The sequence below is a fragment of the Achroia grisella genome, unplaced genomic scaffold (genome assembly GCF_030625045.1).
Source record: "Achroia grisella isolate CSIRO2021 unplaced genomic scaffold, CSIRO_AGI_Agris_v1 utg633, whole genome shotgun sequence".
Classification (NCBI taxonomy): Eukaryota; Metazoa; Arthropoda; class Insecta; order Lepidoptera; family Pyralidae; genus Achroia; species Achroia grisella.
In genome coordinates, this window is record NW_026712969.1 from 35,484 (window position 1) to 291,608 (window position 256,125).

Consider the following 256,125-nt stretch of genomic DNA (forward strand, 5'->3'; position numbering starts at 1 on the left):
GTGAGTGAAACTCATCACATGCCCACCCTCCATTGGGAACGCTACCCAAACTGTCTCAGGCTAAGTTACCGGTGTTATTCATTACCGAAGTCAGTCATCATCTTCATCATCTTTATCCCATTCAATTGGTCGGCGTAATGTTTTTCTCTTGCATTCATATCTGTTCGCAGTCATCTCGTTATTCACTCACTTTCTTACCATATCTTTCACACAGTCCATCCATCTTTTCGGCCTTCCTCTGCCCTTATAACCATCCACATTCATATGTAACACCTTCCTTAAAACATTATCTTCATTTTTCATTCCATCTTCAGTCAAAAACACAAATTAGGGGAAGAAAATTATTAGTAACGGACTTAGAGGGTCCCGTTGCTAGCAATGTACCATGTCAGGTTGACCTTCGCGAGGTTTCCCCTAGAAACAACCTTCGTGATAAATTTCTGGTGAATTCACCACTTTGGGGCCGTTCAAGTATTACGTAAGTGCTATGAGGGGCGGGGGGTGTTCGCTTTGCTTATTTTGGATGACAAGGGGTGTGGGGGAGTGTAGGTGATGATTACGTCATCGTTAGTATTTAGTTAATTTTAAACTTTCGTGTTTAATATACATTATTTAAATTATTAACCGGGTCTTACATTGACATCGCTGTTACTCCAGTCAGCTCGTGACCACGGCTAGTGCAACCTAGTCGAAACGTCGAGAGAGGTAAATACCTTTATTTGCCATAAAATTATTCGTGTTAAGACCCGGTTAATAATTTAAATAAATCGTTAGTATTTCTTACACATATGGCAACCCTCACATTGTCTGCTAAAAAAACAATATATTAATTGAAAAATGTTTACGTAAGCATGGGGGGAGGGGGTAAGTACTTTACTTACTTTTGCTGACAAGGGGGATGGGGGTAAATAATTGTAATAAATCTGCTTACGTCATACTTGAACGGCTCTTATGTACTACCTTAACCTCATGCTTATCTTATCTTCAACTGGTGTTGCCAGCGTATACCGTTAGCGCAGGCGGGTGCACCATATCAGTCATCCATAATAATTCAAATTGCCACATTTTGGCGTCACTCAGACTCGAACATACGACCTGTGTTAGACATTTCAATCACTAGGCCACGCTACACTCAAATATATCTATCTCTCTCTAGTTATCATGTTGCACCAACACGAAGAGTTATCAATTAATTTTAAAATATTAACTTTTACATTATTATGAATATAATCAGGTTTTAAAACGAATAATTTTATGGTAAACTAGCTGACCCCGCGAATACTTCACAAAGAAGTAAATTAAAAACGCTTTAAAAAAATAGGGGTTGATGTTAGTAGGGTGAGAATTGAGCTTTTTAATCTATACATATAAATAAAATTTGAGTGTCTGTTTGAAATATTGAAACAACCGTTTTACTACATGCATATGAATATAAATGCGGTACATTTTGTCTGACTGTCGTTTTGTTCCGGCTAATCTCTGAAATGGCTGGACCGATTTTGACGGGACTTTCTTTGGCAGGTAGCCGATGTAATAAGGAGTAACTTAGGCTAGTTTAATTTAGAAAAATAAAGTTAAATTCTACGCGGACGAAGTCGCGGATACGGCTAGTTTCACATAAAAAAGGTGTTTGTAAAACACATAACACATAATATATATATATATAGATTTTTTGTTACTTAATATCTGCTAATTGCAGCTAAGTTTATAAGTCCGTTAGACTACGAACAGTCTAAACTTCGTGCAATAATTCAGAATATGAAGATGGTGAGAGAACAGTGAGAGAATATATGTCAAGCAGCCGTTGTCCAGGTGAGGGGCCATCAGACCAGCTCGAGGACCTTGATGGTGCCCTGGCTGTTGGCGGCCAGCAGCGCGGGTCGGGCCGCAGTGCGCCGCCAGCACACGGCCGACACGAACTCCGACGGGTCCTCGTCGCGACGCTCGCGCTCCAGGAACCCGCGCACCGCCTCGAACCTGCGACCGCACGCCACAATCACTCAACATCATCGCATTTAACTTCATATACATTACTATCAGACCCGGCCATGCGTTGCTGCGGCTAAGGTTCTTGAATAAAACAATATTGCGACTATAAATTGAGATGTAAGCTATCCTATCTTTCAAGTTGGATCGAATTGCACACAATGTGCAAATCAAATTTGCAATCAGTTCAGTAGTTTAGGAGTCCATCGCGGACACACAACGTGACACGTGATTTTTATATATACATATTTTACTACATGTCTTTATTCTTAAAAAAATGACAAACTTTAATGAATTTTTGAATGTATACTTTAATGTGTTTGAGGCACCTCCAGTACCAGTCCACTGTAGTACACGTAGAGCGCGTTGTTCTCGTACTGTGTGAGAGGTACCTGTACGTACCTGTACGTACCTGTACGTACCTGTACGTACCTGTACGTACCTGTACGTACCTGTACGCTAGTAGCGGGCGGGACAGTCCGCTGTAGTACACGTAGAGCGCGTTGTTCTCGTACGTACCTGTACGTACCTGTACGTACCTGTACGCTAGTAGCGGGCGGGACAGTCCGCTGTAGTACACGTAGAGCGCGTTGTTCTCGTACTGTGTGAGAGGTACCTGTACGTACCTGTACGTACCTGTACGTACCTGTACGCTAGTAGCGGGCGGGACAGTCCGCTGTAGTACACGTAGAGCGCGTTGTTCTCGTACTGTGTGAGAGGTACCTGTACGTACCTGTACGTACCTAGCTGTCCGTACCTTTACGCTAGTAGCGGGCGGGACAGTCCTCTGTAGTACACGTAGAGCGCGTTGTTCTCGTACTGTGTGAGAGGTACCTGTACGTACCTGTACGTACCTGTACGTGTCTACGCTAGTAGCGGGCGGGACAGTCCGCTGTAGTACACGTAGAGCGCGTTGTTCTCGTACTGTGTGAGAGGTTCCTGTACGTACCTCGTACGAACCTGTACGTACCTGTACGCTAGTACCTGTGTACACGTAGAGCGCGTTGTTCTCGTACCTGTACGTACCTGTACGCTAGTAGCGGGCGGGACAGTCCGCTGTAGTACACGTAGAGCGCGTTGTTCTCGGAGCCGCACGCCACGTACCGCCCGTCCGTCGCCAGACCCACGAAGTTCTTCTCGTTCGCGTGACCTGCAACATTATAATGTCAACTTTACATATATATATTTATACACTGTAACATTGTATTTTTTTAATTAGCTAACATGGTGCTATCTTTGGACTGACGGTATACTGACGTGGAGCAAAAAGTCAGATCAGTTAATCGTGACTAATTCAATAAGAACTAACCACGACCGTTTCTTAAAGGAACTGCGTGGAGATGGACCAGACAAGACCCCCAATAGTGACGAGTGGTACGTCCCGTGGGACAGGCGCACGTAGTTCTCAATCCCCCAGGGTGGTGTCCAGGAACTGGACGTAGGAGACGCACCTGTGAAGGAGCGCACGCAGCGCGGCGACTCCACCCGCCAGAGCTTGAGCTGGGAGTCGGTGGAGGCGGACACGAGGGTCCTGGCGTCCAGGAACTTGACGTAGGAGACTGCCTTGCGGTGGTCGCGGAACACGGCCAGGGGGTGGCGCGGCGCGCGCAGGTCGTAGTAGTGCACGCAGTGGTCTACACACGCACACACTCACACACATTGCTATATACTATATATATTTAATAACAATTGGTTTATCAAAGCGCTTTACTGCCGATGGCAGTATATCTCTGCTCATAAAAGATTTTATTTACCATCTACTTGCTGCTCTTCAGTTTACCCAGTTAAAACACTACCGAAATTTCGGGAATTTAATAAAAATAAATAAAACGTGGTAAGATCCTGTAATTTCTCCTAATCTAAATATATATAACTCAAAAGGTGACTGACATAGTGATCTATCAACGCATAGCCGAAACCACTAGGCGGATCGGGCTGAAATTTAGCATGCAGGTAGATGTTATGACGTAGGCATCCCCTAAGAAAGGATTTTGATAAATTCCACCCCTAAGGGGATAAAGTAGGGGATGAAAGTTTGTATGAAACTTTGTTAATATTAAATCGATCGGGCTGAGACTTTGCATGCATAAAGGTGCTATGACGTGGGCATGCCCTAGAAAAGATTTTGATAAATTCCACCCCTAAGGGGATAAGTTAACACGAGCTAAGCCGCGGGCAAAAGCTAGTTGTAAGTATAATGCGTGTTTCTTTTTCGCACATATAGTAACTACAACAGTGATTGTAGTCCTTTGAAATCCCACTGTATGGGCGATACCAGATGACATCTAAGGAGGAGGAGGAGGCGTCTATACGAACGTGGCCAAGCGCGTGGCCGCATGGGGACGCACGTGTACGCACATGGACGCACATAAACGCACGTGGCCGTGCGAGAATGCACGTAGTCGTAGGAGAACGCACGTGGCCGTACGATAACGCACGTGTTGGCCGTGCAGTCACGTGCGCGGCTCACCTGCGGATCCGAAGGCGAGGTGGCAGGAGGAGCGCGGGTTGAACCGCACGCAGCACACGTTGAACTTGGCCTCGAGCGTGGCCACCGCGCGGTCCGCGTTCAGCGCCCACAGCTTCACGCGCGCGTCGTCCGAACCGGACGCCAGCAGCCGGACGTCCGCCCGGTTGAAGTGCACCGACCAGCAGCGCTTGTCGTGCTCCTGCAGCGCCCTGCACGCACACGTCACACGTCACACACACACACACACACACACACAGACACGTCCGCCCGGTTGAAGTCATCCTCATCCTTATTGTCACCAAGCGAAGAGAGAGAGAGAGAGAGAGAGAGAGAGAGAGAGAGAGAGAGAGAGAGAGAGAGAGAGAGAGAGAGAGAGAGAGAGAGAGAGAGAGAGAGAGAGAGAGAGAGAGAGAGAGAGAGAGAGAGAGAGAGAGAGAGAGAGAGAGAGAGAGAGAGAGAGAGAGAGAGAGGAAGAGAGAGAGAGGGAGAGAGAGAGAGAGAGAGAGAGAGAGAGAGAGAGAGAGAGAGAGAGAGAGAGAGAGAGAGAGAGAGAGAGAGAGAGAGAGAGAGAGAGAGGAGAGAGGGGAGAGAGAGAGGGAGAGAGGAGAGAGAGAGAGAGAGCGCGAGAGAGAGGATATACATGGAGGAGGGAGTAGAGAGGAAGAGGAGAGTGGAAGAGGAGAGGAAGAGGAGAGAGGAAGGGGAGAGAGGGAGGAGATAGAGAGGACAGAGATAGTAGGAAGAGAGGGAGGAGAGAGAGAACCCAACCGGTCCAATGGGTCTCTGAGAGAGGGGGAGAGAGATTTAGAGAGAGAAGAGAATATATTTGTGTTTTTAGAGAGAGAGAGAGAAATGATACGGAGAGAGAGAGAAGAGAGAGAGAGGAGAGAGAGGGGAGAGGGGGGGGGAGAGGAGAGAGAGAGAGGAGATAGTTAAGAGATAAACGAGAGGAGCGGCGAAAGAGTAGGAGAGCGTAGAGAGAGAGGGGGTGAGGGAGAGAGGAGGGGAGGGGGGAGAAAGGGAGAGGGATGACAGACAGAGAGCGCGCGGTACCTGGTGCGTTGTCCGGTGGCGGCGTCCCACACGGAGACGGTGCCCTCGTAGTCGGAGGAGGCGAGCACGTTCTTGTGGTAGGCGTTCCAGGACACGCACGAGATCTTGTGCGAGCACTGCATCTCCGAGCACGGGTAGTGCACGTCCACCGCGTCCCGCACCACCGCCTCGAACTCGAACACCTGCCGGGGAATGACGCCACTGTTTACTATTACACTATATAACCCACACCGGTCCAAAGGCCGGTCTCTCACAACAGATTCGAGTGACATTTACAAGAGATTATTGAATATATTTATGATTTTTTTTATAGTATAGAAGACAAATGAGCTCACAGCTCACCTGATGGTAAGTGATTACCACCGTCCTGGAGCACTCACAACATCAGGAGAATTGCAAGTACCTTCTTCTTCTTCTTAATCGGTACACTGTTGTCAGAGTGGTCGTGGTCAACATTTTGAATCACGATGAGTGAGGTTTTTGGTAATACGGCGCCAGTCGTCGCGGACTGTAGCTTTCCGGGTACATTCGTAAACTGAGCACTTAGTTGCGGCCTTGATCCGGTCTGTCCATCTCATTGGTGATCTACCACGTGGCCTGGTGCCTTCCACTTTTCCCGGCACTACGAGACGCTCTATGGAGTCATTACCACGGCGAGATACGTGGCCGAAGAAAGTCAGAATGTGTGATTGCACTGTGGTTGGTAGGCGCTGTCTGATACAAGTATTGTGCAGGTGCACCGCGTATTGTGTTTTTTAATTTACATCTATTTCTAGGAATTTTCGGACAGTTCTACAGGAATTATTATTATAATCGTGACAGAATAGAGCGATGTGAGCGGCGGTACCTTGATCCGCTTGGTGACGCCGGCGATGGCGAAGAACTCCTCGTCCTTGTCGAACTCGATGGTGGAGACGATGGTGGAGTAGTTGATGGCGTCGCTGCAGTAGGACAGCGTGGCGAGCGGTCGCAGCGCGCGGTACCGGGTGAACGCCACCAGGTCCTCGCGGAACGCGTCCAGCCCGCGCCGCTCACCGCCGCCACCGCCGCCACCGCCGCCACCACCACCGCCGCCACCGCCGCCACCACCACCGCCGTCACACGCAGGCAGACCCACCGCGCCCTCAGGCGCGCGCTGGTCACCACCTGCGCAATAGATGGATGTTTGTTACTATGTAATTTAACCTATACATATAAATAAAATTAGAGTGTCTGTTTGTAATATTAAAATAACCGTTTTATACACCAAATTAACATTGTTTACAATTTTTGTCTGTCTGTATGTCTATTTGTTCCGGCAAATTTCTGAAATGGCTGGACCGATTTTGACGGAACTTTTAGGTAGCTGATGTGATAAGGAAAAAGTAAAGTTACATTCCACGCAGACGAAATCGCGGGAACAGCTAGTCTTTTAACAATACTTTTTTTTTCCTTTTATTAATATTAGGATTGCGCTTGCTCTTACCTCATCTGATGGTAAATGATGGCAACACCTAGGATGTAGAGCGCTCACCCAGAAGATATCTATTCATTATAGACTTGAAGAATCCGGGGTTGTATTGTATACTAAACACGAACTAACAATAAATAACAAAAATTTCTGAATATGTTTGTTGATGTATGATGTTTGTTTCTCTTTCACGCAAAACCTATTGAACCGATTCTGATGAAACTTTACAGTAATATCGTGCATACTTTAGTAATAATTATAATATAGTAATTCTTACATATCACTATAGTTCTAACAAAAGACACGTTGCGCTTATAGTCAACGAAATATTTGCTACGAAATTCATTTCTCAGATCGCCGTGAAGACGAACTTTTGTACACACAACGCCGTCGCAAACTAATTCAATCAATCAGCTGATTATCCAAGATGGCCGATAAATGTTAAATTGCCATTAAGTTAATTTCGTTTCATGAAAAACACTAAATGTATTAATTCGTAAAAAAAATTGTTAATCCCGAGATTTTCGGGACCAAAATTTCGGCAGGGATCCCGAGATTCTGAAAACCGGGTCAAAATTTTGGTCACATCCTCTAGTCGTGTCAAGGTATTATATATATACATATATAGTGAGCTGCTACCTATATCTGTCTGTTCTGTCCGTCTGTAATCTCACCTGCGGCGCTGTTGGCTCGCGACTCGTGCGGGCCCTGCGGCACGTGGTCGTCGCTGGCCGCCGCCGGCTTGTGACCTCCCGGGGTCCCGGGGGGGCCGGGCGGTGCTTGGGGCCCGGGGGTCCCCAGGCCGGGGCCCTCCACGGGGGTGTCGGGGGCGGCGGGCGCGGGGGTGGCGTCCCCCGACCCCGGGAAGTACAGCTCGTCGGCGCGGTGCGCGAAGTAACACTACACATATGTTATTCATTCATTCTATTTCAGTCAACTCTATCACCATGGACGTAAGGTTCAAATTGTTACGTCGGAGTGCAATGGTACCTGAACGAAGTCGTCGAAGTGCGCAGTGAGTCTCCGCCAGCGTGCGGCGAGTGCGTCCCCGCCCCCGCCCCCGCCCCCCGCACCCCCCGCGAAACTCTCCTCCGACGAGCCGTCCGGACTACCTGCCACACACGACGACCACACCACATGTATAATATTTATATATATCTTTATATTTATGTATGAATATTATTTTATAGAAATTAATATATATATTTTGCCTTACATATATTTTTTGACATATATCATTCATATTATTATACTGTCGATAATCTTTCTCTGCACCACTCATGGTCACGGGCCGACCGGGCCCCGCGACCCCCGTGGGTCCCGTGGGCCCCGCCCCCCGCGACCCCCGCAGCCAATAGTTACCGAGTCCGTGCGTGGCGCTGTCGCCCACGCTGCCGGCGAGCGCGGTGAGCTCGGCCCGCAGCGCCAGCATGGCGTCCCCCGCGACCCCCGTGGGCCCCGCGCCCGCCGTGACCCCCGTGGGCCCCGCCCCCCCCGCGCCCGCCGCCAGCCCCGCGGCTCCCGCGCGCAGCTCCTTCAGCGTCTCCGCCACGTGCTCCATGTCCTGCCGACAGATATTTCTTCCGTTACGAATCGATTAATGATATATTGTAAAGAAATGATGTAACGCTGAGTATTCGTGCACCTTGGAGACGAGCGCGGCCTCCCTGTTGAGCTGGTGCAGCTGCTGGGCGCGGTGGCGGTGCAGCTGCGCCAGGAACTCGTACAGCAGGCGGTGGTGCGCGGCGGCGGACTCGGCCTCCAGCAGTCTCTTGCGGCGCGCCAGCACGTCCAGCATGCCGTCCACGGCCGCCAGCGGCAGGCGCCGCGCCTCCGCCGCCACCAGCGCCCGCAGCCGCGCCCCGTCCGCGGCCGGCGCCTCCTCCGCGCCCGGGGCGGAGCCCCCGCAGCCCGGCCCGGACCCGTCGCCGCCCGCCGCGCGCCGCCGCCGCTTCTCCACCTGCGGCGCGCGCGACACTTACCACTACTTACTACCCGACAATTTGCTCCTTCTTAATGATTTTACATTCATAAAAAAAGTCGACAAATTTGGTATACATATATTTTTCGAAGATTTTTGATAAAACGGTAAGAGCGTAGTAGGTCTGTAATCTGTACATATAAATAATTGTAGTGTCTGTTTGTAATAACCGTTTTTTAATACATATATGCCTACACTTGTAATGTTTCTGTCGCCACTTGAGACCCTTCCGTTAGTACGTAGTTCCGTCTCCACTAAAAAATCACTCAGGGGGGCAAAGAATTTGTTAGTAATGTGGACTCATTACCCCATTACTAACAATGTACCATGTCAGGTCGACCTCCACGCGATTCCCCCTGAAAACCATCGTGATAACTTCCTGGTGAATTTGTCACGATGGGCTAACTGACCTGATGTTATGTTCATCCTATCATCCTCCACTGGTGCCCCGCCAGCGTAAACCGTTAGCGCAGGCGGGTGCGCCATTCTATTATCATCTATAAAAAAAACCCCGGAGTTCTAGCAATAAGCAGTAGAGGTACACCTTGGGCTTTTAGCCGGTAGGAGTCCAGCAGTACCCGCTCGTTACCCCTGGAGCGGATACCCCTCAATGACGGATTTCCCCAAGACAAAAAAAAAAGTTGTGTGCCGGTGTTACCAATTCATTGAGCAGGAAGTTGGGGAAGATATGTTCCCTGGAAGCGAGCGCTGCGCCACACTTGGGGCAGCGGCGGTGCAGCTCCACCGACTTGGCGATGCAGGCGTAGCAGAACGAGTGGCCGCACCGCGTCACGTACGCCTCCTCGATCAGCTCGAAGCAGACCGGGCACAGCAGCTCGCAGTCCTGACACACCAGTCCCAAATGCACATAATTGTAACACTCAACACTTACAACAATTGTTGTAAAAAATTTCAACAATATTTTTGCATCTACAGACATCAAACATACAATCAATCTATATTGACTAAAATTTTAGATATAAATGTATGTGAGAACATACATTTATATCTAAAATTATATCTATATTAAAATATATCTATATTTATATCTATATATGTATATGTTGATTAAAAATTGGAAATATGAACACTATCTACATATAAATAAAATCAGAGTGTCTGTTTGTAATATTGAAATAACCGTTTTTTACTACATACATATGAAAATAAATGCAGTACATACACCAAAATATAATTTTTTAGTCTTTGTCTGTCTGTCTGAAAGTTTGTTCGGTTAATCTCTGAAATGGCCGGACCGATTTTGACGGGACTTTCATTGGGAAGTAGCTGATGTAATAAGGACTAACTTAGGCTACTTTTATTTTAGAAAAATAAAGTTAAATTCCACGCAGACGAAGTCGCGAGAACAGCTTGTTTTCAATATAATTTGAACTGACCACCTGACAAAAGCTCATACGAGTGAATAAAAAAAAAGTTGCATATGTAGGGAGGTTACCTTGTCCTCGAGGGAGCCCCCGAGGCCTCCGAGCGCGGAGGCGGAGGACGCGGCGCCCGCCGCCGTCCCCGACATGCTGCCGTCCACCTGCTACCTTACTGATCACAAACAAGTACAACATAAATACTAACAGGTTCTTGCAGTTTAGCATACTGCCTTACTTCAGATGGTCATAGGTTTTATTCCTACAATTGTGATTATAATTGTTTGTCGGTCTGTGTGTTGTGTAGGGGCCATCCATTAATCACGTGAGGCTTGAAAGGGGGTAGGGGTATGACAAAAATCACACGAATATCACAAGGGGGGAGAGGGGGGGGGGTCTAGTAAAACAATCTGCAACCTTTCTGTCTAGTCATTTTTATCATGGTCTTTAATTTCAGAATAAAATATCATTATACTTTATATCTGTAGTTAACAATATTATTCTAAAAATTTTTTAATTCTTTGTAGGTACTAAAAATACATGTGATGTTGGATGGGGATGGGCGGGAGGTAGTTTTAAACCTCACTACATATCACCAAGGAGGAGACGGGGTTAAAAATGCTTAAAAAAAGATCACATGAAGAATGGATGGCCCCCTAGTTGTCCAGTAGCTATACCACAAGCTGTGTTAGCTTATGACTAGATGGCACTGTGTGACGAATTGAACCTGTTACCATTGGAAATAAGGCAGTGTGGTAAACTGCTAGACCACCGAGTATGCCACTCATACAAATATATGTTATAGGTTTAAAGAATTAATCATTCATCAAAAATTCATCTACAATTGCAATATCCTTGTTCAACACATTTATGATTATTTTTTAAACACATGTAAAATTCAAAATATCTTTATTCGTGTAGGTCTATTATAGGACTCTTATGATATGTCAAATCTACCATCAGTTCAGAATGATTTTCGAGATGAGAAGAACTGCAAAGAAACTTAGCTCGTAATTTTTTTTAAATAAATGTTGTACATGTTTACAATAATACAGTATAAGTAGGAGTTACAAGTTTTGTTGTAGTAATAAGAAAAAAGACTAGGTAAACAGAGAAAATATATTAATATAGACTACTGACAATTAGAAATAGAAAGAAGGAATTGAAGTATCAAAAACAAGAATGTAATATAAAAGAACTATAAATTTAAATACAAATTTAGAATATAAAATACATATTTGATTAGCCAGTTACAACAAGTTTTAAGTGTTGTTGTCAGTTTTATAGGAATAAACCAATTATGATGACATTTTTGTTTAGTCCAAAAGTTGTCATGACTGAGATGGTGCTTACATACAATTTGTTAAGAGTTTTTTTTATTAAGGAGTAGAATAGAAAATGCTTTATTCAAATAGATTTAAATTAAGCACTTTTGTATAGACATAACATTTTTTTTTATCTACCGCTCATTTGGATAATTGTCTAATCACAAGAAACTTGTGTGTTGCTCTTTTAAATAATCCTTGTAAGTTTACATTTACAAGTCAAAATGTGTGAATACAAACTACCAACAAGCACTAATTTATTTGGGTCAAATATAAAAACACAATAAGATTAAATCAGTCGTAGTGATAAGAGCAGACCAGTCCCTTTTAGGACCATATTTTAGGAAGGCCAATGAAGAGTTTTAATATTACTTAAAACTTTTAATTCTATAATTTCAATCAAGATTTTAATAATTTTTTTGGTACTGACTGACTACTTTTAGAGTAATGTGCATTTCTAGAAAACAACATAAGACCTAACTACATGAGTTTCTGTACACCACACGGCAACTGTTGCCGCGTATTTATAGCTGACAATCAATAACTATCGATTCACACGTGCTCCATTTACCTACTGACCAGAAAATGTATAAGCTAGTAACTTCAGGTTATAATATGTACATGTACAATTTCATGGGATTCTTACAGTATAAAGGCCGTTGACTGTGAGGAGATCACCGGAGAATCATGCTAGTACACGATGCCGGCTGAGGCCTCACGGCAGCCGTCCAGCTATCCCAGCACACGATAAACAAATCAACAACCAATTGCGTACCAATTTATTACACTATTACTGACAGAGACAGCACACACGGAACTCGAAAACCGGTACACGTAGTCTGTTTTGTTCATAAAACACAAATTACTGACAAAATCCATTCTTTAATAACAAACACCAACATATTTCCAGATTTTCTTCGAAACTTCGAAAACTTGCAAACAGCATCCCCTGATAAAAGTGACACTTCACATTTAGTGTAGCAATCAGTGAAAATATTGTCTCGTCATCATATATGCGTTCTGTAGAAAGAAATTCCATATCCATAATTATGTAAGTTTTAACCTTATGTCTTTAATTTCGATTACTGTAAGTCGTAATGAATAAGAAACAAAGCAAAAAAAATTAATAATATTTGAAAATATTATTGTAACTGGTAACATAATATACAGAGCCATCTATTGAATTTCTGTCGTACCTTGATGTGAACTGCTTGATCGACGCCAAGGGTACAGAAACTGTTTTACCGATAGAACATACGCCATTTTGCTATTACTGAAAGAAAAGTGCATTATCTTTCGTCAACAATGTACAGTGAAGTGAAATGTTTGCGTGATTTTTGTGGATTAAACGATGTGTAAGGCAGATTTTATCCCTACAGAAAAAAACTAGGATTATGGATGATCCTAATGAGGAGCTCAGGGTCGTTCCCGGTGAGTCAGACGCTTCAAAATCACGCTTTAATTGTGACAGTACTACGAGCGAAGTCTAATAATGGTTACCTTCCCCGGTTTCAGAGCTCTACTTTTTGATAGCGAAATTTCTCTCTGGAGGCCCTCTGAAGGAAACTGCGAAGGTAAATTGGATAGAAATACTTGTAAATAATATTTATAGTGTAAAAAATTGTCTAATTGTAACTTTTTCTGTTACAGACTTTGTTGAAAGAGCTCGAGAGTGTAGAGGTAAGTTTGAGCTTTTCCTATTGCCGGGTTGCGAGCTTATGTTGTTTTGATGTTGAACGCACGTGGTAGTTGCTGTCAAAGTTCCTGAAAGTTTACTGAAAAGTTTTTGTACTATCCGCATTGGTGCAGGTGCTGCCTCGGCGGCTCGACTGGGAGGGCCACGAGCACGCCCAATCCTACAATGAATTGGTGAGTTTTTCAGCGTTTTCTTCGCGGAAAGTGTGTTTATTTACGTTTTGTTCAGTGTTTATCGAAAAGAAATAATTAAATTGTGGATAAACGATAAAATATCTTAATACGTGTTTCGCATAGAAATGGTCTTTAAAATTCAGTGGAATATCGTGTAAAGTGTTTCTGTAGTGTTTTAGTTAAAATAAATAAGATTTTTGACGATTTGCGAAAAAATTGATATATCATCAATAGAAAGATTGGTGTTAGCGTAATTAGGAATGTTGTCATCTCTTTCCGTCACACGGATTTTAGGCGGAATAGTATTGTCTGTTTCACTCACATCTACGAAGTCGATCTCCGCACGCTGTAGTTGGCTGTGGCGTGTTGCGAGCATGGCCGATACCGCGCGACGCGGTCGTGGCGCCAATTTTTAAATACGCGTTTTTAGGTCAAGACCACATGTCTATACTAGCTGACCCGGAAAACGTTCTTTTGCCATATGAATTAATATTTATATTAAAAAGTAGAGATGGTGGTGGATTGTTGAAAATATTATGTAGTATTTATTTTTTTATATTAAATTGAAAAAAAAAAATATTTTATCTAAGAATAAAATCAAAACTTATGAGTGGTCTACACTCACCCTTATTGTTATGGGGTATAAAAAATCTCAACCTATTCTCAGAGCTGTCTGTCTATAAATATAAAATTTCATCAAAATCAAGCCGTTTCATAGAAGTATAACAACATTGTGACACAAGAATTTTATATATATATATAGATGAATGAACAGAATTATTTGTTACTAGCTGTTCCCGCGACTTCGTCCGCTTGGAATTAAATTTATTTTTTTTAAATAAAAGTAGCGTAAGTTACTCTTTATTAAATCAGGTATCTGCCAAAAAAAGCCGTTTCAGTGATTAGCTGGAACAAACAGACAGACAGACAAACAAAAATTGTAAAAAATATTATTTTGGTGTATGTACCGTATTTATATTCATATGCTACCTGCATATGAATATATATATATATATATAATATAGTAAAAAACAGTTATTTCAATATTACAAACAGACACTCCAATATGTATGTATAGATATAGTGTTGTAGTATAAATCAACATAATCCTTTAGAAAAAGTCAATAGTATAAAAATTTACAATAAGATACCAAAGGATATACATCATATTTACTGAGCATGGCCACTAACTAAATGATTACTTGAATGACGAGTGTGCATGGCAATAGTTGTTCATGCATTGATTTTTCGTTTAATGTTAGACATAGACACCTATATAGTAGTATTTCAATTGAGTTTCTTGCCAGTTCTTCTCAATTGGATTTATATATCCAACTGGACGGTAGGAAAAAAGAAAATTATAATGTAGTTTTTTAATGAAAAAAAAGTTAATTTTATTAACCAAGACAAAGTCAATAAATGTGTCTATAATTTAACAAATGGTATAACTTCAGGCGTCGCAATACAACGATATGCCGTGGACGCGGCTGGCGTCCATATGCAAGCGGGCGCTACAGCTGGCGCGGACCGCCAGCATCGCCGCACACTCCTCACCGGACGGCGCGACCACCAGCGGGGGCGCGCTCGCCACCACCACCAGCTCCACCACGCTCACCAGCTCCACCACAGTCGCCACAACCGCCACAGCCACTACCAGCGGCGCCAGCACGTCGGGGACGGACGCGGTGCTGCAGCTGACGGCGCGGCTGTCGCTGCTCAGCGAGTCGCTGGTGCGGCCGAAGCCCAAGTACGCTTACTACAAACAAGATCACAGCTTGGGTGAGTTCGTCTTAATTTATGGTAAAATTAGCTTTATCTGCGACTTCGTCTGCGTGGAATTTAACTTGATATTTCTAAAATAAAAATATAGCCTAAGTTACTCCTTATTACATTGGCTATCTGCCTATAAAAGTCCCGTTAAAATCGGTCCAGCCATTTTAGAGATTAGCCGGAACAAATAAACAAAAAGTTTAAAAAAATGATATTTTGGTGTATGTACCGTATTTATATGCATGTAGTAAAAAACAGTTATATCAATATTACAAACAGACACTCCAATTTTATTTATATGTATAGCTAATGAATTTTTAATAAACCCAATTTCAAATTGAGAGTTTATTCTCACTTGGACTTGGTCCAAACCTTTTTATTTAATTTGAAAACTTTTGCCTCGAAACAAAATATGCAAAAACAGCTTAAAAATAAATGAAAGTTTAAAATAAGATTTCAAATTATTTTTCAATTTTGCTTCAAAACGCACGAAAGCATGCGCCAGATCTTTCTCTTTTTATGAATCTCTACATGCGATCTCTTTCTGATGGAGATGTTCAGTGGATTACATATATAGCAGTAAATATAATGTACTTTCGTTCCAGTCGCAGTTGGATGTTACATACAAACTGTTACTTAGCAACAATACTTATTTTAAATGTGATGGATTATAGTTTTTCTACATTAATCAATGTGCCTAATACGGTCCTTTAATCCATTACATTGAAGACACTATCTCTACATTTAAATCTCTACATTTAAATAACATACATAATATAAAACAATATACAGAAGAGTAAACAATCAGAACAATATGAATAGTAAAAAACACTCGCTTGAAGGAACATTCGTGTGAAGGTAGTAAATGTTGGGTGTTGCCAGTGCGTTGGCTGACGGTTCACGAGTCATTAACAAAGTACGACTCGAGGCCGAAAGGCCTTTTCTGATTTTGACGTGTTCAGATATCTTACATCTTGTAGTGATGAATATTCATAATTAAAATGCGCGAGATATTTCTCTTTGTCTATCTGTATGTCGAACTAAAAGAACGTTATGAAGGAGAGTTCGTGTGAAGGTCAAATTTGGTCGTTGCAGTTATTCGGCGTCTGATGGCTCGTTACTCATATACAAAGTACGACTTTTCTGATTTTGACGTGTTCAGATATCTTACATCTTGTAGTGATGAATATTCATAATTAAAACTCGCGAGATCTTTCTCTTTGTCTATCTGTATGTTGAACTGAGAACCTTATGAAGGAGTGTTCGGGTGAAGGTCAAATTTGGTCGTTTGCAGTCCGGCTTCAGTTGTAGTGATCTACAAGATGCGGGACATCTGAACACGTCACAATCAGAGAATGAACACTTATCAAAATGTAATCTCGCGTAATCTTTATCTGCTTGCGATCTGTTTCTGGGCGATGCGGTGCGGTGCGGTGCGGTGCGGTGCGGTGCGGTGCGGTGCGGCGCGGTGCGGCGGCGGCAGTGCGGCGGCTGGCGCGGCGCGAGTGCGGGTTCGGTCCGGCGGCGGCGGCGGGCGGGCGCGGCGGGCCGGCCGTGCTGCCGGCGCGGCTGCTGTCCGGGCTGCGGCTGCAGCGCCGGACGCTCGGACACCTCTCCGCCGTCTACTGCCTCGTCTTCGACTGCACCGGACGATACGTCGTCACCGTGAGTGATATACTATTACGAGGAATTGTATGAAGGTGGCGCCGGTGTCGGAGAGTGAACACGGTGGCGTAGCTATCTAGGCTGGACGGTGCCCCGGGGCCCTCGAGATCAGGCCCTCGAATCCTTACCAGAAAATCTCCCATTTTCTAAATAAATATACAGGTTGCAACCCGACTTTAATCATGGCAACTCAGTTGAGAGAAATTCGAAAGTTATACCTTCGGAATTCCCATAAATTTCTCTAAGTTGGCAGAAGTGTCAATTTGACGGATAGCTATGTGTGTTTTAATAAAACTGTAATGTAAGACCTCATTGCACAGCAGTGGGAGTCCAATTTTTTTATTTGTCCTGGGGCCCTTGGTTACCTAACTACGCCACTGGTTGAAGAGTGGTCGTCTATTATGGTATGGGCATGTAATGCATACGAATGAAGATAATATTTTAAGGAAGATGTTACATATGAATGTGGATGGTTGAAAGGGTAGAGGAAGGCCGAAAAAGAGATGGATGGACAATGATTATTTAACTTTCTAATTTGATATTAATTGAATAACTGGTTTAAATTTGTCGTATCTGTATTAAAGAATGGCATTATAGAAATCATAAATAAAAAAACCTAAATGAGCTTTCCATTACTCGACACTAGAGCGCCATCTATACTTAAATATTTTTTTAACTAATTTTAAACAGACCATGGGAAAGACGATATGATAAGAAAGAGAGTAAATAACGAACTGCGAACAGGGATGAATGGAAGGGAAAAACATTACGCTGAGCTCATATATGGGATAAAGAATGATGTTGATGCATGTCGTTTTGGTCCTCGGAGCCGGATCGCGAGTGAGATGTGAACGTGGTCGGCGCGTGTGGTACATAGCTTCGGTCCTCGGAGCGGGCTGACGGACGAGAGGTGTGCAGGGCGCGGACGACCTGCTGGTGAAGGTGTGGAGCGCGGCGGACGGGCGCCTGCTGGGCACGCTGCGCGGCGCCGGCGCGGAGATCACCGACGTGTGCGCCTCCGACGACGCCGCGCTGCTCGCCGCCGGCTCCGTCGAGCGCCTCGTGCGCGTCTGGTCAGTGGCCCCCCGCCCCCCGCCCCCCGCACACACCGCCCCCCGCACACACCGCCCCCCGCACACACCGCCCCCCGCACACACCGCCCCCGCTCACACAGATCACCGACGTGTGCGCCTCCGACGACGCCGCGCTGCTCGCCGCCGGCTCCGTCGAGCGCACACACCGTGCGCGTCTGGTCGAGTGGCCCCCCGCCCCCAGCCCCCCGCCCCCCGCACCCCGCCCCCCCCCCCCCCCGCACACACCGCCCCCGCTCACACAGATCACCGACGTGTGCGCCTCCGACGACGCCGCGCTGCTCGCCGCCGGCTCCGTCGAGCGCCTCGTGCGCGTCTGGTCAGTGGCCCCCGCCCCCCGCCCCCGCACACACCGCCCCCCGCACACACCGCCCCCCGCACACACCGCCCCCGCTCACACAGATCACCGACGTGTGCGCCTCCGACGACGCCGCGCTGCTCGCCGCCGGCTCCGTCGAGCGCCTCGTGCGCGTCTGGTCAGTGGCCCCCCGCCCCCCGCCCCCGCACACACCGCACACACCTCTCCCGCTCACACGCACCACCCCCGACACGCCGCGCCCGCGCCGCTCCGTCAGCGCCCGTGCCCACACACCGGACACCACCCCCACACACCGGCACACACCGCCCCCACACACCGGACACCACGTGTGCCCCCGCACACCGGACACCACCCCCGCACACACGTGCACACACATCGCCCCCCTCTCACACACCACCCCCGCACGCACCCCCGCCCCCGCACGCACCGCCCCCGCACACACCGCCCCCGCACGCACCGCCCCCGCACACACCGCCCCCGCACGCACCGCCCCCGCACACCACTCCTTTACACCCGTACACACCACCCCCGCACACACACCTTAGTTTCATAACATTAATTCATATGTATGTTAGTCTATAAGGTATTTATAATATGTCCTAATTGCCTAAAATATATAAATAAAAAGCACGAGGCCATCATAATTGATAAATAAATGAATAAATTATTTAATTTGTCAATTCAAACAGAAAATTATGAAATTTCCTCTTTATAATTCAAAATCATTTATAAAACATGAAGTTATTAGTAGTAATATAAACGATGATGTTTTCACTCCAGCCTCCCTTATACTTCCAAAATTTTGCCTGTATACGGATACGACGAAATAATTGTGTAGTGTTGGAATATGGTATGTGAGTTTATAGGGACTTATTTTTCAAGCTATTGAACCGATTTTGAAGATTATTTTAGTGTTAGATAGCCTATTTATAGAGGAAGACTATTATAGGTTATCTGACATAGTGTAGATCACAGTTCTCGATCTTTTTTGTGTTGTAGACCCATTGTGGTATATTTTTCGGTTTTGGGTACACCTCTCCATTCTTAGCTGGTATTGATTTTTTGTAAATTTCTAACTGTAGTAAAGTTTAGTGTTGAAAATATAAAGTAAAAACAAGATGACCGCTGTCATAGACCCCTGGGGGTCGATATAGACCACTTCGGGGATCACCGGTGCAGACGAGTCTGCGCAGGCCAGCTAGTTATTGAAGCGGAACATGAGAGCATGGGAGTGTCGTGTAGTGGTTGAGAGCGTGTGCGGTGCAGGTGCCTGGCGACGGGCGCTCCGCTGGCCGTGCTGGCGGCGCACGGCGGCACCATCACCGCGGTGCACTGGGCGGCCGGCGCGCGCTGGCTGGCCTCCACCTCCACCGACGGCTCGGTCGCCTTCTGGTCGCGCTCGGGCGGGCAGTTCGCGGCGCAGCCCGTGCAGTACGTGGAGCGCATGCGGCCCGGCGCTTGCCACATGATCTGCGCGGCCTGGTCCGCGGGCGGCGCCTTCCTGGCGGCGGGCAGCGCCGACCACCACGTGCGCGTGTACGCGGTGGGCGGGGAGGAGGCGGGGGGGGCGCCGCGCCGCGTGCTCGAGCTGGCCGTGCACGGGGACGCCGTCGACAGCCTCGCCTGGGCGCACCGCGGCCTGCGCTTCGTGTCCGGCAGCAAGGACGGCACCGCGGCCCTGTGGCAGCTCCACGCCACGCAGTGGAGGCACCTGCTGCTGCGGCCCGCCGCGCCCGCCGCCTCCGCGGCCTCCGCGCCCGACCACAAGCGGCTCAAGGTACCACCACCACCACCACCACCACCACCACCACCACCCCCGCGGCCCTGTGGCAGCTCCACGCCACGCAGTGGAGGCACCTGCTGCTGCGGCCCGCCGCGCCCGCCGCCTCCGCGGCCTCCGCGCCCGACCACAAGCGGCTCAAGGTACCACCACCACCACCACCACGACCACCACCACCACCACCACCGCGGCCCTGTGGCAGCTCCACGCCACGCAGTGGAGGCACCTGCTGCTGCGGCCCGCCGCGCCCGCCGCCTCCGCGGCCTCCGCGCCCGACCACAAGCGGCTCAAGGTACCACCACCACCACCACCACCACCACCACCACCACCACCGCGGCCCTGTGGCAGCTCCACGCCACGCAGTGGAGGCACCTGCTGCTGCGGGCCGCGCCGCGCCCGCGGCCTCCGCGCCCGACCACAAGCGGTACCACCACCTCCGCCACCACCACCACCACCCCCACCAACCGCGGGTGGCACCACCACCACCTGCTGCTGCGGCCCGCCGCGCCCGCCGCCTCCGCGGCCCCCGCGCCCACCACCACCACCACCACCACCACCACCACCACCACCGCGGCCCTGTGGCAGCTCCACGCCACGCAGTGGAGGCACCTGCTGCTGCGGCCCGCCGCGCCCGCGGCCTCCGCGCCCGACCACAAGCGGCTCAAGGTACCACCACCACCACCACCACCACCACCACCACCACCACCACCACCACGCACACCTGCTGCTGCGGCCCGCCGCGCCCGCCGCCTCCGCGGCCTCCGCGCCCGACCACAAGCGGCTCAAGGTACCACCACCACCACCACCACCACCACCACCACCACCACCGCGGCCCTGTGGCAGCTCCACGCCACGCAGTGGAGGCACCTGCTGCTGCGGCCCGCCGCGCCCGCCGCCTCCGCGGCCTCCGCGCCCGACCACAAGCGGCTCAAGGTACCACCACCACCACCACCACCACCACCACCACCACCAGCGCCACGCCACGCAGTGGAGGCACCTGCTGCTGCGGCCCGCCGCGCCCGCCGCCTCCGCGGCCTCCGCGCCCGACCACAAGCGGCTCAAGGTACCACCACCACCACCACCACCACCACCACCACCACCACCACCGCGGCTGTGGGTCCACGCTGGATAGGCACCTGCTGCTGCGGCCCGCCGCGCCCGCCGCCTCCGCGGCCTCCGCGCCCGACCACAAGCGGCTCAAGGTACCACCACCACCACCACCACCACCACCACCACCACCACCACCACCACCACCACCACCGCGGCCCTGTGGCAGCTCCACGCCACGCAGTGGAGGCACCTGCTGCTGCGGCCCGCCGCGCCCGCCGCCTCCGCGGCCTCCGCGCCCGACCACAAGCGGCTCAAGGTACCACCACCACCACCACCACCACCACCACTGTGTGGCAGCTGCATCTGCTGCTGCGACCTACTGCATGAGACATTGATTGATGACTCTCAACAACCACCGACTCGAAATACACTCCATCACCACCACTTGAAATACTCTCTACCACCATCACCGACTCAAAGTATACTCTACCACCACCACTATCAACTCGAGGTACGCCCCACCATCACCACCATTAACTCCAGGTACGCATAGAAATTCATATATTCAAACCCAACAATATTTACTCCAATACTTTGGGACATGTGTATTGTACTCCACTGTTAACTGGCGCCTGTTGCAGGTCACGATGGTGTGCTGGGACAGCAGCGACGCGTACGTCATGACCGCCGTCTCCGACAACACCATACGCGTAAGTACAACACCATACTCAGACCAGCATCCACCATCATCCCCACACTGGTCCATGACCTTAGTCTGTTCCAACAAGCAACAGACGAACCATGTATAAGGTATGAATGAATGAATGTATGAATGAATGAAAAACTCTTTATTGTTCCTATCACAGGAAGAAATTAACAATTACATAAATTAATTAAAAATTAATATGTAGGCCAAATATAAAAAAAAATACAATATAGAAGTAACAATGGGCGGCCTTATCGCTAAATAGCGAAGGTAAGGTATAATTTTTAGTATGTGTACAACACAAGATGTAGTCCACTTTCACTAGAGTTACATCTGACTTGATTTGTGTTGGCCCTATCTTTAAATGCCTCGAAGAACTAACTTTCTGTTTGGCGACGGATTCTTGTCATTGATGATGCCTTGTTCAGAGGCCAAGCACGTATTGCAATATGCGCGCAGGTCTACGAGTGTGTATGTGGGTGTATGTGTGAGTGTGTGTAGGTGAATGTGTACCAGTATGTGTGTGGTGGGTGACCGAGTGTGTGTGTGTGTGTAGGTGTGGTGCGCGGCGCGGGGCGTGCAGACGAGCAGCACCGAGCGAGTGTGAGTGTGTGTGTGTGTGTGTGTAGGTGTGGTGCGCGGCGCGGGGCGTGCAGACGAGCGTGCTGCGTGCAGTGTCCGAGTGTGTGTGTGTGTGTGTGGGTGTGGTGCGCGGCGCGGGGCGTGCAGACGAGCGTGCTGCGTGCAGTGTCCGAGTGTGTGTGTGTGTGTGTGTGTGTAGGTGTGGTGCGCGGCGCGGGGCGTGCAGACGAGCGTGCTGCGTGCAGTGTCCGAGTGTGTGTGTGTGTGTGTAGGTGTGGTGCGCGGCGCGGGGCGTGCAGACGAGCGTGCTGCGTGCAGTGTCCGAGTGTGTGTGTGTGTGTGTGTAGGTGTGGTGCGCGGCGCGGGGCGTGCAGACGAGCGTGCTGCGTGTGTGTGTGTGTGTGTGTGTGTAGGTGTGGTGCGCGGCGCGGGGCGTGCAGACGAGCGTGCTGCGTGCAGTGTCCGAGTGTGTGTGTGTGTGTGTAGGTGTGGTGCGCGGCGCGGGGCGTGCAGACGAGCGTGCTGCGGGGCCACGCTGACGAGGCGTACGTGCTGGAGCCGCACCCGTCGCTGAGCGGCGTGCTGCTGTCCGCCGGACACGACGGACAGCTGTTCGTGTGGGACGCGGCCGCCGCCCAGGTACATACCCCGCCACGTACTCTACTCTCTTCACACGAATTTAGACATGATCTACAATGATATAAATTAATAAAGTAAGGAAAAAAATTAATACAAAAATTTTTACGTTGTGATATATTAATTGCAAATCTACACGTAGGATAGTAGATTGTGCCAGTGTACGTTAGATAAGTCACTTTATCTAACGACACTTAAGTCACGCAGTTGTTAATATATATATATAGTCTTAGTAATTAGTCTAATGTAGAGTAAATCAAGAGTTAATACACAATTTCCACCCTACTGTGTGTGTTTACACCACCACCTCCTGTCATCTCAAAGTTGATAAGTCACTAAAACGTTCTACATGAATAAATGATTTTTGATTTAAATTGATTTGATTAAGGTTTAAATTAGGGTGAATGCGATGACAGCTATCATAAATATCAAAAGAAATAATGTCTTCAACAGCCATAGACAGTGATCCGGCTCGAAGGACTATAAATACATGTTTGTAGTTGTTACGACTATTTTTACAATAAATCAATGTTGATAATCTGTATATATAAAAATTATATGTCACGTTGTTCGTCCGCGATGGACTCGTAAACTGCTAAACTGATTGCAAATTTGATTTGCACATTGTGTGCAATTTGATCCAACTTGAAAGCTAGGATAGCTTACATCTCAATTTATAGTCGCAGTATTGTTTTATTCAAGAACCTTAGACACAGCAACGCGTGGCCGGGTCTGCTAGTTGTCTAGTGGTCATATTGATAGTCGAGTCACACATACGCTAATCGCCATTTCCGTATTCTTACAAAGATAAATGTCAATAAAAATACAGTTAAACCACTAACCAATTTTTATATTTTTCCAATTGAAACTACCATTCGATAGGGATTAAAGGACATTATTATTAAAAAAAAATCTACAGGGAGGTCATTAAAACCAAAAACCATCTTAATAGCGCCTTTTACCTGTGGTGCCATCTAGTTTGCACGAAGCGAACTAAATTTACTTCCCTTTTAACTATTTTAACCAGCTCTAGTACCGTTTTGATCTGGAATGAATCACGTGCAGGTGATAGCGCACTACCATAACAAGATCGAGGGCCAGGGCGATGGTGCCATCTTCGATGCCAAGTGGGGCTCCGCCTGCACGGTGGCGGCGTCCGACTCGCACGGACACCTGCTGCTGCTGGGGCTCGGACAGGGACACCCTCTGCTGCGGCAGTTGCCCACGGAGCTCTTCTTCCACACCGACTACCGTCCTCTGGGTGAGTAGCAGCATCCATTCTTTGCTTTACAGCGTTCGTGGAAGTGATGATTTAACATCTAGTTTGGAAACTATGTACGTACATAGATTAGGTTGAAACCAATATTAGGATTAAGAGTACTCGGTGTTTCAGGCGTCCAGACATTGAGCGCACCGAATATACCGCACCGGGAAGCGAGTTCCACAACCTAACAGTCTGGATAGAAAATGATTTTGAATGAAAGGAAGTGGAGTTACATTTACATGAGGATCAACATGAATTTATTTTTATACTACGATGGTGGCAAACAAGCTTGCGGCCCATGTGATGGTAAACGGTTACCGTAGCCTATGGACGCCTGAAATACCAGGGTTGTCAAGTGCGCGATGCAGATCTTTAAGAAACCTTAATGTACCTTTTATGAAAACTCGATGCTGTAGTTAGGTCGTGAGAAAACCTCGGCAGGAATTCATTCCTGATAGTCGTCCGAAGGTCTGTCTTGTCGATGTTAAGTATGTGTGTGCGCAGTGCGGGACGCGCTGGGCGGCGCGCTGGACGAGCAGACGGAGACGCCGCCGCACCTGATGCCGCCGCCCTTCCTGGTGGACGTGGAGGGCGCGCCGCACCCGCCCGCCCTGCAGCGCCTCGTGCCCGGCAGGGAGAACCTCGCGCTCAGCCAGCTCATACCCGCGGCCGAGCGCGGCCGCCTCGACGCGCTCATACTGGCGCTGGCGGGGGAGGAGCGCGGGGCGGGCGCGGGGGGCGTGGGGGGCGCGGGGGGCGTGTGGCGCGGGGAGGGCGTGCGGCACACGGCCGGCTCGTGGCAGCGCGGGGACCCGCTGCTGGTGCCGCCCAGCGAGCGCCCCCTGGTGCCGCCCCTGCCGCCCGCGCACCGCGCCAGGGTCCACGCCGCCGCCGCGGACCTCCACCACATGGAGCACGAGTGGTACGCGCCGCCCCCTGCTTTCTAGAATATGCTACTGTATTCGGACGCACGTCATCGGGCTTACAAGCACTGTGTTCCATATTTGATGTCGGGACCGAGGTCTTTGAGTCGGACTGAACCGATTCACTTACAAAACAATTAATATAATTTGGATACCGCCTTACTAAGTCGTCTGCATTGTAAACTCGAAGACCCTAATAGACTAGACACCGAATACACAGCGCCTATAGAACCGACAGCGTGCATCTGGAATGCACCACATGTATGGTATTTTAAAAAATATAAACCATTATTCTTTATATCCATCAAAATAGGGAATATTTATAAGTGGTAGTTTGAACATAGCTGGAGTAGCAATTATTTATCCGTATCCAAACAGTTATTCCCAGAACTGAAATTTGGCAGGCTTTGAAACTCGTATATGACCTCTCATGGGCCTGATGTGTAGCACTTAAGCCTCACAATAACGACAGCGCCTGAAGCGCAATAATGTCTACGTGAATTGACCTATAGCTTACCCCAGATAATAAAACTATTGTTCCCAACAGGTGGGGATGCGAGATTTAGAACAGCTCCGTTCCACTCCCCTTTATGTAGAAAACGAACTATCCGGCTCGAGGGACCATTATTGTCCACAGTGACTTTATAAAGTTTAACTTGCCAGCTGAGTTGTAACAGTGTGTGGTCGCGTGCAGGTACCGGCGCGAGATGCGGCGGCGGCCCGTGATGATCAACACGGCGGGGGCGGGCGGCCCCGAGGGGGCGCGGCGGCGCGCGGGGCGGCGGCCGCGCGCGCGGGCCGCGCCCCCCGCCCCCGCCGCCGCCGCCGCCCCCGCGCGGCCCCGCCCCTGCCCGCGCCCCGCGCCCGACTCTCCGCCGCCGCCCCCCGACCTCGACTCGGAGTCGGACACCTCGGACGAGTCCGTCCGCCTGTCCGGCTCGCTGCACTCCTCGCACTCGCACTCGCGCGGCTCCAGCCTCGACTACACGCAGTCCTCCAGGTCAGTGCTGCGTTCTGCTCTATGTGGTCCCTCGAGCCGGACATTGTTCCGGCTCGAAGGACCACCGAAGGTGAAGTAAGGGTTATTTTGAAATTAGACTATAGCATACTTTGTTGTACTCTATAGCTCACGTTCTGGAAGTAAAAGTGACGAGTAAGTTGGCATTATTTATTTTAAATTTGTCCGCGTGACACCTGTACTTATGTAACTTAACGTCGATAAAGTAAAATTGTTAATTTCTATAAAGGAATATAAAAGTTTATAATAATTTGTCGGGGCGTTAAGACTTCATTTAGCAAACGCTAGTCCATTTTATTATTTCATCTTTATTTAGCTAATATTTAGCCCTAAAAATCTGATGGTATTCAAACATAATTAATCAATATATTGTATGTACCCAAAAATATTTTATATTAGTGCACCGCCAACAATGTTTCTCTGCACCACTCATGGTCGCCTGGTACATAACGCCGCCAGGTTTTAAGTCCGCCATATGTACACACTGTTTTTGTGCATTGAAGTTAAATAAATAAATACACAAAAATATTTTATAGCAATAACGGGTATACCGTTAGGCATGACAGTATCAAAGTAGGTAAGAAATGTATTAGAACTGTGTTAGTACATGTGTTGTCTCCCGGCGCAGCTCGGAGTCGTCGCAGTACTCGGACTGGGAGGCGGGGGCTGCGTTGGCGCCCCCCGCCCGCGCCCGTCGCCGTCCGCTGCCCGCCACCAGGTACCACCTGCACACCACACCTACCATCGTACACCATCTATACACAATTAACAATTTCATTACTAAATTTCGCAAAAGTATCCAGCTCGAAGGACCAAATATGCCTATAAATAAATAAATAAATAAATGTAAATACATTTGGTCCTTCGAGCTGGATACTTTTGCGAAATTTTGTAACAAATATTTGAGCAGTTAATACGCTAAGAGATAACAAACAAAAATCTGAACTTGTGTCAAAAATATAAGTTCGGCTGGTTTTAATATAAGTTTAATGAATTATGGAAACAAAATTATTAGCGCTTATTTATTTATTTATTATAGAAAAACCAGGGCTGTACTATATATATATATATATGTTGACACAATTTATAGAACATACTAAGTCACTGACAGGCTTTGACAAATAGCAACAGAATAATAGTGTGAATTGCGACATCAAATTATGTATAAAAGGTAACACAACTTTAGAAAAAAAACAAAACATATACCAGTGTCTGAGATAGATATACCCTTTAAATTATTATTTATTTTACTACAAAGCAATTTACACAAGAAAGAGTCAACCGGCCGATATACAGTTTTATCCGGTTCGAAGGACCTAATTTAGATTAAAAAATCAAGATTATAGTAACCAAGAACTAATGAAAATATGTAAATATATGCCTATATAGATATATTCTTCAAATTACTATTATTTATTTTACTACAAAGCAAAACCAAAGAGACAGCCAACCGATCGACACACAGTTTTATCCGGCTCGAAGGACCAAATTATCATGACGTCATAGTATAATTTTATTTTACTACAAAGCAATGTACAAGGGATACACAGTTTTATCCAGCTCGAAGGACCAAATTTAGATTTAACAAGCAACCATAACTCATCCGCACAGATACAGCCCGACTGCGGCGAACACGAAGCGCGGCGGTCCGGCTACTGGCCGCCCCCCGCCGCCCGCGTCCCCGGGGGGCCCGGCGGGGGCGGGGGCGGGGGCGGCGGGGCCCGGGGGGGGCGAGGCGGAGGCGGAGGAGCTGCCCGAGGCGTACCGCCCGGGCGAGTGGCTCACGGCCGTCACGCCGCGGAAGTCTCCCTACCACCCGCAGATGGGCGACGAGTGCGTCTACTTCAGACTGGTCTGACTCTGTTTCTTTTTATCTAACTGGGTAGGTGACGGTAGGTGGTGGAAAGTGGTCACCGTTGCCCATCTAATCCAGTGTTGCAGATATCATATTGTTGGGTGACGACTTTATATGTCACTATACTATCACGATGGTGTCTATGAGGAACCGCGTGGAGGTTCTCTGAAATGGTACATTGCTGCAATAAGATCAGTCCATATTTAACCATAGAAAATCATTTATTCAAATAAACTTAATTTAAGCACTTTTGAATAGTCATAACAATTTTTTTAATCTACCGCTCATTCGGAAAGCTGTCTCATCACAAGAAGAACGAGCAAGACTTGTGTGTTGCTCTTTTAAATAATCCTTATAAGATTACACATTTACAAGTCGAAACGTGTGAGTACAAACTACCAACCAGCACTAATTTTTGTGGGTCAAATATAAATCTATACATATAAATAAAAGACAATATTTCGTTTTTTAATGAATTAGACAAATAATAGTTTTTAAATTCCGGTCTGTTTGTTCCGGCTAATCTCTGAAATGGCTGGACCGACTTTAACAGGACTTTTTTTGGCCGGTAGCTGATGTAATAAGGAGTAACTTAGGCTACTTTTACTTTAGACAAGTTCTTTTAATTTAGACAAATAAAGTTAAATTCCACGCGGACGAAGTCGCGGGTGCAGCTAGTATACAATAAGACTAAATCAGTCCCCCAGTCATCAGTCAATCCCCCAGTATTTATAAGGTTGTGATATGCAGGGCCACCAGCGTTACTTCGAGGCGGTGGCAGAGAAGGACCTCTACAAGATCAATCCACGCGACAAACCCTGGGAGAGGACACTAGTACACGTCAGTATATATTTTTTTGTTTTTACAACACAGGGGACAAGCCAGCATGCGGTTCACCTGATGGTAAGTGATTACCGCCGCCCATGAGCACCCGCAACACCAGCGGAATTGCAAGTACGTTGTCGGCCTTTTAAAAAGGAATAAGCTCTTTTCTTGAAGGTTTCAATATCGTATCGGTTCGGAAATACCATTGCTGGAAGGTGATTCCACAATGTGGTTGTGCGTGGCAAGAAGTTTCTAGAAAACCGCACTGTGGAGGACCGCCATTCATCCAGATGATCAGGATGGTATTTTAGAATTATAGGAAACTGTATACATATTCAAATTAAAAAATCATTTATTCATGTAGGACATTTTAGCCGCTTATGAACGTCAAGTTTTTACATTATAATTTTTTTCCCTACCGTCCAGTTCAGTATATAGATCCAATTGAGAAGAACTGGCAAGAAACTGAATTTAATTTTTTTTTAAAAGCCAGTTTATTTACATTATTTCCTTATATAGGTGTCCATATGTCTAAATGAAAATCCAGTGCATGAACAACTATTGCCATGCACGCTCGTCATTCAAGTAATCGTTTAGTGAGTAATATGTATAATATGAGTAATATGCATAGAGCATATGCCCATAAAGCTTCCCTTAAAATGATTTTTTTAATGTAATTTCATTGGTAGTTTTTATGTATTTTAAATTTAAACATGATGTGAATCAGTTTTGGTGCAGTATATAAAAATAAGTCCGCAAAAACGTAATAAAAAAAAATTTTTTTGTTGTAAACAAAATCGAAATCCGCAATTGCCGGTAGGGACGCAAAAAATCCGCATCCGCATTCGTATCCGCGGATGTGACATAAATTCCATCCGCAACATCCCTATAAGATTACTCTAGTGACAATCATCAAAGCTATTATTTATGCGCGTATGTATAGGTTAACAATATATGTATAACATCACATCACATCATTTTAATCTAGCCGCCGCGCGTATAATGTTTTGTAATTGTATAATTGTTTAAGAGCTCGAATTGTAATATATAAACATTCACGTATATATGATGTGATCGTATTTAATTACAGGAGCCAACAGAATATGGCGCGGCGCTGCAGAGTTATCTGTGCTTCATCGACGAGTTGGTGGACCTCTTCATCATTGCGACACATAGACCACCACCATTTTTATTTTATTTTGTAATATTATATTTCTGTATTATTTAATTTGTAAACTTCCTGTCTATTTATAAAATGTATCTCATGTACAACGTGTTTGTAATTGTTGAATAAAGAACTTATCGATATCTATCTATCCATCAAAGCGTTACATGTGATGCGCGCAGGAGTGCGAGCTGGTGAAGGTGGTGGGCATCAAGTACGTGATCAAGCCGCCGCGCGTGGTGTGCCTGAAGCTGGCCTGCGTGCTGGAGGCGCCCCGGGGCCGCAGCTTCACGGTGCGCTACCACGACATGGCGGACGTGATCGACTTCCTGGTGCTGCGGCAGCACTACGAGCTGGCGGTGGCGCGGCGCTGGGATTAAAGATATAGGTTCCGCTGCATCATCGACGATTTGGTGGACCTTAAATATGGTGGACATTACGCCACCACCACCGCCACCACCACCGCCACCACCACCACCATATATATACGGCCACCACCGCCGCCACCGATCTCTATAATATTATGGTTTCCGCAGCCGCCCACCACTTCCTGTCCATTCGCGTGCGCTGGGACAACGGCGAGGTCAGTGTTGCCATATTCACAACTAGTCGATAGTCGCTAGTTCGATTCCTCGCTCGGCACAAACATTTGTATTCATGAGTATGATTGTTTGTATCGGTCTGGGTGTTTTATATGTATGTACAAAAAATAATATCTATGTATTTGTATCAGTTATCTAGGACCCATAACGCAAGCTTTAGCTAGCTTAACTTGGGTCTAGATGGTGTTTAATTAGGGAATCTTCTATACTAACAATTAAAACTGATTTTGATGTAATTTATACTAAACTTATATATATCTTTAATTTGTATTAAATATATTTGTACATTACATCACTTTGAAAACTGTTATAACGTATTTATGTAATAAATATGACAATATATATATTTTCTCTACAGTTCACTTTGATCTCTATAATATTTTCTACATTTTGGCGCCAAAGTTATTTCACCTTTTCAAAAGCAACGGAACAAACCCAAACAGCTATAATAATGAGACAATATTCAAAGTGGGATATTTAACAATGGCGCTGTGTGAATTGTCATGAGATTATTATTCTTCTCTCTATCGTATTATTCTCTCAGCTTTTGCTGGTTTTTTTATTATTATTATTATAGAAAAGAAAACCGATTCAAAATCGTTGCGTAGTTTTAAAGATTAAAGTATACATAGGGACGGACAGACAGCGGTAGCGACTTTGTTTTATACTACTTAGTGAAGTTAGACGTCGATGGTGATGTAGAAATAGATATAATCTTTATTCAAATAAACTTAATATGAGCACATTTGAGTAGTCATATTTTTTATTCTACCACTCATTCGGAACGCAGACTCATCACAAGAAGAATGAGCGAGAAACTTGTGTGTTGCTCTTTTTAATAGATGTCTTTTTTTATACAAATAATTACAGTATAACAAGTAAGAGGCATGCGATAACCAACATAGAAATCGCTAGGCACTCATTAGTAGTGTATTGAGGTGTGTGCGCGCGTGTGTGTGCAGGTGGAGCGGCTGTCGGCGTGGGACCTGGAGCGCGTGGACGCGGCGCGGCTGCCGTCGTCGCCGGGGGCGGCCGTGGGGGTCCTGCCGCACGAGCTGGCCGCCGCGCTCTACCGCGCCGCGCCGCGCGAGTGGCCGCCCGCCGGGGACCGCGCGCTCGCCTGCCGCACCATCGCACGACACGTGTCGCAGGTCGGCCCACGCTGTCGCACGACATATGTCGGAAGTACCCTCGCATTGTCGCACGACATATATCGCAGATTGTCTTATATTGTCGCACGACAAGTATAGAAGAAACCGTCACATTGTCGCACGACATATATCGCAGATTCTCTTGCATTGGCGCACGATAAGTATAGAAGAAACCGTCACATTGTCGCACGACATGTGTCACAATTACCGGAACATCGTCGTACGACATGTGTCGCAGGTACCATATCATTGTCGCACAACAAATGTAGCAGGTGCAGTCACATAACCGCATTGTCGCACGACATCTGTCACAGGTACCGGAGCATTGTCACACGACACATGTCGCAGGTGCTATCTCATTATCGCACGATATGTATCGCAAGCTCCATCGGATTGTTACACGTGTCGCAGATACCGTTACATTGTCGCGCGACATGTGTCGTAAATAAACTACTCTCCTCACGGATACACTGCACATCAGTCTGATATATGTTATTATTTCATCTATACATATAAATGAGAGTAACGCAGTTTGAAGTCGAGTCACATCGCGAGTTTCAAAGCGTTTGTGGCCCTGGTCCCCACCGACTTGCTACCCACCTTCATGAAAGAGGACTATTTGGCCGAAAGGTGTGTATATCGGCGCTACCGTGGCAGATTGCCGTCTTCAGTGCCGTGATCACACAGACAATATCGTTGTATTGGTTTTTAAATATTATATTATATGTATGTTAGTCTATAAGGTATTTATAATATGGGCCTAGTTGCCTGAATTAAATGAATAAATAAAATCTATACATATAAATAGAATTGAATATTGAAAATTTGTAATATTGAAATAATCGTTTTTTACTACATGCATATGAATATAAATACGGTACATACACCAAAATAACATTTTTTTAATTTTTTTTTCTATCTATTTATTCCAGCTAATCTCTGAAATGGCTGGACTGCGCGTCGACGAACGATGTTGCAGGTAGCCGATAAGGAATAACTTAGGCTACTTTTATTTTAGAAAAAAATAGTTAAATTCCACGCAACGCAGACGAAGTCGCGGGAACAGCTAGTATACATGTATTATTAATTTGTTTATTTTGTAGTAATAAAAAAATGTCTCGAATTTGATTATTTGTAAACGTATGTTGATTTTGTTGATGATGATGGTTCTGGTGATGCTGCAGGTGATGACCCTGGCGGCTGCGGAGCCGTTCGTGGCCCCGGTGGACCTGCAGCTGTATCCCTCGTACGCGCGCGTCGTACCCTACCCCATAGACCTCGCCACCATCCGCGCGCGCTTCGAGAACATGAATATATATAACTCCTTAGGTGGAATTAATCAAAATCCTTTCTTAGCGGATGTCTACGTCATAACATCTACCTGCATCGGGCCAAATTTCAGCCCGATCCGTCCAGTGGTTTGGGCTGTGCGTTGATAGATCACTATGTCAGTCAGTCACCTTTGAGTATATATATATATAGATTTTGTATTTTCTTAACAAAAATTATTTTAAATGCTAAAGCAAATATCGTAAGCTTTCAAATAAGACTTTTGTGTATGGGGGCGACATGAAAACATGAAAAAATACGTTTCATTGAACTCGTAAAAGTGTGAGATATTAAATTTAAAAATGGCGTTCGTTCAGAGGGGTGAGGGGTGAGACCACTCTTTGTATAGTAAAATATAACGTACGATAATACGTGCAGGGGCGGATCGTGAATTTGTGGGGCCCTAGGGCTAAATCTACTTAGGGGCCCATCTAATTATATTACTCTATTTTATCGTTTTACCCCATCACTATTTTCTTAATGAATAGTGGGTAATAATCTCAATAATTATATATAAATTATGGGCTTTATTAAAATGACCGACCGATTTATAAAATATTACATATAGTCTAGGGGGTCCCTCAAATCGCAATTCTGACATGACTCAGGCAAAATTAATGTTATTGTAGCTCTAATATAGTTGTATATTATTTTTGTTTCATTGTTGTATTATGTAGGTAAATCTATCAAACCGTACATAAATATTTTTAAAGAGTTAATTATTGATCGTCACATTTATTATATATATTATTTTTGTACTGTTATATGTTTAAAAAGACTTGTTATCTGTGTAACGCTAATAAAAAATTATGTTTGTGTACTCTTAGATGTATATATATTTTTTTTGATTTTGTTATACTTAAATAAAGATGATTTAAAATAAAAATAAAAAATTATATTACTCAACTAAAAAAATACACCGACTAAAAACAAGCGACTAGAAATTCTCCGTTCTCTTTCGATAGACGCGCACTTGCATGGACTGATTGCACATTCTAGATATTTTTTTATATTCTAAATATCGTTTCAGTGGGGACTGGGAGCCCTTTGTATCTTCGGGGCCCTGGGCCCAAAAAACCCTTAGGTAGATCCGCCCCTGGATACGTGGGTCAATTATCGCTAATCTGTAACCAGACACACTGTATGTAGGCGACGATTACCTCTTTCTCTCTGATGGGATTATAAGTTGTCTCTGTTGATAGAGCAAGAGCCCACGACGGCCAGACATGTCATATTAGTAAACGTGAAAGTAGTTGTATGTGTGTCCCCAACACAGGTGAGAACGATCCCCAAACATGAAACCTGGATCGTGGTTGCTTTGGCAGGTAACAGGTAACAAAGGTGTAAAAAATTTCATATCAAATTCGTTATTTTAAGAAACTCCATTTTTTCACATATTGCTCGTAACAGTATTATAACTTGCTCTGCTCGTTGTCGAACCAAGAAAACTGTCTGGCAATTTAGAAAACTCAGTTTAATAGTTCTCTCAATAATATATATATAAAGTTCAGCTTTATTAAAATGACGTAAGTTTATTTCTAAAATAGTATAGTTTAGGGGGGTCCGGCGGGGGGTTGGAACCACACCAAGTGTCTGGCAATGAACAGCGCAAGTTATAATAATGCTACGAACAATATATGAAAATATGAAGTTTCTTAAAATAACGAATTTGATATGAAAATGTTTACACCTTTGTTACCTGTTACCAGTTTGTAGGTGCCAAAGGAACCACGATCCAGGTTTCATGTTTGGGGATCGTTCTTACCATATTGTGTTGGGGACACACATACAACAACTTTCACGTTTTTAAAATGACGTAATGTCTGTCAGTCGTGGGCTCTTGGGCTATGAGTTTGTTTGTGTTTGTTATTACAAGTTGTCTGTGCTAACTTTGTGTTTGTGTTTGTGTTTGTGCCACAGTTCTACCGGCGGGCGGCAGCAGCGCAGTTCGACGTGCGGTACCTGGCCACCAACGCGGAGCAGTTCAACGAGCCGCACGCCATCATCGTGCGACAGGCGCGCCTTGTTACAGACCTGCTGCTGCACATCATCAGGTTACCACCACCACCACCACACTCGTCACACTCATCAATCTCATCATATACGGTTCCTTGATGTTCTCCAGTTATAATAAATATTATCAATTATATCTACCATGCTCGTCACACTACTCACGCTCGTCACAAACGGCACATTGTTTATCTACAGACACACGTAATCGTGTATATGTATAGTACCATGTCGGCTTACAGCTACACTGAGGTGCTGACACCACGCTTGTCACAATTGCTATATAGTCTTAAATATTACATGTTACTGAACATTACAAGGTATATCGCATTCACTATGATTACCACACTCGTCACATTTTCCTCATATGCCTATACATTAATTAGTTGATAGGCATAGCAAAGTATTTTGCACTCATCACAAAATCCACACTCATCAACTTAACCACACTAGTCACACTCATCACATTCGTCACACACGGTGATTTACGGATTTGTGAATGACTGTATGCATTGTTGTAGCTCGTGGCAGGACGTGGACGTGTTGGCCAAGTACCACGAGTTGGCCGCCTCCTACCACTCGTCGGATGACGAGCCGCTCGCTGCCAGCGCCGCCAAGGTATGCACTCTACTATTATATTCTGATATGTTTCATAGTTGGACAGTGTATTAAGAAGTCTACATTAGCAATCCCCTTTCGCCTCAGTTTGTAGGTGTTAAAATTACTGATATTAGTGAACCTTTACAATAATAGAGCCTATACAATATACTAACGTTTGGGCTGTAAACTTCACGCAGGTGAATCCGCGGGTAGTAGAAGTATTTTCATATTTTAATCCTTCGAGTCGGATTAATTTGCCAAGTAGCCGCCTGTTGTGTGCGTGCGCAGGGCGGGCGGCGGGCGCGGGGCGGGGAGGGGTGGCGGGCCACGTGCGCGCAGCTGCTGCGGGAGCTCATGGCCTCCGCGGACGCGGAGCCCTTCACACGACCCGTCAGCCTCGACATGGCGCCAGGTGACCACCCCCACCATGCTCTACACATACTTTCTTTGTAGTAATAATAATAATCTCAGGACAATTCACACAGCGCCGGCGACACGATAGTCCCACGTCACGTGGCCGCGCTTAGTGTTCGCCAAGCGCCTGTATCCAAAGCTTGTGTTATGGGTATAACTGGCCGCGCTAACGGCGATACATATGCGCATAGATTTTTTTTTTTTAAACACCCAGCCTGTACAAATAATCAAGCTCATGAATACAAATGTTTGTGCCGGCCGCGTCAGGAATCGAACCGTGGCGCGCTGGCCGGCGACGTGCGCCTGTTCGCCAACAGCCGCCTGTACAACACCAACAAGCGCAGCCTGTTACGTACACCGGCCGTGACGTCATGATGTTCTGGATTGTTCGCTGGCCCATGCGGATGTTCGCCAACAGCCGCCTGTACAGACTACCAACAAGCGCAGCCGTAATGATGATCACGTCACGTTCGTGCGTGGCCGCGCTGGCCGGCGACGTGCGCCGAGTGTTCGCCACCAGCCGCCTGTTCATGTCCCAGTAGAGCCGCGTTGTTCGTTGTCCGGTTGTGACGTCACGTACCGTGACGGGGCCGCGCTGGCCGGCGACGTGCGCCGAGTGTTCGCCAACAGCCGCCTGTACAACACCAACAAGCGCAGCCGGGTACGTACACCGGCCGTGACGTCACGTCACGTCACGTGGCCGCGCTGGCCGGCGACGTGCGCCGAGTGTTCGCCAACAGCCGCCTGTACAACACCAACAAGCGCAGCCGGGTACGTACACCGGCCGTGACGTCACGTCACGTCACGTTGGCCGCGCTGGCCGGCGACGTGCGCCGAGTGTTCGCCAACAGCCGCCTGTACAACACCAACAAGCGCAGCCGGGTACGTACACCGGCCGTGACGTCACGTCACGTCACGTGGCCGCGCTGGCCGGCGACGTGCGCCGAGTGTTCGCCAACAGCCGCCTGTACAACACCAACAAGCGCAGCCGGGTACGTACACCGGCCGTGACGTCACGTCACGTCACGTCACGTGGCCGCGCTGGCCGGCGACGTGCGCCGAGTGTTCGCCAACAGCCGCCTGTACAACACCAACAAGCGCAGCCGGGTACGTACACCGGCCGTGACGTCACGTCACGTCACGTGGCCGCGCTGGCCGGCGACGTGCGCCGAGTGTTCGCCAACAGCCGCCTGTACAACACCAACAAGCGCAGCCGGGTACGTACACCGGCCGTGACGTCACGTCACGTCACGTGGCCGCGCTGGCCGGCGACGTGCGCCGAGTGTTCGCCAACAGCCGCCTGTACAACACCAACAAGCGCAGCCGGGTACGTACACCGGCCGTGACGTCACGTCACGTCACGTGGCCGCGCTGGCCGGCGACGTGCGCCGAGTGTTCGCCAACAGCCGCCTGTACAACACCAACAAGCGCAGCCGGGTACGTACACCGGCCGTGACGTCACGTCACGTCACGTGGCCGCGCTGGCCGGCGACGTGCGCCGAGTGTTCGCCAACAGCCGCCTGTACAACACCAACAAGCGCAGCCGGGTACGTACACCGGCCGTGACGTCACGTCACGTCACGTGGCCGCGCTGGCCGGCGACGTGCGCCGAGTGTTCGCCAACAGCCGCCTGTACAACACCAACAAGCGCAGCCGGGTACGTACACCGGCCGTGACGTCACGTCACGTCACGTGGCCGCGCTGGCCGGCGACGTGCGCCGAGTGTTCGCCAACAGCCGCCTGTACAACACCAACAAGCGCAGCCGGGTACGTACACCGGCCGTGACGTCACGTCACGTCACGTGGCCGCGCTGGCCGGCGACGTGCGCCGAGTGTTCGCCAACAGCCGCCTGTACAACACCAACAAGCGCACAGCCGGGTACGTACACCGGCCGTGACGTCACGTCACGTCACGTGGCCGCGCTGGCCGGCGACGTGCGCCGAGTGTTCGCCAACAGCCGCCTGTACAACACCAACAAGCGCAGCCGGGTACGTACACCGGCCGTGACGTCACGTCACGTCACGTGGCCGCGCTGGCCGGCGACGTGCGCCGAGTGTTCGCCAACAGCCGCCTGTACAACACCAACAAGCGCAGCCGGGTACGTACACCGGCCGTGACGTCACGTCACGTCACGTGGCCGCGCTGGCCGGCGACGTGCGCCGAGTGTTCGCCAACAGCCGCCTGTACAACACCAACAAGCGCAGCCGGGTACGTACACCGGCCGTGACGTCACGTCACGTCACGTGGCCGCGCTGGCCGGCGACGTGCGCCGAGTGTTCGCCAACAGCCGCCTGTACAACACCAACAAGCGCAGCCGGGTACGTACACCGGCCGTGACGTCACGTCACGTCACGTGGCCGCGCTGGCCGGCGACGTGCGCCGAGTGTTCGCCAACAGCCGCCTGTACAACACCAACAAGCGCAGCCGGGTACGTACACCGGCCGTGACGTCACGTCACGTCACGTAGCCGCGCCCTGCGCTTCTCGACTGAATGGAATAGAAAATCATTTATTCAAATAAACTTAATTTAAGCACTTTTGAATAGTCATAACATTTTTTTTGTCTACCGCTCATTGGGAAAGCTGTCTCATCACAAGAAGAACGAGCAAGAAACTTGTGTTGCTCTTTTAAACAATCCTTGTAAGTTTACATTTTACTAATCGAAACATGTGAATACAAATTACCAACCAGCACTAATTTATTTGGGTCAAATATAAATATATAATAAGATTAAATCAATTGTGGTGATAAGAGCAGACCAGTCCCTACAAGCAGCACTCGTTCACGAGTATGACGGATGGGCCAGCCTTCACTGCACTCGACCATATTTTAGGGAGCCCAATGACTGAATGCCGTAAATCACCCAACGAAAAAGGATTATTCAACTACCGACCTCCGTATTTATAGACCAAAGTGCAGTAGGTCGGTCTATAAATACTAGATGGCGCTATTTACAATATTTGTAATAATCTTTCCATTGGGTACTTCATTAGTACTAAACACAAACTACCTTTTAATATCATTTTAAAATATTGGATTTTTCTTCAATATTGATGTGAACCCTAAGTTACTATAATAATACTTTGTGTGTAGATCTACTCGATGACTGTCCGTCTGTCGTCGTTGTTCGAGGCGCTGTGGGCGCGCGCTGCCCCCGAGCAGCCCGTCCGGGCCGGACGGCCCAGCCGGTCCGGGCGGTCCGGTCGGTCCGGTCGGTCCGGTCGGTCGGGCCGGCGCGCGCCCGCAGCCCGGCCCCGCACCCGCCGCTCTCGCCGGCCGCGCCGCGCGACCAGGGCCGCCGCACAAAGTATGTATACATTATAGCTAATTAGGTTTCACATATGTATATGAGAGCGGGATATAGTCTGAATAGACTGTAGATACATAGGTCGCTGGATCAAATCCGGCTCCGAAGGATCAATGTTCGGATTGTACTAATTCTATAAAAGCATACTGATAGCAAGATCTGTGTGTGCACAACTCAAATCTGTGTGCATAGATTGTAGATTCATAGGTCGCTGGTTTGAATCCGGCTCGAAGGACCAATGTTGGGATTGTACTAATACTATAAAAAGATACTAATGTATTATGTAATAATAAAAAAGATTCTGATAATGTAACAGCGTAATGAGGAGTGATCTCAGTAAGTCTAATTACCAAATGTGATTTTTGGTGAAATATGAAAATCTTAAAAAAATATTAATGCTGCGAAATAATTATCACATATAGTTGTATCTTCAACTGTATTTTTGTTTGTTTAGTGTATGATAATGTAATGGTGCACCCGCTTTCTTTAACGGATTACGCTGGCAACACCAGTGGAGGACGATTAGATGAGATCAGGTCAGTTAGCAAATTGTGATAAATTTACCTACAATTTATCACGATGGTTTCCAACGGCAACCGTGTGGAGGTCAACCTGACATGGTAGTTTGCTAGCAATGGGTCAAAATCCGCTTTACTAACAATACCCTTCATCCCAGACCGAATAACTCAGCCACTTATATATCTACAACATTAATTTGTGTACTGTTTGTTTGTCAGACTCACCGACGGAAGCGGAAACGGTGGCTCCGGTAGACGGGCAGCAGGCGGGCGCGGGCGCTCGGTCCGGGTCGCGCGGGTCTCGCGGGTCGTCCGGGTCGTCCGGGTCGTCGTCGGAGCCGCTGGCGGCCACCTCGCGCCGCGTGCACCGCGCCGCCCGCCAGGACTCCTGGGACAGCGACGAGCCGCTCCACGCGCACACCAAGGGTACGCACGCACGCACGCACACGCACGCACGCACACGCACGCACAAGTACGCTCGCAGGCACGCTGGCACGCATGCACAGCCACACACACCCACTCACGGACACACGCATAAGCACGCTCGCATACGTAAGCGCACGCACGCATGCATGCACACGCACGCACGACCACGTACGCACGCACTCACGTACACCTTTCGTATAAACACAATCATAGACCAAGCAGGAGTTAGCCTACAGCCGCTCCATAAATCGTTCGTCGAGTTTATGGGTATGGTATATCTGGTTGATATTTTATAAAATAATTAATTAATAATTCTGGCAAATCCCGGGATATGATAAGCCTGATGCTTATGCAAGCCTGATCACTTAGTCCACCTCATAAGATGTAGAACTAAATTGTCTTCGAAATAATCCTTGAGTGAACATTATTTAAAACTTATCCGGAGATATATCCCATTTGAATGAACATTATTAAAACTTATCCGGAGATATATCCCATTTGAGTGAACATTATTTAAAACTTATCCGGAGATATATCCCATGAGATATATCAAATAAATAATTTAATACAATTTGTTTGTGGTTACGGTTGGCGTGTTGATATACAGAAGGAGTGATATTAATAAAAGATTGAATATATGACAGTGTATATAATAACAGAATTAAAAATAACAAATAATAATTAATTTAACAACTCATTTAGATCAGTAATTTGCAAGCGAATTAATTTGACATTTTGACAATATACTTTTTATTAAAATGTGTCTGTGTTATATGGCTAGTTTATGCAAGGAGGTTGGTAGCCTACATGTTTATTTATCGGCAGGCAAAGGCGTGGGGAAGAAGAGTAAGAGCAGCAGCAACAGCGCGGAGCCGGGGCCGAGCACGAGTCGCGCCAGACTAGCAAGTTAGTACACATCTATAGAAATAGAAATAATCTTTATTGTAATAAACTGTATTGCACATTTGTACTGTCCAGTGCCGTACGAGTCCGAGCCGGAGTCTGAGCCGGGCGCGGGTGCGGGTGCGGGTGCGGGGGCGACCGCGCGGTGGTCGTCCGGCAGCGCGTGCTCCAACATCCGCGTGGTGGAGGAGGAGCTGCTGGAGGACGACGTCGAGCTCACCTACGACGAGCCGCCGCCGGCAGCGCACGTGAGGACACCACCCATACATACACACACACACACACACACACACACACATACATACATAAGGAAAAACCACTTACAATTTTGTTTTATTTATGGCCTCACAAAATTATATTTCCGAATTAAAAAAAAAATTAACTTCCAACCCCTATTACAAATTTATCTCATGATACAGATACATCAGGTCTTATTTGGTTGTTTACATATTACTTAATTTAAATAAAATAAAAAATAATTCACTTAACTTCCAGATTGGTCATTATTTGCAATTATTTTGCGAAATATGGGGTTTTTGCAACAAAAATTGTAAAAAATAAAATCGTACGTCACGAACTCTAAGCATGGTCAAATACCTTGTTAGTATAGACCACTTAGAACCTAAGTAGTCTATACTAACAAGACGTTAAAACTTTACACCCATCTTCCAAACACCCTGTGTATGTGGGTAGATTAAGTTATTGAGGGATGACTGCGTCCAAACTTGAAATCTAAATATATATAACTCAAAGGTGACTGACATAGTGATCTATCAACGCACAGCCCAAACCACTGGACGGATCGGGCTGAAATTTGTCATGCAGGTAGATGTTATGACGTAGGCATCCGATAAGAAAGGATTTTGATTAATTCTACCCCCAAAGGGATAACATAGGGGTGAAAGTTTGTATGAAACTTTGTAAATTTTAAACCGATCGGGCTGAGACATTGCATGCATAAAGCTACTATGATGTAGGCCTACCATAAGAAAGGATTTTGATAAATTCCATCCCTAAAGGGATAAAATAGGGGATGAAAGTTTGTATAAATCTTCTTAGATTTTCGACTGATTGAACTGAAATTAAAGATTGGAGCTACTATGATGAAGACGTTTGCTTAAATAGGATTTTCATAAATTCAACCTATCAGTACCTAATGGAACGAATAAATTAAGACGAACAAAATAATTTTTAGTTCTTTAGGGTACTTTTATTTTAGAAAAATAAAGTTAAATTCCACGCGGACGAAGTCGCGGGAACGGCTAGTATTAAATAAGTGTGTAACCAACCTCGCTGTTTGCTAGTCGCGTACCTCCTCTCTAGAAACAACACATACTGAGGTGCCCAACAACTTTTATCATACAAACAAATCACTAATTTGTTAGTTAATTGTAAATTAGTAGTATTTATAATACACTATATTATATTCCATGATGTAATATATAGACCCGCAAGCGTGGTCGCGCGCCGAGCTCAGCCAGCGGCAGTGTGGCGAGCGTGGCGAGCGTGGCGAGTGTGGGCAGCGACTGGGCCGCTCACCACAAACGGCCGCGCCGCAGCGGGCACGCACCCAAACAGTATGTATTGACTCCTGTGACGTCTAGCTGGATTGTGGCGAGCGTGACGAGTGTGACGAATAGATGATGATGATGAAGTAGTGATCTCGTCGTGGTTTGGTATAACCTAAGACTGAGCAATTATAAATATATTTATTTTATTAATATTACAAACAATATATTAATATTATATAAATCATTATATTTTTATGTTTAGTTTTAATTATTTTTGACATTTTTATAAAAAATATTATTTGCACATTTTAACCCACTCAACACTTCCTATGCCACGCTCTATTGGGTTGTCTGGAAGAGATCTCTTTTAGAGATAACTCCTCCTTTGTTAACATTAACTGTAATTAATATACTTACAAATGTATTTAATTGCAATAAAGAATATTTATTTATAAATGCGAAAGTTTGTGAGTATGGACGGATGGTTACATGGAAAATCTATTGAACAGATCGTATATCTAGTACAATACTGGCGTAATTCAGAAATTTGATATTTTTGAAATTATACTTTAATTCCACAGTTATAAAGTGGACTTTCCAAAATTTGTAATTTTTGAGTTAAGCCAGTATTATAATAAGTGTGCGAGATGTTGATGAAACTTTTCATTAATATATAGGTGAGTTATGTACTATGTAAGACATCCAGTTTTTCGAAAAAAAAAAAAAATAATATATAGCCCAAGAGCCCACGAGGGATTAACGAATTTGATATGAAATTGTATACACCGTTGTTACCCAATATACGGTTTCAATGAGTCTGGTAGGATAAGGAACCAAGAAAACTGTCTGGCAATTTAGGAAACTCAGTTTAATAGTTCTCTCAATAATATATATAAAGTTCAGCTTTATTAAAATGACGTAAGTTTATTTATAAAATAGTATAGTTTAGGGGGGTCCGGCGGGGGGTTGGAACCACACCAAGTGTCTGGCAATGAGCAGCGCAAGTTATAATAATGCTACGAACAATATATGAAATAATGGAGTTTCTTAAAATAACGAATTTGATATGAAAATGTTTACACCTTTGTTACCTGTTACCTGCCAAAGGAACCACGATCCAGGTTTCATGTTTGGGGATCGTTCTCACCTGTGTTGGGGACACACATACAACTACTTTCACGTTTACTAATATGACGTATGTCTGGCCGTCGTGGGCTCTTGCTCTAATAGCTAATACATGTAATTTAAAAAGATATGTTTATTTGAATAAACATTATTTGTATATCTTTAGGAGTAGTGGAATTCTATATAGAAATTTAAATAAAACGACCATATATCTGTTCTTGCATTGTGACGACAGATTCAAATAAACGCAAACGCTGTCCAACATAGAGATGTGTCTCGAATTAACTTAACTCGAATTTAGCGTAACTCGAGTTACGCTGAATTCGAGCTAACTCGAGTTAAATTCTTCCAACTCGAGATGGAAGAATTCAGTAGTATATTTTTATAAATAACGGGACTTATGAGGAAATTTCTTATTTTTTTTGAATCGCCAGTGAGTAGACGTGTAAAACGTTAAAATTGCTCGGATTTATTTTAAATATATAGGAAACACGAGCTCGTTATTGAATCATTAAAAAAATAGCTCTCAAATAGGAAAAGTTGACCTGCAGCCATGCTACGTTCCATAAGACCCTTCCGCGGCTTCGAAGTGCCATTTCTACTCGCCCTCTATGGTTCGATAAAGCTTTCAAGACTAGCTGTGGCCAAAAACATTCGAAAATTAAAAAAAACTGTTTATTCCAGGTAACTCGAGTCAACTCGAGTTACCTGAATTTCAACTCGAGTTAACTCGAGTCACGTTTATTACGAGTTAGCACATCTCTAGTCCGACACCTAGATACAAACTACTACATTTGCCCGACATCGCGTGTGTCAGGAGGCGCGAGCGGACGAGCGCGGCGTGGTCGTCGGGGTCAACGTCCGGGTCGGACGGGTCGGACGGGTCGGACGGGTCGGACGGGTCGGGCCGGGCGGGCCCCGCGGCCGCCAGCTATGAGTCGGATCGCTCCTACCGTCCGCGGTACTCCACCGACGACGACGCGCCGCTGCATCTGTACAGGTATAAATATATTTCTCTCTCTCTCTCTCTCTCTCTCTAGATACAACTAAACTTTTTTTTTATACTACTATGGTGGCAAACAAGCATACGGCCCATTCGATGGTAAATGGTTACCGTAGCCTATGGATTTATAAATGCGAAACGTGAGACACCAGGGGTTCTTGCGCGTTGCCGACTCTTATATATTACTTTTCTTAAGTTGAGACACTTTTTATTTATACACTGTTTTATTGTTAATAATGGTGAGCTGTGATATATAATAGTGTGTGTGTGTGTGTGTGTGTGTGTGTGCAGGGAGCGGCGGCGCGGTGCGGGGGCTGCGGGCGGGGCCCCGGGCCCGCAGTCCGAGGACGGCAGCGGGTCCGCACCACGCAGCAGGGTACGTAGATTCATTTATACACTAATACACGTATGAACAGTTGTACACTGACGGCCTCGCTAGTCCAGCGATTTAACAGACCGCCAAGCTCGAAGTGAGGGGTTCAAGTTCAAGTATTGCGTAGGCAATAAAAGGGGGTGGCGTCAAAATCTTTGCTTTGCTTATTTTCTGACATGGGGGTGAACAAACAGATGATGACGTCATCGTTATTTATTTTTTACACGAATAGCAACCCTACATTGTCTTTGCTAAAAAAACAATACATTAATTGAAAAATGTTTACGTAAGCATGGGGGACGGGGTATATATATGCTTACTTTTGCTGATCAGGGGGATGGGGAGGGTTAAGTATATGTAATAAATCTGCTTACATAATACTTGAATGGCAGTAAGAAGATGGTCGCGGGTTCGATTCCTCGCACGGCACAAACATTTGTATTAAACGAGTATGATTGTTTGTATATCTAACGTGTTTTCTATGTATATTTAGTATGTATTATACAAAAATGTATTTGTGTGTGTGTGTGTACCAATAACACAAGCTCTGCTCAGTTCAGACCTAGATGGCGCTGTGAGAATTGTCCTGAGTTATTATTATTATTTACTATATATCGTATCTAAGCTGGTGCTTAGTACTAGAGCGGGCCATGTTCAAGTTATTATTACAAAGCAATGCTTTTCAAAAGAAAGACAACAATATTGAAAGATTTTACAATAAATCTACCAAGATTTGTATCAATATCCTTTCCATTTTTGTTAACTATATTAATAGAGAAGAATTAAATGGTGCAATATATATATGTGTGGGATTATCGCGAGTGAAACTTGAAGAAAAGTCTTATAATATTTAATTATTTATTTACGTCTTAGAATCGTCTTATGTCGTTCTCTCAACTCTCTCTATTCTTTTTTTTTAATAAAACTATAATAAAAATAAAATGCATACATCCTGTTTCCACATATATATTAAGATGTCACAAACATTGCTTAGCGACATACATTAAAATCGCTATTAAAATTAATGTGTGTGTGTGTGTTGATGGTAGAAGGGTAAAATCGCACCTAGGGTTGTATATTTTTTCCTCACCACATTATAAAATATTTAAAAAAATGTTAAGGGTAGCACAACCTTATCACTTAGGGGTAGATTATTGTAGAGAATGCTATTAGCATCAAGCCCGCCTATTGTACAAAATCAATAAAGTTTTAAATAAATAAATAAATTTCAGAGAAATTTCATAAATGTCGCTGCAAGTGGTTTCGGAGGAGTATGGTAACTAACACTGACACGAGAATTTTATATATAAGATTATCAGATAAGATTCACTTGTATTGGTGTGACGATGATTATGATGGTGACGGTGTGTGTGTGGGTACATTCAACAAATATCTATATATATATAAAAAAAAGGTGACTGACATAATGATGCTTACAACGCACAGCCCAAACCACTGGACGGATCGGGCTGAAATTTGGCATGCAGGTAGATGTTATGACGTAGGCATCCGCTAAGAAAGGATTGTGATTAAGGGGATAAAATAGGATGAAAGTTTGTATGAAACTTTGTCAATTTTAAACCGATCGGGCTGAGACTTTGCATGCATAAATCTACTATGACGTAGGCATCCCCTAAGAAAGGATTTTGATAAATTCCACCCCTAAGGGGATGAATTAACGCGAGCGAAGCCGCGGGCTGCAAAAGGTAGTCTTATATATAAAATTCTCGTGTCACTACTAGTTATACTCCCCCAAAACGATTTGACTGATTGTTGTGAAATAGTGTGGTGACATGTGTGACGATGATGGTGATGGTGACGGTGTGTGTACAGAGCGGCGGCGTGTCGCTGCGGGCGCGCGGCAGTCCGCGGCAGTACAACGAGGACAGCGAGGAGGACTCCGCCGCCGCCATCAGCAAGCGGCTGCAGCACCACCACCGCCACCACCACCACCACCACCACCTCGCCACCAGGCGGCAGAGACACGCTGCACAGGTACCACCACCCACCACCCGCACACGACAACATACAACACAACGAGCACAGCGAGGAGGACTCGGCCGCCGCCATCAGCAAGTGGCTGCAGCATCACCACCAAAATTCGTAAAGATATGAAAATCCGAACGAATCCGACCAAATTACACCACATTCGTATGTTTATTTTAATTGTATTACGCCAACGATTTCAGACGTCGGGGTTAAGCTCGCTGGCGCCGGGTGTGGCGAGTGTGGCGAGCGTGGCGAGCGTGGCGACCAACGACGATCACAACTACTTCAACGGGCACGCCGCCGTCGCTCAGCACAACGGCACGCACAATGGTGCTGCTGGTACGTACTGTTTATGACGGTCTCGGTGGTCTAGCGGTTAACACGCTTTAATTCCGGTCGCGGGTTCGATTCCTCCCACGGTATGAACATTTGTATTCATGAGTATGTTGTTTGTATCGGTCTGGGTGTTTTACATATATATTACTAGCTGTCCCGTCAAACGTTGTTTTGCCATATAAATTAATAACGCTATAAAAAATAGGGGTTGATGATAGAAGGGTGAAAATTTAGGATTGTATGTATTTTTGTATGTTGTATCATAAAAAAATAGATACTAAAAATTTTGTCTAAAGGCAAAACAACGTTTGCCGGAACAGCTAGGGAATAAATAAAATATTATATGAAGGAAGAACGTGATGTCTAAAAGCAGCTATTAGGCACACTGTGTGAAATCATGTTTCTATCTGTATCATATATTTTGAGCGCAAAGCAGCCTGTTAAAAGCTGAGATAATGCAGTAACCATGATATATATATACAGAGGTATATAGAGGCATGATATATATATAGATAAATAGATATATCGTTTATTTGTTTGTTACTAATCACATACAACATGTTCATAAGAATAGACAATACATAATACGATAAGAATATTTATAAACTGTGTTGTTATGTGTGATCTGTAACAATACAAAAAGGTCGAAGCTCAGGGAACAAAACACTGATTTTCAGCTTCACCCATTTGAGGTTGAAAATAATAATTAAAATAAATATAAAATAAAAAGAGTGTTAAATATCCCACTTTGAATATTGTCTCAATATTATAACTGTTTGGGTTTGTTCCGTTGCCTGTAGTCCATTTTAAAAAGGTGAAATCACTTTGGGGCCAAAATATATTGACATAAAATAAAAAGGATATAGTATTATAGAGATCAGAAGGTGGCTGTATGGGCTGAGTCCTTTTGCCTTTCCCTAAAAAGGGAAAAACCGAAACAAAAAAAAAAAGAGATCAGAAGGGAACTGTAGAGAAAATGTATATATTGTCATATTTATTACTTAAATACATTATAATAGTTTTTAAAGTGATGTAATGGTTGGAAGTACAGTACAAGTATATTTAAGACTACAAAATATAGATGTATGTATAGTGATTACAGTTTTCATTGTTAGTATAGAGGATTCCCTAATAAACAAAGAGCAATATAATTGGTGACTGTGTGTGCGGTGTGTGTATAGTAAAAATAATGTAAATAGTTCACAGTATAATTTGATATAATTTTAACTGAGTGGTAAGGATTAAATGAGAAAAAAGAAAATATTAATAGGAAAAACATAAAAAAAAGGCATGACATTTTGGTCCTCTAGATTGACAACGCATGAATAGAATAGAATAGAATAGAAAATCATTTATTCAAATAAACTTAGTTTAAGCACTTTTGAATAGTCAACATTTTTTTAAATCTACCGCTTATTCGGAAAGCTGTCTCATCACAAGAAGAATAAGCAAGAAACTTGTGTGTTGCTCTTTTAAACAATCCTTGTAAGTTCACATTTTACAAGTCGAAACGTGTGAATACAAACTACCAGCCCTAATTATTACCAGCACTAATTTATTTAGGCTCAAATATAAAAACACAATAAGATTAAATCAGTCGTAGTGATAAGAGCAGACCAATCCCTACAAACAGCACTCGTTCACGAGTATGACGGATGAGCCAGCCAACACTGCCACATGTCTGAACATTTTAGTGAGCATGACTACTCATTCCACTCGACCACGTCACAGCTACAAAAATTACTATATGGTAGTTACAGTACTCGCACTTTACATGAGGATGCATGCGGCAATCAATACAAAAGCCGCTACGCTATCATATATCAAGAAAGCAGTATGAAAAATAACGTTGTTCGCAAATAAACTTATTCTTGCTATATATTGCTATCATCTATAAATTCATCTATCTTATAATAGGCTTTTTGGTATCACGGGCGGGGCGTGAGTTATATCACGGGCGTCACATGATAACGTAATATTCGTAACCCCGTTCATGTACTCTAAGTATATAATTGTCGTGTTGCAGGCGGGGGCTCCGCCAGCAGCAGCGGCGGCGGGGGCTCCGCCCCGGTCTCGATCTCGTCCCGGGGCCGCGTCCGCAAGCTCACACCGAAGGCGCGCGGCCTGCTGCGGGACTGAGGCCGGCGGGGGCTCCGCCCCGCTCACACCGCGGCCTAGTGCGCCGCGCCCCACACGCGCTCCGGTACGTGGTACGTTCGTAGTACGCAAGTTAAAGACGATTCGGTTAGTGATCTATAAATTTAGTGTTCAAAACTGAATGTACCCCGCGTGACCCCGCGTGAACGTCTATATGAGGTTGATATAGTAGTCACTTAGTAAGGAATGGATTTATTACAATTTTTATAAAATACTAGCTAGCGGCAAACGTTGTTTTGCCTTAAAATTAAATAAAAAATTTAGGGGTGGACTACCTCTAACATTTAGGGGGATGAAAAATAGATGTTGGCCGATTCTCAGACCTACTCAATACGCTCACAAAATTCATGAGAATCGGTCAAGCCGTTTCGGAGGAGTACGGGAACGAAAACTGTGACACGAGAATTGTATATATAACATTTACAACGGGACGTGCGGTGTAGCTTACAGCTAGGTACAGACTGCGGCCCGGCGTCCGTTACGGTTTTATGTACAAAACCATGGATGTTAAGGAGATCCGTAACCGTAACCGAAACTATCGGATATCCGATATAAAAAAATATCCGTAACCGTAACCGAAACTATCGGATATCCGATATAAAAAATATCCGTAACCGTAACCGAAACTATCGGATATCCGATATAAAAAAATATCCGTAACCGTAACCGAAACTATCGGATATCCGATATAAAAAAATATCCGTAACCGTAACCAAAACTATCCGATTTCCGATATAAAGAAATATCCGTAACCGTAACCGCAACTATCGGATATCCGATATAAAAAAATATCCGTAACCGTAACCGAAACTATCGGATATCCGATATAAAAAAATATCCGTAACCGTAACCGAAACTATCGGATATCCGATATAAAAAAATATCCGTAACCGTAACCGAAACTATCGGATATCCGATATAAAAAATATCCGTAACCGTAACCGAAACCATCGGATATCCGATATAAAAAATATCCGTAACCGCAACCGAATCCGAAATAAAAGTTTCGGACAATATCGGATACGGGCGGAGTCTAATTGAGTCAGGTTATGTAACCATTTTATTAGCTATTTGTATTTTACTTTTGATATTCCTTAAAAAATTGTATATCCGTAACCGAAATTATCCAAACTAACGGATAATCCGAAATAATTTCATATCCGCATCCGTATCCGTATCCGGTATAATAATCAGTCCTATAGCCGAAACCTATCCGTATCCTAAATTTTATATCCATAACATCCCTGTTCAATACTATAATGACACCATATGCAGCGAACAATACATAAAAAAACATAACTTTTTAAATTTTAGTCGAGTCGAGTCTACTGAAATTAATAATTATATATTACAGTGGTAATCTATACGTATAAATAAAATTGTAGTGTCTGTTTGTAATATTGAAATAACCGTTTTTTACTACACGCATATGAATATATATACGGTACATACACCTAAATAATATTTTTTTTAATTTTTGTCTGTCTGTTTGTTGCGGTTAATCTCTGAAATGGCTGGATCTATTTTGACAGGACTTTTATTGCCAGGTAGCTGATGTAATAAGGAGTAACTACTTTACTTTCAGAAAAATCTTGTATGTAGTCCACGCGAACGAAGTCGCGGGAACAGCTAGTATAACAAGATGTTTGTCTCTGAGGTAATAAACTATAGTGTTACAACTCTATTTAAGAATCGCAAATAGCTGGCAACATTGGTAATGTCATTTTGTATCTGAGATAAAATACTATAGTGTAACAACTCTATTTACAAATCGCAAATAGCTGGCAACATTGGTAATGTCATTTTGTATCTGAGATAAAAAACTATAGTACTACAATACTATTTCAGAATCGCAAATAGCTGGCAACATTAATAATGTCAAATTTTGTCTCCGAGATAAAAAAAAAACACAGTAAAGATAAATTAAGATAAAAGAAAATAATAAACAAGTGATTTATTTGTTTGTATATTTTAGTGTAGTTAATTTTATTTATATTTAGTTAAATTTGAAATATAACATCAATAATCATTACTTAATTGATTTATACTTAATTATTAATTATAATTATACTTTTGGATCTCCATTCAATATAATAATAAGTATGTTTGTTTATGTATGAATGAAATTAATAATAATAATATAATTTTACATGTTACTACCTACCCACCCCGGCTTCGCACGGATGTACATATTCAATTCAAATTAAAAAAACATTTATTCATGTAGGACATTCTAGCCGCTTATGAACGTCAAATTTTTTACATTATAATTTTAATTTTTTTCCTACCGTCCAGTTCAGTATATAGATCCAATTGAGAAGAACTGGCAAGAAACTCAATTGAATTACTTTTTTTTTTAAAACCAGTTTATTTACAATGTATATTTATATAGGTGTCTATGTCTAACATTAAATGAAAATCCCGAACATGAAAACTATTGCCATGCACGCTCGTCATTCAAGTAATCGTTTAGTGAGTGACTTTGCTCTGTAAATATGATTTAACAGATGTTTTGAATTTATTTAAGGGTAATTCCAATATATTATATTATACACATAAACCTTCCTCAAGAATCACTCTATCTATTAAAAAAACCACTACAAAATCCGTTGCGTAGTTTTAAAGATTTAAGCATACATAGGGACAGACAGCGACAGCGACTTTGTTTTATACTATGTACCGGAGTCTTTGGGCGGTTATTTCTACCAATCTACATAAAGCCTTAACGAATTATACAATTTTGTTAGAAAACACTATGTTGATTTATGAAATTCACATGTTCAGTAGTTATTGAGATTATTAAGAACATATAGACAAAAGTGGCGGGAAATTTTATTTTGTAATATATATTCTATCAGACCCGGCCACGTGTTGCTGCGGCTAAGGTTCTTGAATAAAACAATATTGCGACTATAAATTGAGATGTAAGCTATCCTATCTTTCAAGTTGGATAAAATTGCACACAATGTGCAAATCAAATTTGCAATCTGTTCAGTAGTTTAGGAGTCCATCGCGGACACACAACGTGACACGTGATTTTTATATATAAAGATATATAGATAAAAAAAAATTGTCTACTTAAACGGCGGATGGAAATTTCACTGAATGTGATTTTTTTTATTTAAATATACGGATAGAAATGTGGACATGTCAAGTGTGCGTTCACAACATGGACAGTTGACAATGACTGACTACTCCATCAAAGATAACGGCCGTGACCGATACTACAGTGAAAGTACCAGGAGAACATGACTCGCAAGTAGGCTACAGCCTACCGCCCTCTATTGGCATCGATACTTGAAAATGACTGACTACTCCATCAAAAATAAGAGTCGTGAAGTTATCTCACTATTCCTGATACTACAGTAAAAGTACCAGGAGAATATGACTCGCTAGTAGGTTAGAGCCTACCGCCGACTATTAGAGTAATGTTTTTTTTATTCAAATATACGGATAGAAATGTGGACATGTCAAGTGTTGCGTTCACAACATCGACAGTTGACGATGACTGACAACCCCATCAAAGATAACAGCCGTGAAGTTATCTTACTATGACCGATACTACAATGAAAGTACCAGGAGAACATGACTCGCTAGTAGGCTACAGCATACCGTCGTCTATGAGATTTTTTTCTATTCAAATATACCGAGCAAAATGTAGGTTTCTAAAAGCTGCGTCCACAACATCGACAGTTGACGATGCTACAGCCTACCGCTCCATATTGGCATCGATAATTGACAATGACTGACTACTCCATCAAAGATAACAGTCGTGAAGTTATATCTCACTTTACTAAGACATTGATACTAACACTGATACTAAGGTCAAAGTACCAGGAGAAGATGACTCGCAAGTAGGCTACAGCCTACCGCCCTCTATTGGTATCGATAATTGAAAATGACTGACTGACTACTTCATCAAAAATAAGATTCGTGAAGTTATCTCACTATTACTGATACTACAGTGAAAGTACCAGGAGAACATGACTCGCAAGTAGGCTACAGCCTACCGCCGACAATTAGAGTAATGTGTTTTTTTTATTCTAATATACGGATAGAAATCTGGACCTGTCAAGTGTTGCGTTCACAACGTGGACAGTTGACAATGACTCTGACTACTCCATCAAAGATAACGGCCGTGAAGTTATCTTACTATACTGATACTAAGGTCAAAGTACCAGGAGAAGATGACTCGCAAGTAGGCAAGAGCCTAACGCCGACAATTACTCCATTGACTGATTACTCCATTCCTAAGTCAAAATATCTTTATTCATGTAGGTCTATTACAGACTCTTATGATATGTCAAATCTACCGTCAGTTCGGAATGATTTCGAGATGAGAAGAACTGACAAGAAACTCAGCTCGTATTCTTTTCAAATAAATGTTGTACATGTTTACAATAATACAGATTATTTAGAAATTCAAAGTTGTGAGAATGGAGTGATATTATATGCTATTGCAAAAGCAAATAGTCTAATCAGTGTTCGCAACGAACAGACCAGTCCCCACAAGCAGCACCCGTTCACGAGTATGACGCATTCGGAATGACAGTCGTAGTTATTGGTTTTTTTTATATTAATCCTGACCTTAATTTTAATGTAATTTTTATCTATACATCTATACATATAAATAAAATTCAGCGACTGTTTGTAATATTGAAATAACCGTTTTTTACTAAATGCCTATGAATATATATACGGTACATATACCAAAATAGCATTTTTTATAATTTTTGTCAGCCTGCCTGTCGGTCTGATTGTTCCGGCTAATCTCTGAAACGGCTGGACCGATTTTGACGGGACTTTTTTTGCAGTTAGCTGATGTAATAAGGAGTAACTCCGGCTAGTTTTATTTTAGAAAAATTATGTTAAATTCCACGCGGACGAAGTCGCGGGTACAGCTAGTATTACATAATTATGCACTTAGATCTCGAATTAATGTATCTGTGTACAAATGTACTGCAAATTATGGTTTTTACTTGTTAGTGCTACTGCATAGAACTGTGACATTGTTACTTGTATGAGTGAATTATCATTTTGTTAATTAAATGACATACTGTGAAATTTGGTTTAGATATTAAGAGTTAATTAATAACTGAGTTTAGTTTAATTTGATTTAGTTATTTAATGTGGTTAATAACTAGATGTTTTAAATATTGAGTTAATATTTTTCAACTAAATCACTCGTTACTCGACTAACTAACTAAATCAAATTGAATTATACTTTAAAAGTGTTCACTACTTGTAATGTTAATTTTCAAAAACAATGATTTTAAGTCCACATCCTTATTTTAATATTTCTTGAAAAACCCCAAGTCTCGTAAGAAAACCTTGGCTGGTAGTTTTTTTATGGGTTATAATGGAATGGTGCACCCGCCTGCGCTAACGGTTTACGCTGGCAGCACCAGTGGAGGATGATAAGATGAACATGAGGTCAGGTCAGTTAGATACAATAACAATCCAACGCGTTTACGCAAGAAACCCACATTTTGTAAATACTCACGTGAGATTGGGGTTGGGGGAGGGGGTTGAATATAATCTCACGACATCTCACTAGGGGGGGAGGGAGGTACAGAAAAACACCCCACGTAATTTATGGACGTCCCCTTGGGGCTTTGCGGCGAGATATTGCATCTCTGTGCATTTTCTACCGCCATATCACGGGGAGTGTTCTGAGGAATTGTTCGGATTAATACCAGCTGCTGAGTTACACCATCATACTGAAATACCATCCTGATCATCTGGCTGAATGGCGGTCTTCCATAGTGCGGTTTTCTAGAAACTTTCTGCCTCGCACAACCACATTGTAGAATCACCTTCCAGCAATGGTATTTCCGAACACGATATATTTCCGATACGATATTGAAACCTTGAAGAAAGAGCTTATTCCTTTTGAAAAGGCCGACAACGTACTTGCAATTCCCCTGCTGTTGCAGGTGCTCATGGGCGGCGGTAATCACTTACCATCAGGTGAGCCGCATGCTCGTTTGTCCCCTGTGCTATAAAAAAAAATACATAAAAAAACTAACCATCCAAAACTCCCTGTCTATGGTCAGCGGTGCGATGGTAAAAGGTAGCCATAGAGAATTTATTGTTTTTGAAAATTGACAAAGTGTATGTTGTGAGACTTGGACAGTGGATACTGTTAACTAGGTATAATTATTGACGGTCAACGGCGACCACCACCGTCGTATTGTGTATATATATATATATATATATATATATATATAGTAGTACGCATGTATGTATGTATATATAGTTGTAAGCAATGTGATATGATGTAGTCGAGTGTGTGTACCGAACCAAATCGAATAAAATATTTTCTAAAGAAAATCGTTTGCTGTTTTATTTTATAACTAGCTACTCGCCCCGGCTTGGCATGGGTGTGGTATCTATACATCTATACATATAAATAAAATTTGAGTGTCTGTTTGTAATATTGAAAAAAACATTTTTTACTACATGCCTATGAATTGAATACATGCATCAAAATAACATTTTTTATAATTTTTGTCTGTCTGTCTGTCGGTCTGTTTGTTCCGGCTAATCTCTGTAATGGCTGGACCGATTTCGGCGGGACTTTTTTTGGCAAGTAGCTGATGTAATAAGGAATAACTTAGGCTACTTTTATTTTGGATTTAGATATTCATTTTACAAAAAAACGTATAAAAATAAATTCCACGCGGACGAAGTCGTGGGAACAGATAGTTATATATATATATATATATATATATATATATATAAACCTTCCTTTTGAATCACTCTACCTATTTAAAAAAACCGCATCAAAATCCGTTGCGTAGTTTTAAAGATTTAAGCAATCAAAGGACAGACAGCGACAGCGACTTTGTTTTATACAATGTAACGATGATGACCAGCTGGCTAGTACTATTTGTACGGTACAATAATAACCCTGGACAATTTACACAGCGCCATCTAGTCCTAAGGTAAGCATAGAGAGATAGAGAGATAGCAAGGTAAGATAAGAGAAATAGCTCAAAATGAAAATTCTCAATTTTAGCAACATTATTCTTTGTCGCTCAGTTCCTAAGAATGTTAGCATAATGATATATTTATATATATCATGATGCCTATAGACTATGAAGCCTATAGACTTCCTTGATAAAGGCAATCAGAAATAGAAATAATGTTTATTCAAATAAACTCGTTACAAGCACTTTTGAATAGTCATATTTTGATTCTACCACTCATTCGGAACGCGGACTCATCACAAGAAGAACGAGCGAGAAACTTGTGTGTTGCTCTTTTGAACAGTTTTTCTTATATAATAATTACAGTATAACAAGTAAGAGGCATGCGATGATCAACATAAAAATCGCTACACACTCATTATTAGTGTGTATGTAATCCTAGACTAATATTAACACTTAAGCCGAAAAATAAAGAAATTTTCTTCAGTGGTTGATGTATACATACGTAGTATAATATATTTAGTTTAGTTTTTTTATGTATGATAATGTAATGGTGCACCCGCCTTCGCTAACGGTTTACGCTGACAGCACCTGTGGAGGATGATAAGATAAGAGCATGAGGTCAGGTCAGTCCAACATGAGGGAGAAATCAAACTGACATGGTACATTGCCAGCAATAAAATCATCAGACCACATTACTAACAATCGCTTTTTAGGTTGTGTTTTTTTTATATGATGGTGCACTCACCCGCGCTAACGATTTACGCTGTCGGGCAATAGTGGAAGATGATAAGATGAGCATGAGGTCAGGTCTGTTAGCACATCGTGATAAGTTCACCTGGAATTTATCACGATGGTTTCCAGGGAGAACCACGTGGAGGTCAACCTGACCATGGTACATAGCCAGCAATGGGGCCGTTAGCCCCAATCCCCATTCCTCCCTTTAGCATTTTCTAGTAGGGCTCCAGTGTTGTTATGAACGAAAACGATGTCTAAGTTAAATTGTGGCGGATTTACCAAAAATTAACAATAACGTTTCCGAGGGAAAGCGTATGGTAAAAAAAAAATTCCATATTCAGCCAATCAATTTATAATGAAATTAAAAGTAGAACACCATTCTCTATCTATGTCATTTTAGTTTTTTATTCTGCATCCACGTCATTCGCTGTCGTCATATTAGCGAATGACATCTCTACTAGAGATGTGCTAACTCGTAATAAACATGAATCGAATTAACTCGAGTTGAAATTTCAACTGGAATAAGTAGTTTTTTTTTTATTTATCGAACAAGTTTAATGTTTTTGGTCGCAGCTAGCCTTGAAAGCTTCAACGAAGCATAGGGGGCGAGTAGAAATAGCACTTCAAAGCCGCGGAAGGACTTATGGAACTCATAATCATTTCATTTTATTGATCTCAAATCAATATTGAAACATTTGTGACGACTGAAAATTGTATGATATGAAATGATCGGAAATTTACATGTCATTCTCGGTTCTACGACAGAATCATGCTCTGGCTCTTTAATTTGATTCATTCATTTACCAATTGAATTCTTCCAATTCGGGTTGGCAGAATTCAACTCGAGTTAACTCGAATTCACCGCAACTCGAGTTATCAACATCTCTAATTCCTAGTCATATATGTCATTTTTCAAACCAAATGTCAGACTGTCGACCTAAAACAAACATTCTTGTATTATAATTTATTCGTATTGAAATTGGTAACAAAATATTGATAGGTCATTATTTAGGTAACCAATTTACCTTATAATCCATTTAAACAATTGTGTATGTGTAAATTTAATTAGCTAACTCATTACTTTGGTTAACTTGACAAAATATTTCATCAACGTCCAGTGCTATTTCCCAACGTTTCATATACAGGAAATTGATAAATTTAATCTCGCTTTTTAGGTATTTGACTGCATTATACAATATAAAATGGATACATTGATCGAGGAAGAAACGGAGTCACAATGGACGATGTTCAATCCGATTACATTCGGTGAGTTCTGTAATTACAAATAAATAATTCTCGATGTTTACACGTGACCTTCATTAAAACTTATTAATATTATATACGCGAAAGTTTGTGACTATGGATGTATGTTTGTTACTCTTTCACAAAGACTACAGAACGGATTTTGATGAAACTTTACATAGGCTATAATTTTTAAAAAATATGTAATTTGTGCTATATATTATGATAAGTATGATGCAGACGAAGTTGTGTGAGTCAGCTAGTTAATAATAAATATGGGGAATATCATTGTAATTGCAAAAAATAATACTATAATATACATACAAGCTCCAAAAACAGATTATCAAAACTGTGCTGCTGTAAAATAATCATAATTGTAATTTTTGACTTGTGTTGGGTAAAAAAGGGAAACTAAGGGCCAACCTGGTTTGTGTCGTCCCCAGGTCTTATTATACGTGTAGCCGTTTCACTTTAAAACGCACAACACTACGATGAATTTCACTGGATGATGTACTAATCAGATGATTGCGCGGAGATCGCGGCTGATGGTTCCGTTAACGTTGATTTGCGTGTGCTCGATGCGACATACAACGAACAATTCATTTTGTTGATGCTACCCCCAGATTTGGTGGATAAAAATAGGAGTAGGATTTAGGGTAGTAACATATTGCAAGTTAGCTAGAAATAAGTAGATTTATATCAACCAACTTGTATTGTTGTTATTTGTTAACCTCCAGCAGTCTAGCACACCACCTTACTTCCTATAGTTGTGGGTTCAATTCCTCATTTGCTCTCATGAATATAATTGTTTGTATCAATCTGGATGATTTCTAATTATGTATATACAAAAAAGCTATTTAAATATTTGTATCAGTTGTCTAGTACTCATAACACAGTTTTTCTCTATATTGGAGCTAAATTACGCTGTGTGAATTCAAATTCAAATTCAAAATATCTTTATTCACATAGGTCTATTACAGACTCTTATGATATGTCAAATCTACCGTCAGTTCGGAATGATTTCGAAATGAGAAGAACTGACTCAGCTCGTATTCTTTTCAAAAATAAATGTTGTATATGTTTACAATTCATTTTTAAATTCAAAATTAGGAGAATAGAGTGACCACCAGCATATGCTATTACAATTTTGTCAAAAAGCAAATAGAGTAATAAGTGTTCGTAACCCAAACAGACCGTCCAATCATAATATCTATGTCGAATATGACAATCCGTCATACTCGTGAACTGGTGCTGCTTGTGGGGACTACAAGCAGCACCAATTCACGAGTATAGCCATCATTGCACTCAACCATATTAGAGGGACCACATCAACCCTTTTTTATGGATATAAATAAATATATAATTTATTTGCTTCCACATTTACAGTGTTAGGTACAAATGTTCACCTCATGTACAGGGGGCATGCAATTTATTATATATTTTTATTTATTTATTTCAATTCCACAATAATAAACAATAAACTTATTATTCAATGTTTTAAATTTAACGCAGTCATTATTAATATATAACTAGCTGTTCCCGTGACTTTGTCCGCATGGAATTGAACTTTATTTTTCTAAAATAAAAGTAGCCTAAGTTACTCCTTATTACATCAGCTACCTGCCAAAAACGTCCAGTCAAAATCGGTCCAGCCATTTCAGAGATTAACCAGAAGAACAGACAGACAGAAAATGTTATTTTGGTGTATGTACCGTATTTATATTCATATACATGTAGTAAAAAACGATTATCTCAATGTTACAAACAGACACTCCAATTTTATTTATATCTATAGATATGCTTATAATATAAAGTGCTGTTACTCTCAGTTCTACAGTTGCTGGCCACGTACGGCTGGTTCATGCTGGGCGCTGCTGCAGCAGGACTCTATCTGTACCAGAGGTTCAGGCCACGCCTGCAGAAATGGCAGCAAGCGAGAGAAGATGCAGAGTATCATAAAGGTATTTTCATATATATATTTTACTAGGTACTTTCACCAGCTTCACACAGGTAGATTATGTATTATATATATATACATACTAGTAGTCATGGCCAGCTATTGGCTGGTGGCTATGGCAATAAAATAATATTGCGACTATAAATTGAGATGTAAGCTATCCTAGCTTTCAAGTTAGATCAAATTGCTCACGCCTCAGCGGCATAATCGCGTCACAAATAGTAATAGAGATAAAGAGGCTGCGAACAAGGAGGGAGCGGGCTGCTCTCTCTCTGTTCGAGGCGACCGAGACGACCACACGTGAATGTACAGCGACGCAATTTATGTGGAGTGTAATTTGAAAAAGAAATAAAATAAAAGTACTGCTGCATCGACGTATCATTTCTGAAACTTCCCAATAATAAATATATTTTTTATTGAGGATGTTAATGGAATGGTGCACCCGCTGAGCAGCGGTATACGCTGGCAGCACCAGTGGAGTATGATAAGATGAGCATGAGGTCAGATCAGTTGACAAATTCACGGGGAATTTATCCCGAAGGTTTCCAGGGGGAACCGCGTGGAGGTCGACCTGACATTGTTAGCAATGGGTTCATTACTCCACCTTGCTAACAATTCCGTTCCCCCCTAATAAATATATTGTACTTCATTAAAATACTATAAAATATATCTTCAGATCCGGACAGGGTGGTGGCCCGCATGGAGGCCATACAGCGCGCCAGGGACAAGCAGCAGCAGGAGCTACTGGAGGCCTCGCAGAGGATGCTCGAGCAACAGAAAGAGGTACCAGATTTTTTTCCAGCCTACAAGGGGCAAATCTTTAAATAGGCAATAAATACGGAAATTTAATAGAATAGAATAGAATAGAATAGAAAATCATTTATTCAAATAAACTTAATTTAAGCACTTTTGAATAGTCATATTTTGATTCTACCACTCATTCGGAATGCAGACTCATCACAAGAAGAACGAGCGAGAAACTTGTGTGTTGCTCTTTTTAATAGATGTTTTTTTATATACGGATAGTGATATGTGCGTAATAAAACTGTAATGTAGGGCCCCACCGCTGAGCAGTGGGGCCCTATTTTTTTATTTGCCCCAGGGCCCTTGGTTACCTAACTACGCCACTGTGCTCGAGGAGAGATAATTTTGCTTATCTGCAGTGTCCTATATGAATAAATAATTTTGAATGAAAGAAATAGGATTGTTAGTAATGTAGACTTGTGACCCCATTACTAACAATGTACCATGTCAGGTCGACCTCCACGCGGTTCCCCCTAGAAACCATCGTGATAAATTCCCCGTGAATTTGTCACGATGTGCTAACTGACCTGACCTCATGCTCATCTTATCATCCTCCACTGGTGCTGTAAACCGTTAGCGCAGGCGGGTGCTCCATTACATTCATTATCATCATCATCATCATCATCATCATCATCATCGCAGCCCGGAAGACGTCCACTGCTGGACATAGGCCTCCCCCAAAGATCTCCACGACGATCGGTCCTGCGCTGCTCGCATCCAATGCCTTCCAGCGATCTTGACCAGATCGTCGGTCCACCTTGCTGGAGGTTGCTCCATTACATTATCATCCATAAAAAAAACATTTTGATTTTGTCTTGGTATTTGCAGCGTGAGGAACAAAAGCGAGCGGAAGCGGCTGAACGACTGCAGAAGTACGGAACTGCGGCGTCTGCCGGACACCGGCTTGGAGACGACGCTGGTGAGTTGCAGAACTGCTGTCAGTGACACCAATAACCTTGGTGGACTAGCGGTTTACTACCGATAGTCGCGGGTTCGATTCCTCGCAATACGAGAGCAACACATACGAATAATAATAATTTATTTATTTGCTCAAAAAACACTATAAAACAATAGAATAGAATAGAAGATCTTTTATTCAAATACTAAGTGTATTGAAGCACTTCTGAATAGTCATCACATTTTTTTATTCTACCGCTCATTCAGAAAGCTGTCTCATCACAAGAAGAACGAGCAAGAAACTTGTGTGTTGCTCTTTTAAATAATCCTTGTAAGTTTACATTTACAAGTCGAAACATGTGAATACAAACTACCAACCAGCACTAAGTTTCTCGCTCGTTCTTCTTGTGATGAGTCTGCGTTCCGAATGACTATTCAAAAGTACTTGTAATGAGTTTATTTGAATAAAGATTATTTCTATTTCTACTTCTAATAAGTGTATTTGTTTTAGTCCACACTACTTCAATAGAATTTCAATTCAATAGAGTTTCTTGCCAGTTCTTCTCAATTGAATCTGTATACTGAACTGGACGGTAGGGAAGAAATATTAATACAAGAAGAAGAATGAGCAAGAATCTTGTGTGTTGCTCTTTTGAATAGATGTCTTTGTTATAATATTTATTATTGACTACTTGTTCCCTCGACATCCTCCGCGTGGTATTTAACTTTATTTTTCTAAAATAAAAGTAGCCTAAGTAACTCCTTATTACATCAGCTACCTGTCAAAAAATGTCCCGTCAAAATCGGTCCAGCCATTTCAGAGATTAGCAGGAACAAACAGATAGACAGACAAAAATTATAAAAAATGTTATTGTGGTGTATATACCATATTTATATTCATATGCATGTAGTAAAAAACGGTTAATTCAATATTACAAACAGACACTCCAATTTTATTTATATGTATTGATAAATATATAACAATATCTGCTTCAGTAATCAATCGTGTAAATATATTTGGTTGCAGACTACCTGCCGCTGAGTGGCGGAGCCTCCACGTCCTCGTACCGTCCTCCCAAGCGCTCCAAGTGCGGCGGCGGCGGCTGCGGACGGTAGACCCACCGTCCACCGTCACCCACCATCCACATATAGAAAATGAAGAGCTATATATTATACTTTTGAATGAATTAACCTCCGTTCCAATAGAATTTATGAAAAAGGTAAACAAATAATTTCTGGTCAAAAATTACTTACTAAATGTAAATAATTTTTTTTTACGTAACGTATTTATCTGACTCTTGAGGGTATTAACTATATATATATTTGTATATATAAAAATCACGTGTCACGTTGTTTGTCCGCGATGGACTCCTAAACTACTAAACGATTGCAAATTTGATTTGCACATTGTGTGCAATTTGATCCAACTTGAAAGATAGGTTAGCTTACATCTCAATTTATAGTCGCAATATTGTTTTATTCAAGAACCTTAGACACAGCAACACGTGGCCGGGTCTGATAGTATTCATATATATATACAATTTTTTTGCCTTCAAAATAAAGTCGACGCCGCTGTCTGTTCGTATCTCTTAAATTACGCAACAGATTAGATAGAATGATTCAAAAAGAAACTTTATATGTATAATAAATGTACACCCGTGCGAAGCCGGTTTTGGTAGATAGTTATTAATAAATAAGTTAGTATAGCTATTATTAAATCATATTACATATGTCAGACATACTGACGTAGCGACGTAAAGCAAATCTAATATTCAATACAATTATTGTCTGTTGATTCATTATACTATTGGTCATCAGTAGTCTATGGTCGGGTTAATGACCTTTTTGTTTACCTTTTTCATAAGCTCTACAGTATGGTCGCTCAGAGTTTGCGTTTCTGCCATGTCGGGATCGAATAGACTTTGACTTTGACTTTAACTTTGAACTGACGTACAATTTACGGCAAAATTATAAATATCTTTTTATCTGTTTATTAACGAGTGATAACGTTAAAATTTTAATAATTATACCAACTTACAATAAACATATTAATTTTGACATATTTTTAATTCTAAAAACAATAGTTATTAAAAGTTACTTCAAACAGCGCTGTTTCAAGGTTATGTCAACTGATTTTGTAGTGATGTGACGAAATAATCTTGAAACGACGAAGTTTGATATGGTATGAGTTTTGAAAACTATGTATGTACGTCAATTCAAAGTTACATCGCGTATTAGATGTAACTTTGAATTGACGTACTGTCAGAAATGCAAACTGAGCGGCCGGAACTTAGTTGGAAGTAATAATTCATTCATTCATTCATTCTATAATAATACTAAATATATTAATTTCTGAATTCTCAAATATATCTGCTTTAACATTGGTAACATGTGGTTCGTGTAGCCATAATAATAAATTTAATTAATTTACAAATTGACTTTTTATTTTGATTTATCATACACCTCGCTGGTCTAGCGGTCACATTGTTACTTCCGATGGTCCGGGGTTCGATTCCTCGATGCTAGATGTAAATAGAATAGAATAGAAAATCATTTATTCAAATAAACTTAATTCAAGCACTTTTGAATAGTCAACATTTTTTTCTAATCCACCGCTCATTCGGAAAGCTGTCTCATCACAAGAAGAATAAGCAAGAAACTTGTGTGTTGCTCTTTTAAACAATCCTTGTAAGTAAATATAAATCGGTGTCCAGTCTCCACAATCAGCCCCTCATCTGAGTCGTTGTACATGTACAGCCGAGACTACTAAAGTAGTCAGCCAAGCTCCTCCCTAAAGCGCTGAAATCTGGTTTTCACGGAACAGGCTTCACGGAACGACCTCACCGTTCCGAGGACTTATCTCGACGCTAGATGTTTGGGTGTTTTCTCTTCTATCATATATATTATAGATCTTATATCTTATATATAAAATTCTCTAAAAATTTAGACTAAATTTTTAGTTTCTATTATTTTATGATACAACATACAAAAATACATACAATCCTAAATTTTCACCCTTCTATCATCAACCCCTATTTTTTTATAGCGTTATTAATTTATATGGCAAAACAACGTTTGCCGGGACAGCTAGTAATAATAATAATAATAATCTCAGGACAATTCACACAGCGCCATCTACACCCAAGTTAAGCTAGCTAAAGCTTGTGTTATGGGTACTAGACAACCAATACAAATGCATAGATATTTTTTTTTCGTAAATACATACATAATATATGTAGAAAACACCCAGACCGATACAAAAAATCATACTCATGAATACAAATGTTTGTGCCGTGCGAGGAATCGAAAATACCCTATATATAGAAAATACCCTATTAAGGTTTCTTAAGGGACGGTAACACGCACGTGACACCCCTGGTGTTTCAGGCTTTCATAGGCTACGGTAACCGTTTACCATCAGGTGGGCCGTATGCTAGTTTGCTACCTATTTAGTAAAAAAAAAGAAATATGACTATTCAACAGTAGTTATATTAGAAATAATGTGTGTGTTTAGTTTGCTACCTATTTAGTAAAAATATAGGAATATGACTATTCAAAAGTAGTTGTATTAAGTTTATTTGAATGTACATTTTTTCTATTATTTATAGGCATACTTCATATGGAGTCTGTGCGTGTTTGTCTCATGTACTGCAGCCAGGACTAGGGTATGTAAGTTTTGTTTCTATTTAAAGGTGACATATAGCAGTACAATTGACTGCACTGGTTGGCACTGAATTGGTTTAGCACACCGCCTTACTTCCGATGGTCGCGAGTTCGATTCCTCGCACGGAACAAACATTTGTATTCATAAGTACTGTTTGTATCGGTCTGGGTGTTTTCTATATATAATTGTATCAGTTATCTAGTACCCACAATACGTTTTAGCTAGCTTAACTTGGGACTAGATGGTGCTGTGTGAATAGTCCTGAGATTATTATTATTATTAAACTATATGAATAATTTTATTGCAGTGTGTCCTATACTATATAATTGAACATTTGAAATATAAATTATAACTTTAAAACCTTACTAAGTTTTCTACCACACTATGTAAGTTATTAAAGTATCTAATTTTAAAAAATTTTGCTAAACGCCTGATCAATTTACATTAGCAAATAGTTTAATCTTTAGTTTTGTGCTAATAGATAATTGACAGTTATCATTTATTTTCTATGTACCTTGTTAATAATAATAATACATTTATTTGTCAGAACATGGTATGTACAATGGTGGTAATTATATATAATATATGTTTCATCATATTCTGCTGTTTCCAGCGTACAAATATTAATTCTGTAATCCAAGCATTATAAATTCTAAACATTAGTCATTCACCATAACTTCTTACTTTAAAAACATTATGGAATATAATAGAATGTCAATATTTCATTTTATATTAATATTACCTGTGCCCGCGGTTTCACTCGCGTGAAATTTATAGCCTATATGTATGTCTGATGTACCTATTATCTATATTACTAAAAAGTTTCATCAAAATCCGTTCAGTAGTTTTTGCGTGAAAGAGTAACAAACATCCACACTCAAAAACTTTGGTGTCTCTAATATTACGAGCCGTGCCCGCGGTTTCGTCCGCGTTAACTTTCAATAAAAAATGTAACCTATGTGTTATCTTGATGCATAAGCTATAAAACTGTAAAGTTTTATCAAAAAGTAGTTTTTGCGTGAAAGAGTAACATCCATCCATATTCAGAAACTTACGCGTTTATAATATTATTAAGATAAGATTGTTATCAAATTTTTAAGTCACTCTTCACAGCCCTTTGTATCGAGTATGACGGATTATACGATTTTTCAAGAAAACTTTCCTTAATTCCATCTTAAATCTTTATATATAAAAATCACGTGTCGCGTTGTGTGTCCGCTATGGACTCCTAAACTATTGAACCGATTGCAAATTTGATTTGCACATTGTGTGCAATTTGATCCAACTTGAAAGATAGGATAGCTTACATCTCAATTTATAGTCGCAATATTGTTTTATTCAAGAACCTTAGATACAGCAACGCGTGGCCGGGTCTGATAGTCCTTACTCCTTACTAATATTGTAAATGCGAAAGTAACTCTGTTTGTCTGTCTGTCTGTCTCGCTCTCACGCCTAAACCACTGAACCGATTTAAATGAAATTTGGTACACAAATAGTCTAGACCCTGACAAAGGACATACTACTTTTTAATAAGAAAAAAGGGTTGCAAGGGGTTGAAAGGGATCATGAAAGGTTCTAAAAAGGAAGTATCGTCATTTTACGCGGACGTAGTCGCGGGCGCAACTAGTTAAGCATAAGGCGTGGTTACATGACCAGCTCCAACTGACCACTACAAACGTGAACGCATTATGTTTTGGCCGATCCACTTTCCAGACGGCAATAACTCGTGTCTTACGAAATAGGAAATCAAACGAAACTGACAATGGCGCTCCTAAAGCAGAAATAAACGAAGGAAATTTCAAAATGCTCATTTTCATAGTACAGTGTACTGTATGTTGTTATTTGATTGACAAGCGGACAATGAAATAGTTCTATTAAAGTAAAAAATATCTTTATTCGTGTAGGTCTATTACAGACTTATGATATGTCAAATCTACCGTCAGTTCGGAATGATCTCGAGATGAGAAGTGACAAGAAACTCAGCTCGTATTCTTTTCAAATAAATGTTGTACATGTTTACAATAATACAGAGTCATTTAAATTCAAATTTGTGACTATTCTCACAAATTTATATTTTTAAGTTTGTGTCAAAATGGGCTCGACGACCTCAGTGGTGTAGCGGTTTGGCACCTCGCTTTACTTCTATTGGTCGCGGGTTCAAATTCAAATTCAAAATCAAAATATATTTATTCATGTAGGTCTATTACAGACTCTTATGATATGTCAAATCTACCGTCAGTTCGGAATGATTTCGAGATGAGAGGAACTGACAAGAAACTCAGCTCGTATTCTTTTCAAATAAATATTGTACATGTTTACAATAATACAGATTATTTGTGTAAACATGATATTGCAAAACAAATTTTTTTTTTTTTTACATTAATACAGATTCATTTAAATACACAATTTGTTTTGAGAATTATGACCACCAGCATATGATATTGCAAAATACTATAATATAATAGTCTAATCAGTGTTCGTAATGAACAGATCTGTCTTAGTACCACACATTAGCAGTATAGATTCATTTGTATAGATTCAGATTTGTTTTTTATATATACATTTTATATTTTGATCTGTTTTTATATATTAAAAATGCGAAAGCAACTAAGAACGTCTCATTTTTGTTGCGTAACAATCTTTTATGCCAAAACTACTGAAACCATTTAAATATTTCAATGAAATTTGGTACACAGATAATCTAGACCCAAATTGGTCTATATCGACCCCCAGGGGTCTATGACAAACTGCAGGGGGTCTACGATAGGGGTCGTCTTGTTGTTTTTAACACTAAACTTTACTACAGTTAGAAATTTACTAAAAATAAATATCAGCTAAGAATGGAGGGGTCTACCCAAAACTGAAAAATATGGAAAAGGGTCTACGACACAAAAACATTTGGGGCCCTCTGGTTTAGACCCTAGACATAGATTTTTTAATGCGAAGAAAGAGCTGTGAGGTTTGAAGGGGGACATGAAAGATTGTATGACAGTATCATCATTTTTAAAACTAGACGCTTGAAACTTATATTTCAGGCTGTGGATTAAATATAAATAAATATGACATCCAAAGTTTGTAAAAAATTTACCCTTAAGAGGGTAAAAGAAAATAGTGGATTACAGTTTGTTTGGAAATTCGTTATTTTTGAAGATAAAACTTTTTTCATTGCCATTTTGTAATTAGCCTGAATAATTAAAAATGCTGCTCAAGGTCATTATTCCACGCGGACCAATTCGCGGGCACAGCTAGTAATGATATAAATATAAAAAAATAGCTATTTACTATACTATAACGCTCCAGTGGTGAGGTGATATTTAACCATGGAGTCAGGTCGATCTCCACGCGGTTCCCCCTGGAAACCATCGTCATAAATTGCTAGTGAATTTGCCACGATGTGCTGACCTGACCTTATGCTCATCTTATCATCCTCCACTGGTGCTGCCAGCGTAAACCGTTAGCTCAGGCGGGTGCACCTTTACATTATCTATACATCTATACATATAAATAAAATTGGAGTGTTTGTTTGTAATATTGAAATAACCGTTTTTTACTACATGCATATGAATATAAATACGATACATACACCAAAATAACATTTTTTACGATTATTGTCTGTCTGTTTGTCCCGGCTAATTTCTGAAATGGCTGGACCGATTTTGACGGGACATTTTTTGGCAGGTAGCTGATGTAATAAGGTATAACTTAGGCTACTTTTATTTTAGAAAAATGAAGTTAAATTCAACGCGTACGAAGTCGCGGGTACAGATATTCATCCATAAAAAAAGTGTACCATTTACCATCTAGTGTACAGTGAGCTGGTTTACCATTTCAGTTAGTTTTAAAGTTTTACAAAATATAGGCTTGTATTTTGTATAAGTAAACGCATCATGCGTCCAACATAACTCGATCTGCGGAAGCTCGTTATTATGCTGCAACGTCGTATTATAACTGCAACAAGAAAATAGTGCGCGGACCATCTTATAATAGCTGCTTGCAATACTCAGTTCATAGGATTTTATCAGTTTTATTCTGAGTTCGTATTATTTTTCGTTTATATTTAAATAGCAATACACATTTTAAAATGTTAGGGAATTTACTATATATATATATATATATATAGGGAAAAATAGGTGGAAGCGTCTGTCACGTACCTGTATGGTTCTGCGGATTTCTTGGGCTTCAGGGTCTCGAAGGTATCTTCTCTAGCTTTCCAGTTTCACAGTAGGTTTAACACAGTTCTAATTTATTTCAATTCACAACAAAATGCGCGCGCGCGTCAAGGCCGCTGTACGGTCAGTTCAGTACTAGGTAAGGGAGGGGAAGTGAAAGCGCGGGAACAGAAAACTAACGGACTCTAATATAATAATCTGTGCTTACGATGATACAGGGTAGATTTTGAACAGCATGTAAAAGATCAGAAGTGGAATAGGTATAAATCAAAAACTCAACGATATAATGACGACAAATTGAATTCGTATCACTATTTGAAAAAAAAAATTATAACTCATTGATTTCACAATAGTATCGTTTGCTGTGGAGGTCAGATGAACTTGGTGATGGAGTAGTTAGTTCAGATCGCTGACAATCCCTTTCCCCTGGGGCGGGTACTAGCTTATTTTTTTTTATACCACTTAGGTGGCAAACAAGCATACGGCCCATCTGATGGTAAATGGTTACCGTAGCCTATGGACGCCTGAAACACCAGGGGTGTCACGTGCGCGTTGCCGACCCTTAAGAAACTTTAATATACCCTTCTTGAAAAACCCCATGCTGTAGTCTCGTGAGAAAACCTCGGCAGGAAGTTCATTCCACAATGTAAGTGTACGCGGGTGGAAGCTCCTCTGAAACCGCACTGTCCGAGACCACTTAGGTTCCAGCGTGTGGGGATGAATTCCCTGTCGATGGCGAGCGGTGCGATGGTGAAAGGTGGCCGTAGGCATCATGTCGAACAATTCATCAGAGCACAGTCCGTTGTATATTCGGTAGAACACACAAAGCGATGCGAAGTCTCGCCTCAAGCTAAGTGATTCGATACCGTTTGAGAGATTGATTTTACTGTTCATCAGATGGTAAATAGTACACTTTTTTTATGGATGATAATGGAATGGTGCACCATGCTGACGGTTTACGCTGGCAGCACCAGTGGAGGATGATAAGATGAACATGAGACCAGGTCAGTTCAGCGTGACAAATTCACCAGGAATTTATTTATAAACTCTTTATTGCACCAATAGAATCTAAATATATGTAACTCAAAGGTGACTGACATAGTGATCTATCAACGCACAGCCCAAACTACTGGACGGATCGGGCTGAAATTTGGCATGCAGGTAGATGTTATGACGTAGGCATCCAACCATTCATCTAAGAAAATATTTTGATTAATTCTACCCCCAAAAGGATAAAATAGGGGATGAAAGTATATGAAACTTTGTCAATTTTAAACCGATCGGGCTGAGACTTTGCATGCATAAAGCTACTACGATGTAGGCATTAAGAGAGGATTTTTAAATTCCACCCCTAAGGGGATAAAATAAGGGATGAAAGTTTGTATAAATCTTCTTAGATTTTGTAGGTCCTAATTTTTTACACACGCTAAACAAAAGTAAACCCGTAAAAACTACACCTAATTAATAATAATACTCACTACTACGCGAGTGAAGCTGCGGGCAAAAGCTAGTTATATAAGAATTACACAGAAAATATATATGAATATTTATCATGGTGGTTTCTAGGAGGGACCGCGTGGTGGTCAACCAGACATGGTACATTGTTAACAATGAGGCTAATCTATACTACTAACAATTCCCTTGCCCCTTAATTATGTATATAAGTATTTACATCAGTTGTGATAACACAAGCTTTGGTTGCTTGGGATCAGATGTCACTGTGAATTGTCCGAGATAATTATTATTATTATTCACTTATCTCCATAACTTAACATCAGGTGAGATTGCGAACAAACGCATTCATCATCATTGCCTTGCCTTTAAAAAAATGTTCTCTATCAGTCGTCATATCTAAACATACTCTTCTTTTATTCATATCATCTTTCACACAATCCATCCAAGGGCGTCCCCTCCCTTTACATCCATCCACATTCATATTATACATTTTCCATAAGACATGGTCCTCATTCCTCCGCATAACATGCCCATACAGCTCAATCTGTTACCTCGCAACTTTTTATAAAAAAAATTCTCGTATATACTCATTCCTTATTCTGTCACTCCTGGTAACCCCACACATCCATCTTAACATTCGCATTTCTGCCACATGCACACGCCTTTCGTCCATCCCCTTTACGGCCCAACATTCAGATCCATACAAAATGACAGGTCCCAATGATAGATTTATAAACTTTACCCTTTAGTTTCAAGGCATTCGGGGGTCGCATATCGTTCCCGAGACCTGTCGCCATTTCATCCAATAGATAACTGATGTCGGCATTGTTCTGAATAACTGAACGATAGAAAATCGGAGCAGACCGGAAGCATTACACCGTTTAGATAGATAGGCTTGAAATGGAGAGACGAAATCGCAGAATAGGTATTCAGTTTTAGTTCTGCTGATCTTCAAGCCAACACTCTCCAGTTTTTCTTGCCATCTATCTAGTCCTCTGGACCTCGATTCCATCCTCACCAACAAGCACAATATCGTCGGCAAACAGCAACACAACCTCGTCCTGAATGTCCGATGTCAGAGCATCCATTACAATGAGGAAGAGGTAAGGACTTAGAGCCGAATGTTTGCCACACTGAACTTATCGGAGGCACCTACCGCCGATCGGACGTATGTGTTAGACCGAATGTACATGGCACGTATCAGATCTACATACTTCCCTGGTACACCTTTCTTCTTTAGGGCCCACCACAAAACTAGACGGGGAATTCGGTCGTATGCCTTTTCGAGAAACAATTGCGAACAAACGCATTCAAAAGAGATAAAAAAAAAATTACTGGAATAAAAAGAGTTAACTAGCGAGTTCGTCCGTGTAAAATAAACTTCGACTAAATAATAAAAAAATGTATAATAATCTAATCTAATATAAACCAAATAAAAAAGAATGGTTAACGTTTCGTTCCAGTTTAAAAAAAAATAATCTCAGGACAATTCACACAGCGCCATCTAGACCCAATATAAGTTAGCTAAAATGGGTATTAGATAATTGATACAAATACATAAATATTTTTTTTTGTAAATAAACACATATTATACATAGAAAACACCCACACTGATACCAACAGTCATACTCATGAATACAATTGTTTTTGACGTGCGAGGAATCGAAACCGCGACCATCGGACGTAAAGCGGTGTGCTAGACCGCTAGACCACCGAGGTCGTCTAAAAAATTACGATACTTCCATACAATCTTTCATCCCCCTTGCAACCTCTTACGACCCTTATTCTTTTATCGCCTTAAAAAGTAGCCTATGTCCTTTCTGAGGGTCAGTAGTTTTGGTGTGATTGCGAGACAGACAGACAGAGTTACTTTCGCATTTATATTAGTAAGGAGTAAGGATTTAAAGAATGACTTTAACTAGGATATAATAACGTTTACAGTCCTTAGATTTGTGTTCAGAATATACACGTAAATACATTTTGTTGTAGCAATTTCTGGTCTCAGAATATATTATTAAATAACCATATAGAGACCCGACCTCTATCAGCCGAACAAAGATGATTGTTCATTGTTTTATTTAACAATATTGGAAAACAACGGATTCGAACAATGGACTGTCACACGTAAGACGATTGCACTATCGATTCAATACATGCGTGTACTTAGATATGTGATAACTCGTAATAAACATAACTAGAGTTTTTTTTATACGGTTTACGCTGGCAGCACCAGTGGATGATAAGATGAGCATGAGGTCATGGGTAAATTCACCAAGATTTTATTACGGTGGTTTCCAAGAGGAACCTCGTGCAGGTCAACCTGACATGGTAGATTGTTAGCAATCACTAGTAACAATCCCCTTCCAATAGGATCAGCATGAGGTCAGATCAGTTAGCCCATTGTGACAAATTCATCAAGAATTTAACACGATGGTTTTCAGGGGTAACCGCGTGGAGGTCGAATATTTTTTTTTTTTTATTGCTTGCGGCTCATCTGATAGTAAGTGATTATCACCGCCCATGAGCACCCGCAACACCAGCGGAATTGCAAGTACGTTGTCGGCCTTTTAAAAAGGAATAAGCTCTTTTCTTGAAGGTTTCAATATCATATCGGTTCGGAAATACCATTGCAGGAAGGTGATTCCACAATGTGGTTGTGCGAGGCAAAAAGTTTCTAGAAAACCGCACTGTGGAAGACCGCCATTCATCCAGATGATCAGGATGGTATTTCAGTTTCTGGCGGGTGGTACGGTGGTGAAACTCAGCAGCTGGTATTAAACCGAACATGTCAGGTCATTACATACATGTACAGGTACATAGCTAGAAATGGGGTTATCAATCCACATTAAAAACAATTCCCTTTCGCCCCACATAATTCGAGTTAACTCGAGTTGTATCGAGTTACCTGGAATAAACGGTTTTTTTAATTTTTCGAACAAATCTATATATAGCTTCGCCGAACTATAGGTGGCGAGTAGAAATGGCACTTCAAAGCCGCGGAAGCATAATCATTTATGATAACATAACCGGACGAATATGAGGAAAAATAAATGATAACGACCTCAAATCATTATTGAAATATTTGTGACGAGTGAAAATTATGATATGAAATGATTGGAAAACTTCATGTCATTGTCGTTTCGATGACAGAATCATGCTCTCGCTCTTTCACTTGATTCGATCATTTACGAACTGAATACTTCCAACTTGACTTGGCAGAATTCAACTCGAGTTAACTCGAATACACCGCAACTCGAGTTGACACATCTCTACGTGTACTTGTATGGCTGTTAATATAATTAATATTAAAATATATAGGTATTCAAATTCAAATTCAAAATATCTTGATTCATGTAGGTCTATTACAGACTCTTATGATATGTCAAATCTACCGTCAGTTCGGAATGATTTCGAGATGAGAAGAACTGACAAGAAACTCAGCTCGTATTCTTTTCAAATGAATGTTGTACATGTTTACAATAATACAGATTCATTTTTAAATTGAAATTTGTGAGAATAGAGTGACTGCCAGCATATGGATAGGATACAATGGATGTGTGTATGAAGTGTGTATTCTGTTTTATTCTATTTTCATAAATAATCTATACATATAAATAAAATTGGAGTGTCTGTTTGTAATATTGAAATAACCGTTTTTTACTACATGCATATGAATATAAATACGGTACATACACTAAAATAACAATTTTTGTCTGTCTGTCTGTCGGTCTGTTTGTTTCGGCTAATCTCTGAAATGGCTGGACCGATTTTGACGGGACTTTTTTTGGCAGGTAGCTGATGTAATAAGGTGTAACTTAGGCTACTTTTATTTTAGAAAAATAATTCCACGCGAAGTTGCGGTAACAGCTGGTAATTAATAATAATAACAGTAAAGTAACAGTAATACGAACACACAGATTCTTATCTGTAGTAGTACTGTATTGTCGGTTGAGACGATGTACAACTATAATGAAATGACAATTGTACATAAAAAAAAAATATTTTTTAATGGATAGAATACAATAGAAAATCATTTATTCAAATAAACTTACATTGAAGCACTTTTGAATAGTCATCACATTTTTTTAATCTACCGCTCATTCGGAAAGCTGTCTCGTCACAAGAAGAACGAGCAAGAAACTTGCGTTGCTCTATTAATATAATACTTAAATTATTATTTAGATAATGAAACTATGGGACACAGTCACCTAGATACATCAAAATAATAATTGCATTTAATAATGTCTAGTAAGACAAATTCAATATTGTCTACTAAGCACTGCTGTGTCTAAACTGTGTCACCCCACCTTACATTTTCCTATTGTTATTTAGTATATAAGATCATTATTTCTATGTACATATTGTCAGTTTATTATCATCTGTAATATACATCGTCTCTACCAACAACTTAGTATTATTTACCTGCAACAAAACTATTAGAAATATAAACTCTACATGACTCTATTTATTTATTTGCTCTTAGGGTAGAGATGGCGATATTTCGATATAAGAATCGAATAGACTCGAATTCAAATGAATCATAAAATAATCGAGATCCAAAAGATCGATTTCTCAAAAATCTATATATTTTCAAGTTACTAGTTTCAATTAGAAATACGATTTTTCCAAAAAAGATCGAACTTAGAATCGTTTCGGATAAAAATCTGTTAAATTAATTAACATGAACATCATCATCTGCTTCTTCCTTATCCCATTTATTTGTGGTCGTCGTAATATGTTTTTCACTTCCATTCATCTTTGTTCGCAGTCATCGCGTTAGTCACTTCCTTCCTTACAATATCAGCTTTCATAAAATCTCTTTTCGGTAATTAAATTAATTAACATTAATAATTAAAACACAAATTTCTTATAAATATATATTTTCGAGTTTTAATATAAATTATGAAAATTGAACTGTAAAAAATCGGTATAATTTTCACTATTATTAAAAAAAAATACACAATGACACAACATCAATATTTATAACGAAACATAGAGTATATATAACAAACGTCTTTATAATTAGTGTGTGAATCAAGCACAGATTAAATAAGATTACTTTTTTATTTTTGTATGCATAAGAAGCACAGGAAACTGAGCATAGAGTAACTTTATGAGTTTTTGAGTAATATATAAAAGTAAATATAAATAATTTTATAGTTCTTATCAGCACAAAGAATTGAAACTCGATTTTATAGGTTTCTAGTTTGAAATATCCATTCAGTGCTATTTATTGATTTAAAATTATATTGTACTCGTCGAATATTCGATTTGTTAATTAATCACTTTAATTTCTAAATTTGAATAAATGTAACTTACAATAATACTTTTATAGGTTAAGATTTTACTTTTTATTGATTAGACTAGGTTGTTATAAATGAGGCAAAGGCAATAATTACACGATGATATAAAACGTGTACTAAATGTAATAAACCGTTGTGTAGATAGATTGTAATAACAAATTGAAATCTTTAAATTCTCTAAACATGAATATGACCCAATATTCTCAAATAACTCAAAGCGATGCGACAGACACAGAGTCGAAGCGAACCGAAGCCCTACAGCATAAAAGAGGGGCTGAACAAATGACTTGGATTTGGATCCCACCTGACCAAAACCACTCGTTCTCAGCCTCCATCTCTCTCGTCGCGCTACAGAGTAACAAGGACGAAGTATTAACTGTGCGCGGTACAAAAAGCCTAGCGTTCCGGGCGTGACGTCACGGGGCGAGGGGGACCGCGGCCGCGGGCGGGGGAAGGGGGGCGGCCTGCGACGCACCACCGCCAGTGTACGGCTGACCGCCACACCGAGTGGACGGTACACGATGCACGCGCGGTGAAAAAACAATCGCAATGCTGTTCGAGAGTCCCAACGCGAAATTGTTCCCGGCCTTCAATATCCCGCCACCAGTGAGGCTCAGGTGAGCTCGGGGGTTGATTACACCCCACGCGGCCCAACCACCCCGTCACACGAGTGTTCAATAATTAAGTGGCAGTATGTACGCGGTTTTGAAGCCGTACAAAAACACGATGGCAATAGTGTCTTTAAAATGGTTCACTAGCCTCGAGCGGACAACGCTGTCGGGTAACGCTCGAGCGAGCCACTCCACTACGTCGATACCGCTCTATTTTTTGTTCCCAGTGTTCATATTTAGTGACTATACAAAGGATGCATTACATCAAGTGCTTTTACATATAGGAATGAAGAAACGACGCTCGCAAGTGGTAATAATCCGAAACGGGACGCCGCAAGGCGTGCTCTGCGAGAAATTCCTCAACCAGTTCGAGTCGAGACAATCGATATATCCTTTGACTCGATTCATTTATTTATTCATTTGAATTCCATAGTGTTACAATGGTTGATATAATATTAGGTATAAAAAATTACAATAATATACCAAAGGATATGGAATTACCCTTAAAAAATTCAAAACAATTGTTAAATCATATTTACTGAGCAAAGCCTTACTCATTAAACGATTACTTGAATGACGAGCGTGCATGGCAATAGTTGTTCATGCACGGGATTTTCATTTAATGTTAGACATAGACACCTATATAAATATACATTGTAAATAAACTGGCTTTTAAAAAAAAAGTAATTCAATTGAGATTCTTGCCAGTTCTTCTCAATTAGATCTATATACTGAACTTTAGGGAAAAATTATAATGTAGAAATTGTTACGTTCCTAAGAGGCTAAAATGTCCTACATGAATAAATTATGTTTGCATTGAATTTAAATATATAAGAGCACTGTGCAGCCTGAGTGGTGCAACGAATTACAATGAATTACAGTGACTTTAAACAGATTTTAATTATCTATACATACTTATATAAAAATGAATTGTTGTTCGTTAGTCTCGCTAAAACTCGATAACGGCTGAATCGATTTACTTAATTTTAGTATTAAACTATTCGTAGAAACTCAGGGAAGGTTTAAACGGGGTTAAGTATGAAGAAACTGCACAGATAATAATAAAAACAACAACTTTATTCCCATACAACCTGGTACTTGTCAAACAGGGTTCGTTCAGCAATTTCTTGCTTTACCAAACTTAACAAAATCCATTATTTATTTCTGAGTCGGAACCTGGTTCACGGGGCAGCTAGTTTTGAATATTATTTTACTGCTCCATGTGTATATATATATATATATATATATGTATACTGATTTTATAAATCATAAGTTATTCCGTCGAATGTTCACTAACATTCATCTCAGGCCGGAAGACGTCCACTGCTGAACAAAGGCCTCCCCCAAAGATCGGTCCTGCGCTGCTCACATCCAACGCCCACCAGCGATCTTGACCAGATCATCGGCCCATTACAATAACAATTTTTATATAAGTAGCTTTTTAAGTTATGTATAAATATTTTACCTTTTTTTTTATTCCCTAAAACTTTAACATAATCCATCTTTATCTTTACTAGTCCTGACTAATATTATAAACGAGTAACTCTGTCTGTCTCACGCCAAAATTACTGAACCGATTTAAATGAAATTTGGTACACAGATAGTCTAAACCCTGAGACAGGACTACTACTAGGATAGGCTACTTTTTAATGCGAAAAAGAGCTGCAAGGGGTTGATAGGGGAGATGCAAGGTTGTATGGAAGAATTTAAAATTAGATGGTTTTAATATAGTTTTTAGGCTGTTGATTCAGTCGGATGGAATTCTATATGGAAATTCTTCATTTTTGAAGCTAGAATTATGTTTTTTTTTGTCATTTGGCTTTCATTATGTTAGATTGTTAATTCATTATTTGATTACTGTTTTACGCGAACGAAGTCGCGGGTACAGCTAGTAGTTAATACATGTTAAGACATTTATAAATGTGATTTTATGATGTTCAATTGAATGTAGAACATGTATTCTTTATATAGTTATATATGTTGTAAACAGAAGCTCACATCCTGTCGCTCCCAGTTTCTCATTCGCCGTATATCCGGCGTAACTGGCTTCGAACAGAACATCTATGATTAAAATAACTGTTTTGCTAACCAATGCTATGTTTTATACATATAAACTTCCAAAAATATATAACAATTTAGATGGGTTACAACGAAATTCTAATTTAAGTAGATCAGTACTGAAATCAAAATTAAAAAGAGCACTTTTAGATAAACTTTAAAAATAAAAATTGTAATTGTATGTAATTATCTGTAATAACGTGTATTTATATGGACAGATGTTTATGGGTAGAGAAGTATTTAAAAAAAAACTAAGCGATATCTTGCCAACAAACTATTCTACAGTTTGGCGAGTCAATGTATAAAACACTTTACAATTACCTTTATCAAATAAATAATAAAAAAAGCCTCCCTCTTGAATCACTCTATCTATTAAAAAAACTGCTTCAAAATCCGTTGCGTAGTTTTAAAGATTTAAGCATACATAGGGACGGACAGGCAGCGACTTTGTTTTATACTGTAACATTATTTATTAATTATCATTTACCTACTATCATTTACTACCTTATATGGCTGTATGGGCTGAGTCCTTTTGCCTTTCCCTAAAAAGGGAAAAACCGAACCAAAAAAAAAAATTACTACCTTATTTAATGTCACCTAAAGATGTACGTCAGTTTGACATATATCTTTAGAAGTCAATGTCATTCTGATCTTCAGATGTCAAAGTCATTTTTTTAAAATAAAACTTTATGATCATAACGGAAAAATAAGATTGGTCATTGTCGGTTAAGATATAAAAAAGTTGAGATATAAACTTCTTTTGTTTTGAAAAACTGTAAAAACTTCAATATATTTCATTGTTTCGTAATTATTGGTAATATATGTTAAACTGAAATTATATATGTTTAAAACCTGTTTTGTACATAAATATTTAAAAACATTATAAAAAACAATTGAAATATAATATATGTTAAACATAATAATGTATAATATATAAAAGAACCGGCAAATACAAACAATATATCTATTATTTAAACAGCTGTTTTAATACTATGTAATGATTGTAGACTCACTATAATTGATATTAAATCTTGCTAATGTTATAAACGTGAAAGTTTCTAAGTATGTATTTCTAAGATGGATGTTTGTTACTTTTTCACGGACACAATAATGGTAGACGCCATGCGGTTGAAACTGCCGAAATATTAGGAACTCAATAAAAATAAACAAAACGTGGTTAAATATAATGATTTGTCCTAATCAATTATTATTTAAAACATTCAACGAGATATCTTTAATGGATGCTGCTGGTCAATCTAATCTCCTAAGTTTGAATTTAAAAATGAATCTGTATTATTGTAATCAAAAAAATTCGAATTCAAAATATCTTTATTCATGTAGGTCTATTACAGACTCTTATGATATGTCAAATCTACCGTCAGTTCGGAATGATTTCGAGATGAGAAGAACTGACAAGAAACTCAGCTTGTATTCTTTTCAAATTAATTTTGAAAAGAATACAAGCTGAGTTTCTTATCATAAGAGTCTGTAATAGACCTACATGAATAAAGATATTTTGAATTTGAATTTTTTGGATTTTTGGATGATAATGTAATAGTGCACCCGCCTGCACTAACAGGTTTCGTGATTTTCCCTAATTATACGTATAAATTATTATTTACTACTCTCAAGATTTTTTTATTGTTGATAATGGAATGGTGCACCCGCCTGCGCTAACGGTTTACACTGGGCACCAGTGGAGAATGATAAGATGAGCATGAGGTCATGGGCAAATTCACCAAGATTTTATTACGGTGGTTTCCAAGAGGAACCTCGTGCAGGTCAACCTGACATGGTAGATTGTTAGCAATCACTAGTAACAATTCCCTTTAAATAGGATGAGCATGAGGTCAGATCAGTTAGCCTATAGTTGCAAATTCACCGAGAATTTATCACGATAGTTTCCAAGAGGAACTTCGTACAGGTGAAGTTAACATGGGATATAGTTAAGTTATACATGGTATATTAATGTAAGTTAGCAATGGTATCATTAGTGTACATTAGAATAGAATAGAAAATCATTTATTCAAATAAACTTAATTTAATCACTTTTAAATAGTTATAACATTTTTTGTATCTACCGGATCTCGTTCGGAAAGCTGTCCCATCACAAGAAACTTGTGTGTTGCTCTTTTAAATAATCCTTGTAAGTTTACATTTACATATACAAACTACCAACCAGCACTAATTTATTTAGGCTCAAATATAAAAACACAATAAGATTAAATCAGTCGTAGTGATAAGAGCAGACCAGTCCCTACAAGCAGCACTCGTTCACGAGTATGACGGATGAGCCAGCCATCACTACGCTCGACCATATTTTAGGGAGCCCAATGACCATTACCAGCAATCACCTTCCTCCCTCAAGGAGATGTTCTGCCAGATATTTTCAACTGAAGTCTTGAAACTAACTAGATAGTCGTAAAAAATATGACACGCACAAGAGACTGAAAGGTCCTATGTCATCATCATCATATATGCAGCCCGGAAGACGTCCACTGCTGGACAAAGGCCTCCCCCAAAGATCTCCACGACGATCGGTCCTGCGCTGTTCGCATCCAATGCCTTCCAGCGATCTTGACCAGATCGTAGGTCCACCTTGCTGGAGGCCTTCCCACGCTGCGTCTTCCGGGCCGTGGTCGCCTCTCGAGGACTTTATTGCTCTTTATTTTAAAGCAATGGATAACCTCAATAAATCTATACATATAAATAAAATTGGAGTGTCTGTTTGTAATATTGAAATAACCATTTTTTACTACATGTATATGAATATAAATACGGTACATACACCAAAATTACATTTTTTGTCTGTCTGACTGTTCTGGCTAATCTCTTAAATGGCTGGACCGATTTTGACGGGACTTTTATCGGCAGGTAGCTGATGTAATAACGAGTAACTTAGGATACTTTTATTTTAGAAAACTAAAAGGTAAATTCCACGCGGACGAAGTCGCGTGTACAGCTAGTATTAAATATATTTAAAAAAATCTTTTAGAGAGCAATGACATCTGTTGCAATTTCTTTTTAACGTTCAGAAATCCATATAATTTGAACCGTGAGAAGCCGGAACCGAAGAAATTTGTGTCGAAAAAAAAACAATCTTTGTTCTAATAAATTTGATGTATGCACTTTTGAATATCAAGGTATTCTTATTTTTATTCTACCATTCTCTCATGAATTGGAAATACATGAAACGTTAAATAAAACAATTAAAAATGGTACATAACACACACACTATCAATTAATAAGGATAACGTTAAGGCACATTGTTGATTCATGTTTCCTCTATCTATGACATTCAGAGTAACATGAAAGTCAACCTCAGAGGCCAGAGACTAAAGAATTTTAGTTTTAAAAAAAAAGAGTTGTCAACCATTCTAACTATTGGATGGCTGTATGGGCACCATTCCTTTTGTCTTTCCTAAAGAGTAAACAGAATTTTAAGTCAATAATTTTGTAAAAAAGGGAGAGTTGTTTTTATTTTGTTTTTTTTTTTGTAATGTTTGTAATGCACAGGAGAGTTGTTAATTATTCTAACTTTTGACTGGCTGTATGGGGACAGTTCCCGTCGCCTTTCCTAAGGGTAAACAGAATTTTAAAAACAATAAAATGAAAAAAGGGAGATCTGTCAACCATTCTAACTTTTAGATAGCTGTATGGGCACAATTCCTGTTGTCTTTCCTAAAGGGTAAACAGTCAATACTTTGAAAAAAAATAAGAATGAATTGTTAATCATTCAAATTTTTGGCTGGCTGTATGGGCACAATTCCTCTTGCCTTTCCTAAAGGATAAACAGAATTTAAAAAAGTCAATAATTTGATAAAAAAAGAAAAGTTGTTAATCATTCTGACTATTGGATAGCTGTATGGGCACAATTCGTTTTGTCTTTCCTAAAGGGTATACAGATCTAAAAAAGTCAATAATTAAAAAAAGAAGGGAGAATTGTTAATCAATCTAATTTTTGGCTGGCTGTATGAGCACAATTCCTCTTGCATTTCCTAAAGAGTAAACAGAATTGAAAAAGTCAATAACTTGAAAAGAAAAGAAAGAATTTGATAAAATAGGGAATGAAAGTTTGTATAAATCTTCTTAGATTTTCGACTGATTGAACTGAAATTAAAGATTGGAGCTACTATGATGAAGACGTGCGCTTAAATAGGATTTTGATAAATACAACCCCCATGGGGATGAAATAAGGGATGATGCAGGATGTGCATGATGGAATGGTAGGCATCTGCTAAGAAAGGATTTTGATTAATTTAAGTTTGTATGAAACTTTGTCAATTTTAAACCAATCGGGCTGAGATTTTGCATGCATAAAGCTACTATGACGTAGGCTCCTGAGAAAGGATTTTGATAAATTCCACCCCTAAGGGGATAAATTAACGCTAGCGAAGCCGCGGGCAAAAGCTAGTATAATATACAATTGTTGAGTGAGAATTTAAAGTGGATTTCTAGAAAGTTCTAGAACGTTAATTATAGAATAAATTTTATAGGGTTTTGTGTATTTCGACGTTGAAGTTTCTAAATTGTTTTTTTGCTATTGAAGTCTAAATTATAGGTTTATTTTAATAGGAATCCTATTGAGGGAAATTTTAGTTATTTATGAAATTGCTCGTTAAATTGGAGTTCAGAAATTGTTTATGATGTGTACTTTGACACACAATAAGTCTGAAACATACATATTGTTTCTAAGTTCTCTATATTTTTGATGATTAACTCTAACACGCGACGTCGTCCGCGTGGAATTAAAATAAATAAATTTTCTAATGTGACAGTAGCCTGACTTACTCCTTATAAAATTAGCTATCTGCGAGTCAAAGTCCCGATAAATCAGTCCAGCCATTTCAGTATTGTTTATTTAAAAGTGCTAAAATTAAGATTATTTGAATAAATGATTTTCTATTCTATTCTATCACATGATTGATCTAAATTGAGTGCAGACAGCATCCCGTCAGATCTGTACCGGTATGGATATTTCTAGAATGTTTGTTTTTCTAAAATATATTGCGCGAATAAAATATAATATTATGATTATAGAAATGCAGCACAGCAGCCGGCGAAGATCTCAGAGTAAACAGTTCATACAACTTTTTTTTGTATAAAATGAAAACAAACAGATAATCTATGGATATCTGGATGACTAGCTGTTCCCGCGACTTCGTCCGCGTGGAATTTAACTTTATTTTTCTAAAATAAAAGTAGCATTACTCCTTATCGGTCCAGCAATTTCAGAGATTAGCCGGAACAAACAGACAGACAGACAATAATTGTAAAAATGTTATTTTGGTGTATGTACCGTATTTACATTCATGTGCATGTAGTAAAAAACGGTTATTTCAATATTACAAACAGACACTCCAAATTTATTCCTGAAAGTTTATATGTATATGGCAGGCGCAGCCGTCATACTAGTGAACGGGTGCTGCTTGTGGGGACTGGTCTGTTTCGGGTTACGAACACTGATTAGATTTTTTTGTTTTTGCAATATCATATTCTGGTGGTCACTCTATTCTCCCAAATTTGAATTTAAAAATGTACTTGTATTATTGTAAACATGTACAACATTTATTTGAAAAGAATACGAGCTGAGTTTCTTGTCAGTTCTCATCTCGAAATCATTCCGAACTGACGGTAGATTTGACATATCATAAGAGTCTGTAATAGACCTACGTAAATAAAGATATTTTGATTTTGAATTTGAACCCGCGACCAATAGAACTAAAGTGAGGTGCCAAACCGCTACACCACTTAGGTCGTCGAGCCCATTTTGACACAAACGTAAAAATATAAATTTGTGAGAATAGTCACAAATTTGAATTTAAATGAATCTGTATTATTGTAAACATGTACAACATTTATTTGAAAAGAATACGAGCTGAGTTTCTTGTTAGTTCTCATCTCGAAATCATTCCGAGCTGACGGTAGATTTGACATATCATAAGAGTCTGTAATAGACCTACATGAATAAAGATATTTTGAATTCAATTAATAGTCTCAGCGAAGATTTTTGGACACATAAAAAATGGCAAGTTCAGTCAAATGATGAGTTTAAAATCGTTCTAGTTTTATCGGTAATGATATCAAGGCGTGTGTTGATCTATTTCGAGCACTGAACTGTTCATTACGATCCAAATGTTTCAAGAACTATAAATCATTGGGACACGATCAGTCTGAATGACGCACGAACTAACACTGTCCCAAATGTATGGACCGGGTACCTAGGTTTAAAAAAATAATAGGGTAATTAATTTTATTTATTAATATACAGCTATTAACTGCAGACTGTTTCATAGGAGATTTTTTTAAACTTTCGTGTTTAATATACATTATTTAAATTATTAACCGGGTCTTAAGAGAGAGTTAAATACCTTTATTTGCCATAAAATTATTCGTGTTAAGACCCGGTTAATAATTTAAATAATGTTTCATAGGAGCTTCCTCCCGCGTACACTGACCTTGTAGAATGAACTACCTGCCGAGGTTTTCTCACGAGACTACAGCATGGGGTTTTTCAAGAAGGGTATATTAAGGTTTCTTAAGGGTCGGCAACGCGCACGTGACACCCCTGGTGTCTCAGGCGTCCATAGGCTACGGTAACCGTTTACCATCAGATGGGCCGTATGCTTGTTTGGCACCTAAGTGGTATAAAAAAAAAAAAGTTTATCACTACTCACGAATTGGAGTTGGCGTCTGGCTGGTTTATATGTACATCTATACGTGTAAATAAATTTGGAGTGTCTGTTTGTAATATTAAAATAACCGTTTTTTACTACATGCATATGAATATAAATACGGTATATACAGCAAAATAACATTTTTTTTAATTTTTGTCTGTCTGTCTGTTTGTTTGTTTGTTCCGGGTAATCTCTGAAATGGCTGGACCGATTTTGACGGGACTTTTTTGACAGGTAGCTAATGTAATAAGGAGTAACTTAGGCTACTTTTAGATTTTAGAGAAATAAAGTTGAATTCCACGCAGACGAAGTCGCGGGAACAGCTAGTAAATAATAATAAATAAATACAGTAGAATCCCGATTATCCGGATCAATTAAAACCAGTGGAAATAGTTATTTTGTTCGTCTTAATTTATTCGTTCCATTAGGTACTGATAGGTTCAAACTAATACATTTACATCCTGCATCATCCCTTATTTCATCCCCATGGGGGTTGAATTTATCAAAATCCTATTTAAGCGAACGTCTTCATCATAGTAGCTCCAATCTTTAATTTCAATTCAATCAGTCGAAAATCTAAGAAGATTTATACAAACACTCATCTCCTTTTTATCCCCTTAGGGGTGGAATTTATCAAAATCCTTTGTTATACCTACGTCATAGTAGCTTTATGCATGCAAAGGCTCAGTCCGATCGGTTTAAAATTGACAAAGTTTCATACAAACTTTCATCCCCTATTTTATCCCCTTGAGGATAGAATTAATCAAAATCCTAGCGGATGCCTACGTCATAACATCTACTTGCATGCCAAATTTCAGCCCGATCCGTCCAGTGGTTTGGGCTGTGCGTTGATAGATCACTACGTCAGTCACCTTTGAGTTATATGTATTTCGATTGTATGAATTTTTTATAACATACTATGTGTTGAATATTCAATTTACAAACCTTGAGTAATACATTAAAAGTAATTGAATCCACTTACATATGAATATAAAGTTATAATAATATGTAATATAAAATATATAATATAAAAATAAAGTTTTTGAATCCACTAATTACGACCCAAGTATGAAAACTTAAAAACATTAACTTGAACTTCTCAAATCAAGTTAATTACGAGTTAAATTTAACTTAATTAAGCGCAACAGGATTAGCATAAATCTCATTTAATTTTCATATGAAAGCACTTCCGAATTTTTATTGTCAACAGATACTGTAACAAATAACTTCTGTACAAGTTGAACAAGTTTTTTTTTACATTTATTGTTTACTGGCTACTCGCCCCGGCTTCGCACGGGTGTACATGTATTATATATACATACCTTCCTCTTGAATCACTCTATCTATTAAAAAAAACCGCTTCAAAATCTGTTGCGTAGTTTTAAAGATGCCATGCCATATAAATGAATAACGCTATAAACAAATAGGGGTTGGTGATAGAAAGGTGAAAAAAATTATAATTTCTTTTTAATATGTATTTTTTATTGCGTGTCATTAAAAATACATACAACCCTAATGTATTTTTAATGACACGCAATAAAAAATATATATTAAAAAAAAATGCCCAAAAAATTAAAAAATAGTGTTAGTGGTGAACAATTCTTATCACTTTGTATGTGAATGTTTGTATGTAATGGGGTATGAAAAATAGATAGTAGCTGATTCTGAAAGCTACTGGATATGCATATAAAATTTCATAAAAATCGGTCAAGCCGTTTCAGAGGAGTATGGTGACACGAGAATTTTATATATAATATAGGGACAGACAGACAGCGACTTTGTTTTATATTATGCAATGATGTCAATTACAGGTGACATGTATGTTCAATGTACAATATATGACGTGAATATTTAATACATAGTATGTTATGGAAAATTCATACAATCTAAATATATATAACTCAAAGGTGACTGACGTAGTGATCTATCAACGGACAGCCCAAACCACTGGACGGATCGGGCTGAAATTTGGCATGCAGGTAGATGTTATGACGTAGGCATCCGCTAAGAAAGGATTTTGATTAATTCTACCCCCAAGGGGGTAGAATTGGGGATGAAAATTTTGTATGAAACTTTGTCAATTTTAAACCGATCGGGCTGAGACTTTGCATGCATAAAGCTACTATGACGTAGGCGTCCCTAAGAAAGGATTTTGATTAATTCTACCCCCAAGGGGATAAAATAGGGGATGAAAATTTGTATGAAACTTTGTCAATTTTAAACCGATCGGGCTGTGACTTTGCATGCATAAAGTTGATATGACGTAGGTATTCTTTAAGAAAAAAATTTGATAAATTCCACCTCTAAGGGGATAAATTAACGCGAGCGAAGCCGCGGGCAAAAGCTAGATTCACTATCATATTCTATACGTGTTTTGATAATTTAGCCACACATACAGTCCTATCTGTTACAATGAATATGGAGACCCAATTTAACCAAAAGAACTAAAACCATATCTTGGGCATACACTCTGAAAGTGAATTGTACACAACACTAGCCATTACGTGCGGCTTTGTTTGGTTTGATAAGCGATATTTTCCGTGGTCAGTTGGCATCGTGAAAGTATATGCTTCGGATCAATGATTGGCTGTAGAGAAAGCCGATACAATGTGGACGACGAGCCGCAAGTACACGGTTATATACTCGTAACTGAGTTGTTATCAAACGATATACAGACAGACATATACATTGTATACTATAATATTATATATATATATAGACTAACTGTCCACGCGGGCGAGCCGCGTGGAATTTAACTTAACATTTCTAAAATAAAAGTAGCCTAAGTTACTCCTTATTACATTAGTTACCTACCAAAAAAAGTCCCGTTAAAATCGGTCCAGCCATTTCAGAGATTAGCCGGAACCAACAAATAGACAGATAAATATGGTAAAAAAATTTATTTTAGTGTATGTACCGTATTTATATTCATATGCATGTAGTAAAAAACGGTTCTTTCAATATTACAAACAGACACTCCAATTTTATTTATATGTATAGATGTATAGATAATATAATAATTGGCGTGAATATAAATAATAATAATAATCTTAGGACAATTCACACAGCGCCATCTAGACCCAAGTTAAGCTAGCTAAAGCTTGTGTTATGGGTACTAGATAACTGATACAAATACATAGATAATTTTTTCGTAAATACATACATATTATACATAGAAAACACCCAGACCGATACAAACAATCAAACACATGAATACAAATGTTTGTGCCGTGCGAGGAATCGAACCCGCGACCATCGGTCCTAAAGCCAATTATTAAATTTAAATTAATTATTTAAAGTTTAATTCTGAATATTAATATAGTATAATAACTGGCGTAAATATAAAGAATTTTATACTTTAACTCTCAAACAATCCTGGAATCGAATTAAAAGAATTACAGGAAAAAAAAATAATCGAATAGCCGAGACGCAGGAACAGCGGCCGTACAGCCGACGGCGCGGCGTTACGATAAACTTAACAATTTTACTTTCAAAGTATTTACTTTGCATTACCATAATTTATATTCGTGTACACAACTTTATCTTATTACAACGATTTATTCACAGCTATGATTATTCAGTGCCGTGAGATTTCGTTTTTTTTTTGTTTTTTTTTTCTTCTAAATACGTTAGTGTTTTTGTTATGGATGATAATGTAATGGTGCACCCGCCTGCGCTAACGGTTTACGCTGGCAACACCAGTGGAGGATGATAAGATGAGCATGAGGTCAGGTCAATTAGCACATCGTGATAAATTCACCACGAATTTATCACGATGGTTTCCAGGGGAAACCGCGTGGAGGTCAACCTGACCTGAATCCCCTTCCCCCTTTTACGCTAGTGTTGCCAACCGTAATGTCGTAATTTTTGTAGTAAATTGTTTCGAATCAGCTTCTAGTTTATTAAATATACTGTAGATTTGACATATCATAAGAGTCTGTAATAGACCTACATGAATAAAGATATTTTGAATTTGAATTAAAATTCGCACGCCTCTTTTAATTAATACGTATAATCTTATTCATGTACCTGCGTTAATAAAAAAATATAATTTTTAATTACTTACACTTGACTGATCGTCGTGTAATTCTTGCGGGAGGCCTTTGTCCAGCAGTGGACGCCTTATGGGCTGAGGTGATGATGTTGACCTATTTTCACTACATCTTAATTTGACTATTACAGCTCTCTCACTGCGTCCTGTTTCTAAATTAATTGTCCTGATTTTCTAATAATCCTCTTTTTTTTCCTGATTTTCTAACAAATTCTGTTTTTTTATTTGGAGTTGGCAACCCTATTTCTGTCTAAAGAAATAGAAATAGAAATAATCTTTATTCAAATAAACTCATTACAAGCACTTTTGAATAGTCATATTTTGATTCTACCACTCATTCGGAGCGCAGACTCATCACAAGAAGAACGAGCGTGAAACTTGTGTGTTGCTCTTTTTAATAGATACTCGTAATGACTCGAAAGGACTCGTATCATTAAAAGATTTTGACTTACCGCTTTTTATGTTTTGTTTCCGATTGGAATTTCTACCAAAGTCACAAAGCTTGTTTTATAGATACTTGACAACCCAAACAAATACATTATTTTGTTTTTTTTTTTATAATTACACACATAACAATTGTTGGAAGTGTAATGCTGGCCATCGTAGAATTGGTTGTTTGTATACTTTTATAGAATATGTCACTTTGAATATCTCAGTAATTTTTGTAATGAAAACATGTACAGTTTATCATTTTAATATATTTTAATATTTAATCTGCTGCTGCTTTCTCTTATTTCCAAAAATAATATATAAAAAAATACCCAGACCGATACAAACAATCATATTCATGAATTAGCTGTTCCTGCGACTTCGTCCGCGTGGTTTAAAATAAAAAATTTTTTAAAAATAAAAATATCCTAAGTTACTCCTTATTACATCAGTTACCTGCCAAAAAAGTCCCGTCAAAATTAGTGCAGCCATTTCAGAGATTAGCTGGAACAAAACAGACAGACAGACAGACAAAAATTGTAAAAACTCTTATTTTGGTAACGTACCGTATTTATATTCATATGCATGTAGTAAAAAACGGTTATTTCAATATTACAAACAGATACTCCAATTTTATTTATATGTATAGATAACTTGTACCGTACGAAGAATTAAACCTGCGACCATCGGAAGTAAGTGTCCTAAATCGCTAGATCACCTAGACAGTCAAGTATTTAAAACATTTTTTAAAGTCATTAATAGAAACGAAATCCTTACTGACGGCAAAAGAAACGTATATGGGCTGTATGCCTATACCCTTTGGCCATATACGTAGTAAAAAAAATATCAGGGCGCGCGCCCCTCTCGTTTCTCGGGCGACGTTGCCGTTCTGCCTATGCGCATGTTTGTTTGCGAAACGTGGCAACGGCGCAGGATCATGTTTCGGCGGGCATTGTAAGAAGATTCCATGGCTTTTGTTGGTTATAAATTATAATGATGTAGGTACTAGTCGTTTCTTTTGTTTATTAACTGTAATACGATATTTGTATTAAAATCACTAGTATCCTGACGTCTTACGCGTCATGCCGGTTGGTCAGGGAGAGAAACCCCACAATGCCTACAATATTCACAATTACCTATCTCTTATTTGTTTTTATAATAATATGAACACTCGCAACTTTTTCCCTCCAAAACTCCCGCTGCCTCAGTTCAGTCATCCATCCATCAGTCTACTTGTCAATGTCACACAGATTACTTTGGCTCTGGCCTATGACGTTCCGTTTCAGGTTTTTGACTTTACCATTTTTAATTAATTCTGCGTCACACGATAGTTAATAATTAACTGTAATATGATACTTGTAGCACCTTACAATACTTGTGTACTCAAACAAACAAAGTGGCAAATTAGTTATATTATAATTCAAACAATATTCTTAAAAATTTAATTATGATAGGTTTGCCAAGCCCAAATTAAAAAAACCAGGATTGTAAGTTCAAAAAACCTTTTTTTCAGTTTAAAAACAAAACGCAGTAATAGCAATCAAGTAATTAATATAATAAGGTTTTTAATCAAAAGTATTTGATAAAATTGTAATTGTACATTGTACTACATATTTTAAAAACCAGGACGCTGATAAATAACTGTCCAGGACGTCCCAGGACGTTCAAAAACTAGGATATGAACTGGGAAACCAGGACTGTTGGCAACTCTAAATTATGAACTACAAGTATTGTATCCAGAGCCGTAAAATATTAATAAATAATAAAAAAAACTATACCTAAGTATGCACAGAAAATTATTAAAAAAATCATTCTGAAAAACATTTATTTAAAAACGCAACACGCTTTCTCACTCATTCTTATTTCTAGTCTGTTTAGAATGAGCGGTAAAATAAAAAAGTTACTATTCAAGTGCTAATATTAAGTTTGATTGAAGATGAAGATTATTTCTAAACAAGTATTTCTTTCAGTAATTTTATTACCTATTGTAAAATGTTCACTAAATATGATTCTTATTGTACCTAACATTATATATTAGTTATAATTAATTTGTATAAAACATCAGGTGAAATTAAAATAGTTTACCATTTTTTTTTGTTTTACCTGTCACAAGTCAAGGCAAAAGGACTCAGCCCATACAGCCATTGTGTGCTATATTATTCTCATATTATTTATTCGATTAATGTAATGTGTATAGTGTCTCCTACTAAAGATTGTCATCTATACATATAAATAAAATTGGTGTGTCTGTTTGTAGTATTGAAATAACCGTTTTTTGCTACATGTATATGAATATAAATATCGTACATAAACCAAAATAACATTTATTACAATTTTTGTCTGTCTGTTTGTTCCGGCTAATTTCTGAAATGACTGGACCGATTTTGACGGGACATTTTTTGGTAGGTAGCTAATGTAATAAGGAATAACTTAGGGCACTTATATTTTAAAAACAGTTAAATTCCACGCGGACGAAGTCGCGGGCACAGATAGTAGTCGTTGAAAAACTTCAAAAATCTATTGAGTGTTATAACGGACTGATCACTTAATCGCCATTTATTCGTTGTACCAATTAAAACGATTAACAGTGCGTCCCATTCGCACCTTATATATACGCTATTTCCGTCTCACCCGCACGCATTGCGTTTTACGCTGCGAAGCGAGAAGTTCCTGGAGTCCTTAATGAGTCTATATTACACACATCCAATACACATTACAGACAATCTATACGTACATACATATAAATAAAATTGGAGTGTCTGTTTGTAATATTGAAATAACCGTTTTTTACTACATGCATATATATTTATAATAAAAATATATATATGAATATATATTTTTTTTATAGTACGACGGTGGCAATCAAGCATACGGCCCATCTGATGGTAATGGTTACCGTAGCCTATGGACGCCTGAGACACCAGGGGTGTCACGTGCGCGTTGCCGACCCTTAAGAAACCTTAATATACCCTTCTTGAAAAACCCCATGCTGTAGTCTCGTGAGAAAACCTCGGCAGATACACCGAAGTAACATTTTTTACAATTTTTGTTTGTCTTTCTGTTTGTCTGTCCTTCTAAATGTATCTCTGGAATGGCGGGACCGATTTTAACGGGATTTTTTTTGATAGCTGATGTAATAAGGAGTAACTTAGGCTAAAAAATTGTGGTAAGTGTAAGTAGTAGTGCAGTAAAGTATTTGAGCAGTGAGCAGTGTAATTAGATTTTTAATTACAAATTTTATTACAACCCACTCTGAAATGCACTGCAGTATAACTACTAAACAACTGTAATATTATTTATTAATTATAATTTATTTTGTATAAAACATACATATATTTAAAATAGATATTTATTCGATTAATATAATCTGTAATGTTAAATATTACCTTCTAAAAAATGTACGTCAATTTAACATAGGTTTTTAGAAGTCAATGTCATTCAAATCGTCAGATGTCAAAGTCATTCTTTTAAATAAAACTTTATGATCCAAACGGGAATGGCTGTATGGGCTGAGTCCTTTTGCCTTTCCCTAAAAAGGGAAATACCGAACCAAAAAAAAAAAATCAAAACGGGAAAATAACAAAATGGTCATTGTCGGTTGAGATATAAACAAAGTTGAGAATAAAGACTTGCTTTGTATTGTAAAACTGCAAAACCTTGAATATATTTCGTTATTTCAAATAATTATTGGTTGTAATATATGTTAAACTGGATTTATATATCTATTATAAAACAGCTGTTTTACAACTATGAGTATTATATACCTATACGATATTTACGGCTTTACTATAAAAAAAAAATTTTTTTTAATAACATAATGTATAATACAAATAAGAATAATATTTTTTAAATTTAAAACTGTATAAAAAAGAAACAATTCGTTTTTTTTTTCTTTTTTATGTAACTGGAAAGCCAAACATGATAGCATTATGAACTCCGAGTTAGCACGGATGCAATATAAATGTACATATTTCTCAGAGCTTGTTTTATACTAACTTGGTATAAAACAAAGTCGCTGTCGCTGTCTGTCCGTCCCTTTGTATGCTTAAATCTAAACTACGCAACGGATTTTGATGCGGTTTTTCTTAATAAAGTGATTAAAAAGGAAGGTTTATATATATAATACATGTACACCGTGCGAAGCCGGGGCGAGTAGCTAGTAACACATACAATAATAAAATCAGGACAATTCACACAGCGTCATCTAGACCCAACTTAAGCTTAATTTACCACAATGTGCTAACTGACCTGATCTCATGCTTATCTCATCATCCTCCACTGTTGCCAGCGCATACCGTAAGCGCAGACAGGTGCGCAGGTGCACCCACCTTTACATTGTCATTCACAAGAGTTAAGGCAGCAATAGATGGTCCACTCCACGAGTGTACCAGAATGGCAGCCAGTAGAGACAAAAAGCGAGCTGACGTACGACAGATGACAGCATCAGCATCAGCTCATACCATACATAATGACCATTACCGTACTGTCAACGTATCGAATAAGAATAAAATATAATATTTTAAAAGAAACTGATGACTATAAATTTTAGGAAGCTAATTGGAGACGACGTCTGCCGGTATTTTATAGGATACACTTTGGCGCCCAGGACCTGCATAATATGATCTTGCCTTCTCCTTTTTATCACCGAACTACACGACGAACACTGGGACTTCATGCGTACGTCGTGGAAATTCCGCACATTCGCACTGAGCGGTTCGCATCGTCTTTTCTAATACACACAGCCAAAGAGTGGAACACACTTCCAGCTTTTGTGTTCCCGGAGAAATACAACCCCGGATTCTTCAAGTCTATGGTGAATAGATATCTTCTGGGTAAGCGCTCTACATCCTAGATCTTGCCATCATTTACCATCAGATGAGGTAAGACCAAGCGAAATCCCATTATTAATAAAAAGAAATATATATTTGTAGTCGTAAATAAGTAAAAAACGCACCGACCTACTCAAAAAACCTCAACAACACAAAATGATGTCAGTAAGAACAAAACAACAACACAAAGCGCTCCCTACACAATTCACGACAAATAAAAAGTTCAAGCAACGATCCACAAAAAGAATGAGTGCCCAAGCGAGATCCTTGGGGAACGCCCGAGTTTGTACAACCTATCTCGCTTGTACAGCTGTAATTTATAATGCAGTCGGGTGAGACGGATAATATTAATTATGTTACGGTCAATTAAATGAAAGAACAATGTTTTGATACGTTGCACGCGTGCTGACATTGTATGTGTAACATTGTCGAAAGCTTACCTCAGTTCGATGGAAAGTTCAAGCGTAAACGACACGTAATATAATAGCGTTTTATTGACCTTCATAGAAGAACGATTTAGTTCAAACATAATCGTTATTGACTACGTAATTGATGTCATTATTGTGTGTATTTTTACCAGACAATAGAGCGATGGTTATTATGTATTTTTATTGAATTGAATCATGTGATTCTGCGTACACACCTTTTTCCTCTGGAATTGACAAAAAAAAAAAATTCCAATTTGATAATATCGTAACAAAATGTTGTGTCTAAATTAGTAACTCTAAATTAGGCCATAGATCGTATTTCTTTGTTAATCCATAATATTGTGAATCCTAAAAGTAATTTTATAAATGAACTACCAATACCTGCGACTTCGTTCGTTTGGAATTTAACTTTATTTAATTCTAAAATAAAATTAGCTTAAGTTACTCCTTATTACATCCGTTACCTGCTAATAAAAGTTCCGTCAAAATCGGTCCAGCCATTTCAGAGCTTAGCCGAAACAAACAGAAAGACAGAGAGGCAGACAAAAATTGTAAAAAATGTTATTTTGGTGTATGAACCGTTTTTATATTCATGTGCATGTAGTAAACGGTCATATCAATAGTACAAACAGATATTTCAATTTTATTTATATGTATGTATAAATGTATATGTAGATTTGTATTATTGTAAACATGTTTAACCTTATTTGAAAAGAATACGAGCTGAGCATAGTATATAAAATAAAGTCGCTGTCGCTGTCCGACAGGGACAGCGACTTTATTTTATCCTATGTATACGATTACGTATATTATTTTTTAAATAAGTTTTTAGTGTACAATCATTGTAGGTAGACATTGTTTAACACCTAGATTTAATTCAATTAAAGTGCCCACGGGTGATTCCGGTCCCAACGCGTTTTACTTTCGTTGCGGTGTGACCCACAGCTGGGCATGCGATCTTTAACGAGTTAATATTGTCACTTGAAGATAATTTGGATTAAAACAAACTCATCATTACTGTATCACTATTAAGTAACGTAAAAACTTTAATGGCTGACGCGCAGTTATTGTTTCAACTGCCTTACGTCTTCCAAGGTCGTGATCAGTGGCTGTGGAGTTGGTATATGAAATGATTGTTTGTTTTTATTATACAGACTTATTTTTTTTATGGATGACTAGTTGACCCGCGCGACTTTGTCTGCATCATACTTGTCATTATAAGTCTTATTCACTTTTTAAATATTTATAGTCTACTAGCTTTTGCCCGCTGCTTCGCTCGCGTTAATTTATCCCCTTGGGGTGGAATTTATCAAAATCCTTTCTTAGGGGATGCCTACGTCATAGTAGATTTATGCATGCAAAGTCTCAGCCCGATCGGTTTAAAATTGTCAAATTTTCATACAAACTTTGATCCCCTATTTTATCCCCTTGGGGGTAGAATTAATCAAAATCCTTTCTTAGCGGATGCCTACGTCACAACATCTACCTGCATGCCATATTTCAGCCCGATCCGTCCAGTGGTTTGGGCTGTGCATTGATAGATCACTATGTCAGTCACCTTTGAGTTATATATTTAGATTTCATATTTCATTTTTTCATTGAATTCACCGCAAGTCCCGTAAAAATAGGTCCAGCCATTTCAGAGATAAGCCGGAACAAACAGATAGACAAAAATTGTAAAAAATGTTATTTTGGTGTATGTACTGTATTTATATTCATATGCATGTAGTAAAAAACTGTTATTTCAATATACAAACAGACACTCCAATTTTAACAGTGGTTTAACACACCGCTTTGCGTCCGATGGTCGCGGGTTCGATTCCTCGCACGGCACAAACTTTTGAATTCATAAATATTGTCTGTATCTGCTTGGTGTTTTCTATGTATTTACATATGAAAAAATATATGTATTCATTATCAGTTGTCTAGTACCCATAATACAAGCTCTGCTTAATTTGGTGACTAGATGGCGCTGTGTGAATTGTCCAGGGTTATAAATATACTATATAGTATAAATATAAATATAATATATAGTAACTAAACTTTACAAAAATATATTTATTGTTACAGGTACTAATAATTTAAAAAAACAAAAAACGGACATTTTGAGACAACACTGGTATGTACTTTTAGTTAGGAATTTTTTTTTCGGACTACTCTAATGCTGTTGGCCGCAGCTGGCCTTTACAGCTTCACCGGACGATAGGGGGCGAGTGGAGATGGCACTCCAAACCAAAGGAAGGACTTATGGAGCGGCTGGACAACTCCCGCCTGACGGATACGACGACAGTCTGAGGGCACCTCTACGGGTTCGAACCTCGGCTCAGGCCGTCATAAGCTTCACCGGATGATAGGGGGCGAGTGAGTGAGTGATAGGAAGGACTTATGGAGCGGAAATCTGATCACAACTCGTGACGTGCTTATATTGTAACCTCAATCTTTATACTTCCCATACTTTTATGTTATCCTGGTACTTTCACTGGAGTATTGCAGTTTAAAGTATACGTCCAGGCTTATGCAAAGTGTCGTCTGTATGTGACGGTGCTTTTTTCGGACTACTCTAATGTTGGCCGCAGCTGGCCTTTACAGCTTCACCGGACGATAGGGGGCGAGTGCAGAAAAGTAGAAATAGAAATAATGTTTATTCAAATAAACTCATTACAAGCACTTTTGAATAGTCATATTTTGATTCTACCACTCATTCGGAACGCAGACTCATCACAAGAAGAACGAGCGGGAAACTTGTGTGTTGCTCTTTTTAATAGATGTTTTTTTTATATAAATAATTACAGTATAACAAGTAAGAGGCATGCGATAATCAACATAGAAATCGCTACGCACTCATTATTAGTGCAATCAGATAATATTGTCAGCGCTATGACATTTTAAGTTTTTCTACAAAAACATTATTATCGTTAACAAACTTTTCAATTTTATAGTAAGCTTTTTTACAAAGGAAGTGTTTTCTACGACACTAGCTTTTGCCCGCGGCTTCGCTCGCGTTAATTTATCCAAACCAAAGGAAAGTGTTACTTTCGTATTTATAACATTAGTCAGGATTTCTTTTCTTGTTAATTCTATGTTGGCAATACTGATTATGCACAACTACTTTATGTTGGGCTAAAAAGGAGTTGTATCCAGATCCGTAAAATATTAATAAATAAAACAAAAAAAAGCATAAGAGTCGAACAATGGTAGTATTTTTAAACTTTTTAACAAAAAATACACACCAACCGGCGACTCTCGGACGCGGATAAGATACGAATATTTTAAAAGCTACAAACAAAGGGACAACTATCCATACATATAAATAAAATCGGAGTGTCTGTTTGTAATATTGAAATAACCGTTTTTTACTACATGCATATGAATATAAATACGGTACATACACCGAAATAACATATTTTACAATTTTCGTCTGTCTGTCAGTTTGTTAGCCGGAACAAACTGTGTTTCTGTCGGGACTTTTATATGTAATAAGTTACTCCTTATTACATCAGCTGCCTGCCAATAAAAGTCCCGTCAAAATCGGTCCAGCCATTTCAGAGATTAGCCGGAACAAACAAACAGACAGACAGAGAAAAATTGTAAAAAAAATTATTTTGGTGTATGTAGGTACCGTATTTATATTCGTATGCATGTAGTAAAAAACGGTTATTTCAATATACAAACAGACACTCCGATTTTATTTATATGTATAGATGTATAGATAATGGAATGGTGCACCCGCCTGCGCTAACGGTTTACGCTGGCAGCATCAGTGGAGGATGATAAGATGAGACCATGAGGTCTGGTCAGTTAGAACATCATAACAAATTCACCAAGAATTTAACACGATGGTTTCCAGGGGGAACCGCGTGGAGGTCAACCTGACATGGTACATTGCTAGTAATGGGGTTAATGTTCCATATTACTAACAATGCCTAGTTCTTTTTGTACCTAACGGTTAGCTGGTAGAGAAATCCATGTGGCAGTAAGCTCGACTTTTGTACACATGTTTTTGTACAATAAAGAATAAAAAAAAAAAACCGCTTCTCTTTAGACCAGGTTGTCCAAATTGGTACAATACAAGCTTTGACCAGTATAATCACATTTAAACGCCAATCGAGACAAAAAACTGGGCCAAGTCACAACAAAACTTCTAGCAATCCACAATGTATGTATATCGATAGAAAGTTAGTTTGTATACCATGAAATTACTTTCAATTGCACAGACGGACGCATAGATTGAAGATGTTGTAGATATAGATTGTGATAAGCAATATTGGATGGTGTTTAGGTCACGAAAGAACTGTTTTAAACGCACCCAACTCAAGAACTACCGTTCAGATCACGGTTATATTTATGTTGGGGTTCACAGAAAAAAAAATAAGCTTTTAAATAAAAAAAATAATAATAAACACACACACACATTGCACTTACTTACGTAAGTGTGGAGAAAACAAGGAAAAGCTGAGAAAAAAAAACAATCTCAGGACAATTGACACAGCGCCATCTAGACCCAAGTTAAGCTAGCTAAAGCTTGTGTTATGAGTACTAGATAACTGATACAAATACATAGATATTTTTTTTCGTAAATACATACCATAAATATCATAAATAGAATACACCCAGAGCGATACAAACAATCATACTCATGAATATAAATGTTTATACCGTACGAGGAATCGAACCCGCAACCATCGGACGTAAAGGTGCTAGACTGCTAGACCACCGAGGTCTTCATATAAAAATCATGTAAATATAAAAATCTAGCCTAGGGGACAAATGAGCTTGCGGCTCACCTGATGGTAAGTGATTACCGCCGCCCATGAGCACCCGCAACACCAGGGGAATTGCAAGTACGTTGTCGGCCTTTTAAGAAGGAATGAGCTGTTCAAGGTTTCAATATCATATTGGTTTGGAAAATAGAATCGAAGAGTAAACCAACTTTAAACGCATCTCGCTCAGATGACATTAAATTTATATGCACAGAAAAAGAAATAAGTTTTAAATAAAAAAAAAAGAATGATCATAATTAATGCAGATACTATTGTAAGAATAATTTCATCAAATCTCCGGGGAATGTCGAGACTGTCTTAAAATCTGACAGCGAAAATAATGACTCAAAAATGTATAAATAGGGGAAAAAACAAAATAGTTAATTTACACCTCCGATCGATCCCCCGTCCAATCGAAATTACGACGGCCTGAGCTGACGTTTCAACCCCTAGCGGTGCCCTCAGACTAAATTTGTATCTCTTCAGCCGCTCCATAAGTCCTTCCTTTGGTTTGGAGTGTCATCTGCACTCGCCCCCTTTCGTCCGGTGAAGATAATGACGGCCAAAACCGAGATTCGAACCCCTGGCGGTGCCCTCAGACTGTCGTCGTATCCGCCAGGCGGGAGTTGTCCTTCAGCCGCTCCATAAGTCCTTCCTTTGGTTTGGAGTGCCATCTGCACTCGCCCCCTATCGTCCGGTGAAGATAATGACGGCCAAAACCGAGATTCGAACCCCTAGCGGTGCCCTCAGACAGTCGTCGTATCTGTCAGGCGGGAGTTGTCCTTCAGCCGCTCCATAAGTCTTTCCTTTGGTTTGGAGTGTCATCTGCACTCGCTCACTATCCTCCGGTGAAGCTGTAAAGGCCAGCTGACAACATTAGAGTAGTCCGAAAAAAAGTTAATTACACAGCTTAATTGACTTTCTTCCAAAATAAAGTATCTGTGATATAAATTGAATTTATATAATTAGGTTATAAAAAGAAAATGTCTGAAAATTAATTATGTATATTCTAATATTTAATTATAAATAGACTTGGCTTTGGAAACTTCGCTAATTAAGTTATATTAATTTATTTATTTATATACGACCCCGGTGGTCTAGCGGTCTAGCACACCGCTTTAGGACCCATGGTCGCGGGTTCGATTCCTCGCACGGCACAAACATTTGTATTCATGAGTATGATTGTTTGTATCGGTCTGGGTGTTTTCTATATATAATATGTATATTCACGAAAACAAATGTATGTATTTGTATCAGTTATCTAGTATCCATAACACAAGCTTTAGGTAGCTTAACTTGGATCTAGATGGCGCTGAGTGAATTGTCCTGAAAAAAAAAAATCTTTACATAATATAAAACAAAGTCGTCGTCGCTGTCTGTTCGCTTATATCTCTTAAATTACTCAACGGATATTAATGCAGTTATCAGCAATAGATAGAGTGATTCAAGAGGAAGGTTTATATGTATAACTACCTTTTGCCCGCGGCTTCGCTCGCGTTAATTTATCCCCTTAGGTGTGGAATTTATCAAAATCCTTTCTTAGGGGATGCCCACGTCATAGTAGCTTTATGCATGCAAAGTCTCAGCCCGATCGGTTTAAAATTGACAAAGTTTCATACAAACTTTCATCCCCTATTTTATCCACTTGGGGGTAGAATTAATCAAAATCCTTTCTTAGCGACGTCATAACATCTACCTGCATGCCAAATTTCAGCCCGATCCGTCCAGTGGTTTGGGCTGTGCGTTGATAGATCACTATGTCAGTCAGTCACCTTTGAGTTATATATATTTAGATACATATTATATTAGTATTATAGTATAGAACAAGACGAGAAATACAAAGATATGTATTGCATCCATGCGAAGTTGTGACGAGTCGCTAGTTTTTACATAGTATAAAATGTAGTTACGTCAGTCGGTTCGTCTAGATCTTTTAAACTACGCAACGGATTTTGATGCAGTTTTCAGCAATACATAGAGTGATTCAAGAGGAAGGTTTATATATATAATACATACCCGTGTGAAGCCGGGGTGGTTAGCTAGTTGAAACGTAAAGATAACTTAATCAAGCTTAATTCAACTTTATTCCATTAAAACTAAAGTCCACAATATATAAACTTGGCCCGTTTTTATACCACATAATCACATAAAAATCTGAACATGGCAAATCCAATCTTAACGTCTGGTAATAAGGTGTAATTATTTGAAATAAAAATAATAAACAATACATCCTACTAATTTGTATAATAAAAATAAAAAAGAAATTTTCTATAAGTACATTCAAACTGAAAACAACTTTATTTCATAAACTGTAAAGTCTATAATACTTTAAGACTTATTTAAAATTCAGTACAATGCAAATCCATTCCTAATTCCAGGTATTAAGGTATAATTGTAGATAGATATTTAAATGTGTTTTATAGTTGTATAGTTTACATTGCTGTTTCAATAACAAATAAAGTTGAATGATGTTTATGTAAACCGGTCATGGTTTGTTATGTAAACATTTGGCTCATGTTATTGGCCGCAGTCTCCAATACTCATTATAATACTGTACACGAATCCTTACTTATTATTATAAATGCGAAAGTAACTCTGTCTGTCTGTCTCGCATTCACGCCAAAACTACTGAACCGATTTAAATGACATTTGTAACACTGATAGTCTAGACCCTGAGAACGGACATAGGTTACGAACGTTACTTTACGAAAAAAGGGTTGTAAGGGGTTGTAAGGGGTTGAAAGAGAGATGAAAGGTTTTATTTTTATTTTTATTTATTAATTATTTTATTTTATCTTATTATTAATCATGGTATTGCGCTTGGTCTTACCTCATCTGATGATAAATGATGGCAAGACCTAGGATGTAGCGTGCTTACCCAGAAGATATCTATTCACCATATACTTGAAGAATCCGGGGTTGTATTTCTCCGGGAACACAAAGTTGTATGGTAGTATCCTCATCTTTAAAGCTAGAAGTTCGAAGCTTATTTTTTAGGCTGTTTATTAAATATAAATAAAGACAAAGGGTTGTAAGGGGTTGTAAGGGGTTGAAAGGGGTTGAAAGGGGAGATGAAAGGTTTTATAGAAGAATCATCATTATTTTAAAGCTAGAAGCCTGAAACTTATATTTTAAGCTAGTGATTGAGTTGTATGGAATTCTGTATGGAAATTCATAATTTTTTAACCTATAACGATGAAACTTTTATTGGGTTAGATTATTAAATATTTTTCATTATAATAATAAATAAACGTGGACAATTAACGCAGCGCCATCTAGTCCCATGGTAAGCAGAGGTTGCTTTATGGGTACTAGATTTATATAGGTATATAGATTTTGTAAACACGTAAAAAACACCCAGACCGAGAAACAATCATACTCATGAATACAAATGTTTGTACCCTGCCAGGAATCGAACTAGTGTCCATCGGAGGTGCTAAACATCTAGACCATTACCGGCTTATAAATAAATAGTACAAAATACCACTAAAGTACCACGGCGCAATAATTTTGATTACATTTCTGCTAAAAGCCTTCTGCGCTGTGAATATTTAACAGCGACCGTGTCCCTGCTGGCAGTGTTGCCAGCATAGCTCAGCCATTTGACCAAAATAAAAAAAAAATTATTCCCCATGGGCTCCCTAAAATAGGGTCCAGTGCAGTGATGGCTGGCTCATCCGTCATACTCGTAAACGAGTGCTGCTTGTAGGGACTGGTCTGCTCTAATCACTATGACTGATTTCCTCTTATTAATTGTTTAACCAGTTGTTGTGTATTCAATATTTTTTCTATTTGATTATTTAATTCAATTAGTGCTAATCGGTAGTTTGTATTCACTTAAACTTAAATTGTAAAGTAAGAATAAAATTATTTAAAAGAGCAACACGCAAGTTTCTCGCTCGTTCTTCTTGTGATGAGAAAGCTTTCCGTTTGAGCGGTAGATAAAAAAAAATTGTGATGACTATTCAAAAGTGCTTCAATGTAAGTTTATTTGAATAAATGATTTTCTATTCTGTCCTATTCTATTCATGTAGGTCTATTACAGACTTGCGTAAGGTTTTGCAATAAAGTACCAGAATCTGTTCTAAATCTGCCCGGAAAAAAGATTCAAATCTATGTATATATATATAACTCAAAGGTGACTGACATAGTCATCTATCAACGCACAGCCCAAACCACTGGACGGATCGGGCTGAAATTTGTCATGCAGGTAGATGTTATGACGTAGGCATCCGCTAAGAAAGGATTTCGATTAATTCTACCCCCAAGAGGATAAAATAGGTGGTGAAAGTTTGTATGAAACTTTGTCGATTTTAAACCGATCGGGCTGAGACTTTGCATGCATAAAGCAACTATGACGTAGGCATCTCCTAAGAAAGGATTTTGATAAATTCCACCCCTAAGGGGATAAATTAACGCGAGCGAAAAAATGAGGTTATTAGTCCAGGATACAGATACACTGGTGGGGCACCAGTGGAGGATGATAAGATGAGTGAGTCAAGTGAGTTGGATTTTGATAAATTCCACCCCTAAGGGGATAAATTAACGCGAGCGAAAAAATGAGGTTATTAGTCCAGGATACAGATACACTGGTGGGGCACCAGTGGAGGATGATAAGAGTCAAGTGAGTTAGCACATCGTGACAAATTCACCAAGAATTTATCACGATGGTTTTCCGCGTGGATATCAACCTGACATTGCTGGTCATGAGTCCACATTACAAACAATCGCCTTCATCGACACAGCTAGTTAGCAATATATATTTAGTTTTAGTGGTAAAGCGACTGAGCTGGCAATACTGTCCGCTACATCTCACGCCCTCTGCCAATCTGCTGGTAGCTCGTCGAAAATTTTAATAAGTACACCTTACCGTAGAGTTACGAAGGGAAGGTAAATATTTAATAGTATCCATTTTTATCCTATATTACTAACTACTCGCCCCGGCTTCGCTCGATGTACATGTATTATCTTATGTTATATATAAAATTCTCGTGTCACAATGTTACCACTTACCATACTCCGTTGAAACGGCTTGACCGATATTGAAATTTTATATGCATATTTAGTAGGTCTGAGAATCGGCTACTATCTATTTTTCTTACCCCTAAGTGATAAGGGTTGTCCACCCCTAACATGATTTTTTTATATTTTGGGCAAATTTTTTTATTTATAATTGGCATTAAAAATATATACAACCCAAATTTTCACCCTTCTAGCATCAACCCCTATTTTTTAATAGCGATTTTAATTTATAAGGCAAAAGTACGTTAGCCGGGACAGCTAGTATATATATAAATAAACCTTCCTCTTGAATCACTCTATCTATTAAAAAAACCGATCCGTTGCGTAGTTTTAAAGATTTAAGCATACATAGGGACAGACAGCGACAGCGACTTTGTTTTATACTAGCTACTGGCCCCGGCTTCGCCCGGGTGTACATGTATTATACATATAAATCTTTTTCTCGAATCACTCTATTGAAAATAACCGCTTCAAAATCCGTTGCGTAGTTTTAAAGATTTAAGCATACATAGAGATAGACCGACAGCGACTTTGTTTTGTACTATGAGTGATAATGTTAATGAATAGATCCCATTTTGTAGCGAAAGTCGTTTGTAAGCCTATTTAAACCCTTAAGGTCATAAATTCGAATTAAAAACACATTGTTCTGTCTACTAATATTACTAACCTACTCTCCTGTTATGGAAATCACCGGTAACAATTCAAAATAATCAGGAAGTAACTTCTTTTTCTCTGCCGAGTTTTTTTTTCATGGAAGATGATGGAATGGAGCACCCGCCTGCGCTAACGGTATACGCTGGCAGCACCAGTGGAGGATGATAAGATGAACATGAGGTCAGGTCAGTTAGCACATCGTGACAAATTCACCAAGAATTTATCACAATGGTTTCCAGGGGGAACTGCGTGGAGGTCGACCTGACATGGTACATTGCCAGCGATGGGGTTAATAATCCACATTACTAACCCCCTTCTCATGAGGTCAGGCAGTTAGCACATCTTATCAATTGGTAATTAAAAAAAACAGTTGAGTTTCTTGCCAGTTCTTCTCAATTGAACCTGTATACTGAACTGGACGGTAGGGAAGAAATATTGATATAAAAACTTGATGCTCATAAGCGGCTATAATGTCCTACACGAATATATGATTTTTGATTTTATTTGATTAAGATATTTAACATTTGCATTGTGAACCCACGACCATCTGTAGATAAAGCATTGTTTTAATCCGCTACATTGTTGATGTGTTCCAATCAAATAGCAACTCATCTATACATATAAATAAAATTGGAGTATCTGTTTGTAATATTGAAATAACCGTTTTTTACTACACGCATATGAATATAAATACGGTACATACACCAAAACAATTTTTTTTACAATTTTTGTCTGTCTGACGGTCTGTTTGTTCCGGCTAATCTCTGAAAAGGCTGGACCGATTTTGACGGGACATTTATTGCCAGGTAGCTGATGTAATAAGGAGTAACTTAGGCTACTTTTATTTTAGAAGAATAAAGTTAATATCCACGCGGACGAAGACGCGGGTGCAGCTAGTACATACATATATGTCGTTCCGGATTCACGTGTCAGTAATTTCAAACAATACATTGTTTAAGAACTAAGGTCAAGTATGAGGCGTCGACTCGGATGCAAATCGTTTCTGTGGGCTAGAGCAGGGTAGGTGAACCTGTATGTATCAACGTGCCATTTTTTCCAAAAAATGTTTAATGGGGTCATTGACGTGCCATCAAATAATTTTGACATTCTGATTATTTGGAAAATAATAATAATAAATACCATGAAAACTCTCTATGAAATACAGTAAACAAAAGATATACATTTTGGATTGTCTCGTGCAATTTTTTTTTCCTGTAGGTCTATTACAGACTCTTATGATAATGTGTGTTTTTTTTTTGGACTTACGGAACTAGAGACGTGGTCGTAACTATGGCCCCATATAAGCTCAGAGTCACCAGACATGGATGGGGCGAGTTTCTCTGCGTGATGAATCAGAAATCCAAACCCAGAAGAAACCGAAAGCCCGGAATTGGACTTTGGAGTGGCAATGGGAAGGCCAACTCGTAGGACGGATACGACGTTTAAAGTCCTCGAGTGGTGACCACCACTAGGGGTGGGAACCTCGGCAAGGTGGACCGACGATCTGGTCAAGATCGCTGGAAGGCGATGGATGCGAGCAGCGCAGGGAAGATCGTCGTGGAGATCTTTGGGGAGGCCTATGTCCAGCAGTGGACGTCTTCCGGGCTGCGATGATGATGATGATTTTTTTTTTTAATAAATACCATCAAAACTCTCTATGAAATAAAGTAAACAAACGATATACATTTTGGATTGTTTTCCTGCGCATAAATTAAATTACTGTAAAATTAGTGTGACTTCTGTTGCTGCAGGTTAGATGACAAATAATTTATGTCAGGCTTGGAAGACTTTTGATAATGCATGCTGAACTGGATTCATCTGTCAAACGGTTTCTAACTGAGTTTTTAATGTTATTCATCTCTGACAATGCGCGATATAGATGGAAATATTGTTAAAAAATCGTCGTCTTCAAACAGTTTTATGATCGATGACGTGCCCAAAATCTTGTGTGTGTGAGCACGCGTGCCATTTTTTTTTCATGTAGTTCTGGTCAGACTCTTAGGGATGTCAAATCTACCGTCAGTTCGGAATGATATCGAGATGAGAAGAACTGACAAGAAACTCAGCTCGTATTTTATTCAAATAATAGTGGAATTTGGTTTGCCTACCCTGGAATAGAGGTAAGAGCACACCGCTTTAATTCCGATGGTCGCGGGTTCGAATACTCATACAGTACAGATTTTTATATCCACGAGTATCATTGTTTGTATCAGTCTGTATTTTGGAATTACAGAAAAAAAAATACGTAAATATTTTTTTTTATTTTTTATATCAGCATCCATTACAGAAGCTTTGCTTAGTTTGGTTCTGGATAAATTATTATTTAATCTACAAGTTGCCAGTATTAAAAACGAAGGCAGAAATTAAACAGCGATAATTTACTCGGAAAATATTAATCTGAATTATTGTAAACATGTACAACATTTATTTGAAAAGAATACGAGCTGAGTTTCTTGTCAGTTCTTTTCATCTCGAATTCACTCTGAACTGACGGTAGATTTGACATATCATAAGAGTCTGTAATAGGTAGGTCTATGAATAAAGATATTTAGATTTGATTTGATTTGAATCTATCACGATGCTATCCAGAGAGGATTTTCCGTGTATATTTCTAGCAATGGCACTACTCGTTACTAATAATCCTTTCCTTCAATTTTGGTTGAATTTCATGAACATACATTCTCTTAAAAGATTCTTCTAAGAAAGCGTTTGTACTTATGTAAAGATCATAAGCAGTTCTTTGTAAACTGGCTAGTACTGGTTTATGATTATGAACATCATTTCGTATGTCACATCTCCATCACAATTAAACTGTGACGAAAACTCGCGCCAGTCTGCGCTCGCGCCAACAAACGTAGACAACGCATCTGGCGGCAAACGATCACCCAACATATACATCATCTTATTGTGTTCATAATTTATAATTCACGTTCGAAATTCAAATTACGATAGCTTTAAAATTATGACCTCGATGGTTCAGCGGTTAGCATACCGATTTAATTTAGATTGTCGCAAGTTCAATTACTCGTATGATGCAAACAATTCAAATTATAAATTGTTACTTTTTTGTTCATTGTATTTCCGCAATCTGTAAGTTTATTATAATAGGATTTGTTGCCAGATTACAATGCGAGTCTGCATTGAGTGGTCTACTAAATAAGACAAATAGACACTTCAGTTTTATTTATCTGTAACTAGCTACTCGGCACTGCTTCGCCCGGGTGTACATGTATTATACATATAAACCTTCCTGTAGAAACACTCTATCTATTAAAAAAATCTCTTCAAAATCCGTTGCGTAGTTTTAAAGATTTAAGCATATATAGGGACGGACAGCGACAGCGACTTTGTTTTATACTATGTAGTTATATATATAGCTAGCTCTATTATGTCAGATGATATCCTCTGAACCACACGATACAGACTCGCAAGTCTAGTGTGTGGTTCGCCGTCACATGTATTAGATATAAAAGTGTTTTATTGGCTAATAAATAATAATAATAATAATCTCAGGACAATTCACACAGCGCCATCTAGTCCCAAGTTAAGCTAGCTAAAGCTTGTGTTACGGGTACTAGACAACATATACAAGTACACAGTTTTTTTTTCGTAAATACATACATATTATACATAGAAAACACCAAGACTGATACAAACAATCATATTCATGAATACAAAAGTTTTTGTGTCGTGCGAGGAATCGAACCCGCGACCATCGGACGTAAAGCGGTGTGCTAGACCGCTAGACCACCGAGGTCGTCAAATAAAGTTTTTATTATTTATTATTATTATTATATAATGTAAATTGGATTCCATTTTCCTCGATCAGCCCCTCATCTAGGCTGTTGTACGTGTACAGCCGAGACTACTAAAGTAGTCAGCCAAGCTCCTCCCTATAGCTCAGAAATCTGGTGTCTTCACAGACTTCACGGAGCGACCTCACCGTTCCGAGGATCTGTGTTCGTTGTGTGGCCACTGCAAGCACTCTAGGACTACGTGGGTAGTTTCTTCGGCTTCAAAGCCCCGACCAAAAGGAATGTCAGTAGCACCTATTGTGTGCATGTGTTTAAGGGACCGTCATTGTCTTTACCATAATTTAGAGGTTTTGCCTATGTAGGTTCAGTTTTATTTCGATTTTCCACCGTGGAATTGATCCGTGTACACCGTGCACTGCGCACACGCGGGATCGAGACTAGTCGAGATGTTGTGAGGCTGCGTGGTACATTGTCAGGGGCGTCACGACCTCGTCGTGCCGTCGACCCCGCGCTACAACAATACCAGCGCAATCAGAGCCATCAACTTGTTTTGGATGGTTAGTTTTTTTTGTAATTTGAACTGCAAACAAACAATGGCGCTACGACTATAAGTCACAGATCCGACCGCATTACTCCTCCGATCGATCCCCGTCCAATTCAAACGGGGATCGAACCCCTAATCATCTGAGTATGAGAATCATCATCATCATCATCATCATCGTAGCCCGGAAGACGTCCACTGGACATAGGCCTCCCCCAAAGATCTCCACGACGATCGGTCCTGCTCTGCTAGCATCCAATGCCTTCCAGCGATCTTGACCAGATCGTCGGTCCACCTTGCTGGAGGCCTTCCCACGCTGCGTCTTCCGGTCCGTGGTCGCCACTCGAGGACTTTACTGCTCCAACGGCCATCTGTCCTACGAGCTATGTGCCCTGCCTATTGCCACTTCAGAGTCGGGCCCATTGCCAATTCTTCGGGCTATTATTCTCATCTCATCATCATAGCCCGAAGATGATCATACATACAAACAAATATGACTTGACAATGTTTTTTTTTCGGCCAGAACCGAATTCACAACCCTCGAGGTGTAAATCCGATGAATTAAAATAAAATAGATCATGACATTCTCAGCTTAAGTCCCCTCCGATCGATTCCCCGTCCAATTCAAACGGGGATCCAATTTACGACGATCTGAGTCGAGGTTCGAACCCCTAGCGGTGCCCTCTGACTGGCGCCGTATCCGCCAGGCGGGAGTTGGGATTCGCTCCATAAGTCCTTCCTTTGGTTTGGAGTGCCACCTGCACTCGCGCCCAATCGTCCGGTGAAGCTGAAAAGGACAGCTACGGCGGCAGCATTAGAGTAGTCCGAAAAAAAAATCCGGCCGCATATGGAATACTGTTCTCATCTCTGGTCGGGAGCGCCACAATATCAGCTACTTCCATTTGATCGCATTCAGAACCGAGCAGAATAATTGGTAATCAACGTCTTTGTGACAGACTCGACACATTGCCTTTGCGGCGAGATATTACATCTCTGTACATTTACTATCGCATATATCACGGGGAGTGTTCTGAGGAATTGTTCAGATTAATACCAGCTGCTGAGTTTCACCACCGCACCACCCGCCAGAAACTGAAATACCATACTGATCATCAGGATGAATGGCGGTCCTCTACAGTGCGGTTTTCCAGAAACTTTTTGCCTCGCACACCCACATTGTGGAATCACCTTCCAGCAATGGTATTTCCGAACCGATACCATATTGAAACCTTCAAGAAAAGAGCTTATTCCTTTTTAAAAGGCCGACAACGTACTTGCAATTCCCCTGGTGTTGCGGGTGCTCATGGGCGGCGGTGATCACTTACCATCAGGTGAGCAAGCTCTTGTACCCTATGCTATAAAAAATTTGGGCTTTTTTGCGAAACCTGTTAATTTAGTTCTGTTGTATAAATTATTAATGTTTTCTGTTTTTTAATTTTAACTATGCCCATATTCAAATTGTAATTTTAAAAATTATTTATTAATGTAGGACATTTTAGATACTTATCAAGTTATTTTAATTAAAACTTAATTGTACAGTTACTTTTGCGGAAATTTTCTTTAAATGGGTAGATTCTCTCTGTAGTTATTAATTTTATTAATATTATAAAAGCGAAAGTTTGTCAGTATGGATGGATGAAGTTTGTTATTCTGTCACGCAAAATCTACAGAACGGATTTTAATGAAACTTGGCAGTAACTATACATCAGCTAACACATCCTTACTAATATTATAAATGCGAGAGTACCTCTGTCTGTCTCGCTTTCGCGCCAAAACTGCTGAACCAATTTAAATGAAATTTTGTACACAGATAGTCTAGATCATATCAGACTAGAAAACCATATGACCAAAAAGATACTAAACGTCAATCCGAAACAAAAGAAGCGTGGAAGACCTCGACTTACATGGATAGACGTCATCAGACAAGACCTAACGCGTGAAAATTTAGACCCAATGATGATCCAGACACGAAGTCTCTGGAGAAGGATGATTTTTTTTTTTATGGATGATAATGGGATGGTGTTCCAGCCTGCGCTAACGGTTTACGCTGGCGGGGCACCAATGGAGGATGATAAGATGAGCATGAGGTCAAGTCAGTTAGCCCATCGTGACAAATTCACCAGGAATTTATCACGATGGTTTCCAGGGGGAACCGCGTGGAGGTCAACCTGATATGGTACATTGTTAGTAATGGAGTCATGAGTCCACATTACTAACAATCCCCTTCCCCCTGAGAAGGATGATTAGGAGAGCCGACTTCAATTAAGATGGGATAAGGCCGGGATAGAGAGAGAGAGATAGTCTAGATCATGAGAAAGGATATAGGCTACTTTTTAATGCGAAAAAAGGGTTGTAAGGGGTTGAAAAGAAAGATGAAAGTTTATATGGAAATATTGTCATTTTTAAAGCTAGAAGGTTGAAACTTATTTTTTAAGCTGTTTATTAAATATAAATAAATATGACATTAAAAAATTGTAAAAATATTACCCTAAATAAAATAAGGGATGAAAGATAGAACGATTAAGTTTTTTTCTTCGGACATAGACTAGCTGTTCCCGTGACTTCGTCCGCGTGGAATTTAACTTTATTTTTCTAAAATAAAAGTAGCCTAAAGAACTAAAAATTATTTTATTCGTTCCATTAGGTACTGATAGGTTCAAACTAATACATTTACATCCTGCATCATCCCTTATTTTATCCCTATGGAGGTTGAATATCAAAATCCTATTTAAGTTTTTTTGGGTTACATTATTTATTGAATCATTTTTCTTCGTTCGGTCAAGGTCACTATAACATGCGGACGGAGTCGCAGGCACAGCTAGGCTAGGCTAAATTAAAAAGATGTTATGTAAATTGGGAAAAATCTCTATATAGTATAGAATTAAGTCGCTTCGTCTGTGAGTAGTAATCAATTAATAAAGCGATCGAAAGCAATTTTTTTTTATTTATTCATTTATTTCAGGCAACTAGGCCCATATTATAAATACCTTATAGACTAACATACATATAATATAATATTTAAAAACTAATACAATGATATTGTCTGTGTGATCACGGCACTGAAGACGGCAATCTGCCATAGTAGCGCCGATACACCACACCTTTCGTCCAGTAGTCCTCTTTCATGAAGGTGGGCAGGTTTTTTGCGGCCTTAAGAAAGATTTGGACAAAATACAGAGGACCCCCGGTAGTCCGACAATCATTTTGCAGGGCAGTGTCGGACTATCGAATTTGTCGGATTATAGAGTACTGCCTAAGACCCCTTATAGTCCGAATTTTTTTACAAAAGAGTACCTTGTAATCCGACAAATTATAGATCCAATGATGATTCTTTATATTATATACATATACAGTGGACCCCCGGTTATCCGACAAACGTCTTGCAGGGCAGTGTCGGACCATCGTATTTGTCGGATTATAGAGTGCTGCTTAAGGGTCCTCTGCTTATAGTCCGGAATTTTTTACAAAAGAGTATCTTGCAATCCGACAAATTACAGATCCAGTGATAAGATTCTATGTTATATATGTATGTATGTATATGCACTCTGAAGTATATTGTCAAAGTAATATTCAATAACAAATAATAGGCAATGTCGGATTACAAGGGGGGCCGGATTACCGCGGCTCCACTGTAGTCCGTGAAAATAAACTTGAGTGAAACTGTCGTAATTCTCCCAAGGACAGCTCCATTACGAGGTGTCGCTGTCGGGACACTTACAGCAAACTGTCAGTCCCTGGCGACGATCCTGAGTCGGGACACCGTTGCTTAACTTTGTAAACCGTTACTCAAATATTCAAAAATCATTTATTCATGTAGGACATTTTAGCCGCTTATGAACGTTTTTACATTATATTTTTTTTTCCCTACCGTCCAGTTATTCACCTATTGTTTTAACAATAATACAATTTCTTTCTTCATCATTATATAACTGATATGATAATGGGATGGTGCACCCGCCTGCGCTAACGGTTTACGCTGGCAGCACCAGTGGAGGATGATAAGATGAGCATGAGGTCAGGTCAGTTAGCACATCGTGACAAATTCACCAGGAATTTATCACGATGGTTTCCAGGGGAACCGCGTGGAGGTCAACCTGACATGGTACATTGCTAGTAGTGGGATCATAAACCCGCGTGTTTGAACGTATTGAAACAGGTATATATATAAAACATATATTTATATATATATTCATATATGTATTGTATATATAATGATAATAATCTCAGGATAATTCACACAGTGCCATCTAGATCCAAGTTACGCTAGCTAAAGCTTGTGTTATGGGTACTAGATAACTGATACAAATACATAGATTTTTTTTTTGTTAATACATACATATATATATGTACATAGAAAACACCCAGACCGATACAAACAATCATGTTCATGAATAGAAATGTTTGTGCCGTGCGAGGAATTGAACCTGCGACCATGCGACCATGCGACCTGGATAAGCTTTTCTAATCCGCGTTTTTTATTGGCAGGTAGCTGATGTAATAAGAAGCAACATAAGCTCCTTTTATTTTAGAAAAATTCTTATGTTTTAGAAAAATGAAGTTGAAATCCACGCTAACGAAGTCGCGGGTACAGCTAGTATGTTTATAATTTTGCATTATGGCCGGTACGCGGTAACTATAGCAACGGATCGGCACTGAACCCGCGGCCGTCGACCTCGCGCTCACGGCCGTCCGGTCTCTGTGAATTCATGTAACCCTGGTACTCGCACTCGAAGAAAGTCAACTTAACCGAGTTTAAAAACGTCAAGTTCAGTTTGAAGGGTGGTGTTTTTTGTACCGAACTAGCTGTACACGCGACTTCGTCCGTCTTTTATTTTCTAAAATAAAAAAAGATTTTAAAATAAACATGCCTAAGTTATTCCTTATTTCATTAGCTACCTGCCAATAAAAGTCTCATTAAAATCGGGCCCGCCATTTCAGAGATTAGCTGAGACAGACAGACAGACAGATAAAAATTTGAAAAATATTATTTTGGTGTATGTTCTGTATTTATATTCATATGCATGTAGTAAAAAACGGTTATTTCAATATTACTAACAGACACTCCGATTTTATTTATATGTATAGACTAGCTGTTCCCGTGACTTCGTCCGCGTGGAATATAACTTTATTTTTCTAAAATAAAAGTAGCCTCAAGAACTAAAAATTATTTTGTTCGTCTTAATGTATTCGTTCCATTAGGTACTGATAGGTTCAAACTAATACATTTACATCCTGCATCATCCCTTATTTCATCCCCATGGGGGTTGAATTGATCATAGTCCTATTTAAGCGAACGTCTTCATCAGATTCATAGAAGCTCCAATCTTTAATTTCAATTCAATCAGTCGAAAATCTAAGAAGATTTATACAAACTTTCATTCCCTATTTTATCCCCTTAGGGGTGGAATTTATTAAAATCCATTCTTAGGGGATGCCTACGTCATAGTAGCTTTATGCATGTAAAGTCTCAGCCCGATGGGTTTAAAATTGACAGAGTTTCATACAAACTTTCTACCCCTATTTTATCCCCTTGGGGGTGGAATTTATCAAAATCCTTTCTTAGCGGATGCCTACGTCATAACATCTACCTGCATGCCAAATTTCAGACCGATCCGTCCAGTGGTTTGGGCTGTGCGTTGATAGATCACTATGTCAGTCACCTTTGAGTTATATATATTTAGATACATGTACACCCAAGTAGCTAATTATCTATATATTAAGATAACAACAGATAATAAATACCTATAGAAATAAACAAAAGGATGTTTTTATGAAATCATGATTTTTCTTGAAACACGAATCGATTGTCAAACAACTGACAATTGCATGCAACAACGTGACGAGTTTACGAAATTCTTTACCTTATTTGTAAAATACTTAAGTTTTAAGTTAAATATAATATTCCTGCGGTCGGAATTGCAAATGAGATGGTTTCAAATGACGAAACGTTTTAGTTCGCAAATAACGAAATGTCCCGGCCTTTTTTTTTTTTTTTCGGACTACTCTAATGCTGTTGGCCGTAGCTGGCCTTTACAGCTTCACCGGACGTTATGGGGCGAGTGCAGATTGCACACCAAACCAAGGAAGGACTTATGGAGCGGCTGAAGGACAACTCCCGCCTGACGGATACGACGACAGTCTGAGGGCACCACTAGGGGTTCGAACCTCGGCCCGTTTGAATTGGACGGGGGATCGATCGGAGGGGCGCCCGGGGGCGCCGGTGTGGAGCGCCCGGGCGCGCGCATGCGCCCGGTTGAATGCGCGATATTGTGTGTTTGAGGTCGTCGTCTTCGCCGGCGAGGACGGTGTCGTGTGTGTGTAAAAGTGTGGTCGGGGTGGAACGGGTGGGTCCGTGGGGAGGTTACCTGCCGTTACGGGGTCGTCGGGGTCAATGAGAACGTGCCTCGGGCGACGTTGTCGCGTATGTCGGATATTACTCCTCGGTGCGTAGTCGACCGCACTGACTATAAGCGGATTAGGGTGGGATTGGGCAGAGTCGAAGTAACGTCGAGACGCTTCCTTCATAAACTGCTTGATGGAGGGCAGATTAAGATCGCGGTGGAGATCTACGCTGCGAACGAACCACGGCGCACCGGTGGCTCGACGCAGAAACCTATTCTGAATGACCTGTAGTCTGTTGATTAAACAGTAGGGTATGTGGGCGAATACGGGACTAGCGTAGGTCATGATGGGACGGATGCAAGCCTTGTATAATGTCAGCTTGTTGCGAAGCGACATTTTACTGGAAACGTCCCGACTTTGCGCGAGTTGCATTTATTCATGTCGGACATTTTAGTCGCTTTTGAACGTATATATATATATATATCTTATATATAAAATTCTCGTGTCACAGTTTTCGTTCCCATACTCCTCCGAAACGGCTTGACCGATTCTCATGAAATTTTGTGAGCGTAATGAGTAGGTCTGAGAATCGGCCAACATCTATTTTTCATCCCCCTAAATGTTAGGGGTAGTCCAACCCAAAATTTTTATTTTTTAGACTAAAGTTTTAGTTTCTATTTTTTTTATGATGCAACATACAAAAATACATACAATCCTAAATTTTCACCCTTCTATCATCAACCCCTACTTTTTTATAGCGTTATTAATTTATATGGCAAAACGTTTGCCGGGACAGCTAGTAATATACATATATATACAACTCAAAGGTGACTGACGTAGTGATCTATCAACACACAGCCCAAACCACTGGCGGATCGGGCTGAAATTTGACATGCAGGTAGATGTTATGACGTAGGCATCAAGGGGATGAAATAGGGGATGAAAGTAAGAAAGAAACTTTGATTTTTTGATTAAATTCTACGTAGGCATCCGCTAAGAAAGGATTTTGATAAAACAGGGGATGAAAGTTTGTATGAAACTTCGTCAATTTTAAACCGATCGGGCTGAGAGACTATTGCATTTTGATTAATTCTACCCCCAAGGGGATAAAATAGGGGATGAAAGCAATTTTAAACCGACTGAGACTGACGTAAGGCATCTCCTAAGATAGGATTTTGATAAATTCAACCCCTAAGGGGGTAAATTAACGCGAGCGAAGCCGCGGGCAAAAGCTAGTTTAAATTATATAGGTGTCTGTATATTTTTTTTTTTGGGTTGTTTGGGCCATAGTCAGGTGCTAAGACCTGTAGCACTGCGACCTACATACATCTATTGTGCTCGACCGTTTTCAGAGTTCGCTACCTAGACTAGTCAGAGCTAGTCTTTTTTACTACATGCGTACACCAAAATAACATTTTTTACAATATTTTTCTGTCAGCTTGTTCCGGCTAATCTCTGAAATGGATAGACCGATTTCGACGGGTCTTTTATTGACAGGTAGCTGATGTAATGAGGAGTAACTTTGGCTACTTTTATTTTAGAAAAATAAATTTAAATTCCACGCGGACGAAGTCGCGGGAATAGCTAGTTATGTATACAACTTAACATGTTTAGTTCTGACTACGATTTACATATATTATATTATATTGTGCTATATTATGACATATCAATGTAATACGCTTGAACCACAAAGCGTAAAAAATTCAAAACTGAAAGTGGTCATTTTACTTTTTAATTATGTTTACGTTTTTGTAAAAAAGCCGTTTGATTGTATGGTTAATTAGCTGGACACGCGGGTACGTCCGCGTGGAATTTAACTACATTTTTCTAAAATGAAAGTAGCCTGAGTTACTGCTTATTACGTCAGCTACCTGGCAAAAAAAGTCCCGTTAAAATCGGTCCAGCCATTTCAGAGATTAGCCGGTACAAACAGACAGACAGACAGACAAAAATGGTAAAAAATGTTATTTTAGGGTATGTACCGTATTTATATTCATATGCATGTAGTAAAAAACGATTATTTCAATATTATACGCGAACGAAGTCGCGGGTACAGCTAGTATGTCATATAATACTTTCATATGCATTTACTGAAAGGCTGTTATTTTGAAATTACAGACAGACTTCAGTTTTATTAATTGTATATATATAACGATTAATTAAAAACCGGTTTTAAGTGTCATGTTACATAACAGCTCTACCTTAATCTCATTAATTAATCGGATTAATAGATTAATCAATTCCTTACTGGCTGGTAATTAATTTGTAGCGTCGATCGACGGCATGTATTCAATTACCTAATTGTTACCCCAATATTGAGAGGAGTGTCTATTGGAGAACCCAGAAACTTATAAACCTACTAGCTTTTGCCCGCGGCTTCGCTCGCGTTAATTTATCCCCTTAGGGATGGAATAAAAATCAAAATCCTTTCTTAGGGGATGCCAACGTCATAGTAGCTTTATACATGCAAAGTCTCAGCCCGATCGGTTTAAAATTGACAAAGTTTCATACAAACTTTCATCCCCTATTTTATCTCCTTGGGGGTAGAATTAATCAAAATCCTTTCTTAGCGGATGCCTACGTCATAACATCTACCTGCATGCCAAATTTCAGTCCGATCCGTCCAGTGGTTTGGGTTGTGCCTTGATAGATCACTACGTCAGTCACCTTTGAGTTATATATATTTAGATTTTTATTACGTCATATATATATTAATATTTCAAGATATATGTGTAATAAGAAAAAAATATACGAAAAAAAAGACAATGGCTGTATGGGCTGTGTTCTTTTACTGCATATCAATATTAAAAAATATAAGAAAACACGACCGAAGACAATAGCCGTATGGGTTGAGTTTTTGCCTTTCCCTGAAAAGGAAAAACCAAACAAAAAAAAAATTGAGAGGAGTTTTCAAATATGAGTCCTTTTGCCTTTCCTTGAAAAGGGAAAAACTAAACCCAAAAAAAATTAATTGAGAGGAGTTTCCAATCAAACGCCGAGAGATGGCGGTAAGCTGACGTTTGGCGAAAGAACTGGGATTGAGATTATCGGCCTGAGCCGAGGTTCGAACCCCTAGCGGTGCCCTCAGACTGTCGTATCCGTCAGGTGGGAGTTGTCCCTCAGCCGCTCCATAAAGTCCTTCCTTTGGTTTGGAATGCCATCTGCACTCGCCTCCTAACATCCGGTGAAGCTGACGGTAAAAGCCAACTAGCGGTGATATTAGAGTAGTTAAAAAAAATGTGGACATGTTAAGTTTTGGCTCCATTTTTTTTTATGGATGATAATGTAATTATTATTTCATTTATTTGGATATTTATCCATCCATATTATGTTAGTAAAAAAAATTAATGTTATGTTAGTAATTTATAATTTTATATATTTAATTCATATATTTATGTCTCTGTCCACGTCCAGAGGCACCTGGGTGATAAGATGAGCACGATGCAGTGATATCCAGTGACAAATTCCCTGATTTAACGGACAGTCCGACATATTGGATATGGTGTTTACGTTTAGATAAGATCATCAGTCCACATTACTACCAGTCCCCTTTCTCCCGATTATACATAGGTCAGTGGAGTGATAGAATAATCAATGAGTGTCAATGGGGAAATCATTGTGAACAGTCAAGGTGAACCCAAAACTTAAGGGAGGGAAGGGAATTGTTAGTAATGTGGATTGATAACCCCATTGCTAGAAATGCACCACGTCAACGACCTCCACGCAGTTCCCCTTGGAAACCATCGTCATAAATTCTTGGTGAATTTGTCACGATGTGCTAACTGACCTGACCTCATGCTCTCATCTTGTCATCCTCCACTGGTGCTGCCAGCGTAAACCGTTAGCGCAGGCGGGTGCACCATTACATTATCATTACATAGTATAAAACAAAGTCGCTATCTGTCCGTCCCTATGTATGCTTAAATCTTTAAAACTACGCAACGGATTTTGAAGCGGTTTTTTAAATAGATAGAGTGATTCAAGAGGAAGGTTTATATGTATAGTATATGTACATCCGTGCGAAGCCGGGGTGGGTAGCTAGTCATCCATAAAAAAATATATATAATTCCATATAATGTAATTAGTGTTCACAGAGCCTTCATTTTTTAAATAGGTTAATATACCACTCGTATATCAAGATATTTAGACGGTATTTCTTGTGGAAAGCAGCTCTCCTGCCTGCACTCAACACGAGGTTAGCGTGTGACCTTATTGAGAAGCGTTAGCGGATATTAGTCGCTTATCATTATGGAATCCCCACACGCTAGAACTTGTGGTCTCTGCCAGGCAGTCCCCCTATCAAATGGTACATGTACGCGTGTATCCACGCCTCCACAATAGAGTAAGGCGAGATAGGTCGCCCCAACATTAGTGAGATGGGGCTTGCCTATACATAGGGCGGAGTCGGTCAGTCGCCGTCGGAGCTGTGGCAGAATACACATGCGAAATCCCCAGCACCGGGAAGGGTGTTTTTTTTATATTAATAATGGAATTGCGCTTGGTCTTACCTCATCTGATGGTAAATGATGGCAACACCTAGGATGTTGAGCGACTTACCCATAGACTTGAAGAATCAGGAGTTGTATTTCTCCGGGACTACTAAATTGTTGTTAGTAATGTGGTTTAGTGTTCCCATTGCTAGCAAAGTATCATGTTAGGTCGACCTCCACGCGGTTCTCCTGGAAACCTATGACATCTGCTCTTATCACTACGACTGATTTAATCTTATTGTGTTTTTATATTTGAGCCTAAATAAATTAGTGCTGGTTGGTAGTTTGTATTCACACGTTTCGACTTGTAAAATGTGAACTTACAAGGATTGTTTAAAAGAGTAACACACAAGTTTCTTGCTTATTCTTCTTGTGATAAGACAACTTCCGAATAAGCGGTAGATTTAAAAAAATGTTGACTATTCAAAAGTGCTTAAATGAAGTTTATTTGAATAAATGATTTTCTATTCTATTCTATTCTATTCTATGATCATATTGCTAGCAATGTACCTTGTCAGGTTGACCTCCACGCGATTCCCCCTAGAAACTATCGCGACAAATTTGTCATGATGTGCTAAATGACCTGACCTCATGCTCATCTTATCATGCTCCACTGGTGCCCCGCCAGCGTAAACCGTTAGCACGTTACACTATGTAACGATACTATATTTTATCCAAAAACAAAATCAAACAAATTAGTTAACAAACAAACCGCTCCCGCTTCAGCTTCCGCTCCAATTCATGAATACGCTCGCACCCTGCCTGTTAAGATCTCAACGCTTTCACTAAACACGCCTGCACCGCATACTATACTTAAATCTAGATTTAATCACTTTTAGTCTAGATTTCTAGGCATGTCTTAATAATTACGCTATTATATATAGCGTACAGTCGTGTTCCCCATATTTCTCTACGGTGCGGAGATGTGGACCCTGCGGGATATAGAAAAGAAAAAGATAGACGCTCTGGAAATGTGGTGCTGGAGAGGAATGCTTCGTATCATGGACCGAATTCAGAACAAACGTTTCTATACTCGAAGAACTCGGCGTCACACAGCGTCTATCAGCAACAACACAATCACGCATTATTTCCTTCTTCGGTCACGTTTCACGAAAAAACGACGCATCCATAGAGCGAGTTGTCATACAGGGTAGAGTTGATGGTACTAGACCCCGACCCCGTGGACGATCACCCATGCGATAAACCGACCAAATCAAAGCAGCAATAGTCCACTCCATGAGTGTACCAGAATGGCAGACAGTAGAGACAAATGGCGAGCTGTCGTACGGCAGATGACATCAGCCTCACATCCCACTACGTAATAACCACGACCGTTCTGACACGAACGAAGCGAATGAGAAGAAGAAGAATCTAGCGTCAAATATATATATTTTTTTATATCAAAATTTGAGCGCGTTTGACCGCAATCTCACCTGATGTTAAGTGATGATATGGCTGTTACACGCAAGCTCAAATAATGCCTTTACTCTTAATTTGAAAGACCCAATGTTGTAAGAGGCTGGGAAAATAGACGCTAGTAGAGAGTTCCACTCCTTAACTGCTCATTACGTAGTATAAAACAAACGCTGTTTAAGATAGTTCCAAATGTATAATATTAGTTCACTCCGTGCAAACTAGATGGCGCCACAGGTAAATGTTTCATAAATAACTATATATTCAAAATTTCCTCCATCCTCAGGATATTGGCGACAGTAATTATCGATTTTAAAAACTTTATACTTATCCTCATCCATTGAGGAGTCAGAATCTGGACTGTCGACATCCCTCGAATTTTCTGGGTTTTGTTTTAATGACCTCCCTATAGTATTTTTTTTTTACAAATTCCTATCATCCCTATTGAATGGTAGTTTCAATTGGAACTCTCAATAGCAGCTTCTTGACCTCACGGTACCTATTTGTTCAGTCGCTGTCGGTCCGTCCCTATGTATGCTTAAATTTTTAAACTCATCATCATCATCATCTGCTTCTTCCTTATCCCATTTATTTGTGGTCGTAATATGTTTTTCTCTTCCATTCATCCCTGTTCGCAGTCATCGCGTTATTTACTTCCTTTCTTACAATATCAGCTTTCACACAATCCATCCATCTCTTTTTCGGCCTTCCTCTGCCCTTATAACCATCCACATTCGTGGTCCGATGGTCGCGGGTTCGATTCCTCGCACGGCACATACATTTGTATTCATGAGTATGATTGTATCGGTCTGGATTTTTTCTATGTATATTTATAAAAGTATTTATGTATTTATATCAGTTGTTTAATACCCATAACATAAGCTCTGCTTAGCTTGGGACTAGATGGCGCTGTATTAATTGTCCAGGGTCATTATTACCAGACCGATACAAACAATCATACTAATGAATGTAATGCTAGTGCAAGGAATCGAACCCGCGACCGTCGAAGTGAAGCAAAGTGCTAAAACTGCTAGACTACTAGGCTGTCAAACTTACATAAAATTTATATTTACACAACATTCTTATACAACTATTTAATTTACGATCTACTGTAGTAGCAGATACCGCGAGCGGAGACAGGCGGCGAGCGTAACTTCCTGCGCAGAATAACTGCAATGTTTATGACACTAGTTATAAGTTATGTTGCAGTTTAGGGAGATGCATTTTTGTCACAGAGCAAGGGAAGTCTCGAGAGAGAGATTTTCATTAATTGTTATATTTATCATTTTTTTAATCTACCGCTCATACGGAAAGCTGTCTCATTACAAGAAGAATGAGCGAGAGCAATATTTAATAGAACAAAACGCACGTTGCGTTTTGTTCTATTAAATATTGCCCTAAGTATATATTATACGCATTAACAAGGATTAGGCATGCGACATGTAGGGACTGGTCTGCTCTAATCACTATGACTGATTTCCTCTTATTAATTGTTTAACCAGTTGGTTATATATTCAATATTTTTTCTATTTGAGTATTTAATTGAATTAGTGCTAATTGGTTGTTTGTATTCACACACTTAAACTTAAAATTGTAAAGTAAGAATAAAATTATTTAAAAGAGCAACACGCAAGTTTCTTGCTCGTTCTTCTTGTGATGAGACAGCTTTCCGAATGTGTGGTAGATTAAAAAAAAATATTATGACTATTCAAAAGTGCTTCAATGTAAGTTTATTTGAATAAATGATTTTCTATTCTATTCTATTCTAAAAAAATTGTAAAAACTCAAACATACTCTGTATGTATGTGCTTTATATATTTGTGATACTGCAATAAATACATAAATTTAATGTGGAACTCGTTGATTTAGATTTTTTTTCTATATACATATACATAAAATTATAGTAACTGTTTGTAATATTAAAATAACCGTTTTTTACTACATGCACATGAATATAAATACGGTACATACACCAATATAACATTTTTTATAATTTTTGTCTGTTATGTTATTATATTTGTAGTTATTTGTGTTGTGTTATTATATCTATGGGACACAGTTACCTAGATACATCAATATAATAATTACATTTAATAATGTCTAGTGAGACAAATCCAATATTATGTACTAAGCACTGCTGTGTCTATACTGTGTCGCCCCACCTTACATTTTCCTATTGTCATTTAGTATATAAGATCAATATTTCTATGTACATATTGTCAGACTATTATCATCTGTAATCGTCTCAACCAACAACAGTATATCATTTATCCGCAATAATATACATAGTTTAAAATAAAGTCTGTTCGTCCCTATGTATGCTTAAATCTTTAAAACTACGCAACGGATTTTGAAGCGGTTTTTTTAATAGATAGAGTGATTCAAGAGGAAGGTTTATATGTATAGTATATGTACACCCGTATCAAGCCGGGGCGAGTAGCTAGTCATAAATAAACAAATTACCATACTTTTGTTATACCCAATGTTCCCTCTTGACGCTACTCTTGCTCTGTGATCTGTACAACGTGCCAACTAGCATAGACATTTTTTTTATTAAATTTCGGAAACGGCAAAGGAAATAACAGTATAGAGTTATCTTTTGACAGCTGTGACGGTTTGGTTGGACTATGTTTCGAGTGACTTGGAAAAAAAAGTTTTTTATTTGAATATATATTTATTGCTTATTTGGTGTCAAAATAATTTAGTTATGTACTAGTGTCGTCTGTCTAATCACTTGGATTTTTTTTTTATTTTCTTACTATACATAAAAAAAAATACTGAAGGATTTGTTTGTACGCGCTAATCTCAGGAACTACTGGTTCGAATTGAAAAATTCTTTTTGTGTTGGATAGTCCATTTGTCGAGGAAGGCTTTAAGCTATATAACATTACGCTACGACCTATAGGAGTGAGCTGCAATGAAAATATTGGAAAAAGTGGGGAAATGAAACGCAGACGAAGTTGCGTGGGTCAGCTAGTGTTTTTATGTAACAAGTAATTAATAAATTATTTGTTTGTTTCAGGTAACATTTCATCACCATTATGATGAATTCTATTACGGAACTATCACTTACCATCAGGTCAGTCAGTGCAATAGAAATTCTATAAAAAACACCACCGTTCAATCTAAACTTCCCGTTTTTATAGTCGGTTAACTTGACTTTCTTCGAGAGCTAGTACCAGGGTTACATGAACTCACAGAGACGTGTGATATCCTTAGGGTTCTTCACGTATATAGGCGACGATTACCACTTACCATCAGGTCCGTCAGCTTGCTAGACATGTTGCAATAGAAATTCTATAAAAAAACACCACCGTTCAATCTAAACTTCCCATTTTTAAAGTCGGTTAACTTGACTTTCTTCGACAGCTAGTACCAGGGTTACATGAACTCACAGAGACGTGTGATATACTTAGTGCTGTTCATGTATATAGGCGACGATTACCACTTACCATCAGGTCCGTCAGCTTGCTAGACATGTTGCAATAGAAATTCTACAAAAAAACACCACCGTTCAATCTAAACTTCCCGTTTTTATAGTCGGTTAACTTGACTTTCTCCGAGAGCTAGTACCAGGGTTACATGAATTCTCAGAGACGTGTGCTATCCTTAGGGTTCTTCACGTATATAGGCGACGATAACCACTTACCATCAGGTCCGTCAGCTACTAGACATGTTGCAATAGAAATTCTATAAAAAAAACACCACCGTTCAATCTAAACTTCCCATTTTTAAAGTCGGTTAATTTGACTTTCTTCGACAGCTAGTACCAGGGTTACATGAATTCACAGAGACGTGTGCTATCCTTAGGGTTCTTCACGTATATAGGCGACGATTACCACTTACCATCAGGTCCGTAAGCTTGCTAGACATGTTGCAATAGAAATTCTATAAAAAAAACACCACCATTCAATCTAAACTTCCTGTTTTTTAGTCGGTTAACTTGACTTTCTTCGAAAGCTAGTACCAGGGTTACATGAACTCACAGAGACGTGTGATATCTTTAGTGGTGTTTATGTATGTTTTCTGCTGCCTAGGTTTTCTCACGAGACTACAGCATGGGGTTTTTCAAGAAGAGTATATTAAGTCCCGTCAAAATCGGTCCACCGCACCGTTTCAGAAATTAGGAAGAACAGTCTGGTCTAGGTCTCGGACAGTGCGGTTTCAGAGGAGCTTCCTCCCGCGTACACTTACATTGTGGAATGAACTTCCTGCCGAGGTTTCTCACGAGACTACAGCATGGGGTTTTTCAAGAAGGGTATATTAAGGTTTCTTAAGGGTCGGCAACGCGCACGTGACACCCCTGGTGTCTCAGGCGTCCATAGGCTACGGTAACAGTTTACCATCAGACGGGCCGTATGCTTGTTTGCCACTATAGTAGTATAAAAAAACTCCACTCAGACTTTTATATTACGAGTTTGAGAGCAATAAATTGGTTAGAACATTTACAAATCGGTATATGAATAACTAAAACTTATTAGTGCGTCTGTCCATCATCGGGATCGTCCGTCCTTGTCTGTCAAAGGCAATATGTATTAGAGTAACAAGGATGACGTAATGTCGGAGATAAAAGCTTATAAAAACATGGATCACGCACGCTCGCAGTTGAGAACAAGATGGAGTACACTGTCGGAGCTATACTATATACTATACTAGCTACTCGTCCCGGCTCCGCCCGGGTGTACATGTATTATACATATAAACCTTCCTCTTGAATCACTCTATCTATTAAAAAAAACCGCTGCAAATTCCGTTGTGTAGTTTTAAAGATTTAAGCATACATAGGGACAGACAACGACAGCGACTTTGTTTTATACTATGTTATGACTCAACTATACTGAGTGCATAGCGGTCTATATTAATTGTCGCATGCCTAATCCTTGTTAATGTATATTTACTTAGAACAACAGTTATTTAAAAGAAAACACGCAAGTTTCATACTCGTTCTTCGTTATATTAAAAGAATAAGTAATATGACTATTCAAAAGTTAGACGGCCGCGGTGGTCTAGCGGTTTAGCACACTTCCGTTGGTCACGGGTTCGATTCAGATTTTTTTTATACTACTATAGTGGCAAACATGCATACGGCCCATCTGATGGTAAATGGTTACCGTAGCCTATGGACGCCTGAAACACCAGGGGTGTCACGTGCGCGTTGCCGACCCTTAAGAAACCTTAATATACCCTACTTGAAAAACCCCATGCTGTAGTCTCTCGAGAAAACCTCGGCAGGAAGTTCATTCCACAATGTAAGTGTACGCGGGAGGAAGCTCCTCTGAAACCGCACTGTCCGAGACCACTTAGGTTCCAGCGTGTGGGGATGAATTCACTGTTGATGGTGAGCGGTGGTAAAAAGTGGCCGTAGGCATCATGTCGAACAAGTATAGTGCAAGTACAGCACTGTTTGGCTGAGGTTTTCTTCTTGGTGGAAGTACTACGCCATTGCTGGCCGCCCCAATACATCTTGCTATGCCCTCCCTTCCTAAAAGATCTCAGATCTATTGAGTATTCATATAAAATTTCAACAAAACCGGTCAAGCCGTTTAAGTGGAGTATAAACACGAAACCTTTGACACGAGAACTTTATATATTAAATATTTTTTTTTTATCATGTAAATATATTACTCGAAAGCCTAACATATCACTGGACGCCAGCAGCTAATGTGCGAGCGAGATAGTAATACATAGCGTACTATTCTAATAATAGCGACAACTTGCAACAACTTCACATATTGACATTGAAAAATAAACTCTACCGCCTCGTAATAAGAGCGAATGAAGATATTTCAGTTCTGTGCGATAATCCATAAGGCGTCATATGTCATTGTAATATGAACTCTGTGTGTTTGTAATAAAGTCGGTTAGTGTTGTGTTTTATGGAGATCAATGATCTATTAAATTTATTAGTAAGTTTATGGCGCATTGGATCAAAAGTTCTGGAAATTTCAGGGCTTTCGACGCATACGGCCCGTCTGATGACTAATATATTTTTAAAATCACTAGTATCCTGACGTCTTACGCGTCATGCCGGTTGGTCAGGGAGAGAAACCCCACAATGCCTACAATATTCACAATTACCTATCTCTTATTTGTTTTTATAATAATATGAACACTCGCAACTTTTTCGCTCCAAAACTCCCGCTGCCTCAGTTCAGTCATCCATCCATCAGTCTACTTGTCAATGTCACATAGATTACTTTGGCTCTGGCCTCTGACGTTCCGTTTCAGGTTACATGATTATTGACTTTACCATTTTTAATTAATTGTGCGTCACACGATAGTTAACAATATATAGTCTTATTGATTCATTCGTAACTAGTTCGCGTGGAAATTAACTTTATTTTTTTATTAATTGAATATTAAGTACCTAATTCCTTATAACGTTGACTGTCTGCGGGTGAAAGTTCTGTCAAAATCGGTCCAGCTGTTTCAGTGATTAGCAGTAACGAATAGACAAACAAATTGTTTCTTAATTGTAAAAATGAAGTATATATATTTTCATATATATATATTATTTCAAATGCATTGAATGTATAATGTTGTTTACGGTGTTTAATTTATAGTGAATTAGCTTTACCCGCGACTTCGTCCGCGTGGATTTTACAAAATAAAAATAGCCTATGAGTAACATAGGCTATTTTTATTACATTTATACCTGCCAAAAAAAGTCCCGTCAAAATCGGTCCAACCATTTCAGAGATTAGCCGGAACAAACAGACACAGAAAAAAGTTATAAAAAAAAATTTTTGGTGTATGTACCGTATTTATATTCATATAAATACGGTTATTTCAATATTACAAACAGACACTCCAATTTTATTTATATGTATAGATTACATCGGCTACCTGCCAATAAAAGTTCCGTCAAAATCGGTCCAGCCATTTCAGAGATTAGCCTGAACAAACAGACAGACAGACAAAAATTGTAAAAAATGTTATTTTGGTGTATGTACCGTATTTATATTCATATGCATGTTAACTATCGTGTGACGCACCATTAATTAAAAATGGTAAAGTCAATAATCATGTAACCTGAAACGGAACGTCAGAGGCCAGAGCCAAAGTAATCTATGTGACATTGACAAGTGGATGACGGATGATTGAACGTAAGCAGCGGGAGTTTTGGAGCGAAAGTGTTTATATTATTATAAAACAAATAAGAGATAGGTAATTGTGAATATTGTAGGCATTGAGGTGTTTCTCTCCCTGACTAACCGGCATTACGCCTAAGTCGTCAGGATACTAGTGATTTTAAAATGCATGTAGTAAAAAACGGTTATTTCATTATTACAAACAGACTCTCAATTTTATTTATATATATAGATGTATAGATAATGTTTGGTATCACCGTCCGCCAGCCCTACAAGAACGGAAACAAAATGGCTAGAAACTATTTCGGGCGCGCATTAATCTACTACACAGTATTACACCACGGTCCGTCCGTCCGTCCATCTGTCGCGGCTGACAGCCCACTATTTTTGATGTGGTTCTGCTAATATAACATCCTTTTGATTGAGTGCAACGATCTATAAAATGGCGCGAATTGAAATTAAATTATCATAATCATCATGTATATAACTAACTACTCGCCCCGGCTTCGCACGGGTGTACATGTATTATACATATAAACCTTCCTCTTGAATCACTCTATCTATTAAAAAAAACCGCTTCGAAATCCGTTGCGTAGTTGTAAAGATTTAAGCTTATATAGGGACAGACAGCGACAGCGACTTTGTTTTATATCATGTAATGATATAACTGACGACCTCGATGGTGTAGTGGTTTAACATACAGCCTTGCTTCCGATGGTCGTTGGTTCGATTCCTCGTACGGCATAAACATTTGTATTCATGAGTATGATTGTTTGTGTCAATCTGGGTATTTTCTGTGTATAATATGTATGTATTTACGAAAATATATATCTATGTATTTGTATCAGTTATCTAGGACCCATAACACAAGCTTTAGCTATCTTAACTTGGGTCTAGATGGCGCTGTGTGAATTGTCCTGAGATTATTATTATTATATTATTGTTGACATAGTAAAACTAATTGTTCCACATGATGCTCACGTCTACCATTTACCATCGCACCGCTCGCCATCGACAAGGAATTCATCACACGTTGGAACCTAAGTGGTCTGAGACAGTGTGGTTTCAGAGGAGCTTCCTCCCGCGTACACTGACCTTGTGGAATGAACTTCCTGCCGAGGTTTCTCACGAGACTACAGCATGGGGGTTTTTCAAGAAGGGTATATTAAGGTTTCTTAAGGGTCGGCAACGCGCACGTGACTCCCCTGGTGTGTCAGGCGTCCATAGGCTACGGTAACCGTTTACCATCAGATGGGCCGTATGCTTGTTTGCCACCTATGTGGTATAAAAAAAAGGTAAAAGGGTTTTAACACAAATAATTCAATGGGAAATAAAGTTATTTACCACTAGTAATTTTTCAACCACTAGCCGTGGTCACTTTTATCAGTGGTAATAAACGTCTTTGTGACAGACTCGACCCATTGTCTCTGCGGTGAGATATTACATCTCTGTGCATTTTCTACCGCATATATCACGAGGAGTGTTCTGAGGAATTGTTCAGATTAATACCAGCTGCAGAGTTTCACCACCGTACCATCCGCCAGAAACTGAAATACCATCCTGATCATCTGGACGAATGGCGGTCCTCCACAGTGCGGTTTTCTAGAAAATTTTTGCCTCGCACAACCACACTGTGGAATCACCTTCCAGCAATGGTATTTCCGAACCGATACAATATTGAAACCTTCAAGATAAGAGCTTATTCCTTTTTAAAAGGCCGACAACGTACTTGCAATTCCCCTGGTGTTGCGGGTGCTTATGGGCGGGCTGTAATCACTTACCATCAGGTGAGTCGCATGCTCGTTTGATTCCCTATTATATAAAAAAATACTTTTATCCTGTAATTTCTATAGGCAATAGGACCCACGCATACTTTTTTCATTTTACCTGATGTTGGCATCCCTGCTCTCAGGCGATCAGTACAAGGCACTAGTGTGTCCTCTGTCGACCACTCAAGCAAAGTGCACTATTCTGAAAATGCTCCCATTGTTAGAAACTTAAGAGCGGAGAGATGTATGGACGAGAGGCCCTCGATTCGCGCCGGTATCTGAAAAAAAATAAGTATCAATGCATACCTTAAGAAGTATGAGAGCGCTCTGTGCCTTTGTTCAGAAAAAAAATTAAGACGCCATCTTTGTTAAAAAATGTTGAGATTTCCCGCCAATAGTTTGAGTATATTTTTGTTTACAAATTATTACGTATGAGTAAGGTATGACAACGCTCTGTGGCTTTATTCAGAAAAAAAATTAAGACGCCATCTTTGTTAAAAAATATTGAGATTTCCCGCCAATAGTTTGAGTATGTTTATGTTTACAAATTATTACGTACAAGTAAAGTATGTGAACGAACTGTGCCTTTATTCAGAAAAAAAAAATTAAGACGTCATCTTTGTTAAAAAATGTTGAGATTTCCCGCCAATAGTTTGAGTATGTTTTCGTTTACAAATTATTTACTTCAACATAATACTTTAGAAATTAATAAAAGTTGAGTTTCTTGTCAGTTCTTCTCATCTCGAAATCATTCCGAACTGACGGTAGATTTGACATATCACAAGAGTCTGTAATAGACCTACAGGAATAAAGACATTTTGATGTGATTTGATTTTACTATATATTAATTTTACAACCGAAATACATGTAATAGTATTAAGTTTGAACATTCTATAATAAACTGCCAGAATCTACGCTAAATCTGACAGAGAGGCAATTCAAATTTTATATTAAATTAATGTTATATATAAAAGCCTATTATAGGATAGATGAATTTATAAATGATAGCAATATATAGCAAGTATAAGTTTATTTGCGGACCACGTTATAATTTCTTATATTAATATTTGACCCAAATAAATTAGTGCTGGTTGGTAGTTTGTATTCACACGTTTCGACTTGTAAATGTAAACTTACAAGGATTATTTAAAAGAGCAACACACAAGTTTCTTGCTCGTTCTTCTTGTGATGAGACAGCTTTCCGAACGAGCGGTAGATAAAAAAAAATGTTATGACTATTCAAAAGTGCTTAAATTATGTTTATTTGTATAAATATTTTCTATTCTATTCTATTCATTATTAAGGTGCTATTATGAAAGACTATATACTAATAATGTTAAGGGCAAACAATATTAAAATTGAGAATAAATTAAATTAGTCAATTAATTTAATAATAATAATTGTACGAGCTAGCATCGTACATTATTTCGCAACATTAACATTTTATTTTACATTTTACATTTCATTAAAATCAGTTCGCATTCGGTCATCAAGGACGCCGCGCGTTTTCAATCATTACAATGATTAATCAGTTATATTTTAAGTTTCAATATACAGTTTTAATCAAGTTTCTATCAGTATCATTTATCAGTTTTACCTATCAGAATCTTTACAGTTTCGGTACAACCCGAACAATGGTCCTTGATGACCGAATGCGAACTGATTTTAATGAAATGTAAAATGTAAAATAAAATGTTAATGTTGCGAAATAATGTATGATGATAGCTCGTACAATAATAATCATTTATTCAGCACAGCATAATACAAAGTGAAAACATATAACACTTAAAAACTAATATTTCACTATGAGCTAAAAGGGCCTCCACTCAGCTGATGCCGCAGCGTGTCACTGCAGCGCTGACTATACTTGTCTGTAGTCTTACTGAATTCCAAAAAACAGCAATATTCATAATATTAATACTAGATTTAAAGACAAACTTGCTGTCCCCAAGTATCGTTTAGAAAAAGTTAATAGGTCTTTTATGGGAATAGGTATAAAAATTTACAATAAGATACCAAAGAATATATTGGAATTACCCTTAAATAAATTTAAAACATCTGTTAAATCATATTTACTGAGCAAAGCCTATTACTCACTAAACGATTACTTGAATGACGAGCGTGCATGGCAATAGTTGTTCATGCACTGAATTTTCATTTAATGTTAGACATAGACACCTATATAAATATACATTGTAAATAAACGGGCTTTAAAAAAAAAGTGATTCAATTGAGTTTCTTGCCAGTTCTTCTCAATTGGATCTATATACCGAACTGGACGGTAGGGAAAAAATAAAATTATAATGTAAAAATTTGACGTTCATAAGCGGCTAAAATGTCCTACATGAATAAATGATTTTTGAATTTGAATTTGAATTTGAATGTTAAATTATTTTCGACCTTAGGCTGACCACTAAATGTTATTTGTGTATAGTCTTACTGAATGTTAAATTATTTTCGACCTTAGGCTGACCACTAAATGTTATTTGTGTATAGTCTTACTGAATGTTAAATTATTTTCGACCTTAGGCTGACCACTAAATATTATTCGTGTATAGTCTTACTGAATGTTAAATTATTTTCGACCTTAGGCTGACCACTAAATATTATTTGTGTATAGTCTTACTGAATGTTAAATTATTTTCGACCTTAGGCTGACCACTAAATGTTATTTGTGTATAGTCTTACTGAATGTTAAATTATTTTCGACCTTAGGCTGACCACTAAATGTTATTTGTGTATAGTCTTACTGAATGTTAAATTATTTTCGACCTTAGGCTGACCACTAAATATTATTTGTGTATAGTCTTACTGAATGTTAAATTATTTTCGACCTTAGGCTGACCACTAAATGTTATTTGTGTATAGTCTTACTGAATGTTAAATTATTTTCGACCTTAGGCTGACCACTAAATATTATTTGTGTATAGTCTTACTGAATGTTAAATTATTTTCGACCTTAGGCTGACCACTAAATGTTATTTGTGTATAGTCTTACTGAATGTTAAATTATTTTCGACCTTAGGCTGACCACTAAATATTATTTGTGTATAGTCTTACTGAATATTAAATTATTTTCGACCTTAGGCTGACCACTAAATATTATTTGTGTACTGAATGTTAAATTATTTTCGACCATTGCGACCACTAGTTGCAATAATTAAATAAATATACATGCTCAGAAATCCAATTGCAAGGTTACGTGTTTATTTCAAAGATATAAAATATAACGTTTATCATACAACATTATATTATTAGTATTATAGTCTATATATATAAATAAAATCGGAGTGTCTGTTTGTAATATTGAAATAACCGTTTTTTACTACATGCAACATACAAATATAAATACGGTACATACACTAAAATAACATTTTTTACAATTTCTGTCTGTCTATATGTTTGTCTGTTTATTTCGGCTAATCTCTGAAATGTCTGGAGCGATTTCGATGGGACTTTTATTGGCAGGTAGCTGATATAATAAGGAATAACTTAGGCTACTTTTATTTTAGAAAAATAAGTTAAATTCCACGCGGACGAAGTCGCGGGTGCAGCTAGCCATTACATAGTATAAAACAAAGTCGCTCTCGCTGTCTGTCCCTATGTATGCATAAATCTTTAAAACTACGCTACGGATTTTGAAGCGGTGTAAATAGATAGAGTGATTCAAGAGGACTGTTTATATATATTACTAGCTTTGCACGCGGCTTCGCTCGCGTTAATGTAATCCCTTAGGGGTGGATTTTATTAATTTTATTAAAATCTTTTCTATGGGGATGCCTACGTCATAGTAGCTTTATGCATGCAAAATCTCAGCCCGATCGTTTTAAAATTGAAAAAGTTTCATACAAACTTTCATCCCCTATTTTATCCCCTTGGGGGTAGAATTAATCAAAATCCTTTCTTAGCGGATGCCTACGTCATAACATCTACCTGCATGCTAAATTTCAGCCCGATCCGTCCAGTGGTTTGGGCTGTGCGTTGATAGATCACTATGTCATTCACCTTTGAGTTATATATATTTACATGTACATCCGTGCGGAGCCGCGGCGATTAGCTAGTAGTATTATATAATTAGCCAATGGATATAAATATTTTAACATTTAGGTTAATGTGTACAGCGTATTAATTTGTTGATTCGTTCTCTTCATTTCAGTTATAATTTATCGCCATCTTTAATTTGAGTGGACGCGTGCTCTTGGCCTCAGTAGTCTAGTAGTTTAGCTCATCGGGTTACTTCCGATGGTCGCGGGTTCGATTCCTCTCACAGTACAAACGTACATACTTTTTTTGTAAATACATACATAATATACATAGAAAACACCCAGACCGATACAAACAATCATACTCGTGAATACAAATGTTTGTGCCGTGCGAGGAATCGAACCCGCGACCATCGGAAGTAAGGCGGTGTGCTAGACTACCGAGGTCGTCAATTATATATAAATATCTTATTTCAACATTTCTCATTTATATTAGTGCACCGCCAACAATCTTTCTCTGCACCACTCATGGTTGCCTGGTACATAACGCCGCATAATGTTAAGTCAGCCATATGTACACATTGTTTTTGTGCATTAAAGTTAAATAAATAAATATATGACAGCCTAGCAGCTTAGCACACCTGATGGCCGCAGGTTCGATTCCTCTCACGGCACAAACCACATTTTTGTGCCGTGAGAGGAATCGAACCTGCGACCATCAGAATATATTCATGAGTACGCTTGTTTGTATCGGTCTGGGTGTTTTCTATGTATAATATCTATGTATTTATATCAGTTATCTAGTACCCATAACACAAACTTTAGCTATCTTAACTTGGGTCTAGATGGCGCTATGTGAATTGTCCTGAGATTATTATTATTGTTTTTTTTTCCAAAAATTCTCATCTCCCCTCTTAAGGAGAGGAGATGGCAACTTACCCCCGGCAGGAGCACAGTCGGCCGGGATTCAGGGCCCCAGGGAGAGAAACCGGCGTACAATGCGGGCAGAATCTAACAGCACCGCTTTCTGCATCTTTCCCGGGAGTGAGCCGCCTCGGAATCCCAACCGTCTGAGATGTTGCTCCAGACTGGTTGGGATACGACCGTTCACCGACATAACGATTGGAATGATTTCGGTGGACATCACCCCCCACATTTCGGTCACCTCGTGAGCCAGGTCGAGATACTTTCTCTTTTTCTCAGTTTCGGCTTTCACGAGGTTCTCGTCATGCGGTATGGTGATGTCCACCAAAAACACCCTCGAGAGTGCCCGATCCATCACCACGATATCAGGTTTGTTCGCAAGAACGGTCCTGTCCGTGATGATGGATCGGTCCCAGTAGAGCTTTTATTATTATTATTATTAATTTGTATAAATATATTATGTTATTAAAGGACCATAAACATTGCACATCTCGTGCCGTTGCGTCGTTAGGTGGTGAGCAGCAGTCATTAATCACTGTAGGCAGGTGGTAACCGAGCGAGCTCTATTCCGGCTTACTGTACATATACATATATATGTCCTGGCTGTACTTGCGACTTCGTCCGCGTGGAATTTAACTTTATTTTCCTAAAATAAAGTAGCCTAAGTTACTCCTCATTACATCAGCTACAAATCTGCCTGAAAAAATATTTAAATCTATATATATACTAGATGTCCCGGCAAACGTTGTTTTGCCTTAAAATAAAAATAAAAATTTAGGGGTGGACTACCCCTAACATTTAGGGGGATGAAAAATAGATGTTGGCCGATTCTCAGACCTACTCAATACGCTCACAAAACTTCATGAGACCGATTCTCATGAAGTTTTGGAGGAGTATGGGAACGAAAACTGTGACACGAGAATTTTATATGTAAGATATAACTCAAAGGTGACTGACATAGTGATCTATCAACGCACAGCCCAAACCACTGGACGGATCGGGCTGAAATTTGGCATGCAGGTAGCTGTTATGACGTAGGCATCCGCTAAGAAAGGATTTTCTTTAATTCTATCCCCAAGGGGATAAAATAGGGGATGAAAGTTTGTATGAAATATTGTCAATTTTAAACCGATCGGGCTGAGACTTTGCATGCTTAAAACTACTATGACGTAGGCATCTGCTAAGAAAGGATTTTGATAAATTCCACCCCTAAGGGGATAATTTAACGCGAGCGAAGCCGCGGGCAAAAGCTAGTCTCATAAAACACTTGCTTTGCGAAAAAGCTTACTATAAAATTGAAAAGTTTGTTAACGATAATAATGTTTTTATAGAAAAACTTAAAATGTCATAGCACTGACAATATTATCTGATTGCACTAATAATGAGTGCGTAGCGATTTCTATGTTGATTATCGCATGCCTCTTACTTGTTATACTGTAATTATTTATATAAAAATACATCTATTTGAAAGAGCAACACACAAGTTTCTCGCTCGTTCTTCTTGTGATGAGTCTGCATTCCGAATGAGTGGTAGAATCAAAATATGACTATTCAAAAGTGCTTGTAATGAGTTTATTTGAATAAAGATTATTTCTATTTCTACCTGCCAATAAAAGTTCCATCAAAATCGGTCCAGCCATTTCAGAGATTAGCCGGAACAAACAGACAGACAGACAAAAATGTTATTTTAGTGTATGTACCGTATTTATATTCACATGCATGTAGTAAAAAACGGTTATTTCAATATTACAAACAGACACTACAATTTTATTTATATGTATAGATTGTATCAGTAATTACTTAACTAATGGTTCACATAAACTGTAAACCTTATGAGAACAGTATACTTAAGAACTTAAAGTGAAATACAGTCCATATTTTTAGTAAATAATCCCGCGCCGGGAGTCGAACTCGCTACTCGTTAACTGGAGTTATTTACGACTTGGCTGGAGGCCTTTTAGTTCAAGGGACAGGTTTCTCTGCCTACGATAATTTTTGGCAAGTTTCTTGACTACTCTTATCTCATTTTTATTATTAAAAATCAGTAAATAAAACTCGTTGGCTTTACCTGATGGTCGCAGGTTCGATTCCTCGCACGCTGCAAAAAATTGACGTCAAGTTTCTTGTCTGCTCTTATCTTCTTTTTCATGTTAGGAAAAAAAATTGCCAATGATTTCTTTACTTCTGATGGTCGCGGGTTCGATTCCTCGCACGGCACAAACATTTGTATTCACGAGTATGATTGTTTGTATCGGTCTGGGTGTTTTCTATGTATATTATGTATGTATTTACGAAAAATATATATCTATGTATTTGTATCAGTTGTCTAGTACCCATAACACAAGCTTTAGCTAGCTTGACTTGGGACTGTGTGAATTGTCCTGAGATTATTATCATATTATACTATTCTTATGTTTCTTTGTATTGTATTTAGAAGCACGTAATTAAAATATATATTTTTAGTTGTTTAAATAAAATAATATAGTATACCTTTGGATGAAATATCAAGAAATAAATAATAACCCTGGACAATTAACAGCGCCATCTAGACTCAAGCTAAGCAGAGCTTGTGTTATGTGTACTAGACAACTGATATAAATATTTAGATATTTTTTATAAATACATACAAAAGGTGAAAGAAAACACCCAAATTGATACAAAGAATCATACTCATGTATACAAATGTTTGTGCCGTGCGAGGAATCGAACCCGCGACCATCGGACGTACAGCTAATGAGTCTTTATTTACATATTTTTATATCAAAAAGAGCAGAAGATAAGAGTAGATAAAAAACTTGGCGTGCAAATATTTGCAGTGTGCGAGGAATCGAACCCGCGGCCATCGGACGTAAACCGGCGTGCCAAACCACTAGACCACCGAGGCTGCTTAAATAAAAATAGTACCAAATTTGTGTGTTTGTTCCAATCGAGATGACTTATATATTTTTTTAATAACTATTACTAAATTGGCACACGGTGCCAGGAGTAAAGGCTTGCCAGGCACTGGCACGCGGCCAGTTCCCGAGCCGCGGCGCACACGACGTACATACAACCAAACGTGGGGACTTGAAGACATTAGCAGGGCTGCAACTGTTCATATAAACTTGCTTCAGTGTACACAATGCCAGGATTGACACATTCAAAAGCCCTGATATCGGGCTACTCGAACAAATATAATTTATTTTTCATACTGCTTTCTTGATATATGATAGCGTAGCGGGTTTTGTATTGATTGCCGCATGCATCCTCATGTAAAGTGCGAATACTGTAACTACCATATAGTAATTTTTGTAGCTGTGACGTGGTCGAGTGGAATGAGTAGTCATGCTCACTAAAATGTCCAGATATGTGGCGGCGTGGTGGGCCGGGTCAGTAGGCTCCCTAAAATATGGTCGAGCGCAGTGATGACTGGCTCATCCGTCATACTCGTGAACGAGTGCTGCTTGTAGGGACTGGTCTGCTCTTATCACTACGACTGATTTAATCTTATTGTGTTTTTATATTTGAGCCTAAATAAATTAGTGCTGGTAGTTTGTATTCACACGTTTCGACTTGTAAAATGTGAACTTACAAGGATTGTTTAAAAGAGCAACACACAAGTTTCTTGCTTATTCTTCTTGTGATGAGACAGCTTTCCGAATAAGCGGTAGATTTAAAAAAAATGTTGACTATTCAAAAGTGCTTAAATTAAGTTTATTTGAATAAATGATTTTTTATTCTATTCTATAAATACTCCAATAGACTACAGCTATTGAGTAAAAACAACATATGCATGATAACTAGGGCCCTCATAAGACACTGCAAATTAAACAAGCATATGGCAAAACTAGGCGTATGCACGACAAAAATCTGCAGATTCTACCAAACTGAAGAGGAAACGCCACTACACATCGTATGTGGTTGTAGCCCACTCATGCATAAACGAAATATCTGCTTTGGAAAGTTTACACTCTATTCTGAGGAGATAAAAACCATCGCTCCTAAGAATATCCTTCAATTCTTGTCCCTGACGGGTCTAGGTAGCGAACTCTGAAAAGGGCGAGCACAATAGATGTATGTAGGTCGCAGTGCTACAGGTGCTACAAACATATGACAACAGCCCAAAAAATCCAATAAAAAAAAATTGTGTACTTTAGGTCTGTATGGTCTAGTGGCTTAACACACCGGTTTATTTCTAACTAGCTACACTCGCCCCGGCTTCGCACGGGTGTACATCTCTTATATAAAATTCTCGTGTCACAGTTTTCGTTCCCATACTCCTCCGAAACGGTTTGACCGATTCTCATGAAATTTTGTGAGCGTATTGATTAGGTCTGAGAAGTGGCCAACATCTATTTTTCATCCCCCTAAATGTTAGGGGTAAATACACCCTTAAATTTTTATTTTTTATTTTAAGGCAAAACAACGTTTGCCGGGACAGCTAGTATATTATACATATAAATCTTCCTCTTGAATCACTCTATCTATTAAAAAAATCGCTTTGAAATCCGTTGCGTAGTTTTAAAGATTTAAGCATACATAGGGACGGACAGACAGCGACTTTGTTTTATACTTTGTAATTATGGTCGCGTGTTCGATTCCTGGCACCGTACAAACATTTATATTCGGTACAAGCTGTACCCGCGACTTCGTCCGGGTGGTTTTTAACTTAATTTTTGTAAAATAAAAGTAGCCTAAGTTACGCGTTATTACATCAGCTACCTGCCCAAAAATGTCCCGTCAAAATAGGTCCAGCCATTTCAGAGATTGTCTGTGTGAGTGGACGTGGCGTGGGATTGGAGTGTCTGTTTGTAATATTGAAATAACCATTTTTTACTACATGCATATGAATATAAATACGGTACATACAACCAAAATAATATTTTTTACAATTTTCGTCTGCCTGTCTGTCCGGTTAATCTCTGAAATGGCTGGACCGATTTTGACGGGACTTTTATTGGCAGGTAGCTGATGTAATAAGGAGTAACTTAGACTACTTTTATTTTAGAAAAATAAAGTTAAATTACTGGTACTGTTAAGTTAAAGTTAAGTTAAATTACACGGGTATTGCTAGTTATCAATATAACTTACCTTAAGTTCATATCCTGGCAGCCCTAATTGTAAACGCTATAACGTAATTCGTCACCATTAAACTGCAGCCATGTTGGTGCAGTCGGGGTGCAAATACGAGTATTAACTCCACGTTGCATACATTCTCACGTTGCCTGCTGCCACAGTTCAGTGTTATATGTTTATTTTATGATTGGAGCTGCAAAGCTGACGGCCAACGATTCCTGAGCCTTACGGATACCGGCTACAGATATTAAAAAAAAAAGAAATATTAATTGCCTATTTTTAAACTTTCGTGTTTAATATACAAATTCAAATTCAAAATATCTTTATTCATGTAGGTCTATTACAGGCTCTTATGATATGTCAAATCTACCGTCAGTTCGGAATGATTTCGAGATGAGAAGAACTGACAAGAAACTCAGCTCGTATTTTTTTTTAATGTTGTACATATTTACAATAATACTATTTCATTTAAATTCAAATTTGGGAGAATAGAGTTTTGTCAAAAGCAAATGGTCAAATCAAACTAGTCCCCACAAGCAGAATCCGTTCACGAGAATGACGGGGGAGCCAGCCATCATTGCACTCAACCATATTAGAGGGAGCACATCGACCCGGCCCACCACGCCGCCACAAGTTTGAACTTTATAGCGAGCATGACTGTTTCAAGTTACTCCACTACGTCATTTATATTATTTACAGCATAAACTGTACCAATCACAGTTTTCACCCATTACAATATTTAATTTACATTATTTAAATTACAATATGTCATTGTCAACCATTATAAACCAAATTATTATTAATAATTTTGGACCTAGTCGAAACGTCGAGAGAACTAAATATCTTTATTTGCCATAAAATTATTCGTGTTAAAACCCGGTTAATAATTTAAATAATGTAATATTAATTGGCGCCAAAATTTTTTACTGATTTTGAAATTTTATTTGTTTTTGGCTAATGCACTCGTTGTAAGCCACTAGCTGTTGCCGCGGCTTCGTCCGCGAGGAATTTATACTAATTTTCTAAAATAAAATTAGCCTAAGTTACTCCTTATTAAATCAGCTACCTGCAAAATAAAAGTCCCATCAAAATCGGTCCAGCCATTTCAGAGATTAGTCAGAACAAACAGACCGACAGACAGACAGACAAAAATTGTAAAAAGTGGTTATTTGGTGTATGTACCGTATTTATATTCGTATGCATGTAGTAAAAAACGGTTATTTATATATATATATATATATATATATATATATATACACACATATACGTCTTCTAGACTAAATAAAAAATTATAATTCTGAACGAGCGATAAAATGAAAGAACATCTATTGAAAAATGCTTATAATTAATATTGTCATATTAAAAAAATTGTCCATTCTATATGTGTGACCTGCCCGAGCTCTCGTATCATTAGTTCCACAGCAATTAATAAATATTTAATGACCCGCGCATCGAACGTCACATATGTCACACGTGTCACACGTGTCACGTCTGTCACACGTGTGCTCCCTGATGGATGAGCTTTCAAAGTACACATACAGCTAAATATCGTAACTTTCATAAAACCAGGCAGAATTGTGCTTTTATTATGTACTAGCTTCTACACGCGGCTTCGCTCGCATAACTTCATTACTGGCTTAGATGGCGCGGAAGTAGCAAAATGTTTATCTTTACACACTTTTGTCTGTCTCGCTTTCACGCCAAAACTATAGAACCGATTTCAATGAATTTTGGTACACAGATAGTCTAGAACCTGAGAAAGGATATAGGCTACTTTTTATTGCGAAAAAGGGGTTGTAAGGGGTTGAAAGGGCAGATGAAAGGTTATATGGAAGTATCGACAATTAACGCGGACGAAGTCGCGGTCACATCTAGTTTATAATATTAAGTGAGGAAGTAAGGATTTACGAAATAAAAAAAAAATAGGGTTCTATATAATAATTAATTGGTCTTCCTGTCTCAGGGAAATAATAATAATAATAATCTCAGGACAATATACACAGCGCCATCTAGTCCTAAGTTAAGCTAGCTAAAGCTTCTGTTATGGGTACTAGATAACTGATACAAATACATATATATTTTTTTTCGTAAATCATACATATTATACATAGAAAATACCCAGACCGATACAAACAATCACACTTATGAATACAAATTGTTGTGCCGTGCGAGGAATCGAACCCGCGACCACTAGACCACCGAGGTCGTCGAAATGCAAACGGATTCAGCCCATACAGCCATTGTCTCCGACAGCATTCTGAAATTTCCTTCAATCCTTACTCCTTACTAATATTATAAATGCGAAAGTAACTCGGTCTGTCTGTCTGTCTCACTTTTACGTCAAAACTGAACCGATTTAAATAAAATTAATACAGATAGTTTAAATCCTGAGAAAGGAAATAGGCTACTTTTTATAGCGAAAAAAGGGTTGTAAGGGGTTGAAACGAGGGATGAAATGTTGTATGGAAGAATCGTCATTTTTAAAGCTAGAAGCTTGACACTTATTTTTGAGGCTGTTGATTAAATATAAATAAATATGACATTCAAAGTTTAAAAATTTTTACCCTTAAAGGGGTAACATAGAATAGGGGATGAAAGTTTTTATGTAATTGTTTGTATGTGTCGCGTACAAGCAGCAACAAAACGCAACACAGCGTTCTGATTGGAGCGCACACCCATCCAATTTAAATACGCAACGTAATGTAACAGACTTAAAAAAATCAACCTATCGATCTAACGTACTTTGTTCACCAAAATTGTAATTTATCACAGCATTTACCCATTTTCAAGCAAAGCATTTAAATTAATTTAAACTATAAGCAAATCTGTCATTTCTATAACCCTGTAATCTGCTGAAGACAACCTCACCGACCATCTGTGCATTCGAGCCGCATCATCACGTACCAGTATGGAAATATCATTTATAAGCTAGAAGCTTGAAATTTATTTTTTAGTTTTTTATATTTAAGTACCTCACAAATTAACAAAATGGCGTCGATTTTTTTTTAATATTTTTATCGTTAAATATTTATATGGATGATTTGTATATTTCTTAAGTTACAAGAATATATTCAACCATTCCAAATCGCCAATATCCTCAAGTCAGTTCCAACTTCATTAAGTTCTGCCACGAAGCCTGTAGTCGTATCTCTGCACTTCGTATTTTAACATCTCAATAGGCTCCTTTTAAATTTATTACTGTTACATTGCGTAGGGAGGCTGGATTTATTGGGCCTCTAATTATTAGTACAGGGGATGAATCTCTCGAATTTATAGAATCTACTGTCTTTCTAGGAATCACACTAGATAATAAAACACAATGGGGTGCACAAATTCAAAGCCTTGCAGCGAAACTAAGTTCAGCAGCTTTTGCCGTGCGTAAGGTTAGACAGTACACTGATACTGATACTGCTAGATTGGTCTATTTCAGTTATTTTCATAGTTTACTCTCTTATGGAATATTATTATGGGGAAAAGCAGCAGAGATTAAAAATATATTCATATTACAAAAATGTGCCATTCAAGCGATCTACTGTATGAAGAGTCGTGACTCATTAAGAGAGAAATTCAAAGAGGCAAATATTCTCACCGTTGCTTCTCAATTTATATATTCAAATATCCTATATGTTCATAAAAATCTTGACTTATTTCCAAAAAACAGCAATATTCATAATATTAATACTAGATTTAAAGACAAACTTGCTGTCCCCAAGTATCGTTTAGAAAAAGTTAATAGGTCTTTTATGGGAATAGGTATAAAAATTTACAATAAGATACCAAAAGAATATGTTGGAATTACTCTTAAATAAATTCAAAACATCTGTTAAATCATGTTTACTGAGCAAACCCTATTACTCACTACACGATTACTTGAATGACGAGCGTGCATGGCAATAGTTATTCATGCACTGAATTTTCATTTTATGTTAGACATAGACACCTATATAAATATACATTGTAAATAAACTGGCTTTAAAAAAAAAGTAATTCAATTGAGTTTCTTGCCAGTTCTTCTCAATTGGATCTATATACCGAACTGGACGGTAGGGAAAAAATAAAATTATAATGTAAAAATTTGATGTTCATAAGCGGCTAAAATGTCCTACATGAATAAATGATTTTTGAATTTGAATTTGAATTTGAAAAGGGTTGTTAGTAATGTGGACTAATAATATTATTATTATTTAATTGAATTAGTGCTAATCGGTGGTTTGTATTCACACACTTAAACTTAAATTGTAAGTAAGAATAAATCATTTAAAAGAGCAACACACAAATTTCTTGCTTGTTCTTCTTGTGATGAGACAGCATTCCGAATGAGCGGTAGTGTAAAAAAAAATATGACTATTCAAAAGTGCTTCAATGTAAGTTTATTTGAATAAATGATTTTCTATTCTATTCTATTCTTATCGCTACCATGTACTGTGTCAGTATAATAATCTTAGGACAATTTACACAGCGCCATCTAGACCTAAGTTAAGCTAGCTAAAGCTTGTGTTATGGGTACTAGACAACTGATATATATACATAGATAAACCACTAGATCACCGAGATCGTCTAAATCTTCTTCCTCTTAGCTCTGTCCCACTTTATGCAGGGTCGGCTCTCCTAATTTGTCGGCGCCAGGACAATCTGTCCTGGGTTGTCGGGTCGGGAAATTTTTCCGCGGCGACAACCTTGTTCATACTGGTCCACCAGGTGGCTGGAGGACGTCCTCTGCCTCTTTTGCATTCGGGTAGTTTTAAGGCTTTTTTGACCACGTAATCCTCGTCACTACGCATTACATGGCCATACCATCTGAGATGGCTTTTAGTAAGTTTCTCCGTAATTGGGACCACTTTGAAACTACAGCAGATGTATTCATTTCGCACCCTATCTATAGACATATATAGTGTTTTTCTTATAATTGTTTTATTTTTATTTGTAAATATCATAAATAATTAATAAATAAATAAAAAATAAATAATTAAAAATAAAAAAAAATAAAAAAAATAAACTCTCTAATATGCCACCCAGTACCGCTGAGGCCATCTATGCGCGGTAAGCAACCAATAAATGTTATCATTTATGCGGGTAGTTGCTGCTTAGACTTTGTTACTGCACCGTCTGCATTATATACACCTTCTTTTGTATTTCCACTAATATTTAATTTTGTATAAGTTTATGCTTTTAGTTCTCATGTTAAGTGAATTATTTGTAATTCTTAATGAGAATAAATATCTAAAACCTTAAACCTTGAAACCTTATCTAGTCTCGTGACTCTACCAGACCACTGCAGCATTTTCATCTCTAACCACCGAGATCGTCTAAATAAATAAATAAATGTTGTATATGTATATTCTAAAAAAATATGATCGCCCTAACTACTGCTAACCTAATTAACGAAGATCAGATAAGCGTGTGCCAGCGAAATGTCGTTTGCTCTGCGCAGACGCACCTGTCTTCTAAATGATTTATCTGCATCGCTAATTAAACGAAGATCTGTGATTAGTGAATGTTTAATCTGTGCCAATCGCAAGATCTGTGGTAAATAGAGCAGCAGGAAATGGTTGGGTAACTTGAAGTTTTCGGGGTTAATAAATTTATTTATTTACTACCTGTTCCCGGGATTTCGTCCGTGTGGAATTTAACTTTATTTTTCTAAAATAAAAGTAGCTTAAGTTACTCCTTATTACATCAGCTATCTACCAATCAAAGTCCCGTTAAATAAAATCGTTCCAGCCATTTCAGAGATTAACCGGAACAAACAGGGAGACGGGCAAAAAATTTGAATAAATGTTATTTAGATGTATGTTCCGTATTTATATTCATATGCATGTTAAAAGTCCCGTCAAAATCGATCTAGCCATTTCAGAGATTACCCGGAGCAAACAGTCAAATCAAAATTGTAAAAAATGTAATTTTGGTGTATGTACCGAATTTATATTCATATGCATGTAGTAAAAAACGGTTATTTCAATATTACAAACAGACACTCCAATTTTATTTATATGTATAGATTAGATGAACCTATGAATCAGTTTGAATGGCATATAGGTATTCATTCATTCACCTAAGTAGGTTCTTTCAGTAAATCACTGGAGGCATTCATTGACGTTACTGTATAGTCCGACCCACGCTCAGCGCCCTACAAATTGGAAATGGTTATAAATTTAGTTTGTAAAGAGGGAGTTTTAGATTCAACTGGAAACTTTGGTGTTTAGACACCGAATTAAATAAAATTCTACTTACATAACCTATGCTCAAGTGGAAACTTGGAAACTTTGGTGTTTAGAAACCAAATTAAATAAAAGTCTACTTACATAACCTATGCTCAAGTGGAAACTTGGAAACTTTGGTGTTTAGATACCAAATTAAATAAAAGTCTACTTACATAACCTATGCTCAAGTGGAAACTTGGAAAATTTGGTGTTTAGATACCAAATTAAATAAAAGTCTACTTACATAACCTATCCTCAACTGGAAACTTTGGTGTTTAGACTCCGAATTAAATAAAATTCTACTTACATAACCTATGTTATGTCTCATCTGCTTCTTCCTTATCCCATTTATTTGTGGTCGTAATGTTTTTCTCTTCCATTCATCCCTGTTCGCAGTCACGTTCGTGCTAATCTCTGAAATGGGAATGGGGGCGAAATGGGATTGTTAATAATGTGGACTATTGAACCCATTACTAGCAATGTACCATGTCAGGTTGACCTCCACGCGGTTCCCCCTGGAAACCATAGTGTTAAATTCTTGGTGAATTTGTCACGATGGGCTAACTGACCTGACCTCATGCTGATCTTATCGCTGTCCACTGGTGCCCGGCTAGCGTAAACCGTTAGCGCAGGCGGGTGCACCATTCCATTATCATCCACAAAAAATCCCTGAAATGGCTGGACCTTTGACGGGTCTTTTTTTGGCAGGTAGCTGCTGTAATGAGGAGTAACTTAGGCTACTTTTATTTTGGAAAAACTAATGTTAAATTCCACGCGGACGAATCGCGGGAATAGCTAGTATAATATATAATAATATTGTTTTGTAATTGTTGCACTGTTTGTTTTTATTTTTGTTTGTTTAATGTGTGTTTTAGTTTTTTCTTCTACTGAATAAATATCATTTCATTTCATAATAAGTCACAATTCACACAGCGCCATCTAGTCCCAAGTTAAACTAGCTAAAGCTTGTGTTATGAGTACTAGATATCTGATGACTATGATCTAGATAACTTATATAAATACATAGATACATTTTTTTAAATACATATAATAATATATACATACTAGCTATTGTCCGCGGCTTCGCTCGCGTTAATTTGTCCCCTTAGAAGTGGAATTTATCAAAATCCTTTCTTAGGGGATGCCTACGTCATAGTAGCTTTATGCATGCAAAGTCCCAGCCCGATCGGTTTAAAATTGACAAAGTTTCGTACAAAGATTCATCCCCTATTTTATCCTCTTGGGGGTAGAATTAATCAAAATCCTTTCTTAGCGGATGCCTACGTCACAACATCTACCTGCATGCCAAATTTCAGCCCGATCCGTCCAGTGGTTTGGGCTGTGCGTTGATAGATCACTACGTCAGTCACCTTTGAGTTATATATATTTAGATAAAGAAAACCTAGGAATAAAACTTTTAGACGCAGTTTCAAAGAAAGTATAATCATAAAAAATACATACAAGGAAAAAACGCAGACCGATACAAACGATCGTAATCATGAAAACATGTCTGTACCGAGCAAATACACTTTTTTATTAAAATAAATGCAATGTCTGAAATAAAAAATTGTCCCCAGTTATAATGATAAACGTCCTACTAAGGTTTTACTTGAAATATGGGGCAATCGGGATGGTATTGGGTGATGTTAAATTAATTTATATTATTAACTGCACCCACGACTTCGTTCGCGTAAGTAACTTAGGCTACTTTTATTCTAAAATAAAAGTAGCTTAAGTTACTTGTTATAATTTATTTAATTGTAAGTAAGAATAAATTATTTAAAAGAGCAACACACAAGTTTCTTGCTTGTTCTTCTTGTGATGAAACAGCATTCCGAATGAGTGGTAGTGTAAAAAAAAATGTGATGACTATTCAAAAGTGCTTTAATGTAAGTTTATTTGAATAAATGATTTTCTATTCTATTCTATTAGCTACCTGCCTAAAAAAGTCCCGTCAAAATCGGTCCACCGATTCAGAAATTAGCAAGAACAGTCTGGTCTAGGTCTCGGACAGTGCGGTTTCAGAGGAGCTTCCTCCCGCGTACACTTACATTGTGGAATGAACTTCCTGCCGAGGTTTTCTCACGAGACTACAGCATGGGGTTTTTCAAGAAGGGTATATTAAGGTTTCTTAAGGGTCGGCAACGCGCACGTGACACCCCTGGTGTTTCAGGCGTCCACAGGCTACGGTAACAGTTTACCATCAGACGGGCCGTATGCTTGTATACTTGTATAATAATCTTCTGCACTCAAGTAGGGGGTATATTAAGGTTTCTTAAGGGTCGTCAACCCGCACGTGACAACCCTGGTGTTTCAGCGTCCATAGGCTTTTTTTTTAAATACATTTTTCCACAGACATATTCGTCCGTGCCTTTTTTAATTTACTTTAATATTATTATATTTATTTAATTCGTCGTGTATTTAGGCGTCCATACACGGTAGCTGTTTACCATCAGACGGGCCGTATGCTTGTAGCCTCCTACCATAAGGGCAAAGTTAGAATGGGCAGCTAGCATATAATTATACACAATGCTATAGAAATAAGCCCGCCATCTCATTTATCAAACAGAGGGGGCATAGACAATAGAGTGCATACTTCTGCCGTACAATTCAAACCATAAATTCACCATTCAATTGTCTCTGGTTGTGGCATGGAATTTGTTATGGTAATTAAATAAACCAATATCCTCACGGTTGTTCTAGATGAGATAGATAGAGTTTTTTTATCTATACATCTATACATATAAATAAAATTGGAGAGTCTGTTTGTAATATTGAAATAATAATTTTTTACTACATGCATATGAATATAAATACGGTACATACACCAAAATGACATTTTTTACAATTTTCATCTGTCTGTCTGTTTGTTCCGCCTAATCTCTGAAATGGCTGGATCGATTTTGACGAGACTTCTTTTGACAGGTAGCTAATGTAATAAGGAGTAACTTAGCCTACATTTATTTTAAAATAAAGTAAAGAAAAATAAAGTTAATTTCCACGCGGACGAAGTCGTGGGTGTAGCTAGTTAATAATATAAATTAATTTAACATCACCCAATACCATCCCGATTGCCCCATATTTCAAGTAAAACCTTAGTAGGACGTTTATCATTATAACTGGGGGCGAGCACAGACAATAGCATGCTCACAATGCACACATTGTCTATGATCACAGTGGAATTCTGTTTAGGGATGTGCAAAAATAATCGATATCTTCTTTTATGGGAATAGGTATAAAAATTTACAATAAGATACCAAAGGATATGTTGGAATTACCTTTAAATAAATTCAAAACATCTGTTAAATAATATTTACTGAGCAAAGCCTTACTCATTAAACAATTACTTGAATGACGAGCGTGCATGGCAATAGTTGTTCATGCACTGGATTTTCATTTAATATTACACATAGACACTTATATAAATATACATTGTAAATAAACTGGCATTAAATAAAAAGTAATTCAATTGAGATTCTTGCCAGTTCTTCTCAATTGGATCTATATACCGAACTGGACGGTAGGGAAAAAATTAAATTATAATGTAAAAAATTTGACGTTCATAAGCGGCTAAAATGTCCTACATGAATAAATGATTTTTGAATTTGATAATAGAAAAAAATCAGTCTAATGGAACGGAATAGAAAATCCTTTATTCAAATTAAACTAAAATTTAAGCACTTTGAAATATGTAGTCATCTCAATTTTTTTTAAAGTTTGTGAGTATGGATGAAGAAGAAAGAAAGAAAGAAAGAAAAAATATTTATTCAGTGCAATGTAAAAAATACAATATAAACAACAAACGGAAAAAAAAGAGCAAATAAAATGTACATATAATTAAACTTAATTTACCATAATTAAAATGGATGGATGCTTGTTGCTCTTTCGCGCAAAAACTACTAAATGGATTTTAATGAAACTTTACAATAATATAGCTAATACATCTGAATAACATCATCATCTGCTTCTTCCTTATTCCATTTATTTGTGGTCGTCGTAATTGTTTTTCTCTTCCATTCATCTCTGTCCGCAGTCATCTCGTTATTCACTCCTTTTCTCACCATATCATCTTTCACACAGTCCATCCATCTCTTCCTCTGCCCTTATAACCATCCACATTCATATATATCACCTTCCTTAAATAAATATTGGATAAAAATTATATACTCTATGGTTTGCAAACAAATACATTTTCTTTCACATCACTTACTAGTGATGATAGTACTCTATGGTCTCTATGCAATATTACCTTATCTGTGCTAATACTCATTACTCTGTACTCGCAGTATAGTCAACGACACCTTAATACCCAAAGACGGGTTTTAATTAAATCCAGCAATAAAACGCGCGCCGTGTGAGCCATTCATGATTTTTATCTCGCATCTTGGAATTATTTAATTTGGCGGGAAATTATTTGACAGTTGCGACAAAATGGCGACGGTAAATGACAACGATTCGTGGATTCATTGTTATTTTATGGCGTTTTTATTGAGTTTTTACACTGCAATAGTTTTGTGTGAATTTGTAAATGTATTTATGTGTGTTTTAGTTGATTTTAAAAAGACACGTTATGGAATCAAGATTTTTTTATTATGAGATACTATAGACTTGCCCTGCCTAGGGTTGCCAGATTTCCAAAACGAATAGCTGAACAGACCAACCAGTTTCCCCAGACATTTGGGTAAAATGACCGGACACTTTACAGTATTGAGGATTTTGTATCTCAGTATCAGAGTCTATTTCCAGCGACGACTGATCGCTTTCCAAATTACGACAGCCCGAGGTTCGAAGCCCTAGCGGTTCCTTCAGACTGGCGTTGTATCCGTCAGGCGGGAGTTGCCCTTCAGCCGCTCCATAAGTCCTTCCTTTGGTTTGGAGTGCCATCTGCACTCGCTGAAACTGTAGGCCAGCTGCGGCCAGCATTAAAAAAATGTAATTTTACTGCTTAATCTGCACCCTACAACCGAAACAGCTTACAAAGCAAGCTGTTTGGCAGAAATAGGTGAGAATGAGGTGCACACGCGGACGAGTTTTTACAAAGTCTCGCTTAACTGGCTGTTTGGTTGCTGTCTGATATCTGATGGTTTATAATTATTTAATGGGGCTCTTCCTGTGAGCCTATAATCATCTCTATTAAGATCTAAGTCAGGGGTGCCAACCATTTGAAAATACTCCTTTTTATATTACGATGTTGGCAATCAAACATACAGCCCATCTGATGGTAAACAGTTACCGTAGCTTATAAACTCCTGAAACAAAGCCTATAGTCATCTCTATGACCTGAGTTAGGGGTGCCAAGCGTATGAAAATACTATTTTTTTATACTACGATGTTTTCAATCAAAGCTTGAAACACCAGGGGTGTCACGTGCGCGTTGCCGACCCTTAAGAAACCTTAATATACCCTTCTTGAAAAACCCCATGCTGTAATCTCGTGAGAAAACCTCGGCAATTCATTCCACAATGTAAGTGTACGCGGGAGGAAGCTCCTCTGAAACTGCACTGTCTGAGACCACTTGGGTTCCAGCGTGTGGGAATGAATTCACTGTCGACGTTCAAGACTCGAATCCCTGACGAATCAAGTTTTGTTTTTGTTCCCTACCGTCCAATTCTGTACATAGATCCAATTGAGAAGAACTGGCAAGAAACTTAACTGAATTTTCTTTTTCTATTGCATTTTTTTTTTAATTTATTTATATAGGTGTCTATGTCTAACATTAAATGAAAATCCCGTGCATGAACAACTATTGCCATGCACGCTTGCTATATAAGTATGTATTTAGTGAGTAATAGATTTTGTCAACAAATATGATTTAACGCGTTTTACAAGTAATTCTAGTACTATGGTATACTGTTAGCTTCAATGTATAGAGAACGTAATTAATTGCTTACATTCTAAATTTAAAACCATAGAGTAAGAACATTATTATGATGTTGGTGGCGTCACTGAAAAGACACCACCAACATTGCAAAGAAAAGGGGAACGGCCATTCTTGTTCGAAGGCGGCGCATAAAAGATAACAGAGATATTATATTTTATTTTGGGCTAAGCAATTAATATTAGTGAGTCGTGCAATTCCTGTAATTGGAGAAATAAATAAAACAAGTACATTTGCATTGAACTATTATTTGAAAACTTCCCAATAGTTTCAGAAGTGGATCAGACAAGAACCATATTGGCTTCTTGCCACGCTTACAAACGTAAGTAACACACCAAATTGTTTATTTTGTTTTCCCGTTTTATACTTATACACCCTTGTTAATGGTTGTTTATCATTCTGTGGCACATAACTATTGTTCTTGGCCATATATTTTTTTTTGTTTTTTTTTTTGTTTTTTTTGCTTGTCCATACAATTCTAATAAAGAATTAAAGAATTGAAAGAATTAAAGAATTTATTTAAACCAAAAACAAAGTTATAACAATAACATATTAAACGTAAACAACTACATTAGTTTAAAAAAAAAAAAAAAATCAAAACTGTTGCAGTTATTTAAATTTATGTAGTAACAAAATGTGTCTTATTGGCAATTACATATTTTATTCGAACCTTGCCAGTGCTCTGAAGTGCAAATGTGTTGTTACGTTTGTGTAGAAGTTATGAAAAAAAAAAAAGAGAAAAGTCAATTATTGTAAATCATATATTATACAAATCTATATATATAAAATACTTTACTATTAAAATACGTTTCTCTAAGGTTACCTTAAAAAGATCGATTTTGTAATTATACCTGTGTTCTTCGATACATTGTTTTTGTTATTTTTTATGTTGTATGTTAGAAAGTAGGTGGACGTGCTAGTGGTGGCATCGATGGTATGTCATCACTGCTTGGTACGTTCGCTTGCCATCATGAGTGTTTTGATAATGTGACGATTGTTTGGCAGGATGTATTTTTAACTGATATTAAAAAAAAAAAAAAAAAAAATTGTGTGTTCAACAGTAAATTTTTAAGTTTCAGTTATGGAACGAGACGAATTGACCGATGGAATACCCGAGGCAGTTGATAACCATCATAATGATCCCGGAGAACCCAGGTCACAGGGTCAGGGTCTAGAAGACTTATCCCATGACCCAGGAGAGCCCAGGCAACAGGGCCAGGGTCTGAGTGTCCTTTATTTAGACCCAGGAGTGCCCATGCGAGAGGGCCAGGGTCTACGTAGTATTTCTTTAGACCCAGGAGTGCCCAGGCAAGAGGGCCAGGGTCCTTGTGTTTACGTTTCTGACCCAGGAGTACCAATACAGGGTCGGGGTTATAATGTACCTACTGTAAGTCAACAAGAGACATCACCTATGGGATATCGCGGTGGAGTGGGCCGAGAAAGACGACGTGATCGAACCACAACATCAAGAAGATACAAAAGAAGGCGCTACCGCCGTTCATCGTCTACAAGTTCTAGTTGTTCTGGTGAGACGTCTCATTTTAATGTATCTAAACGTTCACGTAGTCAATACGACCCTACTGTTCTAGATAAGTTTTTGAGTATCTTGAATCAGGTCAAGCGCTCAGATAAACCTAAACTCTCTTTTAATATCAATGTCCTTCCTGAATTTGATCCAATGTCTAAAGAGCAAACTGTGTTAACTTGGATAACCAAAGTAGAAGAATGTGCGGTAATCTATGGGTGGGATGATAAAGAAACCGTTCATTACGCGCTTCCTAAGTTAATAGGGGTTGCAAGAACCTGGTATCAAGGACTACCATCGTTATTATATACGTGGTCAGAATGGAAAAAGAAGCTACTAGAGTCATTTCCTTGTCGGGAGGATTATGCTGAGCTCTTGACCGAGATGCTAGCTAAAAAAGTTCGTTACGGTGAATCATTGGAGCACTATTATTACGCGAAAGTTAATTTACTAAACAGGTGCAATATTTTTGGTAAACGGGCAGTAGACTGTATTTTGTATGGTGTAGAGGATAGAGCTGTAAAGGTAGGAGCGCAAGCGGCTCAGTTCAATGAATCCGAACAAGTTCTCAAATACTTTAGAACTGTGAAAATAGGGCAAATTAGAGAAAGAGAATACAATGAATCTACCAAAACACGTAATGACCGTAGATCGGTTGTTTCTCGGCCTACCACCTCAAGAGAAGGGCAAGGACATAGTAACATTACATGTTTTAATTGCAATGAAATTGGTCACCGTAGTTTTAAATGCGATAAAACCCCAGTTAAATGTAAATTTTGTGAAAAATATGGACACATGGCAACGCATTGTTTTAAAAATAAGTTTACAAAAGATCAAAATAAAAATTATACTAAGACTAAGGACAATGATGAAAAACATGTCGCTGAACTCAGAATTGACGATACCAACAACAAATATATTATAGATATTAGGCTGAACGGTACGAAAGTTAAATGTCATGTTGATTTAGGTAGTCAGTGTTCATTAGTTAAAGCAAGTATAGCCACGCAACTTAATCTTGAAATAGTAACTACAGAAGACTTACCAATCCTTAGAGGAATTGGTGATAACCTTATTAAGCCAAAAGGTCTAACGGTGTGTACTATCGAGGTACAAGGTGTTAGAGAGACTGTAGACATATACATCGTTGACGATTATGTTATTCGACAACCCCTTTTATTAGGTCATTCGTTTACGGAAAAACCTGATATAATGATAACAAAAACGCCAACAGAATTAATATTTAAGAAAATTACTCCTGGAAAAGTCCATTTAGTTACTATCAAACAAATTAGTATACCTAGTAATAGCATTAGACCTGTTTTAGTTAGCTCTAATTCTCCATTATTCGGGTCTATTCTTGTGAATGGTTCGTTACGAGGAGGTAAAGGAAAAGAATACTATCTTCTTCCTGGAGTATATGAGATATCTGAAGGTTGTAGTACACTACTAGTGTATAACTCTTCACCTGTAAATATTACAATAGAAAAGGACATCTTATTGACTCGTTCGTATTTTAAAGATCATGTAGACTCTACGGAGATCCTTGATAGCTGTAGCATTGCAATTAGTGGGCATGATATAGACAATCCAATTAATTATGGCGACGGACTTACTGATGCAGAAGTAGCTAAGCTCAATCAGTTACTGTCTGACTACAAAGATTGTTTCTCAAATAGCTTAAAAGATCTTGGTTTTACAAGTGAGACAGAGATGGTAATAGAACTCGAGGATTCTAAGCCGGTGGTTTATCGCCCTTATCGTATGTCTATTGCAGAGCGTTCGTTAGTAAGGCACATGGTTCAAGAAATGCTTGATTGTGGAATTGTTAGTGAGTCTTCATCTTCATATGCTAGCCCAATTGTCCTAGTAAAAAAAAAAACAGGCGAAAAACGACTATGCGTGGATTATAGAGCATTGAATCGAAAAACGATAAAGGATCATTACCCCCTACCCAGAATTGAAGATCAATTAGATTTATTGTCTGGTAATACATTGTTTATATCTCTTGACCTAGCATCTGGATATTACCAAATACCTCTTTCAAAAGATTCGCGACATAAAACTGCATTTGTAACGCCTGATGGGCAGTTTGAGTACAACCGAATGCCTTTTGGACTCGTTAATGCACCTTCAGTGTTTCAGCGAACAATAAACAAAATATTATCTGAAGCTAAAGTTAAATATGCTATTGTCTATATGGATGATATATTAATACCATGCAAAAGCGTTAGTGAAGGTTTGCATAGGCTTGAGGAAGTTCTCAAACTGCTCAGACAGGGCGGACTTACACTAAAACTAAGCAAATGTAATTTTTTTCAAAACAATATAGACTTTCTTGGCTTTGAGGTAAGTGCTGAAGGAATTCGCCCTGGCTCACGTAAGACAATGGCAGTGTCTAATTTCCCAAAGCCAACAAATCTGCATGAACTTAGACAATTTTTGGGATTGTCTGGATTCTTTCGTCGTTTTATTAAAGGTTACGCTGTAATAGTCTCCCCCCTAACGGACCTTCTGAAAAAGGGTATATCATGGTCATGGGATGCTAGTCACGATAAAGCTTTTAATGATATAAAAAAATTGTTAACCCAACGACCCCTTCTGGCGTTGTATGATCCAACGGCAGAAACTCAAGTCCATACAGACGCTAGCAAAAATGGTGTGGCTGGTATCCTCCTTCAATTCAACAAAGACAGAGGTCTGCAACCCGTTTCTTATTTTAGTCGCAAAACAACACCCGATGAACGTAAATTTCATTCGTACGAGCTTGAAACACTTGCTGTAGTTGCATCTCTTAGTAGATTCAGAGTATATTTATTAGGAATCCCATTCAAAATCTTGACAGACTGTAATGCATTAAGATTTACATTGACGAAGAAGGACGTTATTCCGCGAATTGCACGGTGGTGGGTCCAACTTCAGGAGTATGACTGTTGCATAGAATATCGTCCGGGATCTCGGATGTCACATGTCGATGCCTTAAGTCGCAATGCCACTGATGATGATGATACGGACTTGCACATACTCGATATATTAGTGTTACAAAAATCCGATGAAGATTGGATCACTACTGTGCAATGCGCAGACGAACAAGTTAAAAGAATAAAAGAAATTTTAAACGATTCTAATTCGGACGAAGTAGCTGAATTATTCCAAAATTATAAGATAAAAAATGGTCGAGTATATCGCGTTGTAGGTGATGAATTAAAATGGCTTGTACCTAAAGGGGTACGTTGGCAAATAATAAAGCGAAATCACGATGATGTAGGACATGGTGGATTTGAGAAAACTTTACAAAGAATTCAAAAACATTTTTGGTTTGCGAAAATGAGAAGGTTTGTTAGAAAGTATGTTGCTTCGTGTCTAGAGTGTGCTCATCATAAAGCACCAGGGGGGAAGAAGGAGGGTGAACTTCATCCAATTCAAAAAAATAGTATTCCTTTTCATACAGTACATATAGATCATTTAGGCCCCTTTATAAAAAGTAAAAAGGGTAACTGCTATCTATTAGTATTAGTTGATGGTTTCACTAAATTTATTAACATAAAACCAGTTAAAAATACTAAGTCTATAACTACTGTAAAAGCATTGAAGGATCATATTAGTTATTTTGGCGTACCAACTCGTCTTATATCTGATAAAGGTTCTAGTTTTACAAGTAAAGTGTTCAAAGACTTCGTGTTGACATATGGTATAAAACATATAGAAAATGCTGTCGCAACACCTCGCGCAAATGGTCAGGTAGAAAGATTCAATCGGACTATATTAAATGCACTATCCACATCTTCACATGGTAGTGATGAGAAAAACTGGGATGACCATATTTCTGATATTCAAGTAGGTCTGAATACAACAACACACAAAACCACAGGAAAAAGCCCATCAGAGTTATTGTTTGGGTTCAACATTACAACTCGATCACAGGGTATCTTAAATTCGGTTATTAATGATACGATAAATGTAACCGATACTAAAGAATTGGAAAAAGTTAGGAATGAGGCAAGCCAGAAAATTAAATTACAGCAAGCGAAGGATGTCCAAAGATTTAATAAAAACCGAAAACCGGCTAGGGTTTATAAAGAAGGTGATTTGGTAAGAGTAGAAAGGCAAGTGCCTCATGACGGTAAATCACAAAAACTTGTAGTAAAATATCAAGGACCATATCGTGTAATAAAAGTGCTTCCAAATGACAGATTCCTCATTGAGGATACACCATTGACCTCTAAACAAGGTCGACGGTATGAAGCCGTATTCTCGGTAGACAAATTGCAGCCATGGTTAAGTTTCGATAGAGATTTAGAAACGAGTGATGATGGTAACAGTAGTGAATAAGAAAATATCTACATATGTTAATTAATTTTATGTTCAATGAATACTAAAATGAAAGTCTATTGAGAGCTTTCGTAATATTGTAAAATAGCTATGTTATAATTATTATAATGTAATATTGACTATTATTTGTTAGTGTTTTATACATGTACAGTATTTTTTTTGTTTTCCTTTTTATCTCTAGCATATTGTATTGTCTTGTTTTTAGTTTTATTTTATTTTCTTTTCTTTTGCCTTTTGTTTCACAATTATTTACAATGGTTTGATTTAATAATATTTCATGTGGATACTATTATATATTTTTTTTTTTTCTTTTTTCATTTCATTTTGTTAACGTAAATTTAAGGATTAATGTTGATATAACGCATTATAGCGCTTATCTGATTGTAATTGAGCGAAGGGACTCGCTCCGAACAGGATGGCCGAACTGTTAGCTTCAATGTATAGAGAACGTAATTAATTGCTTACATTCTAAATTTAAAACCATAGAGTAAGAACATTATTATGATGTTGGTGGCGTCACTGAAAAGACACCACCAACATTGCAAAGGAAAGGGGAACGGCCATTCTTGTTCGAAGGCGGCGCATAAAAGATAACAGAGATATTATATTTTATTTTGGGCTAAGCAATTAATATTAGTGAGTCGTGCAATTCCTGTAATTGGAGAAATAAATAAAACAAGTACATTTGCATTGAACTATTATTTGAAAACTTCCCAATAATACTGTTATAAAATTTCATACCTACTGTCATAAAAGACATATTTATAGATTTTTTATATGGCAAGTTTTATCGTGGATGGTTATAAGGGTAGAGGAAGACCGAAAAAGAGATGGATGGACTGTGTGAAAGATGATATGATAAGAAAGGGAGTGAACAACGAGATGACTGCGAACAGGGATCAATGGAAGAGAAAAACATATTACGACCACAAATAAATGGGATAAGGAAGAAGCAGATGATGATGTTATTCAGATACACACGCGCACATACGTAATTTGTGTACTGTTATTTGTATGTAATTGTTCGCACTATTTGTTATTCAATTTTTTGTTTGTTTAATGTGTGTTTTAGTTTTCTACTGAATAAATATCATTTCATTTCAGATGTATAAGCGATATTATTGTAAAGTTTCATTAAAATCCATTTAGTAGTTTTTGCAAAAGAGTAGCAGGATGATGGCAAGTTTTATCGTACATGTTTAAGTATTTTAAGGATGGCAACCCTGAACCACGCCTATAATACACCCAAACCGTTACTATTGACACTATGGTCACTGTTCCAGATGTGATCATGATACAAACATATTGTTATTCAAATTAATCAGTTAGATGCACTAGTTTTAACCGACTTCTAAATATATTAAACTCTCAAATTAAATATGTTTTTTTTAAATACGAGTAACATGGTCAGCTCTAATCACTATGACTGATTTAATCTTATTTAGGATTAGCCGTTCCCGCGACTTCGTCCGCGTGGAATTGAACTTTATTTTTCTAAAATTAAAGTAGTTTAAGTAACTTATTACATCAGCTACCTGCAGCTTCCGTCAAAATCGGTCCAGCCATTTCAGAGATTAGCCGGAACAAACAGACAGAAATTGTAAAAAATGTTATTTTGGTGTATGTACCGTATTTATATTCATATGCATGTAGTAAAAAACGGTTATTTCAATATTACAAACAGACACTTCAATTTTATTTATATGTATAGATATCGACTGTGAATCAATAGAAATAGAAATAATCTTTATTCAAATAAACTCATTACAAGCACTTTTGAATAGTCATATTTTTATTCTACCACTCATTCGGAACGCAGACTCATCACAAGAAGAATGAGCGAGAAACTTGTGTGTTGCTCTTTTTAATAGATGTTTTTTTATATAAATAATTACAGTATAACAAGTAAGAGGCATGCGATAATCAACATAGAACTCGCGCGCACTCATTATTAGTGTAATCAGATAATATTGTCAGCGCTATGGATTTTAAGTTTTTTTTTGTTTTAAGTTTATTTTAAGTTTAGAAGAAATGAGAGAATTGGTAATTCTCATTTTTATTACGATGGTGGCAAACATACGGCTAATCTGATGGTAAATAGTCACCGTTTTCTTAGTCATGCGACAATCAACATAGAGACCGCTACTCATTCTTAGTGCAATCAGATGATATTGTCAGCACAATAATAAAAAAACCAAATCAAATTACTTCCGTCCCTATGTATGCTTAAATCTTTAAAACTACGCAACGGATTTTGAAGCGGGTTTTTTAAATACATAGAGTCATTCACGAGGAAGGTTTATACATGTACACCCGTGCGAAGCGGGGCGAGTAGCTAGTCATATAATATAAAACAAAGTAGCGACAGCTACTTTGTTTGTCTGTGCGTTCCTATGTATTATATAATTAAATCTTTAAAACTACGCAACAGATTTTGAAGCGATTTTTTAAATAGATAGAGTGATTCAAAAGGAAGGTTTATATATAATACATGTACACCCGAAGCCGGGACGAGTCACTAGTATATATATATTTATCTGGTGTCCTCTATAACTCATCTGCTAGCCGTCATCTGGGCAGTTATAAATATTTTTATGTATGATATCGTCTGAATCAATCACAGCGGAAGTGACGTCAGTTGTGGAGAAATCCAGAATAAGTACCAATTGCATCACCATACTGTTTTGATGACCTCGATGATCTCTAATCATATCTATTTCTTATTATTAAAATCAAATTCAAATTCAAAATATCTCTATTCATGTAGGTCTATTACAGACTTATGATATGTCAAATCTACCGTCAGTTCGAAATGATTTTGAGATGAGAAGAACTGACAAGAAACTCAGCTCGTATTCTTACAACATCAATATTAAAATATCTTTATTCATGTAGGTCTATTACAGACTCTTATGATATGTCAAATCTACCGTCAGTTCGGAATGATTTCGATATGAGAACTGACAAGAAACTCAGCTCGTATTCTTTTCTAATAAATGTACATGATTACAACCAAGGGTATTGCCATCAGAATGACATTACATCCCAAAAATGGTCAGAGAGGTGATTGAAATACAGAAATATAAAAATTTCCATCACTACCAACATCATCAGGAATTTCTCAATCAACAATCTCTAATGCCTGAAAACAAGGATATATATTTTGTATTTTGTTTAATTTCGCTACCATTATTAATAAACAAAAATAAAACCATAAACAAAATAATATAAACACATTCAATAATGAAATTGAATTCCGCAAAATAACATCTATTTTGTAAAAAAGATGGTAAATCATTACATAGTATGAAACAAAGTCGCTGTCGCTGTCCGTCCCTATGTATGCTTATATCTTTAAAACTACGCAACGGATTTTGAAGCGGTTTTTTTTAATAGATAGAGTGATTCAATAGGAAGGTTTGTATATGTAATACATGTACACCAGAGTGCGCGTAGCCGGGGGGGTAGCTAGTTGATAATAAACAAAATAATAATAACAAACTTAGTAATAAAATTGACTTCCGCATAACACAAAAAAAAAAATGCAAAATCCTTACTAATATATTATAAATTTATATTATAAATGCGAAAGTAACTCTGTCTGTCTGTCTCGCTTTCACGCCAAAACTACTGAACGAATTTAAATGAAATTTGGTACACATATAGTCTAGAATCTGAGAAAGGACATAGGCTACTTTTTAATCCGAAAAAAGAGTTATAAGGGGTTGAATCTAGTTAGTAACATCTAGTTAGTAATATTTCTAATATATGAATTTCTTTGTTGCAGGTACTAATAAAAACATAAAGAACAATTGAGACGAAGCTTCCAGTTATCTGCATTGCAGTAAATACGAGCGTATTCTGTACATCTAACAGGTTTTTAATCTATATACATCTAGATTTTAATCTAGACGCATTTTTATAGAAAACTCTCTGACCCCGCCAGCTCCGTACCGCCTCAAAATTAAATATGTCAAAGAATAGAATAGAATAGAATAGAAAATCATTTATTCAAATAAACTTACATTGAAGCACTTTTGAATAGTCATTACATTTTTTATCTACCACTCGTTCGGAAAGCTGTCTCATCACAAGAAGAACGAGCAAGAAACTTGTGTCAAAGGTTTTTGAAGTTTAGTTACGCAATCAATTTCTTAACGCGCCCTGTTTGACAGGTATCAGCAGTTTGTATGGGAAATATAATTGTTTTTTTTTTACTATTTTATAAGCAATTTCTTCATATTTTCTCACCGTTTTAACTTTCCCTGGACTGGAATATTTCGAGACTAAATTAGCGAAATAAGTTCAGCCGTTCTCGAGTTTTTAGTCAATTCAAATTCAAAATATCTTTATTCATGCAGGTCTATTACAGACTCTTATGATATGTCAAATCTACCGTCAGTTCGGAATGATTTCGAGATGAGAAGAACTGACAAGAAACTCAGCTCGTATTATTTTCAAATGAGTTTAAATATATCTATATAAATGTAGGTCTATTACAGACTCTTATGATATGTCAAATCTACCGTCAGTTCGGAATGATTTCGAGATGAGAAGAACTGACAAGAAACTCAGCTCGTATTCTTACAAAATCAATATTAAAATATTTTTATTCATGTAGGTCTATTACAGACTCTTATGATATGTCAAATCTACCGTCAGTTCGGAGTGATTTCGAGATGAGAACAACTGACAAGAAACTCGGCTCGTATTCTTACAAAATCAATATTAAAATATTTTTATTCGTGTAGGTCTATTACAGACACTTATGATATGTCAAATCTACCGTCAGTTCGGAGTGATTTCGAGATGAGAACAACTGACAAGAAACTCGGCTCGTATTCTTACAAAATCAATATTAAAATATTTTTATTCATGTAGGTCTATTACAGACTCTTATGATATGTCAAATCTACCGTCAGTTCGGAGTGATTTCGAGATGAGAACAACTGACAAGAAACTCGGCTCGTATTCTTACAAAATCAATATTAAAATATTTTTATTCGTGTAGGTCTATTACAGACTCTTATGATATGTCAAATCTACCGTCAGTTCGGAGTGATTTCGAGATGAGAACAACTGACAAGAAACTCGGCTCGTATTCTTACAAAATCAATATTAAAATATTTTTATTCATGTAGGTCTATTACAGACTCTTATGATATGTCAAATCTACCGTCAGTTCGGAATGATTTCGAGATGAGAACTGAGAAGAAACTCAGCTCGTATTCTTTTCAAATAAATGTTGTACATGTTTACAATAATATGTGTAGATTAATTTTTAAATTCAAATTTGGGAGAATAGAGCGTCCACCAGCATATGCCGTTCACGAGTATGACGGATGAGCCAGCCATCATTGCACTCAACCATATTAGAGGGAGCACATCGACCCGGCCCACCACGCCGCTACAAGTTTGAACTTTATAGCGAGCATGACTGTTTCAAGTTACTCCACTACGTCATTTATATTATTTACAGCATAGGCTGTAACAATTATAGTTTTCACTCGTTACAATATTTAATTTACACTATTTAAATTACAATATGTTATAAATAAAATTTTAATAACTTTTCTATAACGCTTGATAATAATCCATGCTGGAAAAAAACACACACACAGATTAACAAAATTCCTAGTGACCCCAGATTATCTCTGCCCAACAGCTAACCTAGATCATCAATCTAACAATATTAAATTCAAATTTACAACGTGGCTAAATAGAATAGAATAGACAATCATTTATTCAAATAAACTTAATTTAAGCACTTTTGAATAGTCATAACAATTTGTTTTTTATCTACCACTCGTTCGGAAAGCTGTCTCATCACAAGAAGAACGAGCAAGAAACTTGTGTGTTGCTCTTTTAAATAATACTTGTAAGTTTACATTTACAAATCGAAACGTGTGAATACAAACAAATTTTTTTGGGTCAAATATAAATATACAATAAGAGTAAATCAGTCGTAGTGATAAGAGCAGACCAGTCCCTACAAGCAGCACTCGTTCACGAGTATGACGGATGAGCCAGCCATCACTGCGCTCGACCATATTTTAGGGAGCCCATTGACCCGGCCCACCACGCCGCCACATGTCTGGACATTTTAGTGAGCATGACAACTCATTCCACTCGACCACGTCACAGCTACAAAAATTACTATATGGTAGTTACAGTATTCGCACTTTACATGAGGATGCATGCAGCAATCAATACAAAAGCCGCTACGCTATCATATATCAAGAAAGCAGTATGAAAAATAAATTATAACGTGGTCCGCAAATAAACTTATTCTTGCTATATATTGCTATCATCTATAAATTCATCTATCTTATAATAGGCTTTTTTACATAACATTTGTTTAATATAAAATTTGAATTGCCTCTCTGTCAGATTTAGCGTAGATTCTGGCAGTTTATTATAGAATCTTACGCAATTACCATAAAGTGAATTACTAACTTTGTGTAGACGGCATTTAGGTAAAATTAGCTTATTTTTATTGCGTAAGTTTCTACTTGTACAGTCTTTAAGTTTCTTGAAACTATCTAAGTTTTTCCTTGTATACATAATATTTTCATAAATGTACTGTGAGGCAACGGTGAGGATATTTGATTCTTTAAAGCATTGACGTAATGACTCTCTAAGAAAAACAAATTGTAACGTTGTCCGCAAATAAACTTATTCTTGCTATATATTGCTATCATCTATAAATTCATTTGAATTCAAATTTTCGCGCCATCTCGATGAAGCCATAAAAAGTTGTTCAATGACATCCTTACCGCCCCACCTGCGTCACATCCGCAATTTAATAATATGCAGAGATAGAACACGTCGACGTTTTCATTTAAATTCGCTGAAGCAGCCTCTTTGGTCGATGGTTCTGATCGAGATAGGTGCCGCTCAAGTGGCGGGCCCAACAATGCAGATTAAAACGAGAGTTCGCATTTTTTACGAGTATAAGCAGGCAAAGGAGTTGCACCTATACAGTATTGAAGTCTGTAATCGATTATGCAAAGAATCTATTATTTTTCTACAAGTAATCGGTTTTTATGTACCATTTTAATATTCGAAATTACTGTTTAGTTAATAATCGTTATTTTCAAAAACGATTTGAAGGATATTCTAAGTTAAGTAAATAGAATTATCAAATAAAATGGTTGTGACTAATAAAAAATTGATTTTAGACTATATAGAGGAAATTTGAAGTTACTTAAAAACTATAATTATCGAAAAAAAACGTCTTAAAAATTGTTTTTAAGTAATTGATTATTATGCTATAAATATAATGAATTGATTAGAGGAAGTATGAAAGTGGCACCGGTGTCAGAGAGGTTGAAGAGTAATCGTCTATCATGGTATGGACATGTAATGCGTAGGAACGAGGATAATATTTTAAGAAAGGTGTTACAAATGAATGTGGATGGTTATAAGGGCAGAGGAAGGCCAAAAAAGAGATGGATGGACTGTGTGAAAGATGATATGGTAAGAAAGGAAGTAAATAACGCGATGACTGCGAACAGGGATGAATGGAAGCGAAAAACATATTACGACGACCACAAATAAATGGGATACGGATGAAGCAGATGATGATGATGATGAAATATAATGAATTGAATGATAACCGAAATAGGGTTGTGGCTCAATAATACATGTAATTCAATCGAGTTTCTTGGCAATTCTTAATTGGATCTATATACCGAACTGGACGGTAGGGAAAAAATTAAAAATATAATATAAAAAATTTGACGTTCACAATCATTTATTCATATAGGACATATTATGTCCTATATGAATAAATGATTTTGAATTTGAATTTGTATTAAATGTTTTTGTAATGTAATCGATTTTTACGGTTAACAAATTAAATAATCGTCTTTTTTTTTTCACTGACTGTGACATTCCTACTATGCAGCCATAGTACATTTTTGGCGGGAATAAATAATAATAGATTTAGATATTTTGACTTATAGATATCATAAAAAAAGTATCAATTCGAATAACACATAAATAAGTAAATAACATCGAAATAAAAGTTTCGGAAAATATCGGATAGGGGCGGAGTCTAATTGAGACACGTTATGTAACCATTTTATTAGCTATTTGTTTTTTACTTTTGAAATTCCTTAAAAAATTATTATCCGAAACTAACAGATGATCCGAAATTATTGTATTCGTATGTATGTATATATATGTAAATTTGTGTGTGTACTATATTTTGTTTACATAAGTGTATACAATTTTTATGTTTCCACTAATGCGCCACCTACTCTATTTTTTTTTTGTAAATACTCTCTTTCCAAGCTTGTCTGTAAGACATTGTACTTAGTTTTTTTTTTGTTTTTAATTCGTTCATGTCCTTTATATGTTGGTGCAATAAAGTGTTACAATAATAATATAATAATAATCATTATCCGTATATCCGGTATAATAATCATTACTATATCCGAAACCTATCCGTATCCGAAATTTCATATCCATAACATCCCTGATATATAGCAGGATCGTCGGATGTTAACCTCGAAGAGCCAATCATAATGTAACAATACAACACAATGTAATGTAAACTAAACTAGTAAACTATGAAATTAGTAGTAATGTAAGATTTATATGATTGTATATGCATATTGGTAAATGTAATTGGCTCCTAATAAAGATAGGTGACACTGCACGTTGTCAACTCACCCGGCCGGCCAGCGGTGGTTCTGGGCCAGACGGATAAGGTCTGCCTCGGTGCCACTGTTAGCCAAATTGTAACATCTCGGCTGGAGTTGTACAAAAGTGGAAATTAAAGAAATATAATAATATTAAAATAAATTTAAAAAAGGCACGGACGAATATGTCTGTGGAAAAAAACCCGGATGAGCCGGGGGTCGATTCTCCTTTGTTGCAATGTACTCTTCTGGTCTTCTCTTCAGATCTGCTGTCCACCTCAGGTCACACTTGATGATAGGGTTCATCGGCTTATATTACTGAAATTTTAATTTCATGAAACAGCTGCTTTGCAACCGCCGTTCGAGTCGGGACGGGGCGCGCCACTAGTTCAATAAAAGGACAATATCCGTGAAACCTCGTGAAATTTCCCGACATCCGCACATATAATCCGCTAATCCGCCCCTAACACCCAGTGATAATATAGATTACTGACTCACAGATGCCAACCAACAAATAATAGAGTTTCTATAAATCTATGATTTCATTTTATACTAGTTCAAATTCAAATCAATTCAAATTCAAAAATCATTTATTCATGTAGGACATATTTCCGACAGCTTTCCGAACGAGTGGTAGATAAAAAACAAATTGTTATGACTATTCAAAAGTGCTTAAATTAAGTTTATTTGAATAAATGATTTTCTATTCTATTCTATTCTATTCTATTAGCTGCTTGTGGACGTAAAATTTTTTACATTATAATTTTAATTTTTTTCCAGTTCAGTATATAGATCCAATTGAGAAGAACTGGCAAGAAACTCAATTGATTTACATTTTTTTTAAAAGCCAGTTTATTTACAATGTATATGTATATAGCTGTCTATGTCTAACATTAAATGAAAATCCAGTGCATGAACAACTATTGCATGCACGCTCGTCATGCAAGTAATCGCTTTGCGTCATTCAATGTTTTATTTATTTAAGGATAATCCCAGTATATCGATCGATCCAGTATAGTCGAGATCATCATCTGCTTCTTCCTTAACCCATTTATTTGTGGTCGTAATATGTTTTTCTCTTCCATTATCTCTGTTCGCAGTCATCGCGTAAATCATCTTTGATTTAATTCATATATAACACCTTCCTTAAAATATTATCTCCAATTCTAGTCTCTATGATATATAGGTATATCAATATATGACATACTAGCTGTACTCGCGACTTCATCCACGTTTAATAGTGACCTTGGACAGATTAAAATATTTAGTAATCTAGCCAAAAAAACAAAAAAAAAAGCATCATCGCTCTAGCTTCAAAAATGACTAATTTCCATACAAAATTTCATCCCCTATTTTATGAAGGGTAAAATGTTTATAAACTTAGAATGTCATATTTATTTATATTTAATCAGCAGACTAAAAAATATATGTCAAGCTTTTAGCTTTAAACATGATGATACTTCCTTACAACCTTACGATATTATGCGGAAAAGGGTTGAAAGGGGAGGTCCCTTTCAACCCTTTTTCGCATTAAACCTTGATATGATATATGTAGAAGTTGAATCTTTTATCTCAAAGCAGAAGTAGATAAAAACAAACAGACCATATTGAACGCGAATAACGCCGGGAGATTCGACTAGTTTGTGTCTAAAATTCAGCCTCAACCGAGGTATCTTAAAACGGGTAGTTTCGATTGGAGCAGCCCGATGTAACATGACCCAAATATTGTGTAAGCACTGTTTGAAATAGTGATGTGCACGTATCGATATTCGTCTACGATAATCGAGATGTTTTTATGAATTGGTCAGGAGGCATCCTTTGAGAAATTTAATCTTAGCAACTTTAGGATTCCCCCCATCGAAGTCAAACTTACCGAGACACGGCTGAGGTAGAGGTATAGTCATATAATGAGAAAAGATAGAAGACATTGTTCCATTATGTCCTTGGTGGGCGGTATTTTCGAGTCAAAATAGTTTCACCCTAGTACAACTAGATGGCGCTGTATTTTTGCATACATATTTCTAAAACATGCTGGTAAGATTTTTTTGTCATATCTTATATAGATATGTAATTTTTCTTACATATACATCCCCTCCGATCGATCTCCCGTCCAATTGAACGGGGATCGATGTTACGACGGCCTGCGCCGAGGTTCAAACTCCTAGTGGTGCCCTCAGACTGTCGTCGTATCCGTCAGGTGGGAGTTGGCCTTCAGTCGCTCCATAAGTCCTTCCTCTGGTTTGGAGTGTCACCTGCACTCGCTCCCTATCCTCCGGTGAAGCTGTAAAGGCCAACTGCGGCCAGCATTAGAGTAGTCCGAAAAAAAAATCTTATATGCACATCCCCTCCGATTAATCCCCCGTCCAATTCAACGGGGATCGATATTACGACGTCCTGAGCCGAGGTTCGAACCCCTAGTGGTGCCCTCAGACTAAAGTCGTATCCGTCAGGCGGGAGTTGGCCTTCAGCCGCTCCATAAGTCTATATGTATATTATGTATTTACAAAAAAAAATTATATAGTTATATATAATAAATTTATATCTTATTGCTAGCAATATACCAAGTCAGGTTGACCTCCACGCGGTTCCCCTTGGAAACCATCGTGATAAATTCTTGGTGAATTTGTCACGATGTGCTAACTGACCTGACCTCATGCTCATCTTATCATCCTCCACTGGTGCTGCCAGCGTAAACCGGTAGCGCACCATCCATAATATATATATATATATATATATATATATATATATATATATATATATATATATATATTTATCGATATCGACAATGTAGTGTCCCATCACTAGAAGAAGCCTGAGTTAATAACGTTGGAAGCCATACTGTGGCGGTAGTTACGTCGCTAACTGGATCACAAACTTACTACCACATGTTGGTAGGTTTGATGGTAATACAATACTCCAAAACATATCATATATATGTACATATATATCATATATATATATATGGTCTAGCGGTTTAAGACATCGCTTTACGACCGTTGGTCGCAGGTTCGATTCCTCGCACGGCATAAACATTTATATTCATGAGTATGATTGTTTGTATCGATCTGATGTTTTCTATATATAATTTGTATGTCGATTACATACAAATTATATAGAAAACATCAGATCTCTACAGTCTGTCTATAATGTATTTTAAAAAAATGCAATCATAATAATAATAATAATCTTAGGACAATTCACACAGCGCCATCTAAACCCAAGTTAAGCTAGCTAAAGCTTGTATTATGGGTACTAGATAACTGATACAAATACATAGTTTTTTTTTTAAATACATACATATTATACATAGAAAACACCCAGACCGATACAAACAATTACTCATGAATACAAATGTTTGTGCCGTGCGAGGAACCGAACCCGCGACCATCGGTCGTAAAGCGGTCTGCTAGACCGCTAGACCACCGAGGTCGTCATGTATTTATATCAGTTGTCTAATACCCATAGCTTGGGACTACATGGCGCTGTGTGTATTGTCCTGAAAAACATTATATGCCGCAATTAGTCAAGAGAAACATTCTAAACTTAATAACATTGTTTATAAACAAAATATAATTTAAAGCAACTAACATAAAACCCTCTACAAACACGGAGCACATGCGTAGACACGCTCGTAGACTGTCTACGGCGTAGCACTGCGTCGTAACTTGCCGGCAAACTAATCGCTGCACGTGGCACCAATACTGTCTACCATAAGGGCATACGGGGCCCGTGCCCAGGGCCCCCATTCTCAAGAGGACTGACAATTTACACTACACTTTTTATTTATTTATTTTATTTATTTAGGTCAGCAACAAGGTTTACACCAACACTGTTACATTATATATAATACATTACAATCTATGTGTGACAAATATGTGCTTACAATTAACAATTAACAGAACATAAAAAACAACTTAAAATTCTACCTATATAAAACCTGTACTGATTCAACTAGAACTTATGATACTATTGAGACATCTGCGAAATTTGCAATAACTATTACTAAATATGTCAACTGATGAATGTTTCTTTGAATAAGTGTTATAAGTTCTCATTAGCCTGTTTAAAGGTGAGTAGAAGACCAAATTACTTCGTGCGAGATTTTCTATATATATATATTATATTTACCAGGTCTAGGGAGTTTAGGTGGTATTTGAATATTAACTTTATACAACATGACTGATGAATTATATATATATATATATATATCAATATGAATTTAATGATTACATTTTTTTTTGTAAATACATATTATACATAGAAAACACCCAGACCGATACAAACAATCATACTTATGAATACAAATGTTTGTGCCGTGCGAGGAATCAAACCCGCGACCATCGGTCGTAAAGCGATCTGCTAGACCGCTAGACCACCGTGATATATGACTATATATATATAGTTATAGGCCATAACATTCTGTCATAGCACAGACGTAAGCAATATCGTATAACCGTACGTTAGATCAGCGCCGCGTGCGTACGATGTAGGCCCGTGGCGTTGTCCACATCTGTACAACAGCCATTAATTACGTTAATTAGTTAATTAAACACGTAACTGTTAGGTTTGTGACGTAGGAAGTATCAGTTTGTAAAGAGCTAGATCACTTTTGAAGTACGATTACTTGAATGACGAGCGTGCATGGCAATAGTTGTTCATGCACTGGATTTTCATTTAATGTTAGACATAGACACCTATATAAATGTGCATTGTAAATAAACTGGCTTTTAAAAAAAGAAGTTTAATTGAATCAAAGATATCACTATTTCTGAATTAGTGGTAGAATGAAATTTGGACTATTCAATTCAAAATCAAATTCAAACATTGTATGAAACATGGCACAAACATTTGTATTCATGAGTATGATTGTTTGTATCGGTCTGGGCGTTTTCTATGTATAATATGTATATATTTACGAAAAAAATATCTATGTATATGTATCAGTTATCTAGTACCCATAACACAAGCTTTAGCTAGCTTAACTTGGGTCTAGATGGCGCTGTGTGAATTGTCCTGAGATTATTATTATTATGTTGGTAGTTTGTATTCACACGTTTCGGATTGTAAAATGTGAACTTTCAAGGATTTTTTAAAAGAGCAACACACGAGTTTCTTTCTCGTTCTTCTTGTGATGAGACAGATTTCCGAATGAGGGTAGATTTAAAAAAATTGTTGACTATTCAAAAGTGCTTAAATTAAGTTTATTTGAATAAATGATTTTCTATTCTATATACTACAATACTACGGCTATATATAATCTAGCGATTTACAACACCGCTTTACATCCGAAGGTCGCGGGTTCGATTCCTCGCACGGCACAAACATTTGTATTCATGAGTATGATTGTTTGTGTCGGTCTGGGTGTTTTCTATGTATAATATGTATGTATTTACAAATGAAAATTTATGTATATGTATCAGTTATCTAGTGCCCATAACACAAGTTTTAGCTAGCTTAACTTGGGACCAGATGACGTTGTGTGAATTCGCCCCGGCTTCGCCCGTGTGTACATATATTATACATATAAACCTTCCTCTTGAATCACTCTATCTATTAACAAAACCGCTTCAAAATCCGTTGCGTACTTTTAAAGATTTAAGCATACATAGAGACGGACAGATAGCGACTTTGTTTTATACTATGTAATGATGTTTTATAATCAACGATGCACAAGGTGAAACATCTTTGTGGTCTCTAGAACATGAAACGTCTAACAAGGACACCTGTGTAACTGAAACTCGAATGACATATGATACAATGATTATAACAAGTTGTTACATTTTTTTTTTAATTTTTAATTTGAATTTTGTTTTTTTTTATTCTTAGATAGATTAGGACTAGTTGATACATTTTTTTTTTAAAATTTGAATATGAAATTTGTTTTTTTTTTTTTATTCTTAGATTATGACTAGTTGATACATTTTTTTTTTAAAATTTGAATATGAAATTTGTTTTTTTTTTATTCTTAGATTATGACTAGTTGATACATTTTTTTTTAAATTTTGAATATGAAATTTGTTTTTTTTTTTATTCTTAGATAGATTATGTTGTAGGTACTAGTTGTTACATTTCTTTTATTTGTCAATCTTATTTACCTTTACAATACGTCTCCAAGTTTCCTTGCAGTAATATACTGTCTTATTGAGTTAACAATTACACTGGTTGCTAGGCAACCAAGGTTGTTACGAGGGAGTTGACGCATGCAATAAGATTTCAAGGAAATTAACATAACATTCAAACGTATTGAATTACTAGCTGTTCCCGCGACTTCGACCGCATGGAATTTAACTTTATTTTTCTAAAATAAAAGTAACCTAAGTTACTCCTTATTACATCAGCTACCTGCCAATAAAAGTCCCGTCAAAATCGGTCCAGCCATCTCAGAGTTTAGCCGGAACAAACAGACTGACAGAAATAAGCCAGTAATAAGCAGTATCTTAGGCTACTTTATTTTAGGAAAATAAAGTTAATTTCCACGCGGACGAAGTCGCGGGTGCAGCTAGTAGACTGTAAATTTCACCCGGCTGAAAACGTGGGCATAGCTAGTTAAAAATATATCTAATGTTTTATTTTATATATCTAATGTTTTATTTTATCTACGGTTTGAAATTGACAAAGTTTCAAACTGTCATCCCCTATTTTATCCCTGTGGGGGTAGAATTAATCAAAATTTTCTTAGCGGATGCCTACGTCATAGTAGCTTTATGCATGCAAAGTGTCAGCCCGATTGGTTTAAAATTGAGAAAGTTTCATTAAACTTTCATCCCCTATTTTATCCCCATGGGGGTAGAATTAATCAAAATCCTTTCTTAGCGGATGCCTACGTCATAACATCTACCTGCATGCCAAATTTCAGCCCGATCCGTCCAGTGGTTTGGGCTGTGCGTTGATAGATCACTACGTCAGTCACCTTTGAGTTATATATATTTAGATATACATAAAAACACCAGTAACATAATATAAACACAAACAAAGCTGTATGGGTTATGATTCCTTTGAGTGTTCTTGACGGAGTAAAGAAACAAACGGTGATATCGGTTTGTTTCTTTAAGGCGTTAAGAGTTTTATTTTTTGTTATATACAAAAGGCAAATAATTCTTTATGTTTGAAACATGTCAGAACAATATCTCGGACTGGCGTCATGGCGTCACTTGCAATAAAATAACAATCTCACGATACTATGCGAGCAATTGTTAAAATTTATTCTTGAAATTTTAAAAGCTCGCTAAGATTGATATTAAGCTTTTATCATTTTTGAGCAAGCAAGTTAATTTAGAGGATGTCATATTATATTATGTACATTTCAACTTAATAATAATAATAATAATCTCAGGACAATTCACACAGTGCCATCTAGACCCAAATTAAGCTACCTAAAGCTTGTGTTATGGGTACTAGACAACTGATACAAATACATAGATATGTTTTTTTTCGTAAATACATACATATTATACATAGAAAATACCCAGACCGATACAAACAATAGTACTCATGAATACAAATGTTTGTACCGTGCGAGGAATCGAACCCGCGACCATCGGTAGTAAGGCGGTGTGCTAAACCGCTAGACCACCGAGGCCGTCAACTTAAAAATGTAACAACGATTATTTAAAAGAGCAACACACAAGTTTCTCGCTCGTTCTTCTTGTGATGAGACAGCTTTCCGAACGAGCGGTAGATTAAAAAAGATTTTCTATTCTTTCTATTTCTATATTTAACAAGCTGACCCCGCTATCGTTGTTTTGCTATATACATTAAAATCAGTATTTAAAAATAGGGGTTGATCATAGAGGGATGAAAATTTAGGGTTGTATGTATTTTTAATGACATATTATAAAAAAATATGTACACAAAATTATAAAAAATCGGTAAAGACGTTTCGGTGGAGTATGGTAACTAATATTGTGACATGAGAATTTTACATATAATAATTTTTTTAATTATCTCTGGTTACACAGATTCAATGTTCATTTTGTTTGACAACTTGCAATGTGTGAATTACTCTGTGCCAGAACAAGTAATACAAATTACTCTGTGCCCATCCCTTTCGCTCCCTCGCAAAAAAATGACGGGCGACGAATTAAGCAGGAATCATTGAATCTGTCTTGTTAAGGTCAATTTTATCGAATTTGGGAATGTTGTCATCACGTCTCTGTTCATTTGAAGCGCGACGGAGACAGATGATATATATGAAGTGGATAGACAGATTTCGTAGAGGCTTTACGATAGATTACACTAAAAGAGCACACACAAAGAACAGATTACCAAAACTAGAACTGTACCACGGAATATAGATTTAAGTACATTTGTTTGTGATTGAAATGGCGAACTACTAACTAAGGATTGTTAGGTAATAGTGCGATTGGAAGTTGTTAGTCAGGTTGACCTTCACGCGGTCCCCTCTGGAAACCCTCATCACTTATACAAATATTAAGATGTTTAAACGTAGACTAGGCTGTATGGTCTAAGGATCTTTGCCTGTTCCATAATTGAACAGGAGATGGACGAATTAGAAAAAAAAAAAAATTACTCTGTCCCTTTCGCTCTCTAAAAAATGTCGGGCGACGAATCAAATTGGAATCATTGAATCTGTCTTGTTCAGGTCAAGTTTAGGCTAGCAACAGCCGAATTAGCCTTTGGCCTCATCACTTATACAAATCTTAAGAAGTTTAAACATTGACTAGGCTGTATGGTCTAAAGATCTTTGCCTGTTAAATAATTTAACTGGAGATGGACGAATATGAAAAAAAAGAAATTACTCTGTCCCTTTCGCTCCCTCGCAATAAAAATGGCGGACGACGAAACAAGTTGGAATCATTGAATCTGTCTTTTTCAGGCTTCTATTTAGGCTAGTAACAGTCGAGGCGTGTCGCGAATACATTCTGAAACTGCAGAATTTTAAGCTATAATGATATTGTATGTTTATAATATAATTGTGCTCACCGTGGTACTAGATGGCGCTGTGTGAATTGTCTTAAGATATTATTTAAATAGTTTATAATTAAGCGATGAAAGTAATAAATAATAATTAATAAAGTTACGAACACTGATTAGATTATTTGCTTTTGCAATATCATATGCTGGTGGTCACACTATTCTCACAAATTTGAATTTATAATGAATCTGTATTATTGTAAACATGTCCAACATTTATTTGAAAAGAATACGAGCTGAGTTTCTTGTCAGTTCTTCTCATCTCGAAATCATTCCGAACTGACGGTAGATTTGATATATCATAAGAGTCTGTAATAGACCTACATGAATAAAGATATTTTGAATTTGAAGCCACAAAGAGACAAAAGTTAATAATGTACGCCAATTATTTCATTAATAGAACATATTTTTTCCCACCATTTTCATTCACGAAATGACAGTTCTTTTTTTCCCTCCAATTCTCACGTCAAATGTATTTCTTTTTTATTTTTTGAATCACTTTATTGTTTATGGTATATTGTATCTTATTGTTCGATTTCAACAATCGATTTATAAAAACACTAGCTTTTACCCGCGGCTTTGATCGTATTGAATCTATCTATACATGTAAATAAAATTGGAGTGTCTGTTTGTAATATTGAAATAACCATTTTTTACTATATGCATATGAATATAAAATAATATTTTTTACAATTTTAGTCTGTCTGTCTGTTTGTTCCGGCTAAATTCTGAAATGGCTACACCGATTTTGATGGGAATTTTATCGGTAGGTAGCTGATGTAATAAGGAGTAACTTAGGCTATTTATTTTAGTATTTATTTTAGAAACATTCTTTTATTTTAGAAAATCAGTAATTATTAGTAATTAATTAATAATTATTAATAACTTAGGCAACCTTTAATTTAGAAAATTATAGTTAAATTCCACGCGGACGAAGTCACGGGTACAGCTAGTTACAAATAAAGTGTTTTGTATCTATCTAATAGTTTAGATGTACAAGTACTTGTTCTTTTGCCTTCAAAATAATATATGACAAAGAAAATAATTGCAAGAAAGCCTCGAAAGGCCTGTTTTATGACAGTTTTATCAATAATTCATGCAGGATGCGACCTACAGACCTCCCCGACAATAGAAAATGGTGGCCATTAAAACACAAATACCTATTTAATAACAGTAGGGATGTGAATAAATAATCGATTAGCGAAAAATAGAATTTTATCGATTAACTAGCTGTACCCGCGATTCGTCCACGTGGAATTTAACTTTATTTTTCCAAATTAAAGGTTGCCTAAGTTACTCCTTATTACATCAGCTACCTGCCAAAAAAAGTCCCGTCAAAATCGGTCCAGCCATTTCAGAGATTAGCCGGAACAAACAGACCGACAGACAGACAGACAAAAATTTTAAAAAGTTGTTTTTTGGTGTATATTCCGTATTTATATTCATAAGCATGTAGTAAAAAACGGTTTTTTCAATATTACAAACAGACACTCCAATTTTATTTATATATATAGATGTATAGATAATGTTACATTCCTAAATCATAGATACAATATACCATCGAGAATAATGTTCTGGCATAAATTACATCTACAATCACAAATAGCTCGTTGTTTCATAAAATTATCTAACTTATTTCGTAACTGTTAAGGTCGAGAATACAATGTACGGAGTGAACATAACCTAAAATATTTTGCAATGGCGGGAAAAGCAATTAGTAAGTTGAGTTTTCTGTTTAAATTAAAATTGTAGCACAACTGCGTACACACCGATATACTTAGCAGAAATGGGAGTAAATAAAAAATATGACAGTTTAGTATTTAATTGAAAATGGCGCGGTAGTGTAACGTTATTTATATATATAACTCAAAGGTGACTGACATAGTGATCTATCAACGCACAGCCCAAACCACTGGACGGATCGGGCTGAAATTTGACATGCAGGTAGATGTTATGACGTAGGCATCCGCTAAGAAAGGATTTTGATTAATTCTACCCCCAAGGGGATGAAATAGGGGATGAAAGTTTGTATGAAACTTTGTCAATTTTAAACCGATCGGGCTGAGACTTTGCATGCATAAAGCTACTATGACGTAGGTATCCCCTAAGAAAGGATTTTGATTAATTCTACCCCCAAGGGGATGAAAGTTTGTATGAAAGTTTGTCATTTTTAAACCGATCGGGCTGAGACTTTGCATGCATAAAGCTACTATGACGTAGGCATCCGCTAAGAAAGGATTTTGATAAATTCCACCCCTAAGGGCATAAATTAACGCAAGCGAAGCCGCGGGCAAAGCTAGTTAGTTATAATTTATTTAGAAAAATATCAGGGATGTTTAAAATCGATATATATTCACCATCTACAGTTGTTTGTCTATTTGACTGATGTCTTCAGAAGGTAACGTCATTCTATATATTTTTTTTTTATATTTAATCACTAGCTGTACCCGCAACTTCGTCTGCGTGGAATTTAACTTTATTTTTTCTAAAATAAAAGTAGCCTAACTCCTTGTTACATCAGCTATATGCCAAAAAATACCCGTCAAAATCGGTCCAGCCATTTCAGAGATTAGCCGGAGCAAATAGACAGACAGACATACAATAATTTGAAAAAAATGTTATTTTGGTGTATGTACTGTATTTATATTCATATGCATGTAGTAAAACGGTTATTTCAATATTACAAACAGACACTCCAATTTTATTTATATGTATAGATTGTTTCCCAAATTTTGCATATTGGCAAATGCACAGGAGTGCCAAGCCATAAAGATGAAAAAAAATACAACCTTATATAGAATTTTTTAATAGAAGTTAGTATTAGGAATCAGCCCCGAGGTGAATCCAGTTACCCCGGGATGCCGGACCACTCTAATGTTGGCCGCAGCTGGCCTTTACAGCTTCACCGGACGATAGGGGGCGAGTGCAGATGACACTCCAAACCAAAGGAAGGACTTATGGAGCGGCTGGAGGACAACTCCCGCCTGACGGATACGACGCCAGTCTGAGGGCACCGCTAAGGGTTCGAACCTCGGCTCAGGCCGTCATTAGTTTCATCGGACGATAGGGGGCGAGTGCAGATGGCACTCCAAACCAAAGGAAAGACTTATGGAGCGGCTGAAGGACAACGCTCACCTAACGGATACGACGCCAGTCTCAGGGCACAGTTAGGGGTTCGAATCTCGGCTCAGGCCGTCGTAATTTCGACCCCCGTTTGATCTGGACGGGGGATCGATCGGAGGGGTTTTAAGACTAGCCTTGGCTGGACGTTTTAAGATTTATTTTCGTCCATGTTTGCAGCGCTGCCGTACAGCGCTGCATCGCTTATTCTCAACCGTACCGCTGTATTGATCGGTCCAGTTTTAAACACAACTGGGCCGAATTAAGAATGGCCAAGAGCGAGTCGAGTTTATGTAATTTTTTTTTTATATAATTTGAATTTCATAGAAAGTGGATGCATTTGGCAATCCATGTTGTTATATGTACATTTAGACAATTAACACAGCGCCATCTAGTCCTACGGTAAGCAGAGCTTGAGTTATAGGTACTAGACAACTGATATAAATACTTTTTTTTTTTTTTAATACATAGATAACACCGATACAAGCAATCATACTCATGAATACAAGTGTTAGCACTGTGCTAGGAATCGAACCCGCGACCATCGGAAGTAAAGCGATCTGCTAAACCGTTAGACCATCGAGGACGTCAAATTATTAACTAGTAAAGTATCTAAGTCAGTACAAAATGTCGTGTCTTTAGTTACAGCTAGTTTTTATATATAACTAGCTGTTCCCCGCGACTTCGTCCGCGTTAACTTTATTTTTCTAAAATAAAAGTAGCCTAAGTTACTCCTTATTACATCAACTACCTGCCAAAAAAAGTCTCGTCAAAATCGGTCCAGCCGTTTCAGAGATTAGCCGGAACAAACAAACAGACAGACAGACAAAAATTGTAAAAAATGTTATTTTAGTGTATGTACCGTATTAGAATAGAATAGAAAATCATTCATTCAAATAAACTTAATTTAAGCACTTTTGAATAGTCATAACAATTTTTTTTATCTACCACTCGTTCGGAAAGCTGTCTCATCACACGAAGAACGAGCAAGAAAATTGTGTGTTGCTCTTTTAAACAATCCTTGTAAGTTCACATTTTACAAGTCGAAACGTGTGAATACAAACTACCAACCAGCACTAATTTATTTGTGTCAAATATAAATATACAATAAGATTAAATCAGTCGTAGTGATAAGAATTATCATATTGTTATTTATATTCATATGTATGTAGTAAAAAACGGTTATTTCAATATTACAAACAGATACTCCAATTTTATTTATATGTATATGTATAGATTTGTCGTAGATGCAGAAATGCAAACCAGATAATTGCATGCGTCATAGAGGCCGCCCGCGGACGATGACCCGCGCTGCGTCTGTGGTCTAAGGGCATATTACACAATCAACCGACGGCAAAATGTTTACAATTTAGAGGTTACTAGCTGACCGGCAAACGTTGTTTTACCATATACAGTTACTAGCTACTCGTCCCGGCTTTGCCCGGGTGTGCACCTAGAGGGTGGAGGAAGGTTTATTTGTATAATTCAAGAGGAAGGTTTATATGTATAATACATGTGCATGTATTATACATATAAACCTTCCTTTTGAATCACTATCTTTTTATAAAAAAACCGCTTCAAAATCCGTTTTAAAGATTTAAACATACCTATGCATGCTAAGACGGACAGACAGCGAGTTTGTTTTTTACTATATCACTAGTTACTCGCTCCGGCTACTCCCGGGTGTACATATATTATATATATAAACCTTCCTCTTGAATCACTCTATCTATTAAAAAAACACGCTTCAAAATCCATTGCGTAGTTTTAAAGATTTAAACATACATAGGGACGGACAGACAGCGACAGCGACTTTGTTTTATAATGTAATGATAACTATGCAAGCATTATTTCTTTTTAATTGTTTTATATTTAGATTAAATTTTCATTTTGGTTGCCAACTCTTATAATAACTGTATAACTCAATTCCTTCGCGCTTTTTTCATCTGTGTAAAAAATATAGACTTGTCTATGGACGGCGTCTTGTCTTTGGTATAATGAAGTTATTATTTCCAAATCTGTTTTTGTGTTGACGCCTTCAACAGATGGCGGCGTCGGATGTCTTGGTAAATGAGGAGTAATCAAACAGCACTTTGAGATTTGTCAAATACGTTTTAAAGTGACTTTTTGTACAGGAAGAGTATAGACTTCGAGATGGAGAGAGAGAGAGAGGGGATTACGGAGGGAGCGAGATGGGAGACTATATTTTTGTAAATATAGTCTGTTATATAAAGTTCTCGTGTCACAATGTTAATTACCATACTCCTCAGAAACGGCTACACATTTTTTTATGAAATTTTATATGCATATCCAGTAGGTCTGAGAATCGGTTGTCTATTTTTTATACCGCTAAGTGATAAGTTGTCCATCACTAACATTTTTTTTATAATGAGGCTCTTAAAAAATACAACAACACCAATATTTTAAATATACATTTTTTTTTACATTTTTGTTATTTTTTTATAATGTGCTAGGTATTAGTCCACCATATGTACACATTATTTTTGTGCATTGAAGTTAAATAAACAAATAAGATCTGCATCGTTCTGGCATCGTTCTTGTTACAACTAAATCTCATAAAAAGCATAATACATTCACACGTTACATATATTTTTTATTATTATTACATTTGTTTAAAATCCGTGAAAACAAATACAGATAACTCAGTAGAGGCTCTATCAACATAAAACAGGATTTGGCTGTATGTTGTACTGCACTGGCGCCAATACGCCGGGGATATAGAAAAAATATACGAATATAAAAATGGCGTCTTGTGTTTTGAGAGGGCAGGATTTAGAATAAGGAAAGGATTTCATTTTGTAATGTGTATTCGATTTTCAAATTCTTGGAATGGAATAGTAATAAAATGGGGAAATAAAAATTAAATAAAAAAAATCGTTTAAGTACTTTTTATTGTAGATTACATTTATTTTAGTGTGTTTAGTTTATACTAATAAAAAGGGGAAATAAAATTTAAATTAAAAAAAAGTTTAAATATTTTTTATTGTAGATTACATTTATTTTAGTTTGTTTAGTTGTTGTTAATTTAAACATTGTAAACTTGGATTAACCATTTTCAAAATTGCAATTATTTTATTGATAACTTTATGGCATGTATTTCACTACAGCCCACAGAACTACTAGCAATATGTTTTATAAGAGTTTATAAGAATAAGAAACAAAAATGTTATCTATGTAACAACATGTACCTAATTATACCATAAATAACTATATCGTTATAGTTCTAAAAATAAAGATTATTCTTCCAAAAATTACGTTGAACTCTGCCATACTGTAATCAAGAGAGAAGCTTACCAGTAAAACTATATATACAATTGTTAAACGATGTATGCCTGTAGTGAAGGAACGTGTCAAAATCAAATTAATTACTTTTTTTCTGACTCTAAAAAATTCATATGTACAAATCACAGATTTACTTTCTATTTATTAGTCTTTATTGATATAACCATCTACCAAAAGTGACATATTTAAAAAACTTAAATTACATAATAAGTATTTATTATTGTTAAATTTCCGAAACAATTAGACTAGTAAATATTCCAAATTCAAAATCTTTACCGCCAACATTAGTGACGCGCACTTCAATTTTTTTTTGTTCCCGTTCCCGTTTCAGGGAAAGGCAAAAGGAGTCGGCCTATACAGCCTGCTTCAATTAATCGATTATAGAGTTATCAAATGAGTCAATAAAATATCGTTACTATGTTATAATATGTTATCTGTGGTTATAACCTCACGCCTGTCATTTGATTACCATATTATTGACTATCATAGTAATTTATTACCAATTTAACTCTAGTAATACGCGTTTTAACATTAAATTTGTAATTTGGTACATAATTTTATGTCAGATTTGAATCGTTATGTATTTATCACATTTAATATAATAAAATTGATTATATCATAAGTATTTTGTATTATTCACTATTTAACTAACGTTTACGTTTATTAGTTTGTGAATTATTAGTTATTTTCATAATTACAACGAATTAAAAATATGGACTTCAAGTAATACTTTTATTGAGAAATTACCACAGAGTAGACTAGTAGCAAAAAAAAAGAGAAGTATCTGTATTAAAAATATACGTTGACAGGAACTGGAAGAAAGGTTCGATTTTATTATTTTACAACAATTAGTGATTATAATAAATTCTGCACAATTATTATTTAAGGGTAACATGTAAGTTTCTCGCTCATTTGTCGGCCTCGGTAGTTTAGCGGTCTAGCACTCCGCTTTACTTCCGATGGTCGCGGGTTCGATTCCTCGCACGGCACAAACATTTGTATTCATAAATAAATAAATTGTTTGTATCGGTCTGGGTGTTTTCTATGTATAATATGTATGTATGTTATATAACGGGGCGAAGAAACCTCTGCCAGAAGATGATTTCTGTTTATATATATCTGATGGTAAATGGTTACCGTAACCTATGGACGCCTGAAGCACCAGGGGTGTCACGTGCGCGTTGCCTACCCTTAAGAAACCTTAATATACCCTTCTTGAAAAACCCCATGCTGTAGTCTCGTTATAAAACCTCGGCAGTTCATTCCACAATGTAAGTGTACGCGGGAGGAAGCTCCTCTGAAACCGCTCTGTCTCAGACCACTTAGGTTCCAGCGTGTGGGGATGAATTCCCTGTCGACGACGAGCGGTGCGATGGTAAAAGGCCGTAGGCATCATATCGAACAATTCCTCGGAACACAGTGTGTATATGTACACATAGTTTTTGTGCATTAAAGTTAAATTAATAAATAAAAAAATGGCGGCATATAATTCGAAGTAAACAGAAAACTCTAAATGAATGCAGCACAACTTGTTAAGTTAAAGGAACAGTACTGACTCACGCGATGCGGTGATGTCTCCGGCACTGTTCTAATTTATTGATTTTTACTGAGCATTAATATGATATCTGCAATAGAGCGAGCCATAGACAATAATAACTTTGTTTTGTAGGACGGTAATCACTTCGTTTTATTGCGGTTGTTGGATTGTAGAAATAGTGTCACATCGATATTATCGAAAAATCTTATATTTTAAAAACATTAATTGAAGGTAGGTTCGTTATTACTCGGTATCGTTAAACCAGTTGCGAATAACCCCCACTCATATCTTCTCTGTATAAAAGGGAGGATTTTTGTAAGATATGGCAATTCCACTCTAACCCGCTTATAGTCAGTACGGTCGATTACGCACCGAGGAGTCCGACATTCGCGACAACGTCGCCCGAGGCACGTTCTCATTGATCCCGACGACCCCATAACGGTAGTCAACCTCCCCACGAGCCCACCCGTTCCACCCCGACCACACTTTTTCACACACGACACCGTCCTCGCCGGCGAGGACGCCGACCTACAACCTCATAACGCGCATTCAACCGGGCGACTGCGCGCGCCCAGGCGCCCCTCCGATCGATCATCAATTCAACGGGGATCGATGTTACGACGGCCAGACCCGAGGTTCGAACCCCTAGAGGTGCCTTCAGACTAAAGTCGTATTCGTCAGGTGGGAGTTGTCCTTCAGCCGCTCCATAAGTCCTTCCTTGGTTTGGAGTGCCATCTGCACTCGGCCTTATCGTCCGGTGAAGCTGTAAAGGCCAGTTGCGGCCAACAGCATTAGAGTAGTCCGAAAAAAAAGCCACGGCATTCGGTGTTTGAGCACAGGATGTGCTGGTTGTATTTTAATTGCTAAAGTGAATTGTGTTAGAGACATAGTTAAATTAATACTATATATGTAGTTGTTATTTCATTATAATATATACTTTTACTAGTACATAGAGTTGATATATCTTACAATAGTTATTTATATTTATTGAAATGGTTGGTTCGAGAAACGGGCGACAATTTTTTTTTAAAACGCAGGGTTTGTCCCCTATAGTGGTAAACAAGCATACGGCCCATCTGATGGTAAATGGTTATCGTAGCCTATGGTCGCCTGAGACACCAGGGGTGTCACGTGCGCGTTGCCGACCCTTAAGAAACCTTAATATACCCTTCTTGAAAAACCCCATGTTGTAGTCTCGTGATAAAACCTCGTTCATTCCACAATATAATGAATGAATGAATGAATGAAACTCTTTATTGTTCCTCTCACAGAAAATACAATTACATATACAATTATGTATAAAATGATAAAATATATATATATAATCAGGCTAATAAACAAGAATAATAAGTATTCCACGCGGACGAAGTCGCGTGTTAATATAATATATTGAGACTAACAAGTATATAATATAATTCTCCCAAATTTTAATTAATAAAATAAAAATGACTCTGTATTATTGTAAACATGTACAACATTTATTTGAAAAGAATACGAGTATTTTGTCGGGAGTTCTTCTCATTCGAAATTTCCGAACTGACGGTAGATTTGACATATCATAAGAGTCTGTAATAGACCTACAAGAATAAAGATATTTTGAATTTTTTTTGGAAATATATAAGTAAAACACTCAGATAGTCAATAAGCGTTTTTATTTTGCGACAATCGAGACATTTACATTAAAATGTATTAATACAATTGGCAACACTAATTGTCAGTATTGCCAACCGTAACACAAACAGGCGCGCCAACGTTTTCATAACCGATTAATGACGGTGATAATCGACTAAACACATTCAAAATGATGTATTGAATTGAAGATATCTGTGATTTGTTACTCATTATGTGCAATACGCGGTCATTAATCTTGTTATGAAAACGTTGGCGACGCTGTTTGCGACTACGTCCGCGTGGAATTTAACTTATTATTTTTTAAATAACAGTTGCCAAGTTTGTCATTACATCAGCACCTTTAATAAAAGTGTCAAAATCGGTCCAGCCATTACAGAGATTGTCGGAAAATAAAAACCAAAATTGTATAAAATGTTATTTTGGTGTTTTACTTATATATATTCATAAAAATTCAAAAAACGGTTATTTCAATATTACAAACAGACGCTCCAATTTTATTTATATGTAAATTTACACAAGTTTCTCTCGTTCTTCTTGTGATGATATCGTTCCGATGAGTGGTAGAATCAAAATATGACTATTCAAAAGTGATTGTAATGAGTTTATTTGAATAAACATTATTTCTATTTCTAACTTTTTTTGTTTCAATAAAGCTTGCTGTGAACGAAGTCATTTTTATATATATATTAGATATAATTATAGGAAGCAATTAATATAATATTATGTAGGAAAGTAAAATAGTTAGTTGAAATAACAAATCTATACATATAAATAAAATTGGAGTGTCTGTATGTAATATTGAAATAACCGTTTTTTACTACATGCATATGAATATAAATACAGAACATACACCAAAATAACATTTACAAAAATTTTTGTCTGTTCGTTCCGGCTAATCTCTGAAAAGGCTGTACCGATTTTAACGGGACTTTTTTAGAGCATATAGCTGATGTAACAGACAGACAGCTACAAAAATTTATAAAATGTTATTTCCACGCGGACGGAATGTACCGTATTTATATTCATATGCACTTAAAAATTTGGTTATTTTACAACTAATGTTAACAAAGGAGGACTTATCTCTAAAAGAGATCTCTTCCAGTCAAAATATATTAGTTGAAATAACAAATTGTACATATAAATAAAATTGGAGTGTACTTTATGAAAATATCATATTGAAATAACCGTTTTTTCAAATGCATATGAATATAAATAAAACATACGTAACAAAACAAACTGATTTTTAAATGTTTTGTCTGTCTGTCAGTTTTATCGCAATTGCGTGTTTGTTACAATAAAATCTCTGAAATCGGTAGAAAAAGATTTAAATGTCAAATAAAACAGTTTTTTTGCAAGGTAGCTGATGTAATATTGAAGAATTCGTTAACGATAATAATGTTTTTATAGAAAAACTTTAAATCCATAGCACTGACAATATTATCTGATTACACTAATAATGAGTGCGTAGCGACTTAAATATGTTTTATTGCACTTTACTTGTTATACTGTAATTATTATATAAAAAAAAAACATCTATTAAAAAGAGCAACACACAAGTTTCTTGCTCATTCTTATTGTGATGAATCTGCATTCCGAATGAGTGGTAGAATCAAAATATATTCAAAAGTGCTTGTAATGAGTTTATTTGAATAAAGATTTGTATATAAAATAATAGACAAAATATATAAATAATGTACAAAGAGGTGCGTCGTGCACACTTGGCGTCAGAAAAATAAGCTTCGATTGTCCAAAGCTACTTCTATCTACAACTATTTCATTTACGCAGGCATGTTAAACAATTTTATTAATTTCAGACCCTCAAGGGTCCGAGTAAGCATTAATTTGCTGACCCTAGGACGGAGGTCAGCCGTACTGACCTCTTGTAATCCGTTTGATTAGGTCCTTGTTACTTGTTACCCGGTAACTTGGCTGATCATAGGGTACTGATTGAATTGGTTCTATAGCAGAGTATTACAAGTACATATATATAATCTAAATATATATAACTCACGGTGACTGACGTAGTGATCTATCAACGCACAGCCCAAACCACTGGACGGATCGGGCTGAAATTTGGCATGCAGGTAGATGTTATGACGTAGGCATCCGCTAAGAAAGGATTTTCATTAATTCTACCCCTAAGCGGATAAAATAGGGGATGAAAGTTTGTATGAAACTTTGTCAATTTTAAACCGATCGGGCTGAGATTTTGCATGCATAAAGCTACAATGACGTAGGCATCCCCTAAGAATGGATTTTGATAAATTCCACCCTTATGGGGATAAATTAAGGCGAGCGAAACCGCGGGCAAAAGCTAGTAGTATATATAAGTAGTAATAATAATAATAATAAAATAAACGGCTACAGTTCGGTGATCTCTTCGGAGAGACCGAGGGTTTTGTCTGTGCAATACAGGATCAGGTGGTTAATACGAACAATTACCGAAAGCACATTCTGAAGGATGGCACTGAGGACATCTGTCGGGCATGTCGCCATCCCGGTGAGTCACTCAGACATGTGCTTTCAGGTTGTCAGCTCTTGCCAACTGCCAACACTGAGTACTTGCACAGACACAACCAGGTAGCCAAAATACTCCATCAAGAGCTAGCTCTGAAGTACGGCCTCGCGAATGAGAGGTTGCCGTACTATAAGTACGAGCCCCAGCCGGACCTCGAAAGCGACAGCATCAGGCTCTACTGGGACCGATCCATCATCACGGACAGGATCGTTCTTGCGAACAAACCTAATGTCGTGGTGATGGATCGGGCACTTTCGAGGGTGTTTTTGGTGGACATCACCATACCGCATGACGAGAACCTCGTGAAAGCCGAAACTGAGAAAAAGAGAAAATATCTCGACCTGGCTCACGAGGTGACTGAAATGTGGGGGGTGATGTCCACCGAAATCATTCCCATCGTTATGTCGGTGAACGGTCTTATCCCAACCAGTCTGGAACAACATCTCAGACGGTTGGGATTCCGAGGCGGCTCACTCCCGGGAAAGATGCAGAAAGCGGTGCTGTTAGATTCTGCCCGCATTGTACGCCGGTTTCTCTCCCTGGGGCCCTGAACCCCGGCCGACTGTGCTTCTGCCGGGGGTATGTTGCCATCTCCTCTCCTTAAGAGGGGAGATGGGAATTTTTGAAAAAAAAAATGTGTTTTTAACCACTAGACCACCTGCGGTCTAGTGGTTTAGCACACCACCCTTTTCAAATAGTCGCTTGTTCGATTCCTTGCACGACACATACATTTGTATTCATGAGAATGATTGTTTGTATCGGTCTGGGTGTTTTCTATGTATATTATGTATGTATTTATGAAAAAAAATCTATCTATTTGTATCAGTTGTCTAGTACCCATAACACAAGCTTTAGCTAGCCTAACTTGGGTCTTGGCGCTGTGAGAAATAAAGTCGCTGTCGCTGTCTTTCCCTATGTATGCTTAAATCTTTAAAACTACGCAACGGATTTTGAAGCGGTTTTTTTAATAGATAGAGTGATTCAAGAGGAAGGTTTATATGTATAATACATGTACACCCGTGCGAAGCCGGGCGAATTCACACAACGTCATCTGGTAAAGTCGCTGCTAAAACTTGTGTTATCCTAGATAACTGATACAAATAAATGCATTACATTTTCTTTAAATACTACATAATAGATTTTGACCCAGACCGATACAAACAATTTTAATCATGAATACAAATGTTTTCAAGAGGAAGGTTTATATGTAAAACGGTGTTGTACACCTGGGCGAAGCCGGGGCGGCTAGCTAGTTTGATATAAATATATCAAGAGACATAATTACGTTATTTCCATTTCTCTTGTCCACAAAAATCTGTTATAACAATCCCAAAGTCCAAATTATATTTACCACACATTACAGCCTTGTGATATCCTCAAGATAATATACTTTATTGTTATGAACACAAGGTTGGTATTACAATGGTAGTGGTGGATGGAGAATTCGGAAATCTTGGTGAATCGATAAAGGCAGACTATGTGACGCCAGTGCGTGAACATTATCGCTGGGACCGTGTGCGGTGTTGCCAGTAAACCGTTTTGTTTTCCCCTAAATTTTGAATAAATTTCCCCAAATGCTTTTATATTTAATACTAGATGTGACTTCGTCCGCGTAAATTGTCGATACTTCCATATAAGCTTTCATCTTATATAGAAGTATCGACATTATTGGATTAAAAAGTAGCCTATATCCTTTCTCAGGTTCTATTCTATTTGTGTAACAAATTTCATTTAAATCGGTTCAGTAGTTTTGGCGTGAAAGCGAGACAGACAGACAGACAGAGTTACTTTCGCATTTATAATATTAAGTAAGTATATAAATATATAATTTACATAGTTTTAAAAATAAAACGATCTGTAGTAGTTAGTAGTGTTACTATATAAATAATTTAATAATATAATAAACGCGAAAGTTTGTAAGTATGGATGTTTGTTACTCTTTCACGCAATAACTATTGAACGATTTTGATGAAACTTTTCAGTAATATAGCTTATCATGTTGCGGGTTAAAGATACGAAGCTGTCGGTTGAGACGATGTATATTACAGATGATAATAGTCTGACAATATGTACATAGAAATAATGATCTTATATACTAAATAACAATAGGAAAATGTAAGGTGGGGTGACACAGTTTAGACACGGCAGTGCTTAGTACACAATATTGGATTTGTCTCACTATTAAATGCAATTAATATTTTGATGTATCTAGGTAACTGTGTCCCATAGATATTTCCCCCTTGAGAGAAAAAAAAATTATTGCACACACAAAAAATGAAATTATAAAAGCTAACTGTAAAATTTAACATATTATACACTTTAGTAACAATATAAGATAAATAACACATAGACTATATTTTACATTGAAATTTATATGTTAAAATTCAATGCGGGTAAAACCGGGGGCAGCACTAGTATTATTATATACTGTCTTCACACAGTATATTTTAAGTTAAGCTTTTAAGTTAAAAAAATTAACTTCTAACTTTTGTTGGAAGTTATTTTTTTATTGTCAATACTCATAAATAATTATTGTTTTTTTATACTTCGAGGATTTGAGGCTGCATAGACAAAATCCCATAGTAGACCCCAGATAGTCTCTGACACTAGGTAACAAGGTAGACATTATTATCAACTAAAACCCTATTTCATTTTCTTCTCCGAACGAACTTTCAAATTCAAATTCAAAATCGAAATCATTTATTCATGTAGGACATTTTAGCCGCTTATGAATGTCAAATTTTCACATTATAATTTTAATTTTTTCCCTACCGTCCAGTTCGGTATATGGATCCAATTGAGAAGAACTGGCAAGAAACTCAATTGAATGACTTTTTTTTAAAGCCAGTTTATTTACAATGTATATTTATATAGGTGTCTATGTCTAACATTAAATGAAAATCCAGTGCATGAACAACTATTGCCATGCACGCTCGTCATTCAAGTAATCGTTTAGTGAGTAATAGACTTGCTTTCCAAATTACCCCATCTCTAAACATTCCCCTAAAATCTGGGTGTAAACGTACAATTTTGTTCTCCGGAAATCATTCAAAATTTCCCTCATCGTAACAAAAATCCGCTAAAATTTGGGGAAAACCGTCCAACCTGGTATCCCTGGCGTTTGCGTATTTTATTTACCGGCGATGGCATTTTGTTGTGAATTCCTGTGCCATTTTAAGAATGCTCGTGCATAGTGATGTGACATTTACGAGATTCAGACTTAACGAACGATAATTAATCGAGATTGATTAAATAAATAAATATTTGTCGCCGACTTTTACATATTTTTGTGCTATTTTTAGGTGCCTGTAGTATTGCGACCTGCATAGATCTATTGTCATTCATTCATCTAAATATATATAACTCAAAGGTGACTGACATAGTGATCTATCAACGCACAGCCCAAACCACTGGACGGCTGGGGCTGAAATTTGGAATGCAGGTAGATGTTATGACGTAGGCATCCGCTAAGAAAGGATTTTGATTAATTCTACCCCCAAGGGGATAAAATAGGGGATGAAAGTTTATATGAAACTTTGTCAATTTTAAACCGATCGGGCTGAGACTTTGCATGCATAAAGCTACTATGACGTAGGCATCCCCTGAGAAAGGATTTTAGTAATTGCACCTGTAAGGGGATAAAAGACGGGATGAAAGTTTGTATGAAAGTACTTTAAAGCCGCAAAAACTATACCTAATAATAAGTTAGATTAACTAAATTTAAAACTCAAATACAGTTATAGTGTTGCCAGATTCGCTTCAACATTAACGCGGAAAAAGGTCGGCATCATGTCGAACAATTGCTCCTTCATCTTCTTTTCATTGTAGCTATAGAAAGGCACCTCACAACGTGGTTTTCAGTTTCCACAAAATATATCCATACCACCTAAGTCTTACCTTACCTTGTTCTTACCTTGTTTCGGAGTATTAAAGGATACAAAATTGATCTCTAAGATCGTTCCGCGCTTCGCACATACATACATGAGAGCTAACATAAACAAACATTGGGAATTTGCCAGAAAAAAATTCAAATGTGTCATAAAATATTTTCTTTGTAAAAAAGCTTATTATAAAATTGAAGAATTGAAGAATTTATAAATGATAATAATGTTTTTGTAGAAAATATCTAACTTAAAGTTCATAGCGCTGACAATGTTATTTAATTCAACAGAGATTAAGTGTTTCTATGTTGATTGTCGCATGCCTATTCCTTGTTGTTAATTAAATATAAGTAAATCAATATTTATTTATTTAAAAGAGCAACACACAAGTTTATTTTTTATTCTTCTTGTGATGAGTCTGCATTCCGAATAAGCGGTAGAATAAAAAAACTTGACTATTCAAAAGTGCTTATATTAAGTTTATTTGAATAAAGATTATTTCTATTTCTCTTCAAAATCTAATATTTGGGAGTAAATGCGAAAAATCTGGCAACACCGCTGTCCTGTCTTATTACACTATAAAGTGTAATGTCAACAGCCACTATTCTGTATTGGGTGCAGGAACACGCGCGTCCATAAACACCACTAACTACGTGTCTAACGCGGGAGAGTGTGAAATTATTGTTTCTATTACCAATTTGGATGGCAAAGGGCAAACTATTATACGGTAAACGCGTTCATTTAGTAGGTATCCAGTTATGATAATATTGACGTTCCAATTTTGAAATTCAAAATGGCGGATGCATTGAATCTGTACTTAAGTAAAAATTAATCTGTGCTTTTGTAAAAGAGCTGAGTTTCTTGTCAGTTCTTCTCACCTCGAAATCATTTCGAATTTACGGTAGATTTAACATATCATAAGAGTCTGTAATAGACCTACATGAATAAAGATATTTTGAATTTGATTTTTAATTAATTTGTGAACTTAAGTATTATATTTATTTATTGATTTCCCTCGTATACCTCTAACTACAACCTGGACCTCATATATCTCTTCGTTTCAAAAATTTAAAAATAATAAATTTATGTAAATAGCTAGCTCTTGCCTGCGACTTCGTCTGCGTTTCCGTCGTTTTTCGTAAAATAAGTAACCCATGACCTTCCTCGCGGTTCAGTGGTTGTGATGTGTTTCCCTAACATTTCCCTTCAGTGCTCTGCTCCTATTGATCGTAGCGTGATGAAAAGTATACTATAACCTGCCCAGGAGTATGAAGAATAATTGTACCAAGTTTCGTTAACTTGGTACAATTATTCTTCATCCTCCTGACAGACAGACAAAAATTTTACTGATTGCATTTTTGGCATCAGTATCTATCACTAATCACCCCCTGATAGTTATTTTGTAAATATATTTCATGTACAGAATTGATCTCTCTACAGATTTATTATAAGTATAGGAGATTGCTAACATAAATACAAAAAAAGTGTTTCCACGTTGTAAGTGACAGGCCGTGTTGTAATTATTTAACCGAAATTCAAATTTAGAACCAACATTGTACCAACCATAGATTATTTCAAGGATTGATTAGGGTTGCCAGGTGCCAAAAATTAATGACACGTACATACAGCCTTGCGGTCATTTTAATGATTAATGGCGGACGCCGATCCTAACGTGCATTAGAATATTTTTCTCATGATCCACACGTGTGGGGTACGTGCAGGAAATTGATTGGTTTTAAACCGAGCAATTTGGATAGAGGATCTCAATAAGGAAATATTTTGAATATGTTATCCTTAGTTTTTTTTCTTTTTTCACGGCTGGGGCATATGATTGATTTGCCAAAATCGTGCCTCTTTTATTATGGCTGGCCACTGAGTTATTTAGTTTAGGTTTACTAATGAATACTTAGTACAGATATGTAAAATTATGTTATCTGTGGTACAGACAACTGTTTTATATTTCCCATATGTAGGCACGGCTACCATAAACAACATTTATTATTTTTTTTATTAACTAGCTGTAATACATGTAATATATATATGTGTACATGTACATGTGTAGGTAGGTGTACATCTAAATATATATAACTCAAAGGTGACTGACATAGTGATCTATCAACGCACAGCCCAAACCACTGGACGGATCGGGCTGAAATTTGGCATGCAGTTAGATGTTATGACGTAGGCATCCGCTAAGAAAGGATTTTGATTAATTCTACCCCCAAGGGGATGAAATAGGGGATGAATGTTTGTATGAAACTTTGTCAATTTTAAACCGATCGGGCTGAGACTTTGCATGCATAAAGCTACTATGACGTAGTTATCCCCTAAGAAAGGATTTTGATAAATTCCAACCCTAAGGGGATAAGTTAGCGCGAGCAAAAGCTAGTGTAATATAAAACTTCCTCTTGAATCTCACCCTTTTATCGAACAGCTTACAAACTTCCTATTACGAACTTACGACGAACTTTTAAATAGTCGTGATAGACTCTAGGTCTATTTTAGAAATTAAGGTCTCTTTTTATAAATAGGTCTTTATCTATATATTATACAATTATCCTTTCAACTAATTCTCTTTAATATATAATAGGTCTTTAAAGATCCGTGTACTATACGTTATATATTAATTAAACGTAGTTTTTTAAATCAAAACATCATTCTTCATGTGTAGATGATATAACCGGAAATAGCCGTTAAAATGGTATTTAAATCAACATAAGCTTGCTATCCCCAAATAATCGTTTAGAAAATACAATAGCTCTTTTATGGGAATAGGTATAACAATTTACAATATGTTAGAATTACCATTAAATAAATTCAAAACATCTGTTAAATCATATTTACTGAGCAAAGCCTATTACTCACTAAACGATTACCTGAATGACGAGCGTGCATGGCAATAGTTGTTCATGCACTGGATTTTCTTTTAATATTAGACACCTATATAAATATACATTGTAAACAAACTGGCTTTTAAAAAAAATGTTATTCAATTGAGTTTCTTGCAAGTTCTTCTCAATTGGATCTATATACCGAACTGGACGGTAGGGAAAAACTTACAATATAAAAAATAATAAGTTCATAAGAAACATATCACATTATTAATTAAAATATTTCAAAAATATAAATCCACGGAATGTTACATGAATAATTTTTGAAGTTGAATTTGAATGACCGTCAGTTTGTTCATCCAGTTCCATAAAAAACCAAAACAATTTGTTTATCTGTGGACTTTATTACTAATATTATGTTATCTGTGGCATTACACAATTTCCCGCCATTCATCCCTTGGTCAGGCTTTCCATGCCACAAACACAATCCCTTTATGAATTAATTACTTCAAATGATTAATAACCAGTTTGCGGCAGAGTGAACCGGTTATGACGAGTTTTCTGACAGGATAAGTTATGGGCGCGGAAACTATACAGTGTCTATGGTATGTTTAGGGTCTTAACCAACCTGCCCTACATGGTCTTATACGAGGAAGAAATTGCAATTTGATGCCTTTTTTTTATAACACAGGGGACAAACGAGCATGCGTCTCACCTGATGGTAAGTGATTACCGCCGCCCATAAGCACCCGCAACACCAGGGGAATTGCAAGTACGTTGTCGACCTTTTAAAAAGGAATAAGTTCTTTAAAAAGGAATATGTCCACATAACACTGGAAACACCAGCGACCGCGTGGAGGCCTGACATGACATAGCTATTGAGGGAAACGCTCCCGGGTCGTTCATTTTCTGACTACAATCCTTACTTTCTTTCTAATATTATAAATGCGAAAGTAACTCTGTCTGCCTGTCTGTCTGTCTCGCTTTCACGCCAAAACTACTGAACCGATTTAAATAACATTTGGTATACAGATAGTCTAGACCCTGAGAAAGGACATAGGCTATTTTTGAATGCGCAGAAAGGGTTGAAAGGGGAGTTGAAACGTTCTATAGAAGTATCATCATTTTTAAAGCTAGAAGGTTGAAACTTATTTTTTAAGCTTTTGACTATCAATATGACATTCAAAGTTTGTACGACTTTTACCCTTAAGCGTAAAATAAAATAGGGGATGAAATGGAAATTCCTCATACGTCCTCTATTTCTTGCGAACGAAGTCGCGGGCACAGCTAGTTATACATACATAGCTACATTGCTAACAAAGAGATCTTCAATTCACATATTTCCCATTCCTTTTTCCCGCTATTATTGTTATTATTATATTATTATTAGTACCTATATATATATATATATATATATATAAAATATACAAATTGGAACAAAGTCAATAAAAGTCTTTGACACTACGCGAGAAAAATATCTCGAGGGTAAAATCAATCCCTTCACGCGAACAGATAAAAGCTGAATATACATAATTTCGGAGCCAGTAACAGTAAATTCCTTGTCGTGATGTACTCTCTGCGTGTGTTTCACACAAAAATAGGCACTCCCAGCACCCGTACAATCAATAAACGAGTTGTACCGCCGATGAGCGCCATCTATCGGCGGGTAGTGGTACTAATACGTACCGAACTTCGAAACGAACCATGATGTTTCCACTTTGCGGTACAGAGATGGCGCTGTGCTCTTTGAGTTTAAATATTTTTATATTGTGTAATTTAATTAGATAAATTTGTTGAGTAAAATTAAATGGCATGATTAATATTAGAATCTTTTTTTTTATATCCATTATGATATGGCAATCTTAAAAATAATATTATTATGTTATACAACATTTAACAATAATAACCAGCCATCAAAAAGTGTATGTATTTTCTCATATTTGTCTTTTAATAAAGATTATTTCTATTCTATTCTAATTCCATTGTATATAATTATAATAATAATAATAATCTCAGGACAATTCACACAGCGCCATCTAGTCCAAAATTAAGCTAGCTAAAGCTTGTGTTATGGGACATAACATAGTACTAGAACTACTAGATAACTGATACAAATACATAGATATTTTTGTTTCGTAAATACATACATAATATACATAGAAAACACCCAGACCGACAAACAATCATACTATTATATATATATAACTATAATATCGACTGCAATAATATCTATCACGAATTAACCTAGTTTAGCAATATTGATTACATAATCGTTACATTATTTCCCGCCAAAATTTATTTATTTTCTAAAGAAAACGAGAACAAAGATCTATACGTATACATCTATAATTGGGTATTTTATAAAGAACAAGAATAATAATTAGTTAATAGAATTTATTCGTGTTTCAAACATCGATGGATCACGTTCTATTAAATTAGTTGGCAACCAACGCACTGCTCGCCGGCAAATTGATTAATTGATCAAAAACTTTTATTGGTAGAGTTCAATGGAGCAGCCCATCAATTCCCTTTATTAATATTGCTTGACGTTCTAGTTATATTAGATTATCAAATATTGTATAACGAATTATATAAGCGAATATTTAGATCAGTGAGGTCACGTAATTTCTATCACAATTGTGTGGTTGGCAATATTTATGACTTGCAAATATCCATAAACATGATAATGTTTTTACCCCTTACTTAACATACCTACCATATAGTTTTATACTTTTTTTATTGTATATTCAATATTATAATTTATTATGGTCGTGATTATTTGGTCGTTAGGTCTTTTTTCATTTGTCTTATGATTCCATAATAATTTCGCGCCAATTTTTAATTTTTATTATTTTTTTTTTATTAATAAGTTTTACGGCTCTGTATACAAGTCCTTTTTAGCCCAACTTAACAAGTGCACAATAAAATACTCTGTTATAAATCTGCCAGAAAAAAGATTTAAAGTTTTACTATAAAATTAATTCGTTACGATAGTGTTGTCATTACACCTACAATGTAATTTTATCCTGTAATTATTTATATAAAAAAACATCTATTTTCATTCTTCGTCTATGCACATCAAAATATGACTATTCAAAAGTCTATATGAATTTATTTCTACATTTCTGTGTTAGTCCTTTTTAGCCCAACTTAACAAGTGCACTAATGAACATATTTTTTGTCTACTACAAAGTAATTTTATCTCCTATATTACAATTTCGCGCCATTTTTTTTGTTTTAATAGTAATATGTATGTACATTGTTTCAGGTAACATTACGAACAGCTATAAAACGCGTTTTTTAGCAACTCTTCTAAAATAATATATACTATGCTCAACAAGTAAGTACATACATATGTTTATGACTAGCCACCTTCATGCATAGGCAAATAATATCATAAGATCGTAACCATTATTAGGATATCTCTTATTAATTTTGCATCAAGCATTAATAAAATAATCTCCGAAATCTTTAGCAGATCTGCCGTCTCCATTTTTTTTAATAACACATAAAGGGTTATATTTCTTTACTTTATTTTCTTTCTTTCATATAACTTTAATGGAGTTCTGGCCGAGAAAATTAATGATAATAACCAAAACCTCGCATCCCGAGGACTTCGCTTCGCCATTACAACTCCGTCCATTACCGCGTCACTTTACCGCCCAAAACTTGTTTAATGGTTGCCGTTTTTCACCATTTCCCGCGCAATCTCGCAAAAATCGAAATGAATCGCGGCCGAGCAATGATTGAAACGTAATTATCGTTAATGCAATCGGTCGTTTAGGAAGTTATTTATATTATTTTCGGAATATTTCGTAGTAAACAGAATATAAATGAGTACTAGTTATTTTGATATTTCCTTTATTTAAAATTATCGTCAACCTGCTGTCTCCTTTTTTTTAATCATTACATAGTATAAAACAAAGTCGCTGTCGCAGTCGGTCCGTCCCTATGTATGCTTAAAAATTTAAAACTACGCAACGGATTTTGAAGCGGTTTTTTTTAATAGATAGAGTGATTCAAGAGGAAGGTTTATATGTATAATACATGTACACCCGGGCAGGGCCGGGACGAGTAGCTAGTAACACAAAAAGGATTATATTTTTTTAATAGATGTTTTATATAAATTTAATGGAGTTTTGCCTAGAAAATTAATGATAATAACATAAACCTCGAGTCACTACCGGCTAAAACTTGTTTAATGGCTACCGCTTTTCATCGTTTCCCGCGCAATCTCGCAAAAATCGAAATGAATCGCGCCAAGCAATTATTAAAACGTAATTTTGGTTAATGTAAACAGACATTTAGGAAGTTATTTATATTATTTTCGGAATATTTCGTAGTAAACGTAGGAATATAAATGCGTTGTACTTTTTCTAACTCTCTAATTAATCATATATATATACGCATGTATCCAATTTTAGTTTCGATAATCTATACATATAAATAAAATTGGAGTGTCTGTTTGTAATATTGAAATAACCGTTTTTTACTACATGCATATGAATATAAACACGGTACGCACACCAAACATTTTTAAAAATTTTTGACCAAACGTCTTTTTGTTCCGGGTCAGAGATTACCTGGAAATGGCTGGACCGATTTTGACTAGACTTTTTGGCAGGTAGCTGATGTAATAAGGAGTAACTTAGGCTACTTTTATTGTAGAAAAATAAAGTTAAATTCCACGCGGACGAAGTCGCGGGAACAGCTAGTATATATATCTAGCTATGATATAGATCGCTCTAATGATCGAAAGAACAAAAACAACGTGATTAATGAAGGCAGCTGCACGCGTAGTCTAGTGTTTATGCGACAGTCCCCGCGCCTGTTCGAACCATAACTCCAAACTCTATGGTCCATTAAACACATCAAACGCAGAACCAAGGGTGCATGATATATGCAGTCTATGGTATCTGTCACGCTCATAACTGGCTGTAAAACGCAGGGCCGGCCAGAGTTATAGCTGTAAAACGATCGCGTCTTTGCCTTTGTTTTGGTGCCTGACGAAGGTTATTTTATACTATGTTTTACGGGTCGGTATCCTTTTTAGCTCAATTTTGACAAGTTTATCATTTAGGGATATAATGTTGTCATATATATTGGCTGGATTTAACGTTTATAATTTTTTTTTAATTATGTTTTGCCTGGATACAAATTTTTTTCAATTTTGACAAGTTTATCATTTAAAGATATATAATATAACAAATATGTTGCCATATTTGTTTATTTGGATTTAATTGTTTTTTGTTTATCATCTGTTTTGTAGGTACTCAAATATATAAATATATATATTTGAGGATTCTATTTCTCAATGTACATACACTTATAAAATTACCCTCTAAGCCTAGCTAATGCTAGTCGGATAAAAAAAGTTCGCACTTCACAGAGGATAAATCAATCAGAAACAAGACGCGTGGTCCGCCCACTTAAAAAAAAAGAAGAAAATTATTTAATCTAAAACTCCGCCGTGCCAGTCACCCGGGACGTTTTATATGCCCATAAAATAGTCCATTGCGGCCATCGTTAACTAAATCGATTCATTCGCCAATCAATCGAGACAAGCGAGTCAGCGTGAACTTACAAAATGGCGGCAACAAAAAATGGATTGCGTCTCTCGTGGGGCTCGATTTGTTCTAGAAAGTGTAATGTCAACAGTTTAGGAGGGAAACCGGAGCGGTCAGATTTTGAATTAAGAACGAGCGAACTTTTTAGTTTTTATTCGCAAGTCATGGATAGGCACGGATCTTTACGATAAAAATAAGGGCCTAGTAATGAAGACAGTTTTTCTTCCCACCACAGAATATGGAGATACATCTGACAGACCACAGATAAAAACCGTAGCGGTCAGTTTTTGAATTAAGAATGAGCGAACTTTTTAATTTTTATTCGCAAGTCATGGATAGGCACGGGTCCTTTGCGATAAATGTAGGGTGTCGTCTAGTAATGAAGAAGTTTTTGTCCCCACCACCACAGATAACATAATATTACATACCTCCACAGACCACAGATAATATAATGCACGTCGTTTAAATATAATTATTTTAATGCACAAGGAAAATTCGCCTGTGACGGAAATATTTTTTAATCCATAAACTAGAAGGAACCTCTTTTATTTTTCAATTATTTTTTTTTTCTGAATAAAGCAAAGGTTCATTGCTTCATTTTATTTTGCTGTATAACGAAGCATTAGAAATGTACATATTTATTAGGAAGACGTACAGTGAGTTTGTATATTCGAGTTGGTTTCCAGTGGGTACTACACTGATCAGATTTTTTTAAATCTTTTAATATAGGAAAACATATTTATTAAGGATATAGGCTATATAACATTACCCACGGCAAACGAGCATTGATGAATTTGTCACGATGTGCTAACTGACCTGACCTCATGCTCATCTTATCATCCCCCACTGGTGCCCCAGCATAAACCGTTAGCGTAGGCGGGTGCACCATTTCATTGACATCCATTAAAAAAATGTCTCCAACCTCCAAAGTTTTTGCAGGCGAGTGCATACAATATTCATAAAAAAAATACTTGTCACACAATGTCACATTTTGTGCAGCCCCCTTAACATGTGACGTAGTACGTACCCCTTATAATAAAATAAGATAACACGTAAGATACGTAGAAAACACCCAGACCGATACAAATAATCCCACTAATGAATACAAATGTTTACACCGTGCGAGGAATCGAACCTGCGACCATCGGAAGTAAATGGTGTATACGTATTACGTATGTATACGTATGGATGCCCCCTTAATAATAATAATTTCAGGACAATTCGCATCATCAAGACCAATGTTAAGCTAGCTAAAACTTGTGTTATGGGCACTAGATAACTGATACAAATATATAGATTTTTTTATAAATACATACATATAGAAAACACCCAGACCGATACAAACAATCATACTCATGAATACAAATGCACCGTGCGAGGAATCGAACCCGCAATCATCGGAAATAAAGCTGTATGCTAAACCGCTGGTCCTTCAATATTCATCAATAAAAAAAAATACTTTTCACACAATGTTACATGTTGTGGAGCCCCCGTAACGTATACGTAGCGTATGGATGGCCCCTTAGAACGTTCTCGTCTAATTCACAATTAGTTTGATTTTAATAAAACCAATTGTCTGTTAGAGGCGCGTCTCTCGCCACTGGCGCGAGGTCATGACCTTTGTGCGGCGCGCGATCGAATGCGTCCACTGAAATGGCGGGAAAATGTTAAAAAAAAAATATAATGTATTATGAAACTCATTTTTTATTAAATTAACTAACTTTTCATATATCATATATATAAACCATCCACTTGAATCACTGTATCTATTAAAAAAAACCGCTTCAAAATCCGTTACGTAGTTTTAATGATTTAAGCATATCTACATAGGGACGGACAGACAGCGACAGCGACTTTGTTTTATACTATGTAGTGATATATGCTCTATTTCTATCATCCCATCACTTAGCATTCATTACTGTAAAAACTCTTTCAGTAAATGCTCAGGTTTTGATACTGAAAACAGTTTTTTTTTTTATTTATTTAATAAAAAGATCTACATTTATTTTTACACATTGATTCGCCAAACTGCAGAACAGTTTGTTGGCAAGATATAACTCAGTTTTCTTAATACTTACCTACCTATACATCTACATATAAAAACACGTTTTTACTGAAATATTGCATACTTTATTTTTGTTCAACAGTAAAAAGTACAATTTAGGGAAAAACGGTATAGTTGGCAACCCTAGGTTCGTCAGCGTGTTTGGCAATTAGATAACATTAAAGAATCTCATTAGAAATTCCTTTTCCTTCATCCATTGTATGCCTATTAGCTCATCCTAGTCCTATAATTTATAATAATAATAATAATAATCTCAGGACAATTCACACAGAGCCATCTAGACCTATGTTAAGCTAGCTAGAGCTTGTATTATGGGTACCAGATAACTGATACATATACATAGATATTTTGTTTTCGTAAATACATACATATTATACATAGAAAACACCTAGACCGATACAAACAATCATACTCATGAATACAAATGTTTGTGCCGTGCGAGGAATCGAACCCGCGACCATCGGTGTGCTTGACCACTAGACCACCGAGGTCGTCAAATCTCCCACGTCTTTTATTTCCCATAATAATATTAAACTTTAAAACCCATAATCACTAATTCGAGTATATTCATAATTTAACTAGTTCCTATCCGTTGTCCCATCTCGTTTCCTGTTTTTAGTGGCATAACGGGCAACACTAGCCGCTGGCCAAAGAAAAAAAAACAAAAGAAAAATGTAAGGAGTTTAAAAATCTACTAGGCTATAAGACTCGATTACAATATTATTGATATACAACTCAAAGGTGACTGACATAGTGATCTATCAACGCACAGCCCAAACCACTGGACGGATCGGGCTGAAATTCGGCATGCAGGTAGATGTTATGACGTAGGCATCCGCTAAGAAAGGATTTTGATTAATTCTACCCCCAAGGGGATAAAATAGGGGATGAAAGTTTGTATGAAACTTTGTCAATTTTAAACCGATCGGGCTGAGACTTTGCATACATAAAGCTACTATGACGTACGCATCCCCTAAGAAAGGATTTTGATAAATTCCACACCTAAAGGGATAAATTAACGCGAGCGAAGCCGCGTGCAAAAGCTAGTTATATTATAAACGCGAAAGTTTGTGAGTATTTTGGAAATGAAACTTTACAGTAAAACAAGCAACACACAAGTTTCTTGCTCATTCTTCTTGTGATGGGAATTTGCCAGAAAAATAATTCAAATGTGTCATAAAATATTTTCTTTGTAAAAAAGCTTATTATAAAATTGAAGAATTTATAAATGATAATAATGTTTTTGTAGAAAATATCTAACTTAAAATTCATAGCGCTGACAATGTTATCTGATTGAACAGAGATTAACTGCGTAGGGGTTTCTATGTTGATTGTCGCATGCCTAATCCTTGTTGTTAATTAAATATAAGTAAATCAATATTTATTTAAAAGAGCAACACACAAGTTTCTTTCTTAGTCTTCTTGTGATGAGTCTGCATTCCGAATAAGCGGTAGAATAAAAAAACTATTCAAAAGTGCTTATATTAAGTTTATTTGAATAAAGATTATTTCTATTTCTATTTCAGTAATATAGCTAGAATATCAGAATAACATGTAGGCTATAATTTATAAAGATACTAGCTGACCCTGCAAACGTTGTTTTCCTATATAGTTTAAGATCGCTGTTAAAAAATAGGGGTTGGTTATAGAAGGGTGAAAATTTAATTTTATATGTATTTTTATGCCACATTATAAAAAAAATAACGTTAATTTTTTTTAAATGTTAGAGGTAGACAACCCTTATTCCTTAGGGGTATGAAAAATAGATAGTAGCCAATTATCAGACCTACTGAATATGCATATGACATTTCATAAAAATCGGTCATTGTGATACGAGAATTTTAAACATAAGAATATCAGACCCGGCCACGAGTTGCTGTGTCTAAGGTTCTTGAATAAAACAATATTGCGACTATAAATTGAGATGTAAGCTATCCTATCTTTCAAGTTGGATCGAATTGCACACAATGTGCAAATCAAATTTGCAATCGGTTCAGTAGTTTAGGAGTCCATCGCGGACACACAACGTGACACGTAATTTTTATATATAAAGATTGTGTAAATTGGGTAAAATAATAATATAATGATAAATGTCAGGTAAGTATAATGCAGACGAAATTGCTTGGGCCATTTAGTTAGATAATAAGGTAGGTAGGGACAAAGGTAATAAGTACCATGATATCACCCACATTTCAGGCTAAAGGCCTCTTCTAAATTATTTTATAACAAAAAGAGGAGTGTATAAAATTAAATATAAAGTAATAATTAATAATATTATTTAATAAAAATAGATTAATAAGTTATAAAGTTGTATAATAATTTATAGTTAATCGTTACACATAAATACATTTGTAATAGTCGATATTTATTAAAAAAAATAAGGGTGCACAAAAACGTAGATAGAGAATAATTCGTAACGCATACTTTTTCTCTATCTACGGCAAAGGATTTTCGTGCGAAACCACCGATGAGAAAATGGCGGCGTCCTAATGTGAAGATGCAGCGATGGCGCGCGCACGCGCGTTACGTCGCTCGATAAATGCACCCTTAGGCTGTAAATTGTTACGTTTCAAACTATTACATTATTATATTAAAATTATTAGTACACTTTTTACACTTTTAGTTTCAATAATGAGTAGGTAGTAACACACACACTAGCACTAGTTAGATGGGGCCCGTCGACCGCTCCCAAGCTGGACCTGTAAAAAATACACTATAAACCAGGTATGGTCTTGATGACTGCTACTTCTGGAGCTGGTAATCCGTGTTCCATAGGTGTGACGTAGTGACGACGCCTCCACCAAGTTGTCCGGGCGCAGCAGTAGACTGATACAATACTGCTGTGACAGGACAATATGGTGGGAGCGCGAGGCGGCGGCGGCGGGAGCCCGAGAGCGTGTGAAGGGCGCGAGTCCCGGCACCGCGCCCCGCCCTCGCGCATGCGCCGACACCGCCCGCCCTCACACGCCCTCAATGAACAGCCCCCAATCAACTATCGATTTTCAACAACAAAAAAAATTAATTCACTATCTTCTGTGCATCTTAACGTCACTTTTACTCTCTACTGATGCAATGACTCGTAGAATATTTTGTTAATACAAAATTCAGTTTTGCTCTATGAATGAAATAAAAATCTATATCCTTACTAAATATTCCTTATATATATAAAACTAAAGAGTACTTCAACCTACGTATGCTTTATAGTTACACGCAAGTTTCTTGCTCAGTCTTCTCGTGATGAGTCATAACTTAAAGTTGAAATGGATATTTAAGGGTATGCAAAGTACTTTAACGTATGAAGGAAGAAAATTAACTATTAACTATATATATCTTTATATAATATAAAATGAAGTTAGTTCTTTGCCTGTTCGCTTAGATCAAACAACGCAACAGATTTTAATAATAATAATAGATAATGATACAATAGGACTGTTATATATGTTATAGTATACAAGGGGTGTGTGTAATTCAAAGATTTTTAACGCATCCTGCGATAAAGTAATAATAATAATAATATAAAATATTACTGTTATTTTGTATGATATGTGCTAGGGGTGTGTGTAACAGGGGTTGTTTGCGATAAAGAATAAAATTAAACATAATAAGTATAAGCACTTTGGAACAGTCATATTCTTTTGATTCTACCACTCATTTAGAACGCAAACTCATCAGAAGAAGAGACACTTGTGGGTATGGGACTATCAGCATAAAAACACTATATTATTGTGCAAACAGATAATATTGTCAGTGTTATGAATTTAAATCTGCTCTTAGATCTTAGCTTTTGTTTATATTACGATATTTAGCGGTTTAGCACACCGGTTTACTTCCGATAGTCGCGGGTTCGATTCCTCGCACGGTCCAACTATTTGTATTCATGTATGATTGTTTGTATCGGTGTGTTTTCTATTTGTATTACGTATGTATTTGCAAAAAAACTATAAGTATTTATATTAATTATCTAGTGTGTTATACAAGCTATAACTTAGCTTTTGACGAGATGTTGTGTGACTTGTCCAGGGCTTTTTATTTACATAAATCATTTGTTACCCCACTGGCATTAAGGGTAAATGACAATATCCCTTAAAGGGATTACGCGTCCATTGTAATACATTAATATGAACATACGCCCCCTACTGCTGTCACCACCTAACGAATGGTACTAAAACTCACCTATAACCCTTGATTGTAACTGTGTATCCCCTCCGATCGATCCCCCGTCTAATTCAAACGGTGATCGAATTTACGATGGCCTGAGCCGAGGTTTGAACCCGAGCGGTGCTCTTAGACTAAAGTCTTATCCGTCAAGCGGGAGTTGGCCTTTAGCCGCTCCATAAGTCCTTCCGCGGATTTTGAGTGCTATCTGCACTCTTCCCGTGTCCGATAAAGCTTTAAATGCCAGCTGCGGTAACAGCGTTAGAGCAGTCCGAAAAAACTGTAATGACAATATCTAAATGAAGTAATATTTTTAAGCCAAAATATGTTTGAAATCAAACTACCAAAGTGTAATCAGAATCAAAATATTAAATATTCAGTTGTTTAAATAAATAAATAAGTTGTAGTAACAACATTTGGAAACGTATTTTAATATTAAAAAATGCTGGAATCAACCAACGATGTTTTCAATTGCAAAAATGCAGATTGTCCAGAGTCCAGAGCCATCAAAGGGAAAGTAGGACATGGTATGAATGGAGCATTTTTATGTACAGGCAAAGATAAATTGCGCTTGCCCTGATTTATAGTTGGAGAGTTTTATAAAAGAAATGTATTTATGACGTACATCCATCATAAGTTTAAGAAGATTATGTAAGCAAACAGTATGATAATTCGTTTAATTTCTACGTAAATCCCGGCTCACGGGGATTGGCTCAGGTGTTTTGGTTTCTGTAATTTGCAATTCGTAAGTCTTGGAACTTAATTTAATTAAACGTTGTAGCACAGATAATATAATATTACAGTTGTAGTAATCGTGACTTATAATGATTATTACATTTAATTAAAATAAGAAATGATAGCTTGCATCTTCAGCACACGTAATAGTGGTGGCCCAATGGTCAAAATTCGAAAATAATAAAAAATATCTTTAATAAACACGTGTATACATGGTAGTACGTGTAATTTTTTTTATACTGATTTAATGTATTTTCAACACAAGATTAAAAAAAGATTAGTATTCTGCACTCCTCTATATAAACGAAATGTGTGCAAAATGTGCAACGGACGTGCAATTTTCGTAAAAAGGTATACAAAGTTTTTGCTACATATATTAATATATAGATACTTTTTATAAGACTCAAAATAAATTTATAGTCAAGTATGTTGCACGTATTGGTCGGTACAGTTATCACCAGGTGGCCTATCAGCTGTTCGCCTGTCCAATAAAAAGCTTTATCGAGTAATCAGCAACAGTTTTACAATACATACTACATTATATCAACAAACTAGCTTTACAAAAACACATTCACTTGGTTTTCTAGTCAGTTTAAAATTGAGAAAATTTTATCTAAAAAATATTAAAACAAAATAACTTAACCTACGTGGTCTGGTTTGGTCATTTACGCAAGTCGAAATTAGTTCAGCAATATTTAGTCGAATTTTCAGTTTAAATTACTAAACTGTTCATTTACTTAAGTTAACTTTGCTATTTGGCAGTTTGTTCGCGCAAAAAAAAAGCTTACTATAAAATTCTTCTTTGAAGAATTTGTTAACGATTAATAATGTTTTTATAGCACTAAAAAACTTTTAACAAACTGAATCGTTTTATAGCACTGTTATAAATCTGCAGAAAAAAGATATTATCTTTGATTACATTAATAACATTAATAATGAGTGCGTAGCGACTTCTATGTTGATTATCGCATGCCTCTTACTTGTTATACTGTAATTATGTATATAAAAAAAAACATCTATTAAAAAAAGCAACACACAAGTTTCTTGCTCATTCTTCTTGTGATGAATCTGCATTCCGAATGAGTGGTAGAATTTTGATTCTCATATGACTATTCAAAAGTGCTTGTAATGAGTTTATTTGAATAAAGATTATTTCTATTTCTATTTCAATTTCTAATAACGGCCTCGATACTCTAGCGGTTTAGCACACCGCTTTACTTCCGTTAGTTGGGGATTCGATTCCTCGTATGGCGCAAACATTTGTATTTGTATGAGTATGATTGTTTGTATCGGTCTGGGTGTTTTCTATGTAGATTATGTATGTATTTATAAACAAATAAAGTATTTATATCAGTTGTCTTGTACATAACACAAGCTCCAGTTACTTATTTAAATCCAGAGTTACTTATTTAAGTTTACTTGAATAAATATTATTTCTATGTCTATTTCTGACGAGATTTCGCAGAGCAAACAAATCCAACATGACAATGGCTTCATCTACGGCTGTCTCACAGATTAATTAGATTTATTATAATATTGTTTACCGGCCCTGGAAACTTGTTCGAAATATTTCAATTGACACTCGAAGTTTTCATTTATTTCAGAACTCTAAGTGATAAGTTTACAAGATAATTAGGATCCGGATATTAAACGAGTTCGAATTTTAACACAAATAATTGTGTGGTAAATAAAGGTTTTACCTCCCTCAACGTTACTACAACCAACTTGTTACCACGGCTAATGCAACCTACTCGCAACCAGTTTAACTAAATTAGTAATGTGATTTAGAAGTTTAATAATTCCTTTAGTAAGTACACTATTGGTTAAATCATATTTTTATCGCTCTCCCTACAGTTCAGTTCGGCTGGTTGAGTTTTTTCTCGACTGAAGTAGAAGAATTGGCAATAAACTCAATTTGCAGACACATTTTATGTTATAGAATAGAATAGAAAATCATTTATTCAAATAAACTTAATTTAAGCACTTTTGAATAGTCATAACAATTTGTTATTTATCTACCACTCGTTCGGAAAGCTGTCTCATCACAAGAAGAAAGAGCAAGAAACTTGTGTGTTGCTCTTTTAAATAATCCTTGTAAGTTTACATTTACAAGTCGAAACGTGTGAATACAAACTACCAACAAGCACTAATTTTTGGGTCAAATATAAATATGCAATAATATTAAATCAGTCATTAATCAAATAAATGTTATTCTTTTAATCAGTATAATGTAATAAACATGTAAAATTCAAATTATTTTCTTTATTAATACGAATGTTTGTGAGAATGGATGGATAGATGGATGTTTGTTACTGTTTTATGCAAAAACTACTGAACGGATTTTGATGAATCTATACAGTAATAGCTTATATTTCAGAATTACATATTCTATAAATTTCACCTGAGTAAAACTGCGGGTATAGCTAGTAAAAGTATATATTATTCAATTGTTCTACAAAAGTTGCCTACATAAATAACCTCTTTACGCAAAATTCTATCCGAAGAAATATTGAATAGAATGACAAACGAAGTCAAATATTTGAAGGTTGAAACCGCGCCTGAATACCAGGAGCCCATAACGCGGCGAGAGGTTTGCACTCTCACCCTGCTGTGCCCTCCCTAACAGAAAAGGACAACTGCCGGAAATCAACTGCGTTAGAAAAGGACAGCAGACATTGGAACGGGATAGAGACATTCAATTGAAAATTGAAATGCGCAACTCGGGATCTGTTTCAATCAGCTGGCAGCTGAACGGTACGAGACAAAAATGAGTTCTGTTTCAGGAGAATTATATGTGTAAATCCATAGAGAACGGTTTGTTCGCTTCTTTAAATGAAGATTGGATGTTGTTTTATTTGATATATAACTACCTGGCTTTTCTCTATTATTAAAAAATTTATTCAAACAAGACAATATATATATTCGATGTAGACGAATAGTTATGTTTCTATTTAATTAAAGAGTTTATAGAAAATTTAAACCAGAAATTACAATACCATCCTGATAAATGAAATTACCGTAATTTCATTTATTTTTTGCCACATACATCCACATTGTGGTTACACCTTAGAGCAATGGTATTTTCGAACCGCTACGATATTGAAAGCTTCATGGTAAAAGCTTATTCCTCTTTAAAACGCCTACGACGTATTTACATTTTTGCCCTGGCGTACCGTGCTTATGGCAGGCGGTATCACTTACTAACAGGTGAACCACAAGGTCATTTATCCCTATGCAAAAAGAATAGATGGCGCCGTATCGAAAGTAGACGGCACTATTGTTTCATTTTGTTAATCTCCATGAAATTATTAATTATAATTAAATTATATATTTTTTTAATATTTACTTTATATAAAATATTCTTTCATATTCATATTTTCATACAAATACAACATCACTGGTTATGTTATTTATTTAATATCAGAGGGCTCTGTGGTAGTCCAGAGTTTAATGTCGTTACACAACCCTTTATTAACTATACGTTGACCCTAATGCAACAACACGTTCTTGTGGGGTCAAGTGAAATACAAAATTCATCGGGGTGCATACATATAATTTATAATTTGAGCTTGTGTTGTATAATATTTACTTATATTATTATAATTAATATTGTATACTAGCTGCACCGATATTGTCCTGTCTTACTTAAAAAAATCCGCGGTACTTTCTTAATTTTTTATTTTTGTCATTATAACTTTATGACGATAACAAACACAACAAAAAAAGAATTTGCGAAATCAGTCCAGCCGTTCATGCGTGACGCCGTGACAAAGGGAAATAGGGATTTATTTTTATGTATATAGATAATTAATAAAAAAATATACGCTTATTTTAATATTAGACTTTGAACTATTAACGCACAAAATATGAAAACAATTGTATAAAGACTAAAAATTCTAACTATATCTTTATTAGGTATGTGAATGTTCAGTGATTGAGTTCATTCAACAAAAACAATAACCCTGATCGTCAATTACTTGCGTTTATATGAAGATACTGTGAGAATAGTTTGCCGAGATGAGTATCGAGCTACTTTAAATATTATCAACGAACTAAAACATGTGAAGTAAGACAAATATGTCTGCCCATAATTTTATTTCTTTTCCATGTACCCGTGATCATGGTGGTAATAAAGGGAATTATAAGTAACAGGCTAAATATATAGATATACTCGATAATAATAATTCAGAAATTTTTCTTAATTTTCATAAAAAAATGACCGCGTCAAATTAAATTTAAAAAAAATTTGACGCCAACATGATTACGTTCTATAGTTTTTTTTTTTTGTTTTTGTTTATCCTTTAAAGGAAAGGCAAAATGAACTGCGCCCATACAGCCATGTCTGGATGTTTTTTAATGTTCTTTATCTATCGTAATTAAAAACAAGTGACATGGTAATTGACAAGTGACATTTGATTGACAGGTGTCTCTTGATTGCTGAAATTAATTTGTATGACTGACCTAACTTAATTGTATATTGACCAATTAGAATTAAATATTTAAATTTTGATTCAAATTCAATACATTCATATTGCAAGTCTTGTAATGAATCGTTATTTATACCACAAAATGATCGCTATATTCGAAATGTAATTAATAAATGTTGTTTCCTAATTTAAAAACCATAAAACATCATAAAATTTTCGTTCATTTATGCAACTGGCTATTGCGGTTGCAGAAACAGAAAAAGAAAAAAGCCGTGTTTTGTTTTCATTGATTCCCGCTCAAGCGTCACGGATTCGGTGAAAGCGTTAACTTGAAATCGCGTTGCGTCAACTAAATTTAAGTTATTCCGATCAGTTGACGATTGATTGTGACAATGATGGGATTGTATTCCAGTGGAGCCCTGGGCGGAGTGGAAGTGCTGGACGGAGGGCTGGTCGGCGGCGAGCTGACGGCGCACGTGTTGAGCGCGCAGGCGGCAGCCGCTCATGCAGCCGCCGCCGCCCACCAGCAGCAACAGATGGCTGTACAACAGATTAGTAAGTCTCTACTTTTTTTTTATTTATTGGAGGGAAAATGTTAAAATATAATTAATTTTGTTATTGTAAAACATGAAATTATAAAGTTTTTAAACTTTGTTCAGTTAACAATATACTGTGGATATAATTTAAAAGTTAACAACAATCAATGGACAACTACAGTGATACCTATAAAATTTAATCTCCATTTTGTATTTAATATCTTGATGTTTAGTTGTAAATTTAATGTGAGTCTTATTCACATTAAATTTTATTAATTAATATTGAGTACAGACTCACATTAAATTTTATTAATAAATATAATTGCTCAATAGAAAAAGAGCAAAGTTTCTTGTCCTTTATGCCTGAATATATATGAGTGGTAGGCTAAACAAAATGGCTACACAAGTTTAAAAAATAAATTTATTGGAATAAAAATTTTCTAATCTATTGTTTAACTTTTTCATTTTATTGAAATATTTTATATGATAGCCTTTCTTGATTGATAAATAAGCAAAAGTTTGAATTTTTTTTCCTAACTTTGTGTGTTGGAAAGATGGAATTCTCAGCTTTTTTATATCAACAATATCTGCATAGTTTGGAAGCAAATGGTGATAGGATTCTAGGTTTGATAAAATGAAATTTTATTACATAAATTGTGGTTAATAAATTGCTTGTGATTTTTTTAAAAACTATTATTTGTTTTTCATATATTTAGTAGTTTTTGTAAAAGAAAACATTGCTTTGAGTATGTAATATTATCTGTGCTTTGACTCATTCTTATTAATTCACACAGTGCCATCTAGACCCAAGTTAAGCTAGCTAAAGCTTGTATTATGTGTATTAGACAACTGATACAAATACATATATTTTTTGTAAGTACATATTGTACATAGAAAACACCCAGACTGACAAACAATCATACTCATGAATGCAAATTTAAAATATTAAGTCATTTATGGGAATAAACACAATAGATCTATACAGGTCAGAGTGTTACAGGTCACATAGCACTGGATAGCCAAAACTCCAAAAATAAATTAAACAAAAATGGGAATTAATATTGTCCTATCTCTCTATAAGTAACTATACTAACTGTAATAATAAAGATAAAGAAGCCTTTATTTCTGTACATACATTTTTTTTTTTTACATGCCTGTTCATTCATATTACTATATTATACTATAAATTTATTATTATTATATCTATTTTTTACTATTATTGTTTGTTAAGTAGTTTAATTTTTTTTTTTCTAATGTTTAATTATTAATTCCATTTTCTATATTATATCCCGCAGTAACTGTAATAATAATAATAGTAAAAGCCTTAATTTACTGTTAACATTACAAATTTACAGCAGTAACTGTGGTCCTGTTAATCTACAATTTTTTTTTATACTAACTGTACTATACATCAAATGATTTAAGAATCTAACTGTGAGATCAATATCAGGGAAATCTATTAAGTAGTGTTTATTCTAAACATTTCGACTTGTAAATGTAAACTTACAAGGATTATTTAAAAGAGCAACACACAAGTTTCTTGCTCTTTCTTCTTGTGATGAGACAGCTTTCTGAACGAGTGGTAGATTAAAAAACAAATTGTTATGACTATTCAAAAGTGCTTAAATTAAGTTTATTTGAATAAATGATTTTCTATTCTATTCTATTCTAAACAAATGTGGGGGAATATGTGAGAAAATTATTCATACAATAATCTATACTCTATACATATAAATAAAATTGTAGTGTCTGTTAGTAATATTGAAATAAACATTTTTTACTACATGCATATGAATATAAATATGCTACATACGCCAAAATAACATTTTTACAATGTTTGTCTGTCTGTCTGTTTGTTCCGGCTAATCTCTGAAATGACTGGACCGATTTTGAAGGGACATTTTTTGGCAGGTAGGTAGCTGAAGTAATAAGGAGTGACTTAGGCTACTTTTATTTTAGATTTTATGTTTATTTTAATAAAAGAAAGTTTCATTGCACACAGACAAAGCCTCTGTTAATAGCTAGTATATATCTATAATCTGTTTGCTAACAAGCATAGGCCTCTAAGTGTTTGCAGTGATAATAATAGTAATCTCAGGAGAATTTACAAAGCACCACCCAAACTAGCTAAAGCTTGTATTATGTGTACTAGACAACTGATACAAATACATACATATATATAATATTAGTATTTATCTATATTTGTTTTTCTTTATATATTAATTATTAAAGTACACCGTATTATCTCTGGCCATCAATGCGACTGTTGACTGGTAGAGAATGCCATCAGGCATTAAATCCAACATACAGTTTTGTGTGCAAAAGAATAAATAAATACATAGATTTTCTTTGTAAATACATATTGTACATAGAAAACACCCAGACCGATACAAACAATCATACTCATGAATACAAATGTTTGTGATTTGCGAGGAGTACTAAAGGAAGAGTGTTGAGTGTTGACAAAAATATTACAAGTGTAGGCACATTATTATATCTTCACCCCAATTAATTGTGTGCGAGGACAGCTCAATATTATATCAGATTATCATCCCACAGAGGCGTCCCCGTCGTCGGGGCGCTCCACCCCGGTGGCGGCACCTGCCATCGCGGCCGCATCGGGCACCACCTCGCCGTCTCCGAGCAAGCTGTTCGTGGGCGGGCTCAGTTGGCAGACCAGCTCGGAGAAGCTGAGGGAATACTTCGCGATGTTTGGTCCCGTCACGGATGTGCTGATCATGAAGGATCCTGTGACGCAGGTGAGGGGATGAGGAATTGTTTTATGGATGATAATGGAATGGTGCACCCGCCTGCGCTGACGGTTTACGGTAGCACCAGTGGAGGATGATAAGATGAGCAGGATAGGTCAGTGGGCACATAATGTTAAATTTACCAAGAATTTATCATGATGGTTTCCAGGGGTAACTGCGTGGAGGTCAACCTGAGATAATAAGATCATCAGTCCACATTACTAACAATCCCATTTTCCCCAGGGTACTATTTTTTTTATGGATGATAATGTAATGGTGCACCCGCCTGCGCTAACGGTTTACACTGGCGCGCGCTGACGGTTGGTTGGCAGCACCAGTGGTTCACACGCGGTTCCCCCTGGAAACCATGGTAAAAATTTCTTGGTAAATTTCTCACGATGTGCTAACTGACCTGACCACATGCTCATTTTATCATCCTCCACTGGTGCCCCACCTGCGTAAACCGTTAGTGCAGGCGAGTGCACCATTCCATTATCACCATTAAAAAAAAACGATTACCATGAGATGGTTTTGCTTTTTAAAGTGATGATACCTCCATACAACTTTTATCTCCCCTTTGTGTACCAAATTTCATTTAAATCTGTTCAGTAGTTTTATTGTGAAAGACAGATAACCAGAATTACTTTCGCATTTGTAATGTTAGTAAGTATTTATAAACAATGTGTAGGTGACACATTAATATCCACTGTTTTCTACTACTGCAAGACTATCGTGTATTTTTTTTACTTTTTACACCTTCCCTGTTAATGGTAACACCCTAAACCACGTCAATAATCTTTGCAAGTGTTTTAACGACGTTTTTTTGAGACAGATAGGCAAGTGAAGCGAGGATGTCGCGTATGGTCAGTGTATATACATTATGGTTTATAGGTCTATGAACTTGTAGGTAGATGTAAATGTGCAAGCAGCGGCGCTCCGGTGTCATAGGCATAGTTTGTATTAATCAGGTTAAGCAAGCTTTTAGTGTGGCCACTTTTTGGATGGGTGACCGTGTAATATTTTTTTTTATTGTAATTGTAGTGGTTAATTTAAATATCTTAACTAACTGTTTATTTAACGGTTTCTGGAATGTTTATTAGTATTAAAACTAAGCTAGTTTTACAGTTTCCTAATATTTATTATTTATTTAGGTGATTACATATATAGACAATATTAAATGAAGAAATTGCTATTTAGTATATTATGTATGTATTAACAAAAACTATATATCTATGTATTGTATGTAAGAATTGCAATGCAAGTAGCAATGGGAAGTGCACATAATTCATAGGACAGATGGCCGTTGAGTCAGTAAAGTCCTCGAGTGGTGACTGCGGTCCGGAAGACGCAGCGTGGGAAGGCCTCCAGCAACGTGGACCGACGATCTGGTCAAGATCGCTGGAAGGCATTGGATGCGAGCAGCGCAGGACCGATTGTCGTGGAGATCTTTGGGGGAGGCCTTTGTCCAGCAGTGGACGTCTTCCGGGCCGAGATGATGATGATATATATTTTTATAATAATAATAATCTTCCTTCCATCTAGACCCAAGTTCAGCTAGCTAAAGCTTCTGTTACGGGTAGTAGACAACTGATACAAATACATAGATTTTTTTCGTATATATGTACATAATATATATAGAAAACACTCAGACCGATACAAACTATAAAACTCATGATTACAAATGTAAATGTTTGTGACGTGTGAGGAATCGAACCCGCGACCATCGGAAGTAAGGCGGTGTGTTCATCCGCTAGACCACCGAGACCGTCGATGTATTTATATTAATTATTAATATTAATTTAGATTAAATATTATGTAATACCCATAACACAGTTTAGGTTTATAGTTACGTTTAGTCTATGACACCACACGCTGTTCGCACACTATAGTTTGGTCTATGGTTGGAATAAAGTATTTATGGTACATTAAAATTGGTATAGACAATATTGGCATGCTAGAATCACTAACATATAGAAATTATTCGGTATTAGATAGAATGTTAAATCCAATTCTCTATAATCTATGGTAGGTAGCTCAAAACTATTAGGTTAGTGTTGCCATGTTAAAATAACCATTTTAGGAATTCTAACCTTATAGACATAGAGAATAGTAGCTAAAATTGTAGATTTTTTTTAATACCACTACTAGTTAGTAAGGTTTCTGTATTTTTTGTATATTGCAACACTGCTAAAAAGAATGAGCAAGTAATTAAGCTGTATGTCCTATAGATCTATGATATAGCAATACATATCTATTTTCATCAAGAAACAATAATTGTCTATGGCCTATGCGTCTCTTATAGACAATTTATAGCATGATGGTCCGTGAACAGCTCTTTCCGTGGCTGCATAAACCAATGCGAGAGCGGCATGGCCTACCACAGGCCCGACAAGGGAAACTACTGGCAGTAGTCTGTACTGAGCCGCCTAGGTGACGCTTCCGTCTCTTGTCAGCAAGTCTTTGAAGCCAGGCATCATAAAAACTTATAATCCATGTGAATTATTGTATTGTATTGAAATTTTAATCAAAATTCTGTTGTTTTAAATATGTTTAAGTACATGTTAATGATTTTCTATCTTTTTAGCGATCTTAAATAGATAAGGACGAAACATTCATTACTGAATATGTTTAAAACAAAGTAATTCAATTTAGTTTCGTGCCAGTTCTTCTCAATTGGATCTATATACTGAACTGGACGGTAGGGAAAAATTATAATGTAAAAACTTAACGTTCATAAGCGGCTAAAATGTACTACATGAATAAATGATTTTTGAATTTGAATTAGATATCACGTTAACCTAGAAGACTAAAAGATCATAAATATGATTTTTGAAATTAAAAAAAAAATGTATTTATATAGGTGTCTATGTCTAACATTAAATGAAAATCCGGTGCATGAACAACTATTGCCATGCACGCATTGAATACCTAACTAATGTATTTTAATTTTAACGTATATTAAAACGTATGCTTTTAATTAAATAATTCGTTGGTTTTCTATGACACAAGGGGGTCGACAGAATATTTAAACCTGTAAAGGGGTCGCGAAATCAAAAGGATTGAAAAACACTGGTCATAAAAACTTACAAGTCAACAGCATTTCAAAATATAATGTAAAAAAATAACGTTCATAAGCGGCTAAAATGTCCTACTTTTATAAATGATTTTTTAATTTTGAATTTTGTTAGAAACAGGCTTGGTTTATTTTTTGATAAGTTTCCAAAATGTGAAAAAGTAGTAATAAAAGCTTATTTAGTTACCAATATTTGTATGGATATATAATTATCATTATTATAGTATAAAACAAGGTCGCTGTCGCTGTCTGTCCTTATGTATGCTTAAATATTTAAAACTACCCAACGGATTTTGAAGCGGTTTTTTTAATAGATAGTGATTCTAGAGGAAGGTTTATATACATAATACATGTACACCCGAGCGAAGCCGGGGGGACGAGTAGCTAGTTTATTTATTTATAAACAATAGTGTAAATTATGTGATTAACTGATTATACTTAATTTAGCTACAGTTAGTCTCGGCATGGCATGAGCCAATTTGTAGGGATGTTTAAAAAAAATATAGTGAATAAACCAAAATAAATTTATCCATATAGAGGCCGTTCAAGTATTACGTAAGCACTATGGGGGCTGGGGTGTTTTTACTTTGCTTATTTTAGATGACATGGGGGTGGGGGAGTCTAGATGATGATTACGTTATCGGTAGGTATTTACTTTTTTACACGAGTGGCAACCCTCACATTGTTTTTGCTAAAAAAACGATACATTAATTGAAAAATGTTTACGTAAGTATGGGGGGAGGGGGTAAGAGTTTTGCTGACAAGGGGGATGAGGGGGGGGGTAAATAATTGTAATAAATCTGCTTACGTAATACTTGAACGGTCCCATAGGTCTATTGTAGAGTCACTTTTGATGAGTCAATTTATCATCAGTGGAGTCTAGTATGAAAGTTACTCGAATATAAAAAAGGTTGGGTAGCCCTGTCCCAAACCATAATAATAAATTAAAACGATTAAATAAAGCGGTGGCCGCGCGCAGAGGTCGCGCGGCTTCGGCTTCATCACATTCCAGGAGGCCGCCTCCGTGGACAAGGTGCTGGCCGTGCCGGTCCACACGCTCGACGGGAAGCGCATCGACCCCAAGCACGCCACCCCCAAGTCGGCCCCCCGCCCCGCCAAAACGAAGAAGATCTTCGTGGGGGGCGTCGGCCAGGACACCTCCGCCGAGGAGGTCCGCGCCTACTTCTCGCAGTTCGGCCTCGTCGAGGACGCCGTGATGCTGATGGACCAGCAGACGAAGCGGCACAGGGGATTCGGATTCGTGACCTTCCACTCGGAGGAGGCCGTCGAGCGCGTATGTGATATTCACTTCCATACGATTAAGAATAAGAAGGTGGAGTGTAAGCGCGCGCAGCCCAAGGAGGCCGTGGCGGCGGCGCCGCTCGCGCTCGGCAAGAGGCTCGTGCTGCGGCCCGGGCGCGGGCTCGTGTACGCGGCGGGGGTCGGCGGGGGGGTCGGGGGGGTCGCGGGGGTGGGCGGCGTGGGGGGCGTGCCCGCGGTGGGGGCCCACGCGTACCGCTACGCGCCGTACGCGCTGCCGGCCGCCACCGCCGCCGCCGCGCTGGTGGCGCCCCCCACGCCGGCCCCCGCCCCCGCCCTGCCCCAGTTCGGGGCGGCGTACTCGCTCGCGGGGGTCGACATGTCCTCCTTCCAGGGCGTCGACTGGGGCGCGATGTACAGCCTGCCCATGTACATCTAAGCGCTGACGCGATATCGAATGGATAACCCCACCCGCCTACAGAGGTTAGGTTCAGCTATGATTTCGTACGATGGTTCCTATATAATTTTTTTCGTGTAGGGTCTTATCTCGCCCGTTCGGCCACCGGAGGATGCAGTATTCTTAAGATAAGTCGGCTCACTCGTTAGGTTAAGTCGATTCGTATGAGCAATACGCGGCGCGCGAGCGTGTTTTTTGGAAAATAAATTTAAGATGATCTCAGATTGTTTAGTTTGTGAGATGGAAAGTGTTGGATTTGTGTAGCATAGTGCACGTAAATGGCAATATATTAACTTATTTATCTAAGATCATACGGCTCTGTATTTTTTATATAGTAAGTGACATTGCGGCAACGGACGGCCGGTGATGCGCCATACTCCCCCACTCATTTGTGCCATCATTTCCCATCGAATCAGGAATCGGCGTGCATTTGCGACGATATAAACAATGCTCTCTCGTCTTGCCAATAAGGTCGCATTTGCAATGTCGATTCCATTTTGTGCCAAATCATCCTGCATATGTTTACTTGTAAATTCAGTACTTGCGGAAGAGGAGGTAATCGATTCGCAACTTCGTACTTTCAATATGTAATATATTAGTTTTGAAATTTTGGAGAATCAACTTTAAATGTTTAAATTTAGAGTCGATATTTCATAATTGTGTTTGGTTTGTTTAATACCTTTTATATTTTTCCTATTCTTACACTACTATTGTATTAATAAAATAATTGAATTAACAAATCTATTTTAAGTATAAAATTGTTGTCTCTATTCTTGAAATAGAGGAAATATTTTGTTAGAAAAGGACAAAGATATTTCTACTTGATGGATTTATATGATTTTGTTTAATTCCACTACAATTAACATGTGATACTACAAATATTCAGTGTGGAAACCTGACCAGCGCTACGACCTTCTCCAGTGACGATCAAACTCCCGACCGTTATTGAGTCTACACCCATATCCCGACACGTGTTTGGCCTCTGAACGAGGCATCAACAGGCGTTGAATAGAGTTTGGGTACAGCTCGGAAGCCCAGTGTTGACTCATCGGCGACCAAACGGCGACTAGAGTGTACACTCGATAACGGTCGGAATTTGATCGTCACTGGAGAAGGTCGTAGCACTGGTCAGGTTTCCACACCGAATATTTGTCTCACATGTTAATTATAACGGAATTAAACAAAATAATATAAATAAATCAAGTAGTGACTTTAAAATAACACCTATATAAAAAAATAAAGGACAAAGATGTTTTCGCAATTTGATAAATAAGGTTTAAAAATGTATAACTTAAAATCTTTTTAAGTTGGAACTATATTACCTCCTATTTTCTTTATATATTTTGATTTCAAAGCATAAGGATGGACGCGTGTGTCCCAGCATTAGGGTTGCCAACTATACTGTTTTTCACTAATTTATACTTTTTACTGTTGATTTAAAATAAAGTATACAAAATACTGTTTTCAGCATTTACTGAAAGAGTTTTTCAGTAATAAATAATATTGTAAAGTTTTGCGAGAAGATGTAAAAGATATATATTTAACACTTAGCTATACATTTTTCTAAAATACTGTTTCGATATTCTTTCCAGACCTGAATATACTTTGTAAAAAAAGTTGGCAAGCCTACCCAGTGTAGTCCAAGGGAATAGCAACGCATAAGTGGTAAAACGGGCGTCAAATTACGTCCGTATTACCGTTCATGTATTGATGGTGACCATTTACCACTAAATAGACTGTCCAGTTTACCGTTCGCCTTAAATTGCTACACTATGCCCATCACCAGTCGTCTACCGCACCATCTCAGCTCATTTTTTATATACATATCTAACTACGCAAAAGCAATCTCATTATAGTATTATATGTATGACTTATGTAGTTATTATTATGTGGTTTCAATGCTGTCGTTCGGAGTATTTTCAATTTGGTGGCATTATATTTGATTTTATAATGATTCATCATTGTTTATGGATGATAGATTTGAAGGATGAGGCGTAGGAAATTTGTATACTGGAATGTCAAATCAATTAGTCTATGGTTTTTCTTTGATGTACCTGTAGTTCTTACTACCAGGGGGTAGGACAGATATTTGACCGCCTCGGTGATTTAGCGGTTTAGCACACCGCACGCCTTACTTCGCGTCGCTAGATCGATTCTCGCACGGCACGAACATTTGTATTCATGAGTATGATTGTTTGTGTCGGTAAATACATACATATTATACATAGAAAACACCCAGTTTTCTATGTATAATATGTATGTATTTATGAAAAAATATGTATCTCTGTATTTGTAACAGTTCAAGCTTTAGCTAGCTTAATTTTGGGTCTAGAGGACGCTGTGTGAATTGTCCTAAGATTAATATTATTGTTTGTCATTCCAGTTCTGCAGAATTTAATTATTTTCATTCTGAAAAGCGTATTTGTGTTAGTTTCTACGTACCCGCAGCTATTACGAATTTAATCTGAACGACAGCAATGAACGATTTTAGAGTAATCATAATTAGTTAGTGATAAGGGAATGCAAACTAACACTTCGTGTGTAAGACAATAAGCTAAATATTAGCCGCTGTAGACTTGTCGCCGCCTGTTTTTGCCTGAAACCCAAAATGTTTTAACATGTCAGTATTGACAAAAACGACCTTTGGTCGTTTTGTTCCACGTTGGGCGCCAGTCGTGCCACGTTGGGCGCCAGTTTCCATATGGTTGTTTAAGAATACGAATGGGATGATGCTATGATATTAACGCTGGCCTCTACTGCTGTATTAGTGAGATATTGGTAATGGTTTGGTTGATAACGTAATCTGGCTTAATATTTGTTCCACGCTTTGCTTCGGTTGGATCGTAGGCTTGCAACTTGTTATCTAACGAGTTGTGTTGTTATTTCTAATATTATAATAATTGATCGAAATTGTAATGTTCTGAATAGTTTAACTTTGTATTTACAGTTTGTTTTACTTTAGTATCGGTTGCGATTAGTTGAAAAGGAAATTTTATAGTCATAATATTACTGTGTGCCATCCCATTCGCTATATAGTACTTAATTTACATCTAGTTGGTAGTTTTAAAAGCAATATATTTGATTAACCCTGTGATTAAAAGTATTACGCGGAAAAGACATGAAGGTTGTGTTGGTGCAATTCTAGGCTAAGTCAGGACATGGTCCTTGCAGTATTAACATATTTTGTACTTAAATTACCTAAAGAGATATATTTAAAACGTCAAAATCTTATCGCCCTATTATTTTTAAGGAAGTGAGCTGCCATTTTAAAACGTCTATTATTATAGATAATGAAAATAGTAACGGAGGCGACACTGAAGTTTTTATAAATTATTTGGATGTTTTTAGATGTACTTATCTATTTTCAATCTAAGTTATTTGACAATAAGGATACTTAATTACTGAATAGGTATACCGGCGGGCCGGTACTTGGGTCATGTCGCGATACTACTCGAAGTTTCCCTCGACTAAATTGTAAGAGAAATTTATCAGAACATTAACGCCAGCATTGAAAACATCTCTTTGAATATGTAAAAAGAGATGGCACATATGTTGCGGCGTATATAACGTTTGATATACATGTCTATCACACATTCCTATAGTATAACAGAGACGGCAATATTCGAGATGTACTCGCGGGTAACGTCGAGAAGTGTCGCGTTCAGGCAAATGCAGGCGGTAAGTAGAGCCAATGCATGCGGTAGCTTGTCGGCAGCATTCCCAGCCAGCCGACTCACTTTATGTAACCCTGACGTGTGGAAAAATAACATACAAGATATAAGGCAATAAACAAAAGAGAAAGTCGGTGTTTAACATACAAGGAAAAATTATTACAACATGAGTCTTTGCCGTTAGTTTCGTAAAATTGCAGACTTGCAGCATTGAGTTTAAAGAGGAATGTTAGGGTATTTTATTGGTTGTCTTCGGGCAACTGAGACTGCAAATTTTGCGTGTGGTCTAAGGTCTGTAGTAGCTATTTATCATCGTATGGACTCTACGCTGGTTTGACACCATATTTCTATTATAAAATAACGTAAAATTCAATATTAGATTTGTAGTCCATATTTTTGGATGACGTCGTCTATTCAACTGCATTTATAGTCTAAGTCAAATGTTCCTTTTAATTTATATTAAGCATATGTAATTAACCCAGTAAATTTTAAAATTAGTAACATGTATTTATTTTATAATAAGCTATATACATGGCATGGTAAATAGTGAAAAGAATATGTTATGTACCATCCACACGTCACGGCTACCAAATGCTAAATCACATGTATACACTACCTACCCTTATGATTATAGCAGTATTGTTAATTTAAGTAGGTTAGAACCTCCTGAGATTATAAGCGCGAGCCGTGTCCATTGCGATTTGGTTTATTTATATTATTTATTCATTAAGCGTCTGACATGTTTTTTTTTGTGTCGGGACCTAGAATAGTCTAGGTAGAGAGGTGACGAAGGTTGATCGGACTTCAAATTGAGAATTAAGTATTTTATTTTCCGTCCGTTGATTTGAGATTAATGAAAGATTATTGTCTATTGTTTGATACCCGCGACTGCACGGCTCTCGCTGCTCACCAATTGACAACACCTTTTGTATATTAGCATTTTTCCTGAATTCTCAGTATTAGATGGTTGATAATGTTATTGTGATGTTTCACGTAGACCCTCCGTCGGCGGCCGCTTTGTATCTTGCCAAATTATTAGAGCAGCGGTAAGCCTAGTTTGATACTTGTACTTAATTTTCTAGTAATTGGATGCCCCATTCGTGATTTGTGCGGTGGGCCGTCGAAGTACTTAACACTTATATATTTTTTTCTAAACCACCCTTGTACGTTACACTGGTTTTAACCCGCTGTCGTCCGTTGTTTAGAGTTGATTTTTGTTTTTGTTTGCAACGGAAGTCGGCTCTAGTTAGTTGTAGTTTTGTATTTAGTGAACTTAGTTGCCCGTACATTGTGTAAGGTGCACTTAGACATACGCGATGTGTCATTACATTACATTTATTATTAGTACCAATAAAAGTGTGTTTTATTTCTGTAGCTAAAGTGGGGTAGATCCTTTTGGGCTGTGGTTATGTACCCTCACCTTAGATGCACGTTATGTTGAGAAGCTGTAGAGTTTTGAGTGTGTTGTTGGGGCCCGGTGGACGCCATTTTGGTGCCCCTGCGGGCGCCCATAACCTCTGGGTGGGGCGAAGATATGGTAAGTTACGAAGAGGCATGTAAAATAGTAGAAACATATAGGTATATTGTGACTAACATGATCTGAACTTTTAGGCAGCATGGTTGGCATGGAATATACGTAAATATGAATTCTTCCAGTACTTCTCTGTCAATTCTCCAGGCATTTGCCACACGTTGGTTGTGAAACGTGCTATTATGATATCTCTTTCAATGATACTTTAATATAGTTTTGCCTCGGCTGTCCGAAATGGCATGGTTCATTCAATTCTACTTAATTTTAGGTACTGACATGCAAATCTAGGCTTATTATTTTATATTCATCCATATATTATGTTTAATTTTATTAGATTGCATTTGCGTATTAATAAAATGCATAGACAATATGTTTAAGAGTTTCTGAATCAAATTAGTTCGGACGTCCGACTCAAAATGCGGCGTAGGGACACACTGAAAGAGATATTTGTGATGTAGACACGTAGTGTAGACCTCTTAGTGTCGCTTCGCTTAGGCCTACGGTCTTCCTATAAGGGATGGAGATAGAATTGTTTTGCCAAACGTTCAGGCCAAAATTTAGCCAAATACTTTGCTCAATGTCCCCGGAGGACGCTGTCGCAGCTTAGTCAGAAGAAACAATACAGAATCAACTCTGGAGATATCGTAACTAGTGAAATATTAATATTAAATTAAAAACAAAACCCCTATATAGTTTATTCTCAAATATTTTGATATTAATTAATTGTGAGATCGTTATGTTATCTCTGGATTAGAATTCAAGTAATGAACACACGCGGAAATAAACGCCATTTTGTGTCAATGAAAAAGGCGGGAAATTATAGTCGAAATGTCAAACCGCCACGTAGCATAAGAATGTGACAATAATATGATGGACGTTGCCAACAGGACGCTAAATTCGTTGCCATAACGATACATTCCTCTCTAGTCATTTTTACTTAGTTGTCTATAGTATTTGGCGGGAAACAGAGTCTAATCTTGCTCAATACTTACTCTTGGCATAGACGTAGTTGATTTATGCTTCGCATTTAGTGATGTGCCATACACGGCGTCTTCGACGCGTCACGCTTACTCGCGAATCCAGGAAAACTGGACCAATGTTAACAACCTGAATATTCATTAATAATATAGTATATATACATGGGATAGATATACAATTTTTGGATTGGTATAATATGATATGTTAAAGAAAATATAATAATAATAATTATGTTGTGTGTTTTAATGTATGGCAATGCTAGAGTAGTGGTGTAGTGTAGAGATTTTGAAGTTTTATATACAACTATTGATATATAATTATGTAACTAACCGAGAGCAATAAATTAATATTACAGCACGCGCGCGCTGCGGCTGAGGAGACACGGGCGCGGGGTATTTGTATTCGTCAAAAACTAATAACCAGATCTAATTATGTGAAAATATAGCTGTTTACAACAAGTGTCTGTACCTGTTGATTGACCAGCTCAAAAAAAGAACAACTCTATAATCTATTGTTTTGACGTATAATTGTTAAAGTACTTTCTGTTTGCATTAAGTACCTATGTACGTTAATTGGTTAGTCGAGAAAAAAATTAAAAATTTATAAAGATTTTTAATGTATACATACAGTCAGACAACTTTTAAGGAAATAACTTTATAGTCTGTGTTACCTGTTTTTTTTTATCGATTTATGATGTATATAATAATGTGTTCATTCGATACAGCTTTCGGCCTAAGACAAGTACATTAGTTGTTTGAATGAGCATTTTATTGATAAAACGAATTATTATACAATCTGGTTATAGTTTTTGATGGAAAGAATATTTATTAAAAAATAATGATAAATGCACGTTATAGCTAGGCGGGATACGGCACGGCAGCGCGCGCATAGTTTACTATATACACACATGCATACAATATAAAATATTACAATATTTTTGTATAAATAGAATTTGTGTAATCTGTAGTGAGGTTGGTATTGTATTTTTAAAATTAATCGTGATAACTTGTTGGTAAGGACGTTTGTGATTTTATATCGCTTAGTGCGACTCGATGCTTAGGCGTGCGGTCTTGTTTTGCTTAGCGGCCTACACACGATAACAAAATGAACGGCGACATCGCAGCTGTGAAACGAAATTGGAACTAATTTCTCAAAAGTCATCCATAAATGTGTCACATGAGTTTAGTCTTTTTTGTGACCCATCGCTCGTTCTTGTCAGATGGTCACATGTGAGCATGTGACAAGAACAAGCTGCCCTTTCCCGTTCCAGTGTGACATCACATTTTTTGAAATTAGAACGTATGTCGTCGATAGTTGAAATTTGATCTTGTCAGTTAGTCACATGTGGCTCTTCCCTTCCCGCCCCCGTACCGTCACATGTTTTGAAATTCGAACTGTTACCGTTAATAGTTCTTAGTCTTTTAACATTTTAAATTTGATTTTGGAATGTGACGTCAGGAAATTCAGGACCTTGTCACATGTTGTCACACATTTTTGACCCCTGCCCCCTACCCTTATGGTGTAACGTAATTTACGAATAGATTTTATTTCCTACGACTTCTGCTCCGATATTGCCTCATAACTTTGTGTCGTGTCTAGGCCGAATTGTAAGTGGTCTATATTGGCACTATTATAACTGGACAAATATAAACTATGCTATTAATTTATATATTAAATTGAGATTCAAATTTCCACTTTATTACACAGTGGTAAAGTTTATAATATTCTGACTTTGTACATCATCTGCGAACCTCATTTAGGGTGTATCCAAAACGGTAAAAAATCTCAAAAATTGATTTTATGCGAAAACGAGAAAGTATTATTGTATAAACCACATTCATATCTTATAATTTTTTTTTGGTTTTTTTGGTTTATAGAGAATTTCTTGGACAGATAAAAATTAAATGAAAAAAAAGGAATACTAAATTGTTGTTCTTACGAATACATCTATATGAATTATAATTATTGGCCAGTTTCAAGTTTTGTCGTGGCCATGGAAACGAGCCATTTGGCTACACTACATTGTGTAGTGTTACCATTTCTTATGTACCTACTGTATGAAGTCAATATTTATGTGCATAGTGTCACATCTGGACCCTTGTTCTTTGGCGCACATGTATACGTATGTACAAAAAGGCATAAACAATAATGACATAGAAAGCAAATAGAAATATTGTGTTAGAAAGTCTATTTAATAACAGTCTTATTTTCTGCGAGTCGATTTAAGTTAACAATGTTTTCTACGTTAAAAACGTACTACTACGTTAAAAACGTACTAAACTACGTTTCATGAACAACGAGTTCGTTATATTAAGTTAAAAATTATTTTGTCCGGTTACAATAGTCGGCCATTTTGATTATTATACCCACATGTTAAATGGGTATTGTTTTCTTGAAACTTGACAGCACTCGAATACTCCGTAACTTTGTCGGTTAATATTCTATGAATATATCGTAAATATTTCATCATTCTTACATTACTTGTTGATAATATAAGTTTGTGATTCGTAGAGCTTGGAAGTATATCATTCTATCTGATTGTATTATATAATGCTTACAAAGTCACAAAAATGGTATATATAACATTCCTCTAAGTATAATTTGGTCATAATAAAAGTTATGCATCTTATTTATGGTAGTTAACCTATTTATCGATAATTATAGTTCCATAGATAATTAGATATGGGCTGTTTTTTTTTTAATTTATCATACACGATCTGCTATATAGAAAAACATTGTGCAATACTGGAGTTTTTGTCTATGTCTTATTTTGAGGTTTGATAAACATGTAGATAGGGGGTCTGGGCCCGTAGACGCGTAGATATTTGGATGGACACTTTAATTGTCTATGGTCCCGGAGCGTAGACCGTAATTGTCTATGTCATAATACCGCTCAACCCTCGCTTATGTTGCGATGATAACCACATTGAATGTTATGTAAAAGTAAACGCGTAATATTTTGTAGATTTTAATTTTTGTACATGTCTTGAACGAGACGTCATGTTTGGTCGGAAAAGTTTTACTTTTTTTATCAAGATGGCGTGTATTTAGAGGTTATGAATGGCCAGTAATGGCCTCTAGCTAGCAGTAGAGCGCAGCCGCGCGCCTCAGACGCCATTAACAGTCTATCTATGGTTCATCTTCACTTAGTCAATAGAAATAAATGGTAACAACACAAGCTGTTCTTTCATTTATCGCTTAACTTTATTTTGTACCTCTTCGTTAGTTTAGAACGAGACATGGATGTAGTATAGAGGCTTCAGAGTCCCTGTTTGGGCGCCAGTAAGGATTTTTTTTGTTTCATTAGAAACTTATCCCCGATTTTTGGTAGTACAGCCCTATTCATTTTATTAACTGTATAAAGACGTCAATTATTTATTTATATCGTCAATATAAGGGTATATTACAATATTAACAGATCTTAATATAAAAGCTATATACGACGTATTTACACAGTTATTATTAGGGATTAGTGGGCTCAAAAACTACACGCGTGAAAATTTAGGCTAAATTTCTATTCATTAGTCAACAAACCAGATACGGAAATATGGTGGAATTTGGCGCACCCTAAAAAAAATTGGTATAGTTTATGGTGCTCCGAAATCATAACCAATATAAGAGTTACCTAAATAAAGTCACGTGTGTAGAATTTAGTGTGGACAAACTTGGATAGATGCATGACGACATTGGAGCGGTGTGTAGCAGAGTGCATGCAATGTCAGCGGCGTCTCCGGGACCAGCAAGACTGAAGACAAGAACATACACGGTGAGACAATACTGATTTCCTTTGCTTCGATCGTGCGGTATAATTTGTATAATATCCTCGGCCAATAAAAAAAACAGTTTTATTTATAAGCAGTTCCAAATTTAAAAATAATGGCGGGAAAATATTTTGTTTAATAGCATGTATTGTATGTAATATTTGTATGATGCTGAAATGAAGAGTTTTACTTACCTAAGTTTTGTATATACAGAATAAAACCTTTCAAGTAATACTCATTTTGAAAAGTAATAATATATTAAGAGAAATATAATAACTATAAACAAATATAGTAAACGTTCATATTTGACTAAAACTTTTTTTTTAATGGATGATAAAAAAATGGCGCCTGTGTTATCGGCTTACGCTGCCAGCACCAGTGGAGGATGATAAGATGAGTATGAGGTCAGGTCAGTTTGCACATCGTGGAAATAACCAGGAATCCAGATCAACCTATGTGGTTGCTATAACCTTCCCTACTTACTACTTTCCATATTGAGTTTACCATTTAAACTTATGGTTTATATATATGTACGTATTTGTCTATGGTCTGGAATTAGCTTTGTATGATATATCTGAGGTATTTATCGTATTTTCTTGTTGTGTTAATGTTAATGTATATATATTGGTCGGGGTATACAAATATAGAATCATTTAATAAGTCAGTATTGTCCGCACGCCAATGAATCTTTAAATTTTGCGTAGTTTTTATTTATCTCCATTTGAGTAAAGTGCATCCCAGTAACAATAGATGTAGATTATAGACGACGTTGGGTGCTGGGCCATACATGTAGTAATTTGCTGGGCGGGGGGAGTTGTAACGATTATCGAGTACAAAATTTAGGCTGCGTTCATAAAAAAACAATTTATAACTGTTTCTTCAAGGTAAAAAACAAGATAGTTAATATTTTCTGTACAGTGAATATTTAGATGAATTAGCATTGTATATTTATTTTTTGAAATAGCAACATTATTTGCAATAAATAAAATTTATACAGTATCCTAATTTTAAGTCATTACAGTGACATAATGTCTAGAACATACAGTTCGCAAATTTCAAGATATTAGTGAATACTTAAACATTTTTAATAATCGCAATTTGCTATTCAGTTGCTTTTTTTCGTTTAAATTGCAACCTAACTTGCCTGCATATTTGCAGTATGATAATATGTTTCATACCTATGTTTGCTTTATATTATAAAGGAAGAAAAATATATGATATATTAAAAAATAAATAGGTGTGTAAATAAATAGTAAACAGTACTCGCAACTCGCTACAACTCTTAATATAGCTCAAATGTTACACTTTAATTCAATATAATAAAACGATAGGTCGAAATGTCAGTTGTCAAACAATTGTTTTTTTTTTTAAATAAGGCTGTTTGAAGGCTACTCCAAAGGCTCGCATTTCGGTCTGTAATTTTACTGAATTGAATTAAATGGTGTCATTATGGTTTGGATGTTGGATTCATTTATTTTTCTTTGTGATTACCAAAAAGAAATGTGTGATGAGACTTTTGATCTCCTACGCTTATCAGAGTTTTATATTTTTTCAATCTCGAGTAGTTTGGTAGTCTTTTGTAGTTTGAATTGAATATAGATTGTAAAAGACGCATATCATCTGAGAGACCCTGAGACACAATCGATATTGTGCCTTATGTACTTTTTTTTATCGATTTAATAAAATGATTTGTCTATGGAAACGGTAGATTCATTTCTAGTAGTAGAACACGGACCAAAGATGTCGATTAGTTTGGAAAAAAAAGAAATATTTTTTGTATTAATATTATGTTTTCTGTTAAATTCGTGGTTAAGGTTTTTTCTTGTAACAATGAATTAGTTTTCACATATACCTGGTAGTGTATTAGAAATAAAATTACTATTGTAAGCAATCACTATGTACAAGGATGTGTAGGAGACCCCTTTTTTTGTAGTAGTACAAAGTAAACTAAGTATTTTGTGGTTGTATTGTAACTGTCATCATTTTGACATGTCTTCCTTAAACGATAGACTGATAGTAGTCACCCGTTGATATTGATTTTCGATATCCCGTATCACTGGGATGCACTAGATTTGGTTATCAAATGTAAGGGCACTTGTTTAGATCTGTCAAAATTCCCGCGCTTTTCGGGAAAGTTACAAGTTGTCTATGGTAACTGCGCGGTTGAAAGGGATCTGAAAAAGTGCTTCTTCTATACAACTGGGAGTAGTGTTCTCTCATCGTAGCTTAATAAAGTGTTCAGTAGAATAAAACCCCAGTACAACAATTGAAATGTACGCAGTGCCTATATGTGTGACAATATTATATTCACACCTTTGTTTTTTAATATAGTACCTACCTACCTATATGTGAACACTCCTTATTTATTTCAAAAAAAACATGCTTAATAATTTTTGTAATATATGGCTAATAAACGCAAGTAAGAGGTGTTTGTTTGTGAACTCGATAGCAGTAGATATTGTAAAAAATCGTCTACGATTCCTGCGTCATCCATTAAAAAGTCGCAAAACAGCTTTGAATGCTGTTTCCGCTGGGGTCATATCTTGGCCCTCTGTAATGGCATCGGAAGGGTCCTGCGGGTCCCATGTCCATGTATAAAAGCAACGATAGAAACTTACCATCTGATGGGCCATTGCTTGAGCTTCCAGTTACATAAAAAAAATTGACTCTTTTACAATATTATTTTGTGTGCCATAATTTAAAACAAAACTTCTTCTTAATGATAAATTAGAAATAAATAGGTCGTGTTCATATATGTTTGATCGTATTATAGGTACGGTTGAAATTAATTTTAGCAATTTTTATTTTTAACATATAGACACCAAAGTATTGTTATTTCGGAGAATTGTTTTATTTTCATTAACATTAGATTACAGTTTAGACATTAGGTTTTTCCTACAGTTAAGTTGTTCATTCGCATTTTTGATTCTCGTTTTATACTTTTTTTTAACTTGATTTAAGTCAAATTAAGAATATTTAATAATGACAATCGGTTGTTTATGCATAATTAATTGTACTGGCAACACTAATAACCTAACCTTCAAATTTATTATTGTATTTATATTATTATCTTGGAATTGAGTTACAAAAATGCGAATTACATAATTACCATAGTTGTTTTCATGACTTTTGTAAATAATTTAGTGTAAGATTGTTATTGGATATTAATGTGTGTGTATTTATAATGTACTAACGTTGTTTAACATTGATTAGGGGTGATTATTAGATCATTAGGTACTTCTCTATAATCATTTGCTATATGGAATTTGATAATAGTTTTTCTATCGATTTTAAAGTAGATTCTATTACATAACCTATAAAAATGGCGGTTAATGGTGAATAATTGAAAACTTTAAAAAGATTTATGATATATTAATATTATTAAGGAAATTTAATCGACTATATTTTTTTTTCATTAATAACCGCCTTGTTTAAATTGACAGAAGTGCCCCACGAATTTCTAACGTAACATCATAATATTCATATTTAGTCGTAGTGATTACTGACCTACGTATATGCATTTTTTTATCTATAAAATATTCAATAGGACGTTGTGTTGCCATATTCAAGATTTAATAAACTGAAATTATTTTGCCCTGATTAGGTGAATATAAAATACTACATTATTGTTTATATTTTTATGAACCACAATTCTCGAAATAGTGTTTACTTTCTTTCAAGAATTTCATATAAGTGCCAAACCATTCATTATAGTAAACGTAAAAAGTAATCTTTCTGGAAACTTCTCCAAGTTCAAATAATTATAAATAGTTGATTCTACGAAAAATAGACATTACTTTATATCAATTTATAAAATAAAATCTTACGTTGCACCTATTGTAGTATGAACAAATTTGTTGATAAAAAAAACCTTAAGTATATATAACATATATATTGACGCAATTGAATAAAGATGTTGAAATAGTGGCTTTATGGATTTAGGGTCTTTGCTTATCCGATAATATTAAAAATAAAACAAAAAAATCTCTGGTAAAATAGTTTTTTATTTTTAAGAAACTTGGATTGTCTTTTAGTCTTGAAAATGGTTGCACGACGTCCCAAACCAAAGGTTTTCTAGTGGTAGTTTTTTATCGAAGTATATGTATGAAAGTTCTTAGCTTTGGATATCGTTCGTTGGGACGGCGTTTGAAGTAATTTCACAAATAAATGGTTTACATTCTATTTAATGTTTTATTTCTATTGCATAAGCTCTAACAAATTCAACTTTGGGAGTATAGAGTGACCACCAACATATGCCATTACAATAACAAATAGTTTTTTTTTAAGTATTTTACGGCCCTGGAAATTTCCTTTCAAAAGCAAATCTAATCAGTGTTGCTACATAGCCAATATTATAGTTTGTATTATTACAAATTTTAATCATCATCGCAGCCCGGAAGACTTCCACTGTTGGACTTAGGCCTGCCCCAAAGATCTCCACGACGATCGGTCCTGCGCTGCTCGCATCCAATGCCTTCTATCGATCTTGACCAGATCCTTGCTGGAGGCCTTCCCACGCTGCAAATTTTAATAGTGATCTCAAATCAAACTGAAATATCCTTATTTCGTGTAGGTCTATTATAAGCAGGGCCATATCTTACCCATTAGATTTACAGATTAAAGTTCTTGCTTTTTCCTCGGACTACTCTAATGCTGTTGGCCGCAGCTGGTCTTTACAGCTTCACCGGACGATAGGGGGCGAGTGCAGATGGCACTCCAAACCAAAGGAAGGACTTATGGAGGGGCTGAAGGCCAACTCCCACCTGACGGATTTCGAACTTAGAACCACCACGGCGATGTCGCAATCTTACGTTGATGGGTCGTAACTGTCGTGGATTACAATCATCGACACAGACACCTCTGTACCGCCTGAAACATATTTTATTTTGGATTAATATTATCTGCTTACTCACGACTTTAGTCTGAGGTCACCACTAGGGGTTCGAACCTCGGCTCAGGCCGTCGTAACATAGATCTCCGTTGAATTGGAAGGGGCAAAAGTTCTTGCTAGACAAAAAAAATAACAAAAACGAACAAATTTACCATAGTCGGTAAGCATTTGTTAAGTCTGATTTTCAGGCGAGAGTAAGAAAGAAAGAAAAATATTTTATTCAAAGTAGAGTAGCTATCGGTTATCGTTTGGTAATGGAGTAGGGACTAGACTAGGGGGCTCTGGGCAAGTGCCCAGTGAGGAAGAGGGGCCTGATTATTAGGAGCTAAGAGGAACTGATGAAAAATTTCAAATGTGTTTCGGGATGAATTCGATGGCGATGGTAACAGGTAATGGGCATTATATCTAACAATTCTTCAGAACACAGTCCGTTGTAGGTATATTCGGTGCGCGTATCGCTTGTGTTCCACCGAATATACAAAAGACACGCCTCAAGCTAAGTAAAGTAAAAAAATAAAATCCGTTTATTTGGTATAAAACAATAATAAAAATAAATTTTAAAATTACATAACTAGTTGAATAATTTTACAGTAGGGGTCGTTCAAGTATTACGTAAGCACTATGGGGGGAGGGGGGGGTCTTTGCTTTGCTTACTTTGGATGATATGGGGGGTAGGGGAGTCTAGATGATGATTACGTCATCACTAGTTATTTACTTTTTTACACGAATGGAAACTGTCACATTGTCTTTGCTAAAAAACAATACATTTATTGAAAAATGTTTACGTAAGCATCGGGGGAGGGGGTAAGGGCTTTGCTTACTTTTGCTGACATGGGGGGGGGGTAAATAATTGTAATAAATCTGCTTACGTAATACTTGAACGACCCCGTACCAAATAGGTCTCCGCTCAGCATATGTCGTGACAGGGTGCCACTGCGCTGGTATTCTGCAGACATCATAGATAATAAATATACTAATAATACACATAGATCTAGGTTCGATACCGTTTGAGAGGTCGGGTCGATACCACCAGAGAAATCCGGCAATTCTCATCACGTCTCTGAACCGAGTCAAAAGGCAAAGACATATAAGAGGAGTCTCTGGTCCGCAGTGAAGTACTGCTGAGCTCTATTGAGAACGCCGATCTTTTTGGACGCCAGCTTGACTGTTAAAAATCGATGTTGTGCGGCCGTTAAATTATATATATATATATATATATATATATATATATAATGTAATGAGATAAATTAATAATAATACAACATTTCCAACTTTAACTTATATATTATTGTAAAATTTATGACATATTTTCTTTTTCGATACAAAATTAATGTAGGCTGCCAGTAATAATAATAATAATTTCAGGACAATTCACACAGCGCCATCTAGACCCAAGTTAAGCTAGCTAAAGCTTGTGTTATGGGTACTAGATAACTGATACATATGCATAGATATTATTTTTTATAAATACATACATACATATTATACATAGAAAACACCCAGACCGATACAAACAATCATACTCATGAATACAAATGTTTATGCCGTGCGAGAAATCGAACCCGCGAGCATAGGTCGTAAAGCGGTGTGCTAGACCGCTAGACCACCGAGGTCGTCATAATAAACTTTTTATTACATAGAATACAATAAGAAAATCAGTAAATAAAAAATTTATTACAAAAGGCGGGCTTATCGCAATAAGCAATTTCTTACAGACAACCTGCTATAAACAAGCAATACGACTAACGTACCCACAAGACACTATAATTACTAAACGAATATATATATATTATATATATGTATATATATATGTTGCGGGTAAATGATACTATGTTGTTGGTCGAGACGATGTATATTACAGATGATGATAAACTGACAATGTGTACACAGAAATAATGATCTTATATACTAAATAACAATAGGAAAATGTAAGGTGGGTGACACAGTTTAGATACAGCAGTGCCTAGTAGACAATATTGAATTTGTCTTACTAGACATTATTAAATGCAATTATTATTTTGATATATCTAGGTGACTGTGTTCCATAATATACATACATATATACAACATATTGGAAGATTTCAGAGAGATTTTAAATAGGAAGGAAGGTAGGTAGTGAGGTAAAGAGACAGATAATGAGACTTTAGACGATTTTAAAATATTGCATGAGAATTTTTTTTTGTATATAATAATGAAATGGCGCACCCGCCTGCGCTAACGGTTTACGCTGGCATCACCGTGGAAGATGATAAGATGAACATGAGGTCAGGTCAGTTAGCCCATCGTGATAAATTCATCTGTAATTTATCACGATGGTTACCGCGTGGAGGTCAACCTGACATGGTACATTGCTAGCAATGGGGTCGAGTCCACATTACTAACAATCCCCCCCCCCCCCCCAGTTCCAGAGAAGAGTTAAGAGTTCCAGAGACGAATGGCTTGGACAGTGAAATACTTGGAATAATATGAGAGTGAGCAGAGATGTCTGATGTCTGATGATCTCTGCTCACACCTCAGTGAGCAGAGATCAAGCTTAAGCTTAAAAAAATATAATATATTATTAAAAGGGGTCCCTTTAGGCAAAGTTCCGAAGATACTGGCAGCGTTCCCTCTTTGAATGGCTACACTAATTCTTTGTCCGAGGTAGCTGCAGCTCTTCGGTCTTCTGTGATGTCGACTAACCTTTTCGTCATTTCTTTAAAAAGTCTTATAGCGCTAGGACCCCACGGACCAAGGGTCTCGACACCGAATGGGACAAAATCATATTCGGAGCCTAGACCCCTGTATTTATATATATTATATATTAAATTAAAATTAAAATATCATTTATTCATGTAGGACATTTCAGCCGCTTATGAACGTAAAATTTTTTACATTATAATTTTAATTTTTTCTCTACCATCCAGTTCAGTATATAGATCCAATTGAGAAGAACTGGCAAGAAACTCAATTAATTATATTTTTTAAAGCCAGTTTATTTACAATGTATATTTATATAGGTGTCTATGTCTAATATTAAATGAAAATCCGGTGCATGAACAACTATTGCCATGCACGTATTAAATACCTAACTAATGTATGTAATTGCTTTTATTTAATTATATCTTTGGTTTTCTATAACACAAGGAATAAAATAGAAAATCATTTATTCAAATAAACTTAATTTAAGGACTTTTGAATTGTCAACATTTTTTTTTAAATCTACCACTCATTCGGAAAGCTGTCTTATCACAAGAAGAATAAGCAAGAAACTTGTGTGTTGCTTTTTTAAAATAATCCTTGTAAGTTTACATTTTACAAGTCGAAACGTGTGAATACAAACTACCAACCAGCACTAATTTATTTAGGCTCAAATATAAAAACATAATAAGATTAAATCAGTCGTAGTGACAAGAGCAGACCAGTCCCTACAAGCAGCACTCGTTCACGAGTACGACGGATGAGCCAGCCATCACTGCGCTCAACCATATTTTAGGGAGCCCAATGAGTGGAATGGGGGTCGCCAGAATATTTTAAACTGTGAAGGAATCGAATTCAAATAGATTGAAAAACACTGGTCTATACAAATAAATTTAAGAATATAATTACAAGTCAACAGCTTTTCAATGCAAATGCATATAAAAATATATATGGGAGATACATTTAGTTTTTTTGTCTGTCTGTTTGTTCTTCTAATCTCTAAATCCACTGGACCGATTTTGACGGGACATTCACTTGTAAATAAATTGTTTAATTACATATATTAATGACGGCGTCGGTGGTCTAGCGGGTTTGGCATACCAGCTTACTTCCAATGGTCGCGGGTTCGATTCCTCGCACGGCACAAACATTTGTATTCATGAGTATGATTGTTTGTATCGGTGTGGGTGTCTTTTATGTATATTATGTATGTATTTACGAAGAAAAAAAAATATCTATGCATTTATATCAGTTATCTGGTACCCATAACACAAGCTTTAGCTATCTTAACTTGGGTTTAGATGGCGCTGTGTGAAATGTCCTGAGATTATTATTATTATTATCTATACATAAATAATAATATTGAAATAACCGTTTCTTACTACATGCATATGAATATAAATAAGGGACATACATCAAAATAATAGTTTTTACAATTTATGTCTGTCTGTCTGTTTGTTCCGGCTAATCTCTGAGATGGCTGGACCGTTAATTTTAAACTTTCGTGTTTAATATACATTATTTAAATTATTAACCGGGTCTTAAACGTCAAGAGAGGTAAATACCTTTATTTGCCATAAAATTATTCGTGTTAAGACCCGGTTAATAATTTAAATAATGGTTGGACCGATTTTGACGGGATTTTTTTTGGCAGATAGCTGATATAATGAGTAACTTGGGCTACTTTTATTTTATAAAAATAAAGTTAAATACCACGCGGACGAAGTCGCGGGAACAGGTACGAACGAACGAACGAAGTCGCAGGTAAACGCTAGCTAAAGGTACACTAAAAAATCGAATACCTCATTGCCATTCCAGAGTACTAAGATGTCACGCCTCTTACCCTGTAATTTCACTGTATAATCTGCACCCTACAACCGAAACAGCTTGCAAAGCAAGCTGCTTGGCTGAAATAGGTGAGACTGAGGTGTAAAGAATGGCCTAGCGTAGGGACCAGGGATGTTATGGATATGAAATTTCGGATACGGATAGGTTTCGGATATAGGAATGAATATTCTACCGGATAAGCATATGAAATTATTTCGGATCATCCGTTAATTTCGGATAATGTCAGTTACGGATATTATTTTTTAAGGAATTTCAAAAGTAAAATATAAATGGTTACATAACGTGTCTCAATTAGGCTCCGCCCCTATCCGGTATTATACGAAACTTTTATTTCGGATTCGGTTACTGTTGATGACTCGTAAATAAAATAAGTAGTGGACTGTAAGTTATTATATTTAATACGAGGAGTTATAATATTACAAGGAACATTCATCATCATCGCAGCCCGGAAGACGTCCACTGCTGGACATATGCCTCCCCCAAAGATCTCCACGACGATCGGTCCTGCGCTGCTCGCATCCAATGCCTTCCCGCGATCTTGACCAGATCGTCGGTCCACCTTGCTGGAGGCCTTCCCACGCTGCGTCTTCCGGTCCGTGGTCGCCACTCGAGGACTTTACTGCCCCAACGGCCATCTGTCCTACGAGCTATGTGCCCTGCCCATTGCCACTTCAAAGTCGCAATTCTTCGGGCTATGTCGGTCACTCTGGTTCTTCTGCGGATCTCCTCATTTCTGATTCGATCACGCAGAGAAACTCCGAGCATAGCCCTCTCCATTGCCCTCTGAGTGACTCTGAGCTTGTTGATGGGGCCCATAGTTAGCGACCACGTCTCTGTTCCGTAAGTCATCACTGGCAACACACATTGGTCGTAAACCTTCGTCTTGAGACACTGCGGAAATTTGGACGAAAAGATATATCGGAGCTTCCCGAACGCTGCCCATCCGAGTTGGATTCGACGATTGACCTCTTTCTCGAAATTGGATCTACCTAGCTGGATAGTTTGCCCTAAGTATACGTAGTGATCGACAATTTCGAGTGTAGAATCTCCGATTTTTACGGGAGCAGGTACGACATGGACGTTTGACATAATTTTCGTCTTGTCCATGTTCATTTTAAGACCTACTCCTTGTGAGACTCTACTGAGGTCTTCGAGCATTTTGCTAAGGTCTTCCAGGGTCTCAGCCATGACCACGATATCGTCGGCAAATCGAAGGTGATTGATGTACTCGCCGTTAATGTTGATGCCCAGCCCGCTCCAGTCCAGAAGCTTGAAGACATCTTCCAACGCAGCGGTAAACAGCTTTGTCGATATGACATCGCCTTGTCTGACACCTCGCTGCAGTTGGATAGGCTTCGAATTCTGGTCGTGGAGGCGAACTGACATAGTGGCGTTTTCATACAAACATTTCAACGCTTCGATATATCGATAGTCTATTTGGCACCGCTGGAGAGACTGTAGCACAGCCCACGTCTCGATCGAATCAAAGGCTTTTTCATAGTCCACAAACGCCAAGCAAAGTGGCAGGTTGTATTCTTCGGTCTTCTGAATTACCTGCCGCAGCGTATGAATGTGGTCTATGGTACTGAAGCCTTTTCGGAACCCGGCTTGTTCGGGAGGCTGGAAGTCGTCAAACCTGCGCGCGAGACGATTCGTGATGACTCTCGAAAACAACTTATAAACATGGCTCAGCAGTGTTACGGGTCTGAAATTCTTCAGAAGCGATTTGTCTCCCTTCTTGAAGAACAGAACCACCACACCCCTTTGCCATGTTTGAGGCGTTTTGCCCTCGAGGATGACGGAGTTGAATAGCTTCTGGAGGATTTGTAGAACAGGTCTACCTCCAGCCCTCAGAAGCTCAGCAGTAACTCCATCATCGCCCGGCGCCTTGTTGTTTTTAAGTTGTTTAAGAGCCATACCAATCTCATACAGGCTGACGTCCGGGATATCTTCGGTATAGTGTCGGGTTAATTTGGCTCTAGGGTCTTTCGCCATGTTGTTAACAGGTGCCCGTGTTGTCGTGTATAACTGTCCATAGAACTTCTCAATTTCCCTCAAAAGTTCGGGTTTAGACGAAACGATCCTGCCGTCATCCGTCTTAAGTCGCGTCAGCTAGCTCTGTCCGGCAGCCAGATCCCTGTTAAAGACTTTTGAGCCCTTGTTTCTCTCAATAGCCTCCTTTACACAATTTGTGTTAAAGTGGCGTAAGTCACGAGTCAAGGACTTAGAGATCTGCCTGCTAAGTTGCCGATACTGAGAAGCGTCAGTCGGAGACTGCAGGACCATACTTCGCCTTTCATCCATCAATTTGAGGGTAGAGATAGATATTTTTCCGGTTCTTTCTGCGCGGCGGGTTTTGAAGTGCTTAGACCCAGCCGCACGGACAGTTTCCACGAACCTGTTGTTGTAATCGTCCACGTCAACGCAGTCACCAAGGCTTTCGAAACGGTTTTGCAATTCTAGCTGAAAGCTTTCGGGGTTTTGGATCTGTATAGGTGTAGGGCGGAGCATAGATTTCATCAGTCGGGATCGTTCGAGTTTCAGATTCAGATTCAATGTGCCTCTTACAATCCGGTGATCACTTCCAATTTTGACGGCATTGATCACAGAGACATCATTGAAAATCTGTCTTCTCGTTGACAAGATGAAATCTATCTCGTTTTTTGTGGCACCATCGGGACTAATCCACGTCCATTTCCGGTGTTCCGGCTTCCTGAAGAAGGAGTTCATCATAAAGAGGTTCTCCTTCTCCATGAAGTCGGCCAGCATTTGACCTCGGAAGTTCCGATCACCGATACCAAATTGCCCCACTCTCAGCTCATCACCGCTTCGTTTGCCCAATTTTGCGTTAAAGTCCCCCATGATAATGAGTCTTTGTACTATGTATGGCTCTGGAGATATCCTCATACATAGCCTCAACCTCATCGTCGGAGTGCGTCGAAGTTGGAGCGTACACTTGGATGACCTTCAATGAATACCGTTTGGTAATTCTGAGTATCAGGTACGCTACCCTAGTCGACACGCTCTCGACCTTGATAACATTATTCACAAGGGACTTGTGGACGAGGAACCCGACACCGCCTTGGGACAGTTGATCGCCCTCCCGGAAGTAAAGTAGATTGCCCGATTTCAGGACTATCGAGTCCTCCCCCTTTCTTCGGACTTCAGATAATCCCACGACATGCCAGTGCAATCTGCTCAACTCTTCCTCCAGTTCAATTAACTTTTCGTCGGTCCGCAGTGTTTGAACGTTGTATGTTGCCAGGGCCAGTGGTCGTCGTTTGTGGTAGTCTGGTCTTACCCGGAGATTCTTCGCACCCCCTGCCCCGCCGTTTCCATGACCGCTACCATGATCAAGACTAGCGGGGCCGCCGGGGACTGGGGGCCGGGGCCTTGGATGTAAATTCATTTGAGGGGATATTGCCATAATCGCCACGCTTGGCATGCGGGTTGGCGATCGCAGTATGATGGTAGGTACTCAGTAGGACGCTGCTGCCCGTCCACTGGTCGATGAATCCCTTAGTCGCCTTTTACGACACCCACGGGAAGAGAGGGGGTGGTGCTATTCTTACAGCGACACCACACGCAATGCAATTACAAGGAACATTAGCTAATTAATAAGGTACGCGTGCGGTGACGTCGTAGGCGCAAGGCAAAGTGAAAGGTGTCCCGGCCTAGCGGCTGTCAATAGCTCATCTTCGATAGCGCTCGAACAGTTACGGTTACGGATATTTTTTTACATCGGATATCCGATAATTTCGGTTACGGTTACGGATATTTTTTTATATCGGATATCCGATAATTTCGGTTACGGTTACGGATATTTTTTTATATCGGATATCCGATAATTTCGGTTACGGTTACGGATATTTTTTTATATCGGATATCCGATAGTTTCGGTTACGATTACAGAGCTTCTTAACATCCCTGGTAGGGACTACAGAGAAAGCCCTAGCAGAAAGAATCTCGATTATTTACTTAGTAAAAAAACAATAGAATAGAAAATCATTTATTCAAATAAACTTAATTTAAGCACTTTTGAAGAGTCATATCATTTTTTTTTATCTACCGCTCGTTCGGAAAGCTGTCTCATCACAAGAATAGATATAGGTACTTATGCAGTTTTTTTATGGATGACATTTTAATGCTTGCGCTAACGGTAAACTGTCAAAACTATAAAATTGATTTAAATTAAATTTGGTACATGAATGAAGAAGACGCAGCGTGGGAAGGCCTCCAGCAAGGTGGACCGACGATCCGGTCAAGATCGCTGGAAGGCATTGTAGCTGTGACGTGGTCGAGTGGAATGAGTAGTCATGTAGTAGTAGAATTTGTCACGATGTGCTAACTGACCTGATCTCATACTAATCTTATCATCCTCCACTGGTGCTGCCAGCGTAAACCGTTAGCGCAGGTGGGTGCACCATTTCATTATCATCCATAAAAAAAACAGCTACAATTAGTAGGCGTGAGACCACAAGTAGAGGAGTTAAACAAAATAATGTAAATTCATCAAGTAGTGAAATGGACTTCCGCAAAATAACAGCTAATTTGAGTAAATATTAATACATATAGTCTAGATCTTTTAGTTTTTGGTCTACTCTAATGCTGTCGGCCGCAGCTGGCCTTTACAGCTTCACCGGACGTTAGGGGCGAGTGCAGATGGCACTCCAAACCAAAGGAAGGACTTATGGAGCGGCTGAAGGACAACTCCCGACGGATACGACGACAGTCTGAGGGTACCGCTAGGGGTTCGAACCTCAGTTTAAATTGGACGGGGGATCGACCGGAGGAGATTATAAACGTGAAAGTTTGTGAGTATGGATGGAACGATATTTGTTACTACATGATTTTGATGACACTTTACAATAATATAGCTTATACATCAGAATAACAAATAGGCTATAAATTTCACGAGGGTAAGACATTAACTACGAAAAAAATTCAAAAATTTTTTTTTTCATTGATTTTTGCTTAATGCTCTGAAGAATGCAATTTTTTTTTAATTCGTGCACGGTTCTGAGTGCGCTACGTAACGAATTCAAATTGAGAACAATTTCTAGGCACATCACGTGTGTCCCTCCCGACACCGCGTTCCATATTCAAATATTTCTGCTAAACTTTTTCTAAACAAAGCATCGCGATATATAATTGCTCGCCGCGTGCTTTTCCCGCGTTTTTAATGTTTTTAATGGGCATAGGTATACACGTACAGACGGATATAAGTAAAGAGTATGAATCCATTACATTATCAACATGTTTTTTATATTTTAGTATAGTTTTCAACAGTTTCATGAAAGTTTATTAGTATTACAAATAAATCCATTTGTTCGCTTGTTGATTACCTTTTCACGTTCGTTTTATGTTACCTTATTATTTCTTTATCTATGACATTTTCAAAATCCTTACTAATATTATAATGTGATAAATGTGAAAGTAGGGATGTTTGTTACGTACGTGTTCACTTAAAAACTACTGAACCAATCATTATGAAATTTTGTACACATGTTCTTGAAGGTATCAGAAAGAACATAGGATACTTTTTATTTAAAAACACATGCAAGCGAAGCTGCGGGTAAAAACTAGTATAAAATATAGTAATTCTGTTTGTAAAATTTAATAATTTTTAATAAACACTTTTAACTTTTATTATACTTTTGTTATTTTGCCACTACCGTTATCTAAAAACTAAAAAATAAATCTCTATAAAAAATAAATATCTAACGTGGATCGTGATCACTATTCATGAGCTTCATGAGTAACCCTGTATAAGTAGTCTTAGTTCTGTTACATTGCAGTGGAAACGCTAACTACATACGAAGCTCACGGCGGCAAATTCCATGTTTTGGCCACAAAACAGCATCGTATTAATAACAGCGGAACGATTTGAAATATTTTCACGTAACTGGCGCAGCGGCACGCGGGCGCCGGCTGTATGCGCTTTGATTTTTTGCCTCGCAAATTTATTAAAAATTTAAATCACCATAAACAAAACTGACTTTTATTTTTAAATTGCTGCAGGCGGATTACGGGCAGAATTTGTAAGGTTCAGAATGGTTTTGGCAATCGTTATGAATTTAGTAAGTATAATTATGATAATGCTAATAAATATAATGAAAGAAAAAAGAAAAAAGAAAGAAAATTGTTTATTTGGTACATAGCAATACTGAAAATATTTTTTAAATTTTAATTTACATTTTATAGGTTTATAATAATTTTACAGTACCAAATAGGTCTCCGCTCAGCATATGTCGTGACGGGGTGCCGTGACGCTGGTGTTCTGCTACCTTCATATATATAATAAATATAATAATAATACACATACATACATAGATCTAGGCGGATAACACAGAGTAAACATTTACGACATACTACCATATATAAATAAATATCAAACATAGACACTGAAACATAAAATAAACATAATGTTCTGGTGAAGTGTCTAGCAGGCTGATACCTTGCATTACCCTGCATTTGGAGTGCAGACACATCACAGCACAGTTTTCTGAGCGGGGAGAAATATTTTTTTAAATTTATTTTTAAAAATCTGCGTTAATTTATCTGCACATTTGTCCGTGAGTCACTTATTCGGGGTTCCACTGAAAATCAGCTTCGTGGCTTTTGTAATGGCATAATGCTGAGATGGGCCCCTTACACGCACATCAGTACACAGTGACGCGGTGATGATGCTCCGCAGTGGTGGATACGCATTTTTTTGCTTTCTTATTATTGTTTTTTAATGTGTTTATATATTTTTTTATTTTCTTTTGTATGATTTTCTTGTTCGCTTTTTTTTCTCTTAATGATTTGTATTGTATTTATTATTTCTATTGATATATTATAATAATTTATATGGTGCTGTGAGCAACGTCATTGTTGTGTTGTGATGTGTGATTGTAATAAATATTATTCTATTCTATTCTAATGTATAAAGTTACATATCTGCTTTATTAAAATTTAAAATTCAAAAATCATTTATTCATGTAGGACATTTTAGCCGCTTATGAACGTCAAGTTTTTTATATTATAAAATTTCCCTACTGTCCAATTCAGTATATAGATCCAATTGAGAAGAACTGGCAAGAAACTCAATTGAATTACTTAAATTAAATTAAAAACCAGTTTATTTACAATTTACATCAATTGGGGAGTAATATTGACTTCATTCCACGAGAATAAAGTGATTGAGGTAATTGATTGAATGGTTGACAAACTTAGTTTGTTGGCATTGGCGAAATAATAAAAAAAATACTACGAGGATGGGAATAAGCGTACGGCCAATCCGATGGGCGTAAATATTACTAGTAATGAGGACTATGACCCTATTTTTAGCAATATACCAAGTCAGGTCGACTTCCAGCCGACCCCTAGAAACCATCGTGATAAATTGCTAGTGAATTTGTCACGATGTGCTAACTGACCTGACCTCATGCTCATCTTATCATCCTCCACTGGTGCCTCGCCATACATAGGCGGGTGCACCATTACATTATGATCCATAAAAAATTGCCTACTCAAGGACATACAAGCAGATCGATATACCGTAGCGGTTTCTAAGTTGATTATCATATGTCTGTTTCTTGTTTTTGTAATTATTTATTTAAAATAACATTTATTCAAAAGAGCAACACACAAGTTTCTTTCTCGTTCTTCTTGTAATGAGTCTGCGTTCCGAATGAGTGGTAGAATCAAAATATGTCTATTCAAAAGTGCTTGTATTGAGTTTATTTAAATGAAGAATATTTCTATTGCTTATGGGTCTGAAATTGAGAGATGGTTACGCAATTTTTCCCGCCTAAACTCCCCCAGTTGTGTTAACCGTGCAAAACGAAATGTCAATGTCACTGCCACTGATATTGACAGATGGATGCGCAATTTTTCCCGCGTAAACTCCCCCCAGTTGTGCCAACCGTGCAAAAAGAAATGTCACTGTCACCTCCACGGACGCGTGTTTAGAATGACAAATCGTATTCTGACGACTTTGATAGTCTAGCGCAGTGTTTTTCAATCTGTGGGTCGCGACCCTAAGAGGGGTCGGGCCTTAGTCGGGAGGGTCGTCGGCTGAAATAAAAAGTCGAGATTCATGTACAACAAAACACGATTTTATTGAGAAGGAAGTGCTTGTTTATTTTTCATAAGTTTATAAGCGCCGACGCATTGTGTCCTTCTGTATACTGAATAGACCCGTAGGAAAAAAGTTATAATATAAAAATTTGACGTTCATAAACGGCTAAAATGTCCTACATGAATAAATGATTTTTGAATTTGACACCTGTATATCATATATCACCCGTCATACTCGTGAACGGGTGCTACTTGTGAGGACTAGTGTGGTCTGTTCGGGTTACGAACCCTGATTACACTATTTGCTTTTGACAAAATTGCAATAGCATATGCTGGAGGTCACGCTATTCTCACAAATTTGAATTTAAATGAATCTTTATTGTAAACATGTACAACATTTATTTGAAAAGAATACGAGCTGAGTTTCTTGTCAGTTCTTCGCATCTCGAAATCATTCCGAACTGACGGTAGATTTGACATATCATAAGAGTCTGTAATAGACCTACATGAATAAAGATATTTTGAATTAGAAATGGAGTAGTCAGTCATTTTCGATTATCGATACTAATAAAGGGCGGTATGCTGTAGCCTACTTGCGAGTCATGTTCTCCTGGTACTTTCACTGTAGTATCGGTAATAGTATGATGTTATCTGTGGTAATAGTAAGATAACTTCACGACTGTTATCTTTGATGGAGTAGGCAGTCATTGTCAATTATCGATGCCAATGGACGGCGGTAGGCTGTAGCCTACTTGCGAGTCATGTTCTCCTGGTACTTTCACTGTAGTATCAGTATAGTAAGATAACTTCACGACTGTTATCTTTGATGGAGTAATCAGGCATTGTCAAGTATTGATGCCAATGGACGGCGGTAGGCTGTAGGCTACTTGCGAGTCATGTTCTCCTGGTACTTTGACTGTAGTATCAGTATAGTAAGATAACTTCACGACTGTTATCTTTGATGGAGTAGTCAGTCACTGTCAACTATCGATGCCAATGGACGGCGGTAGGCTGTAGGCTACTTGCGAGTCATGTTCTCCTGGTACTTTCACTGTAGTATCAGTATAGTAAGATAACTTCACGACTGTTATTTTTGACGGAGTAGTCAGAGTCATTGTCAACTGTTAATGTTGTTGTAAACGGAGCTCTTAAAACCTCTACATTTTGCTCGGTATATTTGAATAAAAAAAATCTCATAGACGGCGGTAGGCTGTAGCCTACTTGCGAGTCATGTTCTCCTGGTACTTTCACTGTAGTATCAGTATAGTGAGATAACTTCACGACTGTTATCTTTGATAGGGTAGTCAGAGTCATTGTCAACTGTCCATGTTCCCCTGGAAACCATCGTGATAAATTTCCGGTGAATTTGTCACGTTGGGCTAACTGATCTGACCTCATGCTCATCTTATCATCCTCCACTGGTGCTCTGCCAGCGTATACCCTTAGCGCAGGCGGGTGCACCATTCCATTATCATCCTCTAAAAAAAAAACTCCATGTTGTGAACGTAACATTGTTATGAATAAAGATATTTTGATTTGATATGTACTATCAATCTGTAAATTTTAGTAGTGTTCAGGTAGATATTTATAATACGAGTGCTGCTTGTAGGGACTGGTCTGCTCTTATCACTACGACTGATGTAATCTTATTGTGTTTTTATATTTGAGCCTACATAATTTGTGCTGGTTGGTAGTTTGTATTCACACGTTTCGACTTGTAAAATGTGAACTTACAAGGATTGTTTAAAAGAGCAACACACAAGTTTCTTGCTTATTCTTCTTGTGATGAGACAGCTTTCCGAATAAGCGGTAGATTTAAAAAAATGTTGACTGTTCAAAAGTGCTTAAATTAAGATTATTTGAATAAATGATTTTCTATTCTATTCTATTAGCTAAGCTATTAACGATTAATATGGCACTATTCACACGAGTAACGCCAAAAGATACAGCTAGTATAAACTAAAATCAGAAACTGCGACACCTCACAAAATGTATTTCAAATATTTCACTGGTTCCCGCCTAACACGGGACCAATGGAGGCGCGTTAAATGGTGTATGAACGGACAGATAAGCCTCCACCGAGCACTGATGAGCTAACAAACACACAGAACGACATTCTGATTTATATTATTACTGAAATATACTTAGTGCAAAGTCGGGTCGTAACATTATATAAAATTCAAAATATCTTTATTCATGTAGGTCTATTACAGACTCTTATGAAATGTCAAATCTATCGTCAGTTCGGAATGATTTCGAGATGAGAAGAACTGACAAGAAACTCAGCTCGTGTTCTTTTCAAATAAATGTTGTACATGTTTACAATAATACAGATTGACGACCTCGGTGGTCTAGTGGTTTAGCACATCGCCTTACTTCCGATGGTCGCGGGTTCGATTCCTCGCACGGCACAAACATTTGTATTCATGAGTATGATTGTTTGTATCGGTCTGTGTGTTTTCTATGTATAATATGTATGTATTTACAAAAAAAATGATTTATGTATTTGTATCAGTTGTCTAGTACCCACAACACAAGCTTTAGCTTAACTTGGGGCTAGATGGCGCTGTGTGAATTGTCCTGAGATTATTATTATTATATCTTTAACTATTTATGAAACTAAGGAAAACTTGACTAAATTCAGGTGAAGTTGTAATTTAATTTAGTACTCTGTGCTAAAGGTTAATGGAGGGTCATAGTGTTAATCTCTATTAGTTATCTTTAGTCTATGGATTGTTTATTAAACATTATTAATTACTCTTCAACAGTAATATGCCTCTTTACTCTATATATATGTACTAGTTACTCGCCCCGGCTTCGCACGAATGTACGTGTTATACATATAAACCTTCCTCTTGAATCACTCTATCTATTAAAAATAATCGCTACAAAATCCGTTGCGTAGTTTTAAAGATTTAAGCATACATAGGGACAGACAGCGACAGCGACTTTGTTTTATACTATGTAATGGTTTGTATCAGTTATCTGGTACCCAAAACACAGACTTTAGCTTAACTTGGGTCTAGATGGTGCTGTATGAATTGTCCTGAGATAATAATAATAATCTCAGGATAATTCACACAGCGCCATCTAGACCCAAGTTAAGATAGCTAAAGCTTGTGTTATGGGTACTAGATAACTGACACAAATACATAGATATATATTTTTTCGTAAATACATACATATTATACATAGAAAATACCCAGACGGATACAAACAATCATACTCATGAATACAAATGTTTGTGCCGTACGAGGAATCGAACCCGCGACACCGCTAGGCCACCGTCGAGTATAAAACTGTGTAATCGTTTTATATATTGTTTGCGTGTAATCATTTTGAAAGTCGAATCGAATCGAACCCGCGACCATCGGACGTAAAGCGGTATGCTAGACCGCTAGACCACCGAGGTCTTCAAATAATTACACAAACATTTTGTTCTAACTGTACAATCCTAGTTGTTATCTACTATTATAGTTCTAGTAACTATAGACATATAGATGTACTACCATAGACAACGAATTTAATTTTCCAACGGCGGTTCCATTTTCCCGCGCAAACCGTTTAACCTACGCTCGACATTCGATAACGGATCATTGATATTACGGTAGCGTTCATATTGCATAAGCGGAGCTTTATTTATAAAGAAAGAGAGAAGAAAAATTACAATTTTCATTTTCATTTTTCACGCCGCCATCTTGGATTTTATTTTTTTCTTTTAACCTGACATGCAACCGTTTGCGGCCCGCTACGAACTACCGCTTGAACGAAATCGATCCGACGGAAATTGACAAAGTTCAGCCGCCATCTTGGTCCGCCATCTTGGATTTTCCCAAATTTCGGAATTTTCTCGTGGTCACCCTAGCGAGAGGTACACTTCCCCCATACATCGTCACGACCCCCCGGCACTGCTTCTGGGAGAACAACTATGTCAATCAGTCAGTGACCGTAATGCAGCTTTATATATTATAGATTACAGTACCAAATAGGTCTCCGTGTGACGTCGTGACGGGGTGCCACGACGCTGGTTTTCAGCGGATACCTTCATATATAATAAACATAATAACAATAATACACATACATACATAAATCTAGGCGGATAACACAGAGTAAACATTTACGACATACTACAATACATATTTATAATCTATATCTTACTTTCCACTGCGTCCCATTCCACTGAAATCTATCACAATTCCTATACTGTAACTGGTATCAAGTTATGGAACTCGTTACCTGTATCTATCAGAACTGCAAAATCCATTCATATTCTTAAACGACAAGACTTCCTTCTCAATATTTAAATTTCAGTTAGTATCTATTGCATTTTAATTTATATTTAGTTTATTCTATTTAAACTTTAAAATTATGTATGTAGTTTATGTAAGTGTATCTAGTTTAATATATGAATATTATTATGTACATAAATTTTAATTCATATAATATTTATTATAATAATAATAATAATAATAAACTCGTTATTATGCACATAGAATAAATACAATAAGAAAAAAAACAATAAATAGAAAATTATGAACAAATGGCGGTCGCTATAAGCAATTTCTTACAGACAACCTGCAAAATAGGACTAACGTACACAGAAGAGGTAGATGGCACACACAAGACACTATAATTATTATTATGTTCCTTTATCATCACTATATATTTGTTACCTTTTAGTTTTCTCCCGTTCCTGTCATTTTACCTACCTGAGGTAACGAGTTTCGATTTTCGATTTTTCAATCCGCTTCCCTAAGGTTGCCTTGAAAAGATTGCTTTCAGCAATAAGGCCGGCTTATTGTAACGATACATGTGTGCTTTGTTATATTGTTTGTGCTTCTTCTTTACTGTATGTTCCAAATGAAGTATATTCTATGTATCTAGACCAGTCTTCAAGGTTTTACAAATCAAGGTCCCTGGACCTTGCCGCATATATATAATAAATTAAATACAGTAGCAGAAGGCAAATAAAATAAACATTTGACTTAGCATTAAATATTAATGTTTGAATAATATTTTTAATTGCCAATATCAATATCTGTCTGTCTGTCTGTCTTGCTTTTGCGCCAAAACTACGGTACTATCGGTTCACGATTTAAATGAAATTTAGTACACGGATAGTCTAGACCAGAGTTTCCCAATCTATTTTGTGTTGTAGACCGCTTGCCATATTTTTCGGTTTTGGGCAGACCCCCCATTCTTAGCTGGTATTGATTTTTTGTAAATTTTTAATTGTAGTAGAATTTAGTGTGAAAATATAAAATAAATACAACAAGATGACAGCTGTCGTAGACCACTTGCAGTTTGTCATGTCCCCTGGGGGTCGATATAAACCACTTTGGGAATCACTGGTCTAGACCCTGAGAAAGGACATAGGTTATTTTTTAATGCGAAAAAAGGGGTTTAATGGGTTGAAAAGGGAGACAAAAGGTTGTATGGAAATATCGTCATTTTTAAAGCTTGAAACAAAATTTTTACGCTGTTGATTAAATAGAAATAAATATGACATTCAAAGTTTTTAAAAATATTACCCTTAAGGAAGTAAAATAAAATAGGGCATGAAAGTTTGTATGGGTATTTGTTATTCTAGAAGCTAGAACGATGGAACTTTTTTCTTTAGATTTGTTGGGTTAGATTCTTATTGCTTTCTTTAATCAGGCGGACGAAGTCGCGGGCACAGCTAATCTACCATATAGATATCTACAATACATCTATATATATAGATATCTACAGTTCAAATTAAATTCAAATTCAAAAATCATTTATTCATGTAGGACATTTTAGCCGCTTATGAACGTCAAATTTTTACATTATAATTTAATTTTTTCCCTACCGTCCAGTTCGGTATATAGATCCAATTGAGAAGAACTGGCAAGAAACTCAATTGAATTACTTTTTTTTTTAAAGTCAGTTTATTTACAATGTATATTTATATAGGTGTCTATGTCCAACATTAAATGAAAATTCAGTGCATGAACAACTATTGCCATGCACGCTCGTCATTCAAGTAATCGTTTAGTGAGTAATAGGCTTTGCTCAGTAAATATGATTTAAGTATCTACAGTATATCTACAATACTAGATATTACAAAACTAATGTTTAACAAAAACGGTTACCGTTGACGGGTAAGCGTTTGGTCCCTCGGAAGTCGCTCTTCTCTCGTCACCAAATCCACACCCTTTCACTTATCGCGTTCACAGGTCATTTGCTTCGCGCCATTTTGTCGCGTCACAAAATGACCGAAATGGTGACGCAAATGCAAAATGGCGGGATAACACAAAAACCGGATAATTATAGAGTTAATTATCAATGATAAAGCGGTGCGGCGGAACGGAAACTGAGTAGGGTGAGCTTCCTCTACTCAATACGGATTTGTCAATGGTTTTTCGGCTGTTTATGAGGGTAGGGTTTACATGGTCACAATAAAACTGTATGAGCATTGTCCTTTGCCTTTTACGACCGAATAAAAAAGTAGATAGCGTTAACACAGTAATTTATCACCCTAAACTTAGTGTCAAGTTATATCTGTGAATGACACTTCACTGATGGAAACACCAATAACAAATCAAATTACATTAAGGATTCGAACCCACGACGATTTGAAATAGTGCAGTGTGCTTATCCGCTAGACCACCGTCGATGCTTCTATCCCATCTATAAATAAGATACAATGTTTTTAGTACATCATTATATAATATAAAACAAAGTCTCTATGTATGCTCCAATCTTTAAAACACAACGGATTTTGAAGCGGTTTTTTTAATAGATAGGGTGATTCAAGAGGAAAGTTTAATACATTTACATAATATACATAGTATGTATAGTATATAAGATAGATAGCATCTAAGAATACTGTAATGCTGAATAAATGTCTTTATTATTATTATTATTATTATAAACACCCAGACCGCTACAAACAGTCATACTCATGAATACAAATGTTTGCAACGAGAAGACGAACCCGCAACCATATAAAAAAAATACGTACTAGTAAATTATTTGAAGGATTGTGAAGAAATGAAGAAAAAAAGAATTGTATCAGAACAGAACTATACATTTCAATTCAGATGTAGATTATACAGATATTTTTTTTTATACAGTAACAACACAGGCTATAGATAAATTTCCAAAAAACCTACAATGTACACATTTATAATTCATGCCTAAATTTCATTTTTGTTCTCTTCTTTTGGCTACGGCGCGGCGCCGCGGTTTTTTTTCTCCTTTTGTAAATTTGTAAATTTCAAAAAATTTGATCTGATTGACGTAAATCAGATCAAATATTTTTTTATTTAGTTTCTTTTGCGTAATTGGAATGCGAATACATTGGACTTATCATAGGTACGTAATTTGATTGGATTTTGAATAGCTAACGCCT

The 256,125-nt window shown here is 37.5% G+C and overlaps 4 protein-coding genes across 6 annotated transcripts; 3 read left to right on the forward strand and 1 right to left on the reverse strand.

Moving 5' to 3' along the window:
• Positions 1-1,663: 1,663 nt before the first annotated feature.
• On the reverse strand, positions 1,664-12,597 carry LOC131849070 (E3 ubiquitin-protein ligase COP1-like). Its single transcript, XM_059199055.1, has 13 exons — positions 12,291-12,597; positions 10,397-10,494; positions 9,599-9,784; positions 8,605-8,919; positions 8,322-8,523; positions 7,950-8,071; positions 7,634-7,859; positions 6,357-6,655; positions 5,510-5,691; positions 4,457-4,665; positions 3,438-3,620; positions 3,013-3,136; positions 1,664-1,977 (listed from the first exon to the last, which is right to left on the reverse strand). The coding sequence occupies exons 2-13, from the start codon at positions 10,469-10,471 to the stop codon at positions 1,824-1,826; spliced, it is 2,277 nt and encodes a 758-aa protein (XP_059055038.1). The 5' UTR covers positions 10,472-10,494; positions 12,291-12,597; the 3' UTR covers positions 1,664-1,823.
• Positions 12,598-12,943: 346 nt separating this feature from the next.
• Positions 12,944-49,899, forward strand: LOC131849082 (bromodomain and WD repeat-containing protein 3). The gene is given in 41 exon segments (XM_059199069.1): positions 12,944-13,075; positions 13,160-13,218; positions 13,295-13,324; positions 13,454-13,513; positions 14,968-15,075; positions 15,208-15,292; positions 16,767-16,948; positions 17,867-18,021; positions 19,625-20,135; positions 21,830-21,898; positions 22,963-23,115; positions 24,178-24,373; positions 24,881-25,298; positions 25,994-26,374; positions 26,426-26,452; positions 26,946-27,035; positions 27,929-28,169; positions 28,923-29,012; positions 30,345-30,571; positions 30,573-30,613; positions 30,654-30,745; positions 31,727-31,915; positions 33,100-33,224; positions 35,164-35,298; positions 35,776-35,872; positions 36,170-36,266; positions 36,483-36,631; positions 36,687-36,929; positions 37,009-37,599; positions 37,675-37,815; positions 37,895-38,257; positions 39,363-39,576; positions 40,314-40,520; positions 41,346-41,426; positions 41,499-41,671; positions 42,870-43,000; positions 44,877-45,053; positions 45,354-45,419; positions 47,271-47,430; positions 47,625-47,763; positions 49,787-49,899. Coding segments are annotated over 41 exon segments (6,843 nt in total). The 5' UTR covers positions 12,944-13,038.
• An 8,598-nt stretch (positions 49,900-58,497) lies between these two features.
• On the forward strand, positions 58,498-64,417 carry LOC131849078 (selenoprotein S-like). 2 transcript variants are annotated; one of them, XM_059199065.1, is made up of 6 exons: positions 58,498-58,599; positions 58,763-58,853; positions 60,659-60,790; positions 61,463-61,569; positions 62,419-62,509; positions 63,515-64,417. In XM_059199065.1, the coding sequence occupies exons 2-6, from the start codon at positions 58,790-58,792 to the stop codon at positions 63,601-63,603; spliced, it is 483 nt and encodes a 160-aa protein (XP_059055048.1). In that variant the 5' UTR covers positions 58,498-58,599; positions 58,763-58,789; the 3' UTR covers positions 63,604-64,417. The 2 variants fall into 2 exon arrangements, with proteins under 2 accessions (XP_059055048.1, XP_059055049.1); XM_059199066.1 differs by having other exon boundaries at positions 58,517-58,636.
• A 13,157-nt stretch (positions 64,418-77,574) lies between these two features.
• Positions 77,575-222,014, forward strand: LOC131849068 (RNA-binding protein Musashi homolog 2-like). 2 transcript variants are annotated; one of them, XM_059199053.1, is made up of 4 exons: positions 77,575-77,695; positions 213,661-213,803; positions 216,329-216,543; positions 220,587-222,014. In XM_059199053.1, exons 1-4 carry the CDS (start codon positions 77,628-77,630, stop codon positions 221,304-221,306), a joined length of 1,146 nt encoding a protein of 381 aa, XP_059055036.1. In that variant the 5' UTR covers positions 77,575-77,627; the 3' UTR covers positions 221,307-222,014. The 2 variants fall into 2 exon arrangements, with proteins under 2 accessions (XP_059055036.1, XP_059055037.1); XM_059199054.1 differs by having other exon boundaries at positions 216,344-216,543.
• Positions 222,015-256,125: the final 34,111 nt, after the last annotated feature.

What these genes read in the sequence shown, in the direction of transcription:
- LOC131849078 (XM_059199065.1), top strand. Translation starts at nt 58,790, where the DNA reads ATGGATACATTGATCGAGGAAGAAACGGAGTCACAATGGACGATGTTC. An exon ending in TGCTCGAGCAACAGAAAGAG is followed by an intron (nt 61,570 to 62,418) that starts GTACCAGATTTT and finishes TGGTATTTGCAG; the next exon opens with CGTGAGGAACAAAAGCGAGC. An exon ending in CCGGCTTGGAGACGACGCTG is followed by an intron (nt 62,510 to 63,514) that starts GTGAGTTGCAGA and finishes ATTTGGTTGCAG; the next exon opens with ACTACCTGCCGCTGAGTGGC.
- LOC131849068 (XM_059199053.1), top strand. Translation starts at nt 77,628, where the DNA reads ATGCTGTTCGAGAGTCCCAACGCGAAATTGTTCCCGGCCTTCAATATC. An exon ending in GATGGCTGTACAACAGATTA is followed by an intron (nt 213,804 to 216,328) that starts GTAAGTCTCTAC and finishes ATATTATATCAG; the next exon opens with ATTATCATCCCACAGAGGCG. An exon ending in TGAAGGATCCTGTGACGCAG is followed by an intron (nt 216,544 to 220,586) that starts GTGAGGGGATGA and finishes GGCCGCGCGCAG; the next exon opens with AGGTCGCGCGGCTTCGGCTT.
- LOC131849070 (XM_059199055.1), bottom strand. Translation starts at nt 10,471, where the DNA reads ATGTCGGGGACGGCGGCGGGCGCCGCGTCCTCCGCCTCCGCGCTCGGA. An exon ending in GGGGCTCCCTCGAGGACAAG is followed by an intron (nt 9,785 to 10,396) that starts GTAACCTCCCTA and finishes CTGGTGTGTCAG; the next exon opens with GACTGCGAGCTGCTGTGCCC. An exon ending in GCGAGCCAACAGCGCCGCAG is followed by an intron (nt 6,656 to 7,633) that starts GTGAGATTACAG and finishes TCTATTGCGCAG; the next exon opens with GTGGTGACCAGCGCGCGCCT.